Source organism: Pseudopipra pipra, chromosome Z (assembly GCF_036250125.1).
Source record: "Pseudopipra pipra isolate bDixPip1 chromosome Z, bDixPip1.hap1, whole genome shotgun sequence".
NCBI lineage: Eukaryota > Metazoa > Chordata > Aves > Passeriformes > Pipridae > Pseudopipra > Pseudopipra pipra.
Window position 1 is genome coordinate 32,486,056 of NC_087581.1, and position 272,963 is coordinate 32,759,018.

Here is a 272,963-nt window from a genome sequence, read left to right on the forward strand (position 1 = left end):
AAAGGAGTCAGAAACTCAAAATTCCTCCACCTTTGCTGTCTAGCAGTGATCTTGTGTCTTAGTCCTTGTCATACAGTGGCTGGAGGAAATCTCTGCCAGGGATCTTTGCAGAGTTCTGCTTTTATGAAAAAGAGACAGAAAAAGAGTCCAGGCATTTTAAGAGCCACAAAACTGTTAAGGCTTCATTCACAAAGACCCTCCGTATCAGTGAGGTTCTGCAACTGTAAACAGTTTTGTTCTGCCAGGCATTTTCAGATAAATCTGAAAATGTCAGTAGCACACGTTAGAAGTGAAAAAAACCATAGTTAATAATGAGGTCATAGTCTGAAGTTCTTGTTCAGTATCTATTCAGTGAAAATTTGACCTTTGGAAAAAACTTCAGAATTTGCCCCATAGTATTCTAATATTTAGGTGATAAAGCAATACACTCTATTTCTTATATGCTTATGCACAACATTGGTTACAACACATAAATGCAGTAGTTTACCCTGAAGAATGTATTTTATTGGAAGTCTTGCAATCAAATCTGTCCATTTTTCTGATAAAATAATAAAAAAAAATTGTTCACGCTTTGACAAAGATTAAATCATCCTTCAATGCTTATCTGTGTGCTGTATTTGTGAATATGAATAGGTCATTTTCTTCAAAGTTACTGTTCATGCATGAAAAATTCAACACATGCATGAGTTTATGTAGTATCTTGATGTTAAATAAGCATTAGAAATGTTTTGTGCTTGTATTGCTATGTCAGTGTCTTCTGGATAGAGTTTAAGGATGTTTCTGTTGCCATGAGGAGCATTCACGTCCTGCCTCTAATCCTGTAATAGTTTTGCGGTTATGTAGAAGACAGCGTGTAATGCAATTTCTTAATTTTCATGAAAATTAAAATAACTTACACAGAAGTGAAATATACTACAATATAAAAACATTAAAAGTCATTAGATGTTAAATCCCTTATTTCAAAAATTCCCTACTGAACGTTTAAGGTGGTACCTACTGAATCCCTTCTTCATTCAAAACTCATTATCTTCAACCAAGTCAGTTCTTTTGGAGATTAGAAGATGCGTCCCACTGAATTCAGTTGAATTTTGCTAAAGAACTATTTTTAATGCAAAATTCGTAACTCTGGACATACCTGGTATTTTCTAAGTGCTCAAGGTTACATTTTTAGTTTCTATGCACCCACAAAGTGAGATAGCAAAACTAGAGGCATTGAAAAGAAAAACCTGAAAAATTACTTCTTATATTAGACTACAATTGGACTTGTTGCTTGTAAGTATCATCCTATACTGCAACATCACATAGCAGAAGCAGGTTGCACAGTCATGACAGATAATTTAATTCAGGTAACAAAAATTCCAATATTACAGGCAACTCAGATAACACTTTGATAGATCTTTAAAAAAATGGCTGCTATTCCTCATATGTGACAGAGTTTGAGGTCTTCAAAAGCAGTTCTCAGACCATTATTAAGACTAAACATAAATTAGACATGATCTTCTTCAGCTTTAACTAGCTGACTGGCCTTAACTGTAATTCCTTTCCACCTGTGCTTTGTAATGCTTTGAAACATAACTTAGTGGACACCCAGTGCTTTCTTCCCTTCCAACACATTCAGCTTCCATTGACTTCAGTGGGAAATGAAGGGCAACAACTTTGCTAATAATGCAAATTTTAAACATTAGTCATCACAGTCTTTTCTGTTCGTACAGTTCTACAGGACATGTTAACACACACAGGGCTGTGGTTCTGAATGCAAGAAAAAACTAAGTGTTCAAAGGCAAATACTGTCTGCTTGGTTCTTTAAAATCACTGTACAGAATTCTGGTTTTGGTGTAATCATAATTATAGGATTGCTTTCAATTTACATGGGAGTATTGGAGACAGGCATTTGTCCCACTGAGATCACTTTGTAGGGTGATGTAGCAACCCATCAAAATTAGTAAAGATAGAAGAATATGGCTCACAAGGGAAAACCCCTCAGGATTTATAGTCCAACTGAAAAAGTAAGAGTGCATAGAATGCCTGACTGCACTACAAAAAGGATAAGTCTTATAATTTCTGGTTTGCTGTATTTTATACATATAAGGTAATAAAAATACTAGATACAAAGTAAAATGAATGTTACTAAAAATGACTTTGTCCTAAAGCAACATCCCACCCATCCTAATATTGTTACATTTACGGCTATTGTTTAGATTGTCTCTCAGATTTTAGAGCAAAATGCATTCCATGGAAAGCTGGATGATGGATTTTAAGTGACAACATAATTTTCAGCTGTTTAGAAGGTGTATCATGGTGTCTGTTTCACAGTAAAATTAACTGATGGCCATATCCATCTGGGCCCAATCCTGTAAACTGTTAAGAGTCCTCAATTTCTGCTTTTCTGTTGAGGTCAGAGGGAGTCTAGAGTTTGCTGAGCATTTTGTAGTGAAAATAAGAGGAGCAAAGAAGATCTGTCATCACCTCTCAGACTAGGGCCAACAGCCAATAACATCAAACTGATCCTACCATCATTAAATTAAGTCCAAGACATATCAGTATGAAACATGGTGCCAGTGGAAATTTGCTGTGCAAATATGACTTGTGTCTGTTTCTCTAACATTAACTTTGGAGGTCTCTTGGATCAACAGCAAAACAGAGTATGAAAGAAGCTTGTTTTCTGCATCCCAGTGGAAAAGAATCATCTATGTGAACTGCTGTTACAGTGGTAAAAGATTTCTAAAAGTACTTTATTTGCAAAATATTTATGCAATCTCTGCAAAAGAAATGAGGATTTTCTTAATCTTTACATCAGTTCTTATTTTAGAGCCAAAAAATGTTGTCCACTTTGGGAGGATAACAAATTTGACACTTTTCATCTGTCTAAGATATAAATTTTCCCTTTTAGTGCCCTGAAGGAACAATATCACAGCAAGACACATTTTTTGAGGATTGTAACTTCTTTACTGTGAACTGTAGGGCTGTAATGTTGTTACTTCTTTACTTCAACTGTAATCTTTCACTGGAATGACTAGCTTCTTCTCATTTGTCAGTCAGGTCTCAAAGCCAACCAGGTTCCTCATTCAAGAGCTTTGTCTCAAACACTGAATGGCACCATCTAAATGGCAAAATGCAAATGTGCCATTGCTTTATGTAACAGTCAACCCCCTTCTCTATCACATCCCATGCCATGAACATCATCTTGATTTGATACAAGATGAAAGGAAACAAGTGTTTCCATAGGCTCTCAGCCTGATTTCTTCCTAAGAAACTTGATTTCTTTGAGTGCCAAGCTCCTTTCAAATAATGTTTTCATGGACCATTAATAAAGAAGTGGCTAAAATCTTTTCCTGTTGCTCTGATAAATTCAGAGCAAATCAGGGAAAACTGTAGTACATTCTAAAATGTATCAAAAATGTGAGATTATTATTATCTTGCAATTTAAAAAATCTATTTAACAGAGAAGATCAATGTTCACCTGAAGTCTGAGCCTACTTTCACAAAATTTAGTCTCCCGAGTGACTTTTTTTGTCTGTGAACTCAGTAATGTGAAAAAAGATTACTGCTGTCATAAGAGCTCCCCTAACAACTTTACCATTAACATTCTTATTATTTCCTTACAAAATTATTTGTTAAAGTGCCATCAAGGTTGATGCTGTATACCAGGTCCTTCTGTGCCCTGTATCTATTCAGAGCGAACAGAAAGGCAAAACCAAACAGAAACTCAGTTACTCTCCTGTGATCCAAATCCCATATCTCTGAAAATGGCTGTACCTTAAAAACTATGATGTCAAGAAAGTCAGCAAACGCATAATTTTTATAACCAGAATAACCTGATGTTGCAGAGATGCAATTAGGAACCAGTCAAATAAAAAACTCATAGCACTTCATAGGAAACTTAGCATAAATGCAAGGGGAAACACTCAGGTAGCCAGATATCTATACACTATTACATATCCAGATAGGAGTATTCATGACAGTTACTTCATTTAATGATTCTCAAAGCAAACATTTCAGTATTTGCTTGATGTCTTCTTTATTTTGTTGCTTCTAACAACGTTTTTAAAAACCTCTCAGGACCTCTCTCTAAATATGTTATTTCTTTCTAGGAAAAATGAAGAAAAAGGCATGTGTTACAAATACTAAAATCCACAGAAATGTTACCCGTCCAGCCCAACTGTGATATTCTTTCACTGCTTTATATTGCTGTTATCTTTCTTTGAGAAAAAACTTTTCTTAAATGAGCATTATTCCAGGCTGGCGCAACATGACTACTGAAAAACCAAACAAATAATAGCAGTTGAAGCAAAAGATACTGAAGCAGTTGAAGCAAAAGATAAGTTGGTATTCACTTAGTCTACCTTTATCCATTCTTTAAAAAAAAGGGGGGTTTAGCCACTATTATGTTATAATCACTACGCTATTTTAGTCACCCTGACCCATCTACTTTTTTCAGACATGCCTTGTTAGCATTAGAACTTCCATACCAAAATATCACTCTGTAGTTATCAAGAGCCAAGAGCAGGAGCAAAGAGTCAAACAAATTATTGCTGGCTATTGACATTTCACTCCATTGTAATGCAGACAAATGAAATGTTAAATGTCATAATGCTTATAACACCATGATCTAGCTGTAGACTGCTCCACACTAAGGCTCTTTCCAGTCCATATTGGTAAAGCTATACAGGTACCAGAAATGACAGAAGACTTGAAAGAAAATTTTAGTGTCAGTAGATCTGAGTGGAATCCACTACTGAGAGTGCAATCCTCTTTATTTTTTTTCCTATCTCTCCTTATTGAACAGGTGGTGTAATTTCAAATAATTCCACTCTGAACTATAAACTTGAGAGGGAGCAAGGAGTACAGAAATAACCTCCCTGCACAATAGGAGGCTCCTTGTGACTTCAAGAGTTCATGGTCCCTAAAATAAGAGGTCATTCAACATCCCCAGGCTCATTGCCAGGTCTCTTTAGATCAGATGCTGCTGGTCTTACTGACTGGTGCCAAATTATGTGTGATGGTTTTCCTGATAGACTCAACTGTCTGCCAGGGACTGAGCTGAGACAACTAAACTAATTTCATGTAGGAGTTCAGGTTTAAGTCATTTTTAAACAACATTAACATATTTCATATATTTTATCTCCAGGAGAAAAAAAAAAGCCCTTAAGAGGCCAAAGCAGAATAGTTTCTATAAATTAAGGTAATCTTAAATATGATAAATGTAGGATCTGCCTATGAGTTGCCATCAGTTACAGAATTTATCCCATATCAGATGAAACAAGTTTAATAAACCACTTAAGTGTTATAAGGTATGCTTCCTACCAACATGAATTATGTATCTATCTGCAGCCAAATGTACGTGTTCTATCGCTCTGAATATTAAATACAAAACCCATGTTTAAATAATGTGAAGGGTCTGATTTAAAGCAACAAAGGCCAATAAATTCAAAGTTTATGCTGGCACTCTATTCTTAACTCACAGAAATTGTTTCAAACAGGTATAATGGTATGAATTACACCCCTCTTATATTTATGTTTCTACTTCCACATTTGAATTTTCCTGACTTTTGTCAGCCTAAGTTTCTCCATGAGTGCCTTTAAATAGAGTTCCAAAATGTAATTTATTAGCTTTGTTTTTATTTTTTAAGGCAAACATATGCCTTATAGAAAATTTAAAAATGCACTTTTTTTTTTTGTCTGAGGATGGAATGGTTACTTTGCAATTGTTTTAGTTTCTCCAATACACAATCAGAATGTTTAAAATATTTATTAATTACTTTATTAACTTTGTATTATTTGCAGAAAAGACTGCAACAAGTCCCTCAGAGCTTTTCTGATCTCTTGGGTTATGATAGGCATGGCCAGATATTTAGTATGTAATTAAATAATAATTGTTATAAATTTTGTAGAGCCTTAGCAATATCAATAATAACAAAGTGAATGTCTACAGTGTTCATGTTTCAAATACTGTATTGGGTTTTAGCTGCTTTGCTGTTTCTGCCTTTTTATGCGTGATCACAAAACTGTGAATAGGACTTCAAAAGCCCAAAATAGACTCTACCCAAGTGGGTTTCAACTGAAGATTCTGTGTAAGGACAATAGAAAAAAAAACCCAAACCTGTTAGAAAACACAAAGGAAAGTGTGATTTTTATATCTATGGCAAGGCTGTTAATCACATACAAGTCCTTAGTGAGAGGTGATAATGAAGCAAGATGGCATTCAACATTTTGATGTCTCAGTATAGCAAATAAATGCAAATCTCAACATATAGGCAAATACAACACAGACTTAAAATGCCATCTTAATTGTAAGTTCCTCCAGAGAGGTGTATGAATTATAGCTAAGTTGTGAGCACAGAATGTATCTCTTTACTAAACAAGAAAAGTTCTATAGCATAGTATAAAAAAATCTCAGACTTGGGAATTAAGTTGTAACTTTTAAAGTTAACACCAAAATTTAGGGAAAGTCACTAAATCATTTTCCCTTTAGAATTTCCCATCTGTAACACAGGAATACTAACTCCACTAAAGGAATCTCAAAGTGTTATTTGTTATTGCTGCTATAGTACAAAAAAAAAAAAACCAAACCAAAACAAACCAAAACAAAACCAAACAAACAAACAAAAAAAAAACAAACAAAAAACTACCTGTATGCAAAATCCTACTATCATATACTTATCTTTTTATATGTATATAAGGAGGGTCTTTTTAGGTTTTTATTATGGGCAGCTTATCAGATCTGTTTCTAGCTTTCCCACTGTTCTTCAGCCAGCTGAGTTTGCTCTGTGTGCATTTATTGAGTTAGTTTGAATGGAACTATTATTGTGCTAGAGTGCAAATCTGTTAACGAAAGAAAACCCCTTAAAAGTACGCTGGTAGATAACCTCTTTCTAATAAATGTTCAGAAAAAAACCCTTAATAGTTCTCTTCAGTTTGGTTATACATCAACTATGATTTTCACTCTGGAAATTTTTCTTCTTCACCTTAACGTGTGAGAATACAAAACCACTAGTAAATATAGAAATGACCAAACACACTTTTTCACTGTTAATCAAAAGCAGCTTTATTCTGTTGTTCTGAGCTCTGCCCATCTGAAATACATGTAATTGTATGAATTTACACTTTTAGACATGTTTTACACATCATAAAGAAGTATAAAGGTGCATACTTATCTACATCTGGCCCACCAATGCTAACTCTTAAGATTATGACTCGAGACTCTTCTGTAATGGTAAGACTTACTACACCTGATGTCCGAGCAAGTTGTAACCTTAGTGAGTTAGAGATCACAGCACAGCCAATTGTCATGGGAAATATCAAACACAGTTAATAAACTAAACAGAAGAATATTACTTACATGAAAACAGCAAAATCTATTTTGTAAAGGAATTGGACAAGCCACGAACAAGTCTCTGTCTCTTGCACTGCAGACATTTTGACTTACTGGATTCAGTGTCTAAATTATATTTCAGATTTAGTTCTGAGGGTCATCATAATCAATTGACAATTTAATTCCTATTACATTAACACTGTGGTATTTGCTGCTATGTCAGAGGCTGTTCATCATACAAATAATTATTTAGGTCGCTGGCTAACTGTGGTTTTGAATGCAGATCCATAATCTAGTGCTAATGTTTTGCCTGAAAAAGACTATATTACAAAATTTTATAAGTGCAAGCCCACCTGCTAGTGATTTTTCTACCTGGAGCATAAAGGTCTACCAGTATATCTATGTGGCTAATGTAATTTCATAATTATGTACTACTATGTGTTTAGAAATCACATGAGCATGTGCACAGGGAGAAAGAGACAACAGGTTAAGGTTTGGCAGCTTTGTTTAGTTGGTTATATGCTGTATGTATGTATGCATAGATGATTCTGTTCAGTTTAGAACAATGAATGTGTATAGGACTGTATGTGCATTTCTCTAAGACACAGTCAGAAAAGAAAGATAGAATACCTAATGCAGAAGTGTCAGATACTGAATGCAGAAGGTCTCTAAACAAAAAAAACCTTCACAGTTTTACAGAAAAGGAAAGTGTAATATAGAGCAGGTACATGATGGTAGTTATTGTGATTTTACTTAATTTGAGTAACTTACGTCTCAAGGATTTATTAATTTTCTTTTTAAACTTTAAAGAAAACTGAAAAGGAAGATGTTCTGTATTTGGATTTGAATGCCACATCTCACTCTTCGAAATGGGATACGGCAGGATAAGTTCATTTTACTGCTGCAGCTGATTATCAGTGGAGACTCACATTTTAGCAAACAGTGATCAAAAACAGAGGTAAAAAAGGAGCAATGCATCTTTTTTTCTCTGTTTCATGATAAGAAAAAAAGATTTTAGGTCTTTTTTTGGTTTTGGCTTGTTTTTAAAGACATTCTAAGTCTTGTAGATCTTTGAAACTTACCGTTTTCAATTGAAAGATTAAAGAAACTATTACACAGAATCACAAGTTGAGAAGTTAAGCAAGTGAAGAAAGGAAATATCTTCTGATCTTAAAAATACTGCCTATGCATGCCCACCTTTAAATATGTAAGGTTTAGCAGTCTTATTTTTATAGAGCCTCCAGTGAGCAGCTTTTGTTCTGAAAAATTCCATATAGAGCTGTGATTACTCATCATTCCTGAAATACACCTTACCTTATTTTACATGCATAATTTCTTAACCTGATTTTCCTCTTTTGACCTTTTCTTTTTTTTTTTCCATAGGTGATGATTTTTATTTCTTGAGGTAGCTTAGAATTCTGTTATAATGAGAAAAGGGTTTTGTTGTTGCTGTTTTTACTCTAGTAGTAATGAAAAAGCAGTTGAACAAATACAGTGAAACAACCCAGGAAACTCATTCCTTGGCCAGAGAGCCTATAAAGCCTCCCTTATGACCTGGCTCAGAATTGTTTATGCCTGCATTTAGAATATTCAAAAAAGAGCACCAAGATACAAGTACTAACAATTTAAAATGTTGTAGGAATTTGGGATTTTAGGTATTTATGTAAAATTTTTGAATTTGTTGGTTATAATAAATTGACCGAGTACTGAATCCTTCAGTGCCTCTAGATTCACTCATCTGCTGTCTGTATTTCTATAAAATATACAGGTGGATCAATGAAAAGTGACTACTCCCAGTGCTTCTCAGTTGCAGAACAGCACTGTGTCTATGGCTGTGAAGTCCAGCTTGACCCAACTTTTTTACCAGGTGGGGCAGAAGTACATGGGAGTAAAAGTGTAGTAGAGATTCTCCAGACAAGGGAATAGAAGTTATTGAAAATTTGTTAAAGTTATTAAAATTTTGGTACATATATTTAGAAACACACATAGAGAAATAGACACAAAAGAACCCCACCTAAAAAAGGAGCAGGACATAAGGATATCTAACAAAAAGGCCAAGAAATATTAAAAAAATAGTAGTTTTTCCAAAAGAAGGCCTTTTGGATGAGTTCTGCTCAGCAGAATGTGAAAAACGGTAGTGACACGGATATGAATCTCATGAGCATCATGGCTCGTGAGAAAACGAAAGCTAGTAATATGAGTATTTGTTGCTTTTCTTATATCTGAATATCTCTCTTGCTTTCTAAAGTAAGGAGTGGTTGTTCTTATAAAATATTTTTAAAGTCTTCAAAGTCTTTTAAAGTCATGTTAGCTGTTTGTTCTATTGATTGGATGACACTGAAAGGGTGAAGTGTAAATCAGAGAGAGGAGCTCTACGAAAACATTGAGCTGCTGAGATGCTTTACAAGGTATGCAGTGGTGCTGTTGGGTTCAAGGCAGCTGGCATGTGAATACTCAAATCTAGAAAGTCTTCACAATGATGTACTGAGGGTACAAAATGTTCTGGTGAATTGAGAGCCTATTCAGATTTAGAAAAGAGCAAAAGAAAAAAAAAAATATATAGTTTGTGGCTCCAAGCATAGAAATCTAAAACATAGCAAACTCATGCTGTAATGGATTCTAGACAACTTCTTGGAAATAATAGATCGGCTGTCTTTGCTTAAATTATGCATCTCTTAAATGGTAAAGGAATATCCCTGAAATTTTTCCGTATCTGCTAAGGTCATGTTAGTTTACATGTTGTCATTTTGTGTAAAATACTTAGTGGATCAGTTTATGAAACTAATTTGCATATCACCATAAGCATCGTTTTATTTCCTGAGAACAGATGGATGGTGACTTTTGTATGTATTTATAGGAAGACTGCAGTGCAAACTACAACGTAGAACCACATCCCCCACACTGTCTCTTTGGAAATATCTCTCAAGCAACCAATTTTGTTTTTTATCAGGGATCTTTACTGAACCACAGCCCTGCTCAAAACAGGTTTCCCCTGTGAGATTCCCACATCCAGAACAGTGAAAATTTATACAGTTGCAGGTGTTAGCTGCCATTACATTAACTGGCCTGTCTCAATTTTATTATATGCCCTGCCCCTTCTCAGACTTTAGCCTCCTTTTTCCCCTCTTACTCTTATTTCTCCTCTCTACTAATTCTCATTTCTGTTAACAGGATTCGTTTCTTCCCTTCAGGTCTTTTTACTGGTTAAGAGCAAGATTATGAGGAGAGAAAATTCACCCCAGCATCTTAAAATGAAAGAAAAATTCCATTCCAGTCAAGCTGAAAACATGAAGTTCCAGTTGAACTAACAGAATTATGGCATGGCTTGCCTATCAAGCAAGATTTGTAATATTAAAGAGCTTGGTTTTTCATTTTAATTTTTTAGAATATAGTGTTCCTGATTATTATCATTAGGAAATGCATTTCTCAGCACTTTCGTGGTCCCTAATATTTGGCTGGGAATCCTTTACCTGTATCTGCCCTTTCAGTCTTGGAATAATCAAAAGTAAAAAAAGCCTAAATTTCTATACTCAGGTTTCAGAAGTGAAAACTTATTCACAGACATCCAGAAGTTGTTGTTTCAGCAACTGAGGTCTTATACAGCAGTTTCTGATTATGACAGAGCAGGGTGCCTTATATAACTGCTATACACTTATACAGTGTACAGCACAGCAGGTATGGTTATGTAAAAGATTTTTGCTGAAGTATGGATAGGATTGTGTGGCTGATGGTGTTAACTGAAAGAAGGGTTAACCATCACACTGTTGTGCACTGATCTAGACAAGAAAAACTCTTAGCTCAATTTCTGAAGAAATTACAACTACTTGCAGCTGGTACTGCATATTCTTAAGACCAGATATGAAACAGAAAACTGAACCATATATGTTATCGATGTCTGGGAAACGTGGCTTGTTACTCTCTCCAATGCAGTAAACAGATACTTCATTTTTTTTCTAATCTCTCCTTGGATACATCAGTCTCCTTTCAATCAAGTGCTGCTTTAGCTCCGCTGTTATGCCTGTGTAGCTTTTACTAAGCCATATTTGTTTCTTCCCAGCTCCTTTTACTTGTTTGACACATAAAAGCAGAAAAGAGGTGTAGATTCAATTCCCAAGACTAGGCCAATACACAGTAGGAACTTAAAATAGCATCCAATTAATTAAACAACAATAACAAAAATGCCCCAAAACAGTAAAGCAGAATTTACCAGAATGAGATGGTGTCTCAACCAATCCTGTGCCATTTGCCTAAATACCAGAAAAATAGGCTTAAAATCCTCATGAGAACTGCAGATCCTGCTAGTTCACTGTGAACAGAAAGGTAGTCAGAAATAGTCTACTTAATAATATTCTTTTAATGATCTGGATGAAAAAAACCCAAAAAACGAAAAACAAACAAACAAACCCTCCTCCCCCCCTCCCCCCCAAACCAACCAAAAATCCACCCTGCTCTCTGTCATAATCAGAAACTGCTGTTAAATTAAAACCGAATTGGAGTAACTAATGTGCCAGCAGTATCTTTCAGACAGGAGTAGGGACATCCCTGTCTCCTGCTGTTTTCTTGGGAGGGGGAACCTGTGAATCTCTAGGTGTACAACTTGGACAAGTGAACAGCAAAAGAAGATCCAATCCAAAATTCAATAAAGATAAGGGAGTCCTTCTGTTACCTTCATGGGCTGTACATAATGGCATATGTGACTTGCACTTACCCTGATAAGTGGATAGAGTACAACTATTCCTAAGTGTAGCAGCAACAATGCTGTTTTGAGTATCCAAGATATTAATGAATAGGGATTGTGTTTGAATATGTAGCTACATTATTAATTAAATTTTAAAGTATTTTAGTTATATAGAGAAGTTTCTTTATGCCCATATTAGTAGGCATCTGTGAGTTATTTCCTCTGTTGTCATAATAATTAATAATTGATGAAAGAAAGGAAACGCTATACATTACTTTTATTTTTCCTTTTTATGCTTCAGTGTATTATGCTATTTGGATAATTTATATAACAAAGTGCTCAAAAATTGTATAATTATAAATGCTGTCATCTACATGACCAAAACAGAAATATGGATGTATAAAAGGAAACATTAAAACCAGAGAAAAATAAGAGCTGAAAAATTCCTACCTGATTTCACCCTTGGTATTATAATAGTTATGAAAACACTGAGACAGAAATGTATTTGTATTCAAATGAAGTCATTTGAATACAAAAGAAGGAGTGATCTGATCAGTGTTACTTTTCTGAGAAGAAAATGATCCTCACAAGAGGTTTGTGAATTTTCAGGACTCAGACATGATTTTCCATGTGTTTTCTAGCATGTAGATATTTATACTTTAAGACAGAATGATTAAAATCCATTATAATTTTGAGTTTTTAGCACTTCATAGTCATTGTGATCAGGTCTAAGTACTTACATAAAATACATGTCTGAGGAAACATCCAGTATTGGATTGGAACATCCTTCTGATCTGGAAAGCATCTGTCATTTGAACATTAATCATACTCCAATTATGTTGCAACTCATGGTTTACTCTAGGCAAAAGAAAAGAAACAATACTGAACAAGTTCCTAAAAAAATGAAACAAAGCAGGAGCTGAAACAAAAAGTAAATAAAGCTTTTATTATTTTTAATAGTTTTCTACAATCTTTGACTCTTGAATGTGTTTGTTATTTCACACATTTATTCCTACCCATCAATTTCAAGGAAGTAACAATACAGACACCAGTTCTAATAATAATGATACTACCACTGATAGTAATAACTATAGCATTAATACTATTGCTATGTTATACACACATACTCTTTAAAATTTGTAAGTCAAAACTGCATTTGGCCAATTATATTTGGCCTTAAATAGTAACATTTCAGCATTTGTGGTGTATTGCAGGGTATCGCCTCTCAACCAAACTGAATGCTTTGTCAGCATGGTCCAGATGGTTCTTGAATGTCTCCAGTGAGGGAGACTCCACAACCCCTCTGGGCAACCAAGAAGAGCCTGGCTCCATCCTCTTGACACCCTCCCTTCAATTACTTATAGACATTGATGAGGTCCCCTCTCAGTTGTCTCTTCTCAAGGCTGAACAGGTCCAGCTCCCTCAGCCTTTGCTTTTAAGAGAGATATTCCAGTGCCCTAATCACGTTTATCATCCTCCGCCGAACCTGCTGCAGGAGCTCCATGTCTGTCTTGTAGTGAGGAGACCAGAACTGGACACAGAACTACATATGTGGCCTCACCAGGACTGAACAGAGGGGCAGGATCACATCGGGTGACCTGCTGGCAGTGCTTTTCCTAAGGCACCCCAGGATACCATTGGCCTTCTTGGCCACTGCTAGTTCATGGAGAGCTTGTTGTCCACCAGGACCCCCAGGTCCTTTTCCACAGAGCTGCTTTCCAGGAGGTCAGTCCCCAGCCTGTACTGGTGATTCAGGTCATTCTATCCCAGGTGCAGGACCCTGCATTTGCCTTTGTTGAATTTCAGATTGTTCCTCTCTGCCCATCTCTCCAACCTGTCGAGGTCCTTCTGAAGGGCAGCACAGCCCTCTGGGGTATCGGCCACTCCCCCCAGCTTTGTGTCATCAGTGAACTTGCTGAGGAGGCATCTGCCCCTTCATCCAAGTCACTGATGGAGAAGTTAAACAATACTGGGACCAGTACTGACCCTTGGGGAACACCACTAGTGACAGGCCTCCAGCTAGACCCTGTGCCACTGATTATGATCCTCTGGGATCTGCTGCTCAGCCAGGCTACACTTCCTGAGTTTGCCTATGAGGATGTTGTGAGAAACAGTGTCAAAAGCCTTGCTGAAGTCAAGGTAGACAGTATCCACTTTACCCTCATCCATCCAGGTAATTGTAATTGTAGACCTATTGCCAGGTAACTGTAGAAAGCAAGCAGGTTGATCATGCATGATTTCTCTTTGGTGAATCCACGCTGACTACTCTTGATCTTCTTCTTGCCATCCATGTGGATAGGGATGGCCTACAGAATGAGGTGCTCCATCACCATTCCAGGGATTGAAGTGAGGCTGATTGGCTGGCAGTTCCCTGGGTCCTTCTTCTTGCCCTTTTTGAAGACCAGGATGACATTTGCTTTCTTCCAGTCCTCAGGAACCTCTCCTGATCACCATGACCTTTCAATTCAAAGAAGACCATGAGCAGCCCAGCTGTGGTGTCCATTAGCTCTCTCAGCACTCACGAATGCATCCCATCAGGGCCCATGTGGATGTCAGGTTTGCCTAGGCATTCTCTAACCCAGTCTTCCTTGACCAATGGAAAAACTTCCTTCCAGCATTCCTTTAACCTGGTCTCCTGGGTGAGAGATTCCTGGACGCTGGTCTTGTCAGTGAAGACTGAGGAAAGAAGGCATTCAGTAACTCTGCCTTCTCTCATGGAGGTGGGGTGGCATTGTATCCCTCATGGCAGGCCCCCGGAACCCACACGGGGAAGCCCCAGAGTAGCTGTCAGTCACAAACAGCCCAGGAAAACTACAACACACCACACCTCCTGCAGATTGGCAGGGACAGTGAGGACAGTGCTCCTCACCCTGGCCTGGAACCCCAGAGTGACTGGTGGATGAGAGGCCCCGCCTGGGACCAGAGCAGATAAAACCAAAGGCATATATTTGCCTCATGTTGTGGCCCTGCCACTGGACGTGTGAGAGCTGGTCTTCCACAAGGTTCCAGTGGTAGCTATATAACCTGTCTCTCCCTCTTTCTCCTTCTCTCTTCTTGCTCCCTCTTGGTTTTCTTTCTTTGCTCCTTTCTTGATGCTTTGGGTGGCTTGGAGCTAGAGAGGTTGGATTTTGACTTAAGTGTTGTGGATTCCTTGGATTTTGACTTAAGTGTTGGGGATTAGTATGTGCTGGGTCAGTATTGCGGTAGAACGTTTTGTCTAACTTGTGTAGTGCCCTTTTGAACTTTTGCCAAATTCCCTTATTTTCTCCCCTAAATTATCAATAAAAGTACCTCTTGGGGACAAGTCTGTGGCTTATTCTCATGACACTATCTTGAGGTATTAAAGAACCCTATATCTATATTTTAAAGTAAAACTCTTGGCTGAGCCCATGAGCTTGCAGCTGCGGGGCTGGAGTGTTACAAGTGGACAGTGGCGAGATCACCTAAGCCCTAAACATAGTGGAAGAACTTTGTAGTATCAAAAAGAATCAGAGCATATTATGAGATTTAAAGGAATAAAAGGGATAAAAATAGATTTATGTAATAGAAAGAGTTGGTACTGCCACACTAAACAGTACAATATATGATTCAGATCCATGTTCTTTCACAGGCTTTTTTTGTTGAAAACAGGTACAATTTTTCTTGCCAATTAATGCAAGTGTCAAGGACATAGCCTAATATTTTCTTCCAACAGTGCTAATCCATACAGGAGAGCCACTTTGGAATACACTCTGAATATCTAAGATTACTCAAGATGACATAAAATAAATTCCTCTCCAAATTCATTCCCTCCCCAATGCCCCCAGGCCCCTAAAAGCCCCAAACTAATGACCAAATAAACAAAAGAAAAATTTGTATTTAACCTCTTTTGATCTCTCTCTGGCTCCGTTTTCATGGGATTGACTATCTCACAGTGGCAGTTGCTGGCTTCTTTCTGTAAATCTTTCACTGTAAGTGAGGAGAGCCCAAAAGTTTCAATTTTGTTATTACTGAGCCAACATTACAGAATATGCTAAGACAAGCCCTGTTAACTATCCTTATATTATATCCAAGCTTTTTGTTGGGACTTTGCATAAGTCTTCAGCATAGGCTACTAGCTAGTATGAACTGGCTTAAAAAGCCAATTGAGTCATACTCTTCTGCCATCTAGATTTGAAGGAAAATTTAATTCTTAAAACTGTACTAGCACCACAGTCATCTATTAGCCAGGTCATTATAGTTGCAATACGATGGATAAAAAGTTGGCCAACACAGTAGTAGTGAAGTGCTTGTTGGCCATTTTGTTTGAAGCAGATGGTACTTCTGTTTCCCTTCTTCCTAAAAGACTTCATCCACTTTCCTGTTGTGTGGAGCAGAAGGTGCTTAGCTCTGTGTGTGCTGCCCAGGTCTCTGTGAAACCCACAGAAAGACTTCTGAGAGGGAAAGTGGCACCATATCTCCACTGACTGCTGAAGAAGAGGGGGTACAGGGCAAGCAGTAATAGGCAAGAATCAATAGACCTATTGCCAGGAAACAGATGCCACTACTGAGTATGGGTGGGTGAGTGCTCCTTCATGGTGTCATGGCTTAACCCCAGCCAACAACCAAGCCCCACAGAGCTGCACGCTTAGTCCATTACCAGTGGGATTGGGGAAAGAATCAGAAGGGTAAAAGCCAGAATACTCATAGGTTGAGATAAAGAGACTGTAATAGGTAAAGCAAAAGCAGCACACACAAGCAAAGCAAAACAAGGAATTTATTCCCTGCTTCCCATGGGCAGGCAGATGTTCAGTCATCTCCAGGAAAGCAGGGCCCCATCACATGTAAAAGTGACTTGGGAAAACAAACACCATCACTCCAAACATCCTCTGTCCCTCTTTCTTCCCCCCACTTTATGTACTGAGCATGATGTCACATGGTCTGGAATATCTTTTTGGTCAGTTTGGATCACCTGTCCCAGCCGTGTCTCCTCCCAACCTCCCATGGACCCCCAGCCACCTTGCCAGCCTGGCAGTACCAAAAACCCTTGCCTCTGTGTAAGCCCTGCTCATCAATAACAAAAACATCTCTGTATTATCAAACCTGTGTTCAGCACAAATCCAAAACACAGCCCCATACCAGACACTGTGAAGAAAATTGACTCTACCACAGCCAAAGCCAGCACATATGGGAAGGCCCTATACTAGTATAGTAGTACATAGTACCATTTAGTGAAATTAAATGTATGAGAAACACTGTGTATGAAAGGCTTTGCACAGATATCATGTGCTCTCTGAAGCCTCAGATAAATAAAATGTACAGTCTACACAAGGATTGCCTCAGATTATGAGTAAAATGACTCTGTGATGCAAGTAACGAGTCTTGAGAAGAAAGAACAAAATTTCAGTACATCCCATAATACTTGCCACTACTACTCATTACCAGCCAACTTCTATTTTAACTCCATTCAAGAGAACAGAAGGGAACAAAAATTCTGAGAGTACAGTTGCAGAGAGATGTGATGGCTCATCAAACTGAGCAGGAGAAACCCATTAATGTACACTGGATAGAAAAGTATTTTAATTTTTCCAAAGTAAAGAACAGGCAGGAAGATGACTGGCAAGGCCACATAGTGACTGCCAAACAAAGGTGACTGTGGTCAGACACTAACAGACTTTTTGGAAGACTGTCTGAAGAACAGAGAAGATGGAAATTACAGTAGTCTACAGTGTAGGTTAGAAGAACTGGAGGAGGCTAGAACACAGGAAGCTGACAGCTTACCTAAGAATTTGTCAATAGTACTGAAAAACAGAACATGGAGGGGCAACTCCTGAATAGGAGGGATGGCCCATTTAGGGATGGCCCATTTAGCAACATAACCACAGGGATAAATCAGAAGAAGGATCTGATTGAAGGAGAATAAAATCATCAGTCACCTGCACTGATGATCAAGATGGAGAAATGAGAAAAAGGTGGTACTAAGGAAGAACCAGTTTTAGAAACAGTATGGTTCTAATGTGTAGAACAGCATGCATTTTTCAGGAAAGGAAAGCAAAAATCAGAGACAGGAATGATCTAAGAGTATGCTTGAATATGCCAGAATGAAGGAAATAAAGAATGGTGTGATCTTTCTCTTGTAGTCTAATGTCCCCTAGCCATCACACACACAGACACATAAACTCACTTACTTCTGAAGATTTTAGAAGTAAATAGACGCTATTGAGTTTCATTTGGTCAGAGTAAAAGGCACTGATCAGCAAAGGGGCAGGTGACAACTGACAACGATTTAAATAAAATTTTACTGTTTCAAGGAACAGAAACACGTAGCTGAAGTTTTGTTACCCATACAAAGAAAAAGAGTGTGAAAGAAAGTAGCAGGCTTCCTGTTCAGTAGAGCTGCAATTCATTCTTAATATTGTCTAGACATGGGCCCAAGATTAGAAAAAAGTACTCTCTGCTTTCATTATGGATAATGCAGGTGCTTGGAGGCAAAGGCAATATACCTACTGGGCCTAAAGACAGTGGCAGACAACTACTGCTCCAGTCCTAGATACAATAAGTTATATAAGGGCAAAATAAATGAGCAGATTAATAACATGTATGCAAAACAATCTGCTGTAATTTTGGTTCTGTAAGCCATAATTCCTGTGACAATTCCTTATCAACATAACCACTTAAATAAATATAATTATTTTAAAATCATCACATTAAGGAAGGGTATATTTTACCTTTTGTTATATATTTCTAACTTTTTTCTACTACTTGGAATTCTGATAAACATTCTGATTAATAATTTCCATTTCTTAAGTGAGTCAGAGGCTGCATAGTTACCTGCACCTTTGTGTGAAGTTAACAATGAAATATATTGGTTTTCATTACTTTGGCTACTAGAAAACAACAGACCCAAGTAACAGCACTTCTGTAAGCAGCACTCTGCTCTATATAATCCTAGATAAGTATATAATCTGTACAAAGAACATTTTCACCCAAATAAGCTTTAAAACAGTATTCATACAGAGGTATTATTCAACAGGAAAAGAAATCCATTAACATGATGCAAAGAAAAAGCAAATCATGTTCTCTCAATAACTGGGCCAGATAAGATGCCAGTTATTGATTTAATCTGGGATACCAGAATACTAAATCTTCTGCTGTATCTAGGCACAGTTTATCTTTTGGAACTCTCATAGTGATGTATTTTTTATGTTTAAAAAATAAGAATCCTATTTAAGAGCAAAAACTATCTTCACAGAGCCAGATTTTCTTTAGCTGCTGGGAAAAATTACTGTCCTGAAATTTTCTTGCATAAATATTGTCTTTAAATTTAATTTTTTTCATTAATGTCCTCCAGGCATTGAAGCATTTTTATTTTGTACCTCTCCAATTTGATGACTTGCCCAAATGCAGGCCTTCTAATTTATCCTACTATTTCAGAGTTATTTCCTACATGTATTTACTATCTTGTAAAATATTTCCAAACAGAAAGGTCAAGCTTCTCACTACTCAATGGTGGGACAGGGAAAAAGGACAATGACTGAAAATGTTTTCTACCCATAGTCAGTCAGGGGAACACAAGTGTGACCCTGGGCCCACAAACATTTCATCTACAATATAAATCAATATAATAGCTATTTTCCCTATGCTGCATGTCGTAAGAATAATAGAAGAGTTTTTTGTGAAGCATGAGGTCAGAACCATCCTCTAATAAATATTGTGCAATTGGGTAAATAATTACAGCGGGCTGAATGACCCTCACGTATTAGGTTACATTTCCTCCGTCTACTCTGATACCAAGAGGTTTCAGAATGAAGTGGGTCTCCATGAGCTGGCAGACTTCTGTATTATTAGCACCAACAAAAATGCTTAAAGTGGTGTCTGAGCAAGCTGAGGCATTAGCACCAAGCTTCCCAAATTTTTCTTTAAAAAAATCAAGGTATTTGGCAGGAATGTTGCAATGTACTGCAAAATACCAAATAATCCCATTAGCACAATATATGACAGATTCTTCAGATATGCCAGATGAATATTCCCCATTTATAGTAGACCAAAACAGAATTATGCACATAGATAATAAGAATTTATGCAGTCCAAGTTATATTCTAGAGTGTTCCTGAAGGGTATACGACTATTATCATCTAGTAAAGCTACAACATTTTAAGAAGCTACTGTCTTCTGCAGCTTGCTCTGCTCCTCATGTAAAAGCTTCTCAGTAAGACTCAGCCATCCACAGGGGGCCAGAGATGACTAAGACTATATTTGAAGCTGCTGCTGGATTATTCAGAGGTCGTTTGTCAAAGTACTAACATCTAAATTAACTTGGCTGGATTCTCAGAAATGACACCTTGGAAAAGATAAAAGACTTAACGTCACAAAGGATTTTCTAGTTCATGAAATACCGCCAGAAAGCACATGCAGAAGATCAGAGCAACTCAGGAATCGGATAATTTTGAGCATACTTCTAAAACCAATTATGTGGTCAGGAGTCATGTGGTCAGGATACAGGACTGGTCAGGGGAGACAGACGTCAACCTGGCACTCACTGGGAATACAAAGACTTAGCTGAGAATAATGAAAAAGCAAGTTAGTTTGCAAGATGAGGCTACTTGTATTCTTGTATTTGTAGCTATATCTCATTCCCTGAATAAAGTGGAGGGAAATCAACGCATGATCTAATGCAATTGCTGTCTTGGCTACATATTTCCTTTATATTGTTCACAGCCTCAATATGTCATATTGTAGTAAGAGTTCAGACAACTAAAGCAGTGAAAAATATTAGTATAATCTTTTTAGTATCTGTATCAAGTTTTCATTGGCACATTTCTACCGTTTGGGTAGTAAAATCAAATTAGCTGTTTGTTTTTTTTTCCTGTGGGTTACAAGAGATGTCTAGTGTTACCTATACTAACTGTCCAAAAACCGCAGGTCGGAATGAAAATAAAATAGTGATTTCTAATAGCTGTTTATATTTCAGTTTCAGTTTTTGAATTCTTAGATCAAATTTGGGGCATATTTTTACAGTGTGGGATAGAAGTGCTAAAAGAGTAAGAAGAAGCAACCTAGAAATTCTTATGTAATCAAAAGACTCCAGAAGGAGTTTAAAGAAAATAACAACGAGCTTGCAATAAAATTGTGAGAGCTGGCAATAATTAAATTTCATTTTCTGGAGAAAAAAATAAAAGGAATGTAATAATTCTTGGCTAACCACTCTAATAGAATGTTATTTATTTACTTTTATACTAGAATTGAAAATAAACTGTAGAAAGAATTCTATTCCTGTGTTTTTGTAAATTTGAAACTGAACATGATCTGACAACTGCCTGTCCACTCCATAAATGAGTAAGCATGAGAAGCTAACCTCTGAACCCTTACTGTCTGACTTCAGAAAATAACAAAATTCTTTTACATGCTTAAATCAATTCTTGTCTTGTGCATATTACTAGGATACAACTGCTGACAAAAATTAACCAAAACAAACACATATATCAAAATTCAGTATTAAACTCTCCTTAATTTCTGCAAGAATCACCTTTTATCTCTCAGATAATTTTAATTGGAGTCTGCATTACATTTATAATACTTCTTTTTTTATGAAAATATAGATATTTATATAGTATTTATTCATTAAATATTTTCTATCTCTAAAGGAAGCAACTCTGTTGAGTAAAAAGTGTCTAAAAACTTGAATCAACAGACATGGAGTCTCACTTTGTTACTCTAAACTCAACCACAGTAGGAAAGGGAAGTTCAAATGTACAACTTTGCATCGCTGCCAAAATATACGATCTCTATCTCAGTAAACTGAGTCAGTTGAGTCCCACTGTGATGATGGAGTTCAGGCTGCAAGAAGAGTTCATGTTGGGCTGAGTCTGCAGTACCACCCTAGAATGCAATGTGCAGTATCTGTTTTTTATTCTCTTTGGGCTGGGAATTTATAGCAAACAGTTCTTTTGGGAACAGTGTTAGCAACTGAAATACTGCAGCACAAAGTGGCCTCCCAGTAACTTTTAGGAACTGCCACAATGCACACAGATAATAAAAATAGAATCCTGCTTGTTCATCTGAAGTAGTTTCTGAATTTAAGTGATTGTAAGCAACTGTAACTTAAACCTGATGGTCAACTGAGACAAACAGAAGGACATTTAGCTTAGAATTTCAAGCAAAAAAATTCAGCAAGATAATTGAGGCAAAAGGAAAATTATATAACAAGATGTCAAAACTCCTTTATCTTGGAGTGGGAGCAAGTATTTTTTCTTCTTTAAAAGCTAGTGTCTGTAAAATAATATATAACAGTAATTAAACTATATTGATAAAACTAGAAAGTGTTTTAATTGCTGCAAATATTTTTTGACTAAATTACCAGTGTTTATATTTCTTTTCAACTTGTTTGTTTTCCTGAAGTCTTTTTTTTTTCTTTTTAAGACAGTATGAACTGTTAAACAAAGACCTGAAAATCATACGGCTTGGCTCTGTTCTGAGCAAAAACAGCTTTATCAACACTACTGCTGTGCACTCTGCTGTGACTTAACCTGACTACACCTTAACCTCTCCATCACGTAAAAGGAGGTAAACTACACTTATATGAATTTTGCAGCTTGCCTGAGATATTCACATTAATACTTGTGTTAAAAATTCTCTTATTATTTCTGATTGATAAAAGCTTGTAGTGTAGCAATTTTTTAAAATTAAACCTGAATTTCTTATTTAATTAATTCCAGTACTTATACTTCTAATCTGTCCGCAGTCACAAAATCAGTGTGTTTCAGTGCATTGCCCAGCAGTGTACAATACTAAAACATACAAATTGTTGTAAAACTGATTTCTAATATTAAAAATGGGTAGATAGTGATGCACTTGCATATGTTCATGGCTCTCATGTTGTATACATGTGCATGAATTCAATGGGCTGGTAAGAGGGAGGATGTGTAGGAGTATGTTCTCAGCTGCCATCCCTAGGGTTAGGGAGAGTCTCATCTGCATCCTCTGCATACTCAACAAGTTTGGTGGTCATGGATGGTATTACCCCTTCCAACAACCACTCCTTGGGTTAAGAAGGGTCTCATGTCTTACTTATTGAGCATGGGTGGTCACGTACTCTTCATACCCTGTTTCAGGGTGATGGAATTCTGCTCTTCATTTTCCATGTAACCCTCCCATAACCAGGTGACTCTCCCAGTTATGACACAGGCTACACAACACATGCAAGGTCAAAGTCAACTCCTTCCTTGTTTAATTTCACTTAGAAACAAATTAACAATTAAACGATCAACTCCCAGTGCTCAGCTAAACACACCTCCTCATCTTATGGCAACATAAACCCAATCTCCCTCTGCCAGGACAGCTGAACTCTGGAATCTGCTTCCCCCTCTTAATGACTTCCAGCTGTCTGTCTCTCCTTCTAGGCCTCCTGTTGCTGGCAGGTGCTATGGGGTGGGGAAAACTTCATCTCCATGTCCAGGACACTGATAACCACCTCCTTCCTCTGTGCCTTTTTTCCTGCTGACGCACCCTAATTTATATTAGTAGCTTGTGTTTTTCATTGCCTTGAAGGTTGCAGTACTGAGGTCTGTGACCTCATTTATGAGACAACGAAAAAACAAAGCCTTCCTGATGGCAAAGGTAAGTGGAAGATTGTGACAGGAAGGCCATGTTACAGACTCCTTCGGCATCATGATGTAGCTGCCCTGGGGAATGTAACCTGTTGATTGATGTTTACACACCCAGCCTATACACATCGTAGTGTGTACTAGAGAAGTTTGCAGTAAACCAGAGGAACTTTCCCCATGAAGCCATGTCCTAGGAATTTTGATAAATTTTAGGAGGTTACTTGGTTTTCTGTCTTGTCTTTTTGGGGGTAGATAAGACCTCTGCTGTATTCTTCTCTGATTATGAGATGAATGGCACTTTCTTGTCACTGAGCGAAAAGTGAATAACGCTAATGGTGGAACTCCAGGTCCCTGCATCAATGAATCTAGGGCTGCTATGCTGACCTTTTCCAGGTCTGTTTTTTTAAACTGTGCTAATTCAATTGAATATGTTATAAGGGTAGGAATGAGGTCTGAAGTAGTATCCTTTATAACATGCAGTTGGAAAAAAAAGTGTAGTTTTGGTCAAATACTTTTTTCACCATTTTTTTCCATTTAAATGGTCTACCCGTTCTCTTGGTTATGACAGGTGATCCGATATCAGATACTACTTCTCCTTACAGACCTTGCCATTTTTATATCCCCAAACTATTGTTCCTATAACTATAATCACATTATTATTTATAGCTGTCACAAAAGTGAAAAGAATGTCCCCAGCAGCCCTGAATGCATACATAAGTAAAAAAACCCAAACCAAATCTACATCACAAAACATCCATAAACTTTTATTGAAAACAAGTATGTTTTGAATTCATTGTCTAAACAAGATCTAACATATTTCTATGTTATAATATGTTCTTGAGAAGCACATAAATTACTAAAATATTGAGAACATTGCCAAAACCTGCTAGAAATATTTTCAGCAATTTTGTGTGTAATATGAACATGATTCAATGAAAGATGTGGAATTTCCCAACTGCAAAAAAAAGCCAAACCAAAAATATCAATGCTTCTACCTCCAAGGCAAATTAGGGAGCACTTCTCTTTGAGTAACTTTCACAAACACTGTAAGTGACAAAAGCCCTAGCAACTAGGTTTGAATTGCACAGTATATTTCTAGTAGACCTCTTACAAGTGGAAAAGCAACAAAAAAATTGCATGCTTACTCAACAGTTATGTATTTGGAAAATTTCTTGTGCTGACCCAATCAAACTTAATGTAGTTTAATTTGAAAAAAGTGAAATCCAGAGGGAAACATTTAGAATTGGAAGAAATCTGCCTAGCAGATTTGCATTTGATAGCTGTAAATGCAGGTATTCCAAAATACAAAGATCTGGGAGAAAGATAATACACAGAATACTCTGATACAAGGCAAGGTCTCTCAATTCACCAAAACTTGCTAACCATACACTTTAGTTTTCTAAATTATTCTAAGAATTATCATGAATACTGTTTGGGTTAATAATTAGAAAGTTTTTCTAGATAATCAATTTATGAAATGGCAGGAAAACAAATGCAAAGGTGATTCATTATATAAAAAAGTCCTTAAAATAAGTATCTTGCAATGGGAAAGTGTTAGTTGTGTGTTAATTGCGATAACATATTGTGTCTACACAAAAAGCATATTTGTGTCTACACAAATTTCTAAGGTTCTAAAGTCATAGGAAATTCTGGTCTTTTGTGTTGTGTCAAGCTGTGAACCTAGCCCCTGTAATAAGTGAATTTTTTCAGCTAAACTTTGAATGACCCTGTACTTGGAAAATGTTTTTAAATACTGTTTAGTCATTGTAGTTGTTTAGCAGTTAATCCAAGCATATTGTTTTTTAAGTAAGGTTAGCTTCTTGTTGCCCAGGTCTAATACGGAACAAACGGTCAAGGGGGCAATGATAAAAATATTAGGAAACGGAAAGCAGAGAAGATAGTTATTAAAGGGCAAGGGATGTGGAGAAAGCAAAGGCTACGTAGAATCATAGTAACTGGGTAACTTATGGTAAAGGAGAATTAGAAAACCCTAAAAGCAAACAAAAAGTTTAAAATATAAACATGTTAAAATTATGACATGATAATGGTCATTATAGTCAAATGCACATGTAATAACACACAAAGATAAGTAACTGAAAGTGCAAGATCACAAATATGAGATGATACAATATACAACTGTAAAAGTTACAATAAAAATTATAAAGGATGTTCTGAGGAGAGACATAGTATTGATCCAGTAATTGTTGAATCTCCTTAGATTTCCATATAACTGGAAGAAAACAGTCAGTGCAGTCTCTCACCTTGAAGTTTACATTTGTAATTGTACATGCAATAATTGCAGTAATAGTAAAAACTCTTACAAAAATATATTAAAGAAATAGATAATTTGAGCTCTAGTAGTGTAGCCACTTTTCTTTTCTGAGAAGGGACTCTAGAGATCAACATGCAGCAAAAATCAAATTTGACAGGCAAAGCTATCCCCAAGGACGCAGAAATCTTTCTCCCACAGCCAAAGGAAGAAGGATTGGGTATTTTAACATATATTCTAATTCACGCAAAGCTTAAACCTCCTTTGTTTCTCTGCAAGCACACACACACAAAGAATTTTGTTTCTTGTTACAGTGGTACTTGTTACAGGGCAACTTTTCCACAAACTGTACAAAAGTTACAAAGGAGGGGAAAAGAAAATATACTTCTTTATAAAAGCAGGTGTTTTTATAAAGGTGTAGCAAGATACTGACATCGGTGAAATGCAATTCAATTGGTGCTTCTTTCCAGGCTAAAATATATTCCGCCCCCATCTTTCAACTTTTTTCCATTTGTCTGGGAGAAACTCTGCTTTTTATGAGTACTTTGCTTCCCAAGTAGGCTACAGGAAATGCACAAGGATTTGCTTTGGCAATGCTATTTAACCCCTTATTGAAAAACCAGCTACTCTGCATATCCGGATCTTAAAACCAATACATTTATATAACTGCACCAGCCCAAGTATTTCACCTACTTGTAATGGTTAGATCTTCCAAGCCTTAGCTTTCAGTTGGAGGCTCTGAAATCCAACTCTGGGACTGATAAATCTGAATAACCTTCCTGTCTGAGGAGGTATGCTCATGCATCTTAAAGTGCTCTAAAGATGCTCTAAAGCAAGACCTGCTCTAAAAACAAGTTTCTGACATTGTCTTGCAAACGTTATTACTTAATTCAGAGAAAAAAGGAAAAAAACCCATATAAACAAAAAGGAAAAGGCAAGATGCATCTCACTGAGGTATGCTGGAGACTCAGCACCTCACAGCAGAACACCCAGAAAAATCTCATTACCTCAGCAATATCTCTAAGTACCTGAAGGGAGGGTGTCCTCCTGGTGCTGAGCAATAGGACAAGAGGCAGAACCTGGTGCACGAGAAGCTCCATCTGAACATGAGGAAGAACTTCTTTACTGTGAGGGTGACCGTGCACCGGAACAGATTGTCCACAGATGTTGTGGAGTCTCCCTCACTGTAGATATTCAAGAACTATCCGGACACAATCCTGTGCCATGTGCTCTGGGACGACCCTGCTTGAGCAGGGGATGGGACCAGATGACCCACTGCGGTCCCTTCCAACCTGACCCATTCTGCCATTCTGTGAGCCTGTGATCTGCACGGTTCATATGGAAATATCTGGTATCTAAACAGAGACGCGGCACAGGTGCTCCTACAGCTCAGGAAGGGCAGGAATCCGCTGGATTCCCAGGCATTTCCAACATCCCTCTCTTAGCACCCTGGCTAGATAGCAGCTGCTCCTATAGGGACTGTGAGGAAAAAAGAAGTCTGGACTCGCACATCGGGGGGGGAGTGACGGCTCGCGCAGCCCACCCTTCCGAGGTGCCGTTCCTCGCCAGCAGAACGTCTCCCGCTCCCAGTCTCCCGCCCCGGGACCGCCAACCCCGGCAAGGCGCATGCGCGGCAGCAGCTCGGGCGGGCGAATTCAAACGCGCCCCTCGCCCCTTCTCCTCGCTGGGGCAGCGCTGACGTCATTGCACCGCGTCCTCCCCTGCCCTGCGGTTTCCGGCGCTCGCCCGCGCCTGGAGTGCGGCGGAGCGGGGCAAAGTTTTCATTTCTGTGGTTCACGGCGACGTTTCTCTCCCCCAGGCGCGGGCGGGGGTTGCGTGAGCCCGCTCCGCCCGGCGTGGACCCTCCTGTATCCTCGCCGTCCCTGCTGGAGCAGCGGCGAGGGGCTCTCGGCGATGGCTTCGTGGGGCGTGGAGGCGGCGGCACGGCGGGTGGCGGAGCTGGAGGAGGAGCTGCGGGGTCTGGCGAAGGAGCTGAGAAGCTGCCAGGTACCGGAGCGCGGGGTCGCCCGGAGCCGGGCTGGCGAGTCCCCCGGGTGCTGCGCGTTCGCGTCACGCTCCTGGGGGGCCCGGAAGGCAAGGACGGGGAGCGGGGCCCCGGGCAGTTCCGGGACGGAAATTAAGCCGGTCCGGGCCCTTGCCCTGGCTGAAACCACCTGTCCTGAGAGCTTTTTCGTTCCTCCCCAGAAGCCACGATTTGCTTGAATTGTAGTAGTAGTCCCGATGTGCTGCCTTGTGCAACTCCGGGGAAAAATGAACAGGCAGAGGGGTTTTAGAGAAATGTAGGTCTTGAAGGAATCTTTGGAGGTCATTTAATCTCTCGCCCAGCCTTGCAGGGGGGGGATCAAGTATACTTGAGCCGCTTCTGGGAAGGGAGGGCTTAATGACTAATTATGGGTGTACTTTGAAAAGTTCCCCCGTGTGTCGTTCCTTGAGACCTCCATTCATAGGTACGCTGCCCTCGTTTTTCTAATTAGTTGTTCATCGCTGACATTTAGGTGTATTTCCTGAAAATATGAAAGTGTTGATAATACAAAATGAGTGAAAATTCTCTGCCAAACACGTGGATTACACCAGAAGTATGCAGCAGAGAGAAAGGTGACATTTAATGCTGCAGATGCTTTCTCGCTTGATGGAAGCCAAAATAGTACTTTCATGTGGCATGTGGTCTGGTTAAGGCCATGAAGGCCTGGGCTGACGTGGTCATCAGAAGAAAGCATCCACGGTGGAGTTAGTCGAGGTTCCCTTCTCCAAGCAGCTTTGGTACACCTGACAACTGGCACTGGTTCCTGCTGTGGATAGAATTCAGACTTCTTGAAAAAACATATTGCGTGGAAGATCTATGGAGAGAGGGAGCTGTTAATGAAAATCCTGTTTGGAAATGCTGAACAATGCTGAATGGTTTGGGGGTATCTTCAATGTCTTGTGGGAGAAGTTCAGAAAACTCTTTATGAAGACATATATTCCTAGTATGCAGATGTGCACTATCAGACAAAATTTGGTGGAAGCAGAAGGAAGGCCCGGTTGTCTGCTCATTTGGTAGTTGAACATAAATTATAAATTACTAAAACATAGTAGGATATAATATTTTTGAAGAGCATTAAAAATAATAGAAACTTGGAAGTAAACAGTACAAATCTGAATTCCTGATCCCTTTGATAATGTAACTTAATATACAAAAATTGTAGTTAAGCATCTGATTTCCCCTTTAGATGCATTCAATTATGTGTGTGTTTCTGCTTGTCTCTTGATGAACACATTCCAGTCTTTTTAAAGTCAGAAAACAGAAAATATTTTAAATGTATTTATTTTAATTCTCTTGCATATTATCTTGCCATTCTTGTATCTTTGTCTTTTATTAGATCAGGTAGTTTTCTGGGAGGGAAGCAGGCAAAAAAGAACAGGAAATAGTTGAAAACAGAAGCCAGTCAGTGTTCTGCAATAATCTCTGCAGCACTAGGTAGTATCCAATGTATACCATCTTTCTAATGACAGGGGATAGATGTCTGCAGGATTTATTTCAGGTTCTTAATAAAATAAAAAGAAAAGCGAGGTAGTAATCTATAAACAGGGTTTCTCTGAAAGCACTGCAATGTAGACATCTTTGCCATACTAATCTGTCAATAAATTTAGACAGGTTTAAGCATATGTATGTTATGTAAAGAACAGGAAAGCCAGATTTTAATAAGTAAAAGAGGTGATAATGTAGTAAATTATGCAGCTTTTTCAATGTAGTATTATATAAGGTAATTAACTTTTTAAAAAGAAAGTTTTGTGAAGACATTCTGAATTTGAAGGGGAACTAAAGTGGGCTTCGGTAAGATCCTTCAACTGGTTTGAAAGTCAACTGATAAAATTATTTGGGGATGATTAATCCATTTTAAGGTCATATTTTGTGAAAACTTTGTGGAAAGACGGGCTATTTGAAAACATAAATACATATGGGTAATGTCAATGTTATGTTTTTCTAGTTTCTTCACAGTTGTAATACGAAGCTTTTGCTGGCCAACTAATTCCTTTTGTGGAATTTTGTTTGATCTGCTGTGATCTACTTAGTTTCATTTAGATCTAAGAACTTCTTTGGTTCTTGTGATATCTTTGAAAATTTGTATGTCTTTTTAGTAGAGTTGTGAAACCATTTATGTTGAAAGGGACCTCTTGAGAGAATGTATCGCACCCCACCCTAGAGCAGGTTGCTCAGGATGGTGTCCAGTTAGGTTTTGAGTGTTCCCATGGCTGGAGGCTGCAACCTCTCAGGACAACCTGTGGAGGTGTGTGAAGACCCTTGCATAAAAGTGTTTCAGTGTCTAGTGAGATTTTGCTTGTGCTATGTTCCATGCTATTGGGTAAGGCTATCCCTTCTGTAGACTGCCTTAGCAGGCATTTTGGATAGAAATGTTATGTAATGTCTTTATAAAAGATGTTAGTGAGAGGGTGTTAACTTTTAGTCCAGCAACTGGACAAAATTGCCTGGGATTTTTCTTTCTTTTTTTTTTTAGTCTTTTTCCTTCTGAGTAATATGTTCACAGACACATAAATTGGACTTCCAAAAAAAGCTTCCCAGCTGAAATCTAGTTTAGTAGTTTAACAGTGTACCAGAACAAAGGGATTAGTCTTAGGTATTTTTTTAGGTATTAGCCTCTTGAATACTTTTTTCCAAAGAAAAAAAGACATAAAATTATTGATGCTGAAAGCTTTAATTTGTTCTAGGAAACTCTAGTCAAAGTTTTAGAGAAGAGATGTATGCATCCAACAGTTATTTAGCATTTGAATAAATTATGCCAAGTTTCTCTTCTACACACACCTTCTCTAACCATTATATTCACTGTAATATAAACTGCACTTCTGAAACAAAGTCTTTTCAGGGAACTGCAGCCCATTGATGATATGGGGTCCATTGGCTGAATACTTGGGAGCCTTTTCCAGCTAATGCAGCTCTTGAGTCTGGTGGAAGTATTGTGCACGCTAGCTTTGCTCTAACCACAGGTATTCCAGGCGTCTACTTCTGGATGTTGTCTCTGTTCTGCAGCAGAATCCTGGAGTACCTGACCCCTTTACTCATCTGGGATGGTGCCCTTTCTGTTCAAAACGAGATTCTCATTCGTATTTATTTTGCCTTTTAAGATAACACTTCCCACTAAGTGAAGCTTCATACAGAGTCAAATACGGTATTTTTGACTTCCTTTTTTTTTCCCCCCTTTCATTCTTTTCTAAAGCTGAGATTCTACTGGTAAGTCTTGACTTCTGCAGCTTAGGTTTGGAGTATTTGATATTTTCTTTAGTACTCCTCAAAAGTTTGTGGGAGCTTGAATCATAAGAAGCAAGATCTTGGAGTAGGACATGTTAAAATCACAACAATTTTGTTGCAGTCAGTCTGTGAAAACTCGTGTTGACTTGTAATTCTGTGATAGAATTTGCAAAAATGAGAAAGCCAAGTTCCCAAATTGTCTACTGAGGAGCCTTGTATAAAGCTGAAACGATCTGTCTCTATAGTATACTGTTTTGGGAAAGTTATGGTTGTGTATGCAATAAAGCACTGTATAATTATTTTGATAATAATTTTTAATTTAAATACTCCTCCTTATTTTACTTGAGAAATTAAGTAATTGTTCTGGAAAACAACTGAAAACATGAAATTGTTTTTTATTTTTAAATTTCTTGTTTCCATTGGGACCTTGTTACATTTCTGTGAAGGGCTTCATGTTGTTGGGGGGCAGTGAAAAGGCAAAGATGATAGTAAGATATGACACATCTTGTCTCTAGTGTTTGTGTTAACTGCTGCATTTCATTTCAGGGTTTTATGCTGCTGCCTACGACCATAAAATTTCAAGATCCTCCCATGGAAGATCTTTGATACCTGTGTTCTTATTACTCCCAGTAGATTTTGTTTCTGCTTGGTGTTTAAAAGATCTGGCTTATGTTTTAACCCCATATTATTTTCTGTTGTGCTGTTTTCGCAAAGCATAGTGGCTCCTGGTGAAGGAAATTAGAGTGGTTTGGTTGGTTGTGTGTGTGGTTTTTTGTTTGGTTGGTTGGTTTTTTTGTTTTGTTTTTTTGGGTTTTTGATAAGGGAAATGATACGTGAGTGGCGTTTCTGAGCCAACAGAAACAGTACATTTTGAGTTTTCATGTACTTTAAGCTCGTTTATTTCTTTAAACCACCTATTTCCTCTATATTGATTCACAGCATGTTCCCTGGTTGGTTTCCGGCAGCCTTTTTTTTTTTTTCTTTTTTTTGTGAAAGATACTTCATTTGGTATCAAAATGGTATTTGGTGTAAAATTTTGTTCATTCCTCAAGCAGAAGATTCGTATTTGATGTCCTAGCTCTCATTCTCTTGCTAAGCTACAGACTCTTTCATGCGCCACTATTCTATAATTAAAAAGATAGGTTCTTTCAAGTATTCTGTGATGGGAAACATCATCAAATCCTTGCTTTGGACAATACAGTGTGATTCAAGAGTGGGTTTTCCACAACCAGCAGTATTACTGGTAATACAGAAAGCTGGAAGAAGCAAATACGTATCTTCCAGTTTGACTTATGCTATTGGTGTTGTTCACAAGACGGCTTTGGTTTGTTTACCTTTATTTCATATTTTTCAGCCTAGGATCTCTTTATTTGTTGAAAATGCTGTTTTGAGTTCAAACAAGTGTTCTAACAATTTTTCCATTATCAGTTTAAAAAAACCCCACACTATCAGCCTGCATTTTATTCATTGCAGTTTTGCTCTCAAAGGTAAGGTGACATCTCTTACTGCTGAAAGGATGCTGTGTTTTCCTACTTGAGGACTTCCTTTCTAAAATTGTGGTTCTGCAAAAACTGAAGTGCTTATAATGCCTACTCCTTTTCTGTGTTAGAAATTTAGTACACCATTGCATGGTACTCTGCACAGTTTATACTCATGGCCCAAAAGGTACAGTCTGTCAACCGCCAGTGGTCTGCAGACCATATAGTTTAGTCGGAGAAGCCATTCTGCCCTATATGGTTTTCATTTTACAAATGCAGTTTATACATTAAAAAATAGATAGTTCTCCATTAGTAAAAAAGTTTGGAACTGATCAGTAATATGTCTGTGACTGTTCTGCTGCTGCAGATTCACTGGCAAAATTTTCACACTTTCTGTCAGAAAGTGGTAAATACAAATGGAGAATAAAGAGATCTTCCCATGGTTACTGCCATTTTTGTTTCTCTTTATTAACAGCGGTTGGAAAGAAATCTTCATGAATGGACTTCGTGTATCTGTGGGCATTTTTGGATAGAAAAAAATCAAAAAAGGGGACTAACAGCCCTTTGTGGGAAGTGGAGTGACAGGGACTTAGTTGCTTCTGGCCTTGTTTTATGCTTTACGTTTCCTGCTTGTTGTGAAAAGCTGTGCATTAGACCCATTCTGGTCTTCATGTCCTATTTCATAGTGTATTTGCAGAAAAAAACCAGTACTTTGTGGGCAGTGGAACTCTCTCATTTTGATCACTTTGTGGTTCAGGGAGGGCTGTAAAACATTCTCATTGCGATCACTAGCATTGATAACAGATCGGATTGCTATAACCCATTTTTCTCATGGAAAATATTTCATTAGCTGAAAAAGTAGATGCATTCATTCATTCTGGACCAATTCAAGATCCAGGACACTCACTGAAAATCTAGTTATAAATGATACCATTGAATAAGTAGTTTTAACACCCCCCCTTTATTTACAAGTAAACATGAAAAATGTATTAACTAACACCAAGACATTGCATTGCTTCATAATAGATGAATAGCTATTGGAGATGCATGTCAATTGTACATAATAGAAATGGTTTTAAATCAATAGTTGAGAATTGAAAGTAACAGTAAATTAAAAAAAACAAAACCATAGTTCTTCCCTGGTGATGTGTTTGTGTTTTTCTGTTGACTTTGCTGTTATTCTTCTGCCTTTGTGACCAACATTGAAAATTTTGTGAACTACCAGTATGAGAATTTGAGCATGTCAGTGTTTCTTCTGAATGAATTGTTGATATCCATACTGTTCTTTCAAAATGGGGCAAAGTGTTTAATGCTTCCATTCATTAAATGCAAATTTCTTTTATTAGTGATTAAGCGAAGACCACATATTTATTGATGCCAAGGGATGCCAGGTGTTTAGTGCTTTTGGTGGTTTTTTTGTTATTTTATATTTTGCCATAAGGAGTGTGAATCACATGAGTCTAATTAGTACAGGTGTTTTTAATAAAGGTCTTACTCTTTATGTATTATAGACAGAAGTAGTGTTGTTGAATAGCTAAATTTATTTCCTTTTACTTTTGACAAATTTCAGTTCACTAGAATGAAATTTTACATACATGGTCTTCCTTTCCAAAAGTACTGGTTTAGAATATTTGAGTAAAACTGAAGATGAACTAAGAGCGAGATTTAAACAAAAAAAAGTATACTTCTGCATTCTATAAAGTAGTTACCTATTCACAGTATGTCTGTGTGTGAATATTTCAAAATACCCTAGCATGTGAGTGGGAATTTAAGATTATATATAGAGATCAGAATCATAGAACAACTTGGATTGGATGGACCTTTAAAGATTGTCTAGTCCAGCCCTTCCAACAGGGATGGCTTTCAGAAGATCATGTTGCTTAAATGTCCAGCTTGTCTTTGAACACTTCCAGTCCTGGGGGGTCTGCAGGTGTCTTCCACTGCCACATCATCTTGTTGTCCACACATTCTTTATGTCCAATCTAAATCTACATTTAATCTAAATTTAAATATTTTTAAATTAAAAAGCATTCAGTTTAAAACTGTTGCCCCTTCTCCTGTCACTTCAGCCATTTGTAAAAAGTCTGTCTTTCTTACAAATGCCCTTCAGGTATTGAAAGGCTGCAATCAGGTCTCTTGTAAGCATTTTCCAGGCTGCACAAACCTCTCTCTCTCATCCTGTTTTCACAGAGAGGCATTCCAGGCCTCTGATCAGTTCTGTGGCCCTGCTACGGACCTGTCCTGATATGGCCATGTCTTTCTGGTGCTGGGGTCCACAGAGCTGGACACAGTACTCCTGGTGGAGGCCTCACAATAGCAGACTAGAGAGTGAGAATTGTCTCCCTTGACCTGCTTGGCTTTTGATGCAGCCCAGGATACAGCTGACTTTCTGGTCTGCAAGTGCACGTTGCTGGCTCAGGTTCAGGTTTTTTTTCCACCAGTACCCCCAAATCCTTTTCCACAGGACTCCTCTCAATCAATTTGTCTGTGTTATAGATACTGGGATTTGCCCAACCCAGGTACAAGACCTTGCACTTGGCTGTATTTGAACTCTGAGATTTGCATGGGTCTGCTCTTCAAGCCTGTCAGTGTCCCTCCCTCAGGATGGCACCTCTTCCTACTGGTGCAGAAACTGTGCCGTTCAGCTTGGTATTGTTTATATCATGAAGACATAGTTATGAAGATATTAAACACTGTTGGTCTCAGTGTTTAATGGAGACCTGGACCTTGGAGGGACACCACCACTCGTGATTGGTTTCCATTTCGACATTGACCTATTAACTGTAACTCTCTGGACGGGATTATCCATCCCATTCCTTATCCATCTAATAGTCCATCCGTTAAACCCATAGCTGTCCAATGAAATGGCAAGAATGTTGTGGAGGACTGTATCAAAGGCTTTAGAAAGTCTAGGTGGGTGACATCCACAGCTCTTCATTTATCCAGTGATGCAGTCACCCCGTTTTATAGGACCATTAGATTAGTCAGGCACAGTTTGCCCTTGCTGAAGTCTTGTCTGTATCTAATCACCTCCATGTCATCCATACGCCTTGTCATAGCCTCCAGGAGGGTCTGTTCCATGATTTTACTGGGCACCATGGTAATGCTGACAGGTTGTTGGTTCCCAGGATCCTTCTTTTTACCCTTTTTAAAAAGAGGCATGAAATTACCTTTCCTCCAGTCATTGGGGAGTTCATCACTGCCATGAGATAGGCATGAGTGAAAAGCTACCTGCTATGGGAATAACAAAACATTGCTATTTGTCAGTAAATGAAGCTATATTTTACATGCAGAGGTGTAGGCTCCTGCTTGTAATTTTTACAACTGCACTGAGGAAGCCTATAGAACACACTTTGATGTCTGTGTTTACCATGTAGTTACAGATTCAGTGTCAAGAAGAATGACTGTAGCTGGTTTGGTTTTCCCATCAAACTGCTTTGGTTCAGGAAGGAGGTATGCTGTTCTTAAGGAATGACTTCAGATAATCTTGCCCTTTGTTGTTATTAAGAGCACACTCTTTCAAGTATTTCAGGTACTGTCTAGCTCATGACTTAAAAAAATATGCAAATATTCTCTTGATTTCTCCCCAGTTTCACAGGATTTGTAAAATACTGCAGTGTCATTTCAGGCAGAGTTGACATAGTGGACCCAAATTCCTCTTGGTTAGTTGTGGTAATTCGGAGTGAATATACCCAAATATATGCATATGGTTATATTGTCTGTAAAATAAAACTATTTGTGCATTCCTGTATTCTTGAGTGCATTGAAAACCACAAATGCATTATGATTATATTAAGCCAGAGCATTATATTTAAACAAAAGCCAGCTCTGAGAGCTGTGGTGAAGCTTTTAGGTTAGCCTGTGTTCTCAAATAATCAGTTGAATTGTTAAAATAACTGTCAGAATTGTAGTGCTTCCAGTAAGCACTTATGTGACTTAGAAAATTCATGTCCTATTCAATACTGTGCATCTTCCATCTAAATTACTTCAATGACTATGGTTAGTTTTAATTAAAGTAGTTTAGAGACAGCTTGAAGTGAAAGCTCGCAAATGAGTTATCCTATCCTCTTGATCTATAAAGGTATTAAAAGAAAGCTTTTACAATCTCATATCCTCTCCTCTTTGAAAAAAATTCTTACATCCACAGAGAGATGTGTCTCCAATGTTGAGTACTCAGGAAAAAGCAATTGTTGGTGGAAGGCTGTAGCAGTGAATGAAGGGATGCAGAGATCATGTGTGCTCACCGAAGAACAAAGTAATGAAGTTTTTGCTATTCAGTGAGGGTGACGTGTTTGATAGGTCCATGTCTATCTGGTAAGTTCTCTCTACCATTTAATGCATGTTTATTTTGGTTCCTTCCTCCTGTGATGGTACTGATCTGACTTCTCTGATGGTAATTCATGACCGGAGAACACCTTGTATTTCTTGTCCACTGGTGCCACAACGAATCATTTATGTTAATTAAGAATGTGTAATAAAATTGTTCAGTTAAGTGCATTGCTGTCTTTTTGTCAAACTGATGGACTAGTCTGAGAGTATGTTGATGAGATCACTTAGTACAGGTTGTGTGATATTTTTGCTTAGACCACTATTATTGCATCAGTGTTGTAATGTGACAACACTGTATTATTTTTATGGTGCCTGTTTGCGTTCAACAGAGTTATGGGTAAGGATGCAATAATCTCTACGAGGGGTGTGTATATACACACAATTTTTTATATTCTACATATATGTGTGAGTAAAGCAGTATACTATGTTTTCCCATTTTTGGTTCCAGCGTATATTTGTTGCCAGGACTACTAACAGAGACAAGATAATGGGAAATTCTTTGAATAAAAAATTATGCCTGGAAGTTAAATTAAACTTCTTTTTCTGTGATAATAAATTTACATATTAGTTTTATATCACTTATAATGCTAAGGAATTGGACAGAAAGGGGGCGAAATGCTCTTTTTTGTTCATGGCATCTGTTCAAAAAAGCTATCAATCTAGATGGGTTGCTTACAGCCCTCTTACAATTCTCTACCTGGTAGTAAGGTATTATAGTACATACTGTGTGTGAACTTGAAAATAATGTAGTATTATCTTAAGAACCTGGTGCATCTAGGTTTTCTTGTGAATTACAGATCAGTCTTCTAGTGACTCTTTAGGTTATTGAAAAGCATAGCACCTCAAAGATAGGTTCTGTAAAGAGTAAGAGCATTCTTTGCTGTAACCACTCAGCAGGACTGGATGGGTTGTAGAGAGAATATTTAGAATGTAATATGTCACTGGAAATCAAAAAGAAACTCTGGCACAGCCGGGTCAAGAGAATATGAACTGACAGCATATAGCAGTGTAAGTTTAAACATCCTGTGAGACATCAAGAAAGAATCAAGTCTGTCACTTGCATGTGAAGCATGTATGTCAGCTTGATCAAAGGCTTGAGCTGTTTAGTCAGAAGTGTACTAGATGTTAGGGAAGTCTGAAACAATCCATAGTAATGCTTTTGTTGCAGATGTTTCAGTTGTTTTACCACCCAGCTTATATATTTTGTGGGGTTCCTCCCCCTCCCCCTCTATGCCATGTAGTGTTTTGCATTTCCGTATGAATTCTTCCAGCCTGACAATCATGTGTTTTTAAATATTCACTTCATAATACAGAAAATTGTCAGTATATAATTATTATAGAATTATTACTGGAAATTAACAGTAAACCAATAGCTCCCTCTGTCCTCCCAACTCTTTTATTTCCTCTTTTGGGGCTATCTGCTGATAAAAGAACTAAACTGAGAGTTTGTGTCCTGTACTTTTGTAGCAATGATTGGCAGGATGGGGGTGGGGAAGGGGTTGTTTGGATTGGGTTTGAAGACCTTGGAGTTTGGGTATTGTTTTTTTCTTCTCTGTTGGTATTCTCTTCCAGATTTCAAAAGATGGTATCTTCCTAATTAGTGAATAATAATTTTTAATGCTGCAAAGATTTAAGGTATGATATGAAGACTGAGAGTAGTTAGCATGCTTTGAAATAAATACAGTGAAACATGGAAAGGAGTACTGATTTAAAACTGTAGATAACTGAGATACTTGATGTATGAATTTACACTGAAGAAGGAGGTTTTTCAGTTTATCTTTGTTCTCAACACAGTGAGCGATAGACATGTAAACAAAAACTAAACATACTTGTAAATTTAATACCCAAACTGTCATGAATATACAGTTCCTGGGAGGGGGGAGGGGGGGAAAGATGCTGCTTATGCTTTTGACACTTCTTTTACTGCTAATTTAATAGTTTTCCTAGAGTTATTCAGTATAATTTCTTTTAAAAAATGCCAGCTAATTCTCCTTGATAAAGCAGTATAAAAACACTCAAAATATTCTATGTTTAGGTCACTTTTAAGTTTCCATTAGACAAATAAATGCAATATTGATACAATTTTCCACTTCTGATATAAAATATCCAGAGCAGTATTTATGGTTAGATTTCCCTTCCAAAAGGAAAATAAAATGTTTTAATTTAAATAAGGGTATTTGTCTTTCACTGCTTATAAGTCAGAGGGATTCTTTGTTTTGTGGTTTATGCTAATGTTTTATAAATTCACAGCTTCATTTGAAGGCAAATATTCTTGCTGTAGTAGCTAGTCATGCCATAAAAAGGTTGTTAATGGCTCATCTTCTATTTGTCCCTGCTTTTGAGCAAGGGATATGCAGTGTGCTGGGTTTTTTTTTTCTTTCAGAACTTTTTAGTTCTGGCATGCAAACTTGATTGCAGGTTATCTTTATCTGACATTAGATGTGTTGTGAGTAATGTTAGTTTTAATGAGTAATTTTTGCCAACTTTCAAATGACATCTGTATTCTGCCTTGTGTATATAAGATCTCAGCTGTTCAAGGTACACTCCTGCTGACCTCTTGAGCTGTTAACTTACACTTGAGTAGGCTGAATATTCCTTGGGTAAGCTGAAGATTGATACATTCCAGACCTTGACAGCTGCAGGCTTTTTCTGTGCCAGCTTCAGACAGTCTAAGCAGCCGTTTTTCGAAAGAAATTGTTTGGCTCCCAAAACCATTCAGGGAACAGCTTTACCAAGTCCATTAATTCTGCCAAGAGCTTAAAAAGACTGTTTAAACTTCTTTTCATCTTAAAACTGTAATAATTTCTAGCTAATACTAATTCTATTATACAAAATGCTTAATTATATTACTTACATTTAAATGAAACAGTTTTAGCTATTAAAATATTTAGCATGTTAAATATAAGAAAGTAACATATTATGGTCATTTAACATTCCTTGACTATTTTTTTAATAATACTCTATTGTCATAATAAAAAATTGGTACATTTCTGTGTAAACTTTCTTTTTGTGAAGTAAAGGTCACATATTTTAACTGCAGCTGAAGTTGGTGTTTTGGTTGGTTGGTTGGTTGGTTTGGTTTGGTTTTGGGTTTTTTTTTGTGTTGTGGGGTTTGTTTGTTACTGGTAACATATAGTTGAAGATGAATTTGTGTCCTTATTCTTTTGCCTGAAGTCCACTTAGGTAGTGGACTATACTGCTTAGTTTTGTGTACCTTTACAAAAATTCAAGTACCTATCAAGTACATAGCTTTTCATGATTTAAATTAGAATATCTGGTGATGTAATTACAATATTGCTTTATAGTTCTGTGTGTGCTTGTTCACAGATTGCTGTAGTAACTTTTAATGCCGGTTCCTGTCATCATGAAAAATAAACAACATGTATTGAAATAGCATTGCTTTGCAGTTTTGGGAATTCCGGTGACTTTTAACTTATTTCTGTAGGATTGTAAAGGCTTTTGTTTGTGTTTTGTGGTGGTTGTTGTTATTTCTTTTATACTTAGCCTGTTCTGTGTAGCTGTTCCTTTGAAGTTTGTTTGGTGCACATTCAATATTCCTTACTGCAAGAAAGATTTTTTTTTTTTTTAAATTTTCCAGTTAGTATGAGTTTTTTAATCTTGTTTCGTCACTGTTCTTTTAGCATAGACAGAAAAGTTGTGGAACTCAGGAGTGTCAATTTCACTGACATGAGCACAATTTGGAGCTGATTTTACTCTTCCTTGGACAACTTTTAACATAGTCTGCTTGTGCAATATTTATAGCTGATTAGAGGTTAAACCAAACTGCTTATTCAGTTAAAAAAGATTGTTTGTACCTAAGTGTTTGTCTTCTCATTAGGAATGCTCATTGAAACTTTGTATTTTATATTTATCTTATCAAAAGATCAGTTTCTGGGAGGTTTGGCAAGGTTTAGGTAGAAAGGTGGTTGCCAGAGAGTCAATACATGCTGGATACTTAGCAAAAATTATGGAAGAGATGTGAACATTTCCCTCTTCCTGTATTGTACATATATACATATTGTTCATTTAGAAAAATTCAGTGTGTATTAATGTAGTTTTTCCTTTTTGTTGTTGTTTTTTTTTTGTGATAGAGGAATGCCATGCTTAGAAGTAAGTGTCTGAAAGTTGTGTGCTGTTCGGTGTTCTTGTGATGCCTCAAGCCATTTCCTAGCTGGGAATTGAACTGTATAGGAGCCTGCAGGGTAGGACAACAAGCAGACACTGCTGCTTGTATGGAATCTCATGGTATTTGATAGTGCTTCTTGCAGTCATAGAGAAACCGAGTGTCTCAGCTCTTCTAATATATAAAAATATAAGCAGAAAACCCAGCAGCTACTCCCACAATCTTGTATACAGGACAGTAAAAGGGAAAGCTAAGGAAGCATGATTATAAGCAAATCCAACTTGTTAAAGAGGCAAACAAAACTGAACTGAACAAAGCTCATGAGCTTGTAAATCGGCATCAGAAACTTTGACTGTTTGCTTGCCTCAAGATTTTTGAGTGTTTGCAGGTGGAATACTATTAAGACTTTTTTATGTTTGTTCTTCTCTCTGCTGTAATGATTTCATGGCCCTTAGACTAATTTGTTAGTGATTTTAAGTAGTTTAGTATAAAATACATAGTGAATTCTGTATTAAAGATATAAATAATGCTCAAACACTATTTGCACTTCAGTTCTGCTCTCCATATCACTGATCAGCTGAGCAATTTGAATTAAAATTATTTTAAAATTAGAGTTAGATAGTGGTTTATTCCTGTTGTCATTGTTCAAACATTTCTTTATCCTGGAAGTGGTGTCATTTAGAGTATAAGAATTACTGATTTAATGTCATTCTAAATAATTAAAAAGAAGTCACATTTCCATTGCAGTTATTTAGTGAGGTTTAGTTTGGCCACTGTGGCTTGGGCTTTGTTTCATTTTTTTTTCTCCCCCTGGCTTTTTTTAGATGTTAAAATTACTCAGAATCCGGGTTCTGTATAGATCCTAATGCTTTTTGGAAGCCTTTTGCAGCAGTTTTCCCAAATCTGAAAAACATTTTTATTTTTCATTCTGTTTCTACTTGAAAAGAAGTAGTAGGTCATCCATGGTTCAGAGTGTACAGGCATTGTGACTCTTCAGGTGGCATGGCAAGGCATTTTCAGGAGTTGCTGTCTTTTTTGAGGACACATGAAACAAGTGCACACTTTTTACTGTCTCTCAGACTAGATCCATAAAAATTTAGAACACTTAAATGCATAGGGTGATAGCATGCAATGAGAGGTTTTACTTTAAAAAAAAAAAGGTGGATAATCGTCTTTTCATCTGAACTGAGTAACCCAATTAATATGATGCTTACTGTTGGTCTTAATTCTGAGCTGAAAGTTAACCTGTATTTAGCATTTACGCTGAACAATGACTTGGATATTGATGCAAAGTCATTTGAGTTCTTATTTATATGACTTATTGTTTAGTTCTGGTATTACCTTTCTTCAGAAAGTGAATGGGATCATGCACCATAATGCACCATAATCCAGTTAGGATTGCTTGTACACAGCAGGGTCACTTACGGTTTTGAAAAGAGGCCTTACGCTGCTAACCCGATTTGGTTAAGAGAGAGATTTCATTCCTTTCAAGTGTTATAAGAACAGCACAAAGTTTTTTGTTAATTGTTTGGTTTTATTTAGAAATTCAAGAAATGCAGTCTTCATATTCAACATATTAAAAGATGTGCACAACTCGCCAAGGCAGTTGGATGAAATTTCTCTGCTTTTATGAAATAGGAACTCTTTCTGTTGTAGTCCATTCTGCATAAGCTGATAATAGTCTTGAATTCTAAGATCTTTGTGGCCATAGCCTTTGTTTTATTTGTTTTCTAATACATTCAGAAAGGTAGTCGGACTTGTTAGCGGTGTTCTTTCTTGCAGTAGGTGGTTGAATTTTTCTGAGTTTGCAGCAATACCTTAATAATGCATCAAATCTCTATAAAGATTCATTTCTTGCTTGGTTGAAATGGTTGATGACATCTAAAGATTTAAATAAATGTTAACTAGAAATTACAGTTGTTGAAAGAGGAGGATAGTTTTTAAACCAACAGTCATGAATCCTCTCACTTCTCACTTGCTCAACATTTTTTCTTATGTTTTTTAGTACGTTTAGCACTACCTCATTTCTCTGCAATTTTAAAAATTAAAATATGTGCATTTCTAAATTTGAAGTAAAAACATACCAGAACTTTTAAAAAAATCTTTGAAGCTTTCCTCTTAAGTCACAGAAAAATAGGTGCAACTATCTCTTCTATTTCTGTAATAATTTTTAAGGTTTGCTAAATCCAGAATTCAGTGTGTTTGGCTGTTGCGGTGTTACTCTTGATGAAATAATTTGGGCTCAGCAAAATGATAAATCTGCATAAAATCTGATAGCTTTAGAGAGGTCTTTTGATTTTATACTGAAGATAGCTGTTTTCTTGTTCTGAAGAAAGAGAAGTATTATAATGGAGTGATTTGTTATGCACTGGTACTGATACTGCATGTAAAGTTCAAATTTCCTTCCTGGAAGGCGAACACTGATCAGGAGCAAATGAATGAAAAAGATAGCAAAAATTGAAAAAGCATTTTCTGCTACTGAGTTTTACTCTAATCATACCGTGTGTGGTCTTTATTGACTCTCGTGAGGCTTGTCAAACTTGTAGTGCTGTTGAACTGTTCTGCGTCTTGGATGACCATTGCTTTCAGCTGTTTTCAAGTCGCGGCTTCACAATACTGTGATTAAAAGTACAATCTGTTCTTATTCTTAAGAAATGAGAAACAGAAAACCTGTGGAGAAACCAAAGAGTGGAGTTGAAGATAGGAACTCAGGTCTTCTGTTTCATTTTATAATCAAGATGGAGTTGTGCAGAGATGAGGTACTGTGCTGTTTGTTCAGATGATTTTAATGAAGTTCTGGTTAACTAATGATATCTGTGGTATCTTACTAGATTAGGTTCCAGAAGCTTGGGAGAAGAAGGAAGTAGAGGAATGGATAGCTATAATAGTGTTGGTTTTCCCTTTAGATTGTGTATTACTCTCATGCAAATTCTGTTTTCTTTTTAACATTTAAATTTGGTATTAGAAAAAATTTCTTCACACGCAGGGTTATGAGGCAACAGGCTGCCCAGGAAGGTGGGGGTCACCATCCCTGAAGGTATTTAAAGCTGTGTAGATGTCCCACTTAGGGATTAGTGGTGGACTTGGCAGTGTTAGGTAAGCAATTAGATGCATTGATCATAAATGTCTTTGCCACTGTAAATGATTCTAAAAAACTAGTAGACATAGCTGCACTCTCATGATTTTTGGCTGTTGAATAGACTTAGCTGCCAATAGATGATTTTGGCTTATTAGTCCCCAGTTTAGTGTTAGGCTATGCTTTCTTATAGTTCTATTTGTCTTCATCTTTTGCTGGTTTTTATTTTTCTCCACTGACATTTTTATATAATGAACATAGGGTTTTATATTGTAAAATAACTAATATTGGTGCTTCCAGTAATAAAATGGTATTGGAATAAAAGTACACCAGTGAAAAGTAACAACTAGTATGTAGTAGAAGATATAAATCTGGGAAAGCTTTTATCTGACATCTAGTTTTCACAAACTTTCTGAAGTCTGTTTTGAAAGAACATTGTTTTCTTGCTCTCACTTGAGTTTTTTTCAGAAGCTTTTATATACTGTAGGTTAGCTGAGTGTGTGTTAGAAGACTGATTTAGTGTATATTTTGAAATAAAATGAAAGAGCTGCATGTGGTAAAACTTAATGTTGAAGCATGTATTCCAGGCTTAATATGTAATACAGATTGTCTGACTACTAAAACTAACAGTAACAGATATAGCAAAAGACAGCCTTGTTTGAAGATTATCAGTTTCTACTGCCATATGTGACATTGTATACTCTTTTATTGTTGATTGTAGGTATTTGTGTTCAAAATTCTGTATGGTTAAAATCTTGTTTATTCCATAGAACCATTGGCCATGTTTTTGTCATTCACAGAACAGTGAATCACTTGTAGGGAATTTTCACTAGAATGCTTTCGGTGTTTGTTTAGTTGGGGTTTTTTTTTAGTAATTGTCTTTTTAATATGCTCAGTGTAACTTTTTTGTCTGTTAAAGGCATAGCATACATGTAATGTGTTTTTATCTTTTTTTTTTTCCTATTTCTAAGGCTGATAAAGAATTTGTGTGGTCTCTGTGGAAACACCTGCAAGTGTCAAGTCCAGATCTTATGCAAGCTGTCGGCTTGGTTGTGGAAAGGTGAGTTTGAAGATTTAACATGATACTAAAATCAACAACCAACCTCTTCTGCTGATACCTTATTCTTTATCTTTCTAAGTGAGAAAGTTTTTAAAAATGTGTTACGAAAGTTCAATTGCTAAATTTTGTCAAAAGTGCAAGTTTCCTTTTTTGGTGCCAGTTGAAGCATACTTCAAGATCTCTTCTCACCGAGATTGCTGTGCTGCAGCTGAATACAATTTTTAAATTACAAATGTACTGCATATTTTGTTTTTCTTTGAAAGAACAGGAGGAAGTAAATTACATTTTCTAGTGTCATAACTTGTTGGATAACAGTTATATATATAAATTAGATTTATCTGAATTCTTAATGAAGTGAAAAGCTAAGATATGGTAACAGAAAAGATAATCACAGAAATGCTGACTTGGATGGGACCCATCAGGATCATCAAGTCCAGCTCCTGGCCCTGTGCAGGATATCCTCAAGAGTCACACCATGTGCCTGAGCATTGTCCAAGCACTTCTTGAACTCTGTTAAGCTTGGTGCTGTGACCACTTCCCTGGGGAGCCTGTTCCAGTGCCAACCACCCTCTGAGTGAAAAACTTAGATGCTGTCTTGATGCACACAAACATAGTAATGAGCTGAATTTTTTTGCAATGGTAGGAAATGTTTGTGAAACCCTTTTAATGTAGTGTTCAGCTTATCAGAAGGCTTGCTACAGAAATCTCATATGTAATAATAGTCTATTATGTATGAAGGTAAAGATATATTCTGTGTACGTGCTTTGCACTTTGTATAGAGGCTGGTGAATGGTACTCGTACACGAAAGCCTAGCAACATACTTTTGTTAAGGTGCTTGTCTAGTTTTTTTATGTCCTCTCCTATTTTAGAGTAACAGTAATGCCTTAGAACGCTTCTAAGGTGAACTCAAGGTTATACATCTATATCATACCTTTCTCATAATTCTCCAGATTATGAAATTAAGTGAGAAGAACTGCTTCCACAGCATCTTTTTAGGTGTTAACCCCTGATAATCCTGGAATAGGTTTGGATAAAACCCATTCAGTATATAAGAGTTTTACTAATCAAAACTTTGGAGTTGCTTTGATTTGACAGATGGAACAATATTTTTCTCTTTAACTGGTGTATCTTCATCTCTTCTTCCTGAGATTGATCTAATTGCTGCTTCAGAAATAGTTTCTAGCCAGGCTTTGCCTGTGAATCTTCTGCACAACCAGATTACAGCCCCATATATCCTCTCCTAACTTTTCCAGCTATTATTTCCATAATAATTGCCTAAGTAGCGTCAGTTGTATGACTGTACCTCTTTACACTGTCATCCTTTCAGAAGAGTTTTTGTCTTACTCCCTATACCTTATAGCAGTAAACAATTATTTTTTTGTTGTTATGCCAATGTCAATTTGTCTCAGTTCTAATACATTGATAAGCTTTCCAGGGAATCTGCTGCCTAGCACTGCTACTGTCCAGAAAATTACAGGCCAAGTGATTTTCTGTCTTTGTTAACCTAGGAAAAATATGTGGATTTAAAAGTTTTAAGAGATAGGATTACAAAGTAATAGTTACAAGCACATTGATTCCTGAAGCATGTCATATGGGAGATCTGTGCTTCTTGCAGCTTCTTGCAGTTTTTGTATATTTTACATGGTTGTATCAGGTGAGCTGGAGTTTGAAAATTTGTGCTCCAATCTGATAAAAACCAGCTGAAGTCTTGGAGGCTTTTTTCCCTTCTCATCTATATTGGAAATAACATTGACCCCATCATAGCCAAGTTGATAATACTTTCCATCTTGTCCTGGCCTATGGGGAGATTTTGAGATAGAAACAGAACGAAATGGATTTAAACCTTTTGTTGTTTCTTCCTGTAACATGGATACCACCAATATTTGCATAGCTTCATTTTTCAGTGTGTTCTTTCCACCAAGAATTCCATAACCAAGAAACTTTCATTGCCCACCAAATCTTTGTTAGACACTATCTGAAGTCAGAAGCCAGATACAGAATGGAAACAGACAATTGAAGAAAGCATAGACATGTGTATCCTAGATCATATATATAAAGAATCAAACAATATCATCCAGTAGATTTCAGTCATTAAATTGATAAAAGAGACAGCTGGGCTTTCTTCATGAGGTTACAGTGACAAAAATAAAAAGATACAGGACAAAATGTTCATTTGGAACCTTATAACTTACACCACAGATGTGTGATGAAGAAAAAAACAGATATATTAGGAGGAATCGAGTGGGCAATATTAGCTGTACAGTCAGCTAATTTATGTTTATAGCATTAGACAATTCCTTATAGTATCTTTTTACAAACAAATCAAGGAAATCTAAAAGGCATAATTTGGGGGACTAAGGGGGGAATTAATAGTACCTTGCCATTATTTGTCTGATATTTTGAAATGCTTTCATGGTCCCAAAATAGAAGTTCATCTGCCCTAAAACTGTAAAAACATAGCTTGTACCTTTTTATGGCTGTGCTGCTGATTCCTGTAATACATCAATGATATACTTTTCAGCAGTCTTTGCAGTTCTTGCTGGATAACTGTAACTGTATTCCCAATTTAATATTCAGATATAAACAAAAAATTATCTTTACTGTGCAAATGAGAAATGCCTTTGGGATATGTAAAAGCCTCCAGGTATTTTCAAACAAGCCATTGTAAAGCTACTACTCACGTTAGTATACTTTTCAGCTACTTTAAATACTATTGATCTCAGTATTATGTAGAGAGCACACTATTTCTAGTTCATTGCCGTCTTTTTTATGATTTAAAAAATATGCTAGAAAATACCTCTTATTAGGTAAATGCATGTGTGAACTGAAATGGAGTTGGGGTTCAAATGAGAGTATCAAAGGTTTTGAAATATTTTTGCAAACTTCAGAACTCCGGTTTAAGACACTCCTATAGTACATGTGATCTTGACAAGTTAACAGACTAATTTTCCTCTAGGGCTTCTACGTGACTCCTTTCCTTTCTTCGGAAAGGGGATGTAGCAGGATCCATTAATGATCAAACTGTGGCAGTGATACAAGACTTGGTAGATGTACGTGGGGATTGTATTATGCTAGATGATACCCTTACAGATACTTATATTTGGCAAGCTTGCCTTACATAGATGTTTTTCCACAACTAAATTTCGACTCTGCTGTGTCTTACAGGTCTTAACAAACAGAAAGAATGGATTTATCATTTCATAAACAGTGGCAACCTGAATGTTAGTTCTAGTGATTGAGAGTTTTGTTGTTGTTCTTCCTGGGGAGTTACATCTATCTAAAGGTGCACAAATGGACAAAAATATGGCTGAAAAGCAAGAGATCATAAATAACTAAAGAATTTTTGGCAAGGTACTTGCAGGAGTTTATGCTGTGATTTGCAGCATTCTGTGAATAGCAAATTGTGGAAGAAACATTAAACAGGTTGACATAGATTCTTCACTGACTGACAATATGCAGATGTACTGAAAATGGTAAGTACTTTTTATATGAAAGGATAAGTGAATGTGCTGTGTGAATGAGCAATATAGATTGCCTATGTTAATTGAAAAATAACTAAAAATCTGTATCTTGCATCTTTTAAAGGGCTGATAAATATCGTGCAGAAGCTTTCTGAAACCACTGTTTTGCTCTTGTGCAAATTAACAGGAAACAGAATGGCAGTAAGACAAGGAAGTAAACGAGATTCAAGACATTTTTAAAGGCCATTACCATTTTGTTACTCTGAATTTAAAGTAAAACGGACTCCCCAGTTATTATCACTCCATAAAGTGGACAGAATAATAGAGTATAAGAGTACAACCTTTCTGTCTAAGGTCAAATAATTGTGATTTTCTACAGTTAATGAAAGTTTAATATCCTGTTTCATTAAAAATTCTCAGAACATTGAACATAAGTCAACATTCCATGGAGAAGAAGGTATTATGCAGTTTGCATGTGTGCATATCTGCATATCGGAGCACAAAATATTGACATGATAATTGCAGTCAAGCCTGATTGAACAGCGGCCTCTGGGAATTCAGCTGGTGTTGTACCAACTGGATGGCTGCTCAGGACACAGTTTGAAATGCAAGGTGCAAGTTAGCACTTTATTCAGCACAGGCAGGCATCATTTAAAAATCCTTGGGGGAAACCCTGGTGATGTGCAGATGTTAAAGCAGTCTGTTCTGAAGTGCTGATATTTTGAACACTATAAGAGACTTGTGTATTTTAGATGAAAAATGTTTGCAAAATTGTTAGGCAAAAATGTCACCATTTTCTGTACTTCTTTAGTGTAAAAATATGTTTAGTATTTTATGTATGTTGCTTAAAATAAGAGGCTTTAATAAATCATCTAATTAATTGAATCAAGTTGGAGATGAAAGAAAAATAACATTTTTGTAATGATGCCTTTCCATTTTGATATGTATCATGGAACATAGAACTGACTCTAAATAATTTACTACGGAAGTAATTTCATTTTATGTATTTTATTTGGATCTTAAATTATTTTTGTAAAGAAAAATAGGTGTGTGCAACTATATTATAGAAAGTAACTGCTTAGAAAAGTGCAAAATGTGTGGTATTCATTTAAATTCCTTTTTGCTCTATGCTGTCTGAATCTTTTAAAAGTGTATTTGTAAGTATTAAAATAAAAAAAATGTATGTGTATCAATTGTAATTCATCATGAAGTATAAAGATCTTCTAGGAGGTGAAATTAAACTCTTGATTAAATGCAGGCTATTTAGCTCTGCATTTTTTTTAGCATTTCTTAATACATGGAAACACAGTAAGGTTTCTTCATGAAATATTAAGTCATAGGTTCTGTTTCTACTAACCACTGACTGTGCAACTGCAGGGATGTGACTGTACACAGTAATTACAGTATTGGTGCCATATTTACAGTAATATTGATAGTCTGTGCTCTACAACTTCACTTTGCACATGGGCGATTCATTTTCTGTTTCATACAAACATAGATTTTGGAAGTCCATAAAATAGTTGAAAGTTGGAGGACAGGGAAATAAGGTAATCAAATTAAAGCTGCATCACAAAACTGATATTTTACAGCCTTTCTAGTTCTGCAGTCTTTTATAAGCAATGAAATATCTCTCAAAAGTAACAGTGTTTCTAGAAGCAATTTATTTTAGTTTGAATATACTGTTAAAATATAACCTTTTCTCTTTTTACCACAGTGCCCAAAGTTCACAGTGTAACCTTAACTTTCTTTGTAAGGCCAAATTTGTAGATGTGTTTTAGTTTTTGAGGTTTTTTTGGTTGATTGGTTTGGTTTTTTTTAATCCCACTGTTTGTAAAACTGAACAGACGAATTCCATGTAACATGTAAACAGCAAATTAAATTTACTAGTTAAAGTTATTTTCATTTAGTTAATGTATGACATAATTACATATGACTTAAAGTTACTTTTTCTTGACAAATGGTTAGGTACTTGTCTGACTAAGACCTGTAGTAGGATACAAGATGCCTCTACACCCATACTGCTTTTGCTGAAGATTTTAGGAAGAATGTTGTTTTAGAAACTTAAACAAAATTCTGGTTTTTAAAATGTTAGGGTTTTTGATGATTTTTTACCTCATTCTTAGTTAAACATTTTCTCACAGTCTAACATTTCATTTGTGACAAGCTATTAAAATTGTGCAAAATGTCAAAAATGTTGTCCTGCTGTATAAATGAGTAGAGCGTAACACATGGAAAAAATCACATCAGAGGAAAAGTGTCAAGCTTAAGAATATTTTCTCGATTTCTCAATTTTTGTGGGAAGCTGAATCTCGATAATCTTTGTATCTAAATGCATCTGTGTTAAACATTTAAAATAGGTAGTACTCATGGGAAGACTGATTGGAGCTCAAAACTTGTACAAATTGACAGCCTCTCTTCACTCCATTTTTCATACTAAAGAAGTCTGCAAATATTCTTAGCTCACATCATTATTGCTCATCAGTGATTCTAATTAGCTAAACAGGAGTTTGTCTCAGTCATTGATCATCATCAGCTTCTTGACAGTGCCAGAATTTCTGCCCCCTCCATATTCCAATGGACTTTTTAAAATATATTTTAAATACTTAACAGCTCAATTAATAAAGTTGTTTGAAGATTTTTTTTCCTAATATTTGTTACTCTTCGAAAAAAGAGGAGGTGATTGCTGCAATTCCTATCAAGTCTCATTTCAAGGTGCAACTGCAGATCCAAATATGATATGTAAGTTCTAGTCAGTCATACTGCCTTATGGGGAACTATCCTGTGACGAGTATGGAAAACAGTCTTATACCTCCAGGAAAAGTTGCTGATAAAGTTGTGTATGAGGTTTCAATTTGTGCTTTAGGCTTCTGACAACATCCATTGTGTGCTTATATTGTGGAAATTAGAACATTTTTCTTTAACTGTTGGTGGTAACGTGTGAAATTATTTTTGGTGGCATTATTACAGCCTGTGCTATCTAGGAAGTCTGAAAAAAAAAACTCAGAGAAGAAAAAAAATTACTTAAACTTTTTCCCATGCATTACAGTGATGATCTATCTGTTTTTATAAACTATGTTCCTTGACATCTTTGTTCAAAGGAGTGTTTGACCAAGTATCAGAAAAGTGGAAAATGCTGCATTTAACTAGAAATGCACTTACAACCACTGGCTAGTGTGTGTGTCTATTACAGGCATATTTTTTGCTTTAACAGTGATCTGTGTTTTTTTTGTCTTCAGTCCCAGACTTTATTCTTCAAACCCCTTTCATGCAACCATATCCTTAAGTCAGAGAGCTCCAGAAATTCTTGACTACCAATAATATGCCAGAATTGACTGCGAATACTATTTTTCGAAACAGTTTGTTCTTTATTTGGTTCTTGGCTGACTTATTCACTTTCTTCCTAAAAAAATTAGGAAAAATAAATAAATAAATAAATAATTACACCCCCACAACCGTAAAGTTCCTTAGGGCTGAGAAGTCTACCTAACTGACCAGATTTTCAGATCAATTAGTGCATTAGGAAAGAAGTTTAATAATACTTTTCAAGTGATAATTGCATAGTTGAGTTAGGAGGCTAGCTACTTACCCAGTATTGGTGTTTAATTGAGTCTTTTTCTAAGCAAGGTTGACTTTGTGAGAGGAGATGATGGTTAGAGTTGGGAAAATGATGGTATACTGTGGATGGTAGACACAGAATGAGCAATGATTTAATAAACAGCTGAATTAAAATGGAGAGGGAAATGTGGGAACAAAGAATGGATTGGACTTTCCGGCGAGCAGTTAAGGTCAGGATACTTCTGAGAACTGGAGACAATGCTATTCAGTGATTCAAGAGGCTTGTGTGTTTGTGCCTTTTGTGATATGATTCTTCTTGTATCTGAACATTACTATTCTAAGTACTTTGTAGTAAAGACTTTCTTTGCCTTGTGTCATCTGAAGCGCTTAGAATTTTGGATCAGCTAGTTTTGTGTATGTGTCTAATCTTAAATTCTTAAGTTGTCTAGCTGTACTTAAGACTTGAGGAAACTTTGAATGTTTAATACTTGAATACTTAAATTTTAGACATATGCTGGTATAGGTCCATCACTTGCTCAAATAGACCATGGTGTAACATGCTTACTGGAGGCGATACCTTCCTCCCAAAATATTTGGGGTTTGATTACTGAAACTGTTGTCTTTGAGAAAGGGTACTTGCTAATAGACACTAAAAACCCCACAGCAAAGTAATTAAGTTTAAAGTGACAGGGGGTGAGCTGTAATTCCCCTTAAGCAAGACCCAGAAGGACCACTCTGCATGCAAGTCACAGTGTGAAACAAAATGGCCATTTATTGGACATGGATGCTGGCTTATAAAGGGAGAGCAGGGATCTCGCTAGAACAAAGGGTGGAGACTTGGAGAAGTATTCAAGGAGCGGCCAATCACAGTAACAAGGGGTGGAACTTATCTAAACATGGACAAATGAAAAACTATCTCTGGAGAACACTGGAATGTGGCAGGGTTGGACAAATAAGGAAAGGGTTTACATAGAACCAATGGGAGAAAAGGTAACAGGAGTACAGAGAAGGGAATCATACATTCTCATAATAAAACATTATGCCAAAAAGAGAACAATTGTATAACACTGGAAATAGGCACTCCTGTGGTTATGATGATCATATCTTGTGCATGACAGCGTAGGAGCACTCTGAGATGTTTACTTCCTCTTCCTCTACTCTCTCCTCATTAGTTCTCTTTCACCACTCGTAAGACTCTCTTGAGGCACCTCCATCTCCCCCTTCTTTGTTTTGAAGAACTGGAAAAGCTTGGGATACACTTTTAAACACAACTTTTTTGACAAAACATATGATGCATTGGATAAAAGTAAGAATGGAAAATGTGGTTAACAGAAAAATCACGCTTTAAAAAATTAATTTATTTACCCATTTCAGGAGTGAAGGAAAATGAAGCCAATCCAACAGCCCTGCAATTCCTCGGTCTCGATTAATGGTTATATCGTTCACTAAATTTTTTAATTTTTTAATACTATGGTGTAGAGCTTCGGCATGATCAGAAAAATTGAGGCAACAGAGGCCCTCAAAATCCTGGCATCCATGGCCATGGGCCAGGAGCAGGAAATCAATAGCTGCTCGATTTTGGAGGCTGGCTTCTTTGATCTTTAAAGTATCAGCCAAGAGCCCTTCAATAGCAGAGGTGGTAGCATTCGCTTCTTTTCCCAGCCAACAAGCCATATGTGCAAGGGTAGAAAGTGCATATGCAGTCCTGATTCCAGAGAAGGGGAAAATACCCCAAAAGTTCCGGGTTCGAGACCACAGTTCCATGTGAGGGTTGTGATTAGGTGGAACATGAATGTAATGCAACTTTTCCTGTCCTTCGATGGCAGGAAGAGTCAGAGCATATTCAGGGACATTTCTCTTTTGCCAACTTAATGATTTTCTGGTTTGTGTAAATCTTAATAGTTGGAATTTTACTGAGATAAATAGGGCAAGTTTTCCAATGGAACATGGTCCTCCCACAGGGTAACCAGGAATTCCTTGCCGGGTTCTGTCTTCACAAAAGAATCCTTTTGGCAGTTTCCTAGGTTTTGTAAACCTCTCAGTGGGAAGGATGTATAGTTTGGTACCATTGCACCATGCAGAAGTATTTTGGTACACCTTCGAATTAGGGGATAAAAGGAATTCATTAGTTCTGTGGGTAGTATAACGCTGAAATGTTATACAAGCACTGGCCAATGTGGACCCTAAAATGTCTAATTCTGGAGGGATGATGTCGATTGGTGCCATGCGAGAGAAGGTTTGGGTGAGAGTAAGTGGGGAGAGGTGCTTTGTCTGATATCCAGGTACTTCTCAAAAAGGCACCCCAGATTTCATAATTTTCAACTGGGACTCCTACTAAACAAGTTTTAAATGGATGACTTACACTGTCCAAGGATAGACACAGTGTTGGTGTCAGTGGCTTTTGCTAAGGTGATCCAGACATTTTCACTGGTTTGCTGCATCCATTCTGGTATGGGAGATGCAAAAGTGTTTTTCCATGGTAAGAGGAAGATGACGATCAGCAGGGTATTGAGGCATCTCCAAGGTATGGTTTTCTGCACTTGGAGGGTATCCATTTCAGCCCACTGTCTGTGGAGATTCAAGCATGACCTCTCCCCCAAGTGATGATGGGGAAACGTCCCAACCAGTTATCAGTTAACAGGTCTTTATACAGGATTTTAGCTTTTGGAGACGGTACCAGATGTTTAACAGAAAAATGTCGGAAAACTGGAGGATGTCTGTCCTCAATTCTGTTAAGGAAGTTAAGGACATACATTACTTTCTGAAGGCGATCATTCGGTGAGAGGTTCCCACTCCCCCTTTTTTGTTTCTCCAGTATGGACTTTATGGTTCTGTGGGCTCTTTCCACAATGCCTTGTCCAGTTGGAGAGTGGGGAAGGCTTGTGCCATGTTCCATGCCCCACAACGCCAAGAACTCCTGGTTGCTTTGCCAAGAACTCCTGGGTGTTGTTTTTATTTGTTTTGGGATTCCTATATGGGCAAAAGCTGTAGTTAGGTGTTTTTGAACATCATGGCTTTTTTCCCCAGAGTGAGCGGTGGCAACTATGTAGCCCAAAAAAGTGTCAATTGACACATGAATGAATTTCAATTTGTTAAAGTAACTGGTGTGTGTCTGTCTGCCAGATTTGCAAAGGAGGTAATCCTCGAGGGTTCACACCCTCAGTTGGTAGAGGAGTGATTAGCTGACAGTCTGGGCCGGCAGAGATGATGTCTTGTGACTGTTTTTGAGAGATACCACATTGTTTTTGCAGGGCTCTCGCACTCTGGTGAAAGAAGTTGTGAGATATTTTTGCTTGTTCAAGACATTGTGGGATGACTGCCGACCCCGCTAAAAGGTCATCTTGGTGATTCCCCTCTGCTATTGGACCTGGAAGAGTGGTGTGGGAGTGGATATGAGTGATAAAAAAGAGAAGATCTGTGATCAACAACATAAAGTAATTTTTGGAATAAATAGAATAACTTCATTTTTAATATCTTTCAAATAAGAATTTTCACAGCATTGGACAACGCCAGCGACATATGCTGAATCAGAAATAATGTTAGGTTTATCTGGGAATAAGGATAGAGCTCAAACAACTTCTGATAATTCGACTAGTTGTAGTGAGCCTGGAATGTATGTCCTGTTTCCACTCCATATGTTCTTTCTCAATTATCACCGCATTTCCAGTAGTCCCCGAGCTATCTGTAAATACAGTCCGTGTGTTAGGGATAGGATTTGGAGTCCAATTCAAACTATATTCTAACGGAATTTTATTTATGTTTTGCACGAATTTGCACAATGGTAAATGTACTTTCATTTGGCCCACAAAATCTGAAAGGGAGACTTGGAAATCTAGGCTCATTATCAACATTTGCTCCAGGAGCTGGGAAGTCTGAACCTGAGAGTTCCCAGCACCTGGTCCGGCCCTTTAAACATAATTTGGCTAACAGTTCAGGTAAGGAAATCAAAGTTTTGGGAAACTGGTGAGGAAGGAAGATCCACTCCCACAAACACATCTTACTATTGCTGGAATAGAATTGGCCCAATAGTGCAAAAGGTTGAGTAGGTCCCCTCAACACAATGAGCACTGCATCTTCCTTTTCTAGTCTTCAATGTACCTGCAAGGAATTGATTTTTTTAGTAACAAGTTCTACGGACTCTGGCCTCTGGCGTCAGTGTTTGGGTAGATGTTAATTCAGAGTTCCCCTTTAATAATTCAAATAGGGGATGTAAATTGTCTGTAACTAGGCCTACTACGGGACGCAGCCAGTTGAGAGTCCCTAGGATTGTTTGCAGGTCGTTGATAGTTGACACCTGTACAGGAATGGTTATTTTCTGAGGTTTTATAGTCCAGTTTGTAATTTGCCACCCCAGATATTTCCAGGGGGCACTTGTATTTTTCCTGGTGAAACAGTAAGTTTATTCTCTGAAAGGATGATAAGGACTGCTGTTGTAACTTCGTGAAGGCTTGTAGACAATGAGGTTGACAAAAGAATATAATCTGTATAATGTGGACAGATGGCATATGGAAATTGAGACCTGACTGAAGATAAAATATTGGCAATAAAGCTTTGACAAATGGTTGGACTGTTTCACATCCCCTGAGGAAGAACTGTCCACTGATATTGATGGAGTGGTTCAGTGAAATTTTCTGTTGGAATTGAAAAAGCGAATTTCTCTTGATCTAGGGGATGTAAGGAGATGCTAAAGAAGCAGTCTTGGATGTCAATGACTGTAATGGGCCAGTTTTTGGGGATCATGGAAGGTGCTGGCATTCCAGGTTATAAGGCTCCCGTCGGTTTAATTGCTTTATTAATTTCTCTAAGGTCCTGGAGTAATTTCCATTTTCCTGAGTTTTTCTTGATACAAAAAATGGGAGAGTTCCATGGACTTTTAGATGGAACTATGTGGCCCAATTTTTGTTCTTCTACTAGATTTTTTAATGCTGCTAATCTTTCCCCTCTGACAGGCCACTGGTCTACCCAGGTTGGGCAGGTGGACACCCAATCTAGGTGGATTGGTTGTTGGATGCCAGTGGCCACTAGGATAAATTTGTAGACAGAACAACTCCCTATTGGTCTAGGACATCTCGTCCCCATAGGGTGAGTGGCACTTTTAGGATAAAAGGTTTTATAGAGGCAGTTTGATTGTCTGAATTGGTGATTCGTATGATGTCGTGAATTTTCATGGGTGTTTGAGTGCCACCAACACCTGTTACCTCTGTGTATGTTTTCGCAGTGGTCCAATTTTGAGGCCAGTCTTCAGCTGCTATAATTGTCATGTCAGCTCCTGTATCAATCAAGCCATTCACTGTTACTTGTTGTCCTGCTAAATGAGAGAAGATTTGACATGTTAACATTGGTCTGGTTTTCCATACTTGTGTCCAATTCACAGATGGACATACAGTCTTCAAAATGTTGCAATGGTCACAAACGTGAGAGGAGTGTCAGTAAAGAGCTCTATTGAGGAAGAAGAAAGTTGCATAGTTACTTTTAAGTCACTTAAATTCCCATTAGGAACAATTTCAGGATTGATTGTAATTCCTTTTTCTTTACATTCTAAATGTGAGGATAATAAAAAGTTATCATTTCCTGCAAGGTTTTTGTCAGGAATAACTGAAATTTCCTGTGGATCTAATGTTTCAATGACATAATTTCTTGCAGGAAACAAAGTTACTTCATAAGTTTTTAGTCTGTCTCTTCTGCCATTGGAGTGGGAGTTTGTTGTTTGTCATGGTGGAATTTTGGGGCTCTTGGGGTCATCGTACGGTCCCTTGCACTCTCTCTCCCATTTCCCTGTTTGCAGCACTGGCAGTGTCATTGTTTTCTGTTTTGTAGGGGACTCCCATCCTTATGTTGCATTGAATGGCAAAACCAACGCCAGTGATACCCTTTTTGGCATCTGAGACATGGGCTTTTTGATGGAGTAGGGGGTTTCCCCACTTCTGGACATTCATGTGAAAAATGTCCAAATCAATTACATTTAACACATTTATTTTTTGTTTTGTCTGCTTCTATTATAACATCTGTTATTACTTTTGTTCTTGCTTGTTCTGCTTCTACTAAGGCATCTGCAATAATTTTTCCTTTATGTTGATTAGAACTGATCTCTTTGCAGGCCTGTATCATAGACATAGGCATAGGGTTTGAGAGTGCTCACAGGACTGGTTGACAGTCTGAATTAGCCTGTTTGATTGCCAGTTTTAAAAACAATGCATCCTGAGCTTCTGGATGTTTTATTTGACAGGTAATTGCATCTCACAAACGGTTGGCAAAATCGTAAAAAGGCTCTTTAAGGCCTTGTTGTATGTGAGCAAACAACAGTGTTGTCGTCATTGCTTCTGCAACTGTCTTTATAGCTCTAAGTGCCAGACTTTTGGTTTTATCTGAATAATCTAGAGGGATTTTTGCTTGTGCCCGGTTAGAGGAATATGGACCCTCTCCATATAAACGGTTGATTGATTCTTGTACTGGTACTCGACGGCTATTAAGGGACTCTTGTGCAGATTGTCGGATTAAATTTTTCCATTCATGTTCGAAAAGCATATATTGCATTGTATTTAGAATTGCTTGGGTAACTACTCTAATGTCATTTGGGGTAAATGTATAGGCAGCAAAAAGAGAGTCTAACATTTCAGTAACAAATGGAGAGTTAAGTCCATATTCAGTTAAAGCTTTTTTTGTATCTCTCAAAATCAGATATGACACTGTTAAGATTCTGCCTCAGTTAAAATGTTAAATACATTTCAGACATTAAATGTCTTTTGGAATATTTGTTGAATATTCATGGTTTGACTTTTCTTTGCTCATTACAGCACCTGAATTGTTTTCTTTATGAAGATTTTTTTTTTTATATACAACTGCTTAAGACTATTTCCTGTATATTTTTATTTCTGCTAGCTAAATGTAGCTTAAATGCATATCTTTTAAGGTGGGTTTTTCTTAGTTTTCTTCAAGTCCTAAAACACATCAGTTGTCTTATATTTGTAATAGGAGAGTGCTGCTTGAAGTCCTTGCCTTGAGACCTCAGTTTCCAAAAACTTCACTTGAAATTCCATACCATTTTTGTTTAATTCTTTATTTATTCAAGATCAGACTAGATATTTTAGCACTCATAAAACTTTATGAAAAAAAGCCATGTTATTGGGTGGTCTGTGATGACAGTGCAGTTTAGTCTTTAAAATCACTGCTAACAGTAGACTACACAATAGTAATAATGGAGAAAAATAGTTCTCCATATATCTACTATCCTTATTGGTCACTGTTATAAAATGCTTCAGCTATTAAACCTTTTGTGTACAGCTGGATATTTTCATCCACCTTAGATCACATTTACACACACTCATGTACCACTGTTTCGTTCCCTTACAGCTCTGAAACATTACCATTTTAGAAGAGCAAAAGTTGCACAAGTAGGATTTTCTGGCTTCTGTAGATGGCTGATAGCCACGATGGAAGTTTACCTGTACTGTGAGAAGACGAATAATCTGGATGAGTTTCTGCTTCTGTCACCTTGGTGCTGGAATTACCTGAATTATTTGGCCATTTGTAGGGAATGTATGTTTCTCAGACCTTTAGTTGCAGGTATACGATGAGAACTTTGGCTTATGCCAAGGAATCTTTGAATATCCTTACTGTTGCAACATTTATTTTCTTTCTGCCTAAAACAGAAGCCAGTAAGGGCATCAATGTTTAAAACTCAGTTAAGAAATAGGATAACCATGAGATGAGATAGTTTGTAACTAAAGTGTTAATGACTTATCAGCTGACATCCTACAAAGTGTTCCAGAGATGATAATAGCTCTGCACTTAATAACCACGTAAGAGTGGCTCTGCTCATCCCTGTTACCTGAGCTTCTGTGCTGTCTTTTTTTTTTGTCCGTGTGAAAGTTATGGATTCTGTCTATGTGAAAGATTGTAATGACCGATGATGTTCAAAAGTGTTGTTTCAGAGAAATACCTTTTAACTGAGAGAAGGATTTAACAAATGCAAGCAGTTTTGTGACTCTACATTGCCAAGAAGAGAAGAAAGCATTTTGTTCATTCTGTGTCCATTGTACACTTTCTGCTTTTGGGAAAGAATGAGACATACAATGTCAACTACTTAAAAATGTATTTTAAGACCTCTTGCTTCTATTTCTTTTTGAACAACGTTGTGTTAGCTGTTTTCAGATGTAATTTGCTGTCACTTACCATATGCTCCCTGATTAATTCTGCAAGGCCTGTCAGCTTCAGATAATTTAATTTTCTGTGCTTTAAAATGACATTCATTATCAGGACATGAAAAATTCAAATGATTAACTGCAAATTATGACTATTAAAGTGTCTGGGTTTTTTTGTTTGTTTCCAGAGAAAAACAGAAAGCTGAAGTCAAGGACAGAAGAGTTTTAGAGCTTTTGGAAGCCAAAGACAGCAAAATAGAAACACTAGAACAGGTTTGTATTATGTTTAAACAGAACAGTTAAAAAAACTTGATATTGACAAGACATTTATATTTCCTAAAATGAGAAAATAGTTTACTGTTGTATCTTAAGGAGAAAGTTGCAGGTGATTCAGAGATTATAACCTTCTGATAAAGTATTAATTAAATTCTTCTGAGTTCTTCAAACAGTTGATCTTTTACCTAAACGTTCCTATGATTTTAGATGAAACTTTTTCTGCAAATTTTAATTGGTCATTCTCTCATTTTGCCTAGTGGGCTAACCTACGCTTGGATTTCAGTCCAGAAGAGCTCTGACTGTGTTTAGGGTTGTAATGTGCCCATGCTTTGGAAAGATTTGCCATCCTAACAAGTACAAAAAAATAAACCTGATGCACCTTCTGCCTGACAAGAGTGGTAGTGTTTCTCCTTTTATTATTAAATAAATTCATATTTAAATGAATATATAGAAAACATATATACATTATAAATACAATGATATACAGTAGATACATTATATATTATTATATAATTGTTTATTTTATGTACTAAATAATGTATAGTATATTATCTGTATGCCCTCTATAATCTATATTATATACTCTGTATTTTTATATTTATATCCAAGATATATTAGATATAATAGAATATATTATATTGCATATAACATGTAGATATATGAAATATGTAAATATATAAATATGAGAATTTAAAATAAAATATTGTTTATTGTTAAATAAACTTTTATTTTGTATTATAGCAGTGGTCGAAGTTTCAGTGTGTTGTCACATCCTTGTGGCTATAGGTGTGATGTGTAATGTGTTTGGTGCATGCACACACATCATTTTGATAAACCAGTAATGTATGATTCCTGTATTTCTACCCTGTCCCTATCTGAAAGACAAAATACTTGTCTAAGATGTTTATAGGAATATGTGTGCAGTAATGTGCTTTTAAGAAGGGTTGACTGCTGTGGCAGCTTCTGAACCTGAAGTGTGCATCTGTATGAGATTGCACTCTGTGGTTTCAGATCAATTTCAGAAGCTGAAACTGTAATTCATCAGAAATCTGAAATTGATGTTGTGATGCATTTACATCATCCACATGGAAATGGAGAGAGGCTGGAAAATATAACTGGAACCTTCATAAAGTGGCAGCCAGGAAAGAAGAGTTTAGTCAGCAGGATGGGAGAAACCCTGGATATACATAAAAACAGGGGAATGAGAGGCTAGAGAGCAGCCACACAGAAAATCTGGGGGTCCTGATCAACAGCAAGTTGAATATGAGTCAGCAGTGCCCTGGCAGCCAGGAGGGCCAACCGTGTCCTGGGGGGTATCAGGCAAAGCATCGCCAGCTGGTTGAGGGAGGGGATTGTCCCGCTCTGCTCTGCACTGGGGTGGCCTCACCTTGAATATTGTGTGCAGTTTTGGGCACCACAATATAAGAAAGATGTTGAGCTGTTAGGGAGTATCCAAAGGAGGGCAACAAAGATGGTGAAGGGCCTTGTGGGGAAGCCGTATGAGAAGCAGCTGAGGTCACTTAGTCTGTTCAGCCTGGAGGAGAGAAGAGTGAAGGGAGACCTCGTTGTGGTCTACAACTTCCTAGTGAGGGGAAGCAGAGGGGCAGGCGCTGATCTCTTCTGTGGTGACCAGTAATAGGACCTGAGGGAATGGCCTGAAGTTGTGTCAAGAGGAGCTTAGTTTGTGTATTAGGAAAAGGTTCTTCACCCAGAGGATGGTTGGACACTGGAACAGGCTCCCCAGAGAAGTGGTCACAGCACAAAGCGTGATGGAGCTCAAGAAGTATTTGGATGATACTCTAGGGCACATGATGTGATTCTTGGGGATGGTCCTGTGCAGGGCCAGGAGTTGGCCTTGGTGATCATTGTGAGTCCCTTCCAACTCGGGATATTCTATGATTCAGCAGTCCTAACAGATGAGGAGAACAGAAGCTGTTGTTTTGGTGATTGTCACAACTGTAATGCAGTCCTTTCAGTTAGCTTCCCTTGAAGTGTCATTGACTTGGGAGGTGGGTTGTGAAGGGCACCAGTTAGTGCCAGTGCTGTAAATAAAAGCTGTGTATAGAGGTGATGTCATTCTGACCTTCTTGCTTATCCACTGGCTGGGATGCTACAGGACTGAAACAAAGGATCGTTTTCTGAGTTCTGTTGATTTGGTAGTAAAAGACTGGAGGTGGCATAGAAAACAATATATTGTTCATTTGTTTTGTTTTACTGGATTTTTTTCTTCTTTGTTTATCTAAGGAAGAAAAGATGCTATTTTTGTAATTAATATGCAAATAGTCTACTTGTGAAAATGTGTATTGTGGTGATAATGACAATGAATATTCTTTTCTGTAAAGTACAGACAGCAAGACTTCAAGGCTGTGTATTGCAGTCTGTGTATTTTTTAAGTGTATTGCTGTGTATTGGTTTCATCTAGGAAGGTGGGATTACCCAGTTGTGTCTTCTGTTGTTTGTCTCTTCCCCTTCATAGAATCACAGAATCAGCTGGGTTGGCATCATGCAGAGATTCAGTTGCAACAGTATAATTTGTGGTAGGGTATTTATTTACTAGGAGTTTCTGAGTGGCCACCAAACAGCTGATTGTATGAATCAGTGTTGAATAAGGGAAAAGGAAAATAAATGACCTATCTCATAATTCAGCATGAATGTAAGCTGATATTGCTGCCAGAAACAACAAGAAAACCCTACAAGGAGAACATGAGATTGTATTCCTTCTCTTGTATTCTGCTTAAACTTTATCCTGACATGCTTAAGAAGACTTTTAAAATTGCTGTAAGTAGAAGAGCATATTCTTCACAGCCTAGGTGAGATCCAACTAGTTAGTTCTACTGAAAGCTGAATGAGCTTAATTTGTGATGAGATATTTCAAGTGTTAGAACAGTTTCCATTTTAATGGATATTACTGAAAATCAGCTAAATTAATTTGGAAACTTGTGATGGAGAAGTAGTATGGTCTTTAATCATGTTTGTACAACCTAACAAGGAAGAAAAGTGCTCAGATATTCATGAGAATGGGATCTGTGCCCTGAGGGGTAAAAAATCAGTGTAAATCATAGTTTTTCTAAACTTCTGCTGTGCAATATCTTTGGAATACAGTACATGCATTGAACTTCTGTGTACTTAGAACATCTTCAGTCATGTACCTTTCCTAAATTACAGTGGTATAATCTTTTGTTTTATATAAATAAAATGATGATGATGATGATGATATAAATAAAATAGAATAAGACTTTTTTTCTTGACATGAGTTTATTGCATAGCTTCGTATTGTGTTAAACATTTTAAATATGAATTAATGTGGGACATTTAAATATGTACCATTCAAAGTTTCAAACAAATGTAGTATTTATTAAAGCACTTAAGGTTATTTTTGTGTATTATTGCACATAAATTCAGTACAAAATATATTGTATTGAAGTTTTCCATTGTACTTTTCCCTTTGTTCCTTTTTTTAATTTTTGTCTTTTTAATTGGTTGATTTGTAACTTTTTATCCTGATAGTCACAACTGGGCCTCATCTAGCATATAGATATATTTATTCTAAATGCTGTGTGGGTAAAATCTTACTCATTTGGGATTAGTGTCTGGATTTCTATAATGATTTTTTACTATAACTTTTGTTTCATGCAGTGGCTCAAAACTCTTTTCTCAGTAGTTATATATCTCTGACGTATATACATCACTTCTGCATGTGTTTCAAGGAAAAGAATTTCTAATTGCTACACTTAAGTGCATAAAACAGTCTCTTAGAATTTTAATTATTCGTCTTCTGAAGGCTGATAGATATCTTGCTACAGAAATCTTGTTTCACGCTCCCTTTTCTTTGGAAACATTTTTCACTTGTTGTATTTAATTTATAATAATTATGTATGTCTCAAACAGATCGCTGGTGTCATTTTTTTCTTAAAAAGTAAGGTGAGGTTTTGGACGAATGTATTACGTTTTTAAAATCAAACAATTAGTTTAGTGGATAATGTGGAAACAGAGAACGGTCTTCTGCCATTCAGGCAATAGATAAATTAAAATATCTTAACCTGTTTTCCTTAGAAGACAAAATTAAAGATGTGTAAAAATAGCAGTAAACCTTTTCTATAACACTGTTAATTAATTAGGTTTCAATTTAGATCTGGAGGAACTAAAGCTAATCTTTTTGTCCTAGACCTTGTAATGTTTCAAAACCTTATCAACTGATTATACTCTAGAGGGGTTAAAATAGTACTAGCTTGCCTCATTATCTGCAGTTGAAAATCTTCAGCTTGCTGTGCAAATCTATATTAAAGCCCCTTTAATGGGTCCAATTGAAAGAAGCATAATTCTACCTTCAGGCATTAATTAACACTAATAAATTTTTCTTAACTTTTGTACCTTCACATGATTGTATTTTTCTTTGTAGTAAAATGCTTTTGTTAAATTAAGACAAAGGTATACAGACATTACTGCCATTTAAACACTTTATTTCCAGTAGCATATAAGCCTGATTATTCTTGTATAATGAGGGACAGGAGGATAATTTCAGTAATAAGGAGTTTGGATGAATGTGTCAGCAGTGATGAGATTATGCAAAGTTTATAAACTCTTTGCAAAAAAGTTTGTTCAGTGAAGGAGATTTATGAATACTTCAGACAAAATATGTCTGAGGACACTAACACATTTTTTTTCCTTAAAAAGTTCATTTTACTCAATATGTACCCTGGAAAAGGGATCAGCCTTCAGTGGTGAAACCTGTGTTTTGTGTAGCACCTTTGAACTGCATCAGTGAATTATCATATATCTTTGTACCTTTCTGCTTGCCATCTACTAGAAAACTAGTTAGTTTTCTCATAAAATTAAGGAAGGGAAATCTTGTTAAGGACTTGATCTCAGTGAGAAAGATGGGAAGGAAAGTATATTATTCACATAGTTGAAAGCTGCTGATTTTGGTTTATTGATAGAACGCTACCTGAGGTAGGTAGTGTGATGACTGTTGCTAATATCTGTGGGCTTGTTTGTTTGAATAAATTAATAAGCTGTAAATTACAGTGTACCTTTACAGCTCATTAGTATTTTTGTTTGAATTCGTAGCAGGAATGCTTTTTCTACTTGTTGAAAATCTGTTCCTGTGAGGTAGGTAACTCCATTTTGAGGCGAGTAGTTTTCCTACTTAACTCTGCAAAAAAACAGCTATATTGGGTATTCCTACAGGTGTGCTGTAAATCCGTGCGTTACCTTTTCAGTAATTTGCCTGTGCAGCCACTCCTGAAGTTGACTAAAGCTTATGGATCTTTATAACTCAGCCTTCTTAGTGGTGATTCTACAAAACCATGATATGATAGGTGCCTTTGGATTAGACAGGAAAAAGTACAGTAAGTAAAGAAATGTGATGTCTCTTGTCCTCTGCCCATTACACTAGTTTGAAATGCATGATTTCTTAAGTATTGAGCAGAATATTTAAGCCTAGAAGGAAGAGGTAGGTCATCTTTATGATCTCATTCATCATCTTGGGAGCTAGTGTCTAGTTTGGAAATTTCATTTTCAGTCCAGTTAAGCATAGTTATTGTATAGCTAATGAGTATATTGTATAGCCAATAGCATAGCCTTTTTTTGTGAGGTAGAAATGGTTTCTAAAGCCATTGGAATCTAATTTTACTGTAGAAGAGATTAACTGCTTAACTGTGATCAGTATACTATTTCATTGCTGTAGTGACACTTTTTTTTTTTTAAGTTCTGAAGTCAGTATGGTTTTAAGGGGTTGAAGCTGGATTTTATTCCCCCTTTAAGGATATTTGAAGAGGAAGGTTTTCATATATCATGGCTTTATATTGGAATACAGGCAGATTTCCTCAAGTTCAAGAAGATGGTTGTGCTTTAAGGATCAAATAGCAGCGCCCTGTGAGATTAGGTTCTGGCCTTGCGAATCTGCTGACATCACTTAGGAAGGGGCTTGTCGGAACACTTGATCAGAGCAACGGCTGTTCTTTCTTTGCTACACCTGATCTGGCAGCATTGATGTATATGAGGGTAATGAAATACTGCTGTGTCAGGCATAGATGCTAGTACGTATTGATTCCTGCAGATCTCAGATTGTCATGCACACTTCCAGAGGCAGAGGCTAATTCACTCTGAGAACGTTGTATAAGCCTTGCTGGAAAGGAGACCACAGGGAAAAAAAATCCAAACCTACATCCATCAAGATCATCCTCTTCAATGAGGATAAGAGAAAAGCTTATTTAGCAGATTGTTGATTTTGGTGTGAGATTAGTATAGGGAATAGGGGGTAAAAAAGATACTCTGGATTTTCTGTTGCCTGGCCTAGAAGGCTGTGCTGCTGCTTATTTTCATGACATGGTTGCTAAGAAGAAAGGAAAGAATAGAGAAAAAAATCAATTTATTGGGCAGTGTTGCTTTACAGCACTGTTATGGGTCATATAGAAAATCTGATCTGTCCTGATGCAGAGGATCACTAGTGGTGGCAAAACTGTCAGATTATATTGTCAGTGTTTGCAGTAGTTATCCTGAGAGCTGTTATACACTCATTAGAGGAAAATGGACAATTAATCTCTAAATGTAGCAGATGCATTGCTGCAATACATGCTGTACTGGTTGATATTGATGGTGCATTTATTATAGATGTACAGCTTTTCGATTTTGAAAAAATGCTGTCTTATTTCCAAACTAGAGGTGTATTTTTGTGAAAAACTGCCTCTAAGTATTTCCCCTTTAAAGGGCAAACAGCTTCTGTATTCCTTGTTTCAGAGATGGAAAACCTATTGCACAGATGCCAGAAACAGCATTTGGTTCCCTTATTAATGCAAAAATGCAGCTGCTGTTAGTGTTTTCTTGCACTGTACCTGTGCAGCAGAAGAAACCAGGAGAAAGGGATACAAAGGGTTGCAAGGTATTGTAAGAAAAGATCTGTAAAGCTTTGTTTTAGTGGATGGAAGAAAGAATGTGCTGTAGTGGAGTTGTAGGGAGCAGCTTGAGCGGAAGGAGATGGTGCACATCGTAAAAAAGTTTTGTCCATACTGTGACTTAGTCAGTAGGTTGTTGATGAGAGACAGTTCCATTGCTGCTAGGGGAAAGTGAGGTGCTAGACTTGCAAGGGTGATACACTCCATGAAGCTACTGTTTATTTCCACCACGTGTTTAAATGCTGAAAAATTCTGACAGGTGTTTCGATTAAGATAGCAAACTCTGCTGAAGACACCAAATTAATCACATCAGATAAGTCCAAAGAGGGCTATAGGGAACATGGTGTTTATAGTAGATTATGCTGTTTGACCCTTCCTTAATCTGTGGGTCAGGTGAGAATTCAGGAGCAAGGCCGACTAATAGTAGAGGAGCAAATACATATTACCTACCTGCAGGATGAAGTCAGCTGCTCATATTGTGGGTCTGCTTCTCTGTAGAACCATTTTACCTGATCCTCTTAAAAAAAGGGCTTTAAAGAATCTTCATTTTCTGTTCTATTTCCTGCAAAACAGACCTGCCCTTTTCCTCCAGTGCATAAATGGTAGGAAAACACATTTGAATGGACAGTGTTTTCAGAGTGTTTTTCCTTGTCTACATCTTTAAGTTACCATGTTTTATTTCATGTCTAGTATTGATAGAAATAGGCATTCAAAAGTTCTCATTCATTTTGGAAATTCATTTACAGGTGCTTGCTTGCAGTTTCATACTGCTTTTCCTCAGAAACAATTTTTTAAATTGTTTTATCTCAAGGAATCCTGGAAAGCATGGGATTGGATGAGGAAAAACAAACCAACTTCTGCTAGTATGAAAATCAAGTGAGCTCCCCTACTTCAATTACTCTCTATTTGTGCTTGGTTTTTTAATTTATTTAAGATTGTTCTAGCAGAATGTTAGGTGTGAAAAATAGGAATTAAAAATGGGATATATGTGGGAGACCAGGAGAGGTTTGATTATGAGCAGTGGAAAAAAGAAATAGAGAGATGTGAAGAGATCTGCGGGACCCCTGAGGACAACACCTTCTCTACATTCAGATGATGGAGGGGACTGTTGAGACTCTACAATTGTGTTCATGTTCAATGTTCATTGTATTTTTACCCTTTATTGTACCCTATTCCCCGCTTTTTATAAAAAATCCTCAGTGTTCTGTACCCCGGTTTATGCCCTTCTCCCTGATTGGCTCACAGGTGTAGCATTGCAGTAACTCATTATTTAGTAATCCCTTATTTGGTTAATACCTCCCTTTTTTCTCCCTATATGGTCTGCATTAACATTCTCCTCCCTAACTCCTCCCAAACTCCACCCATGTTTCCAGTATCTTCCTTCCCTACCCTTTATAAGTCAGCTCCTCCCTTCAATAAAGGTCCATTTCATCCTCTATCTCCAAAGTGGAAGAATCCTTATTCCCCCAGGCTGTGTCAGATATGCATTCAAAATACTGTTGCATGAGTTATGTCACTTGCTGTTTTCATTGGGTTTTTGTCCTTGTTAGGAGTCAAGTTCTAAGTTGAATAGTCAGCTGTGAATACAGACAGGTATCTTCTGGAATCTGCCTACTGTAAAATCAGGTAGCACTGTTGAAATTTTACTTTTGGAGCAGTATGGATTTAAAAATAACTTCTAATTTATATTATAACTAGCTAGTGTCATTTTGACTCTGAAAGGATACTACAGGCTGCAGAATGCAGCAGATGACTTTTATAGCATATGGTTACCTTTTCATAAATTATTTACATGGAACTTCTGTTCATCCTACATCTGAAAATAATTAAAGAATCTAATGAATAGTCATGAGATGAAAGAGAGTGGATTTCTTTTGTTCATTTTAATATTTTCTTTTTTTTCCCTTTATCTGGGAGAACTATATGAGAATATGACTGTTATCTGTTAAACATGCATATGAACGTTCAAGTTTAGAACCATGAGAACTAATAAAGTCGTAAAAAATTTAAAGGGAGATTTAAGAAACTGAAATCAAGGGAAGCTGTGAGATGTTACTCACACATTTTTAGTGGTGTCTACTTATTTTTCAATTCCTGCTAGAAACAAAAGGAGAAGGTGGAAGGAGAGGAGAAGTTAAAGAGTGTGGTAAGTCAACCTCAATTACTTGGTGAGGAAAAAGAGACGATGAAAGGGAGGGAATAAGTCACAAAAGGTTGAAGTCAAAATTTTGAGGAAAAGACATTTGAAAGAAACAATATTCTCACATTTAAGCTTTAATAAAATAATTTCATTACTAAATTAATTTTGTTTCCACTTAAGATAGCAGTATTTCTTTAAAGTCACTGCTTGTGAGAAAATACTTCAATTTTTCATCAGTTTGTATTCATTTTTACTTTTTTTTTCATGTGGTATATTAGAAGTGGACTATGGCACAGTGAAAGCTTCTGATAAAGAGTGCAATGAAGAAAGCACAGAGTATAGTATTTCTTTTTACCCTGATCCTTTCAGTGGTGGAAATCAAATGCATGCTCCTTTGTTGCGGTCATAAACGGACAACTTAATATTGTGGTGCTTAGATTTGAGTATTTTCTTGAAGCACTTCAGCAGCCAGTGTGTTTTTGTATTTGTATATTTTTAGAATTGTTAGCATTGAAGGATATATGTCATCCTTGTATTTCTGCTAGATGTTTTCACTCTAGTTTGAGTTAACTTCTTGTTGTGAAGTAAAACCTGCTCTTATCTGCAATTTATGAACCCATATAGAGGTAGGTATGCAATACTGATTTAGTAGTGCAGTCTGATCAGATTTCAAAATGCAGAGATAGGAGTTAGTTTTTCCCTGCCTTGACCCCCAAAATATAAAAGTTTGGAGAATACTTAATGCAGTAATAGCAAATACAGCTGTGGTTTCATAGTTCTTTCCACATGCTTTTAATTTAGCAGATGAAAAAAATCTTTCGCTGAAGACTGGAATTTCAGTGATTATGTCTGTAACATCAAATAGTACAAAAGTTCTCGTAATTTTATGCTAACTCACATTGGTTTTGGAATCAGACTCGTAGTGTTAAGGAGTTGTTTTTGTTGCCACTTTCACTTTCTCCATACTGTCTAAATTCACAATGGATGGAAATGAGGTTTTAATTTAAAAGCTTCTGTTCTATATCTGTTCATATAAAATATGGACAGGTAATTTTAACATCCTATTACCATGAAAAGACTGAGATGTTCTGAACTAAGACAAAAAAGGGTTAATTTCTTCTTTCCGTTCTGACCTGTCATTTTCATAGCAGATTTCCTCAGTTTGACTTAGTGTATTATTTTGCTTCCTCTTCAGGTTGATATGAAGGTATTTTAAAAAGTAGTATTTTCTAGTAAACAATATAACATTATTATGGAAGAAAAAAAATTGTATTGTGCTGTAGTTAAGTGATGAAAAGAATTCTGGAATGACAGTCCTCTTAAACATCAAAAGGTCTGCTACACCAGGTCACAGTATTTCTTTCTTTGTATGTACTGTTGCCTGGAGCACTCAGAGCTCCAGCAGTATAGAGGGAATACTCTTTGATTCTTCCCAGCTAAACAAAAGAGTAAAATCAGATTCTTTTGGTTTTCATTAGAGAAAATTTATGTCTAGAATACAGTTTTCTTTCTTGGAAGTTTGTCTATGGAAAAACCTTTGGAAGTGTACTTTAGCTGTTCTAGTTATCATAGAATGATAGAATCAGCTGGGTTGGAAAAGACCTCCAAGATCATCAAGTCCAGCCCTTGATCCAACAGTGCTGTGGTTCTTGAGAATGAAGGTGTCAAACATTGCTTTTGTTCTGTTGTATTCAAACAAGTACAACTGATTCAATAAAATGTAACCTGAGTTTGTTCTTATGTAGCATCAGCCTGTCTTTATGGTATCTAGACAAATACCAGTAGATACTGTGAGAATAGACAAATTCCTGATGAGTGTTTCACCTGGTGAAATCTGTTAAAATAGCCTCGTGTAGGAGGAGGTTGCCCTGTATGTTGATCAGGTATGTTTTTCTTCCCTGCTGTTTCACTTGCCTGTCAGAACAGGGTAGTCTTTTAGGAACACTGCTTGTGTTCTCTTCTTAAGAAATCAGTCTTTACTCTCTTTCTCCTATTAGGCAAGGTAATTTGTAGGTTGAGGAAGCAAAGTACAAAAACAGCTGCACAGGCAAGGGCAGACGATAATTTACTTGTCTGTATCTAGGAAATTCTTTTTAATGACCCTTATGTCTGCCCAGTCATGGCTCCCAAGTAATACTTCTGGGTTTTTTCCCTTCTTTATAAGAATGTGAAATGAGCAGATATGAGAGTAAAAGTTCAGTTCATTTAGAGGAAAAGATAAGAGCATGCGAAGTGGTAACCCAAGAAAAATGCTTTGAAACATAACAGGATTTTTTTCTGTGCAAGTGTAACTTACCTAGATAATGTTTCACTACTGCTGCAGTAGATGACTTTGTAGACTACTCAGGTGAGTTTGCTGCTTAGTAATTGATGTGGTGTATTTGCCTCTTGATTAAAGTGTTAAGGGGGTCAATTGTGGAGATAAGTAATTAGTGTGCAAGTGTGACTCAGGATAATCTGTCTGATTATCCTGAAAAGTATGCAGTGTAAGTACCTTATTTCAGTTGAAAATTTAATCTCAGCAATACAGAACAAACATTTGAAATAGCTAGCAGCACTTTTGTACCTTCATGTCTCCATTCATCCTCTACATTGCTGGAAAATATCCCATTCTAGACAGAACCTAAATATCATTGATTTTGTGTCACAAATATACGTATGCTTACCAGTTTCCACAGAGTATATAATGAAACTAAATAGTAACATGATGTAGCTCTGTACTCAGAAATTAGATCCTTGAAGAGCTGGAGCTTTTTTGAGTGTGTGTATTTGTGAATTTTTAGATCAGAGCCAACAGTCTCTTTCAGATAGGTGGAATTTTTGAGGGTGTTCTTCAGATACAGACTTTGTCTTGATAAATGTTAAACAAGTAGTAATGAGCTGGCAGGAAAACTCAAAGGAGCTGCTTACTGAAATTATGTGAGGACCTGGGGAGTGGGAAGGCAACACACAAAATAACTGATGCTTTCCATAGTAATGTGGATTCATACCTTTCTAAAAATTCAACTAAATCATCTCTCAGCATCAATTCATTCCTGCAACTGTAATAATATATCCAAAGTGCAAATGTTTTGCATTTGGAATGGTGAAAGTATGACTTCAAATGTATTGTTTTGTGTGTTTTTACCTGGCAAATTTTCATTTCTCTTCATGTCTTACATACCTGTGAACCAGATGTAACCTTTGAACGCCAAAACCCCTTACATATGTTATCAGCAATACTGTAGATTAATCTAGAGGTGTATCATCTTGTTGATAATTTCTTATGTTTCTGAACACATTCATTTTAGCCTATGTATTAAAGGCAGAGCAGTTACGTTTTTGTCCTGACATGAAATTTGCATCAATTTTGTACTACAGTTACAGTGTCACTGCTAGGAAAATGTTAGATTAATGCCCTTTTGATTTCTTTAGGAAGAGGCAGGACAAAACAGTATGTGGAATTAAAACAGACTCCTGGAGAAAAATGCAGTGTTCTAATATGCCTTTAAGAGTGAGGGTGTTTTAGTACAAATGTCATAAGAATAGAATGCAAGTATTTATCACAGGAACTTGAAGTTCTTTTTTTATGGCAGTGAGATTTTATTATATGTGAGTACCCTGAACTGTTGTATGCATTGAGCAATGTTGTATTATTTTCATTGAGCTGCAAATTCAGCTAGACTTAATTCTCTCTTTACGACTGTTTTGTTTCATAATCTTTTTGGAAGCTTCACTTAAAAGTAATTTTTAATTACTATCAAAATTCTGGAGAATTTTGAAGTCAGCTCTCTGACTTGATTTTTGGTGTGCTAGAAGTTCAAGTTAAACAATATTCTATTGTGTTCTAAGTACATAAGCACAGATAAAACTTCTGCCAGTGAGCTTCACTGAGTAATTTCCATTCAGTTCTGCATTTACTGACTTCTTAGTTCAGCAGCAGCAAGATATTCGGTTCCTCATTTACCTTAATGTGTCTTACAGTCATTCAGTTTTGTGTATGATTAAAGTACTAATGAAATTAAAACAATGCTGTAAAAATTATATGTGTCAGATAGTTACATTTCATAGGTCTAAAACATAGGACATGCATGCCCTTTCGCAATTGCTTTTTGTCTATGAACACCTTTTTTTTTCTTTTTTTTTTTAATTTAAATAGAGACTCACAGAACAGCACGAGGAGATAAACAACTTAATGCAGAGAAAAAATGCTGTGGAGGAGGAAAATGCCTGTCTGAAGAATGAATTCAGTACCTTGAACCAGAAATTTAAAGATAAAAGCCAAGAACTTAAGGTATATTGACTTGTACATCGTTTCTTAAGACTGTAGCTTTGAAGCAGTTCTTTAAGCAATGTCAGCCTTTGTGGCACAGAAAGTGACAAGCTTGGAGAAAAAATTGCCTTAGGCCTTGCTATACCTTACCATTTTCTCACATACCAACTCTGAGGAAGATGCTTTAAAGCCAAGAATCCAAGCTTTATAACTTTCAGATAAATAGTTAATGATGGAAATGGAGCAAAGAAAGTGGGAGTGTGAAGATGTGGCTTCTTGTAATTAGATTCTGATGGGACTGGCATTATTAATTGATAAAGCCGAGGTCTGGGAGGATATGTCTGTGTGGGTCTCAAAAATAGCTGGGGACAGCATCAAAGGCAGCTTGATCAATTAATGGGCTCTTTGCAAATGTGTACTCATCAAAGCTGTCATCCAGCTAAAAAATATGACCCTTCCACCTGCATGAAGGAGGCCAATAAAAGTACACAGGTGACCTTGGCCATCAAATATAGAAGAAGCTGCTGTGAGGGTAAAACTGCACAGTTTATATTTGCTGATTAGTTCTCACTTTTTTGTTTATCGGCCCTTGTGGTACTGTTCTACAGGACACTGAGGAGTGTGCACAGAAGAAGGAAGAGCAAAACAGACTGGTTATAAAAAACCTGGAGGAGGAAAATAAGGGATTAAATACATGCTGTGCTGACCTACTAAGTGACCTGGAGAAACTGAGGAAGCGGGAGGCACAATGGAAAATGGAAAAATCTGGCAGTGATGCCATAATAAAGGTACGAATTGGAATGGACTCCTAGATGTTATTTCAGAATTAACTTCTCCAGACATTTCACTACAAGTTATTTTCTTTAAATAGCAAGTTATATATTCAAATTTATCAGTGGGGACTTGCATTCATTTACATTCCTTCACTTAAGACCCACAGCTTTTTAAAAATTGATGTTGCAAAGCAGGAATCTGACTTCAAATAGTAATCTTAAAATGTAAGCATTAAAAAATAAAAGATACTGTACTTTAAGATAATAGAAATATATGTGAAATAATAACAGCTAAAAACTGTTATCACAAATTTTTTCTTGATGTTTAATTTACTTACCTATAATTTTGTTGCAGTATTCTTCATAATTGTTGTTTTGCAACAACACTTTAAATTTTAAGTGTAATTTCAAATAAATTGCGTCCTAGCCTCCGAAGGTCTCCATTCTCTGAGAGAACTTATTATCACCTATATTAAAAAGGTGTTTTCACTGTTAATAAGAAAACAAAAAAGAATATAATTGAATACATGGTACGGAATATTTTCTCTTTTATTTAAATGACACTTTTTCTTGTTTGCTGGTGAAAATTGGCTAGCATTTTTTAAAATTCCTTATAAGAAATAAACCACAAACATAGTATCTTAGTGTTTTACAGCTACTTATATACATATCTAGGTATTGGATTCTTGTTTTTTACATGACTAATTGTACACTTACAATGTTGTGTTCTTTTACATTATTGAAATACATTCATTGTAGTAACTATCTAATTAATACCTCACCCAGAAACATCCTTTTTTCTTGCACTAGCAATTCAGTTGTTTTGGTGATGCTTCCAATTGTTGTGCTGATGGAAACCATTTGTAAAGAGTTTCATTCAGATCTGTTAAGATGTGAAGTAAAGTTCCTGCAAATTGGCTCTTTTGGAGGGTTATCATGAAAGGATTATGGGATTCCCAGGGCAAGAAATGGTTTGTTGATACTTGGGACAGAAAAATCTAGTGTGTGCTAAACCGATGTAATAATTTTCAAGTTGTCAAATGTGGTGCTTGTAATATTGGATAAATTATTGGAAATCTGTTACGCATACCTTCAGTGAACACAGAATAATTTTTATGTCTCTCTCCTCCTGGCTGATGAGGCACACTTATGAGAGAAAGGTGTGTAAGAGCCAGGTGATTGCAGGGATGGGAATTAGGAGTGTTGGTGTTTCAGAGTGGCATTACAAGCAGGTCAAGGTGTTGTTTAGACTATGACAGAGGTTACTTCTGGGTATGGGTGTTGCCTGAGCCAACCAGGGATGTCACACAGCTGGATTCGCTGTTTACAAACAAGGAAGAACTGATTAAGAAAATAATAATGACAGGCCGGGCTACAGTTACCATGAAGTTGTCAAGACCAAGACCCTGAGACAATGAAGGAAGGAGAATAGCATAGTGCAAACCTGGAGGTCAGAAGCAGAGTCTTCAGCTTGTTCAGAGAACGAGTAAGTGAAATCCCATGAGAAGCAGCACTGAAGGATAAAGAACTAAGGAAAAAGTGTCAAGTCTTCAAAGACATCTTTCTTCAATCCCACATATGATCCACTCTGATGCTCAGGAAAACAAGTGTATATATCAGGAGACCGGTGTGGTTAAACAGAATTAATCACCGCATACCAGGGTGGGTGTGGAAAACAGTGTTCAGGAAGTAGAAACAGTGAAAACTGTAGAGGAGGAGTTCAGAAGCATTGTCTGAGCACCTGAGGGTGGTGGTAACCAATCTGCAGTTGACTTGCAAGTAATGACTGTTATAACATGAGTTTCTTGCACTACTTTATCAGTAAAAAGCAGAACAAGTAAAATGGGGACCTGTTGCTGAAACAGAATGATGAATTAGTGACAGAAGGTAATAGATACGGCACAGGTACTAAATATCATCTTTGCCTCAGTCTTCTCCAAGATGTCCCAAAAGTTTGTGCCTAGAGACAGGCTTCAGTGAGAAGTACTGAGAGTGGATGTGTTGGGAGATACCTGAGAGAACTTGACTAGTACATATCTGTTGGACCACCTGAAAGGAACTGCATCCAAGAGTCCTGGGAGATTTGGCTGATGGCACTCTCAGGCAGCTGCCTATTGTCCTTCTAAACTAGCAGAAAACTTTTATTGGGGGAACTCCATGATAAAAAGGATAATCCAAGAAGAAAGGTTGGTTAGTCTCGCTTCAGTCCCTGGGAAAATCACAAAGAAGGTCATCTTGGAAGTAGTTTCTGGGCACTAATGGAGAACATGACCAGAAACAATAATGGATTTACCAAGGGTGAATTGTTCCTGAGCAACCTGATTGTCTTATATGATAAAATGATTGTGTCTGTGGACAAGAGGAGAGCTTGGCTGTGATTGACCTTAACTTTAGCTAATATTTGACACTGTCTTGCTGTATGCTTTTATCGAAGTTAGGGTGTTATAGCTAGATAGGTGGACAGCAACATGTTTAAAGAAACTATTTGGATGTTTGGATTGAGAGAGCTGTAGTTAATGGGTTGTAATAGTCTGTAGTCTGGTGGTAAGTGGTGTACTCTAAGATCCATCCTGGACCTTTCTTGCTTAAAATCTTTATCAGTGACCTGGAAGAGGGAACATTGGGTGTGATCATCAAATTTGCAGATGACGCCAAACTGGGGAGAAGTGGATGTGCTTGAAGGCACTGTTGCCATCTGGGGGAGGCCTTGACAGAACTGGGACAGTGGGAACCTTAGGCAGGACAAATGATGAGTCTTCCCCTGTGAAGGCAGAGCCCTGCAGGCAAACAGGGAACACCTCTGGGCAGTGGCAGGTAGCACGCTGCATCGGGGCCAGCAATGAGAGGTATGAGCGGGGCATGGCCCCAAGAACTCTGCTCAGTAGTCTAGATACCACACCTCTTTTTGGGTACTGTTTTTGGTACATTTGCAATACTGAAAGACATCAGTAAACTGGCTGAAGGTGGGACAGTGGATCTGGAGACTTTACCTTGCAAGGAGAGGTGGTGGGATAGGCTGACTCAGCCAGGAGAAGGAATGGCTCTGCGGCTGGGGCCACCCAGCAGCATCTCCAGCACTAACAGGAGGGGTTGGAGGAGATGCATTCATTCTTTACATCTTTGCATGTTGGAGTGGTGAAAGGCAACACAAGCTGAAAGAGGAAAACTTGAGGCTAGAGTAAACCTTTTTCCCAGGAGGACAGCGCAGGAGTTGGGCGGGGTCCCGTGGAGGTTGGACCATCTCCATCCTTAGATTTCAACCCTTGACTTTATAAAGCACTGAGCAGCCTGGTTGCCCCCTGCCAGGTGAACCTGCTTTAGGTAGGGACTGTGACTTGAGACTTCATGCAGTCTCTGCCAACCTGCATGTGTCCGTAGGTGTGATGCCCCAAGCTTATGCTTCTATCCCCTCCCTTTTTTTTTTCCTTATAGGGATGTTAGGCAAGTGATTATACACCTTTGCTAGCGGACAGTTAGATGAAGTCATCTAACAAGACTACTGCAAGTATTGAGAAGCAGACTGAAATTACTGTCTACATGAGGGAAATGTTATATTTGACCTCTAGGAAGCAGCGATATGTTGTCTCATCATTTTAATCAATATTTTGTACTATAATAATTTGTAAGAACACACAAAGTTATTTTTATAATTCATCACTGGTTTTACATATACTTTTCCTGTAAATATTTTCTTGAAAATTTAAGTTTCAGTTTGAATTAGTTTCTCCCTCTGTTCTTGACATTGCTTATTTCTATTGCATATTGGGTGCTAGATTGGCTCTTAACAGGATGCTTATAAACAAAAAATATAATAATTTTCATATCTACAGAGGTCAAATATGACATTATCACACTACACAATATTAAGTTCCAGTTGATGTTCTTATATATACACCTCGACATAACATGTCCCTATTGGTGTTGTCAAGTGATTGTAAAAAATGGTTATAGATAAAAATCATTTGAATTAAGAAGTGAAAGCTCCTCTAAAAGTCAGTTCTGCCTCTCAGCCTTGAGTTCAGGATTTGAATCAACATCTTTTTTTACGTATTTTTTAGCAGTAAACACTCTATTTAACAGTGTTATAGATGATGTTTTATACAGGCACTGTCCATGTTAGTCTCCTCTGTCTGAAAGAATAAAATGAATCCTTATCAATATTAGCTACCCCAATATTGTCTTTAAAATGTGTATTAGATGACAGAAAGGCTAGATCTAAATAACAGACTGCCCCTTTGGAAAAGTGGCCCCCTGTTCAGAGAGTGAACTAAGTGTTACTAGCCCATTTTTCTTCAGTCCTTAAACCATTTTCTGTGCAGAGAAATACCACTTCTCACTTTCAAGGACTGGTTGTTTTTCAGACCCATTATAATCTAAATTCAGGTATAAAATTCAACTTCTTAAAAATTGAGAGAAAGAAAAAGCTATGGCTAGTTTGTCCTTTTAAGGAGCGTTTCTTTAAACGTTTGTCATATTAGCCAAAATCAGAGTGAGGTTAACAGGAAGACACCTGATAAGGTGGTTAAAATGATGACAGTAGTGTTTTATTGTTTGTCTTTTCTATATGTACCTTCATACAAATAAGATTCAGTGTACAGAAGGTTGATGTAGGGCTTTTCTTTCTGCCTTAAAGTAGCTCTTGAGAACTTTTTGAGCTGCTTTTATGCTTCTCAGGGCTTATATCAGCCTTCTATATCTCCCAAAAGTGCAGAACTGGAGAAGCTGTCAATCAGCCAGCTTATGCATGTATGTGTCTCCCTACCTAAGAATCAGTTAGGCTTTTGAGTTATTTTGTTCTTTGGGTGAAGGTTACCTAAGCTGTTGTTTAATATTAAGAAAAATGTATTTTTTACCAAACTCAATTCACAAAAAAGCTTTGTATGTAAATAAAAGAAGTCAGACTGTCAGATTTTAAGTGGAGGGGACTAAAAGATAGTGGAATTGCTTACTGGTTGGTATTTGATTGTTTTTAATTTCCAGTTAGCACAGTTCTTTTTAAAGTTTCTAAAGTCTGAAGGTGAGAACTTTGAAAGAAACAGCCATCTCTGTCAAGAGGAGCCTGGGATTTTTATTCTAGGAGAGTTTTATTGAAATGGGAGCTTGAAGAATTACTCTCTTCTGTCATAATATATTATGGGAAAAAAAAAACCATGAAAACAAAGCTACTGTCTTTGAAAGTGATTTTCGAAGGTTTTGAAGCTACAGGTAAAATACCTTAGTGTTAATTCTTAGTGAGTCTGTAATGTGCATAACTGTGCTGCCTCATGCCTTGTTTTTGTTATGCTTTTCATGTTTGAAGTTCTTTTGAATTCACCTTTTCTTGTACTGTGTCTCGTACTGTGTCTTCTATAAATAGGCTTTTTCTTTCTCATATAACTGAATTATTTGATGTTTTGACCTATTATGTTTTAAATAGCACTTTTTAAATACGCTTTAAAAGATGGAATTCTAAACAGTCTGTATGTGCTATTGAAATGGACTTTAATTTGAAAACCCAGATTATGAGAATTTGTGTTAGGTAAATTTTCAGTCTGCATGTTTAGCTAATGAACCTTTTTGGCTACTGTATCAACAAAAAGGCAATGTAATCAATTCCATGTGATGTTAAAAATGAAGATACTCAAAAATTGAGTGTAAAACATTATAGGTTATATCATGATTGAAAATATGACGTTGACGAAAAACTCAACCTGCCCTGGCAATGTGTGCTCACAGCCCAGAAAGTCAATCATATCCTAGGCTGCATCAAAAGCAACGAGGCCAGCAGATTGAGGGAGGTGATTCTGCCCCTCTACTCTGCTATATTAAGACCCCACCTGCAGTGCTGCATCCAGCTCTGGGGTCCCCAGCGTAAGAAGAACATGGAACTGTTGGAGCAAGTCCAGAGAAGGGCTACAACGTCAATAAGGGGACTGGAGCACCTCCTCTATGTAGACAGGGTGGGAAAGTTGGGCTGTTCAGCCTGGAGAAGATTGGATGGAGACCTCACAGCAACCTTCCAGTATCTGAAAGGGGCCTACAGGGAAGCCGGAGAGGGACTCTTCATCAGGAACTGTAGTGATAGGACAAGGGGTAATGGGTACAAACTGAAAGAGGGGAAAGTTAGGTTAGGTATTAGGAAGAAATTCTTTACTTTGAGGGTGGTGAGACACTGGAACAGGAAGTTGCCCAGGGAGGTTGTGGCTGCCCCATGTGTGGCAGTGTTCAGAGCCAGGCTGGACAGGGCTTTGAGCAACCTGGTCTAGTGAAAGGTGTCCCTTGGCCGTGTCAGGGGTGATTGGGATTAGGTGAACTTTTAACCCTTCCAACCCAAACAGTTCTATGATTCAGTCTTAGATTTCTGATTTCAGTATTCAGCACAGCTTTTTTATGTCAATATATGATATTTCAGTACCTAAGCTATTTGTATAACCGGTTGTTCCCTATCCCTGTTTTCATGTTTTGGTTTTTCAGTAATGCTTCCAGAAAACTCAAGGTTTCAAAATACATTCAAAAGGTTGAATTGATTTGTTACTTAGTTGAAAGCAAAATCTGAAGTTATATATGTCACAAATGAGGTGAAGTACTGAAAGATACTTTTTTTTTATTTTTGCATTCTGCCATTAGATGACTTCTTAAGTTGTATTTATGGCCAGATCGTTTCTTACTTATTCTTTTTGTTGTACTCTGCAGTGGATGATGGGTACACGTAAAAAATTTCATGTGTTGATAGTGAACTATCTCCTATAATTCTGAAATCTTCCATTATTCAAGGAAAAATTAAGTCTTTCTACTAGCCTTTGAGATTGAATGATGGCTCATTAGTTGGATACATCAGATATATAGCTTGAGACTTATCAAGAAGCAAACAGTTTTCCTATGTCATTCACTTGTGAATTTTGCTGTTTCCTCACATCCATGTTACTGTTGCTAGCAGGACGTAATTCTTGTCCAAGTTCAAAGAATTCTATTGTAGTACATTCTGATACTTCTAAATATGTATAAGCCATTTTTTATGTTTAAAGAGAAACAATTAATTATTTACATTTCAGTTAAAAAAACATTTTGATAACTTCAATATGTGAAGCATCATTGCTGAAAGGGAAAAATGTGCATTTTTTATCTCTTTAACTAAGTCTATATGTAAATGGAAAGCTAATATACTCTTGGCAGTAGATTAAGGATGCTATTCTACTATGGGGTTTTTATTTTAAATTATTGATGAATCCTGGAATACTTGCCTTACTGAGAACAAGTGATTTCATCTGTGAGTGGTATAATACCAAAGCAGGTCTAAGGCTGTTGCCACCTTCTCAAACTCTGTTCTAGATATTGCTGTAATATTTATATTTCCATTCTTGCCTCAAAACACTCTGTGGAGAATAGTCATACGAAGCTTCTTAAGGATTGATATACTCTTCTGAGGGAACTCTAGCAAGGTTTATGTAGAGATTGAGGTCTTGCTTGAGTAAGTTGCCTTGCTGCTATATTTCTCATATACACTTTCACAGTTTGCTAACTAACTTATACAGTAAGGCTTATGATAAAAGGCAAACTCTTGCTTACTTGCATTGTTTTCAGAGCACTTCCAGAAGTTTTCTTGTATGGTATTTCTTTTCCTGAAGAAACTATTCCTTGCACTGAATTAGCAGTGCAAAACCAGAGCAAGATTTAAACAGTCTCAAAAATGAATCTATATCTGTGTTTCTTAGTTGATCTACACGTCATTGTGAATTTTTTGGAGAGCTTAAAACAGTAAAGCTGCCTTTTTTTTTTTTTTTTAAGGAATTTCTACTTAAAAAACAAAGTTTTATCAATTCGGTAGTTAAATTGGGTACTATTATTTTGCAAAGATTTGATTCAGGATTCTCCTTCCACATCCAGCAATAGAGTTAAGGAAAACTTCTTAAAGAACAGATGGCCAACTAAAATTTGAAATACACCTTTTTTTCTGGTATTTCATATTTTTCATACATGCACGTATACACATATTTATGTATTTGCTTAGACCACAGTAAATGTATTCAGGTACGTGCACGCCATATATCTATATCCATAGATGACACGCATAGTAGATTTTAACTGTTTCTTATACGTTATCTTCAATGCATTTAAAATGCTTTCTTTGCAGAATTTGGAAACTGATTTAGCAGAGGCAAGAGAACAAATAAAAGAGTTACACAGTATATGCGGTAACTTGTCATCTCAGGTAGCTGTGAAACAGGAAGAACTCTTCCAGAAGAATTGTGATGTGATCAAAGCTAAGTAAGTATTTCATAATTTCATTACCTTCAAGTCTGAATCTTCTCGAAAAGGCTACTGTTCCACTTACAAAGCAGTATTTTGCATTAGAAGTATTTTTGTGCAACAGTGTATTTTAATATCATTCTGTTCCACAGGATGTAAGGCTTTTGAAAGACTACCAGTTTATGTAGACTAACTCTGATATATTTTGACACTTGGTCTATTTTACCAGTTTTTGAGTAGGTATAGACTTGTACACTTCTGTAATTGGCGTTGGGTCAGAGAACTACCAATCTGTACTGAAAGTAACAAACTAACAGTATGATTGGTGACATAAATATTAATTAGAGAGGCTAAATGCCGTGAACTCTGAAAAGCTTTAAACCCAAGTTTGGCTTTCTTATGAGAGTCAAATCTGACAAGTCAGCAAAAATCTACATAGGCCTGTGCTAAATGTTTAAAGCGCAGTGACTTAAGCTTTATTTTAAGTCTCATACACTATTTCTTTACACTGAACCTGTAAGATTAGTGCTGCATTATTTGAGTCTTGGCAAAGAAATGAAGGACAGAATGAATTATATGAATTGACTAGACTACTGAAGTCCTCAAAATGAAGGTAATGGCAGAAGACAATCAGTTGCTGTAGGTGGATTGTCAGGAAATTGTCCATTTTTCACTTCTTAGTTTCAGAGGCATACACAGTACTTCGCTTCTATGTTAGACAAATAATATTCCCTTCAATATTCCTTCAAACTGTGGTTATACCTGAAGAGCTGCAGTTGGGATGTAGAAATCATTGGTATGGATACTTCTCTTTGCTTTCCAGGCAGAAATAATCTTTCTATAAGGGAGTCAGTATCTAAGGGTTTTTGGAAAAAAAGCCCCAAGAAATATTTTTGATGCATCTGACCTTAATTGTTACCCTAGTATTTGCTGAAATCTCTGCAAGAAAAATTATATATTATTATTTTCATGTTTAAAAGGAATAAATACCAGTTGAGTTTCAAAAAGTCAATAAAAATAGGCAGGTTTATTGGGTAATTGTACTGATAGAGGCAGTCAATGGAATTTGTGAAATTCAGCAACGGACTAATAGAAATTATTCTCAGTAGTATATATATGTGTGAGAGGACTAGGGACAGCAAAGAAGGCATTTTAAGGTTGGATAGTTAAGGTAAGAAAATTTACTGCTTGATGGTTTTGATTTATGATAGTCTGAATCGGCCAAATCACTGAACTTCAAATTTCTCAAAATGTTGTATTCTTTGCTATTCACTGGAGCTGAAAAAGACCTTATTTGCAAATGTCTCTATTCTCCCCACTGTTCTGTCTCCTTGTGTCCTGGTTTTAGATAGGGTGTAGTTAATTTCTTCTCAGTAACTGTTATAGAGCTGTGTTTTGGACAGTGCTTATTGGAATGAGAATGGTGTTGATAACTGTCATGGTTTGAGGTTGCCCCAAAATCTAATTCCCTAGTCCTATCCCCCTGTCACATCTCAATTCAATGTGAGATGGTTCTTTCCAGACAAAACACACCAGACTCCAAATGGGGGAAAAAACCCCATGACGATAACAAACTGATGCGGGTTTTTTATGCTAAGCTGTGTTTATCCCAAGTCAAGGATTTTTTTTTTTTTCTTCTCTTTGTCCCATGCCCTGCCAGTGGGAGGGAACACAGCTGGGACAGGTGGCCGGAACTGACCAAAGGGATATTCCACACCATAGAATGTCATGCCCAGTATATAAACCAGGGGGGAGTTACCTGGAAAGGGGGACTGACCTGGGTTCAGAAAGGGGGGCCTGACATCAGTCAGTGGGTGGTGAGCAATTGCATTGTACATCACTTGTTTCCTTTTTATTATCATTATTGATATTATTTACCATAATTTTTTATTTTATTTTCAATTATTAAACTGTTCTTATCTCAACATGCAAGTTTTACTTAGATTCTCCTCCCCATTCAACCTGGGTCAGGGGGTCGGGTGTTGAGAGAGTGGCTGCAAGGTGCTTGATTTCCACCGGAGCTTAAATCACAACACCCTGTCTGCTGCCTTCCTACCTTCCCCACCTTCCTCCTTTTTTAAAACAGACCAGGAACACAGTTGTAATTATTAGAAACAAACTCTGGAAGAACAAAGGAAGGAAACAGGCTTCCTTCATTTGTTGTCTTCTTTCATAGGGAGCATAGGCAGATCCAGAAAAATACACCTTGACCTCACTGGGTTTAATTTCAAACTCCTGAATTAGTTGAGAAATTCATTCCCTGGTTATATTTTTCATGTTTGCATTCAGTACAGATTTTCTGGATCTATTTAGAGTCCCTGATAGCCTTTCCATTCTCATGTTTTCAAAGAACATAAAATCTTGCCCATTGTTTCTGAAGATTAATTCCAATGCATCTCTGTGATTTTTGTTTTAAAATTATGCTAAATGCAGGATCTAGAACTTTTTGATCTGAGCAGTTGGTGGTCTGAGTCTCACTGACACAGAGCTCTGGTGGAACTCTGAACATCAAACTGGAGAGGTTTCCTTGACTCACTGAGACTTTAGCCTTGCTGTCACAGGTATCCAGAAAATGTTAAACTGCTTGCAAATATAGTAAGCTCTATTCTAAAATGAATTAGAATTTCTTGCCCCTGTATTTTTAGTGGAAGTGTGGGCCATGACTGTATTCCTTTGATTAGTGCATAGTCCAAATGTATCCCTGATGATTTTCCAAGTACTTCTTTTGTAGTAATATTGGGTTTTCTTCCCCCTTAGTTCACACTCTTGTCAGATTTGAGTACCAAAACTGTCCCTACCCTTAACAATAGTAATGACTTTAAAATAGTTATTGTCAGGACAAGGTGTCAAATATTTTGAGTCTTTCTGCAGTCCAGTTTCTACTGTCTTTGTGTAGCATTCTTGCCATACTGAAAGCAAAGTCTACTAAGGATATTGGAACAACCATCTTACTTTAGTAGTTGAAATAATTTAGTAATGCTTCTATTTTGACTTAAGAAAGACCTGACTTTTTTATACCATGCTGATTATTGTTGTGCAAAGAGTACAGTAATTTCTGTAAATTTCTTCATTTCCCATTGTATTCATCTTGAGGTATTATATTGGAGACAGAGAAGTATTTTTTAATTCCTCAGTACTACCTAGTGATTTCACCATTAAATGAATTTAAATGCTCTCAGTGTATCATAGTTTTTTTGTTTATGGGAAGTGTAGGGATGATGACTTAAGGAGTGCTTCAGTTTGGGTCTTAGCTGATAGAATATTGTTTTTTTCAAATACTGTTGCTGCTGGTGACTTTTTTCTTAAATTTGTGTTTGTTTAGAGTTACAGTATATTGAAACATTTTATCAATATGTGCTTATGTTTGTATACACATATCCTACTTATATCTATGTATATAAACTTTCACATATAATTTATATATTTTACATGTAGATGTATATATTTCTATATCTCTGTTTATGTACTTATAGATGCCTATGTATACTTATCTATGGGTGTGTATATGGGCACTTATATTTTAAATGTAACTCATTACCTTTGTTGCATTCAATTTTCAATTTTTGATTGTTTCTTCTCTACATGCTCACCCAAGAGTATGATTTTTCTGGGGACACATGCCAGGCAGGTATCTGTCTTGTAGAGTTGTTTACTAGTTCACTGCTTTGAGTAAGCATGTTAATATATATTTTGATCAGAAATTAATTTTTATCTTGTAACTTTTTTTTTGGATTATCATGGGCTTGATTTTATATACTCTCTTTGAGCAAATTGCTCAAAGCAAAGTAGTAACAGAATCACACAGAATCACTGAGTGGCTGAGGCTGTGGAGATTGTGTAATTCTGCTGCCCCAGGAGGTTGTTAGACACTAGATCAGTGATTATTGGGTCAGAACCACCTTGGCGGGAGGGTGGGAGGGTGTGTGTGTGAAGGAGGAAGGGATGGGTCAAAACTCATGGAGGTGAGGTGGCATCGTATCCCTCATGGCAGGCCCCCAGAACCCACACAGGGAAGCCCCAGAGTAGCTGTCAGTCACAAACAGCCCAGGAAAACTACAACACACCACACCTCCTGCAACCCCTAAGCCGACCACAGATTGGCAGGGACAGTGAGGACACTGCCCCTCGCCCTGGCCTGGAACCCCAGAGTGGATGGTGGGTCAGAGACCCCAGCTGGGGAGGCTGGCCATGGGATCCAGAGCAGAAAAAAACAAAAGGATATGTTTGCCATGTGTCATGGCCCTGCCACTTGGATGTGTGAGAGCTGATCTTCCACAAAGTCTCAGTGGTATGATCTCTCTTTCCCTCTTTCTCCTTCTCTCTTTTTGCTCTCTCTGCTTCTCTTTCTTTGCTTCTTTTTTGATGCTTTGGGTGGCTTGGAGCTGGAGGGAATGAGTTTGACTTAAGTGTTGTGGATTAGTATGTGGTGGATTGGTAATGTGGTGGAACATTTTGTCTAGCTTGTGTAGTACCTTTTTTGAACCTTTCCCAGGTTCCCTTGTTTTCTCCCCTCAATTAATAAAGAAACCCCTTGGGAACAAGTCTGTGGTTTATTCTCTTGATGCTATCTCAAGGTATTAAAGAACCCTATATCTATATTTAAAAGTAAAACTCCTGGCTGGGCCCATGAGCTTGCAGCTCCCAGAGTTGGAGTGTTACACAGCTGCAGCCCTCTACTCCAGCAGTATCAGCTACAACAGGGCTATCCAGTATTGTTGTGTCCAATTGAGTCTGAGTATGTCCAAGAATGGATACTCTGCAACATCTCTTGGTAGTCTTTTCCACTGTGTGGCCACTTTTAAAGGATAAAATCACTTTATTATATTTAGCTGGAATTCCATCTGATTTTTGTTTGTGCTTATTGACTCTTTTCCTTTCACTGTGCATCAGTTAGAAAAAGTCTGTCTGCATCTTCTTTCTAGACTCTCATCAGGTATTTATACATCTTGATAGTATACCTCTGAACTTTCCCTTCTCCAGGCTGTTGCCGTGGGAGTTAGGTGCTGAAAAAATCTCTGGAGCAGTTAATTAGGGGTGAAATAAGAAAGGGTTTATTTTGGTAAGGCTAAGATGTTAAAAGACGTGTGCAGGCTGTGCCTGAGATGTTACATTTTATAATACCATCCATCCAATCCCAGATGTGTCCACCCTGTGGGCTTTACTCTGGTCTGCCCCGGGTCCACCCCCTGAGAATTGAGTCGGAGGGCTTTCGGGACCCCCTGTTCATCCCATCTTCATCTCCCTCAGAGCACAAAGGGTACATAGTTACCCAGTTTTTGACCATGTTCTGTGGTTTAGGCCCTGATATGCTGTTCTGCCAACAATCTAGGCCTTGCCTTGACAAAAGACTAAACATTTCTGCTATATTCAGGGGTAAGAGGGTTAAGGAATGTGTAAACAAGGGTGCTAGAGAGAAAGGGAAAGGGACAAGGGACAAAGGAGGGAGGGTTGCTGCTTTTAAAATCTACTTATAAAACTTATAAGGCTTACCAATATTAGAAAAATTAAAAAAACCTTAGGGTGTGATGCTTAAGGCATCAAGGCTGAGCAGCCTCAGCTTTCCCAGCCCAGCAGATGCTCCAATATTTTCATTGTCTTTATGGTCCTCCATTGGGCTCAGTCCATCATTTCCATGTCTCTCCCTTCCTGGGGAGCCCAGAATCAGACAAGCATCAAGATGTGCCTTAAAACTTTTGAATAGAGGGAAAGGATGACCTTCTTCCCCCTTCTGGCAGCACTGTTCTCTGTGCAGTTCAGGATGTCACTGGCCTTTGGCGCAAGACCACATCACTGGCTGATGGTCAATCAGGTGTCCACCAGAATCCCCAGAGCACTTTCTGACAAGTTGCTTTCCAGCTTGTCAGTCCCCAGACTGTGCTTTTAAATGGGGTTATTGCTCCCCAGGGCTGGTAATTTGTACTTGTCTTTGTTGAACTTCAGGCCATTTGTCCAGCCTGTGAAGGACTCTGTCAATGGCAGTACAAACATCTGTTGAAACAGTTAACACCCCCCATTTTTGTGTCATCAGCAAAGTTGCCACTGTGCACTCTGTCCCGTTGTCCAGGTCATTAATGAAGATGTTAAAAAGTGGTGGCCCCAGTGTTAGCCCCTAGGATGCTCCACAAGTGCCTGGCCTCGAACTGGTCTTTGTGCCACTGATCATAGCTCTTTAAACCTGGTAGTTCTGCAAGGTTCAAGGGAAACTTACTGTCCACTTACCTACGCTGTACCTCATCAGTCCGTCTATTGGCATTTTGTAGGAGACAATGTCAAAAGCCTTACTGCAATCAAAACACACTGCACCCGCTGCTCACCCCTTATCCACTGAGATAGTAATTTCATCGGAGAAGGCTGCCAGGCCAGTTAGGCGTTATTTCCTCTTTGTGAATTCCTTATGACCACTCCCAGTGATTATCTTGTCCTTTATGTGGTTCATCACCTTCCCAGGGACTAAGGTATGGTTGATTGCTGGTAGTTTCCCGAACCCTTCTTCTTGAACATAGTTCTTCCTGAAGAACCTCTATCCATGCATGTCCATGCTTCAGTCATGTGAGTTGTCCCAGCTTGTCTCTATGATCCCAATGACCCCTACAGATCTTTCATTCCTCCAGAGATTTTCCATGGGGGTGTGCTGTGTGCATTTGAACAGCAACTTCAGATGCGTACACAGTTGTGTTTATTTCCCAGAAAGACCCTTAAGAGCCCCCCCATACTATCAATGCTCCCTTATTTATGTGCATATGGTGGAGGTAGTCTTCCCTGAGTGTTCTGATGCTCATCACATGGTCTTTTCTATTCATATTTACCTCTGTCTCTTGCTTGCCAGCCCAGACCACAGCTTCCTCACTTGTTATTTCATCAACATCGCTGTCCCCTACCATTCCTAGTTTAAAGCTCCCATCATCAAATTGGCCTGTCTGTTGTCAAAGGTGCTTAATTCTGTGTATTTATTTGTATTGTACCATTGGTACTGAATAATTCCTGGTAGGATGAGCATAATTTCCTTTTTCCTCTGTAAAAATGAAATAAAAGAAGGATCCCCCATTGATTTGTAATATAAAAATAGTGCCTCATTCACTAAAGAGGAAAGCAAGTTAAAGTATGTATCTGAATAAATAAAGTTTGATTTTTAAAATGTGTTGTAAGGGTGGTGACAGTTTCCTTACATTTGGAAATCCTTGGATTTAACATGAGAAAACATGTTAATGTGTTCTGACTGTGCTGCAGTTCTTGTGTGACTGCAAGGTTTAGCTTTCCCCCCATCCTCTCCCCTTAAGGATTTGACTCAAACCCTGATAAAAGTCAACAAAAAAAGATTCCCATTGACCTTAATACACTTTGTGGGCAGATCACTAGAGAACACATAATACTGAGCATTCTCGAGTGACAGACGCAGATAACTGCATTGATGTTTGCATACAAATTAAAGAGCAGCAATATAGCAGACTGGTCTTGGCAATGGTTACTGCCAACGTTTCTAGCAGTATCTGAGGATTCAATGTTATCCCATGTTTTTCCCTTCCACAACAAAATGAAGATCTGATTGGAGAACCTATGTAAAATTAATATAATCTGTGTTTTAACTGCAGTGAAAGGTTGTGTCATTTCTACTTGAACTGCTTGTTTGGAGACCTGTTGTACAGCTGCCAGAAAGTGCAGATATATTACTGTGTTCTTATTTCTGCTGCTGTGTTTCTGAGCAGAATTAAATTAGTACATATGAAGTACATACGGCAGTTGTACTTTGGTTTTCTTAATGTCTTTAATGTACCTCTGCCCTTGTTAGCTTTGGGGAACCGCTTTACATTTCATGAAGAACAGTAGGACTTACTGTTAAGTCCTAGTAAGCATAGTGAGCATGTTAAGTGTCATCCTGTGTTGGTCTGTTAACAGGCTTTTTTAAACAGTTCATTTTAACAAAATTAAGTTGTCTGACTGTCCTGTTGTGGTCCACGTAATTTAAATTCTTATGTAATTATTCAGATGTATCTTTATTGAATTATCATCCTATTAAATAGTGACAAAGGTCTTCAGAAATGTTTTTTGGAAAGTTCCCTTAAAATATTTTCTTTGTCATTCTGCTTTTTCTCTGGAAAACACAATGAGGTTGATATTTCTGCTTACCTTTTGTACGCTAATATTTGCCTGGACATCTCAGCCATATTATAAAATTGCAATGATAACTCCTGTTGTAAATAATTATTCTAGGCGCAAAGATGATGCTTATGTGTTGGAGGTTACAGACACAGTTCTTTGAGGAAGTAGGGAAGAAAATTAGTTGGAGTGCTAAGTGTATATTTCAGTATCTGTATGTCTGCAAGATATGCTTGTGAATTAAAAAGCAAACTAAGCATAAAATATGTAAATAGGGATTAATAGTTATCTGAACTTTTAATATATGTTACAGAAAATATTTTAAATTTTTAATCATCATTTATAATAAGTAAGAGTTACTGATCTTCATTCTTAGTTTAGAAAATCCATCAGCAGTACAGTTAAATTATCAAGCAGGCTGATTATAGTAGCTTTATCCTATGGTTATATTACAGTGTGATTCCTATTATTGTCTTCATAGAACTTTTATTATTTTATGTAATACACACTGAAGTTTTTGCTTATTTTGCTTATGGTTGTTGCAGTATGCTGTATGTGTAGACAAAAAATAATTTATCAGCAAACACACTTCGTGTGTCTAGGGAGCAGATGCATTTCAGAAAAGAGACTTGCTTCAAACATACTCTGAAAGTTAAGAAAAACTTGTATCTCCTTCTGATAGTTCTAGTTTAAAAAAAAACTTATTTTACAGTCAATGTGTTCTACATATTTTACATTTTGACACTGCTGAAGAGTTAACTGAATATTGATTAGAAAACAATGCAGTAGTGAAAATCCATTTATTTTAGAACAGTTAATGCATTAGAGGGAAATTGAAAGGCATTCCATTTTGAACCTAAACTGCTTTGTAGATATTTCTCAAAAGCATGTGATATTTTATACGTAACTTCTAGTGTTTGCAAGGCAATCGGCAGAGAAAATAAATGAAAGTAGAAAGCTCATTATCTACAGTAAAGTTATTTGAATACAATTTTTTAATGGAGTTTGTTCTTTTTTTGAATTTCTTTTTATTGCTCTTTTTGCACAGGAAGGAGTTACAGGAGCTGCAGAATCTTTGTGGACAAAACACTGAAAATACAGCACAGCAGGCTGAGCTGATAAAGCAGGTTCAGGCTCTCAATGCTAATACACAAAAAGTAATGAAAGACCAAGAAGATACTCACACAGCTGAAATAACATTATATCAAAAAGTATGTTATTCTGCTTTATGATCACAGGGTTCATTTTAATATCCATCTATACAATATCAGTGGACAGAGTAACCAAAGCACTTTGTAATGTTGTATCCTTTATATGTCTATATTTTTATTGTTGCAAAATATGGTTGAGTAGCAGAGTTTATTGGCTCAATTACATACCTCTGCATACATTGGATTGATGAGCCTTAAAAATTAAGATTTTGTTGCATCTGAAAAAAATAGAAATGAGCTGCAAAGTATATAAATTTCTTTATGTAATTTTGTGTTATTTGTGTTTATTTCTTCCTCTGCTGGAGGACAGGAGCTTTTAGTTACTGAATTCTCCAAATTGCTTTTCTTAGTTTGGTGGAAGAAATTCCTTTTACTTGTAAACAATGTATGTGTGTGAATCACAAATAATTTTAGTGATTTAAGATGCAAAAACCTGCTCTATCAAAATTAACTGGAAAAATTGTTGCTATAGTATCTTTTTAAAATGTTTACACTTGCAGACCAGTTTCATATTTTTGGTGACTGTCAGGGAAAATGTTGAGCTGGCACACGTGTACTACTCAGAACTTCTTTTAGGTTACCAAGTTATATGGATCTGTTTTTCAGTTTATAAGAAATATGGAAGATACGTTTGTTTCCTTTTTAGAAACACTGAGAAGGAAGAAGACAAGTAATAAGTTGTATATATAATTTTTACACACCTTTTACCATCTTGGAACTACTTTCACAAATTGTGTACTGCCAGTGCTTTTTCCCAAAAAGTTGTCTCCCTCTGTCATCTTACTTAGAGTGTGCAGTTTGTGATAAAATTGTGAAACTAGGCCTCAGTCAAGCCAGAATCAGTACTGGGTTTCTAAAGATGTTTTTGATTAGCATTTTATAGCTCATAGTGTCCAGCACATTTTTGTGTACTTAATGCTGTACTGTGTGCTGCAGTTTGCATTATAAATTTTGTGGAATTATAATTTTTTGTGGAATACCAGCATAAAGAGCTCCTGTATAGAAAAAGGAAGAAAAAATCCCCCACCGTACAAAGCTCTACAGTTTACTGTTGACTGCGGTGATGACAGACATTAAGTCTCTCATACATTACAATAGTAACCGAGTCAAGCAACAGGTTGTTCAGAACATTTATGAGGCAACAGGAGTTTACCTATTTGGGGCAGACAAATAAATTATAGAATGAAAAAAAGAGGGAATGTACATAATATGTAAATATGTTTAAAAAAAAAAAAGGAAGTAAAAGAAAAAGAAGTAAAAAAAGGAGAAGTGAAGTTCCCAAAGTCAGAGTGGAATAGAATTTATAATGTTTGTGGCAAATTGAGTTGAGAGCTTTGGAAGGGAAAACAGACAATCCTCTTCTGTATTTCTGTTCTGTATCACGACAATCCTGTTCTGTATTTCTGATCAGAACTGTATAAAACACCCAACTGTAATTGCTTCAAAGTAATGTGCATTTTTCAAATCACAAGGTACACAGTTCTACTGAAGTCACAGCAGGCGTTTGGAAAACTCAGTATCTATAGAAGTAATACAAATGTCTATTTTCTTCTTTGAATGAGAAAGGCAAACTATTGCAGACAAATGTTTTCTCTGTTTGTCTTCCCTGTATTAATAATATGCAGGCTGCAACAGCTAGATAAGGATGTGTCAGCTACTCCATAAACACAGTCACAAAGGAATATTTTCCTACTGCTTCAAATGGCATTGAGCCTATCAGCATGTACATCCTGTGATATATTGTCCCTTACCACAAGATCAGTGACCTCTCTGGTCAGATAGGCAGTATATGCTATAGCTTAGGCAGTGTGGTTGGCTCACATATTGCAAGTTCATTTTAACAGTCTACCATTGAGAAGGACAGATCTTTGTGCTGATGTTAATGTGTAGTATGAAACAGTGGACTGAAAAAAGAAAAAACTTTTCTAATAAACCTGACAAAGGTCATAAACTTACGCTGGATTATGTGTAAATCCAGTCAAGACCACAAATTCTCTTCCAAGTCTAACTGTAGTGAGCAGTGCGTAAAGATCTGTAATCTCTTTTATCTACTTGCGTTGACTTTACATACTGCTTTTTTTTTTCCTCTAAGTGCAGATTTTAAGGATACTGTGTTCTACGTAACTCCTTTACATTAGAGCTTTTATGGAAACAAATTGGTATCTATTTCATATTGCAGCTGTAGTTCACATTCTCAAGGATAGAGAATATTTTTCTAAAATGTATAGCATCTGTTTTAGTGGTCCCAGATGCTCTGGGGAGTTCATTCCTGTGCTGGATTTAATGAGACTCCATAGATTTGTCCTCACCAACAATTTCAAGGTGGAGAGATTTCAATCAATACTAGGGATAATAAGACAAGAAGAGATTCTGAAGTCCTTAGCCAGCTTATCACAGTTTTCTGAAATTTACAATTTAAGGCCCTTGTTTTTATAATGCAGTACTTGCACTTGATCTGATGTGACCTTTAGGACCTATGTTAATCACACTGATTAAGTCTTTCAATGGAAGGCCCTTTTAGTGGAGCAGAAATATTCCAGTAATTTGTCATTCAATGAGAAATGATAATTCATGTCCTGGAACTCAGCTCTCAAATAGAGAATACTGTGGATAATGGTATAATGCAAGTCTGTAATGAAGAAAACATTGTTCAATAGTTAGATTTTTGGTGTAATTAGAAAACACAGTAAGAGTTTTCAATTATGAGGTATTGTGGAAGTCTGCATCAAGTGCACCAGCAAGTAGATGAAAAATATGAAAGTGATAGATATACTTTCAGATGTTAGTTTTGTACCTTTAGTTGCCTTTGCTAGTGTGTCAGTGTGTAGAGATAGTTTACTTTCCTTCAAGCCTGAAAAATTGTAATCAGGACATCAAGTTACTATGTTTACCATATTAAGGTTAAATTTTACCATGTCCAGTATGTTTTGTAACTGCAACAACCTTTAAGCATAGTTAAAAATACATAAATGTCTTAATTTTTATGTAAGCAGCATCAAATTCACAAAATAAAACCTAAACCCATACAAATCTGTAAATGGCAGTAACAATGCAGGTTCTTACGCATATTGGAATGAAAAGCATAAGTTCTTTCACACATGATAAGAGAAAAACTATCTGTCTGGTCAAATATGGTGACACCCACATCAGTAATAAGTAAACCATCATTTTCCTAGTCCACTTTGTATATTAAAGTTGTGAGGAACTCAGATCTTCAACAGATTCACATACTTTAGTTCAAGCTCAGATACTGTTTTCTTTGTTCTTGTATACCAAACATCAGTACAGTTGGTCACATGCTAGCAAGTAAATTTTGGCATCAGATGTGCCTGTAGGCTAAAGGCAAATAAATCCTGGGTAAACTCTGGTTCTTTTAGGGTGATGTTAAATTGTGGACTCAGAGGCGTTGATTTTCGTGCTTGAAAAGCCCTGTACTGATACTCTTAGTGTGCAGTAGTTCCTGTGTGTAGCGGTGTAGATTGGTATCTGCAGAATATTCAAGTATTTGGGAAAAAAATTAATAATCTATAAATAAAATAAAACTAAACATCATGAAAGGGCTATGTATGGTTTGTCTGGAGTGTCTCTTCAGCTACACCCTAGAGCTTTACCATCAGATTTCTGTCCTTGTTCTTTTCAAGTTCTCATAAACAGCATGGCTTGTAAATGGCTTTCTGCAATGGTGCTATAATAATTTCCATTATAGTTTTAGTATGTCTTAATTTAGACTGACTTTTTTTTTATTTATGTGATTACTATATGGTCAGTATTACTGTAGGTTAGGGTTCCTAAAAGACGACGTGGCACTGAGTGCTATGGTTTAGTTGACATGATGAGTTTTGGTCAAAGGTTGAACTTGATGATCTTGAAGATCTATTCCAACCCTAGTGATTCTATGATTTTATTTACTCAGGTCTCTGTAATACACTTTTTTAGGGTGTGAGCATTTAGATAAAACATTTAATGTTGGAGAATATTTGTTCTATACCCAATGCTTATATGTGGCTACTGTTATGTTTCATTAGATGGATCTACCTTAGTTCCTCACTGGAGATTTTGAAGGAAGTCTCCTGAATGGCCTCGCTCCCTGTACTTTGGTTGATATCACAGAAAAATTCATGAGAGTATTAACTAAATGCCTTTTGGAGTATGGAACTGGAAATTATTTTGGAACTGAAAAGTATGCCCCAGCTGTTAGCTGGCATGTAGTGCACAGGAGCCATCTAAACCTAGTTTAAAATAAATCCTGCACACTTCTATACTGTTAGTGTTGGTCATTTGTTTCAACTGTTTCACTCTGCAGTTTTTTTTCAGGCTGCACTATGATTCTGGCTAGCATACCACACCACACAATAAATAGCATGGGTTAATTATTTAATTTTGCTAGGGTTTGTTGGAATTTCTCAACTTTCTTTGCTCTGATCTAAGATAATTTTGCCATCACATGTATTTAATGTATATCGGTAGTACTTCCTCATCCCACATTATCAGGCTGTTAAATGTTTTCTATTGCATATGAGCAGGCATTAGAGTTCCATTTTTTGGTTCTGGAATTCCTGGGTTTAGTTTGATATTTTTAGGTTACTTGATGGCATTACATTTTCTGTTTTAAGTAACTCTTCAAAGGTGTACCAAAAAGTGTTTTCTGGTGAAATCAGGTAAATCAATATAGCAAATTGTTAGGATAGCTAAGAAATACAGAATACTTTATTTTTTTGCAATTCAGCTAAGTTACCCTTTCTGACTGATGAATAATGCTCTTGTGTCATACAAACTAAATTTATTACAGTGTACTGATTTCAGATACTTCTAATCTTTTCTCCTTTGTTTTTAAGTACCTTCACCTGCAATAATCTGTGCTGCCTGTCAGAGAAAGGGCAGCTGTAACGCCTTAGAAAGAGATTCTGAAAGTATAGTCAGTGCAACAGTTTTTGCAGAGCAGTCTTGTGTCACTTGCTAATGCTTTTTTTTTTAAAATACCAAATGTCATAAAATGTAACAAAGAATTATTTTAAATATTTTCCTTTTTATTTCTATCTTGTAAACATAAATATTTTTTCATAACTTTGTTGGGGGATTACCAAGCTCACTGAGTAAATCTCATGTCCTGTTGACATTCAGGTAAGGTATAACCATTCACATAGGTACAGTCAAGATTCCACTCATTTCTTCTGTGAAGCTTGCTAGTTCTGAGATAAATAATTTACAATATTTTTTCTTTCTTTGGCTGTTCTATGCAATGTTCCTTCTCTAATCATCTGATCTTCATTTTACAGTGCTTCTCCACGCCTGAATTTCTTTATTAATGATAGACCTATTTCATCGTACTGTGCAAGTCTTTGTATTTTAGAATGTGCTCACTCTAATGTGATTAATTGTAGTGCCTCTTCTGAACAGGGTCAGAAATGAGCAGTAAACCCCAAAATAATCCAATATAAACATTATGCACTCATTAATCCACAAAACAGTAAAAGAAAATATGGGGATCCAAATAGAAATTTAGAAGCTGTTCCAGTTGTCTGTGGACAGTAGATGAAACTATTTATTTTTGTACAGATAATTTTAATTTTGAAAATTCCTGATGTTAAATTCCTTAAAAAAAGAATCTGTGTACTATTAAATAGTACATTGGTGGTGTTTAAAAAATATATAAACCTTAGTGTAAAGAGATGAACAGTATGAATGGTTTTTTGCACATAGGTTTTAGCTAGTTTTATGCTTGAAATATATGTGTTTCGTGTTTTAGTACTGTTTTCAAAGCAGGAAAGGTTGGAAAAGTTTGTGCAAGTCAAAAGATGTGCTATTTGTCTTGCCCTGACAAATGCTGACTACCAAATACCCATTAGCTGCATTAGGGGATGCAGCTGCCAACTAGGAAAAGACATCATATTTTTGATGTTCTCCATTCATCTTACTAGGATGCTACCTTTCAGATACTATAATTACAACCATTTAAGTACTTCTAGTCATAAAAACAGCAAATTGTCATACCAGGATGATCTAGCTAATGAGCTTATATAGTTATAGCTGGAAGTAACTGTGTCTTGATGTTCCATTCATTTGGAAGGATATTATCTAAAAATGCATGTTTTTGATAAATGAACTGTTTATTTTCCTGTGAGATACTTACTGATTTTTCTTAAGAAATTGGCTAATCTTGAACTTGCATTTCTAGAGATGATGTAAGCATTCTTAAATAAAAAAGAAAGATTCAGTAGGCACAGAAATTTCAATGCAAATGTTTAATGACTTGGAGCCATTTGAAATATCAATCTGTCTGGACTTTGAATTAATTTTGCCTGAGAGACATGATCTCTGATCTGCCTTGGAAATAGGCAAGAAGTAATTTACTTTGTCCTAAGTGGATTTTGAGAGACCACGGGAGTAGAAAATGTTAGGTAGAAGGAAAGGGGAGATTATTATTTCCAAATTTCTCAGAAAATGTTAGGTAGACAGTTTACCACTTGAAAAGTTGTGACTGTTTTTCAAAGGCTTTAACTTCTAATTGATGTAAACAGATGAAAGGGAGAAAGGATTGTAGAATTTAAATAAAACTGGCAACACAAGGGGTAAAATGAAGAGTAAAATAGTGGTTTTACAAGTAAAATATCTTGTGTCAATTTCTTGTGCTTACAAACATTATTGATATATTTGGAAAATCTGATTTTCATATTTAATTTTTTTTTAATTGAATGGCAGAGATGGATTTTCCAAAGAAAACTGTTCCCTGCAGGTGTACATTCATGCCTTCTGTAGATCATTTTATGGTAGAATAGTCAGAGGGTATATTGTTCATTTTGAGAAAAAAGGACAATCAAAGGAATGAAGGACTGAAATGAAGAGAGGAGGGAATGTATGGTTAGCTAGTAAAGGTGCAGTTGTGTATTTCCTTTAGAATCTGTACTGTTTATTGAACTACAGGTTTATTTTCCAAACTGTTTTTTTCTCTTTTTTTAACAATGAATCATTTTAAATAATGTTTAGATGCTTAAACAGAAAAAGATGGGTAACAATGGAGGTATGGGGTGGTTATTAACTTATTTTGCAAGAATAAGAGAACTTATTTTTGTCAGATGGCATGTACTGCTAGTTTTTTAGAACTTGTTTTAGAAATTCTTTGTGTGTGTGAAGTCTATTCTAAAGCAATTGCAAAATATATATATAATATTCTGGTTTCAGAAAGAACAGTTGTACAACAGCCAGGGATAAGAACTTACAATATAATCTCTGGGGTTTACAGTTAATGTGAAAAAAATTCCCACAGAATAATTACACAACCATTTTACACTTCATACAAAATGCGATAGGCATTAGTGGATTCATTGTATTTCTATCCGAACTATATTTAAAATGTTACTTTTAAAAGATGAAACTACTTTATAAAAGACAATAATGGTATTTGGTATTCTTGCTCCTTTAATTTAATTCCCTGAACAGATATTTTAACTTTCTTGCCTATTCTCAGGAAGGGATTTTCTTTTCCTTTTGTATTTTCTGTATTTTATATAAACCGTTCAAGAAGTAAAATCAATCCTGATTTTTAGATGGCCATTTCTATTTATAAATGCTATAGAGAAGAAACTGAAAGTGATAATATTCTACCGTGAGCTGTATTTTTCTGGAAAACTTATTTCAAACTTAAAGTTACAGTGATTGTTGCAATTTTGAAATGTATAGAACTGGACAGGGGGCAGGAGGACAAGTGTGAACAAATTGTTAAATGTAAAAAAGAGGGTGATCTTTGTGGATAAGTTACTTAAATTATATTTTCCGTATTAATGTGGTTATCTGCATTGGAGTTATTTTTAATCCTAGTATTTCTTTTCTCCCCTCTCATAGCTTTATAACGAGTTGAGTTTATGTTTTGAAACTGTTAAAACAAGTGAAATTCAACTGCAGCAGAGCTGTGCCTCTCTTCAGGATCACTTACTTGAAAAAGATAAAACAATTTGTTTGTTGCAAGTCCAACTTCAGGAAGCACATAATGCTTCTAATACAGTACATCAGAATTCTTCTCCAAAATATCAGGTGCAGGTGAGTCCTCTTCTAGAATAATAAAAGTTGTTTCTGCTTTCAAATTAAGCTTCTGTATCAGACAGTTTTAAAGGAAATTGCAATTTGGTGTTTGTTTTTCTTTTTTTTAGAAACAAACGTGCAACTATGCTGCTGCAGTACTGTAACAATTTCTGCTGTTGCTAATCAAAGCTACTTCACAATTGAATCTGTCATGGGGAAAAAAAGAGTAATGGTGTCACTATTAAACAAGACTCTTATTTATATTCTCTAACAAAGATACCAAAAATAAAAATAAAACCATAGTGCTACTGTTACTGAAAACAAATTCACTGAAAAAATTGTGAAGTATCTGAATTTCTTCTATCAAAATGAAATGTGTTGTTTCTGATTTGTTACACTTTTCCTGACCATGCAAATAAATTTGAGATCACGAATCTAAAGAAAGTTTTATGGTGGAGAGAAGCATTTGTCTAAAAATTTCTAAGCTTTAGTGTGCCATTTGGAACTATTACCATAAATACATCCATCTAACAGACCTCCAACTTACAAGTGTACCAGGTCTTACATGTATACTCCTGACATTTTCTGAAGGCCAATTTATGACTCGAAGAGAGTTTGAAAGGCTTTGAAATTATCTACCCACATTGTTTTTGTAAACACCGTTGCTTAGTTTCTTCCATAGATATGTCAGTGAGGTGTACATGTGAGTTTCAGTTTTACTAACACTCTTTCCCTTGATTAAGTAGAGAAGTGAAAATAATTAAGGTAATAATGCTTGTTAAATATAAAACTTTGCTTAGCATGGTGAGATACGGTAGATCTGTAATCAAGGATTATATTAATAAGAAAGTTGAATATTAAAAAAACCCATAGTGTTTAATTCCTCAAGATTTGTGTAAATAGTAACCTGCTGTAAAACAAAAAACACAGAATGCAGTATCTCCTGGATTTGTTCTGACAGTCTTTCCAGAATAAATATTCTAATTTTATTTGTTGTAAGATTCTTATTCTGTACTGTCATAGTTTGAGATGGCCCCCCCGGGAGTCAGGGGCTCGGAGGTGATTGGGTGCCAGGGCAGTGTTCCCTGGAGAGCCAGTCACCACTCATCTTGTTCGCTTCTGCTCAAAATCATATATCACAGCACCTGAAGCTGTTGGCACTTTTTCTGTTGGTGTCTGCTGTGTGTGGGTGTAGAAGGCCAGGGGGTGGCTGAGCTCCTTCTTCCTCCCCTCCGGGGGGAGGAGGGGAGCCCTGTGGCCCCCCAGCTCTGCCTAGGCCAGAGTTAGAGACAGCACTGGAGTGAGTGTATGTTTGTGAGGGACGTGACTCACAAACAACTGGTAAGCGAGGAGAGAGAGGCAGGCCTTGTGGCCAGGCCCTCTTCTTCCCCCCCTTTGCAGCCAGGCTGCAGAAGGGTGCTGGTTTTCCCTCTCGCTGTTTAGTGGGAGTGGATTTTAAGGCTCAGCATTGGAGCAGAGCCAAAGTGGATGGGCTAAATACAGCTCAGTGCCAGGGGAAGAGAAACCTCCAGGCGAAATTAGAGACGGACCGGAGAGAGGCCCGGAGGATGTCCTTCACAGTGATTTAAACGCAGGACAGCCGAAAACCCGGAGGAGGAATGAAATTGCAGGATGCATATGTTGATAAACTGACTACACTGCAGCAGCCTACGAACCGAGGTATGAGAGGACAGACTCAAAGCTATCTTCGTTGACTTCGAAGGAAAAACTGCAGCAAAGAGCTGAAGGTTGGTAGGGAGTGTTCAGGGGCCCCGAACACTCCCACAAGAGAGACTGTATTACATACCAGCCTTGGAAGGCTTTTCCTGGACTAAAGTTAAAGGGAGGGGCTTAAAAGGACTGATAGAAGTGTAATAATATATATATATATAGTTGCCTTTAATTTGTATAGTATTTATTTGTGTAAAATAAATGTATATACTTCCCCTTCCCCCTATAGAAGCCTCTGGCCTGAAAGTTTTCTCTTCGGTGTTGGGGTAAATTGTGGCAAGGGGTGAGGGAAGCCTGGAAATTGGATTTTGGATTTCTAATGTGGCTCAAACTGCCACATGTATTCATATGATTTTTAAAGTTCCACTTAATCTAATGATGCAACAATTTTGTTTCACAAATGATAAAATACATTCTTTTAAGTACTGTGAAGTGTTTACCTCTTGTTATATTCCAGACCTCTTCCTGAGTCTTGAAATTCAGACATTTTTCTTTTAGAAGATTGTAGTGATTTTTTTTAAACATTATAAACTTAGTCTCCATGCAGCTTTTGATCATAGTTTTTGAATTCTCAGGCTGTATTTCTCAATAAATCATTGAGCTTTCATCATATTATATGGCTCTGAGGAGTTCTTTACAGTTTATTTTGTCATGTGATTTGATTTTTTTATCTTAAAAGCTTTCATTGTGTCTGTGGATTATTTTTCCTGAAGTTAAGAAGGAACTTAACTAAGAAGTTAGTTAACTAACTAAGAAGTTAGTTGTCTTTGTGAAGTGATCTTATAATGCTTTCCTCCATATACAACACCTATATTGCCAAACCTGGATATTGTGTGACAGTTTAATAGATTCTCCCCCTCTATCTACTCTGCTCTTGCGAGATCCCCATCTGGAGTGCTGTGTACAGTTCTCATGTCCCCAACATAACATAGACAGGGAACTATTGGAGCAAGAGGGAACATGAAGTTGATAGGAGGATTGTAGCACCTCCCCTACAAGGACAGATTGAGAAAGTTGGGACTGTTCAGCCTGAAGAAGAGAAAGTTGTGTGGAGACCTCACAGCAACTTTCCATTATCTAGAGGGAAGCCAGAGAGGGACTCTGTCAGGAACTGTAGTGACAGGACAGGGAGTAACGAGTACAAATTGAAAGAAGAGAAATTTAAGGTAGATATTACGATGAAATTCTTTACTTTGAGGGTGGAAATGCTGGAACAGGTTGCCCAGGGAGGTTGTGGATGCCCTAAACCTGACAGTGTTCAAAGCCAGGTTGGATAAGGCCTTGAGCAACCTGATCTGGTGGGAAGTCTTCCTATGTTTCTTGAACATGTGGGACACTACAGGTGACTCTTTCCCACTGATTAAACTAAGCATTTATTGCTATTACTTATTTCTTATATTTAAAGCAATTCTGTAACTGTAAGATTTTTTCTCCCTTGAAAATACAGCAGTTGGGTTTCTTTAGGAGCTCCTAGTACAGAGCTTTCATGAAATGCACTTCAAATCCAAGTAGAAAATTTGACTTGGATCAGTTTTCTTTTCTTCTTTAAAGAACTTCAAGAAATTTCTGAGGCCAAAAGTAAGATTATTTTAAAAGTTAACGACAATCTACATTAGTGATTAAACTTTATACTTGATTTCCTTTGGATATTTTAAATTAATTGCATCCAGCCTGGGTGAATTGTTACTGTTTGTTGATTTATTCCCTGTCTTCTTCCAGTGGTGTCTGAACTTGAAGTGCTTTCACCAGTATACTCCATGTAAATTAGCATCTAAATGTGAAGCAGTCCTAAATTCAGTTATGGTTCACTTAATGGTGAACATGGGTGCAAATAATTATTTTCCTATGACCTTCTGTTGGCTTCCTGCCATATTTCATAGAGAATTTCTTTTTTCGTTAGTGAATGTAAGTTCAGTTGGACATTTTGCAGAAATATATCAGTTGAACATTCATGTGATCTGTCATGAGCTCAGTCAGATTATTTACCAATCCTAATGTAGAAGATAAGGTAGGAAGCAGAAGTAGACAACTTGTGATAATGAATGTAATATAGTAAGCTAAATGTAGTGTATGAAGCTTCATTTTTCAGTCAATTAATCTTAAACCAGGCTATGGTGGGACAAATGATTAGTGTTACTGAGCAGCCTCATAGGGAAGGAAACGTCTTTCATTAGGATACATAGCTACTAGGTTTGTTGAGAGATGTTGAAGCAGTATGCGCTTAACATGCTTAATGTTTTCTCTTGACTAACATTCTTGCATTCTGCTGTAACAAGTATCCCAAATTTTACTGACATGCAGTCCTGCTCTGGTTGAAAGGCTACAGTATGCCTTTTCGGAATGTATCATAATGCTCATTGTTGGCTGCATTTTGATGACAGACAAATTTCCCATCACCAACTTCACTATCTTGTATAAATTTTAGAAAGGTAATGGTTATTGTGTGTTTCCACAGCTGAGGTTTCTGCAGGGGAAGAAAGGTGATTACCTATCACTCCTTCTCTGAACTGTTAGATAAGCATAATTCTGTTCAGTTGTGAAATTCTGAAGTTAAACATGATTAAGAGGAGCCTCCTAACTTACTCTGCTATCTCTTGACTGCAACATTAGAAAACAATGGATTTGGAAGTGAGGCTTAATTAACAGGACACCAAAACAATGTAGGCACCTACAAGTTTTCCTATTATCATTCCTTGAAACAATCCTTCCTAAAAAAGTAAGTTGGTTTAAATGCAATTTTATTTCTGCTATAAAATACAGATTTCTTGAGCATGTTCAGATTCATGAGTTGCGGAAAGTTCATCCAGTGTGACATGCTAACAGTCTGTTGACAGCACTGATGTATCTTTTTCAGACATTCAATAGCTAGTATACATCAGTGCTGCATATATTAGCACTAAGGTTTTAGTGGATTTGAACTTTTCTTGCTGTTGAGATTACATCATAGTCAGACAAAAATGAGTTTTATATTATTGGCTTTCTTAGCAAGAATATCTCTTTTTTCTTTCAATAAGGGTAAAATCATGGCTAGGCTTCGCGAACGAAGATTTGGGAAGGCTCTATCCACATTTGCTACAGGCACGCTGGTGGCTTATGAGGCCAATATGTGACAGACATATCCGATTGCAAAAGGCACAACAGAAAGACTCCTTAGATGGTGTATTCTGCAATACACGGTTCTTTCTGCGTTGACTTTTCTCCTTGAGAGTGATCCTGCGTGCGTTCTCAAGGGAGACAGCTCCGTTATAGATGGTGTGTCTCCAGGCCTCCCGATTTGAGGCCAGACTAGACCAGTTATGTTAATCAATATGGCCAAGGCTGAGATGTTGTTTCATGGAGTCCTTGTATCTTTTCTTTGGGGCTCCTCTCATGTGGCAGCCAGTGGCAAGTTCACCATAAAGCAAGATCTTAGGGAGGCGGTGGTCCTTCATCCTGGAGACGTGCCTTGCCCATCACAGCTGCGTTCTCAGCAACATGGCCTCAATACTTGTGACTGCTGCTTGCTCTAGAACAGACTTATTGGTCACATAATCTGACCAGTGGATATTTAGGATTGTACGGAGGCAGCGTTGATGGAAGCGTTCTAGGAGACGCAGGTGGTGGCGGTAGATGACCCATGATTCGGAACCATATAAGAGAGTAGACAATACTATGGCTTTGTAAACACTGATCTTTGTACTTTTCTTCAAGTGTTTATTACGCCATACCCTTTTGTGGAGTTTTCCAAAAGCACTATATTCCTTTGCTAACCTGTTGTCTGTCTCACCGTTGATCTTACCGTCTGAGGAGATGAGACTACCAAGGTAATTAAACTGTTGGACTGATGTGAGCACTGATTGGCCAATGGTGATGTGGGGATGATGGGGGACTTCCTGAGGTGCAGGTTGATGGAGGACCTCTGTCTTCTTTAAGCTGACTTCCAGCCCAAAGAGCTCAGCAGCGTCTGCAAAGCAGGATGTTAAACACTGCAGAGCTGCTTCTGTGTGGGCGACAAGGGTGGCGTCATCAGCATAAAGCAGCTCCCGGACAAGATGGTTTAAGGTCTTAGTGTGGGCCTTCAGTCACCTTAGATTGAATAGACTTCCATCAGTACGATATCGAATGTAGATACCGTCCTGATCCTCGAGGTCTGCTGTGGCCCTTTGGAGCATCATGCTAAAGAAGACGGTGAATAGGGTAGGAGCGAGAACGCAGCCTTGTTTCACACCATTCTTAATTAAAAAGGGCTCAGAAAGTGTGTTGCCATATCTGACTTAAGGGTAAAATATGCCTTTTTAAAATATTGTAATCTTAATCTAGTCAGTATGGCACTTCTGTTGGTGAGGGCAAACTTTTGCTTCATTTCATTTTGCCTATTCTGCTAATATGTGTCATAAAGAATTTGAGTCTGCTTTACAGTAAATTTCTATTTACATATTAGAATGTGTGCATTCAGCAGCTCTCAAATGCCTGATCTCTGCTCAGAGATTAGCCACCTTTGAATTTGGAAGTTATTTTAGTTGGATCTATGCTCAGGCTACACAGTAAAAAAAAAAAATTAAATAATTTTCAAGACATAAGCCTGTGGGGCTTGATGAATTTCATCTCATGGAATTGTTTTGGTTCTTTTTCATTACTGGTGTTCATTTTTAGGTCTGAGATGTATACCATACCTTTAGCCATACAATTAGTATACCATAACTATTACCAATGTGAATAGTAAGTATTTAAATATATTTTCTGAACTGAAGCTGTAATTTCCGCCTTAACTCCAATTTTTTTTGCATGTGCAGACATCAAAGACAGTATTAAGAGGTGATACTTGATCAAAGAACAGTAATTAAGATACATGTAAATTTTTTTATTTGTAACTGTAACATCTGACAGGTCTGGGCATTCTACCTAATACAGAGTTACTTGCACTTATTTCTCATTATGAAGTTTTTACAAGTAGTTCGAATAGAAAACATCAGTAAAACAATGAAGTAGAAACTGCCCATAGATGTAATTGAAGATTAGAGGGAAAAAAAGCTGATTTGTAACTAAAATAAAAATTTAGATTCATATGTGAAATATGTAAAGAAAATATGTCAAAAAATCCTGCATCCATTATTGCCACACAAAAATCTCTCAGGTCTTGTTTTCAGAGTATAACTTACTTTCGTCTTAAACATTAGTATGTCAGTGATTTCAGTTTATTAGGCTTCTATAGTAGAGTCTTTAAAATACTGATTTTGACTGAAATATAAATGGTAAAAAAACTTAGCTGAACAGGGTAATTATAGTTTGTTTTAGTGGTTCTAGATTTAGTCCAGCGTACTGTGAATACTTAAAGTCCATGTTTGAGGCTTAATTTTCTGTTTCTTGTTAATGATGGAGCATAAAAAGAGGAAGATATCCTGTTCAAAGTGTGGTGCTGTAAATTTCATTTTATGATTTTATGGTAATTTCAGTTACTGAAACTAATTCCTAACAAAATGCTTTATATGTTAAAATTATTTTGGCTTTACTGTTAGAAAATTTATTTATTTTTAGTCAAAGTTTCTCAGGCTTGCACTCTCTATGGATCAAAACTTGACAGAAATGCCTTTCTGTTTTTAGAAATACTGAACTAATTAAAAAATAACTTAAAATCATCACAAAGATGTCAAAATGTAATTTTGTTTAAAGCAACTAACAGATACTGTAGTATAAAGTTATTTGTACAGGACACGATGAAATGCTAGTGGTCATTAGAGCTGTGTAACTGCAGCACAGTGGGGAAAGCAAAAGATTTTTATCACTGTTTGCTTGAAGGCTCAGGCTTTGAAGTAATAGAAAAAGAAATATGCAACTGAAATTGACCAATTTACATGACAAAACTTTATATATGAGTATATAACTTTATATATATAAGTAAATGATTAGTCTTTAATGATGGAAAATACCAATAACATTTTTCAAATGGTTGTATTCCCCTAATTGCAAACTAACTGTTATTTGGTGATTATTACCTTTATAATAAGGAGAGGTATAGATTATAGTTTGTAAAGTTGAGTTTGTTCCGTGTTTAAATATATAATAGTAAAGAACCAGTATTTTCTAGTATTTGAAATACATAGATAAGTATAATTTTAACTTTACCTTTACAACATATGTGATCTTCAATATTAATGATGTCATTTTAATTTTTGCTATTTTTTATAGCAAATTATTTATGGTAGCTTCCAGCTAAACACTTTCAAAAAAAAAAAAACAAACACTAGTGTAAGTATATGTCTCGTTGTTTCTTAGTCAAAGCAGCAATAATAATTTGTTACTTTCCAAATGTTTTTTCTTATACTAGCATGTCATGAGACTATATTTAACGATGTCCTTTATACATGTCTTTTAAACAAAATGGAAAGGAGAAAATACAGTATTGTTATTTTTCTACAGTCTTTTTTATTTGAGCTGCACAATTGTGGGATAGTATAGACACATACAAAGGACTGGGTACTCAGTGGCGCTTGTCCTCAGAAAAGCTGTGTAGAGTTACAGCTTGTCTAACAGAGTCTGTGGAGTCATTGTTGCTAGTAGGATCACAGTATAGTAGCACTTGATCACCATAAAATGCAATTTTAGTTACACCTGGGTGTGTTTAACTATGACAATTTGGGACTCCACCTGCAATGTTGTAGGTGTGCCAGGATGCAGGCATGTGTTGTCTATAAAATAAGGAATAGTGGTTTGTGCAGCTTTTGAAATTACTTTTAAAAAGGAAAGAAATGCAGTGTACTTTAAGAAGATTCTATAAGTTTTGAAAACTAATCTACATCCTGTTCTAGAGTGTTAAAAAGACAGAAACAAAAAAAAAAAGAGCTGTTTTGAAGAATAGATTAATTTTCATTTAGTTTAGTTTAACATTCCATATATCTATTTTCAATGTAGAATAATCAAAAAGGACCACCATACTGATGATGTGGGTTTATAATGCAAAGAGCAACTCAACTTTAACTACTCTATTGTGGCACTATTCATGCTGCTGTAATAAAACTTAAGAACGTTTAGTGATTTTTTTTTTTCCCTACAGTTATTCAAAATTACATTACCCTTACTGAAAACTGAATGGCTTTTAGTGGATTAATTAAACTATAGCTGGTTTGCCATCTGGGTGCTGCTTGTTTAGCTGCTTTCTCACAGAAAGATTTTTTACTGATTAAAGAATATTTTTTTGTTAGAAGACAGCTTCCAGACAATAATTTCTAAAATAGAAATGACATATGGACTATTAATTGTTATGAGGTTAAATTTTGGGTTATGAAGAGGAAACTACTTGGACATTTCTTTCCAATATTCAGTTTATTTTCATTCATACACACACGCACCCTCAATCCCCTCATTCTGTTGCAAAATGCTCAGGCTCTTAAAAAATAAAATCTGTTTATAAATGTACAAGGAAATAATTATATTTTACAGCAAGATCACCCATGACATTATGTTGGAGTCCAGGGTATAGGCTAAATGCAGAAAAAAAAAAAAAAGAGAAAGGGGGAATTAACTAAATCTGATTTTTATAGCTCAAGTGGTTTCATTAAATTAGAGTGCTGTGTGCTACTGTTCATTAATGAACTTGTGCCATATGCTTTAACTGTTCTGGTCAATAGCTGATAAAGAAAGGCTTGTGTTTAAAAAAAAAATGGATAAAAATATCTTTGTGATGGGCTTTTATCAAAGGACTTGCTTTGAATTCAGTAACTACTACTGAGGCAATATGGCTCGCAATTTGCGACCCAAAGGTAGTCATACATTATTGGAATACAGCCTACTGCGCTTCACATTACACAGATGTGAAGGCCTGATTATAGCTGCTTCATAATTAACAGTGATCCGATTTGTTTTGTGGCATAAATGGTGCATGTGTAGAACATTAGCCATGGCACTCTCATTCAAATTCAACTCAAGGGCTCAGCGGCAGGCGGGTCACGAGCTTCAGGGAGTAGAAGCACAAGCTCCTCCATATGTTCTTGCTGCATCTTACTATGGCTATGAGTGCAAGATAAGTTCCCTAAAGAACCTAATCGTGTTCTGTAATTACAGCGCGGCTTTCTGCTGGCTAGAAATGAGGGAGAAGCTAAAACACTCCCTCATCAGATAATTTGTAAATTACTTTACATGGCGGATGCCTAACTCAGTTGGTTTTCAACTGCTGAAATTATAAATAATTGTAACAGATGTGGCAATATGGCTGGCCTCCAATAAATGAGGCCCTTGATAATTTGGCCGACCCTTTGACAGGCCAATTTAATAAAATGTGAACAAAATCTTCTTGCTAATAATTTATCATCCCTTTTCCCAATAGAATAAATTTAATTACCCTAGCAGTTAACAAGGTCACACCCAGATGCCAAACTCGGCTACAGTTTTGATAATGCAATCAGGAATTGAGAGGTGATGACAGCGTTGTTGTTTTTTTCATTACCTGGCTTCACATAAACACAGGTGGCGTAGCTTTCTTGTCAGTTTTTAATAATTACAGGCTATTATGGAATGCATAGTTAGCAGATTGAAAACCACACTTTAGTGAATTTGTTTGAGTATGATTGAGGTTCTAATGTACGGAGATGATAATGCATAACAAGCCCATTCCCTAGTTTACACAATTAGTGCACAGGTTTGATTTTTACTTGTGATAATAGTGTAATAGTTCAACAGATAACAAAGCTGCATTTTTTGGAGCAGCCTCACCAACAGCTGAAGGTTTACATTTTTTGCTTTCTAGTACTGAGTATGTAACTCAGAAAAATATGCTTTTTTTAAACTTACCTGGTAACTTACAGTGTGAATATGTGTGTATATATATATATACACACACACACATATCTTAAGATGTCTTGACTGTCTGCATTTTGGTGTACTTGGTCAAGTAGAATCAAGTAGAATCTTGTTGTAACTAATTAATAAGCTCTTTAAACACAAAAATGCTAGAGAAGATGCTGTAAGAGTTCATAAGAAAAAAAAAGACAAGAAAAAGAAACTTATATAAAACTTAATAGAAACTTCTAAGAGCCATAGTTGTAAAGCATTGCTTCCAAGTGTATAAAGATATTTTAACCAATCTTTAGTTGGGCTTCTGTAGTGTTATGTTCTGTTTATAATGTCTGTTAATTGTAATGTATTAGAGCAAATAGTACTGATGTTCAGCAATACTTGTTGAATTTTTGCTTGCTGTTCTCTGATCAGTTTAATGGGAAAAATGCCCAGTTTTATTGTGCACTTGCTGCTAAAAAGTTGCCAGTCCAACAAATACATAAGGAAATGAGTGGCTGATTTAACAAAAAGGCTTAATGGAATCCAGCTTTGTCTTGTTACTTCCAGTGATGATTCTTCTGAATGTTTTTCCAGACAAAAAATGTTTTTCTTATCTTATAAGTGCATATTTTTCCCAATAATTTGGAGCACTAATTTCATACTATGAGGTCTGATTTCCCTAATGAATAAAATAAATCAGTCATACCTGGTTCGGGAAATCTTTCTGATGGTCTTCAGAAAGGAATTGCATCCTCTTTTCACCTCCCTATTCTTCTCTAGAAGATGATCAGTGTGTTCTTTTTCATATGAATTTCATATTAATTTTCATGTGAATTTTGGAGGATGCCAAATATAGATGTTATGAGGGTGCATGGATGGTGTAAACCCTTTTCTGGCTTTTAGCATCTTTTGGCAGCTCATGGGGACAGGTGAGATGGTCCAGGCTGGGTAAGTTGTTCTTCAAGAGTTTGCTAATGTCGCCCATCCTATATGTATGTGCAGTGAATAGAGATAAGGCTGTGACAATGGGATTTCTGTGCTGCAGAAAGGAGTTTGCAAATGATGCTGTGGTGACCATTGCCTCTGACTTAGCTGACCAGCTGTGTAATTCAGTAACAGAATAAGAAACCTTATTTGCCATATATTCTTATATATAAACTGTCTCTGAACATTTTGTGCATCGTGGCTTTGCAAGGCATATGGCACCGGATTCTTGGAGTTTTGAATGGAAGAAAACTTGGGGGTATGGGTCATGGTCTGGTTGGGTGCCATAAGTCAAAAATACTGTACATTCTGATTGTACATGTGACCTCTAGTCTGAGCTGTAAGTACACATGAGGCTGTGTTGTTAGTTCTGAAGCTCTTAGATATCTGGTCTTTTGGTACTTGCTCTTTTGCTTGTTCAGGAAAGTCATGCAGAATAGAAGTGTGATGGAGCACAGCTGTATTTTCTCCACATTGAATGTACTCTTTGTGATAGCTGACAGCAGTGGTATTGGATTGTTTTCCCTAAGTACAGTGGATGGTTCCCCATGTGGTACAGCTTTGTGGCAAAGATGGTGCTTATGCTTCATCTTGATTAATGCATCCAGAAAACATCACCTCAGTCTCATTGTGTAAGTGTAAGAATAGTGAGAGATCTGCTTGGTAGAAATAAGTACTTTGTTGATTGTATTTTTTGTTTAAAACATAAATAAGCCTCTGACATTTATTTGGACTATATGTTTTGCATGTAAGTTAAGTTTCAATATCATAACAGACACGTCATCTTTCATAAAATAGCATATGTTATAAACTGATTTTGCTCTTTGAAAGAAGAAACCATTACTATGTTAGGCTAGACCTTGTAATATAGGTAGAGTCTAATCCAAGATCCATAGACTTGAAAGAAAACTACATTTGGCATGTAGATGGATAGACTGTGAAGAGGGTCAACATTATGTTTACACTGAAATTACAGTTCAGATGTAAAGCTAGAAAATGAAAAGCCAAGAAAAGGCCATGTCTCCTTCTGAGGATCTGATGAAATTGCACTTCATAGAATCATAGAATGACCTGGGTTGGAAGGATACTTTAAAATCATCTAGTTCCACCCCCCCTGCCATGAGCAGGGACACCTTCCACTAGACCAGGTTGCTCAAAGCCCCATTCAGCCCGACTTTGAGCACTTCAAAGGATGAGGCATCCACAGCTTCTCTGGGCAATCTGTTCCAGTGCCTCACCACCCTCATAGTGAAGAATTTCATCAAAATACCTAATCTAAATCTACCCTATTTCAGTTTGAAGCCATTTCCCCTTGTCCTGTCACTACATGCTCTTGTAAAAATGCCCTTCTTTCTTCATGCATAAATCTTGGGAACTCTGGCTCATTCATTGAGTTGTATTTTATACAGCAGGAATTAAGGTTCTCTTGATAGCCAAATCTTTTCACTAAATAATTCAGGTTCAGTAATTTTTTTTCCCTCCTAAACAAAGATACCTTTAACAAAAATGCTAGTAGTATAAAGTTAAATATACATGAATCTGAAACAAAAGACCAGAGAGAGAAATTTCATCCAACTCTGTGAAAGACTTCTTTTCATGTCTTAAAAATTAATGTTTAAAATTTTCTTGATATTTGAGTAAAAAAGTCTTCTAGGCTAGGAAATTTAGAAGAATATTTTTCAAGTATGAAAGGATATGTTAAATTTAACAGAAAATTATACCCGCCTCTTCTTTCACTGGAGTTCATTGATAAGCAAAATGTCAGTTTTTAAATGGATCTCTTCGGGTTACATCTGGGTTCTTAGAATTCCTGAAACTGAAGAAACTTCATAGGTACACTTAAAAAACTGAGCAAGTTTTGAGGATATTCTAGACCCAAATAATATAGCAAGATATGTTTAGGTAACAATGATACACTGAATATTTTGAGGGTAAAACCATAGGCATTTTTGAGGTGTAAGTTAAGATGTAAGACCGTATTTATTTGGTTTAGTTTTCCAAGAAATACTTTGTATAGACATGCGCACAGAGACCGTTATAAGGGGTTTACTAGAAATTGTGCCTTTATAGTATTTTATTTCAAGTAAGTATCACAGTATAACAATTTCTAGAGTTCTCTTTTGGAAGAAGAAAAGAGTGGAAAAATAACCTCAAAACAAATTGGTTCTATTAAGGTCAATACCAGAACTTACATGATATAGGGAGAAGGGTTTTGATATATTTTATCAGTCTTGAATGTTTCAAAGTACCCTACATTTCATTTTTTAAAGAAGAAATTAAAAAGTGTGGTACAGTAAGACATTAGTCATTAGCTAAATTAGTGTTATTCTTATGGCTTTAAAGTCATGAGGTTCATGGTTAAAAGGTTGGACTCGATAATCTTAAAGGTCGTTTTCAATGTAAACAATTTTATGAAGACTTAACAGTTGTTGACTTTTTAAAGTAACAGTAATATGAATTTAAATTGTAACAGATTTGTTGATTCCTTTTTGAGTTACTAAGAAAATTATAAAGGTTATGTTACACATAGAAATCTTTTTTACATGCAGCTGAGAAATCAGTAAGATGTATCTAGTTGGTAAGTGTATTTATCTTTCTTAAGAAGAAAGAATAAAGTTCAGGTGAAAAAAAACAATTCTAATTTAAGCATAACTACATTTCACTTATATACTGGCACTATTTCTGTCTTTTAGGTTTTGTTGGATTTTTTTTTCTTGTATATAGTGCTCAGGTTTTGGTCAAACGAACATGAAGTCCAGTTTTCTTTGACTCATTCTTTTGAATGCCTGGCTTGTCTACTTCTCGTTTTCCTGCTTTCCTTTTTTTTTGTTTTTCGTCTGTATAGAGTTTTAATAAACTAATGGTTATAAACAGGCCTTTTGTTGATCATAGGTGGAAATGACATCTATTTGCAACTACATATGGCCTAAACTGCAAAATGAGGAACTGAATTTATTTAAGGAACAGTCAGCAAAACCATGGGCAACTTTTACTCTCTAACAAATTTCCTATGCTTCTTTGCTGTTTGAAGAGTTGCAGTTATTCTAACACAAGTGTATGGTATTCTTAATTTGTGATTAATTTGTTGAAAATGTGAGTTTATAGTAGGCTTTATGAAAAGCTTCATATTCTGCACAGAAAGAAATAAAATGGCTATGCTGATTAGTCTGTTTCTATCAATACTATGCTTACTAGGGTGTTCTCTTGCTTGATTTTAATCAACTTCGGACTATCTCGTTTCTTGAGTGACATTCATTTGGAGATTTGCTTACTTAACCTTTTTCACACTGCTTTTTCTGATTTTTGTCAGTATACTTGACTTGATTTACTTATTTTACCATCTCAAATAGGGGGGGAATACCAGTATTTGAGATGGTAGGAACAAATGGTAATTGTACCAAATCCTTCTCTGTTGAAGTGAGTATTTGTCTTAAGAATATGCTCAAACAGTTGCAAGGAAGTGACCTTGTCAGAACTTTGCTAATTAGGGAAAGTATGTATAAAATAAACTTTTAGTTAGTCTTGAGAAAGTTGTCTTCTGGAGCAAGTTTTGTTGATTAAAGACTGCTTCCTAGCTGCTTGTCATTGCTGTCAGAGCACCACTGGCAATAGAGTTTCATGAGTTTGCCCTCATCAATCCAATACAAGGTCAGCTGGGTCAGCTCAAGCCACTTGCATTGACTTTTTAAACTAACCTGCCCTTAAATTTATGCAATTGATTAGGGAGGCAGTTTCCATCATCCCTTCTTCCAGCAATAGTGTTGAGGTGCTAACCTCCAGCTGCCTGGATGCATTGACCATCTGGGAATTATATTATCTTTGTCTGGCACAGCTATTTGAAGATCAGTGTGTGTCCCCAGCCTTAAAGCACCTGGAGGAGATTTATGGTAAAGCATTTTGCTTTGTGATTTCCGTAGACTGACACAACAGGCATATTGTTGGGTGGTTGTAACAGAGTGAGGTGTGATTGCAGTCAGTTCATAAAAACTCTACTGGCAAGGAGACAGTCATCAAGCCATGGTAATTTGACCACTCTTGGTCATATGTCTGCTATTGGACACCAGTGATATAACTTATAGTAGCTCGCACCAGTGAAATGTGAGTTGTCGGAACAGGTTTTGTAACTAGGCCAAGTAGATCAGTGTGCAGTAGTGTTGTATTATGGCAAGGAATTGCTATGCATGGATTGATAGCTGGGAAGGATCCTGGATTTCAGTGGTTTAATGAAATGACATACCTGCTTTGAGTAACACCGTGATCTAGAATTACCATCTATTTTTCTCTAAGTCTTCAGTTTGACCTCAATATTTGTGCCGAATTTAAGGACATAGCAGATACGTGTTGTAGATTGACATTAAAAAGATATCTTTCTGGGGCAGTTTTTAACTAAGAATATATTTATTGTCAGAATTTGCAGTTAAGGGTTTTTGGTTTCCCCCCCCCTAATGTTTGTTAGGCTGGTGATACTTACCAACTTGAAATTTTGCCAGAAAATGTTTCACCAGAAACAAGTCTAGGAGGTGAAATATTTTGTTAAGGAAACAAGTTTAGGAGGTAAAACATTTTGTCAAGAAATTTTGATGCACTGTGATGTACAAAATAGTAGAATAAGTTGCTGCAGAAGAAACAGCTGTATAAAACAATCATTTTAAGAATGTAAATTTAGATGTGGAAAATATGGTCATGGTTTGAAAATGTTTAGTTATTATTTTGAGGTCTGGTTTTGAGTATGGAATCATGAATCATTTACAAAAGCAGAATTATTTACAGATTTTGCATGTTCCTGTAATATTGTTAATGTTGTGTTTCTCTAGGCAGTTTTATGTAAATGGTGCATTATGCTACTAATTTTTTGTTACCAATATACCTAAACTTATTAAGTATTTCAACAACCTATTTTAAGTGAGCTAGAGTGCCCTGTTACAGTGCAAAAATCTGAAATTGAGCTTTTACAGGAAAAATTGAAAAACTCAGCTTTTAACCTAGCAGATCATAATTTGAGCACTACAGATATGCTGGAAAGCAACAATGTAAGGATGCAAAGAAAGCATGAGGTACAGTAGTTTTAATGCCTTGTGTCTAAGTCAGACTGGTGATGCCAAACATTTTTGCTCAAGGGTCTAGATAATAATTTTAATATCTGTTGACGCTGCTTATAATTCTGGAAGCTTGTTTAAATGGTTCTTGTGTTATCTGCCAAAGACTTGTTAAAATAGCTGTTGGGAGTAGAAGGTTTTACCTTATTAAATACTGAATAAGGGATTCTTAATTAAATGAACTATTTGAAGGATAAATTCTTTGTAGGTTTGTTAAAATGAATATTTATCAGATATTTTGTGGTGTTTATCAGAATGACCATCTTTCCCTGGAAGGAAAATGAGAGAAATATAAATGGTTATTATTATGATTTTATAAATGAAAAATATTTTTTTCCAAATTCTTGATTTTTATGGTAGGACAAAGTGGGGTTTTTTTAGGAAGAATGACAAAAATGGCCTTTGAAGGTTATACTTTTGACTTTGTATGGTGTTGGATCGCCTCTTTCATGGTGTCTCACTCTTAAATATAGGCATCAGTAACAGTAACAGCTATAAATTATAGTAAATGAAAGAGAGCCATAAATAATTCTGTGGCTTAAACTGATCTATTAAATTAACTGAGGTCATGATGTTTTTCGTGTGTTCAGCCTCTTCCTTGTCTATTTTTTTTATTGTGGTTGAATAGAATATGGCAAACTTGGAAGAGATTTCTTTAGTAAGGTTGCAAGTATGAACATGATTCTGAATGATATAAATAATTTACAGGAGTCAACCGTCATGTCCATTTACAAGAGTCAGTCATCATGTCCATTTCCCTGAAAACCTTCTGGTTTACCCATATTTGGTATCTCATAACATTTTCTTTGAAAAATGTATGATGTTCTTTCTTAATATCCTGTACTGTATGCTATATTTGGAAAAAGACATAATTTACAACATTTGTTCAGGAGCATGTGATGGCACCTCTGTGAAAATGTGTGTAAGAAAGAACAAAATGCTGCATAAGCAATGTAGAGTGAAGAACAGAAGGTGAGAAACAGCCCTGCAAACACCAAGGTCAGGGAAGAAGGAGAGGGAGAAGTTGCTCCAAATGCTGATATTTCCCTGCAGCCCATTGAGGGGATCACCATGGAGCAGATGTCCATACTAAAGCTTGTGGAGGAGCCCACAGCAAATGGGTATTCCATCATGGAAGCCGCAGCTTGTGGGGGGGAGTCCATACTGGAACAGGTTCCTCTTACACAAACTGTGGTCCATGGAAGACCCACTCTGTTAAGGTTTATCCCGAAGGACCCTAGCCTATGGAGAGGCCTTATGCTGGAGCAGGGAAAAGTAAGGAGGAAAAATGGCCTCAGAGGAAGTGTTATGGACTGACTAAACCTCTCTCTGCACTGCTCAGAAGGAGATAAAGAAGTTAGGAGTGATGGAATGAAGTTGAGGGTGGGGAGCTGGGAGCTCCTCCTGGGAGGGGGATAAAGTGTTGATTAATTTTTTTCTTTATTTCTTACTACCCAAATCTATTTTAAATGACAATAACTTAAACTGATTTTCTCCAAGGTGAGTCTGCCCATGATGGTGAATGGTAAACCCATAAGCTTTATTGCCCTATTTTCTCCTCCTATCCTAGTGAGGAAGGAAATTCAGTGACCAGTAGAGTTGATGTTTGACCCTTTGCCAAGGTTAACCCACCACCAGTGTCATTGTCTGTTTCCTCAGAGTAATGTAAATGAGACTACTGTGTTTGTCATGAACTGATCACTGTGTCAGAAATAAAGAAATTACACTCCCTTGTGTAAAACTAGATACAAACTTTTAAAACCTATTGTGGAGAATCTGTGCCAGCTTGATATGTAGATCCTAGTATTTTTTTTTATTTATTTTTTTATTTGTTTGGGGATTTTTGGTGAGAGTGAGGGTAATGATGCTTTTTTTAAAAAAATTGTTGTTTGTTGGGGGTTTTTAAATCTCTTTTATGCACATTTCAGAAGTAAAAGTATCCCAAAACCAGATGACAAAACCACCTTGGCAGTATTTACATTCGTAATTTAAAATGTGTGGCATTACTATTTTGTGATATTTCATGATTTTTTTTCTCCTTTTTGGAAACCCATCCTATTTAAAGTGAAAAGTATGTTCCATGGCATCTTGGAAATGTATCATACTGGAAAGTAATGGACAAAATAAAAACCACCAGCTGCTAGTTAAGATATTATTTAAGGTTAAATCAATTTAATGGAATAGTAGAAGTGTTGACATATACAGTATTGAAGAAGAATTTATTCTGAATTCCTTTTGCTGTAAATCGGTTATTTTACAGTGAAAGTGGCAAAATGCAACAACAATAATCATAAATTTTTTGTTTGACTTTATGTATTTACATATTAACATTTTACCTTATTGGTATTAAGTGTATGTTAGTATTTCTCTATTCTTAACCAAAGTTATTCAGAAAATCTGAAAGTCTAATTTGATGAGGTCTTTCTTTCTTTGCCATAAGGACATATGACATAGAATGAAGAAAGCTGCCCAGTTTAAGTGTTACTTTCACATACTCTTTCTCCAGATTGCTATATGAAGCTGTACATAATATAAACACATATTCTTGTCTCTAGTTAGTCACATTATAGTTAATGACCATATGGTCATTATGGTATAAGATCTACTGTCTGTTGTATTTATATTCCTCAAGCATATTGTTCCTTCAACTTCACAGTGTGTTAAACTATTTCAAAGGGAAAAAAATCCTTTCCCTCTTGTTTCTGGTTGTCCTATCAAGTGTAACCTTGGACCCTTATAGAGCAATTAGACCAGCCTCTATCCCCTCCTTTGTAATGAGGTTTCTTGCATTTCTGAGTCTATAACCCTTTAGTCTTCCCTAATGGGACATCATTATTCTGAAAGAAACAATGTAAATGTAAATGAATATTCTCATTAACGAGTCACAGAGAAACCTTTAGTGGTAGCGCTGTGGTAATTCTGCTTGTTATTTCTCTGGTATTCCATGCAGATTTTTTTTTTAAAATTCATTATTAGTATTCAAAATTACTTCTTCTTTAATTCTGCACGTCTTTCATAATCCGGTGTTCCAACTAGTTCAACCATGTCCTTGTTTTATTCTCCAGGAACCACCTGTGAAACGTTCAAGGTCTCTGTCCCCAAAGAGCCCTTTTAGAGAGTCAGAGGAGCTAAGGAAGCTTAAAATAGCTGAAAGGAAGATTGAAAACTTAGAGAAGACACTACAGCTAAAGGTGAATGTTAAAAAAATCCAAACCAAAGCCTGCTTGCTATAAGGTTGCATAGTAAGATACTCCAAAATAAACAGGCATTTTAAAAATTAAAAATACACATATTGTTATGGACTCTGTATTAGCGTAAGGGAGCACTCTCCATTAGTTTACCTTTTTGTTTTATTGTGTGAGTAATCCTGCAGTCCTATAGAAGTTTAATTGAGCTGTCATCAATAACACATACTTGTTAAATACATTTTCAAAGTTTGTGTCTGAGAATATATATTCTGAGAAATTCTTGTACTCATATAGAAGTAAAGTAAATCAGAAAGTACTTTTTTTTTTTCTTTATAGTGAAGCCAGTATTTTAAAATGTTGAAGTCAATTACTTGAAACAGATTTACCCCTGGAAATATTAGATGTTGTGGCTCAGAAGTTGCTGTTCTAACAAATGCTGTTAAAAAACCCCAATAAACAATCCTCCTTCCTCCACCCCCTGGTAGAATATCTTAATTGAGCATGTATTACAATTTCTCCCTGTTTCATAGATTTTTGTAGGAGTTTTTTTGTTGGTTTGTTTTTTTTGCTTCAGAAATACAGTACCTTTTGTACAAACTATTGGGTTCAAATTGCGCCTCACAACACAAAACTCAAACCCTAAGTCATATTTTCTTAAACATTTAAAATTCATCCTCTCCTCCCTCCCCTCCTTCTCCTCCCTTCCTTTTTTTGTTGTTTATGTTTGTTCAGAGTTACAGAATTTGAAAGGTGTTTTCAGTATCCTAAAGCAGAACTGTTTATATTGAACATGCTGTGATAAATGTCAGGTAAGTGAAAAAATTTGATAGCTCTACCAACCATAGTCCTTAAGCTCCTGCCTCGTGCAAAAAGACACCAATGTGATAAGTCAGTTTTAGAAAAACTGTAAGTGGGAATTATATTTTAGCACAAATGCCACAGTTCCTCACCCCGTATACTTGAGAGAATTCAGTGCAGTGTCCTAACACATGTAGAGTATATGAAAGATTATTATAATAATACAGGAAAGATTATTTAGACTACAGATTCAGTCTTACAGGTCATCTTGTTTCTGGGAGTCAGAAAATTAATTTTGTTTCATTTTTCCTCTCTGTTAAGAAATCTAAGGCATGTCCCACCAGCTAAATCTGAGGCTGAGAACTGGCCTTTGGGAGGCTTTCTTTTTGTTACTCTTACTTGGCCTGCCAGACGCTGATGCTACAGATTATTCTGACATGTGGACTACAGCTGTTCATCCTTAGAAGCAAAGCTCACACAGCACTGTGTATGGTTGTTGCCTTAAATGATAGAGAGCTCCACTCTCTGTGTTTTCTTCTGGAAAGAAGAGTGAAGGGAAACACTGATTTTCTCAGTAGATACAGAAGAGAAAGAACTCTCTCTGCATAACCTCATATCATAATTTGTACCATTCACCATCCTGCCTTGTCTTCTATTTCATCTTAAAATATAATTTAGGAATCTGTGCAGGTTTAATATGTTGCAAGTGTGGGATCTCTATCACAGCTTTTAAACCATGATGTCATGAAGGGCTGAGTCTTATATCTCCCCTTGAAACTGAACACATGAACTCTTCGCATTTTCTCTTGAAAATCTTCTTGTCTTCTTTTGCAGAATGCTTTAATTGTTTGAAAAGAAACTGTAGAGGCTCAGGTCAGCATACTAAAATGTTATGGCACTACATTCAGAATTCAGTGAGGCTACTGCCAGCATGGCAGTGAACTAAGCTGTCATAACATTAATGTCAGAATATTTCTATTGGTGTTTTGTGATTTCTTGATATTAGCCTTCTCTTAGGCATTTTTTCCAGCTAAGAATAATGCATATGAGCAACATTTTCAAGGCTGGCACTTGCATTATTGCCTCCTCAGACAGGGTGTTGACTATATGATTACTTGGAATATTCTTGTTCAGAAAAATCCTTGCTCTATTGATAAACACACTGATGATGCATATCTGGAAGATGAAATTGTGACCTTATCCATTAGTCTTTCTGAAAAACTGGTAACAATTAAAAAAAAAAAAAAAGAGAGAGCGCTCTATTTATGGGGTTTTCAGGAACAGGAATGCCTCAGTCAGTATTGCAAAGGAGCAGAAAAGGACAAGATCCTATTCACAGGATTTTCCAGTTCTCCTCAGCTGACTCATTTCTGACCAAGAAAAGTTAGCTATTACTATCTTTGTTGCTTTTATAAGCGGGATGATCATGTAAATTCAGAGTGTCCACAGTTTTTATACAGAATTGCCTTTGTGTCTGGACATACTAAAAAGTAACAGAGCATGCCTGATTGTGCAGTTGTTTACAGAAGAGAATGTCAAAATAAATAAGAGTACTTACTGGGTTTTAAATAACGAATTATCAAGCTGCTACTTAGAATGATCCAAACCATAACTACATCAATCTACTTTTAGTCTTTCAGAAGTAGGTAAGAGTTTTGTTGTCAAGAGTAGGTATTTGATATGAGCTAAGAATATGTTATCTTCTCCCGTATTATGTTTTTAGAACTGTGAGCGCTGGCGTAGCCCAGAGTAGATAATCCTGGCTGTACCGGAAAGCTCTCAAAAGCAAGCAGAGCTCTTCCCTTTGAGTTTTCTCATCCTATTTAAGTTCTAAAATTTTTGGAGATAATTAAAACTAGGATATGTAGATCTCTCTTTAGGCCCACCTTAATATTTGTTTATGTGAGCAAGACCACACTCATGTTTAGCTCAGATTTCCCGTGTAGTCCTATTTCTTGTATGGTGCTCAGATGCTGAAAATAGATTGCTATTAGTATTGTGGCTTGTTCACATAACTGTTTGTGGAATAAACTATTTTTGTAATGATTGGGTATGTCACTTCTTGTAAGCCTAAGAATAGTAGTCTAATAACTGAATCAGCATAATTTTTTAAATTTCCTTTCTACTATAACAGAAGTTGTTACAGGTCAATTTCAACAAAATTTTGAATTAACTGCTAATCTTTTGGCTTGTCTGAGCTGCCTGCCAGGAAAGAATGGCTTTTTTTTCACAGTTGGATTTTTCCTCTTGCAGATTGGACTTTCTCTTATTGTCTTTCATTATTGCTTAGGAAGTACTATAGAATGACAGTGAAGAGCTGGAGAATAATCTGGAGGTCCAGCACTGATAGAAATGGTTGTTCTGTCCATTTCTCTAAATATATAGAAAACTGTGTATAAGACAGTTTATTTAATAAATATAGCATAATTCAATCAGAGAGAGACATATCTAACAAATTGTGGAAATTTCAGTGTATATTTAAAATCCTGAAGTGCTTAATTCAATAAAGACAGTAATTAAAGCAGTTAATTGTCTAGTTTCTATTTCTGCAAGAGCAGAGCAAGTGATAAAGGAAGGGAATAATTGTAACAAAATGGATAATAGAACAGGTAAGCAATAATGAAAAATGTAGATTCATAAATACGAAAGGCCAAATTCTACAGTTGGTTGCACCTCTGAAAGGGCATTGACACTAATAAGCTTCTTAGAATTTATTCTGGACATTATTTTTCAGTACCTTGCCAGACTTGATCAGTTTTTACTACCAATATCAAACAATGTTGGAACAATTGTTTCATGAACTTCTCTTGAAAACACATCTGTAATTGGATTCTTATGAAAATTTCCTGTTACAATGTGAAACACAGCATGGTAGTAGTCTTTGTGTCCTTAGTCTGAGTTATATCTTGCTATTTGTGTGATTGGTTTTAATATCATGGTAGTATTTACATGAGCCACTTAAAAAAAGTCAAAAGTACTTTTTAAGCAATTCTAAATTTATAAATGTGTCTGGTTTACAGGTTGTTTCAGGAAAAAAGCCTACCACCACCACTTTGAGAAAGTGTTTAATGGTCATGTCACTTTGGACATGCTTCTGTTCCTAAATCTCTTTGTGTTGCCTGAGTCACTTCCAAAAAACTTCTGGAATTTTGTATGTAGTAACATTTGAAATTCTAGCTGGTAACTTTCAAGTTTGTGCATTGTGAAAGCAGAGCTACATTTTAGAAGCCAAGCTTAGTCTAGCTACTTTGTAGTTAGCAGTACTCTAGAAACCCTTGCCATTTTTTGTAGTGGGATTTTATTGCTTGAGACTCTGGCTATTGGTGTATCTTATTTATTGGCTAGTGCTGAAAAGCCCTCCTTGCATGTAAGCAGTAAATACCTGCAGATAAAGTATTGTGATTTACTTAGTTATGTAGTTGCTCTACAAGCAGAGCTCCTATTGAAGTGGAAATGAAGCTCTGAGTGCAAATTTTGCTACAGGATAATGTCTGGTGAATTCTTTATTGCTATATGCCAGAGTTTGACTTGCTTGGTACTGTGAAATACTTCTTCTTGGTATTCTTTTTATTTTTTTTTCACAGCACTGTACTGTCATTTGGGAAAATCTTTTAAACTTAGATGATGTTATCCTGTAATATAAATTGAGGTGTATTGTTCTGTACATTTTTGGTATAGTTTTGATTATACAAAAGCTATTGTAAAAATTGGTTTTATTTCTTGTTTGCTGGCAGGCTTATATATATATATAAACAATATATGAAAAAATACTGAAACCTTTAAATATAGGGGTTCCAGTATTTTCCTTGAAAATACAAAAGTCAGTTTTCCATTGGGGAAAAAAAAATGTAGTTTGAAAAAAAGATGGTGCCAGCAATCCTTTTTCAGTCTAAATATTTTCAGATGTATTAGGCCAATGTATTCACAAGGTGAAAGCTGACATTTTGGTAGTAAATTTTTTAATTTTCTCAGAAGAATGAAAAAAATATTTAATTTTGCCAAATTAGCAAAATTTTCCAAAGTAGTAATAAGAAAATTTTGATCTCAAAGACTGTAATTCCTGATCATTCTATTTAGATTTCTGATTTGCTTAATAGTTGCTAAAAGAGAACTTCTGTTTCATGTGGTCTGTATGACAGTCTCTTACATTTTGACTAATTCAATTTTTCTGGTTTCATACAGACTCGAGAAACTGATGAGCTAAGAGCAGCCTATGAAAAACACAAAGAAAGGCTGCAGATGTTACAGACCAACTACAGAGCACTAAAAGAACAATTAAAGCAGTGGGAAGAGGGTGATACCAGGTAAGTTACATAGCTCATTAAAAACATTTCTCTTACACAAGAAATCTGAACAGAAGTATTATATAAGTATTGAAAAGAGAATTTGATTTGAAGGATGACTATGATCAAGAGTTTATCCCTTGTTAAAGCAGAATATATGGCTTATCCCTGTATGAGAAGAATTGCAGTTGAAACCAAGAGGAAATGTATCGAGCTGACACCTTGACTTATTTTATTTAGGATCTCATGGTGAGCCTGAGTACTGGACAAAGGTCTGCTAGGATTGCTTCCTTATGTTTATGTAATTCCCCAGTCCATTATTTTGTTGACTGTGTCTGTTTTTAGTTTTCTTTAATACAACAATTGCTGATTATGTTTCAAATGGTTTTAAAATATAGTTTTATTCATTAAAAATATAGAAATAACAGCCTCTCTAACATTTAGTGATTCAAATATTAACTGAATCCAATCCTGAAATCTCCTTCCTAATAGGGAAAAAAATAATATGTGAATGAAAACAGGCTGTTTTTATATGTTAAATTATTTAAAAATCAATTATTCCTGATAATTTTACCCAAAAATTGCAGTAAAGATCTTTATTAATGGAAAGAGTAACAACTGTACTACATAAAAATTTATATGATGAACATTCTACATATAATTCTCCCTTAAATTCTATACAGAACAGTGAAAATTTTATGCAGAACTTCTTTTTTTTTATTATTATTTTTTTAAAGTCCTTAGCAGACAGTTAGAATTTTTGGTAAAAAAATGCATTTGGAGTTATGAAAACATTTCACTTCAGTTATCAGACACTCCTGTCTTTTGGGACGTGGTTCAAGGAAGTAATTTCCTTGTAGCTTTAGCAGGACTTCAGCATGCACCTACAGCTCACCAAACGCATATGCGTTTTACTTAAAAATAATTCTTTTTGCAATTAGAACAATACTGACTAATCTCGACACAAACTTTGTAATGCTCTCTGAACAAAAAGAGAGTCACAGAAAATGCTGCAAAACTGGTAGCTGGTCAGAGTCCTAGTGATAAACTGTCCCTCATATATAAGTAATGCTCTGGCCTATATGAGTAGATTTGCATTGCTTTGAAATACTGTGGCATTTACTTAAGAACAGTTTGTCTTTTAAAAAGACAAAAAAGTGTGGATGAAAATAATGGTAAAGTACAAAACCGCTACACCATTCGTGATAGCACAGAAAGATTTTTTTGAAAAATCCAAGCATAATTACAAATAAATTTGTTTAAATTATAATGAAAAGGTGCTTCTTATTTAGGAAAAACATGGATGATTTTTTTCCTCTAGCTCATTGTTTTTAATTCAGTGCAATATGGAAGTGACTACACATGATAGTTACTATATTCAATGAAATTATTTAATTCTGTGTCTATAGCTTAATAGGCATTCATTGTCCACTGAGAGGCCAAGACTGAAAAGATAAAAAAATTCAACCTAGTAAAATCAGACTTGATATACAGTGAAGCACTGAGTGTTCTGGTTCTGATAGTTTTTTAAAACATAAATAAAAAAGAAAGAATAGGAAAGAGGAACAAAAGTGGCTTCTGTTTCTGTTTAAAATAAATAAAACCAGCTTGTGATATGACAGGAATGTATTTGGGAAAAGTAGGTATTGGGTAAAATGTAATGTTAAATCTTCATTCATCTGATTCTTCATATATATTTAAGATAAGCGGAAAATAGCAGGGTTTTTTAATTGTTGTCATCATAGTAGAATTATATGAAGCCACACTAGAAGAGGTTTGGTTTTCCTTTTTAGTACGCTTAAACAAAGGAAAGTAGCTGAGGCACAAATAAAAACAGTCTGTAGCAATAAGACTGTTATATAGTGCTGCTGTAATGTAAATTGTGCATTAAGAACTCAGTATCAGGTCCTTATGTGGCACTTCTGATCCTTTATAAGTGATGGAGGACCCTATTCTCCTTATTTGTCATAGATTAGTGTCTGTTATCAAGATGACAGCTGATGGGACCTAATCCACCTGTCAGTGTACATACAACTTGCAGTGATGTACATGACTGCAAAGATGATGGGGTCCTTAGGAGGTTATCACATTCTCTAAGACTTTATTCTATGCCCAGTATGAATTCAGATTGCAGAGAGTTTCAAATTGATTTCACAAAGAATTTTTAATACAATTTTTAGCTTTTGCATTATTAAAATACATAAAAATATTTTAATGACAGAAAAACTGTTAAATATTTTAAATTTATTTTTCTGTTCTTTTAAATTCAATATGCTTTTTCCTTATACGTCATCTTGTCCGTAGACAGTTTATTCTTCCATTGATCTGTAGGACAATACTTTGATTTAGAGTAGGCATTAGTGCAACTTCCAGATTGGTTTCCCAGGGCATTAGGGGAGCTGGTGGCTCTCAATTTTTTTTTCAAGAGATTATGTGATGGTTTCAACTTCTGCTTTCTCATACTATTGTTTTAAGTAATGTTGATAGAATGTTCTGCCACGTGTAGGTTGAGACGCATGGTGTCATACTAGCACAACATCTGTCTGAAACTATGCTATTGGACTCCTCTGTATTACCACAGTTAAGGTTTTGTGCCTCATAAAACGTATACTTCATGCAAAATGTATATTCAGTAGATGATGTAATTGAAAATTTGTATTTTCGGAAAGCAAAACATGTAGGTATTTGAAAAGAAACAAGCTGTTTTTTTCATAAACAGGCTTGAAAATAGTAAAAGCGGATACCAGCATGCAGACTCCTGTCAGCTTTGTCAAGAGGATCCTGACATGGTGTGGAATGAACTGGCTTTTTTCAAAAGGGAACACAAAAAGCTGTTGACTGAAAAGTGAGTTTGCTTCTTAAAAGGTGTTTAAGTTAAGGAAAATACTGGGTTTTTTTCTGAAGATAGTACTTTACAGACCATATAGGAGGAATTCCTTGCAAAATTGCAAGAAAAAAGTCTTCTACCGAAAGCAGAAAAGGAAAACATCAGCTCTTTTTTTTTTTTCTTCTCCCCCACTCCCTCCCCCTACCCCTTAAATCAGTGACAAGTTACAAGTTTGCTAGCACTAACAGAAACTGTATTCCATGATCTAGGGATTGTGTTAATTAATGTGGCTCTCATCTGTTGGAGGTGTCGCTCTTCATTAGCCTGTATTTTCCACACTGCCGTGCTTCATTTTTGGAATGAGGTGGTGAGGGGATAACCTAGCCAGCCATCCTTGTTTGATCTCTGTGATACATACGCAATGCAGAATGCCTCAGCTCTCTTGGTTCCCTGCCCTGTCCTGCTAATCCCAGCTGAGCTCATTATGGTGTAGCCTTGCTGCTACTCCTGGAGCCAGAGCTGTCCAAGCTAATTACTGGTAGCAGCAGAGCTGCCTGTTAAGGGTCTGGTGTGGATCTGCTAACATGGTCCTTGGTAGTGACCTGCAAAAAGCACGAGGGAGTTGCTCTCTTTCTTGCTGTGCACAGCCTGTCCTTTGGGTTTAGTGCTGATCCCTTCACACAGCTCTTTCAGCTGTAGTTAAGTGTAAAACTTGGTGAAGGAAACTCTTACTTTAGAAAACATACAGTTTGCTGCTTTGATCTCATAATTCATAGGCTATTATACTCAGCCAGGCAAAGTAAAAAAATGTCCTTTTATACTAGACAAAAGGAAGTTAGTATGGTATAATTAGCCCTTTGCTACTATTTAACACTTTCTTTAAGTCAAGTTGATTTTTTTGTTTTAATTTAAGAATCAAGACATCATAGAAAGTTTTATTCAGACTTTGGTTTTCTCTGCATTAAAGAAAATGTATTTTCCCAATGGGTCACAATGCAAACCAATTTTGTGCCAATGCCATGAAGGCTGTTATCACAGAATTTCAACAGCAGCAAATTGTTTTGTACTAAGTCCTTGTGTTGCCCATAAGTTGCCTTCATGTATTACAGACAATATTGCCAGTAGCTGTGTTACATGGGATATTCTTATATCTGTCAGTTACAGTTGTCTGCCTGTTCTTGTTGCTTCATTGTTGTCTTTGTTTGCTGTTTTGAAACTATAGCAACAAATTATCACATGTAATTATTTTGTGGGTTTTCTTTTTGTATTTTATATAGGAAATGGCATACATGCTATATGCCATATATATGGTATATATGCTATATAGCATATATGCTATATGCCATATATATGGTATATATGCTATACCATATAAAGGTATGGCACTTTCTTGCCATACACGTAATTGCAGTTGTAATTCTCCTTCCATCACTAAAGAATGTGAGCACTACAGGCAATAGTGACTCAGGAGCAATAACATAAGCCTTCTTTTTCACGCAAAGCCATGCAAGAGAGATTGCTTATGTATTGTACACACCCCGAAGGTTGATACACTTAGACTGGTTTTTTAGAGCTCCTGTGCACTCACACTTATGGGGAACACCCTTATGTCTTGTACATTGCAGATTAGTGGCTTTGACTAGATTGTGGTGAGGTGGCATGAGCAAACAGAATACAGAATTTATAAGACAAAATAGGTTCGTAAAATACTGTGCAGTACTTAGTAATAAGCCAGTATGGCATTGTGTTCATTAAGGTGAACTTCTTGTGTGGGTTTAGGTGCTTTTTATTCCTTATGGGCAATGTCACTTATTGTTGGTTGAAGTAAGGAAGAAATGAATACATAACTGCTGTGGGGTTTGTATCTGTCTTTCTGTAATAATGACTGTCTTTAATTTGTTGAAGCCAGTTGTCGTTTCAAGATCTGAGTTCATTTGCTTAAGAAAGTCAATACTAAATTTAGTGTACTTTTGAGATCTGTAGATAGGGCTTCTTTATGTTGCATGCATTCTTTTTTGAGCTGTGTGGATAAAGGGTATGATTACTGAGTTGTACCAATTACTTATATGTATAATTTTATCAGCAGTGTAAGTAAATCATGTTAACCCACAGCTTTTGTGGATGCACTTCATTTGATAGACCCTACTGCTTGTTAGCTTGAGTTGGTGTAGAACACTTATATGCCAAAACCAATGCAGCATTGCTTAAAAAAGGGTGTCTGTGTAGGGATTTAATTTTGGTTTAAGTAGTTTTAACTTTCAATGTGTAATTTTCAAAGAGTAAATGTTAGGAAAACAGAATTATTTATTGTTGTTCGTTTATGTGTTTAACCTGTAAGAAAGATTTTCTCTCCCACCCTCTGAGGGGTAGAGCGATGATGTAAAATGTCTTTAATCTGCACATAGATGGATCTGACAATTGATGGATAGTAAATACGTTATAGGGTAAAGCCAGGGAAAGCTGACTTTTTTTGCTGCTCCCAGGCTCCAAAGTGATCATTACCAATATTAGCACACTGTAAAGAGTCAGTTTGTAAGGTATGAAATCTGTTTTTAAGTCAGGAAAAACTGAAGTTACTTGGGAAATAACATGTTTCAAATCCTATTGAAATTGGTGGAAAGACTTTGTGTCAGCCACTGCTTTCTGTCAGGTCCTTTCTTTTATAAAGTCTTCTTCTCATCATAGGCAAGGATTGCTATGACTTTCCTGTAAGCTATTAAACACTATCCATCTTTCAAAATCTATACTAACACACAAGAAAATACAGGCTTTGGGATTTAAGTTTAAGCACCTGTTTTTATAAAAATGTGAAGTTTTCTATTTTTGTGACGTTCAGAATGCCTAATATCAGAGTTAATTTTCGGAGATTTGTGGCATTGTTACTACTTCTTTTTTTAGCATTTTGATTAGTAATGAATAGTATGTACATGTTGTATTGCTTTGCAGTTAATACTGAAATATGATTCAGAGTCATGGGCTGCATACTTTCCATGAATTATGTATAAATTTAAGCCATTTTTTTTATTTTGAAAAAAGTATTTCTATATTGTTACAATCCCATACTAGATTAGTAAAATATAATAATCATTAAACTGAAGTTATTCAGTGTTTGCTTGATGTTTTATGCTTATATTTTTTCTTGAATTTCTCAGTATTCCGCCTGAAATCAATGAATCACAGAATGGGTAAGGTTGGAAGGGACCACAGTGGGTCATCTGGCCCAACCTGCATGCTCAAGCAGGGTCATCCTAGAGCACAGGGCACAGGATTGCATCCAGACTTGGATATACTCAGTGAGGGAGACTCCACAATTTCTCTGGGCAACCTGTTCCAGTGCACCCACACAGTGACGAAGTTCTTCCTCATATTCAGGTGGAACTTCCTGTACATCGGTTTCTCCCCACTGCCTCTTCTCTTATTGCTCGATACCACTGAGAAGAGCCTGGCTCCACCCTTCTGACCTACCCTCTCTTCAGACATTTGTACACATTGATGAGGTCCTCTCTCAGTTCTCTCTTCTCAAGGCTGAATAACTCTCTCAGCCTTTCCTCATAAGAGAGATGCTCCAGTTCCCTAATCATCTCTGTGGTCCTTTGCTATATCTGCTCCAGGAGCTCCGTGTCTCTTGTATTGAGGAGCCCAGAAGTGGACACAGCACTAGAGATGTGGCCTCACTAGGGCTGAGTAGAGGGGGAGGATCATTCATCTTGGCCTGCTGGCAGTGCTTTTCCTAATGCACCCCAGGATACCACTGGCCTTCATGGCCACAAAGGCTGGCTCATGGAGAGCTTGTTGTCCACCAGGACCCAGAGGTCCTTCTCAGCAGAGCTGCTTCCCAGTGGGTCAACACTTTGCCTGTAGTGGTGCCTGGGGTTATTCTATCCCAGGTGTGTCTGCCTTTGTAGAATTCAGACAGTCTGCCCATCTGTCCAACCTGTCGAGGTCCTTCTGAAGGGCAGCACAGCACTCTGGGGTATTGGCCACTCTTCCCAGCTTTGTGTTATCAGTGAACTTGCTGAGGAGGCATCTGCCCCTTCATCCAAGTCACTGATGGAGAATTTAAACAATACTGGGTCCAGTAGGAGGACATCACTAGTGACAAGTCTCCAACTGGACCCTGTGCCACTGATTATGACCCTCTGGGATCTGCTTCTCAGTCAGTTCTCAATCGACCTCACTGTCCACTCATCCAGGCCACACTTCCTGAGTTTGCCTATGAGAATGTTGTGAGAGAGAGTGTCAAAGGCCTTGCTGAAGTTGAGGTAGACAACATCTCCTGCTCTCCCCTCATCCGTCCAGGTAGTTGTTTTGTTGTTGAAGGCGATCAGGTTGGTCAAGCATCATTTCGCTTAGGTGAATCCATGCTGGCTACTCCTGATTGCCTTCTCATCTTGAACACTGGTGTGACGTTTGCTGTCTTCCAGTCCTCAAGTACCTCTTCTGATTGCTACAACCTTTCAAAGATGTCCATGAGTGGCTCATCTGTGGTCTCTGCTAACTCCTTCAGCACTCATGGATGCATCCCACCAGGGCCCATGGACATGTTTGCCTAGGTGTTCTATAAGCCAATTATCCTTGACCAAGGAAAGGAAGAGGATTTTTTTTTTTTTTGGCTATTGATTTGATTTACTGTGGTACTAAGTGCATTACAGAATAGTTATTTTCTGGCTTTATAGAAATTAGTTTTACCTTGCATCTTTATTAAGCACTACTCTCCCACTATTTACTCTTTCACAAAAAATATCAAATTATATTCCACCATTTATCATACAGATTGAAGGCTTCATTTTTAATTTTACAAGTTACAAAATCTCATTTTTAAAATTCTCTATTAATAAACAAAACAAAACAAAAATAAAAAGGTCCAGAATTTTGGTTCACTTTGAGACCTAATCTGGTAGTTAAGAAAATAGTCTAAGTTTTAAGAGCCAGCAATTCATTATCTTTAGAAATCCTGTAGCAACTATCAACTAAATTCATGCCCAAACTGAAGAGTTGTAAACAGAACAAAAAAGAAGTAAGTGAAAAAAAAATTCCTAAGTATTCTTTGAAGTGTAAGTATTCTTCAAAGTGCTTATTAATCATAGATTATTCTGAGTTGGAAGGTATACACAGGAATCATTGAATCCAACCCTTAGCCTTGCACAGGACCATCCACAAGAGGCACACCGTGTGCCTGAGAGCATTGTTCAAATGCTTCTTGAACTCTGTCAGGCTTGGTGCTGTGACCACTTCCCTGGGGAGTCAGTTCCAGCACCCTCTGGGTAAGGAACCTTTTTCAAATATCTCACCTAAACCTCCCCTGGCACAACCTCAGGCCATTTCCTTGGGTCCTGTCACTGGTCACCACAGAGATCAGTGCCTTCCCCTTCTCTTCCCCTCATGAGGAAGTGGTAAACTGCAATGAGGTCTCCCCTCAGCCTCCTCTTCTCCAGGCTGAACAGACCAAGTGGCCTCAGCCACTCCTCATACGGCTTTATTTCAAGGCCCTTCATCATCTTTGTTGCCCTCCTTTGGATGCTCTCAAACAGCTTTAATATCTTTCCTGTATTGTGCCACCCAAAACTCCACACAATATTCAAGGTGAGGCCACTCCAGTGCAGAGCAGAGTGGGACAATCCCCTCCCTCGACCGGCTGGTGATGCTGTGCCTGATGCCCCCCAGGACACGGTTGGCCCTCCTGGCTGCCAGGGCACTGCTGACTCATATTCAACTTGCCATCGACCAGGATCCCCAGGTCCCTTTCCATGGCACTGCTTTCCAGCATCTCATTCCCCAGTCTGTACAAACATCCTGGGTTGCTTGGCCATTAATGCTAGTTGACCAAGCAAAAACAATTCCACAGCTTTGCATGGATGTCCCATTTTGGTCTTTTCATGAGTCATTTTCCCAATGGAGTATGCAATACTTGTGTTATGCCGCAGTCATTTTTTGTTAGTACCGTGTTGTTGAAGGCTACAAAAGCAGGTATTGTAGCCTTTGATATAGTCATAGTCATATATAGTCACATGAAAATAGGCATATAATTTTACAGATAGAAAGATACATTATTATAGATATATATGCAGCATAGACATATATGTCTATATCTCTAGTATGTTTCTTGAGTTTTTAGATAGATTAATTAAACTTTGTCTATGAAGTGCTAAGGGTTGCCTTACTTTCTATAGAGTTGTCTTGACATATATATGTCCGTAGATATTTTTTTTCCGCTTTAGATAGAATCATTTTTGTACCTATATTACTTTCATTTTGCTGGAATTCATGGTAAATTAGTATGTAGCTTGTCCAATTGAATGGCTACTTGATTGCAAACTGGCTCATTTAAACTGGCATTTCCATGTTAAAATTTAGTTTGCTGGGGTATAGGGATACCCTGTCCCTTTGGCCTTTATGTACAGACTTCAGCAAGGTATAGATAACTATGTAAACTATTGTGTAAGCTTTACAATTTTACGTCTTTCATTCTGTAATTATTTGTAGGATGTCTTTTAATAGATACCAACAGCACTGAATTATTTGACATAATACATTTTTCGACATTAGGCATTATGATGTAAGTCATCATTTTCACGGCTGACTGGAAATTTGTCCATATGATATGGTCATATGCAGCTAGAGGTAAGGAGGAAATGTTTATGAAGTGAAAGAGATAGCCACATCATTCAAAGAACCTTTGGTAGTCATTCTTTCCTCTGAGTGCCTGCGTATCTGTGCCTGGTAGCCATGTAGGAATGTGCTCTGGATCTTTAAAGCATGTGGAGTCACTGCTCAATAGCATCCTTGCTCTACTATAGCAGGTATTTAATAAAAGTTTCCTATTAGTTTTGCTTTTTCAGGAAAACAAGACCTCATGATTTGTGATTTCCTCATTCCTGTAGAGTCAAAGCAACTGTTACATACCATGTGTTGATATGTCACAAACTAGTTGACAAGAGCCTAACTTGGGGCCAGCAACAGCATGCAATGCCTCTTGCCTTTTCTAGATATCAGAATGGGTATGGTGGAGGAAAGCTAAATTAACTGTTCTGGAATGGTGGCAGTAAAGAAACATAAACCTAGACTTTATTGATTCATCTACTTCTTGAATGTGTCTTTCCTTCTCACCCCCTTTTTTTCTAGAGAACCTGCTGAAATAATGCAGTTTCCACAACCTTAACTGTCTCTGACAATAGGAAATACATGGTCATCAGAGACTTTTATTATTTAAACCTCCACTGTTGTGTGCAACATCTGAATACTGCAGTATTTTTTCTTTGTTCCCCTGACTGGCTACATTGTATGCCAGATAATTTGGAACAAAGTGCGTTCATGCTAAATCAGTGTTAAAAAGTGTAATCTACAGCCTATAGCCCTTCTGATTTACGTATTATCTCTGTAAAGTAATCTTTCTATTTCTCAGTTTTAGGAGTGGTGGGACATAACAGACATCTTACTGCAAAATACTCAAATCTAGTAGGTCAGGGTTCTTGTTTACTTCTTTCTGCAATTAGTAATTCTATAGTGCAAAGGGATATGTAGTTAAAATGATGATGTGTATGTGTTTGTTTAGGTTTTGGGTGGAAAAAAAGATTGCTAAATCTGAAATGCCATCTTTCATTCTACTTAAAGAAATTGCAGCCTAAATTCTGCTGCTGGTGGTGGGACTCTTCAAAGGGTTGTGACAAAAGTGCATGATCACTGACTGATTGTTCAGTGAAAATGACAGGCTCAAGTGTGAGAATGTGAAAGAGTATGTACAAATAATGTAAAATGTAAGAAACCAGCAACATTAGGTGTACTGCAGGGTGTAGTTTTTAAAAGATCTTTTTAAGGGACCAAAGTCAGCTGGAAATGCCACATGAAGTAATTTAGAATGAACATACATGGCCCTTTTTGTGAAGGGAACTATTTTCTCTTTTCTAGCAAGATGCGGGTTACATTATCGCAACGTGCTGTGTCACCTAATTGTTTTCCAGTGAGAGCAATCAGTCAGGGATGATGAGATTAATGCTTTTTAATTGTTAAGCTTGTCTAGAGCATTTCTTACCAATGTCTACCAGATCTTATAATTTCTTGCGTCCTAGCTAACAGACAAATTTGGGGGCTTAGTGTATTTTTTAATCATATACGTTGGTGTTTTTCATTTGTTCTTCCATGTTTAATCAGACTCTTCTTCTCTACAGATATTTGTACCTCAGTACTCGTGCATGGTGGGATTGTGTCATATTGAAAACATGCAGTCATGCTGCTAAACGTTTTTTGTAATACAGAAGCAAAGAAAGGCAGACTTGAAGTTTCATTACTGATAAAATCTGGACATTGTAGGGACAAGAATAGCAGAGAGATGGTGAAGGAAGGACACTGTGTATTAGCTTCCCTTTGTACTGCTTGCAAGAACTATTGCCTGCCTTGCTGTTGAATCAGAGTGGTTTCTGTTGATTATCTGAGTGGTTTAGAAATGAATTGTTGTACCTTTGGTAAGCACACTGCCTGCAAAAGGGCTGTCTTTTTCTTGCCTCTGTGGCCCAGACAAAAAGTCATCAGCATTTATATAGAAAGGTCTGATTTATCAGTCTACAACTATGTATGTATATATAAAAATAAACAAGTATAAGTGTGTCTTGTTAAACTGTACTGAATGTTCATAGAAGAGACCTATAAACCTACAGTCTATAACACCAAAGCACACCAAAGCTAGTAACATGTCAGACTGCTATATTAAGAGAATAAGGAGGGAGTAATGAATGTAAGTTTCTCTGCAACACCTTCAGTTGGGTTCCTGGGAATTCTGGTAAAGGTAGCAGTGCTTGGTGCTTTCTGGCAAGATGAATTTAGCATACAGTGCTGGTTTTCCACTTTCCTTTGCATAGTACGATTTTTGAAGGAAAATCACAAATTTTTATGAATGCGTCTCAGCTTAGCTAATCCCATATGGAACTTCAACAACTGAATTTTGGGAAGATGTAGGGACATTTTCTTCAAAGAGTTTGGATAGTATTTTACCACAAAAATTATTAATCTTTATTTATGTATTCTTGCCTTATTTCTTGGACTCTTTTCCCTAAAGTGTACCATATTAGAATTCTAGAAACTCAGATGTGGAGCTAAGTGGACCTTTATTATGATCTTTGTGATAAACTACTTAGCTGTCTTTTGTTGCATGAGGCAGAGTATGCATATACATGCAAAGGTTTAGCCTATCTTAATGCTTTTGGATCTTTTCAGAATTTGTAAGAAATTCAGAATACATCTTCTAAGAAGTATTGGGTTTTTTCAAACACAACTACGTGAGAATAAACATGGAATCATCCAAATTTTCCTAAAACTCAAATATTTCAGTGTAAGGAATAATTTAAGAAATTGATTTGCATCCTTATTTGCGTTATTGGAAACCAGCTCCATACGAGCAACAGGTGTAGGCTTTAGTGTGTTGTCATCTGAGGTCTATATAAAGGCTAAAAGCACCGATGCAAAAAGAAAATTCTCCTGATACCCATGTGTGCTGGTTTAAAGGTAAACCAGCAGGGCAAATGAACTCAACTCAAAAAAAGAGATTATAAGTCAGAATAACAATTTAATAAAATAATACAAGTACGATTTTACAGACAAACAATTGGTTTTAACCCACAAAACCAAAATATATAACCCAGCACCCTGGGGCATGAACAGAGTGGTGTTCTTTGGGCCCCCTGAGTCCAAAGGAAAAGGAGAGGGGAAAACCTGTTGGTGAGAGTGCTGTTGCAGTCTGGTCAAGAGTGATGGTTGCAGTCTGGTTGAGAGCGGTGGTCTGCAGCCTTCCTCTGGATCCCATAAATGGTTGAAAAGGTCCCAAGACTCCAAGATTATATATCCTCCAGTTCAGGCAGGAATGCCCAGTACCTCCCTCTGGGCAGGGGGTTCCTCAGTGGGTGTGAGGACAAGAGCAACTCCTATCTCGCAGGCCTCTTAACACCCGGTTTATAGTCTGAGGAGTCAGGCTCTATGTGCAGATGGTGTAAATGGTTCATTGATAACAGTGTCTGGGAAATGGCATCGAAGGCTATAGAATACACAGTTTTGGGTTACACTCATCCAGTGATGAACTGGTCTCAGCTGTCCTAACTAGGATACCACGTAATTAGAATCCTCATCCTCTGTGCTTCTCTGAGTTATGTTGATGGGCAGTGATACCTCAGTCTTGGCCCTTGAAGTTGAATCCATTATGAACTAATTACAGGTAAATACTATTTATGAGATTGTTAGGATGGTCTTGTTATAAAGGAATGAAAAATTGCAAATTAAATAATGAACACAATTCACACAATGTAATATTTATATTTTCTTTAAACACTTTTTGGTCAGTCAGGTGGATTTTGTGCTACAGTGAAACAAATTCAAGGTTACTAAATGGTAGATAAAATTTTAGGCATGTTATTCTACCATCCTTTTGCAAACTAAAGGTTATGCTGCATGTTGAAACTATCTTAGTCACTATCACTAGTGCTTCTTTGGTTTTGGAGTTACTGTTAATTTGAAATATATCGCAAAACTCACTCTTGACAACTATGACACTATTCACTTTTTTCTTATGTGAACAGACATTGGACTGGTGGGAGAGTTGCTTTTATCCTTTTTTGCTCCTGAATGTGGGTTGTAAATCAGAAAGACTTTACTTATCACCAGCAGATAGCTCTCCCTGCAATTTTCATCCATCCTACAAGTGACTGAACTGGGAAACAAGAATGATAAAGACATATTTCTGGGAAGTGAATGGACAAGTAAGATGGATAGCTCAAAGACTCTATATAGTCAAAGACTTCATTTCTTTGGTTAATTAAGGCTATACGTTTCTTACTGTGAAGGAATTACAGTAAATCATTCTGGAGAGTTTGAATGATCACAGAACTGGAGTAATGCTGGTAGTTTTTGCTTTACTCTTGCTTTGGCAGCGTTATGCCCAGACGTATGTAATGCTCTCTTGCACAGTCTGTATCAAACACCTGCTCCCAGGTTTGCTCTCACCTCCCAAGGCTGTCAGTTGACACATAAATATACAGACCCATGAAAAGAACATATTTTGCTGTTACTGCAGGCAAATGTACTTGAATTGTAATGCTGTAGGAACAAAGTGAAGAATTTCTGCCAGAATAGTATTTCACATGTAAAAGTTGGATAAAGTTTCTGCCTAGCTCAGTTCTCCTGACTCTAAATAATTTTGGAGTAGTAGAAAATTAGAATGAATGTTTGTGTTTTGATGCATCAGACTTAATTTGTGAAAGCCTCTTTCTGTATTTTCTGTATGGGTTTTTTACAAGAGTTTGTATAATGTGCATGTGCGTTCTACTCTGGTTTTACAGAGCAGAATTTTTACCCTTTTGAAGAGTCAAGAACAGAAAGTAAAATTCAGCTTTGCTTACCCAGAAGATGTTTCTATATTGTTCTATGATGGTTCTATGATGTGCTGTCTTTCTTCTCAAGGATCTTTCTTTTCTGAGGGGAAGAAAGGAGAGCTGCTTCTGCTGTCTCATTTTCCTTGCAAGGATTATTAGGCTATTTAGCTTAAGGTCTGGATAAGAAAAAATTCTCTGATACTACTTTGACCTAGTGTCTTTAAAACTTACTTTTTTTGGCTACTGTAATAAGCAATGCTACTGTCCCTTTTTAAGGACCCTGGTAAAGAGCATGCAAAGCTTGCTTAGCAGTCTTTTTCTGTCTGATTTTCTTCTTAATTTGGCTTTCCAGTCTTTAACAGTCTTCCATGACCCTGGAGGAAAACATTGGAACATTTGAAAAGGCAATAGTTAACCCTTTGGACTCAGACTCCCTGACTACAGCAGCTCCTGGAGTAGCCCCCTGATATCAGTCCCCACCGGCAACAATATGCATGAGGAGATTATGGTTGGTTATGCTTATTTCTCCAAAGAGTCATCCTGCTGCAGTCTCTACAACATGTAATCCTTGGGAACGAGTCAGTTTCCTCAGTGGGTTATTTCATCTTATGTATTCAGCTCTATTAGAAATTAGATTCTCTTTATTTTCCAGATAAAACTCCCTGGGACAAATGGAAAAAAAGTCTTATTGTTTATGTGGATGTTTATTTTAGACTGCCATGAGCCTGGTCTCTTAATTCCTTTTATCTGTATGCAGGGGAATGTATGAGTCTCCTGCTTGCTTTACCTGTACATGCTGAAAGCTGCTGATGAGCAATGTGTGGCTTATGGGATGCGTATTACTCAGGAGACAGAGGTTTGCTGAAGAACTAACTAGAGTCTTCTGGCAAGGGGTTAACCCAGGGTCAGCAACTCTGGAGGGAAGGAGCCCTTTAAACTTCTAAGTGCGGAGAGAAAGTTTATGCTATAGTTCAGGCTATCTTTCTAAATTAGCTTTTCTTTAGTGCATTGAGACCCAAGTGCGCATGTGTGTATGTACCTTAGATTTGGAGCTATGTGAGAACTCCTGATGTTATCTTTAGAATTGCTGACAATTAAAAATAGTGAGTACTAGGATATTTTGTTCTAGCAAGAAGGTATATTTTGCAGACGCCATGCTCATATGCAGATGGCAGGAGCATTTCTCCTATTCTAGTAACTTGATAAGTAAGCAACTATTACAAGGAATGTCTTGCTGATGCCTAGCTATAATCTGAAAGAAATCAGAAGTAATTCCTCTAGCATAACTGATTCTATAGCACACATTTTTAATTTACTACCTCTTCCTATGTTCCAAATTGGCATTAAAAATAAACTAAATAAAGAAGGAGTAATGAAAAGTATTATATTGCCAAAAATGGAGTTCAGCATATTGTATGATTCTGGAAGCAGCAGATACTGTAGTTGTGGATCAAGATGAGTACCTTAAAAATGTATGAAATACCACTATAAACTATTATCTGGATAGATTTGATCTCTTGATTTCTTAATATCCTTGTTTTAATATTACCAAGTGAGGCTGTGGCAATCATGGTTGGATAGAAAAGCATTGCTACATAAAACAGAATGGTGCACTCTTTCCTGCTCCTGGTGGTACATTTTGTATATATGTTACAAGTAAGAATGATTTTTTTCATGAAGTTATTTGTAGTAAACCAATCAGTTTGAGATTGTTCTCAGGATGTAAAAACAAAAGACATGATTCTAGTTCTGACATGCCATGTTAGAAGATTCTGATGGTCTTCTAGGAAGTGCCAGTGGAGTCCTACTAATTTAGAGTGCTGATTCCTGTTAATTCAAGGATTCAGTGGCTCCTCTTTGGAGTTGGAAGTTATTCTCAGACCATCTAGTATAGAGCATTTAACACTGTTGCTGCCCTGGACTGTTTCCTGTCAATAGAGTAATATTTAAAAGTACTTTGGAGTAGATTATATTGTCAGAAGGTCACCTCGTTTTGGAACCAGATAAGAAAATGCTTATCCTTAAAAAGACTTACTGAAGAAACAGAGTAAAATCTACTTAAAGATATACTTACAAGCAGCATAACCTCTTTATGCAGAAGGCTCAAGGCCATTGAGAAGTTTCAGGTCTGCATAAAGCTGAAAAGCAGTATACTAGTTTCTAGGCTTTGTATTGCTTTAAGTTGCTTTTCTTCCATCTGATGGGCTATCACTTAAACTTAACAAAGCTACTAGAAAATACAACATGTGAGTATAAATAAGAGCATGGCATTTTTTTCTGGAAAGAGTCATAAATTCTGGATTTTTTTCCAGTCTGCTAGTTTTTATTGCTCTTTCAACCACATTGCAAAACCAGTCTTTTTTTTTCGCCTCTCTTTTTAATAGCAGAAAAGTCTATGTGGGAGCTACATAGTTATTTTAAAGACCATTTTCAGTTCATCTAATAGACAGATATAGGATTAGCGTATTCTTAAAATTAGAAATATCGATCATGTATGTCAGTTACGTAACCTTCATTATCGGCAAATTTGGTAGGTTGTTACTGTAAATTTTCAGGGTACAGTAATACAGTCTTCTTTAGGACTCTCTAAACCTTGACTGTAAACTACTCAGGACTGTAAAGACTCCCACAGTGTCATCAGAAAAGAGTTGTTTGCCATGGTTTGAAAAGGTTTTATACCTCACTGTGTTAGCGTTACCATTGCAGATATGAGTTTAGACTTCTGAGTTTAAAGAAACTTTTTAAAGTTTAACTGACTGGTTACTTATTTTGTTTTGTTCTGAATTGCTGATCTGTATTTCTGGTAATGAATCTCCTTTGCCTAAGCTTTTTTATGTATACAGCTAGAAGGTGTTTTATGCAAATTTTCAGAGATAATTCTGAACAGTTTTTCCTATTGCTTCTCAAACACATTCAAATAGTAAGGTTTTATTTCTATTCGTTTCCATCAATTTATCAAGGGTAAGATCTTATTTACAGAATTCTGGAATTACAACAATCTGCAAGGTTTCACCCACTTCCTATATCTATAAAAAAGATTATGTAAGTTGTCAGAGTACTTCACTAAGTATGTGATAAACTCTTGCTCAAAGGTTGTGTCTGTTATCTATCTATTGTTTTAAATTATATCCCAGGAACTTCCTTTTTTAAAAGTTGAGTTAAATAATAGAATGAATACACAGCAGAAATGTGACAGAGACAATAAAATGCAGTAGCAGCCTTTGACTTTGTCAAGAGACAAGGTGCAAAGATGTGACTTTTTCGTGAGCTGGAAGAGACCAATTTATACTCGTACTTAGGTTGCCTTGTCTTTTCTCTTGACCTGCATATTTTCATTGTATTCAAATCCCATCATTTGTTCTTGAATTATAGTTCAATGGTTTATCTCCTCTGAGTCCATCAAGCAAACCCCTTTCTTCCAAATGTTTTTTTTTCCTATTGTTATGACTATAAACTTTCAAGTTCTACGTTGCTGTGTGTATTTCAATTTTGAACCTTAATCTTTTATCGATGTTTTGTATGGTTTGTTTTGCAGCACTTGGATACCTACATGCAGCAGTCTTCCTCTTGTACAGCGATATCATCTCTAAATGAACTTCAGATTCTAGATCTTCCTCATTTCTTGCAAAATGCTTTGAAGGTTGAGGGGTTTTAGTGGTATTCTATTTAGTAGTTTAACAGACATAATGGTGAGATTGTGTTTATGAGATTCCAACAGAAATAAGACACACAACCTAATCTACAGTGTAAATTTATAATTTCTTTCACTTTGTTTAGTAAATACTGGATTTATTAGAAGAAAAATTATTTGATATCAGATACAAAAAGTTTAAAGTATACTTTCATTTTCTCTTTTTTAAATCAACCTTGTAGTTGTAGTAATTGTAAAATGTGAAATCCTAAAAGAAAAAAAAATGTAGAAACACAGATGGATAAGGCATTTCTTGGCTAGTCTTGAAGCATTTCCACCTCCCAGTGTTTCTACTGTCAAAAGATCAAGAGGACAAGTACTAATATTCAAAGATTTCTTTTCAATTTCCATGACTCAAGTCTACAGTCAGCATAGGAACACTTTACACAGAAACCACCTTTCCACTGTTGAAATATCTTAAAAGATTCCATTCCTCAGCCTCAGTTTGTGTCTTTTATTCCTTCTTTCTGTTGTTTGATGTGCTAAATGAAACTGAATTATGCAAAAACTGATGCAGTAAATCCAGTGAGCATATGCTTTAGACAATTACAGCAAATATTAATCTGCTAAAATAGCGTTGGAAGCTCTTGTTCATGATATCTGAAATTTGATGCTGCTGTTCTGACTCAGTAATTCTAGGAGGTTAGTATTCTTCATTACCACATACAGAGTTTATTTTTGATCCTCTAAGTTGAAGGATTGCGAAAGCAATCATTCCTTCACCCTCAGTAGGTGAGGAAAGCATCTCATGTCACTGGAATCTGTGCAACTGTATCACAGGCCTCTTTAAGTACCTAATCTGCTTTACAAAAGTGTTGTACATGAATAATTTAAAGGACTGGTGGGGTAGACATAGTTTGTTAAAGGCAGTCCCACTTTTGGGCAAAAAACCACACTGAGATGTTTATCTTCAGGCTCACGTGCATTATTTTCTGGAGAGGGAGAAGAATTTCATAAAAATAAAACAGTTCTTACCTATTAAGTTGGCACATCTGTGTGAGACAGTGAGGGAGACAATGGTGTAAATGAAAGGCCGGAATGCAACTATTTCCCCCCACCCTGGCTTTTTGCCACTAGTTCTTTCAGGTTAAGTAATTTCTGTCAGTGTTGCATTATACATCAGTAGTTTTCTGTGACTTCTTCAGTTACCTTGAATTCCTCAGAGTCCCTTCTTGCTCCTTAGAAAACTCATACTTGAACCTTCTTCGATGCTTCTTGTTATTGGGGAAAGTAGCAATTATACAGGCTCTGCAAAGAGCTGTACTCTTCAAGAACACCACATTACATCCTATCCCCCTTTTTGTTCAGCTGCTCTCTTGTAACAAAAAGTGCAGGCTACAGTACTTTTGTGGCTAATTTTAGAGAACTGAACTAGATGTATATTTCTTGTTATAATGCATATACAGGTGCTTTTTTCCCTTTTTTGCAAGTTCTATCTTGAGTAGTTTAAAGGTTTTGTTTTATTATGTTGTTTTTCAAGAAAAAAAGTTTGATTAGAAATCAGTACAGAATCTGTTTTGAAATGAATTAAATACTTAGAAGTTGTCTCAATGCAAACATTTTGACCATGAGTGGCCTAATATTTGCATTCAAAACTTAAGAAGTTAGTGAACAGAAGATTGTCAGGCTTCAGATTAGAAATAATAAAAGAAACCAACTAAGTGACTAATTAGGATAGGATAAAATAGGAAAGGATGACAGTAATTGGTTCTAAAGGGGAGGCTAACCTATGTTAGCTTCCCAAGACTTAAAAAAAATTAAACTGAGGATGCAGGTAGGAGTCCCCCAGTGGCATGCAATTTATTCAGTTTGTTTTAGTGGGACATGTATGATTTTCTACATATAAGACATTTTATATGTGCAACCACGAAGAGCGTAACTCTTGCAAAAAGAAGTTGCCAGGAGGAATTTAGTCTCTTAGATGAGACCATGAATATGAGACCTGTTGTCTAGCTGATGTGATAATGTCCTCTTGCACCAAGAGTGGTCCTGCAGTAAAGGAACTCTTTTAAGTATAGTGGGTGTTGGGATTGGGTGGTTTTCTTTCACCTTGTCATAAATCAATAAATCATGTGCCCGACCCCTGACTACTGTGGTACCCCTTTGCTAGACCTAATCTGTTTAGGTCAATGTCTTTCTTGGAAGAGCCTAAAACAAGACACAGCCACACGTGCTGTCTCACAAGGGCTGAAATAGAATTGATTCTGTAAATTGACTGACTTTTGCCTATATAGCTGTCATGTTGTTAGCCTTCACCACAAAGGCCTGTCACTACCTAATGTTCAACATGTTGCTCCAAAGGACCCTATTTTTTCTGCAAAGCTGCTCTCTAGCCAGTTGGTCTTCTAGCATGTCCTGTTGCAAGCAGCTATTCTAACAGGACTTAGCCTTAACTTCATTAACTTCCCATCAGGCCATTTTTTTCCTTCCTATGAAATCTCTGTGAGCAGTGGTCCAGGCCTCTAGTGAGCCCTCAGTTACTTCCCTCAATTTTATATCATTTGTGAACTTGCTGTGAGGCACTCTAACACTTCTTTGAGGTTGTTAATGAAGACAGTAAACAGTACAAGCTCTGTTATGGATCCCTGAGGAATGCTTATAGGTACTAGCTGCCAGTTGTACTCCACATGACAGATCATCACCCCTTCAGCCTCACCATCCAGCCAATTTTACAGACACTTTATCTAATTTTCAATTCAGATTTCAACTCTTTCGCAAGAAAGAGATGGAAGACCATCTTGAATACCTTGCCAGATTCGAGGTATGCACCCTTGCCTGCTTTACCTTTATGCTTATATACAGTTATCTCTTACAGAAGCAGTGAGGTTCATAAAGCAAGATTTTTCCTTGGTAAATATATGCTAGCTGTTTTCAGTCACCTTGTCCATTAGCTGACTGGACATGATTTCCAAGATGATTTGTTCCATAACTTTACCAGGAAAAAAGAGAAGGCCTGTATTGGGTTTATGTGGGGGTTTTTTTGTTTTAATTATTTTAAATTATATCAAAAGACAGTAGACCAAACCACTTGGACTGGGGATATTCACTTTCCAGAAAGGGAGCCACATAAAAATGAAGCAACTAATCAAAAAATCTCCAACCCCCCAAACAATAGAACAAGCAGTACAGAAACCTATGTACAATTCGAGATTGTTAAAAAGATACTGTAGCTGAACCCCACCCAAAATATGAGCTACAATTTTAAAAAATTGAATTAAAATAACAGAATCTCAGAATATGCTGAGTTGGAAGGAACTCACAAGGGTCATGAAGTCCAGTTCCTGACCCTGCACAGGACCATCCCCAAGAGTCACACCATGTGCCTGAGAGCATTGTCCAAGTGCTTCTTGAATTCTGTCAGGCATAGTGTTGTGATCACTTCCCCGGGAAGCCTGTTCCAGTGCCCAGCCACCCTCTGGGTGAAGAATCTCTTTCTAATATTTAACCTAAACCTCCCCTGACACAACTTCAGGCCATTCCCTCAGTCCTGTCACTGGTCACCACAGAGGCCTCTCTTCTTCCCCTCAGGGGAAGTTGTGACTGCAATGAGGTCAGTGTCTTCCTCGGCTGGCTGAACAGACCAAGTGACCTCAGCTGCTTCTCAAATGGCTTCCCCTCAAGGCCCTTCATCATCTTTGTTGCCCTCCTTTGGACACTATCTAACAGCTCAATATCTTTCCTGTATTGCAGTGCCCCAAACTGCACACAATATTCAAGGTGAGGCCACACCAGTGCAGAGCAGAGTGGGACAATCCCCTCTCTCTACCAGCTGGTGATACTTTGCCTGATGCCCCCCAGGACACAGTTGGCCCTCCTGGCTGCCAGGGCACTGCTGACTCATATTCAACTTGCCATCAACCAGGATCCCCAGGTTCCTTTCCATGGCACTGCTTTCCAGCATCTCATTCCCCAGTCTGTATGAACATCCTGGGTTGCCCCATCCCAGGTGCAAAATTTGGCACTTTCTTTTGTTAAAATTCATCTGGTTGGTGATTGCCCAGTCCTCTAATTTGTCAAGGTCTCTCTGCGGGGACTCCCTGCCTTTGAGGAGGTCAACAGCTCCTCCCAGTTTTGTATCATCTGCAAACTTGCTTAGTATCCCTTCCAGTCCTGCATCCAGGTCATTTATGAAGATGTTGAAGAGCACAGGGCCTAAGATGGAGCCCTGTAGAACCCCACTAGTGACAGGTCACCAGTGTCTGATGTCACCCCATTCACTGTTACCCTCTGTGCTCGACCTGTGAGCCAACTGCTCACCCACTGCATGATGTGTTTATCCAGCTGTGTGCTGGACAATTTGTCCAGAAGGATCCTGTGAGAGACAGTATCAAAAGCTTTACTGAAATCTCAAAAGATTACATCAACTGGCTTCCCTTGATCAATTGTGTGGGTTACCTCGTCATAAAAGGAAATCAAGTTGGATAAGCGAGACTTTCCTCTCATGAGGCTGTGCTGTCTCTGGCCAATGACTGTGTTGTCTTTCAGCTGTTTTTCAATACTTCCCAGAATATTCTTCTCCACAACTTTACCATGCACTTAAAGTGAGTCTGACAGGTCCATAGCTTCTGAGGTACTCCTTCTTGCCCTTCTTAAAAACTGGGACAACATTCACCAGCTTCCAGTCAGCTGGGACCTCTCTGGGTTCCCAAGACTGCTCAAAAATCGAGTAACATTTTGCAATAGTATCAGCTAACCCTTTGAAGATTCTGTGATGAATTCCATCAGGCCCCATAGATTTCTAGGGATCCAGCTGGAGCAGCAGATTTCACACAGTTTCAGGGTCGATGTAGTGGTTTGGACTTTGTTTTCCCCAGAGGCTAAGAGAAGTGGTAGACCCCAAGGGGTGGTAACCCTTGGAAGTTTTGAAGTTCTGCCCAATGGGCGCTCCTGCAGAAATGTAAACATATCACAACCAGACCGGAAGAGATGAGTTGTGGTTTTTGATTGTTGTAGGAGAGGTGGCCATGTTGTAGGGCCACGAGGAAGGGGCTCTAAGCCCCTTGGGGCCTCTGGGGCCTCCCAGCCCCGGCTGGGGGGCTGCAGGGACCTGGAACAGCATAAAGCTGGGCTGGGTGCCTGTAGTTATGCTGGGAGATGTTTTCTCCATGGGCGCAGAGCAGCAGCCGACACTGGCCGGAGAAGGTGGCAGAGAGCCAGGAGATAAGACCTGAACTGAAGGAGCAGGAGAAGCAACATGCAGCACCAGAGAAAAGACTCCTGGAGAGGGAGAGAGAGAGAACCAGCAGCTGAGAGACAGAGTTTGGGGTAAGACTGTACCAGGCCCCCCAAAACTCCTTTGAGACCTCCTGGAAGGAGGAAGATGATGGACTCTTACTTGAAAGAGCCTTGGAGTGCTACAGCACTTACAGAGAGGAGCTGAGAAGCTCAAAGGCATCCTGAAGCTGGACCAGGACAGCCAAAGGAATGTGGAGGAGGGCTTCGCCCCCCCCCCGCTGCCTGGAGACAGAGCACGGAGCTCTGCAAACGGGAATTTGAATCCCCTGAGGAAGGGACTTTCACGAAGATGCCCCTGCATTTCGTGATATGCCTGTGGTGATGCAAGTCTTGTCCCTGCTGGCAGTCCACAGGTGAGGCCTTCGCTTGGACCGAGGGACAGCCGAGGGGCTTGGAGACCCCCTTGTGTATGTTGAACAGAGATCCAGCTACAACAACCCAGTTACTGCTGCATGGAGGACAGAAGAGGAGCTGCTGCTTAAGGACTGGAAAGGATCTGTCCTTCTTTCCCTCCTGGACTTTTATTTGGAGGGGAGAAGAGATCTGATCATTGTAAATACATAGGTCATGGTAGAGATAGTTTGTGATCATGTGTATAATGTGATATGGTATTTATTTGTACAGTCATTGTAATATATTTCCCTTTCCCCCACTTTGAGTCTGGTGTGTTTTGTCTGGAAAAACCCATCTCACATTAGGTTGAGGGATGGATTAGGGGGGATGGAGCTAGGGAATTGGATTTTGGGACTATCTCAAACCATGACAGTCGACTAGGAGTTGATCATTCTCGCAGTCACAGTCCTCCAGCTCAGGGCACTGAGACACCCTTGGTCCATCATCAGTGTTGAAGACAAAGCAATGAAAGCATCGAACACCTCTACCTTGTGTCTGTCCCTGGTTGTGAGGTGACCATCCTCATCCTGTAACAGGCCAATGATATTTCTATGCTGCCTATTGACATTAATATATTTGAAAAAACAATTTTTATTGTCCCCCACATTTCTGGCCAGCTGCAACTCCAGTTGAGCTTTGGCTTCATGAGTTTTTTCCCTATTGTGACAAGCGGCATCTCTGAATTCTTCCCATGTGACTTGACCTTGCTTCCACTGGGCATACAGCTTCCTTTTTTGCCTTAATTCCAAGCAAAGATTTCTGTTCAGCCAAGGCAGCCTTGTGCTTTGCCTGCTTGACTTCCAGCATTTGGGAATTGTTGCTCCTTTGCCCTTAGGAGATAATGTTTAAAAGTGACCAGCACTGATAGTAACCTCAAACCAACCCAAATAACCAATCCAAATAACCCCAAACCAACCTGTGTCCCAAAATAGTCTTAAGCAGCTCTATCTAGAGACTCAATGGGGAAGTTTTTATGGCTCTCACAGAGAAAAGGTCAGCATTTAATACTTAAACTTGTGTTGCTACAAAAAAGTAGGGCTAATAAAAAGTAGCAGGGCAGATGCATGTGAGATGTTGAGAAGCTTAAACAGGTTCTTGAAGATTGTTTTTCAAATGTGCTTAAGCTGTTACAGTAAAATTTTGCTTATAATAGGTGTAAAAGAAGACAGTAAGGAAATTTACAGGTTTGCTTAATGATAACAGTGTAAAATTATATGCTGGGTTTACAAGACAATAAAAGAACAATCTTTTGCTCGGTCAGTCTTTGCTACTAGATGATCTTTAGGATTCCTTCCCACCTAAACTATTCTATGAGTGTATGATTTACTGCTAATGATGCTTAGAAGATGCCAACAAGTCGTGTATTCTTTGTAACAGATAGATCAAAGCTGTTAGACATATTTGAAGCAATTATGAGGTCAAGTTGATTAGTTGTTAATATCTTGATGCTGATATTCTTCCTGCGCCGAGGTGTGAAGAAACTGAAGCATGTTCACACCCAAGGGATGTCAAAGTATGAAGTTACTGAACTGTATCTCATTGTTAACAGCCACTGTGCCAGTGCACTGGCAATTTGCCACTGTAACTCCCATCTATAGAGTGGGCTCCAGAGGGAGCTGCAGACCAGTGAGCCTGACTGCTTCCATACTTAGGAAGGTGGCAGTCAGTCTTTAGGAAAAAATGGTGGTTGGAGAGGGGTTAAAAAAACCAACCAACCAACAACCCCAAAAAAACCACCAGAGAGAAAGAGCACTAAGCATAGATCAGCACAGTTTTGTTGGGGAAGCATTACTGTGACTCCTTTAAAGGGAAATCCTGCTTCATTAACCTGCTGGAATTATGGAAGAGTGATAGTAACTATGCGGTAACAGTAATCTGATCTGTATTTTTCAGTTGTCTTTGACAAGGCTCCACATTAAAGGTTAGAAAAAAAAATTCCATTGTTGTGAGATTGGAGGAAAGGTCGTTTTAGCAACAGGGAACCAGTTAAAGCAGAAGAAACAAAGCGTAGTGCTTACATGCCACTTCTAGGGTGGAAAATTGGAATCAAACTGCGGAAACTGTTAGGCTTGCTCTCTTTCCTGAGTAGCATCTGCTTTTGCCTCTGCTGGAAACAGAGCACTAGTGATAGATGGACCTGGCACTGGGCTAACCCAGTTGAGCATTTCTAACGTTCGTGCAAACCAGTCATTGACTTGTATGGGTTGGATCTTGTATTGTATATTGTAATTTCTTGTCCAGACTTAACTGAAATTTTTCCAGCTTAAATGTATCATAACATAAGTTGGAGACTATTTCACAGACATATTAATTTTTTTGGAGGCACTTCAGATATTCAGACTAGAAACCTACCCCTTTACTTATTTTGTATGATTTAGTTACTTCTTCATGTGTTTCATCAGCCTAAAGAAAAATCTTTATGAAAAGTTTGCTCTTAAAAATCTTGTACAATCATCATTGTGTGCTTGTCAATTAGTGTATAGAGAGGCATTATATATGTTCATAAACATTTTCATTCAAATAATGTTTTTGAAGTTGAAAACTAACTTGTTCAGAAGATAGAGGCTCAAGCAGGAAGCAGATATGTTGGATTCAGTCTTTAATTATGTAAACAATGTTTTTTCAAGGAAATATTTTGCCATTCAGTGCAAGAAGTTAACACGCTGTAAGGAGTTAGGACAGTGTGGAGACAAAGGCCACTGTAGTCTGTATAACAGAAATTGATGATAACTGACTGAGTATTGGGGGATGAAAGAAGATCACAGAAAGTCAGCCAATGAAGGCAGCTGAGTGATTCTGAAAAACCAGCTGGATTCTTATGTGTCATGCAAAGCAAGTTACTTCAACCTTTTACGTTTATAATTTTCATTGTAATTCATGTTGTACAGCTGAGTCTGAGATGCATATGATGTATAATGTGCTGTAACATACTGTGTATACTGGAAGAACTTTTTCTTTAGACCTTTTCTTGAGATAGTTTGGCCAAATTTTTTTATGCCTTATCTCAGAGGGCAAAGTAGGGTAAAGCATAAATTTCCTGTGAAAAAGGTACTGCTGTTCAGAGTACAGCAGAAAATAACTGTGAGAAAACTAGCAGTCCAACTTTTACAACAGAGCTAGAATTATGTGTATTTGTATATGATGTGTGTTTATATTTTAAGTGAAAGGTGCAAATTAAATGATTGTGCACTGTTCTGTGTGCTGTAGGATCCTTGGCTAAAATGGGTGGGGATTTTATTGCTGAAATAGTGTGCAATTATATAGTTAGAGATTGTGTCAGAAAACACAAGTATAAATGAACCGTTTAAATTCATGTCTTTCATTCTAGCATTTCCCAATTTGACTTTGAGACTTTAGCACTGGTATCCTGGCGACTTTATTTGTTTGTAATTTTAATAAATTGAAAAAGACTGATTCAGGTATTTTATTCTGCTGGTTGATATTACAGAATAGACTATGGTAGTAATATACTGGTAGATCAGGGCTGGAGAAGGGGAGGAAAGATTTTGTTAATAAGTTTCTCAAAGAATTGCTAACTGCTACAATATATCTGCTCAAGTTTGGCCGGTGGTTCCCTCTGGGACAGAGTAATTATTCTCATTTTAACAGGATTCTGCCTCCTACTGGTCTTTTTTTCATCTCAGGCATTTTCTTGCCTAAAAAGATCAGCTGAAACTTCTTAGTGTATGATACGATCAACGTTGTATCTGAATTTTGGAAGTTCAGATGATTTGTAAATTTTAAAAAGCTGTTGTACAAATGACTCCTTCATATATGAAGTATGCTAAGTTTTATCAAATAGAACTAATTCCTTTGACAACTTTTTTTCAGGTAATGTATTGATATAGTTTTGGTTTAATTTTTTGAATGATTTTAGTGGCATCTTGTGATTGGGTGGCATATGTGATTGTTCTGTGGTTCTTATTCTCTTATTTCCTTTTTTGTAGACTGAATCTTGAAGAAGAATTGGATCAAATGAAAATACACCAATCCGTGGGTAAGTTCACAATACAGGATCTTAACTATTTTTACAACAAAAAAGGGAAGGTATAGTATTTTATGTGTGTTTATGTAGTTGTAGTCGGTTGACCCCGGCACCCACCAAAGCCGCTTTGCAACTGAACAGGGGAGAGAAAATATAGCAAAATATACATGAGTTGTATATCAATATGTATATGTAAAGTCTAGAATATGTTTATATGCTTATGAAGTTCTCTCCAGAATCTGAAATAGTTTTTGCATGTTGAGATATCATCATCATCATCATCATGGCCAGTCTTTGCGAATGAAGATCTGGGAAAGGTCTTTACCCTTCGAGCCTGCGCAGTGGATTTTTTAGGTGAGACACAGTGTGCGCTGAACTGAGCCCACCCTTTAATCCTGAGGTTCATCTGCCGGGGCTGAGCGAGCTTGGATGGTGGCAGCGAGGTCCTCAGGACGTAGTGACCTTCTCTTAGATGGATGGCCTTACAGGGCTGACGAGCTCCATCTGACCAGAGAAGTTCCCTGACCAGGAATCGAACTCAGGCAGCGGCAGTGAGAGCGCCGCATCCTAACCACTAGACCACAGGGAGCCTCATGTTGAGATATAGTGATATAGAAATTTGGTGCTAATTCACAATTCTATTTTAAAACTAGTCTGATAAAGTATGTGAATTTGAAAGTAAACCAAAATGGTGAAATTCGTGTAAGAATTTCATCAAGATATTGAACATCAATACCTTCTTTTGAATCTTTACAATCTTTACAGTAGTTAATGGTTCTATGAAGATGAGTCTTTGTCAGTCGGATAGATAATATTACTGTTGCCTCTCCATCACTCCTCTGATTCTTTGTATTGTTAGCTGTTTCTGAATCATCTAGGAGAAATATTCGAGTTAATAGTTACATTTTTCTGTGTGTTGCTTCTCTGGTGAATTCTTTATGCACAGTGTTGTGCAAACGAAAGTAGGAGACTTGGTGAAGTACTCTACATGTTCTTAGAAATAAAGCCTTACCATTCTTTATCATAGTTTTCTGCTCGTGGCTGTTTTCTGTTTTCTATTTTCTTGTGATAATGTTGATCACTTGCGTGAAAAAATAAAATCTTTTTTTCCTGTATTTTAAAATTTTATCTCTAAAACTAAGTGGAAATATCAAGCTGCTGAAAACTGGAAGTTACTGTTTTCTTTCATACTACTTCTCATATGTTACCTTCATAGCCACAGACAGAGCTGAAGGGAAATAGTGAAGGTTTTAAATACTGACTTTAAAAATTGCTGCTTCATTTTTTTCCAATTTAGTCAGTCTTTGTGCAGAAAGAAAGGGTAAGACAACTAGTGGTGAGAAGGAGTTGAGGGCCTGCTGGGCAATATCCATGCTTTTCCAAAAACTAGTGAAATCTCTAAACCTGCCAATTCTTGACATGTTTAGTGCTTTAACAGTTAGTCTTTTATTCCTTCTTTTTTCATTATCTTTCAGTAAAAATATCCTCTTTTAAAAGCTTGTGGGAGGAGGCACAGTTCTGGTTTGGTTATTGGTATGAAGATTAACTGTTCTTTTGTTGGGACTGAGAAAAAGGGTTAAACTAATACTGAAGCGTGTTAGGCAAGTTTTATTTACCTTTTCCATCATGTGTTGCTTTAGCTATCATTTAAGTGGACAGGAAACTTCTGATAAGATTCCAGTCTAAAGATTCGTATTAAGCAAAACCTTTTTAGCACATAGGACTGAGATGATTCCAGCCATTTCCAAACTTTTACCAACGGAAGTGTAAAAAAATAGCTTCTCATGAATTTCCTTAGTTTTTCAATGTTGTTGGAATTCGCTTTCACCTTAGCAGATATCTGTTTTCATCAGGCATTCTAATATCAAGGGATAAATTCTGTAAAAGAGACAGAGCTTTCCAATGTTAAAATAGTGCATATTGTCTTATTTGATATCAGTTTTGTTTGTCAGGAAGAAGTACTGGATAGCTTTGTTGTTCTTCCAATATATGGACTGGATTTGGACCAAGGGTTGGACTCGATGATCTCGGAGGTCTTTTCCAACCCAATCGATTCTATGATTCTATGATTCTATGATTCTATAATTTTTCAAACCGTGGTGGTCAAAGATGAAGGGAGTCAGGGCAAAAGGAAACTGTTCCTGCACTTCCCAATTTCTTTCCATTCTTACTTTGTTGTCCAGTTATTGTCTAGTAGTCATCAAATCCAAATTTACTATTCATGCTATTCATGTCATTATTTGTATATTAAGGTAAAGAAGGTGTTGGCAGGTAGTCAAGTCATTATCCTCCAAAAGCAGGATAGTGGATCCATCAAATCTTATTCAGAAAAATAACAAATGCCTTCTTAAAAGACAGTTGGCCCGCTATTTCTTCAAGGAGGTAGTTTGAAGACTTCTTTCATTATGAGACTCCTAACTCTACTTATAACTTACAGCTTATATGTGAGAATGGCATTCCCTTCTGGTCTTCACAGTGGTATTATCCACCACCTGGTTTTTGCCACCCAGTACCATGGGTAGCTGGAGTCAGTAACAAAGTGACTTTGTGCACCAATAGCACCTTCTGTCTGTCAGGGAAATCCTTCAACTGGTGTGTACTACAGAAAAAAATATCATTCTTTCGATGGTTTATATAGGTTCTGTATGGTTTGTATAGTGAGTGACTATTACACAGCTCTATAATATTTCTTAAAACTGGTATTTTTTTCTTTGTGTGAGAAGACTTTCTGCAAATACTAATAGTCAACTGTGGTATCATAGTTCAAGTACCATTTTGGCAGCAGTGTTGAACTAACTTATCATCAGATTTGGTGACTATTAATTAGGAATTAAGTGTTACATTCTGAAGCTGACAGTTAGCTATGTTTTCTCAGTGGGACATAAGTGTGCTTCTGTAAGACCATGGTAATTTGATGACTGAAGATAGTGGGGTTTATGACTTGTGGGTCTATTCCTTGAGGGAGAAGTTGGTATTTTTTTATGTAGCAGTATGACAGGTAGAGCACGTCTTGCTGAGTAGACTGATATGATGTATCTTTCTGCTATCACAGACAGACAGTTAGTTACAGGTGATGCTTTTTCATTGCCTCCCTAACCAATTCCAATGAACACTTACATAACAATTAGAAGGGAGGAGAGGAGAAGGGGCTAGAATGGGCCATTTATTTTCTGCTCAGTAGAAAGGGTTATGTATCAGTGACCTTTGGCTTTACTTTTATTTACATTCCTTGTGTCTTCTGTGATAATACTGAACAAGTATAGTCTTTTCTATCTATTTTGCAGCAGTATTCTTTATTATCTGCATATAATATGTTTATTTATAGAGTTTTAAATTGCATTTTAATACATCCACATAATAAACATAACACCTTGTGTGCTTTGATCAGTTTCTTTGACTATGGGAAATAATTTTTCTTTTTAGTGGAGTACAGTAAATGCTGATATAAAAGCTACAACAGACATTCAAATGAGTGAATATTTAGAAAAAGATGAAAAGCATGTTCATATTATCTTTGTGTGTTACTTAAAGAATGTTCTAAATGTATGCAGTACCACTGTGCTGGGGGACTGTAGTCTGAAGTAACATGGGAACTAGCATATTAATATCAAGGTAAAGGTACATATTCCCCAGATGCATAGTTTTACCTTTTTCAGCTTTTATTATCTTTAGAATAGTGTTCCATTTATTTCATGATTACAGAAGTATTAATTGGCCATGACACGTTCCAAAGACAAAAGAAAGGTCTAATTCACTCTAACAAACTTGTTAGTCACTGTTTATATCAAGAGGGTTGTGAATCTACAGAGAGTAACACTGTTTTCTTCTACGCTTTCTTTGTTTATAAATCAAAAGTTTTTAAGTGACCTACAGTGTCTGCTTGTAGTTTGAAATATTACTTCTAAAGCAGACCTTCACCATGTAGCACAGATATTTATCCCTTAAGATTAATTTTTTAAGTTAATTTGGAAGAAAGAAGGACTAGAAAAGAAATATGAATATTGTGGTGGTTTTAGAGTGTTGGGATTCTTTTGTTCTTTAATGTAGTATTTCATATTCTAAGATGAAAACCTTCCGTAGTGTGTAATTGGACATTTCTGTGAGCAGTGGGCAATTTGTGAGTGCTAAGCTCTTGATTAAAATCTAAACAGAATGTGGTTTACTTCTGATTGACTGTATGTCTTAGTGCTTGTAAACATTTTCTTAGCATTCTTCTTTCTCAATAGATCTAATTTTTAACTTGGGATTTTTAGTACCTAAAGTGTATAGCTGTCTCTGATACTGATGCTTAGATTCATGTTTACTCTCATTACTTGTGTCAATTTCTAATTGTTATGATTTCCCAGTATTTCAGTGGAATGATTTGTATGATTCATCTGGTGAAGTACATGATCTTTAACTTAAAAAACCAGGGTTTAAAGTTTTCATCCATCCTAATTCAGTTACTGTTTGCTTTGTTCACCAATCACTCTGATCCTCCTAGCAGGGGACAAGACCTAGAGAACAAAACTGATAGTGACTGTAGATAAAAAGGCAAGGAATTCTGCTTTTAAGGCATAGAGGGAATAGTCTATAAAAGACTAAAAATTGGAATGAAAGTGTAGTGTCTTTAACCTGCAGATCTATTGTACCTTTGAAAAGCTTGTACTCTGAAAAAACATACTGTGATGCTACAGAGATTCTCCAATAATAATTGAAGAGAGGTCACTCTTCAGAAAATGACCAAAAGGCTTGTCAAGAAAATAGACCACATTATAAATCATTGTGGAAGTAAATAATGCATTTCCTTAAAATGTCTAGGGATTGTTTTAGTGACATATTAAATGCCACAATGTATTTTATTTATTCAATGATAGAGATTTGTTATTTATTTTCTAACAGAGCCACTTTTTAAACTTAGTGAAGATGATGGGGTCAAAAATAATACTCTGGTGAGGAATATGAGAGAAGTTTCATATCAGATGTTACAGAAGGTGAGATACCAACCTCAGCAAACAGACCTAAATTTTGGTATAAGAGTCCTATATCTATCTCTCTATATATACACACACACACACATATATATATCTGTCAGTGATCATAAATTTAAGCAATGGTTTTCTTTCCTAATTTAAAAATGTGGATTTACAGGATTGCATGCAGAAATTAATTCTAGGGAAGTAGCTATCGTTTATCGTTAAGATAAACATGGCTAATGTCAGAGAAAATGAAAAGAATGTTTAGAGGTGTAATGTTAAAAAAATAACAAATTATCTAAATTGGAAGTAACACATGCTTAGCATTTTGCCACTGAAAGTTCAGGAACCTTAATTTCTTTTGCTGACTATTTAACTTTACATGATATCAGGTGTTAATCTCCATAGAGCTCTTGCTGCAGAATAGAAATGATGCATAATAGTTATAAATCTACCTTTTATTATATTTAAATTTTAGCACTATATTGCATATGAAAATATTTTCTACATATTTGAGTCTATCACTCTTTTCACAAGATAGCACGTAGTATTCTTTAGCTTAGCAAATCTGATAGGTATTTTATCTTTATTGATCAACATTCTACATGTTTTGCCTCCTACAGTAACAAGATGCTCTTAACTAGTTGCTATTTGTACTGATCATTGTAACGTACACAAGTAGTTTAGTATGTTAACAGGTGTTCACTTCAGAGGGCTCACTTGTATTTTACCATATGTTTTGTTTGCTTGCAAAGAAAAGGCATCCTTTAAACAATATCGTGCCTTTTGTTTGTCATTTTGCAAAACTATTTGTTTAATTACATATAAATCTTTGAAAGCATGCCTAAATTGAATAAAAACGAATCTATAACTTTGAACGTCAGTTCAGGTATGTCTATTTATTTTTTATTTGTGAATTAACTTGTAGGGAGTATGGTAATTTACAGCAGATGATGTGATTGCATATATTTGTAACACTTGCCATATGGTCGGGCAATGAAGGCTGTCATCTCGTTATTACTGAATGACAAACATCATGTTAAAATAATAACACACAGAATAGAAAGTGCTCACATTCATTTATCTTAAGGTAGAGTGAGTAATTGAAATAATATGAATGCTACCATCTGAAATGTCACACAGTTTATGCTTGCTTATCATCTATATTTCAGAACTATAATTTTGTTTGCCAGGTACTACATAATTTTTATCTCTATGGATATACAGAGTTATGATGGTACCTTGGGGAGAGGTGTAGAAGCTTTTCATTGTTTGTTTCCTTCCAGCTGTCATACATGACTTTAAGTACTACTGAGTGCAAAAGGTTGCTTTAAAGAACTGAGAAAATAATAGCAGAAAATCAGTTTAGGAAGGTGATTGAAGAAAGGTATTTGTCTAACACTTTGTCACTGGGGAGGAAAGTGCAAACTGCAATTTTTATCATAAACCTTAGTTTCATTGAAGCATTTGAAAAAATCCCTTTTATTTCTAATTTCACCAATTTACTTTATGTAACCATAAGGCAATGTCTCTTCACTGTGGGAGTGCTGTGAATTTCCATAATGGAAACTAGCAATGCATAGACATTCATATTAAAGGTTTGCTATCAAAGGCAGAAATTCAGTATCAAATTCACAAATGTATAGGAAGTTTGAGCAGCTCTTGTCCAAATCTACCCTGTACATTAAGACCTCTCATTTATCTGAATCACATCTGTGGTACCCATTTCGTAATAGATTCCCTAAATTTTAAAATAATTCAAATACATTGGCAAAATGTCCTTGTAAAAACATGTAGCATTCATTGACAAATAATATGGTTTCAGTATTTTCAGTGTCAAACGTAGTTTTGACATGTTGTCTTGCTACAAAGTGAAGGAACTGGCCAGTATTTTACAAGGTGACAAGTTCAAGTTAGCCTTGTGCATTCTTGAAATATAGTCTTTCCTAACCATATCCAGAGAAATCTAGAGCCCCTGACACTTCCTCTAGGGAAAGAGTGGGAATGCAGCTTGTACAAAGCTAACTAAAAAAGTGTTTCTTCAAAATACTGGAGTAAGTGGTTATTGAGCACAAAACTTACTCTGCTGCCACCTTCACGCTTCTGGGGAAATCTCACAGACTAAATATTCATTTTAACATCTGCTAAAATTAAAATTGACCCTTTTCGCTGGAAATTGAGAGGTTTAGTTGCTGCTTTATGCAAATATTCCAGAACATCATAGAGAATCAGTTTATTTTTAATGACCTTGAATATGTGTAAACCTCAAAGGACTTTACAAACAAAGCATATATATCATATATAGGTAGAATGCTTCTTCAGAATTTATATGAGCAGCTTGTAAAGTTAAAGTATCTTAATTAAAACAGGATAGATTTTTCCTTTCAGTGAATAGAAAAACATATTAGCTTTCATGGTTTTAGGTGCTGAGTTTCTGATATCTCTTGCTAGGATTTGTTTGGGGTTTTTTGAAAGATAAAATTAATATTTTATGTGTGTATTTATGACACTTAAAAGAACTTGTTGATTTACATAGCTAGCGCAAAATTGTATTTCAAAGTAGTAATCCTTCTGAAAATGTTTTTTTAAATTCAATTAGTATGTATAACCAAATCAGTAATGAGCTCAAGATGCATCAGGGAGATTTATTAGCATACCTAAACTTCTGTGTCACTTTGCCTCAAATTTTAACTTCTTTTACCATCTGCCCTTTGTTCAACAGCTGTATTATTGCAGCTAAAATGTTTTCATCTGCACTACATTAGAATTATTTTTAATTTAAGGACTATAGATTGTTTTTGTCCTTGTGCTTCATGTGATATTATTGTCATATAAAAATATATTTGAGAACATAATTATTTTTTTTACTCGATGGGCTGAAATATTGTGAATGCTAAATTGTGAATTGCTTTTGTTAGATGCAACAACTAGAAAGAAGATTCAATGCTATTGAGGGGGAATTAAGGAAACAGAAAGAAGTAAATAAAGACTTATCGAATCAGAAAATTTATTTGAAAGAATCTTTAAAAGTACAAAAGGAAGATGCAGACACAAGAGAAAGAGAGCTGGAAATGCTACTTAAGAGGATTTGTGAAATAAAAAAAGAAAAATCAGAACTTCAGTTAGTGATTGATGAGAAGGAAAAAGAAGCTGCCTCTTTGAAGAGGCAAGTGGCAGAAGCTAACAGGTTGAGAAATGAAAGTGAAGATTTGCTGAGTCAAGTGCAAGAGCCGAAATGCTTGCCGGATAAAGCCAAAGCAGTGACAACCTCCGGGCAATGTAATTGCAAGATAACAGGCACCAAGGTTAAATTAAAAACAGCCAAGGAAAAGAGCTCTTTGGGACATCATGGAGCTTTTCTCAAACAGTCCATCAAGGTTATGAGTAATGTATTTGAGAAGTTCAGTAAGGACGGCTGGGAGGATGTGAATGAAAGCAGGTACGATTCTCATTAACTTAGCCCTGTAGAGGGGACACTGTGCATATGTAAAGCACTAGCAAATGGAGATTGAATTTCAACTACTGTTGATTTGGTATTCAAAAAAAATACTGTCAGATCCTTTGAAATATCTTGGGAGGTCTTGTTCTGAGCTTATTGACTGAAATTTGCATGTGAAATTAACCACAACTGCATGAGTATTTGAATAGGTGCCAGGAAACCCAAAAGAAGGCAATGCTTGATTTCTTCCAGTGATGCTATTTTCATGCAGTCATGAGGCTTGAAATTGACAGTTTGGCAGGTTGATTTAATTTGCTGGCCCTTTGCATATTCACCACTGACAGCTAAGGATTCCCAGGCAAGCCAACTAAGTCGGTTTAGTTATCTTGTGACATGCCGACCCGGGAGGAGAAACATTTTTTCCCCTTAATTTAGTTAGATAAATTTTGAATGACCCATTTCAGCTTGCTAGCAGATGTCTACAAGCTGTTTAACATCCTTTAAATTAAGAACCATCCACACTAATTATTTCATGTGTGTTTTATGCACAGTCATTGTACTAACTTTAATTGAACGATGGTTAAAAATCAGTTCTTTAAAGGTAATTGTTACCACATACAGTCCCAGTCAGGAGTCACAAAGCTCTCAGAAAATCGCACTGGCAAGCTAAATAAACATTTGGAAGTTTTGCTTCTTCCATTTGTCCCTACAAACTTGAGGAGGCAGCAATAGGCCACTAGGCAAATGATTATCACACCTTGTCTTTCAGGACTTTATCCTAACAGACAAGCAAAGAAATTTCTCAAGCCTGTATTATCCAAAATGCAGGAAGGGTGGCAAAAGAATAAAGAAAATGGAATCATTCATAGGCTTCTTGTTGGCTTTATGGGTTATACAGCAAATCAATAGTGGCAAATTAAGCCCTTCTGCTGCTTCTCCCTGTGCAAAATAAGTGGTTCCTGAACACAGTATTTTGAGCAAGTTAACAAATTAAGAACCATGTAATTTGTCAATTGATATCATTAATGTTAAGCTTATTTTTTTTCTGTAATATTGTAGATCTGATTTCAACAGAAAACATTCATGTTTGCACATATGCAAATGTGGATGCACGTTTGCAGTTAGTGAGCTTTTTGTTTCATTTACTGTGTTGTTCTCTTTAAGAGCAAAATTGAGCGAGCACACTTGCATCGCACTTCGAGGTTGAAGTGGAAAATAATTGCATAGCTTATGAAAATAATTGCATCATTTCATAGCTAGCCATAAATACTATTTTTGATTATTGTACAAATGCTGGCTTAGGGAATTCTTGTAATAGAATAGTGAACATTTTCGAGAGTGAGGTTTCAAGATATCAGTCTCATGAAGTTAGGAAAGTATCTTCATATAGTTCCCTCTTCTACTTATTAGTAAATACTGTTCTTTATCAATAATACCTGCCTCTGAGTTTCTAAATTCAAGTTTCCATTTTCTAAATACAACATTCCTTGAAAGCATTCAGGTGCGGGAAATGTGTATGTAGTTAGAAATGTCTCAGTGCTACTGCAACACCTTTAAACCATTACACTGATTTCTTTTCTTATCAGTCAATAAGACATACTAATGTGTCAGGACAAGTTTTGAAAAGTATAAACATTTTTCTGTGTGAACTCTTCAGTTTGAGGCCTTTTCTCTGGTTAAGTAGCCTCCATCTCTAAACCATAGATTTTTATGATGGTGCAACTTAATTTGAACTCAGTTATGCCATTTTAAATATCTTGGTTTAAAGAGTAACAAATCAAAATAACCTTCTGTCAAGGGATTCCTTCACAAATCTGTTTGCACAAATAATGATAAATAGCCACTGATGCTATAGAAAATTATACGTCCAAGACTTCAAGTTTTAGGATAGACTTCACTGAATATAAGAAAGCAAATAGTAATCTGAGGCAAGGCAGTGAAAACCTGTCAATTAAGAGCACATTTAGTGCAATTTTAAGGAAAAATTTGAAAAATAATTAAAGTTTCAGGTCTAGTTTATCTCCATGGGAGGCAATCTCAGTGAAAGGATTACCAAGTTTACAGAATTTAAAAGCACTCCAAAGGGGTACTAAATAGAGATTTCACTGAAGTGTGATTTTTGATTTTGTCTCAGCCAATACCCCAGATGAAGTTCAATTGAAGCAAAATATTATAAAGTATTATACATTTACTTGTTTTGTTATAAAATGTGAAAATGAAGGAAAGTAGAAATTTAGTACTTTATGAGCCATTCACAGACTTGAAATACTGTCAAGTATCTTTTCATGTATGTCACTTTTGTAGATTGTAACAAAAGCTGTCCTTTAAGAAACAGCTAAGTCTCAGACTTCTCTGCATTGTAGAGTGAGATTCCTTTTCACAGAGTAGAACTTTTTAAGACAATTTTGGTGATAGATTTCTTCTTTATTTATTTGTAAAATCTGTTAAATAAGTCACCTTAGTAGTGTTTGGATTTTATATTAGTTCTCTTCTTTCTTACATGTGTTAATTTCTATGTGCCTAAGCATTGGCTCTTTGGAACTTTTAGTATTTGTCTTGATTTTGTTTTCCAGAACATGCTGTTTTAGTGACTCTGAGATACCAAATTCTGAAAGTTTGGAAACGGTGATTATGAAGACAGTGCAAAACATTGATCCACTGCCAGACAGAAGTAAACAACAAGAAAAAAAGTCCTGCAACACTGTTCATTTAGAAGGCAAAAACGAGCAATATAATCAAAAGGTATATAATAGAACTTGCTTTGTTCTCCTGTGTGGAGTGTTGAAGTTTAATATTAGCACTGCTGTTCTGCTCATAATTAATTTGACTCTTGTTGTAAAGGGAAAATAAAATCTGCTTCCAGATATTCAGTGGATAGATTCATTATCATTTAGAATATTTTCTGAATGATTAGTCTGCAAAAGTATTTGGAGAGGGTGTCAGGATTGCAAAAGCTGATTAAAAAATGTTAAGCTGCTGTAAGCTAGTGCTGCTATCTCACAGGCCAGACAAAGAATGCCACAGACATCCCATTAAACTTTCTTGCAATCAGATATGCCATACAGAACAGGCTGACCTAGCCCATAACAGGGAAACAGCAACATCCCTCCCTCCCATCTAACCAAACTGTGTGCTAACTAACCAAGTATAAACATCTCTCAGTTTGTTTGGTGTATACTGGACGAGTTGTCTCCATCTTAGAAAGATGCTTTTGACTCTACCTGTGTCCAGGAGATTTTATCTTGAGAAAAGTATACTTTTACTACCTTCTTAGCCTATTTAAGTTCATTGTCTGGGATTTGAACTGATTGTCTCATTGTTAACATCTATATGCTGTTTTCTCACGGAAGAGAGCCAGCTGGTTGTTTCCCAGGTCTTCAGAGGCTCCATACAATCTGTAACAGATGACTCATTCTTGGACTTTTGAACAGTGTCTAGTACTTTTTCTCTCTTGTCTTTGCCCAAATAAATCAGTTCATGGAATTTAAAACACAAGCAGATATTTTTATTTCTTAGTTCAAGAAACAGAATACTGAAACACTGAAAACACTACTTTAAGATAATTAGTTTGAAATTCAGCTTTATATGATCATATAATAAAAAAAATATATATTTTCTTAGTCTCCAGAATTTTAAAGCAAATACAAACTCTCTGGTCTTCTTACATATTCTTGATCGTGTTATTCCATCAAAACCTTTTGGGTCAGAAAAAAATGAAAAAAAAAGGAAAATTCTTATGCAACCGTCTCTTGGTATAGAATAGATAGTATGAGTAGGTGCACATGATATACATGAAAATCTGATGGAGTGTGCTACTCTTGTTATCTCCTGCTGGTCTTGGGTGAGGACATACAAGGCAGGCAATCCAGGAGGCTCTGTTCTCTCTTGCTCAGCCACTACCTCTTCTGTAGGCCTGTATCGCATTTATTCTCTGTTCCTACTGGAAGAGACAAGCACAGATATATCCTGATACTCATATTTAACAGACTGGTGGAATTGGAGCATACACAGAAATGATCCGGAGAGCCCTAAATAGTTAAATACGCTTCAGCAGAACTGCTCCCATGTTGCAGGAAAAGCATTTGAAAACATGGTTTGTGAGGACAGAAGATAGTATTGCACAAAGGTTTAGTGTTGGCAGTTGGGAACCCTAACTGATTTTAATAGAATTCTTAAATCCATCCAGGGGATTTAAGGACCCTCCAGCTGTGTCTCATACAGAGAAAGGCATTCTCATACAGAGAAAGGCTAGAGGAATCTCCAAAGTCCTGAGCTATGACACGGGTTAAAGATGAGATCAGTTATGACACAATGACTTTTGTCAATTTTGCCCCGCATGGTATAAATATATAATACCCTGTGCAGTTTCATCAAAGTTATCGGCACTCTCTTACAACTCATACATTTATTAGAGCTGTGGCCTAGAGTGGAGATCTCCATCTTTTTGCTGCAGGCATGGATTGTTTGCTCATCATCTGCTGAGACCTCAATTCTTGGTCCTTCAAATTGTGTGGTGATTGTACAAATCTGGAATTCATGGCTAAGCTATCCTGCAATGTCAGTAATCTGTTCAGTGCAGTTAGTAGTGAACGTTGCTCTTTGCTCTTTTAAATTTTATTAACAGCTATTTTAGCTATTAATATTTCCAGAAATATATTGCATGGTACCACATAAATATTACAATCTGAAGACTTTAAAAATTGGATAAATATTGCAGAATTCCAGAACAAAGGTGTTTAAAAATACACTCAGTGAAGTAGTACTTTGATTTTAGAGTAAGCCATGCTCTGGCCATTTTCATTTTACGTATGGCAAGCAACATTCTTCTTCAGTCTCTTCTTCTGTCATTGGACATTGGATAGCTTCTGGAAACTGCTGATTTTTCAAATCACATATTTAAAAGGCATGCAGCAGACTTCTGTTAAACCCTGGTCAAACACAGCGATTTTATTTTGCATGTTCACATAGTTTCATGTATCTTCTAGTTACAACTCAGTGTCTAAACTGGTCTTCCTCCTTTTGAACTAATGAGACCACTACTCCTTTTAGTTTCACTTAAATATCTTGAAAAATAAGATACTGTAGACTTTCAAATAATACAGACCATCTTTTTTCCCTACTAGTAAATTCAGATCTTATCTGAAAAAGTAATGGATACATTAACGGATACTTAATTTTTCTCTGCGATTCTTCGGAAAAGGCTATGACTTACCTACAACAGTTCATTAATTCTTTTACATTTGATGGAAAAGTACTCTTCACTGGCTGATATTGTAAGACTGATTTTCAGATCAGAATTCACTAGAATTTGTATATTATTTGAAGTAATTTTTGTTGTTTCAGTTCAAACTGGAAAAATTTACAGTGTTGTGTTTGGTGTGCCACAATGAAGAGTTGCTCACTTTGTGCTTCTCTTTTTTATTTAGTGCCATTCACAGAATAAAGAACTAGAAAAGTTACATTCCGAGAGGAGGAAGATCTGCTATCTTGTAACATCACATCCATCGATTCTAAGCAAAGGTTAGCAAATATTCTGAGCAAATATTATATATTTTTGGCAACTTCGTAAATAAGACCGACGAAGCATTCCTACCTACCAAAACCTCTGCTATATTACACAAACCCACTGAATGCTGTTAAAAAATTTGCTTGTTTAAATTTGTGTGTGTACTTTCAAATATTTAGCTCATTATTTTGAAGTGAAATTGTCATATAAGTGACCATCAAACAGCATCTTTTCACACAGTTAATATATACTCTGTTTTTACTAAGTCTCACCAATTGAATCTACTGACTGATACGAGGCTTTTCATTACTTATTGTTCATGTTTGGCCCTTTTAGCCAACGTAGCTAATGAAACAAATTAATGTTTTTTGGCTTAGACCTTAAAAAAAACCCATCTGTTAACAAGACACTGAAGACACTGAAGGCCTTATTTTTGGTAATACCAATCAGAGGCACATTTAACTTCCAAGCCCTCATTGAGTTTGAAGTGTTGGCACTTCAGAAAAAGTACAACTTAGAGCACTTATAGGTTGATTGTTTTTATATGTTTTTTATGTTGTATGTTTTTATAGGTCAACTGTTAATTTACCAGTTTGCTTACTGAAAAATATTTTAGAGACCTCAAGAGCGTTTTAAAGGGCCAAAACAAAATCAGAAATCATGTTACTTATGATGATCTCTCAGTTTAGTAACATGACATTTTATGTTTAGTGAACAGAGCAAAAAGGAGAAATATCACCGTCCAGAAACCAGGCTACTCTGTTACTCTGCTGCAGGAAAGAATTAAGTCATTGCAGAAGCAGATAGCTGTTTTACAGAATGAAAAAAAGACTGCAGTGGCTTCTGTGAAGGAGGTGAAAGAAACCAATGAAAAACTAACAAGTCAGCTACATTTGGCTAATCAGAGACTTCAAACTAGTAAACTGACCATAGAGGTAAAGTACTTTTTATTATGGTGTCTCACGATGTTCAGCTTAATTCTGTTGCAGTTGTCTGAAACTGTGATAACATTGATTTTTGTAGTTTAATTTATTATAGTCAAAAATATGAAAAAATATCTATTGGAATGCTTTTTGTGAGATTCTGAGTCAGTTATTGTGTACAAATGATACTGAGACCTGATTTATTATTATATCAACCCAATTCATTTATCCTTCTGAAAACAAAGTAGTCTTCGTGGTGACATTTATGTGCATTCAAATGAGTGAGGGAAGTTTCACTTTAAGCCTGTGGTCTGCAAACTGCTTTGCTGAGAATCTGGTCAGTCTGCAGGAACTAGCACCCATTCCTCTGTGAAGAACAGACAGTGTCTCCTTATGCCCCAAGACAACTGGAGTTTTCTTCAATAGAGAGCTCAGACCAGTTCCATATCTATTTAATCCCATCTTTCTCTGTTAAGGTGGAAAGCCAGAGAGCAAAATTTATGAAAATAGAGACTAATAAACTTGGGTTAAACAGCTCAAAGATGCCAGCTTTCTTCTCTGCTTCAGCCTTTGTTCCTACTTAATCCTTTTCCACACTATTACTCCTTTCTGGTTTTCCCCATTCTCATTTATATATGTGTTTTGTGTTAATCTATATGCAGCTCCTCAGCTGGAATTCTTTTCTGTTCATACTGTAGTGATTGGCCTGCCCTTTATAGAGCTGAATCAACAAACACTTATGCAGTAATTGTCTCCTGTTGGTCACACACACATCCTGCTTCCAGAATTATAGTGCTACAACAGATGGACTTGCTGGAAGGAGGCAGACATTAAAAAAGAAATCAAATCCCCTCCCTCTCAAATTTCTTTGCATTTCTTATTTGCACAGAAGGCAGAAGCAGTATCAGGAGCAGCACTTTTCTCTTTCTTAGGGCTAGGGAACTGCTAATTTCTAGAGGAGGGAAAACCTCATTTCTGTTACTCATTTTGCATAACTATATATATGTAATGAATTGAACTGAAAAGAGTTTCCAAGGTCATTGGAGCCAATGAAGATCTGCCTATCTTACAAACAGTACTATAATATAAAGTTTCATGGACAGTATAAGCTTCACAGGGAATTACATATGAAATTTAGGTAAAACATTATGATTTCTCAGTCATCTTGAGGTTTTGCCTTCCTAGAAGACTACACCTTAGATGTCTGTAGAAGACCACACCTTAGATGTCCATAGAAGACCAGTATGAAAATTAAAATAAAAAACACCATTATCAGGAAACTGTTTAAAAAAACCAGAAGAGGCAGGGGGACAAAATTTGTGTAAAGATAAGAGCTGCTGTAATGTAAAAGACTGACTAAAATCAAAGTAGCTTGGCTTTAAAACCAAACCAATTTTCTTTCACTCAGTTTTTCTGGAAGGTTTAAAGAAAGAAAAAATAGTCACTGGTCTATTTAAAGGATGGTGCATTCTAAGCAAAAATAAATAAATGGTATTGCAGATACTCAAGGAAAAAATCTTTATTAGGCATGCACATTTTTTTCCTTCTCAGCAAACAGTTAAAATTCCCTTTCTTACAACTAATTACTCTTCAGGTGCCATAGTAGTGCTACCAAGTGGGAAATTTAAAGCAGAGACTTGGGCTACTTGCCAAGTGAAAATTAAGGAGGTAAAGAACCTACGCAGTCACTGCAGGGTACACTCACGTTTTAGAGAGAGAACCCTGATTCAGATATATCAAATGGTTGTAAAGCACACATTTGTGTGTGGGATTTGTGTGGGTTTTTGCAAGAAATGCTTTCTGGAAGTGAAGTTTTAAGGCACTGCAAGGAAATAATGGGTTTCTAAAAAAATAAATTTCACTATCAGGAACATTTTTATTGTTTCTTCTTAATACTTCTGCAACTTTAGATTTTAGAATTTTCTTACACAGGCAGAAATTAAATAAACAAGCACACAAACTATGAAAAATAAAAGGTTGAAACAATATCTGGATTTAGGGAGACAAACACTTCAAGAGTGCCAAAATTACAGATATCCAAAAATAAGCTTCCATAAACCACCATAACTATAATGTTCTGAGTAAAGTTAGTGAAGTTGTGATCCTGGGCTAAGGGAAGTATAGCAGTCTAGCAACTGTAAACATTAACAGCATGGCTTGGAAGAGATGCCATGTTGCCTAATTTGTCTAAGAAAATAAATCCTTCAGCAGACATGGGCAGGTGTTTGTGCAGTCAGTCCTTCATTATAGTCCCTGAGGAATCTAGAAGATCGACTCTAGATTTAAGATTTAAATGTTCCAGATGTTCACTTAGAGACAGATTTTACAGTTCATGCAACCTAAGGACTGTCTGGCATCTGTTGATTTTCAAAATATGTGTACATGCATGGTTTTGTGTATTTTTCTTGAAGATCCACACAGATACATTTGTTGTGTATATTTGTCTGCTCTAAAGAGTTCACAATTCTGGACTCAAGTTCTGGTTTTGTTTGGCCTCATAAATGCTTTACAGTAATGTAGATTTCTGTCTTTGTTTCATTTCTGCAAAAGCAATTCCTTGCATATTTCTGAAAAAAATGACTGTGAAGTAACTGCATATGTGAGAATCAAAGTTTACATTCTCCAAGGATTCACATTAACACTGAGTCAGGACCATCTGTACAGAAGAACAGTAGTTAGATTTTGCTCTCTGTGTATAGAAATAACTGCTAGAGCAGCTACTTAATGCAGAAGCAATGGTACGTAGAATTTTCTTAGTTTCTAAGAAAAGGATTTGATAGAAATTGTTGGAAAAATCCAGAATTTTTTTTTTCTAAAGTTTATTCCCTGCCCCCCATTTCTATCATTAAGTGACTGCTTTTAAGAAGTATGTTTATATTGCATACAACACAGTAATTGCAGTTAGTTTTATGCAGTGTCATTCTTGCTGCAAAATACCAGACAAAGTATATTGAATAAGAAATTAAAATCATAAGCAGGTTAAGTCACTAGTACTTATCTTATTCACATCAAAGCTTTTCACAGGTCCACTGCTTAAAGGTACCATGGGATCATTTGCATCAGTTCTCCAGTGTTTCTCAAGTGATGTTACAGGAAAAGCTGCATTTTTTAATGGAATGCCATGGGCATTTGCAAAGTGCTTGTCAATACTTCATCAGGAAACCTGAATCTCAGAATACGAACAAGTCAACCGGTCAAATGCTGGTTGGAGCATATCCTCTCCTTTGGAGAGGATAGTGTGAAGGTTTAAGTAAAGGGTTTTTTCCGTTTCAGCAGATGTATCACTACATTTTTACTGAATTGGGAAGGAGCTTTTTGCTTTCTAGAAGACTGCATATTTTAGCTGTAACTCAGACTATGCTTTTTTTTCTGACAGCACTTCAAATATACCTCCAAACTTTATTTTAGCTATTTGACTTCACTTTTCTTTGAATTTTAGGGGGACTTTTTCCCCCTGAGCTCATAGTTTGTTTACCTGGTAGATTATCTCAAGCGTAGAACATGAGCACGAAAAGCAGAAAAGTAAAGCGCAAAAGGAAGCTTTTTATTCTTTAAAGTTAGTGTCTTTCTTTACATATTCTCTTGACTATTTTTGTCTTTTTTACCCATCCAATGACAGCTCAGAATTCAGTGTTGCATCTATAAAATCAACATGACAGCTTCACTCCTCTTATGGTACCCAAATATGAGTAAATCAGCCAATTTATTATTCAATTACACTGAAACAAAGAAGAAACTGATGATGAACCTAGATGCATTGTAAATTGTTGAGCTTAACTATTATTTATACAAACATTTCACTTAGACTCTGGTTCTCCTGAAGGGATTTTTCAGTCTTTAAAGATGTATTGTTATTTACATAGTAATTTTTGCATGTCTGTGATTTCCTTAAGTAAATTTTCAGAATAATCATGAAATTATAAGCTGAATGCTCTTTGTAATTATCTTGCAGTAATTACTTGGGCCAGTTTTGTGGGCTTTCTGTACAAATATTGTCCAGTTAGAAATTCTTGTAGACATATCCAATTGTTTCCTACCAAAACACTTTTACACGTGTCCTGGTTTTATTTTTTTGACTTCTCTTACATGGAAACACTCCAGAGCATTTGTGCGTTTTTTACTAAGTTAGAAGAGCTTCTGCATTTAGTGCAATCTTTTCTAAATTAAGTGTTGGGTTTTTTCTTCCTCTGATAGCATGAAAAGATATTTCTTGTTTTGTACATAAGATAATACTAATCATACATACAGAATTTGTGAGTGATAAAATTTTATAAAGCATTTTAGAATGATTAAAATTTAGAAGACTAAGTTAATCATAAACGGTAATTTTTACAAATAAACTTTGCAAGAAATTTCTTCTACATCAGTAGCATATGCAGGAATTCTTACGTTCATATATACAAGTAATAAAAAAAGAGTAAAAACAGACATGCTCTAATGACCTCATATTTTGATAGATAAAAAATAATCTAAAAAGAATTCAAATTGTTTCTGTTCTGTTAAACAATATCCCTTTCCATTCTTACAAGCCACCCTTAAATCACTTGTTACTTTTATCTACCTTAAAAATAAAACCCCTATATATGCCATATTTAACACTTTTGCCAAACTTGATGCAAAACCATTTTTACCCCTATCCACCTTTGGCACAAAGTCTAATGAAACAATAAAAGAATTCTGTGAAGATGTTTAGAAAAAGTCTATTCCCAAAACCATCAGGAGAATCATGATTTTCTCCCCTTCTTTAGGAGCATGTAGATAATCTGTTCCTAACTGCTTTTAATAAGGGTAGTTTAGGTTAATTTATGGGAACTGTAATATTTGGGCACAATATTCAAAAATATGTAAAGAAGGTTTCTCAAAAATATTAAAAAATCAAACCAGCAAATTTTCTCTTCCACTTTTTCTGAAAATACAGCAGAAGTAGAAAGGTAAACCAGAAGGGATAAACATATGATAAAGCAGGATATACTGCCTGCCCTTTCCAGAGTTTGCAAATACAATCTAAACGAGCAGAGGCTTATCTAATAACTGAACTAAACTAAACTACGTGTCAGCATAAGACTGAAGTCTTCTCAAAATTTGATTGAGTGTAAGTTCTGGTTTTTTGCTTATGAGGTAACACTGCTGCTACCCTTGCATATATGTTTTACAGGCCTTGAAGAGACTTGTTTGCAGACACAGTAGATAATTAAAAGCTCAAAACACACCACCAATCCATGTGTTCTTGACAGAAAGGCTTGCCGCGTTGTTTCAGACCTGAGCAGTGACATTATGTGTAGGCAGGAAAAATTGTCTGTAATGTACTTCAAACTTCAGTTTTGTGTAATTTAAGTTCTATTTCTGGGCCCTGCTTGTAATTTTTGAAGGTCTTGAATCAAAAATATTGAGCAGAATAGGATTTTCTGTGTTGTAAGTTTATTAAAGCTTTGCTGAGCCTAATAACTCAAAAATCAGGCTATGCAGTCACACTTATAAAGGCTGAAAACAGAGAAAGAAAATACTCTGTGACTCTCTGAGACTAGAATTCACATCTTTCAAGTCCTACTCCAAAATTCTGCCTAGAATAAAACACAATCACTTAGTTAAATATGTTTGTTCTAACTGTTTGGCTACTAAATGGAGAAATCTCTGTGTAATATTTCCTCTGACCACTGATTGCTGCTGAAGTTGACTTGGAAATAAAATAAGGACTTGCTAAAGGTAAACATGAATGTAACTGACCTTTTAAAATACTTCTACTCCAACCTTTTTTTTATTATTTTTATATTTTACTGAAGTCAGTTTCGTTAACAGAACTACTCTGTAATAAAATATATTTATGGTGAAACTGTGCTGTCATTACAAAACAAAAATAAAGCAAAATATCTTTTGCATTTATATTGATCTCTGAAGAAAAATTACAATAGACCTGTTGCATTATTGATGAACAACATTTGAAACACATTGCTTGTAGGAAATGAGTCTCATTCATAAATTAGAGAGAACAGTTGGCATGAACTAGAACTATACTGGACTTATACTCCTGTCAAAATGAAATAATTTAGAGATAGGTAAATTCTAGAAAAATATGTTATAAACAAAAATTTCGGAGACTACATGAAATTCAGAGAATATACTTACAATCAGCACAATTTGTATTGCTGTATCATTTAGAAATCTTAAAACGTATTTTTCTATATTAGAAGAAAGAACACGTGTCAAAAGAATTAGCATGTTCTTGTAATGATATTGAACAGAGGTAGTACACATATCTAACGTGTTTATCTGATAGTCTATTATAGTAATAGAACATACATATAGAATATACAACATACTATTACATATATTGAAATAAACCCTGACAGATATCATCTGTAATTTTTATGTTATCAATTTGTAGCTTATTTTTTTCACCTTCCCTGTGATTTGACCAAACTTTCCTTGTGCATTGAATCTTATGTTATTATTAGGAAAAAAACCCCACTAATCAAAACTGAACTTAATTTGCACTTTTTCGCTAAAAATTTCCTGAATACAATACAATTTGAGCTCTGCAAAAGCTCAACAAATACTATCATAATAGGATTTCCTTTTGTGCTCACAGGAATGTCTTCATTGAATTCACTGACATCTGCTCATCAATTAAAGTTAAGCATAAAGCTTGACTGCATTCTTGAACCTTCTCTACAATGTAAAGTGTTCTATGGGTGATATGGTTTTGCCCAAGAATATTTATTCACCCTTAAATCTCATGCAAAAAAAGTTCATTGATTTGGGAATAATTATTCATATGTTGCCAAGAGATTTTATTTCAGCTCTGCAAGCCTGGTTTTCTAATAGATCATCACAGAAAACCAGTTTGGGTTGCAACTGGACTAGTACTCTTAGGCTTGTTCACTAGAGTGGTCCATGAACTATGCATTATTAGTAACTACTGCTATTAAGTATGAAAGTGATTTACTAATCACTTCACACATGTGCTTATTTTCACTGAATTTAATGAAATGTCAAGACATCCTGGTTGTGGTCATAAAACTAAGTTTTACTGGCTCTAGTCTTGCATATCACTCTATAGTGAGATCACTCTATAGTGAGAAGTTCTTTTGTGCTTTTAACTTTCAGGGAAGGAATGACAATAGAGGAAGTAGCTGCAATTTATTTTTTTTTTTAGTATTCTATGTTTTAGTATTCTGATAGACTGTGCAACAACATGCAAGATATAGCTGCCATGTGTTTCCATCAGCCATATATCCTACCTTGGAAGTTTGAATTCTCTCCACTTGTTTCATGATGAATTCTTACCTAACAGTCTCTCTTTTATCTCTTTCCCAGCCTAGATAAATGTATTCTTGATTGTGTTATTATGAAAAGTTTTCAAGGCTCACAGGAAATTGGGGAGATAATTTTATATTCCTTTATATTGTGAACATTAAATGAGTTGATTCTCTTACCTTCTTTTACCTTATTTCTCTTTCCTTTGCTCCTGTCCTAAATTCCTGTCCTAAATTTCCCTGATTGTGAAGATATGGAACGTAAGATTGGTGGAAGAAAGTGCTCAGTATGTTTAGCAAGATAGATACATATAGTAGGAGAATTGGTAAGAGTTCTTTATTTGAGAAGTTGGATTTTCTAAGAAGTTGGATGAGCAAGGTCACGGGATTGCAAAAACGGTTCTATGATCCGAAAGTATCAGAAGTTTTATAAGCACATACACACATTTTTGTTGTGTGCCCCTGTGCAAGTCACTGCTTATTGAAATGTAAATAGGAAATAAAATTCCAAAAATTATTTTCATCATCCTTGGTATTACTTAGTATTTGGATTGGAGCTAAGCACTGCTACATGGAACACAGTGTAGACTCAATGTCTCAGTTCATGCTGTAAGGTTGAATTGGTGCATGTAAGTACCAATTCATCATTTTCACTAGCTCAGAATCTCATATACCATGAAATTAATTTTTCAGTTGATCCTTCACATGAATGATAACATTATTTTTTTCCCTAAGATAATGGTTTACACCTTACACATATATTCTATCTGGATATACTATGAAATAAATGACATTCTTTTTGCAGTTTGTTTCAGAGGTAAAATCTTTCACTCATTTTTTAAAAAATTAGTGACAATGTGAAAAATCCAAGCCAGTGCAAGAGGATATCTTCAGTCATTGACAACTAGTCTAAGCTTTCAATCATCCACCAGAGTCTGATTGAAAAGTATAGATCATTATGACCTCACGGTGTTTTTAATGAGGAAATCATTACATCATAATGAAAACCAATACATCGCTCGAGTTCACATTGAGTTAGGCTGAATGGCTGTCTCCTGGGAACTAGGACTCTAAAGAAAAATGAGAGCCCTAGTATGTAATGAGCTGACTGTGAACTCCCATTGTCATTGTGAATAACACTGGTGCAGTCCTTGAATGTATAAACTGGATTCTATACAATAGGAGCAGAGAGAATATGTTTTCTTTTCCTTGGCATAATTTGACTACTCCTAGAATACTCTGTGCAATTCTAATACACAGAATCCAAGAAAGAAATTAAAGAAAGTAAAAAACATTTCAAGACTTATGAGAAGGATTTGAAAATATACCATTCCAGAGAACAATGTGTGATTTTCAGAGAGGAGATTAACAGGTAACTCAAGTTAAATATCTAGGAAAAAGAAATCTTGCGGAGTCTACAGTCTAGCAAAGGAAGATTGAAAAAATATCCAAGGACTCAAATAAGATAGAATCATACCAGATATGAGATCTGTATTTTCTATGTGGCTGTAATTGATCATTGCCAGTTGGAGTCAGAGAACTGCAGTGATATTGGACAATGAAAAGGAAGAATTAGAGAAATCAGCTGCTTGTGGTTAGCAGTGGGCAGAGTCTTTCTTAGAGGAATAAAAAAAAAATGTCTGTTCTGTAGGAAGCATAAAAAAAATTGCAGGAAGAGAGAGGATGTGTTTAATGGCATGAGCTGAATTAATGAGAAGTATAAACAGGAAGGTATGTTCTCAACTTCAGTAACACTGTTCATTTATCTGAAGAACTGATGGAAGAAATGCATGTACTTCATAGAGCACAGCTGGGCAACAGTATTTTTGTAATGAGTGCCAAAATGGGTTTAGTAGTGCTGTGGAAAAGAGATGTAAACATGGACAATGAATTTAAGATATGTCAAACTACTGTTTTATAAGGATGTACCTTAGACAAGGAAGAGTGTTATAATGACATTCAAACATCAGGTTATAAGGAAGAGAAATTATGAGGCAGGGGAGGAAAATATCACCACTCAAGACATATACATATGGAGTGTGGAAAATAGATACTGTAATAAAGGAAGTAACTCAAAGGAAATACATATTCCACAGTATGCAACAGGAACATTTAAAGAGAAGTAGTCTTGAGCAGAAGATATGCAGAAAAAATAGCTTTTGTGGTGTAATGTACACAGAATTTAGGATACATTAGCCCTGTACAACCGTTTAATGTTGCTAATTGCAGAGCTGAGAGAAGACTCAAGCTCATTAATTTAGGTAATATGTTAATTGGTAAGGAAAATGCAGAAGAGAAAAAGATAAATTATGATTTTTTTTTTTTAAATATTTCTTTCATATTCCACCTGTAAGGTTGAGCATAAAGAAACAGTTTTTCAGTGAGGTAGTAATGACATTTTTAAAGGAAAAAGCTTTTAATTTCAGTTGGAGGCATAGAGGTAGATTAATCTTTTTTTTTAGTCAAAATCTTGATAAAAGACTAAAGCTGAGATATTTTGTCAAAGGCTTGGCTTCAAAAGAATAAAAATACTTATTTTTCAAAGTATTGTTTGTAATATAAATTTTGGCAGAAAAAATTAAAACTAAATTTACTACAGAAAACTGAGGGAAAGGCATTCTGATAGAAAGTAATTTCAATTAAGAATCTACAGGTACTGTTCTTTTACCAAAGTTGGATAATCATAAGTAAAACTAAGCAGTCGGAGACATAAATTTCAATTGTTTTTTTAGGGAAGTCTATATTGAGGACTGAAACTACAGGTAGTATATGATGATTTACAGTTTCAAGATTTCTACTTTGAGTAGTTACTCTGAAAAAGATAAAAGCACGTTTTCAATGAACATAATTTTGATAGGAAGGCATTACTACAGCTTAGAGTGTATTCTATTGCAGACCACTATCACATATATTTTTGAGTACAGTTCAAGACATACTTTCATTTTCTTGTAAATTCCTCCAAAGTTTGTGAATATTGCGTTGTCCTGTGTTTATTTCCTTGTCAGGAATCATAAAAGTTTAAATTTATTTTTATTATTCAGCTGCTGGTTCATGATATTTGCTATACTCTTCATAAGTAGGAGTGAAAAACTTCTTAATATATTTTCTTATTTACATATACTCAACTGTGTAGCTCTAGACTAGTCTTTACACTAGCAGCTTTTGTAGTAGTCATCCTGTGTACAGTATTCATTTTATATATATACCAGATTCTCAAGGGCCATGGCTTTTGCCAGATGAAGCACTTTTGATTTTGAGGCTATGAAATACAGTTCTGTTATTGATCTGTGCATGACACAGCCAGTCTCTCTGCTGGCAGAGCGTAGCAACATTTATCCAGGAATTCGTGAAATGTCACTCGGATCATGTTCATAAGGTAAACTGTGCAAAAACCAGGATCCAAGCTGAGAATCCATGAGGAATTGGACGTGACTCTCTTATTCCTTTGTCCTATCTTCTTGGTCAACCAAGTGGTATTTGTTGAAACAATGTCTATGTTTTGCGTTAGGTGTTGAAGAAAGTGTGATTAGCACTAGGAACACCATGTAGTGTAGTCATACTGCTGTTTTTCTCAGGTTTTTAAGTCACTTGGGAGAACAAGATTTTAAGTCAATGAAAGTGATCTAAGCATTGCAAGTCTATAATTTTTGTTTCTAGTGAAATGATGATTCCTGTACAGCTGCAAGCAGGAAACTCTGCTTTGATCTTCTGAAGAATTTTAAGTTTTCTTGCTTCCCTTTGCATGTAGAGATGTGCAGCAATTCATGTTTGTCATTAAGATCTCAGTAAGCAGTAGTGGTCAGAAAGGGTGTGTGACTGTTTCTACAGATAAAACTGTCAAAATACTGGTAATTACATGTTTTCTTTCTTTAAAAATTATGATTGAAAAAGGCTGCACATTTTTGCTAGTATCAAAAGCATGTCATGTAAAAAATATTGAAAACTAAAATATATATTAAAAAGCACATTTCCATATACTATTTATTTATTTGTAAAGGGTCAAATGTCACTTTTCCAGACATTTTTATAGGTAGTGTTTCAGCAATAGACTGTCTGTTATCTGCAAATGGCTGTAGCACCTTCTCATTAAAAAAAATTGTTTTGAAGTATAAAAAAGACACAAAAAGCTGCACTGCCTAGTTTTTTTTTTTGTCTGTCTAAAGAAGTTATAGCAGTAACAATTTTAAAGTTAGCCATTAAGGAAAAAAATTATTTTTATATTTGCAAGCATTTTTCAACTTGAAACATTAAAATTGTTTTAAAAGTATCTACATATTTGATTTAAAAATCAATTATTAGTTAAAGTAAGAAGAAACAGGTTTTACTGAAGTGATAGTTTTGAGTTTGGAAGTCTTGGGATTTTTTTCCAAATATAACAAGGATTTTCTTTTGTTTCTCTAAGATAATTTCTTTAGTTTGAATCCCACAAGACAAAATCAAGATTTAATTGCAAAATCACTAGTGAATGACCACTGAAATGTTCTTGCTCTCTGCTTTTTCAGAGGTTTTTCCAATGTTTGTACATAAAAATACGGAAAACCTAGGGGAGAAAACTTGTTGTTGGTCATGAAAAATATTTGCATACATGATGCATTTATTTTTACATGTTATCTCTCCCATTACAAGGTTAACATATGCGAGATGCAAACTCAGTAAGGTGTGGAAAAAAAATCAATATTTTAGTTCATTGGATTTCAGGTTGAGTTGTGACTTTTTTGTTTGGTTGGTTTTTGTTTTGTTTCCTTGGTTTTGTGGGGGTTTTGACTTGTGGATACGTGTGTTTATTTTGCAAAGATCCACAGGCTGAACAAATACTGTTGTTAGGAACATGATGATGGAACTTCATAGCATGAAGGCCACCAGCTTGTCAAACTACTGTTCTTCATAGCAGAACCATTGCCAGCTTGTCAGGCATTATTTATTAAAGAGGACATTTGTTGTACTACTTAGCAGTGTCAAGGCACTCTGTGCAATATTGTATCTTGGTTTGGAAACCACATACAAAATAAACATATTGGAAGAAAGGAACAAGAATTTTAGTAAGTTTTGAACATACTAACTACAATAAAAGATTGAATGTCTATAATTAATGAAATACATAAGATAACAGATTAATGGTAAAGACTGAAGGAGTGTAATACCCACCTCTCCAGGCATAAAAGATTATTTAAAACAGCTAGTGGTCAATTGGTGCTTCTGTATCCCTTAAGGAGAATGGATTTCATTTTTCAGAAAAGACCATATATATATGTATAAGGCAAATTTTCTCTCTGAGGGCACTAAAGAACTGCAGAAGGCTGCCAGGAGAATCTTCTCTGCAGTTACACCAAAGTATTCAGGAATTGTCTATTTATTCTCTAATGAAAAGCCTTTGTTTTTTTGTAAATAACTAGCATATCTTAATACTGAAGAGTTTGAACCATGGAGCTAGCAGCTAGTCCTTGGAAATTTCTACTCCTTGGATACAAAGTTCGCCTTTTCCTCCGTGCAGCTTGTTACTGCTTGCTTTCTAGTAAGGTTTATCAATGATCAGAAAGCAGAACCGTAACAATAGTTCCCACATCTTGTCCTTCAGGGAACAATGTCAGAAATAAACATATGCTAGAGTTCTTCTGAACTCCTCTGGATTTCGGAAGAGGAATCTTCAGCTTCACCAGTTCAGAACTGTTATGTCTTCTGCAAAGCATCGGTTTCCTGTTAGATGCTATTTTCTTACCTGTCGCACACCGAGATATCTTTGTAGCTTTTTTTTTTTGTCTTTCTATCTAGGCATAAACGAATAGGAGTCAAGAGCTAAGGCATCTTCAACAACAGTAGAGAATTTTACAACTAAGACTACTTCTGAGACAGGGAACTACACCTGAGATTCCTTTTTAAAAAAATTTCTCTACAGCATTCCCTCCTTGGGATTTTAATGTGCCTTAGACACACCCCCCCGCATTGTTGCAGACAATGAGTGCTGTTTTACAGGATTCTATGGCACCCCTATCGATGTACTGTCTCTGTAACATAATGGGAGGAGTTTTTTAGATTTGACACCATATTCATTTGCCTAAAGTGCCTGAACCTCATGGACTCGGTTGCTGCTAGAGGAGGTAGAAGAATGTGCTTTCTTGCTAATGTTTTGCGCAATCTGATTTGCTCTCCTAAAGCTTAATTGGGAATTAATAAGGTAATCGTGGACTGTTCCTGTAGCTTGTGTCATGTTCAGATTTATTTTGCATCACTCCATGCTACCTTTGATGCCTAATGTGCCAAGAGCTTCAGTTCCTTTCTCAGTAGTGTATGACTGTATGACTAGCCATAACAAGTCTCATAAGATTCACAGGCACTGGAAAAGGATTTACTTTTTGGTGGCCAAACTGTCCACAGTTTTCAGTTCATTTGCAGATTCAAATGTGGTCCTGTGGTGTTTAGAGTATTATGTACACCAAAGAGAAAGGTATGATTTTGTCTGTACTCTTATCTTGGTGAAGCAAGCAGAAGAGTATGAGGGAAATGCTAAGGGACAGCAGCTCTAGGTCTGGTTTAAGCTGGGATGTAGAATTACAGGGATTAGGTGCAAATACAGTGTTGTCCACAAACTGTTCATGTATGTGAAAATAATTAATTGCCCAAGTGAGTCATAGTATTGATGATCATAATGATAAAGGGAAAGTATATTTCACTTTATACATTAGACTGAAAACATGGCTTTTTCTTGTGATGATCTCTTCAGGTATTTAATAAGTAATGCAAGGGGTATTTTACCCAAAACTGTTCATTTATGCCTGTAATTTTAGCAAGAGTTCCAATGATAACATGAATTACAAATTAAAGATAAGACTGTTGGGGTTCATTTACAGGAATCCAGGGATGAATTACCACCTTAATTTATATGCAGTACATTGTAGTGGTAATTTTTAAATGCAATTCATTGTTTTGAAAAATATTCCTGTCTTTGCATCCTCCCCACAATGTCTGTCATCAGCTTTCTCATACTTCTCAGAAGTGGCTAGCAGTATGTTTTTATTTTCTTACATAAAAATGTAAATAATAAATAAATATTTGTATAATGTCACCTTTGTATGACTGGGAAAATTCCAGGTGCTTAACACTTTTTTCCCAACTCTTTGTTGTTTATTTCTATATTTCTCCTGCTCTATGACAACATAGACCTTTACCATTACCTGTGTTAATACAGTTCATATTTAAAATATTTTGCTTTTACACAGCTGTCTACATTAAAAAAACAAAAAAACAAAAAACCAAACAACCTTCTGAGGACATTTTTTTATCTTCTGTTGATATTTGAAGCAGTTACAGGTGAAATTCTTAAATAATTGTATAAAATTAAGCATAAAGCTATCTGTACAAATTTTGTTCCTTGAATATTGCAACCAACTTCTAACAATAACTATAACCTACATTTTAGTAATTTTTATCTTAAAACAGTTCTATCACTTCCTCAACATAAAATGGAAGAGAATGCTCTTTAACAATTGAAAATATGAGATTAAAAAAAAAAAAAGAAAATGATATATTAATAGGAGTATGGGAGATGGAACAGCTTTCCCTACAAGCACAGATTTCCTGCCCACTTATATTTGAGAAGCAGAAATATTTCAGTTGAAAATGGTTCACTCTAAAACAGATGGAAATGAGGAGAGGTTAAATTAACATTTCACCATTTTTTCAGCTGTTTTGTTTCTTTTTTTGCTTATATATTCTCTTAAAAATAACTTTAATTTTTAAAGCTATAGAACTGTATGCTTTGGAACTAACTGGGTAAATCAAAGAAAGTTTAAAAACAGTATTTAAAATAGCATTTTCATTTTGGTTTCTCTCTATTTTATATGAGTTATACAGAAAACAGATGGAAGCATTATTAATTTTTTCCCCCAATGAGTTTTAGTGCAGCATATTTGTATGTGTTATCTGAAACATATGAATACTTAGTATTGCTGCTGTTAAATTCGTAATGAGTTGTAGGGATTGTGGAATTCCCTGACTGGCTCTCATGCAAGTAGTTCATTTGCAGTGCTTAGATGTGTTAAGATTAAGCAGGGGGAATATGGCAAGCACTATCCCTGACCCTAGATGAAAAATTCAAATTTCTAGCTTTTTGAGTTTGCCCCAACTCTTGTGTTTGATGAAAATCTGATAAATACTGTGTAGTCCTGAAGAAGATTGTGCAGTAAAACCTGGTCCTAACTACAAAAGATCACATGGATTCCATGTCTTGTATTGAAAATTCCCTAGTAAGTAAAAAGCCAGGGAAATCTTGAGGTAAATTTTTGCATCAGCTGGAAGTCTTTGCTTGTATATAGCAATAGTTAATGTGCACAGGCATGTGAGGTATTGGAATACCCAACTTAACTAGTATTTATTTAAATAGCAATGGTGGGTACATGAAAACATTGGGTTTGGACTTCAGCCATATCTTCACAACTGGCTTGCTATAATAATGAGAGATTTTCAGATGGGGCAAAGTGTTGTGAAATGTCTCTGGTTACATTGTCATTTTTAATTTATTTGTAGTAAAACATTTTCATGTACTGTGTTGGGCCTGGTAGATGTTAATGCTTCAAATAATCTAAACTAAATATGTAACATATAGTACAATATAGTGTAATACTGAATATTTTTATTTTTAAGAAATTATAATTTTTAAAGTTCTGTAATTTTTATCTGGAAATGCTAAGGCCTTGGAGGCAATGTACTGCACATCTGTATATTCTGGCAGTTTGCATCTCCATATTGGAAACTCTGTCACTACAAAAATTAAATCACATAGTTGTGATCATATAATTGATCATAATGAAACTACTTACGTAAGTAATGTTAAATAAATAGTTAATAGTCTTTATATTCCTTTGAAATTTGCAAGGAGAGATGGAGTGCTGCATCTGCTTTAGTATGAAAGCAACCTAGTGTTAATATATACAGAAATTAGGCATGGGATACAGCAATGTTTACTTGTACGGAGACATGACACAAAATGAAAGTGATAGAAAATGAAGGCTAAAATAGAATGCTGAAGGTTAGAACCTTTACCTTTGAATTGGTGTAATCATTGTACAGATGACGTTTCAGAAGCATTTTCATAATCTTAAAAACAGTTACTTATATTATTATTAAGTTTTTTCTTATTTTCTGTAATTTATTTGAAAGATCACTGGTTGCACAATGCACGGTTCTGTACTCAGACTTGTCTGTTGTTTAGAGGAGCAGATGATTTCTTGGAGAATTGGGCCCTGAATATATTACTCCAATTCCTTCATATATGAGTGTTATGTATTTCTCTAGAGTAGATTTATGTATTCTGGTCTTTATCTTTGTGATGATGATGATCATATATATATATATATATATATATATATATATATATAATAAATATACATATATATATATAATAAAAAAATATATATATTATAAAAAGAGAAAGACAAAAGTACCTATCTGGACTGATTTTATGGATTTTCTTTTTTTTATTATTCCATAAATTGCCATAGCCAGATGTTGCAAAGCTAGGCTTTTATACATTGTAGAATAAATTTAGCTGTAAGTTAACTATAAAATAGCTGAATTAAAATTACGAGTAAAGCCCTTGTTTATGAAGTGCTATACAGTAAATAACCATTTATAAATGATTGATCAATACTAGCACATGGTTAAGATGACAGAGTCTTTGACAGGAGTTTTTGTTAGTGATTACAACTGTTTTCCCAATAATAGCTGAATTTATAATTTGTATGTGTGAAAGGGCAATTCTGTAGATAACAGCAATGTAAACATTGCTTTTATAAAGCAGATGAACTGCAATTCTGTTACCATTATCAATAGGACAAATGTTTTTCTTTAGTAAAATACTCTTATCTACAGGCTGATGTCTGTATTTCTCTTCTGGGAACTAATTTAAACACTTCATGAGAGATTGACATTTTCAGTGTGTTACACATCCTTAAAAGCTGCTTTGTTCATTGCAAACCATATTTAGTATGACCTCATAATAATGTAGCACACCTCAAGTGTCATGCCTGTCTTTACTATGCACTTTGGAGCTGTGTTCATCTATATCAGACAACTGCACTTCAAGGAAAGGGTTTTTTTTTTCCTTGATAGGCTATTAGCAATAATTAGGAAGATTCACTTCAGTAAGATGTCAACACCAGATTGTTTAAAAAAGTTGAATGTCAGTGGCTTTTAAAGAGAGTTCTTTTCCCTGACACATAGGTATGGCATGTGAAACATGAAATGTTAACTTAACTTTTCTGCTTATTATTCATGCACAATATTATTTTGTCATTCAGATAGTACACTGACTGAGTGCAAAGGGTGTTAAAATAGTGCTGCTAGAATAAAAAGAGGATTAATCTACCATTGGCCAATTAGCCAAAGGGTACTTAATGGTCTCTAAAGGCTACTGAAGTCTAACAACTAGCTAAAGCACTGGCAAAAAGTCCTCTGTATTACCTTCATTTATTTGACATTTTGTGACATAGTCGGCTGCTGATAACTGTGTTTTGCTGAAAAAAAATTACAACTAAGTGGTTTGGTAGATTTTACTAAAATTTCAGGAGAGTAGATGACAAATATGTTCCACATTTTAGAAGTTTGTCTTGCTTGGGGGTTGTCTTTGTTTCAGTTTAGGGTTAGGATATTAAATCACCAAAGACTTCTGTTTGATATTTTGTCTTCATGTCTAGAATACTAAGTAATCAACCACTTACAGCACTTGCATGAGAAGAACTTTGATTGAGGATTTGGACTTATTTGCCTTTTCTCTATATGATCACATTAAGTATGCAGCACAGTTAGCTTTTTAGTCTGGTATATATCTTTTCATATTTTCAGCTACATACCATCTTTATTAATTTTAGCTTTTTTTTTTTCGTCAGGCAGAGGACAGTTTTGATTCAAGAGAACAAAAAAAGACTAAGTTTAATGGGGTTGACATAATAAATTTGTCTTGGATATTGTAAATATGTTTATCGTAATGTTTTAGTAACATTTAATAGAGTGGGTAAAGTCATAAATACCTAACTCTGTGCCTCCAAGTATGATTTGAAAAGTTCTTTCTTGTTTTATGTGTACAACAAGTGCTTCTTATTTTGTTGTTTTTCACGATCAAGCTAAAACTGTGAGAAAACAGAGTTCTCTGTAAATGTTTCATAGAAAGTGTTAAATCTTAATAGAACCTGGTATAGGATCTATGCATATAGCAAATGTATTTTATTGCCTACTGTAGCAAGAGGTCTTAGAGAAAAGGAGTGTGTTAACCTCAGTTTTCTTACAGTTCTTGCAATATTTTCTTGTGCCAGGATTTTAGGATGGAAAGCTTTGTAGCAAATAGGATTTTTACACATGTGAGTATATTAGCTATATTTGGATTACAAAATTGGTAGTAAAGCAAGTTTATGTCATTGCTTAAAAAGGGTTTCAATACCTGATTTACATCCTGTTTTATAATTTTGCTTAGAAATGTTTTCTATATGATATATTTTGCAAATATAAATGCATGGGATTGTGTTACAACAGTGGCAGTGCAGTCAGCCACTACTAACAGAAATGTTATTTTCATACATGCCAGTTGCAGTAGGAGGGTGACTGCTGTAAACTGAGTTCAAAGGCCCTCACAGGGTGGTTGTGATGCCAAGGAGCAATAGGCCATTCCAGGAACTTCCTATGTTAATCCATTTGGCCTTCCACATAGCTGTCTTTCTGAGAGAGCATTTATGGTGAGCCTTGCTGAGTCAGTGGAAGTGTTACACTGAGTACATAGAAACTGAGATTTCATCACTTATTCCTTTGTGAACAGCAGAACAGAGTGTCATGGGTATACCAGGAGCAAGGAGATTAAGATAGATGGATGTTAAAATATTGAACCTATAAACATCTGTTAAGCCAAAATACTCTGGAGGAGGTGCAGCAGACAAAGGCCTCTACATTGTAGAGGAACAGCAGTAGCCTGCCTTTATCAACATCTGGTCTAGCTGGTGTTTAAGATTCTGCCTTTCATCCGGGTGACCTCTTCCCCTGGAGTAAATTCTTTTTACTCTGTCACTCAGGATTTGCATGCATGGTAGCACACACACAAAACTTCCACTGTGTCTAAAAAAGAAAAAATAACAAAAGGCTTGACCTAAAATGTAGCAAGTGGTGAGGAACAGCAGGGTAATGAACTTGCTTCTTAAGTAAGTAAATGCAAGGAATATCTTTTAGGCATAAATATTTTCCTAGGGCATGGGGGCTGTTTTTCATGTTGCACACAGATTGATATAGGATTTTCACATAGCCGTTCAATATATTGTAAATAGAAGAGTAATGGAATAGAATTAGCAGTGCTGTAGCATATTTACATTGTCAACAGATGTATTGAGACAACCTCTTTGATATCTCTGATTGCAATTGCATGTTTGCCTGCTTTTGCAAGCTGAGGGTGTTTGCCTTGTACGTGTTACTTTCACTTCACCCCTGTCATTCTGATACTGTTTCTGAATTTATGTAGATTCTTATTTTAAATTCTTTTTTTTCTACATCTGTAAATAAATTCTACAACCAGCTGTCCTCTTTAGCACTCGTCCCATGAAGGCCTTATCTTTTTTCAATATATTTGCTATAATTTTTGAGAATGTGGCCAGTGCAATCAGGACATTTTAGAACTGATGCATATTGGCAGCAGCAGTAGCCTAAGAAACTTCTGAGAGTCACAAGCTCTCTTGGGCAGATATGGGGGCATTTCTAGTTTTAAACAGAGATATTGATCTAGCTATGTTTTTTTCTTCTTGCTTTTCTTTTTATGAATAATTTATTATAGAGACACTGAATCATGAAATTCTGCATGTAGAAATATTGGTTATACTTGACAAATTAACATAATCCTTATATTTTTCTATACTATGTCTTTCTGTACTACTACTGGCTGTGCTTATTGAAGTATTTGTCTTTTAATCTGAGAATGTATTAATTATGGGAATAGTATATCGTATTGAGGAATAGTCAATTCAGAAATACATTGATACTATCTATTTCTTTTTGAATAATGACAGCAGACACAGAAGGGAATGGCAAGATTAACCCCTTTACTAAGAACAATGCTTATCTCAGATACATATGTAAAATGCCCAGTGACTAATAAGTTTGCTTAATGAATGTGGAAGAAATACTGTTAAGAGTTTTAACTTTAAATACAGAATGCAGTTTCTCATACCCATGGTATTTTTTTTAAGCTAATGCAAAATCTACAAGCATTCTCTTGTCATTCTTAATAGGAATAAATATGACTATAAGTAATTTTTCTTTTATTTGGATATATGTGATCTTCAGGTTATCAGGGAGTTAGCAGGTTATCAGGTTATTCAGCGTTATCAGGGAGTGTTGCATCTATAAATACATATACATGAAAAGTTTTTTTCTAATATTGTTAAACAGTATAAGATCTAATTTTTTAGTTAAATAGTAAGCTACTTGGAAAGAGAATACTATTTTTAACTTTCTTTCAACCTTTTTTTTTTTTTTTTGTACCAGCATATAATCAAACACACATTTAGTCATTTCAGGCTGTCATATCTTCTCTGATTTCTGATCAGAATTCTTCACAACAGAAGAGTTTTCATTTTGTACAATTGTTCCTTATGTTAAATTACTGTATTACAGTCTTCCTTGGAATAATAAGATAGTACTGTAGTTACCCTTTTAAGGAGCAGAGAGTTCTTGGGCCACTGTTGGCTTCCCGCTGAACAGTTTTGTGAAAGCTAACCACTAGCATGGAGATTATTTCAGTTCCCTTTTTGCAGAACAACATTCAACATTATTTAAATTAAACAATTACTTAAAACATTAGCTCTATAAGGGGTTCCATGAAATATATTGGTACAAAGATTGAATAAATCTTGTTGGTTGTCGATCAAATGCAACAAGACTGAGAGTTTGTTTTCATGATATTTATTTGAACTAAATCCCTAACAAGGCTTGTCTGCTAATTGGACTTAGCATTTATGTTGCTAAATGAGAAGCATTTTGGCTGCAGTATAGGGTGGTAAGACCTACCCAGTGGAATAAACAACTAACATCTGTTATCCTGTCCTGCTCCAGCTTGTCTTTTAGCACTTAAGTACTTCAGCCCTAGAGTCAAGGTTATGGAGTATGTGGTTCTCTGGCTATGGTGCATGTATGTGAAAGGGATGAAATAACACACGAGTAAAGACCAGCCAACCAGAAGATATTTAGTGCAGCTGGTACATTTTGCTTTAACCTCTACAAGCCCTACAAATATCAAAACAAAAGCCTAGAGAAGAGTGTATGTTTTATAGCAGTTGTCAACACAGCAATTCACGTGAGCTTAACAGTGGTCACCATTAAAATGGATTTGACATTTAACCACTTTTAATATGCACTGGTGTCTGAGACAACTTGGTATTTCTTCATGTTCTGTGTAGAAATAATTGCTGAATGCCAGAGAGCCTCTAGGTAAACAGGTTTCACCAGTAACCACTGTTACAGGTTATTTTAATGATGATTTTTGCTTGTCGTGGTAAAACCAGTAAATACATTCGGTCAAAATTGAATTATTTTGCCTTTTAAAAAACTTCTTTTTCCTGCTGAGCTTGATCTTTGCCTGTACTAGAGAATTCAACCAACAATTATGCAATATAATTACAGACAATATATACTGTTTCATTCCTCTTGAATTTTGGACTGGAGAAGCATCTCATATGATCAAGCAGAAATATTTTTAGGATGGAACTGTGATTGTTTTTTCTGTTTGTAAAACAGATGTTGACCTCCAACCTGGCCAAGTGGCAACAGGAGAAGGAAGATTTACAAGGAAAATTAAAGTTGAGAGAACACCTGTCTCAAACTGCTGGCAAGAGTAAAGCCACACCAGCTCCTTCAAAGAACACTGATTTAGAGATGAAACAGCTGCAGTGCAAACTAAAGGTGACAGAACATATTATCTAGCACTGAGGATAATTTATATGAACAGTAGTTCATAACTGGGTCAAGCAGACATACTTATACTCACATGTGCCTATCATTTATATATCTTAGCCAGTGATTAGCAACTGAGGTATTAGACTGCCTTTGATGGTAAGTAGAAATGTACTCATAAGCAGGAGAACTAAAAGTTACAATTAAAATAATTTTTGCAGATCAAATAGGCAAGACAGGGCATCTTGCTGGGTTTTCACACAATAATTAAATACATCTGGTTGTAAGGTGCTGTGGAATTAGTTCAGTGAGTATTGTGTTGATTCCTTCCTTCCTTTAACAAAGAGAAAAGCAATAGCTATCTGTGAAAGGGGAGCAAAGAATTTGAGCTAATGGGGCAGCTTATGTTACAGTGTTATGCTACCTATATGTCACTGTTGGTTTTGTCTTCAAAGAAACACTTATTGTTTTAAATTTGTATTTTTGTAGATTATCTGGTAGGAAAATACTAATTTATTCATTATATAATTTTTCAGTCTCTTGTGATTCTGTTACATGTGAATGGTGTAGATACTGGACTGTGTTTTTCTGAAAGCTTTCTCAGCAGGTGGCCTGGCTCAAACATATTAATTCTTTTCCTCTTCTCACTGGAGGAAATATATGTGCAACAGAACGTCCTAAAGTTGTTTTTTCCTATCATTTTCTGTTAAATAGTAGAGGAAAGAGAAAAGGTCAAAATAGTACAGTTTCTTGCTGCTAGAAGAAAGGGCAGGGTAGCAAGACGTCTGCCAAGGGATCAGGTAGAAGAAAAGGCCATGTTACATGGGCAACATCGCTGGCCCTAAATACTGGATTAGCTGTGCTAATGCACAAATGTTGGTAATGCTCAGACTTCTAAGCTCTTGATGGCAATCATGGTATTACAGATCTTGGCTATACCACACTGGATGCATAACATCAGAATTCAAGGATTAGTAAAGGTAGGTCACATTGATAAAGACATGAGGCCAGCAGGGAGTAGCCATGCAAAGGCACATAAATTCACCTACTTTAATTATGAGAAAGATATCTTGAAACCATACACACTGACTTCTTGACTATTGTTTTTACATTTAGGATTGACTAATCTGCTTCTGTTGCTGGTGAGTGGTAATTTCTGTTAATTAGGGCTGTACCTTTCAGATGAGTATCCTCATTATCCAGAAACCTAATAGTCAATTGCTCTATGCAAGTAAGAGAAATAAAAAAAGGGGGATTTATTTTTTTAACAGTTTGAGAGTAACACCCATGCTAGAAGCCTACTTTATTTGTCTGCTACATTTGAACAGCAAAATAAATAGCTGAAAAATACAAGGCTTTTTCATTTCTGTAGGAAAGGAAATGTTTAGCAAGCATCAATAAATCTGATGTCAGAATACTAGCATGACTTTTAATTCCTTTTTCAAAATATATTACACCCACACATTCACTTAAGAGTTGGACTTGGTGATCCCTGTGGGTCCTTTCCAGCTCAGGCTATTCTGTGATTCTATGATTTTTGATGAAACAATATGCCATATATGCAAAATGGTATTTAGGGTGAAAATAGTCTGTGACCCCCAAATGCTGAGTAATAGAGTAAATTCGCTGCTTTCTGAATTGGATGAGAGTTTTGACTGTAAGGGCCTCAAGAGCTGCTTAAATCAAGTATCTAAAATTCCTAACTTTATTTAAGGCTAATTTAAGCTCTGCAAGTCATTTTTTAGAGAAGAATTTGGCAAAAGTTGTTTGTCTGGAATAAAACTATTGTTCCAGACTATCTATCTTACTTAAAAAGGAGATACAAAGTTATTCTCTGAAATATATGAATGTGTAAGCAGCAAAAACTTTCCTTATAGCTCAAAATATCAAAGTACCTGGTTTTGTTGTTTAGGTTTTTTTCCTCAGAGCTATCTTTGCAGTGTTTATGTTGTATGTAATGGCTCCTGGTATCTTTGCCAATAGAAATAAATGTTTTAAGTGTGGGTGGTGAGTTTGAAAGCGAAATACCACAATCATATGTCTCTGCCTTTGAGCATGTGCAGAGGCCCACCTAAGTGTTCAAGTTCACATCTTGTGTGTAGCTGTGTAACAGGGTGCTGTGCTCTACATTAATGAAGCTCAACCTCCACAAACAGGTCTCAGGAAACTCAGGAATATTCTGCTAGCATACATCATTTTAACAATTATCTGGTTATACTTCATATTATAATAATACTAAATAGACTAGACAAGTTATTAAGAACAATATTTTACATCTAACAATGCACACAAGAATATATACTCCCCTTGAGAGGCACAGAGTTATGTACAATACTCCCATTAATGTTAATAGGCATTACCAGTCTGCACTGAGCAGAGAAATTCTCCTGAAGTATCTTTGTTTACAGCATCTGATCTGTTTGCTTGTTGTTTATATATAGTGAATAAAAAGCTGTTGTACAGCTTCTGAACATGTATGCATAGATGCACACATACATGTCGTGCTTATGCTTAATGTGTATGTATCTTTCAGCAACACCTTTTGGAGTTCTGAAATCTCTCTGTGATGTGTTTGATGTGCCATTTTCAGCAATGGCATTCAATGCAAATACTCAGATTGCTAAGATGGCTACTTAGTTAAATTTCATATTTTTATATCTGTACACTGATTCTTTTATTCTATATTTAAATCTTGGGTAGATGATGTGTGTTTGCATGGAGCAATTGAGACACTTTTTTTCTTATTACTGTATGCAATGAGGAATGGCCAACAACTGTATAATTCTCCTTCACTGGAATTACATATGCCTGAATATTAGGATCATACCTGCTTGTTACTGAAATGTAGAATTTGTGTTAGCACAGGCAAATGGAAATGTCTCTGTCTTGTGCTTTGAATTTCAAGTGACAAAAAAACAACCACTCTTGTAGATTGTCTTGTATTTGTAAAAGCACAGGAAAGGAATTATTGGACATTCTTGCTATGTAGATGTAGGCCCCTTGTGCTGTAGAACTATACCATTCAAAGATGTAGTTCAAATAAAGATCCAGTTTTCTTTTCTGTTACCTTTTCATCTATGTCATCCAAGAGAAAATACAGTCGTTACAGGTGCACTGGGCTTGCAGGTGCCCTGGGGAACATACATTAATCATACATGATTAGAACAATGGAAAAGTACTCATTTTTTATCATACTTTCCAAGAAATGTGCTTCTACTAAGTGTTTCTAGAAAGTAAGAATGCTCCTTTTGCACCAGTTAATTTCTAAGGACTTTCATAAAATGCATGAAAGTTTACTCAGCTCAATATTTCCAAATTTCCTGTTAACTGCGATCATATTCAGTCTACTTTATTTATATTTTAATATTTTTCAATACAGAATTCGAATAATGAAATCACTAAGCAATCGACCACCATTAAGTCCCTAAAAAACGAAGTTCAGGAAAAAGAAGAACGGATTCGGGAACTACAAGCAAAGTATGGTCACTTTTCTATCCATTGTGTTTGGTGCCACCCAGTGACAGCTGTAAAATTGCTACAATGTTTAGCATTCTTAGATTTCTAAGAGACTGTTGTATTCTTTTTATTGCAGTCTTGCAGACTGGTACAGGGGTTTTTTTAGAAACTGCAGCAGTACATGCTAGAGTTGTAAACTGATAAGAGACTAACTAACTACAGTATCTGTATTGCGGTAAGAATAACTTAAATAAAAACTCAGACTCTAGAGTAGACTTTTTATCCTTGATGTAAGTCAAAATGAATTCCTCAGCACTGTTAAACAGTCTTTCAAATTCAGTAATTCTTTGCCTAGGGGCTAAGAGACATGTCAAGGTTCAGATGCTTAAATAAGATTAAATAGCTACTCTTATCTTCATTAAAAAAGTTCAAAAAGACAGTTGTATTTGTTTCTATTTGAAATTATTAAGGCTTACTACTCATTTTTAAAATCACAAATTGTCAAGTATGCAACTGAGATTTTTATTCTACCTACCTTAACTGATATAAATCTGTTATTCAATGATATTACTATAAAAAGTATAAAAAGCTCTTTATGTATCTAAAAAAGTATAAAAAGCTATTTATGTATCTGTGAATTTTTTGTCTGTCCAGAATTTAACTCCTCTAACAATTCTAATTTTTTTAATTGTAGAAAGAATGCACTTTACTTCTCTGAAATTAGTTCTTGTGAAAAATAGACAGTGCTTAAAGTGGTTATATTGTGTACATTGTTTATTTTCTGTTTCAAAATGAAAATGAATTTTTCCACCGTAAGATTTTAAATTCAAAACACTTATTGGATGTCATGGTTTCTTGAAAAGACAGATACTGTTTTTTCGTAAGCTGTAATATATAGTCACCAAAATAACATTATTAGTATTAGAGTGAAACAGATTGAAGAAAATTTTAGGTGCACTATTTTCCTGGGTGTTTTTTTAATATGGTATTGACATTGCATTAACTATGTTGTATTCCTGAACATATTGCCGTCAATCCTTTTGCTTTCATTAGAAAAAAATCCAGATGTCTGAACATATTCAGGTATTGATTATATTTATATTTACAATATTAATTTGTATCATGATCATGGAAGTACTGTATAAGGCATTCTCATTGAACTGATTAGTTTGTGGTACGTGAGACTTTCTTTTTTATTTATCAGAGAATTTTCTGACAAATGCTGATGTTATTTCTAGGTTTTGCATTTTATCTCATCTGACATATAGGGATAGAGATTTTTCATCTATTTCTGTATATTAGTTGGATGAAAGGAGAGTTCCCCATTTCACTTTCTTTTGAAAATAATTTTATACAAAATAGTGTCTGAATGATTGCTTGAGACATCAAAGGAATTTAATTATTAAGTTTTGCATGCTCAGCAGGTTTCTTTTGTCTTTTTTGATAATAGTTTAAGAATTACTGTGATTTCAGTTCAGCAAGCAAAAAGCAAATCACAAATATATTGCATATTTAGAAATAGGTCTGTTTAATAAGAGTTTGAAACTGGGTTTAGTCGTTGAGAATGGGGGAAATTGCAAGAATTGCATCAGCTATTGTTTGAAAAAGTATTTTAAAGCTACAGGAATAATAGTTTGTCTACTGCATTAGTTGCATATTAAGAAAATTTTCTGAGTGTCATGAGTCTGACTTCTTCCCTTGTAGAATTTCTCGATTGGAGAGGGACATTACTATGAAAAGACATTTGATAGAAGACCTAAAGTCTCATCTGAAAGCAAGTCAAGAAAATGAGAAAACCTCAAATGAAACATTGGAAAGTCTTGAGAGAAAGGTATTTCTTTCTTGCAATTCCTAGTTTTAGGAAAAACGGAAGCTAGTGGATTTACGAAAGTTATTTCAACACACTATACATATTAAATCAATATATTGCTTTAAGCAAACAAGATATAGTTCATTTAAATGTGTAATTCCCTCCACTATGATTTGTATGAAATCAGTATATGGTGATAGCTTGAATGAATCCAGCATAATTTAATGTATCTTCATTAGAGGTGTAATTAAATATTAAAGTATTCAGAACACACAGTTGCAAGAATATGCTGTAAGTAGTGGGATTTAGTTTTATGCACTGTAAGTTTATAAAATATAGGAGACCTGAAACAAGGGTGATTTTACATGACATATGCTAATGAAGTTCATGCATCTCTCCTGGCTATAGTAGTTAAATGCTTTAATATGTTAATCTGTTTTCAACTGCAGTGTTATGAATGATTCACAGTTCTTAGCTTAATGCAATTGTATCTGTGTAGGTAATGCTTGACTTCTATAGCAAATTATTTTATCCTGCACAATTTTAGGATGATTTCATTGAAGATAGGAGAACTTGTATATGCTTTGGCATATTTCTATATTATCCAGCTGATATATTGGACTTCGGTCTTTAATGCCAGAAAAAGATTATGATGTTTGTTTGTCTGTGAGGTTATACCTCTTGCAATCCCAAAATAGAAATAAACAATTTACTAATTTGCTTGTGTTTGCCTAGAATGGGTGTGCTTGCTGAATATCACAAACATTATCTCTACTTGCAGTCATATAGCACTTTCAGCTCTAAAGAGAGCTACTATCTTACCTTACATGCCAAAGATAAGGTGTTATTAGGAAAACCACAGCCAGAAAGTGAGAGCATAAGTAAGCAAGGAAGCTAAAATATGACATGAGAGAAATACGTGGTTTTGGTTTTAGGTAAAAGATTTGGAATGGAATGATGTGCTTTAATGCTCTCCTTTGAGTATGTGAAGCACTGCATTTCCAGAGAGTCAAATCCCATGCATTATTTTGATTATTCCGGGTGGAAAATCAGCTTGATAAATTTTACATTATCTTCAGCAAAAGATCAAAGAAATTCCCTGTTACTCGATATTGTCAGGAAAACTTTGTGATTAATACTATCAGGAGTGATGAATGATCTATTAATACTATCAGGAGCACTGGTCTTTTTCATTTTACCCCAAATCAGTGTTTGCATTAGATAATAATTATCTAGGAAGCTCTACAGACTATTAACATGTAGACAGTTGTTTTCTTGGTTGAATTATGTTTTTACCTCTAACAGAAGAAATGAGTAGCAGTTGTGGATGGCTCCCTTTTGCAAGTACTGTAACTCTAAAATATATATAAACAAACAGTTCTGCAGATATATATAGAATATATATAAACAAACAATAAGTTTTGACTTAATACAAGTCAAAACTCATGTTAAAAGGTTGTGTGCAAACTGGTCTCTACTTGATCAGCAGTAGAGATTTAATAAATACTGTAATTTCTGAAAAAAAGTATTTTGATAAAATTATATAGCAGAAGTATGTTAATGTAATATAGGTAGGCTTAGTTTTGATTTTATTTTAATTTTTTAGTTATACATCTTGATATATAGTCAATGCTCTTGGCCTTTCATTATTTCAGGTAAAGGCACTGGCTGAAGACTGTTCAGGCAAAAAAACTTCCATTGACACACTGAAACAAAGACTTAATGTAGCTACGAAAGAGAAGTCTCAGTATGAGCAGATGTATCACAAGGCTAAAGATGAGTTGGAGAAAAAGGTATAATTAGAGTTGTGATGGCTGCACTGTGGAACTTTTTCATACCTTTCTTTCAAATGAAAAGTTGCAAGGTCATCAGCTTAGACTTTTTAAATACAGAAAGGGAGAAAAGAGCAGAATAATAGTAACCTTTTTCTCTCTTCTGATTCAGTCACATCTCTAAAATTTAGATACTGAAACATGGACGTAATGACTGAAATGAGATTACTTTTTGCCATTAAATTACATTTTATGTGTTGCAAGTGGAATATTCTGTGATGTTAATCGTGATGTGGGAGGTTGGTTTGTTCATACATTTGTGGTCTACCGTAACTCCTTATCAGCTTTTATCATAGCACTGTTGTGTCTCTGCGGATGTATTTCAGGATCTCAAGCTTACCAAACTAGAGAGCAAAATCATTGAGACTGAATGTGCTATGACTGAACTTGAGACTGCTACATCTTATCAACTACATAGCTTGGCTAAACAGAGTGCAGAGGCTTTGGAAATGGTACAGAAGAAGTTGCTGCTCACAAGTGACAAAGTAGAAGAATTCAAGACATTTGTAAAGGTTTGAATTTTTATTTTCTTTGAGTGTTCACCTAAATGAAGGTAATTTTGATTGAAAGAAAAATGTAAAAGATTAAGCAAGAGCTGATCTTTGGTGCATTCCGTTTTCTGGAACAATCTTTGTAGTTCCTGCAGTGGTCTGGTGTCAGGTCTGAACTGGTCTAAATACGGAGAAAGAATCGAGGTCTCTCTCCCAGACTTACAAAGACTTCAGTAATTCTTATCTTTATATATGTGGCTGCCATATACTTGTTCCCAAGAAAAAGTGCTTAGTTTTATATCAGACTACTCTGCAGCAAAAAAATTCCCAACACATTTAATATAATAATTCATATATGTTGATCAGTGTGAAGTACATCATTTTCCATATGCACATACTTTTTATTTTAGAAATCTTGAATAAGGAAGCCTCTATATTGCAAAATTGAAAGCAGTTTTAGTAACAGTATATAGAATATTATTTCCTTATTTCGGCTAAATACTTAACAAACTGCTATAGTGCATCATGCAACAATACTGTCTTGGTAGTGTCAGACAGATCACTTCGTCATACTAAATCAGTGAAAAGTTTCACTGAATACACTAATATGTGTTTTATAATTTAATATTTGAAATGTAAATATTATTTATTTTTCTGAAATATTCACCACATAATTAAGAAATATAAAGCCTATTCAGTATGTATCTGTCTTGAATACATAGCATCTGAGGGAATGGCCTGAAGTTGTGTCAGGTGAGGTTTAGGTTAGATATAGGGAAAAAGGTTCTTCACCCAGAGGGTGGTTGGACACTGGAACAGGCTCCCCAGGGAAGTGGTCACTGCACCAAGCCTGACAGAGTTCAAGAAGTGTTTGGACAAAACTCTGAGGCACATGATGTGATTCTTGGGACTGGCCCTGTGCAGGGCCAGGAGTTGGACTGGATGATCATTGTTGATCAGTGCCAACTCAGGATATTTTATGATTCTATGATTTTATTAATTTAGCATATATCTACTATATACCTACTTTCAAACAAGACTGTAACTTATTAAACCATGAAATAGATCCAGTTTTCTACTTTTCTTGGATCTCTGTAGAGGTGAGCATCTTTCAGATATGTTTGGGCAAGTGTGGTAGCATCCAAAGTAAAGAACAATGGTATTTTGATGCACTACATATAAAAAGAAGGCATATATTGTTATCTCTTCAAGAATAACTTTCAACTGGTGATTGAAATTTAGTAACTTAAATACTTGTGCATTATATCTTCTTTCTGTTGTCATCTGATAAGAAGTCACTCTACATGCCAGTTCTCAGACCTTTCGTGTTTGCCTGTTTTCCCAAGTTCATAGAACATTAAAAAAAGGGAAAGTAAAAGGTATTCTGTTCTCAAAAGTAACTGTAATGAGCAAAATCACCCATTAGCAAGTATTATGATAACTTCATTCATTGTTGAATAAGATGACAGCTTCAGTGTTAGTTGTCATGAATATTCATTAGCACTTACACAATTGTACTGCATGTGAAAAGAATGTTAATATGTAATTTCTCTCTAAATAATAATAATAATAATAATAATAGTATTTAGCTAATAAAGCTAAATACCTAGTTCCTTGCCCGGATAAAAAGAATATGCATGCATATTTCAAGTAAGATTTTTGCTGAGTACCGTTCCTCTGCAGAAAGATTTTTTTGAAAATTAAGATGCTGTCTATAAGTCAAATGTTGATGAATAAGGAGTTTTGAAGTAGACTAATTTGTTTAGTTAGGTGCTAAAATCAGATTCTATTCATGGTGTACCACTGTAAAAAAATATTGTTGAAGATCCTTGGCGATTCAGTGGAATTGCGCAGTATATCAAGTAAATCCTGTTAAAATACCTCTTGTGTATCTGATGTTATAACCTGCGTGGCAAGATCCAGGTATTGTGGTAATACTTACTGTGATAAGTAGCAGTACTCCTTCTTGCACCAACTCTTCCTTTGAAGTCTGGTCTGTATCATTCCTACTCTCTTCTTCCAGGTAGCTGTCAGTTTTCCCCTGACCTTGTTTCTCCAGTTTCAGTAACTTGAGTAATATTTTCTGTATAGAGATAAGTTTAACCTTTATCTTACTTAAACAGGTTAACATATTTGTCTTCTATTCTGATGGCTTCATAAGCCTTACTTGTTTTCAGAGTGCAATTGTAATCTTCTCATTCATAAATTGAATGCACTTGCTTTTTCTACTTATTCCATGTCCGTTGTGACATTACATAGTTCTTTTTTTAACATAAAACAATTAAATTATTTCAGTTACTAATTAATGGTTACAGCTATTAATAAGACAACAGAGGAACTTCAGAGAAGAGAGCGTGACTCTTTCTGTTTGTACCGGACAGTGTTACTGGCTTTTAGAGTTATTTATAACACAGAACCACAGGATCTTGAATCCATCTGGGTCAAGATACTAAGTAAAAAAACCTGGGGGAGTGGTTTCTGGTACAAGTACAGTGTACATAACTGAATCACATTATGATGAGTTACTAATTGAGCCCATATTTGCAATATACAGTAAAAAGTTGCATTGCTGTGGGCACTCCAATTTAGGACACTTATGCAATGAAATAAAATAGCTAAATTGTAGCATCTATTTAATAGTTTCCAAAAATCATGGAAGGAATAATTGCAAACAAAAGTTGCTGTATCCAATACGTTGTAAGTAATTATTGGACTTATTTTTGTGGGAGCATGGTATAGGTATCAGATGTTATGTCTTGAATTGCTTTCAGTGGGAACTAACAGGGCATCTAAAATAGGTCGATTCAGAGCAGTTCATTTCTCCAAAGCTGTATGAGGAAGATATAGGCTAGTAGGAAATATGAATAGAAATTTTGGAGTGTAACAGTTTATTAAGTAACCAAAAAACCACAGTTCCATAATTAGAGAGTAGCTCCTTATAAATATCTATTTCAGCTTAATAGGAAAGTTAACAAAATATTTAGAAATAAAAAGGCAATATAAAGGAATTGGAAATGAATTATAGATAATAACCTGAAAATATGAGCAATAATAGACTATAAAGGATGGAGAAGAGACTAAAGAAATCAAGAAGATATCTGTGGGTAGCAAGACAAGAACAATAATAAACGAGCAGTATTTAAAAATGTACTATTAATAAGGTAGCTATTACAGGGTGCATACAATCTATATTAGATAAAAAAAATTGTAACTGTATAAAGATAGAGGTCTTGCATGAATATTTCTTTTCTGTGTCTGGAATGAAGTAGGCTAATGTTATATGAAGATATTACAATATCCCCAGTCTTTTAGTAGCCAAGGGAAGATTTTAAACATTTTATTAAAAAAATTAGTATTCTTAAATTGAGAATTTTTATAGCTAACAAGTTTGCTGGTTAATTCTCTTGCTGGTCCTCCTTTTGAATAAATATTCAAAGTTAGGGTATATATGTTACAACACTGCCTTGAATCTAAAAGAAGGATACTATTGAGTCAATATTCAGAAAAGGCAGTATTTTAGGTTCATTAGCCTAACCTCATTTCTGGGTAAAATACTGAAAATCTGATATGAAATTCAATTATTAAAATATTAAAGCATAAGATTATAGTTATACTTCTTAGAATGCTTTTATGGAAACTAAATTTCATTGAATAAATCTGATTTATTTTCTGGAAGGTGGTAAAAGGCAGTTGATAAATGTTACTATTAATTTTAATATACTGGTTTTTAAGATGTCTGACCTACTATTAAGATGTTCAGATAAAAAATGTATGCTATGCAATGGCAATAATATGTTAAATGGATTAAAAATAGCCCATGCAGTTGATCTGAAAAGTAAATCTTAAAATATAGGTGTCTTTAGAGTTTTGTAAAGATCAGAGCTAATCTTGATTATTAAGTATTATCACAAAATTCAAATCCTGATAAAATTTGTCCATGGCATTTATGAAGACTGCAAAATAATAATACAAGTAAGGCTGTAAGTATAATGTTAACTAGGCTCAATGAAACATTTTGATTACAGAAGAATGCAAACTACCTGTACAAGAGACCAGGTGGTTCTGACAATACTTCAGATGCCTTTTTTAAGCTGCACATTTTTATCCCATCTACATTCCATCAGCACCATAAATTCTCTTTGAGTCATTCACTCAATTTCTACGGTCTGTCATTGTTCAGGATTTTCTATAACATGTGTTGCACTATCAGATCACTATCAGGTGGATCTTGCCAGTTATGTACAGCACAGCAACTGGAGCAAAATGTTCTTTGTTGTGTTTGCAGTACCTCTGAGAACTCATGCAGAAAACAGCCATTGGATAAAGTTAAAAAACTACTATTAGAATGCTTCACTGGATGTCTATTGAAAATTTGGTACAGCATGTTAGTTTGCTATGAAACTGTCCAAAATTCTGCATGAATTCTGTTTTCCTACATTAATGTAGTTTGGGTTTTTTTGCTTAGCTAGACTTTGACTGTATGTTGCTGTTAGAGACCTTGTAAACTCAAGACTCAATAGTGTTGTCTGTCCCATTCAACTTGTGCATGAGTAAAACTTGTTTTGAAAGGTTAATCTGCAGTGATGATGCCACCTGAGTATGAGAATATCAGAGCTTTTATGACCTTGAGGAAGATGTTTTGATTAGGCATCTATATTCAGCTCTGGCTGTAATAAATAGGTGATGGCAGCTGAATGCTTCGAAATTATCTAAGTGCATTTCTCACTTAGTGCCTCTGTCATTTGGGACTTGTGTGCTTTCTACAGAGGATACTAACTGCAGCACAGTGCACATCTGGTATGTTCTGGCATTGTTCTTGATAGGTCTCCAGTACAACCATGTAATAGAAATTGACTGCCAAAATCAAGACCCACAGCAGTTTACTTGGCAAGCTTAATGGATCTACGTGGGGATCTAGCCCTCACCCTCTTAAGACATATGCCCTCATTTTGGCTACTGAGAGCAGGGCTTAAGCTAGGTGCATTTCCCCCTCTCTCTGTTGTTTGGCATACAGCTGTGGGCAGCCACATGTGTCAGTGGACTTACTTCACCTCTGCTTGGCCAAGTAATGTTCTGACAGTTATTTGCCATTCAGTCAGTTTACCTTATATCCCAATATATGTCAGTCTCGCTTACCTTCCTGCAGTTTATCTTGAATACTGGCATCTGTTTTGGCACAACTATTTCTCACTGCTATCTTGGGCTGTAAATAATAGGTAAGTTAACACTTCTGTTAAAAAGTTCCACCCCTGAATGAGCCTCATTGCTCATTTCTGCCTTAGGAAGCTCCCTCCCTACGCCATTTAGGAAATGTCATCATAGGTGTTATATGGGTAAGTTGTGAGCTAATTCATGAAAATTCAGTTAACCTTTTGAAAACCCAGAACACCAGCTTTTGTGTACCACAGAGAGTCAGAACAGGGACAGCCTTACAGGCTGGAGATGCTGGTACTGCCCTTACTGTCAGTGCTAGTTGAAAATGTTACATGAAATTTCTTCCTGTTGCAAAGAATAAGTAATTCATGACTGGCCACTTTCACTTTAAAAATTTCCTTTATTTGGCAAATTCCTGTTATTTACCATCATTGTCTATTTCTCTTGAGCAGTTCTGTGTTGGTGAAGGTAGAGCATTGCTAGGAAACATATTCTTCTCAGAATGGCCATATGCAGATGATGTCCTATTTGCTCTTTATCTAAAAAAAAAGAAAATTAAAAAATTAGACATAATTGGTAGTTGGGTTGGGAGGCATGAATATTTGGGAAATATTCTGTTGGGTTTTGTCAGCTCCTTTATAACATGAGAGCAACACAAGTGCACTGCTAGTGCCTGTACTGCCAGCCAGAGAGTCAGTTCTTTGGATAGATGGAAATCCTTGCAGGGGACTCTCAGAATTCTCCAGTTATGGTGAGCCAGTAAGAAATATTCTTCATAGAGCATTTCTGTTGCTGAATGTATTCTCAAACTGTGACAGTACTACTGCTCCAGTTCCTTGCAGGCCCAGGATATGCAGAACATATTTTTTTATATGGCTACCCAGATCAGATGCACAATAACCATTTGTTTATTTATCTGAAAAAAAAAAAACCAACTGCATCATAGGTAGTTGTAAAATTTAGTAATTGGCAGTGTTATTTGACCAAACAAAGGTTTCTTTAGTGAGTCACAGGGACATTTTACAAACAACAGCAGATAGTATCATATAAATCAGCACTGTCAGTTTTGATTTGGAAGTGGACACCTTTAATATGACTTCAAGTTGCTAGAAAATTTTCCCCACTGGGAACACTTGAAAGCCAAAAGATAAGTATATTTCATTTATTACACTCCAAACTGTCAACACTTTACCCAGAAAAGTATACCCAGAGTAATTATTTTGTATTGTGTGGAGTAGAAGATAAGTCTGCCAATCCGTGTTCAGTCAGAATCAAGATAATACTTGGTTTCAGGGATGTGTTCCAATATGATGAGAATCAGTAGTCTTATTTGCAGAATACATACCTTAAAAGATGGTGTTCTATATGCAAAATCTGTGTAACTGAGAAAATATCACCATTAAAAAAAAAATTAGGCATTTATTGCTTCTTTTTTCACTATGTGTGCTACTTCAGGAAAAAAGGAGAAACACAGCTTTTATTATGAAATACCAACCTTTCTTGGTTCTGAGAAGAAATTGGTGATAAATTAAGCTAATCTCCATCAGGATTACTCTGCATCTGGGATTTAGGCAAATTGAATCAGAGGCCTGAATAGTGACAGTGAATATCTATTAGACTGTAAACAGAATAATAGGCCTTGTGAATTTTAATGAATGAAGTGAATGAATTCTTACAGTTTACAGAAGGCATATGGTTAGTGATGCATACAGTGTGCCAGGAACAAAATATAATGTAGATGTCTTAGTGGATAAAATCTTGATAAATATAAAGGAAGAATAAAGAGAAAGATTTTGAAAAGCTTTTTCTTACTCTACTTTTTCTTTGCTCCTTAGACTTAGAAGGATAGGACCTCACTTTGGTTTTTGACTATGATACGTAAAGACCATAACAGATGTAGCTTAAAATATATTGAATGTTTTTATACCCTACTTTTTATATAACAAGGATTTAGTGATGTTGATTTAAATTATTCAATCTATGTAATGAAATTTTAAGGTATGTCAGGTTTTTGTAGTTGCACATGTATGTCTCATGGAAAGTTTATGCATGTCTGACTTGCATAGGTGATTTTGTTGATATTAGTGCTATTTTCATTTTTCTTACAGTGCATGAGCACCATTCTCACAAACCATAACTCTGTAATGGTAGATAGTGTGTGAACAGATCCAACAAACTTGAGCTGAACAGGAAACGGTTTAAACCAACTTGCAAAAAAAAATCCTTTTCAGCCTCAAGGAAAAAACCCACGTAAGTTTAACAGAGAATGAGACAAGCAGGATCATCTGGGAGCTACCTGGAGACTCTGCACTGCACTTCTTGAAAGGGTCTAGATCCACCTGGGATTCCTTTAAATGGATTGGAGAGACTTCTTTTTAAAGCTCTGACTCAGCTCTCTGTTGGACATAGAAAGATGCGGGTTTTAGAGGTAGTAGCCAGTTTGGTGTCTAAAAGACAGAAAACAATGTTGACTGGAAAAAGGGGTAACTGGAATACTTGAGGAATGGACATATGAGTACATGCTAAAGGCTCTGGGCTTTAAGTGGTTAGATAGCCTTTTGGCAAAATAACAGGAAAAGCAGCAAAACTTGGAAAGGAGGAGAAAGGTCTCCAGTAATTATGTACTTAAGTGTTCATGTAGATATAGTTGTGTAATGTATGTTGACCAGATTGCTAAGAAAGTGAGCTGAAGGAGGGTGAACAGAAAGTACTCATATACTGAGTCATGTGAAGTCTCCACAGTAATTCAGAAAGTTGGGACTTAAGGAGATTCCGCAAGGTAAATGCCAAGAGAGGTACAGAGAAGAGCTCTAGGAGGACAGAATCATAAAATTACAGTATTTTTAGAAAGCACAGTTGATAAGTTTTATCTTTTAACCATTTTTTTTAAGAGTTTAATGCCAGAGCTGAACTCTTAAATTAGGTTTCAGACACATTTGTTTCAGCAGTGCAGTGGTCTTACACAGAGCATCTGATTTATAGTTCTTATAGTTTTTTGTGTGTTTCTGCAGAAAGATTGCATAAATTAAGACACTGAACTGAGTGTCAGGAAATCACAGTGCTCTTCACATCTTGGTCACTGACCTGCTATGTGACCTTTGGAGTGTTGCTTCACCTCAGTATTTCTTGGTCTGCCCTAAATATCTTTTTTTGCTATGTCCGGTACAACTGTGCTGAATTTGAGAAACCAATATATTTTGACAGAAATATTCTGCCCGTCATCCCATGCTGATTATACGTATTTCAACTCATTCTCTGCTATAATGAAAACTATTATTTTTTTTCCCTGTTATAGGTCACAAAACATGGTAATTGTGTTGAAAATTTAGCAACAGTACAATGAAAACTATGGAGTATTTACTGAAACTTAAAAACCAGCATCAGTCTGAAAACATTTGGGTCTACAATTTAAGTTTTTAACAGTCTTAAAGCTTAGCGTACAGGAGAGATTGGATAACTCTAAAGCTGTAAAATTATATATGACCATATGTCCCTCATATATACTTACAGTACCCGCTGTATGTTCTGTAAATGAGATATCTAGCAATAAGATGGACTTTGTTGTATCTAAAGATATTACAAACACTTGGAATAGGATATGTCTGTCTCGTATTGGCCTCATAAGCCACCAGCGTGCTTGTAACAAACGTGTGTAGAGCCTTCCTAAATCTTCATTCGTGAAGCCTAGCCATGATGACAAAGAACACTATGAGAAGAAACATATTTTTAAGACAAGATTTCAGGCATAAAATAAAGTGTGATGGCTAAACAGTTATCAAAAGAGGATTAGAAAAGAAAAAGAGAAAAAGCTGACCAGTAATACAAACCCCCTTAATTTTTATTCACAAAGTGAATTTTAAAATGAGTATGTATACTCTTAAGTATATATTGTATACTTTTCAACTGAAATATAAAATACATTGTAATTGGCCAGAGTAAGTCCATTGCTAGATCTTTGTTTAAATATGCTTTGTTTTGAAGACAATCTAAAATTAAAAACTGTTCATGACTAAAGTCACTTTTCTCTATGCATTTGTAAATAAATTGAACTATTTTTTAGAACATAGCACAGTGTATTCAATTTCTTTTTCTTATAAATATAAAATATAGGTTGAAATATTTTCAGTATTCTTCCCTGTGGTTTCCTGCACCTGGAGATGGTTAAGAAAATGCAGTCAAAAGGACATTCTCAATTTTGTACTCAGAAATAAATGATTATAAAGAAACCTTTGTTTTCAATTGTTTTGAATCCAGAAGGAATGATGTTTTGATAGAGTGTGTGGGATGAGATTGGTAGCAAAGGTATTTTGGAGAAATGGGAAGCCAGCCAAGGGAGACTTTCACTCCTCTGTTCTCATAAGGGCAAGGAGGAATAACACAACTTAAGCCAGCATAGTTATACAAATTCAAATCTTGCCTGATTATCAAATTTTATGCAACACAGTTACTAATTTCTGTCATTGTACCTTATTATCCTTATACCATTTTAACTGGGTTTTTGGGGTCTGCAGTTCTAAGTGCCAGGAACCTACATTTTGTGTGCAAATACTGAAATCGTCATGCCCTTTTTATACTTTATGACTCTAGGGTTTTGACAGAGAAGCTGTGGTTTAGCTTTAGTAGTCGAAAAACAATACTGTGCAAATTTGTCTACACTTTTGCAGATGTTCTTGTGATAGTTGGGTTTGGAATGTTACTGAATTCACGTTTTCTAGTTCACAGTCTGTCATCCATAGCTCAGAGCCATGGAGAAGGCAAGGTTGGGCTGGGATGTTGGACTGCAAACTGGAGTTAGCTTTTGCCACTAGGGTCGAAGAGGCTGGTAATATTTTAAATTACTTCAATTAATTTTTCAGATCTTGCCTGTTGAATCCTTAGTTATGCTCATGTGTGTTCAGGTTTGCCTGTATTAATTGATGTGGAAAATCACGTTGTAATGCAACTACAATATCACATTATTTTTTTACATACATACTGCAATTTTTCAATTTTTATGTGTAATGAAATTCTTACAGGTCATCAGGTGAGACATTTCTTCCACACGATGCATTCTTTCATCTTCCACTTATCTCTGTGAAGTTGTGAACACTATTCTCAGTGCCAATCAACATAGGACTGTTTATTTTAAGTCATATATGTCAGTCTGATACCTAGCTTTACAGTATGTATTATCTTTTTTATTTTGGGGGGGATTTAACACATTCAACAGCTTGTTTCTTTATTATTAAATGAAAAGATAATAAAATCCTATCTTAATTCCTCCAGATATGCACAAGCAAAGAGCTGAGACACATAGTTTGAATATGAATGTTCATAAATTTTAGAACTACTGCAGAAACTGTAACTGCAGATAGGTAAATAAAACCAACTCACCACATTATAAATGTGACCTGTGTGACATTGGTAAAATGATGATATTAGCACTTTAATATTTGGTAATAGAACTCTTGGTCACTACTGAATACTGAGCTTGGCGGAGGAAGGTAAGACTGGTCTATACGTCCTGTACATCTTTACACTCTACTTAGAAGGCATCTACTGGAGTCTCTAAAATCACATGTGATCTCTGGGGATCATAAGAATTAAGTCAGCCTCCTGAGGCTGACTCATTCCCATGGATCAGAATGGTGCATGTTATAACCCTTGGCCAGACAAGTCTATTGCAGTGGTCTATCTTTATTTCTTGTGTACACTCTTGCCCTTTTTCTGATAAAAAAAAAGTTTATGCCTAGAAGATGTGTTTTTTCAAGTGAAGGAGCTAGCTGAGGTAACTTAAATAACATATATAAATATATATTAAATAACATATATTAAAAATTAAATTACTAAAGAAGAGTTTTGAATCATGCTGTGAGATCAGTTTAAACATTATTACCAAAGGTATTTTAAAAGTCATTTTTTGAGGGACAGTAAGGAACAAATAACTATATTTTCATTGAATTCTTATTTCAGCTGCATGACATCATCTCTTTGTGTCATTTTGTGCATTCATTCTGTTTTGTCTTGTTGATTATGAGGTACTTGGGGCAGTAATGTTTTCTCAGGCTTTTGCATCACTAGGATCTGCCCTAACCTTAGGCCGGCAATAGCTCTTCTACCACAAAATAGAGTTCTTTAAGCTCAGCATTCAATTCTGTGAATTCAGATCTTGTTCACAAACAGCTACATCTTCACAATCCTTTTGTTTCTTTAGGAAACTAACATTGCATCAGAAAAGATTTTCCACTTCTTTTTTGGTTTAATGCTCTGGGCCACATCCATATACTACTCTAATTTACAAAACAGAGGAGTTCCTAAGAATGCATTACTTGTATCTAAAAGCACTTTCACATTGAACTACACACAAAATACTATCTATAGAATTGTTCTGTGTGTTATACTCTTCTATACATTTGTGGTTGGTTGACCTTGGCCAGCAGCTAAACTTTACTACATGGTTGTTTGTACATTCCCTGCTCACTCCCTTCCCTCAGTGAGACTAGGGAGAAAACAGGAAGAGCAAAAGTGAGAAAACTTGTGTGTGGATAAGGAGTTTAATAAGGGAAGGAAATGGGAATAAAACCCCAAGAGATGTAGGTCAATACCCAGTCTCTGAGCAGTGGCCACCTGACAGACATATCACCATCCCCCTCAGTTTTTATTGTTGAGCAAAATACTGTATGGTATGAAATGTTCCTTTGGTCACCTGGGGTCAGCTGTCCCAGCTGTGTTCCCTCCCTGTGTTGAGTGCATCCCCAGCCCTCTTGCTGAGGTGACAGAGTGGGAAAACAGAAGGTCCTGATGTTGTGCCAGTGCTGCTCAGCAATGACTGGTGTGTTATCAACACTGGTTTAGTTACAAATCCCAAACACTGCACTATACAAGCTGCTAGAAGATGATTAACTGCATCTCCATTTGCTGTATGACAAGCCAGTGGGGAAAAAGACTGGCCTTGTTAAACAGAGAATTTAGGCTTGAACTCAGGGATAAAAAGAGAACGTATCACCTCTGGAAGGATGGGTAGGTAACTTAAGGGGGACCAGATGTTGTGAGGTGTGTAGGGAGAAAATTAAAGGGGCCAAAGCCAAATTGAAACTTACTTTGGCCACTGTGGTTAAAGATGACAAAAAAAGTTTCTATAAATACATTGGCAGCAGAAGGAGGGCTAAGGAGACTCTCCAGCCTCTGCTGGATGCAGCAAGTAACGTACCGTTAGGGAATAAGGAGAAGACTGGTATACTTAGTGCCTTCTTTGCCTCACTCTTTAATACCAAAACCAGTTGTCCTCAGGCTACCCAGCTCCCAGAGTTTGAAGTTAGTCATAGGGAGCTGAGTGAAGCCCCAGTAATCCAGGAGAAAATGGTTAGTGAGCTGCTATGCCAGTTAGACACCAACAAGTCTGTGGGCCCACACCCGAAAGCAATGAGGAAGCTGGCGAAAGAGCCTGCCAAGTCACTTCCAGTCATTTACCACCCAATCCCGGTTAACCCAGTGGACTGGAAATTAGCAAGTGTAATGCCCATCTACAAGAAGGGTGGGAAGGAGGAACCAGGGAACTACAAGACTATCAGCCTGACCTCAGTTCCATGGAAGGTCACAGCGCTGATCACCCTGAGTGCCATCACAGAGCACATGCAGGAAAACCTGGGGATCAGGCACAGCCAGCAGGGGTTTACGAAAGACAGATCCTGCTTGACCAACCTGATCTTCTTCTATGTCCAAGTGACCCACTTAGTCGATGGGGGAAAGGCTGTGGATGTTGTCTATCTAGACTTCAGTAAAATGCTGGACACCATCTCCCACAGCATTCTCATGGAGAAATAGGCAACCTACATCTTGGACAGGTGCACTGTTCACTGGGTGAAAAGCTGACTGGACGGCTGGGCCCAGAGAGGGGTGGTAAAATGGAGTTGCATCCAGCTGGTGGCCTGTCACTCGTGGGTGTTCCCCAGGGCTCATTAACAGTTCTGTTTAATATGTTAACTAATATGTTAATCTGGACTAGGGGATTGAGGGCACCCTCAGTCACTCTACGTATGACACCAAGTTTGGTGGGAATATTGATCTTCTGGAGGGCAGGAACATGTGGACAGGCTGGATTCATGGGCCGAGGCCAATAGTATGAGGTTCAATACATCGAAGGGCTGGGTCCTGCCCTTGGGTCACACCAATTCTGTGCAATAATGCTACAGGTTTAGGGAAGAGTGTCTTGAGATCTTCTCAGCAGAAACAGACTTGAGGGTGCCGGTTGACAGTGGCTGAACATGAGCCAGCAGTGCCAGGAGGCCAAGGAAGGCCACAGTGGCATCTTGGCCGGTACCAAGCATAGTGAGTCCAGTGATTGTCCTGCTGTAGGGAAATGATAGTGCTGCTGTACTTGGCACTGATGAGTACTGTGTTCAGTTTTGGGCCCCTAACTTCAAAAAGGACATTGAGGTAGGTGTTGGAGCATGTCCAGAGAAAGGCAACGTGCTGTTGATGGCTCTGGAGCACAAGTCTGATGAGGAGGGAGTTGGGGGTGTTTAGTCTGGAGAAAAGAAGGCTCAGGAGGGAACCTCACTGCTCTCTACAACTACCTAAAAGGAGATTGTAGTGAGGTGGGGGTCAGTCTCTTCTGCCATATCAAGTGAAAGGACCAGAGGAAATGGCCTTAAGTTGCACCAGGTAGGTGCAGATTAGACATTAGAAAAAAACATTTCACTTAAAAAGTGGCTAAGCATTGGAATAAGTTGCCCAGGGAGTTGCTCTGGAGTGTTCAAGAGGCATATGGATATGGCACTTGGGGGTATGGTTAAGAGGTGATTATGGTGGTGCTGGGTTGATAGTTGGACTGGGTGATCCTTGAGGTCTCTTCCAACCTTCATGATTCTGTGATTCTGTGATCTCAGCCGGACCCAGCACACTGTTATTACTATTGTACAATACACCGTAAAGTTTAAAATTATCCATCACTCATGTGAGCCATGGCCCCTGCCATGAGATCTGCACCAATGCAAGACTGAAATCTGGCCATATATAGTGTCAGTGCTATCTAGCATCAGACTTTGGTTTGTCTTAGGGGCATTAAGTTTTATTATGCTACAAACAACAACAATAGAGTGTGTAAACTAACATGGTAATTACAGGAAAAATTTTAGGTGTTGACTCAGTCATATGACATTACTTGGGGCCATTGATCAAATTGTGTCAATTCCAGGATCAACGAGTGTCAGTGTTTTGGGATGTAAAGACCTTATTAATAGTGTGCTGTCATGGTCTTTGTATCACCATGGCTTCTTTGAGTGTTTAAATATTACCTTTTAATTGAAAAAAGATCTTTGTCTTTATACATCTCAAAACTGGCAAAAGATACAGTGCTAAGTGATTACATAGGGAGGCCAAAATTGGAAACAATATATTAGCTTAAGAATGAATATTTTGCGTTGTGAAAATAAAGTAGAAAGCCTTATAAGGGAGATATTTCAGAACTCTATGCAAACCAGCATATGTAATATATACTGTATTCCCATATGGAGTTAGTAGATGATTCAACAATTGCTACTGATTAAAAAGGGCTGGGAACTTTAAGGTCATGCTGTTAGAATTTTAAGCTGATTTTTTTTCTAGTCAGATCAGTAGTGATTGCACTGGTCTAACAAAATGTGTTGTAGATTTGTTTTAGGAATTACTCAGAAATTCCTATTCTATTTGCCTGGTAGCAGCTAAGTGTGTCCCACAGGAACAACTCTGATGGTAACATCTAAGTTGGGAAAATGGCTTTACTAACAAAATATCCCCTAGATTTGACACCAAAGAAAAACAGAGAAAATATCAATCCTAGTATTACTAGTACTAATAAAGGCATTGTTATGCATCAATATAGTACCAAAATCATATACTGCATTGATTTCCTTGCAGGGAGATTTGTATCACCTATGTATGCTTGTAAGTTTAAACATAAACTGTTTTTAAAAGCACAGGAGAAAATTTTTTCATTCAAAATCCTACACTTAGCACCGTAATGCATTGGATCAATTTTGTAATCAAAGAACGATATTATACTGGCTTCAGTATACTCTCCAACAACACCTCTGTGGCTTAACTCTTAAGTTTTTGTAATTTTCGGTTTGGAAATGGATCTTCCTAACTCAGTTTCTAAGAGCTGTGTGACTTGACACTGAGCATTTCTGTATTGGAGGATGAACTGACATATAATCACTAATAATAAGTAAAGAATTTAGCATATGAATACATTAGTATATGTCAGATAAGAAAATATAAACAGAAAAGGCATCTTAAAATTTTTAAGGCACTTATCCAGTGAAAAAATGTATATAAAAACATTATTACAGCCTAATAACATGAAGGAAGGAGGTTCAAAAATAGCTAGTCTGTCACAGTCCAATTTGAAAATCCATAAAGTAGTCTTATTTTTCACATATGGTTTGTGTTTTACATATGCTTTAGTGTATTAGAACTGCGTGAGGGAAAAAGGACTTGAAGTCCAAGTCCTCCATAAGTATGATCTACTGTGATTATATATAAAGTGTGTGCTTGCATATCAAAATCTATTAGTTGTAATTTTCTCTCTGATTTTTGTTTAAACTTCCTTTTTCTTCTTTCTTTTTTTTTCTTGTTTTAGTTTTTTTTGTAGGTTTTTTTTTGGTTGGGTTTTGTTGTTGGGTTTTGGTTTCTTTGTTGGGGGTTAATTTGTTTTGGTTTTTTGCTTGTTTGTTTGTTTGTTTTTCTTTTCTTTAAAATTACTGTAACAGATTCTTCAGTGTCTTTCTGGTACCTTCTTTTCTGGAACTGTGGACTAAAAGGCAGTCACAGTGGAGTTGCAGTTTCTGGATTTCACTGCTGCTATCAGCTTGTTCATTCATCATGAACTTTGGATACACCAATAATATTTGTCTAATAATATTGAATGACTATTGCCTGGCAATGTTTGTATGTTGTCTAAGGCATTCAAGTGAATGTTTAATTTTGTTTATTATCATGCTTTTTGTCTGTGCTGAGCTATTTATCATTATTTGTAGTGGCTTTGCAGTTTATTTCCTTGATAGTTTGATTTTCTAATTTACATTTCCTCTTTTCATCAGGATACAAATGTGCATCTTCTAGACGTCACTTATGTCTAAAAGAGATCTTTTAAAACTTGGGAAGCTGATTCAATTTGATTGAAAAAGTGGAGTTGAATTTATTTTTCCATTGTCAAATATGTCTCCTACATGTTGCAGGAGCCACTTCGCTGTTGGACCATTCCACATGCTACAAAAACATGTGATTTAACTGTATTTTTTTCATAGTGCATGCTTTTCTATTTGGGGCTCCCTCTTCTCCTAGTCTATTTCCTTCTATGAGCTTGATCCACAGTGCCCTAGCTCCTTGCTTCATTCCTCTCAACTCTGCACATCTATGTACAAAACAGTTTATTGGAAATACTGTAGGTGGAGGGACCCACACTTCGATCAGAAAATCAGAAAAATTTCATTGTACCTCCTCTCCCCATATTTGTGGTAGGGTATTTTTATTTTTATGAATTAAATTTTATTAAATACAGAAAACTGTGAATTTGGGAAGTGGTAGGCAAACATAAACAAATCTTGGGATCAGATGTGCTTTCTTTGAAATATATCAGCAAATGCTCTTTAATGACTGTGTTTTGAATACGCTAGAGGCTATAGGGTACTTTACCCAAAATACCAATAAACAGGCTTCATAATTCTGCAGTCAATTTCTATGAGATGAAGGCATTCTGCAGAAAAAGAATTTTCAGGAGTTAATCAGCTACTGGTGAGATATAGCTTAATAAGATGGGCCCCACATAGGACGATCAAAAGAAAACCTTATTCTCTCATTTTAAACTCAGCCAAGGTGTCTGTGTTGACAGTCACAGTTCTGCTTGAGTCATGGAAGTTGAATATGCTAGGAGGATCTTCTGACAATGAGTTACTGCTCTTGTTTCTCAGTCAACAATTTTTAAATAAAATTCTCTTCTTCAGCTTTTGACAAAATGCTTTTTTTGTAGTTGCATAAATATTAAAACAAAATCACTTCTGTTATACAACTGATGATTTATACTAATGCTTAGTGTTATTTCACAGAACCAGAGAAGGTATAGGAGAGGTAGGAACTTGAAACATTGGTTCTTTTTTGTACAGTTTGGTTCATGTTCATCTGTGGAAAGTACTATTGAAGCTTGGTACTTGTGTGGTGTTGGGGAACAAAAGCCAAAATCAGGTTGGGATTCCATTCAGGTTTCATTCAGATCAACGAAGTCTTTTCAGCAGGATGTTTCGTGCTGTTTATTTTATTCTACTTTGAAATAAACAAAGGAGAGTGGCCTCAGGCCTGCTGGATTTCTTCTTTCCCTTTAACTGCAAGTACAATTTTTAGTCGTATCTTCAGCAGCAGAAAGGGGAGGTAAAATTGAGGCTTCTGTTAGAACCTCTGCTTCATACCTTGTCAGAGCCATGGTTCTGGTCTGGCATCTCAGTGGTATCTGTATAAAACAGCTACTATCTGCAAAGAGCACTCTTGCAAAGAGACTGCCTGGCCTGGCCAGGCCATTGGTAGGGCCAGCTGCATAGAGAATGCAACTCTCTTATGCAAGCCTTGAATACTGTGGACTTGTGTTTTCCAAGGTTGTGCTGCATATCAGTAGTGGATTACCGCTACTGTGATGATTTAAATTGTGGAAATTATATCGGGAAGAAGCCAGGATACTTTTGAATTACCTTGTCTTGGTGGGAACCAAAATTTCATGTTTTGAATAAAGAGATGTACTGGTGTTTCTGCATGCAGTGAGGTATCAATAAGCTTTAAAAAAAATCTCAATTTGACTGCAGTAAAGCCTGACATTTCTCTTTTTATTTCAAGAACATTTCTGATAGACTGCATTGGGAAAGGATTTTGATTGATTCTGTGGAATCTGCTTTGTCTTACTTCTGATGGCATTATGAGTGTAGTTATTTTGCTAAAGACATATAAAAACATACTTATATTTAAGAACATTTTTGTTTTGTTGTATTAATTCATATTTTGTGTTGTAAATAGCGTGTTATTTAGTATTCCAACACATATTCTGTTGAACCAATAAGAGAGAATGAAGATAATTCCTATCTAAAGGAGCTTAGGCTAAATGATACTGCTTTTTCCATATGTTTTGTACTATAAGAAAAATTACAGTGGAATATTTTTTTGCTTGTGTCTTCTAGACTCTCAGCAGAGAGTTACAGCACAGCATACAAGAGCTGAGAACAAAAATCAAAAAGGCAAAAAAAGTGGGCAAGATGAAAACATGTAAAAACTGTCTTTCCCAAGAGTCTGTTCAGTTGGCAGCATCTATCCTTAATGTTTCAACAACTGATCTTGAGGAGATACTAGATGTAGAAGACGAGGAGGTAAGTTATTTTAAGGACATCAGTAAAAAGGAGCTAGATGAGAAGATGCTGTATATTTCCATTCTTGAGGAAAAGGATTTCCAGGTAAAGACTGAAATTTCATTGGGCAGCATCTAGCACATAAATCACAGAACGATTTAATTTAAATAATAAGGTCAGGTTAGAGACTCATAAGGTGGCAAGACTTCAGGCATGCACAAATATAAATATACTGTTTTGAGCATGTGGATGTAGAGACGGTATTTTCCTTTTTCATGAGACTATTTGGCAGGGCTGTACATTATAAATAGACTTCCATGTTAATGAAAACAAAATTAGAATGCGTCTTGCTGTGACAGATTGATTTCGTTGATGCTTCCTTTCTTGAATTGTGATACCTATTAAAGGTATTTCTGGTAGACAGATGGTTTCTGGGGAAATCCATTGCCTTTTTTTGTTGATTCTATCATACATTTTACTATGAAATATGTGATAGTGTTTCATCAAATCACCCTCTATTAAATAGATACAGTAATAGGATTTCTTATCCATATTTATTTAGGACTGATCAAATAATACATGAAAAAGCCCGTACAGTTGCTTTAATAAGTGTCTAGGAGTTGACCATTATTGGCCTGTAACAGTACTCTGGTGATGACTTAGATTTAATCTTATTGGAGCTTTATATTAAAGAAGCCACAAAAGAGAGTTTTCACGTTGGTTAAACAGCAGTGCATGATATGTGTATGCACTGATATGGATTACATTCATGAATACAAATATAATGGACTGATCCCTGCCCTGTTTACTAACATTTATACATATATGCCCTGTAAAGCGATTCTCTTTGGCAGAATTGTTCCATACTTACCTCATTCTCAGAGTAATTTCTACATCCTTTGTCTTTTGTCGTAGTCGCCACTGTGCATACATGTTAAAACACAAATATACTTCACTATAAATAGAAAACAAATTTAAAGCACAGGTGATGAATTTGCACTACACATACACTACATATTCCAGGCACTGTTATGTTGAACTCATAGAATTTAGACGTAGATCACACATACACCTGTGTATTCATATAAAGAGAGCGTGCCACGCACGTTTTTAGGGGCATGCACAGACAAGGGTGGGTTTATAAATTTAACAGAGCACTGATACTTGGTGGATATGCTTCAGATAACTAATTTTGCAAGCATAGTTCCCACTTCCACATGCTTTTTATTTAATGTATACCCAATTACACATTTCCTTTGTTGTTTCTTATGTGTTTCTATTTTTTAGGAAACAGCAAAGACAAAAATGGAATTTGAAAAAGATAAAGAATGGCTGCAGCGTATACAGAAACTTACAGAAGCACAGGTGCTCAATTTATATCTTCCCTTAATGAATTATAATTTTGTACTCTGAGTAGCTAAGTGTTTTTAGGTTGTAATTAATACATTGCATTTGTTATTATGTTGCCATTGATGGTCCCAAACTATATTGTGATAAGGCAATGTGAAATCCTTGTTTCGTAGCGTTTTGTTTTTATTTCTTTTAAAGGAAGAGTCACTGCATAAAACTGAAGAAATGTTACTCTAGGATTTGTGATAACTTAACAGCTGAAACCAGTGAAACAATGCTGGAGAAAACCAGCACAGATCTTGGCAAATGTTAATTGAATTATTGAAACAGTGTGTACTGCTTGCTAGAGTGAAAATGATCCATTCTCTCATACCTCTTAGGAAAAAGAGACTTTTTTTTATGTGCCTTTAAAGTTACTAGTTGTTATGGACACCTGAGGAGTTCATGGGTTTCGATGACCTTTTACTGCGGACCTGTTTCTAGTCAATTCATGTTTTCCTCATAGCCAGACAGCTGTTTATTATCGTGTCTTCTCGCATTCTCTACAATATTTTCTACTGAGACCTCGAGCAGCTTGTTAGTGGGAAGTAAATATTGATTTGGCATCCTGTCAATGCAGAAAGAATGAAAAAATTTCCACCAGAGGCCCCTCAAACATTTTCCTATCGACATTTTCTGGGCAGAGAGGAAAGCTGCATAGAGGATGACAAGTCTGAGACTAGTAGAAATCCCTGCGGGGTCCATTGAGACTGCTGCTGTGACCTGTGTGATACTTTTTCTTCTCTTTCAAGTCTTTTTTTTTAATACACACAGAATCTGCTGGGATGCTCCCCTCTTGTAAGTGATCAAGGGCAGTTTATTGGCAGGTGAGAGCCCAGCTTTTGTAGCCATAGTCAGTTTTTGTTTGGACATCACTGACAACATATACCGACTCTTGAAACTTTTCCATTATATTTTTAGTTGTCTCCTTTATTTAGATGATGGGTAGCTGATGTCTGAAAGGAAATAAAATTTGATTTATAAATACAGTGTTCCTAATGCATATTCACTAGCATGGGTCCATTAGCAATGTAGTTAATAACAGTTAAGAATGCAAATGATTGAAAATATTTTGAAAGCCATTTCAGGGGAACATACACATCATACATTTTATCCTGAACAGCTTTTGTGTCTAGATTGTATCTTGTGACCAGATTTTAAGAAATGACAGGTTTTCCCTCTTTCATTATCAAAACTTACTGCCATTAAGACTGTGTAATTGCTGCAGCAGAGGAGATGGAAATATCAGTGTGCTTTTACTGGCTTTGTCAGATATACTGGCATTTTAATTAAACCTCATGAAACTCAGCAGTAAAAGCACAATTATTTATATTCATTTAATTGCCTTAATTTTAAGAATTTTTTTCAAAATCTATACATTTAAGATTTTGTACATATTACGAGCTCTAAAGCAGGAATCAGATTTATGGAATACAATGAAGACTTCTTGCTCTATCTTTTGCTATCATTCTTTGGTAAATCACTAAAAACTTCATAGCAGAATTTTATCACTTCTCTTTATCTGCTATAGACAGACAGCAAAAACCAGGGCATGGAGAGTGAAGGAATTATTGACTATGAAACAAGCTATATTAGGATTGCAGATGTCAACTAGGGATAGAAGAGCTCATTGCTCTTAGCTGTGTAAGTTTGTGTACAAGTAATTGTGATTTTCAGTGATTTTTGCTCCACCTTGTGGGTTCCTTAGGAGGAACACTGAGGGTGCAAATAATTTTGTGGCAAGCAGCCCATTTTTAGAATTGTGAGAGGATTATAGTGCTTTTTAGGAGCAGCCAGCTGTGCTTTTCATTTCTGTACATGTTAAGGCACATAGATGGAAATTGTTAAGATTTATTCCTCTGTATTTGGGAGCAGCTCATGGAAGAGCTCTATGCCCTTTAAAATGCTTTACTCGTATCTTGTAGAGCTTGGTTGTGGTTTCTTTTAGTAAGCTTTGGTAATTTTTCTGATCAGAAAACTAAAGCTCATGCTGAAATGTAAGCTTTCTGTCAGACTTTGCTCTTAACAGACTGGCTACTTAGTGTTACATGTTGGCAAACTGTGTACCATTTGCAATCTTGAACAAAGATGCAGGATTGCCCTTTTCTGTTTTTCTGAGTAAAGGTTCTGTTGAAAAGTGCATCAGATCTCCTAACACTGCAGTTTGATATAGTGTCTATTTGTGCCATTGAGCCAGGACTTTGGAACATAATTGCCCAGCAGTATTGATTTAATTGCCTAGGTTTATTTGTGGACTCCTAATTATTGACTGGAGGTAAATTTAATGGAGAAACTTTTATGAACACTGGGAAACTGCTGCTATTGCTGTTATACATAATGAACTGCATCATATCCCTTTAGATCATTCTTCAAACTAATTTTATTCCACTGTGACAGTACGATAACATTTAAAATGTCATAGACGTTTTATTTTTATTACTGACATACGCCATTTTACTGCTGCATTAGAATTTTGGGGGGGACTGAGGGAAGCACTAGTTGCTTTTTACTGTCATTTTATAGATTTTCCTAAAGTGCAATGATAAAGGATAGCACACCTCAATTTTCACTTCATCTGTACCTTTATTTTCCATACTCTTATGACTTGAAAATGTCTAATATCTGTCAGCTTTATAAGAATATTAATATTTTTAATGATAAATATTTTTGCATTCCTGGCACTCACAGGCACCAGTCAGAGTTTGTGTCTTTATTTTATCGACTACTATAGAAACACATGTCAAGAAATTATACCACTACTAAGAAGCTTATGATTTGAAAGAGACATCTCTACATTGGGATGTTATTACGTAAATACAGATCATATAATATGAAAGTACAGTCATGTTATGAATTTGGCAGAGCTGGGAAAAATCACTTACTGTCTAAATCTACATTTGAATGGCCAAGAAGTGGTTTTTTTCTGTTGCTTTTCTGTATTTATATGGTAACACCCTAGAGTGTTTTCACTAAAGAATAAAAATAAATCATCTTAATAATTGCCATTAGGATAAAAAGAAAATGGTTCGCTTGCCTATGAAGAACCTGAATGTAGAGAGGCTTCACATGCGTGCATGCAGATAGCTGCTACCTGAATATGAGTAGAGGCATCAGACTCATTATGCATTACTATTTGAGCTCAGGAGAAGTTGGGAGAGGTATGATGATATAGACTTTTCAGCTTTCAATGGTTTATGGTATCTGGGAGGGAACAAATATGGTTATCTCAATATGTTTGTGCGTTTAGTGCTTGCAAGGCAAGTGGTGGGGCTTTTACCCACTTTATCCCTTACGTCTGTGTGTGTGTGTGTCTTATTAGTTGAATGTAGCTCTCTCTTTTTACAATTATAAACACACACCCCAAAAATCCCCAAACAAAATAGCAGTCTTCTCTATTTTTTTCTCATCATAGGAAACTTACATAGCTAAAGCAAGAGGATGACTTTTATTTCATGTAACTTAAACATGATTTCTTATACCACTCTCAGCTTTCATTCATTGTGACTGATTGTAAGGAACATCATCTCAGAACAATCCATTAATAATTTCGTATGTGAGTACAGCATGTTAGCCCAACCCAGATTGCTGCCTGAAGTCTTCAAGAACTATTTTTTAGTAAAATGCAAACATCTATCTAACTTCAGTGAAGCAAATGACAGCATTGATTTAGTATGTCCCTATGAGATCTGCTTGCCTTCTCTCCCTTCTCATGTACTCCTAGGGATATCACATAAACAAAGCTGCCTAGTAAAATCTTTACTCTTTTGACTTCATTATGAATCTAAATATCATATTCCAATGGTGAAAACTTCCACAAAGGCTCCCTTCCCTCTGTTCTGTGGGCATTCTGTAAGTATGTATGTAACCCATTTCTAGAACAGGTTTTGGAACCGTATGTTCACTAATCATCAGTAGGGATTTTCCCCAGCCCCTTTTTAGGATTTGCACTGGCTTCCCAATACAGATTTGTGTTGCTGTCATCTGGGAATGGACACCTACAGCTATGATTGTTTCCTTTCAAATTCTTCCAGTTGGAACTCACCTGCTTTGCTTTCATTAGACTGTCTCCAGTCTGTCTTTTCTTTGAACAGGTGTCTACTCACTGCCTGTCCTCTGATCACACCCACATATTGACCCGTGCACAAGCAGCTGCACACACTCACCACTGCAACTCATCACCAGGTATTTCAAGTACCTACACCTTAAAAAGCAGCACCAGCGTAGTCTAAACCATATTGTGGGCACCACTGGCATTGATATCAGATCATCAGAAAGTAACCATGATTTTGTTCTCACTATGAGAGTAAGAGCTTAGTCCTGTGCATTGACAATCCACTGCAGTATAAATCTGTGTTTTATCTCATACACACAAGCAAAACCATGTTACATCACTTGTTCTGAACTGAAAACGAGGAGAAATTGGCTTGATTACTCAGAATAAGAATACAGATGGGCCCACACATCTTTATATAATCATGTATATACAGTCATCACAAAGCGGAATAAGAACAAAGAAGTCAGGAACAACAATGAAGTGAAGCATTTCTCTAATTTATTTTTTTTTAACTTTGACTTTTATTTTATGGTGAAATTAGGAGGCTTTGGTTATTGGTCTGAGTTTCTAGTTTTATTTCAGATTATTTTTTTGTGGTTCACTTACTTCAATTTAAATCAGCTCTGCAGTGCATTTGAATAGTTTTCTTGGGCAAGTGTATTATACTGATGATCCATATGGGGAGATTTAAAATAGTTGTAACCACTAATTTATGTACTCTAAAATTTAAATACCTTTATTTTTATGATAGCACATTTTAGATTTTGTAAAGCAGAAGACAAGTAATGCTACACTCTGCGAATGGAGACACTATGTCTCATCAGAACAACAACGTTGCCTTGCATTCATTATAAGTCTTTTCACGGGAAAATATGTGTATATTTATACACTTGTGTTGAGGGAGACTCAGTCATGTGGTGTAAGGTCGATAAGTATTACTAGTTTGTTTTTCACAGAAGGGATATCCAAAAGAAGCAAACTTAAGGTCAGAATAAATAGGTGAGAGAAACAGAATTAACTGTCACCATTTCTGACTTTTTAGGATCATGTTACCTTACATATATCCATACACCAAGGTATCTGTCTAATAAGTTGTGTAAGAAATATGCCTTTCATTCATATGACTTTCTAGTATCAAAGAATGAATCTGTAAATCTGGAAAGATGTATAAATAAATAAAATTCTTTAAATACACAGGTAGTGGATTTAAAGCTTGCGCTTTCAAATGCTGTGAATTTATACAAGTCAATTAAATACTGCTTCTGTTAAAGCCTACCATAATGTACTGATTTAGGATCACTGCCCATTCAGTTAGATGGATTGTGGCACAGATAATTATAAAGCATTTGAAAGAAGTACTATTATGTATTAAAATATCTAACTATCGTGGTATAAACAAGTTTTGACTCTTTAGGTGTGCACTTAGCACTCACTGAACTTCCAAAGCCTTCCCCAAGCACATGGCAGGTTTGGAAGCTGAGATAAATAGAGACATCTTCAAAAGTTGTGAAGTTCTAGAGAAAAATGTAAAGGAAAGCTTCCCTGTATAATTACAGAGCCATCATTAAAAGTAAATCTTACAGGCTTCTATTAAAGGTGAAGACTCTAAAGATCATCCAGTTCTGGGTGTCTGTATAGAAAGAAAACCAGATAGAACCATACAGCACTTTCTCTGAAAACAACAAATGTTGAAAGAATGACATAATGTTCCACTTCCAAATGCTCTTGATTTAAATGAGTCATTTAAATGGAAAGGGTTCTTGAAATATCACTTTGCTATCACGTGGAAGCCACAGAGAGAAGTGATCAGCAATAAAATTTAGCTAGAATTATATGAGCCAGAGACATCAATAAGAAACCATTCATCTCAGGTACAACATTAAGGAGGTGAAATCTATCAGAAATGAATGAAGTCAAGCTAGGCCAGAAGAATTAGAGACTTTGAAGTAATGATATAGTGTTCTCGTAGAAAACATATTTAGACAAAGAGAGAGAGCAATTAGAGTGAACAGGATGCTGGAATCTGTGTTTTTAAAGCATGATAGCAAATAAGTCTCACAGAATGTCAGGTAAGATTATGTCTTATATTACGCTGAATAGATTTGTGCTCAGTGAATTCGATCCCTCTATTCCCCCAAAAGTCATCACAATAGCACACAGGAGAAAACTGACAGGTGTAGATGACTACTAGAAAATTCTTACCATAGGCATAAGTTATTTATGACAGATGGAGACATGTCTGGCCAGAAGTACCAGCCCTTTAAAACTCCATTTCCTGTAGAAAAGGGAAATAATGTGTATTATTGTCCTTTTTCTGTAACTACAAAGTGACTGTTCAGCAACATACAGAATTGCCATTATAGACACTTCACAATGGATGATTGCTATTGATAAGATTTTCCTTGCTACCATTTTAGACTTTTTTTCTGACTTGTTAGTAATTACAAATATCAGTATAGAGATTCATATCTGTATATCAGTTCACACATTACATCAGCATTTGTATTTTATGTACTTTTATGTCTGGGTTTTTTATTTGTTTCTTTTGTAATTTTTGTTTCATATAAATAGGAAACAGGCAGTACTCCATCTGGTGTAGGTACTATACAATTTTCTCTTTAAAATGGAATAAAAAAGTGAAAAAATAAAATCAGGGCAGCAACACTGAACTAGACAGGAATTCTAGATGAAAAAGTATTGCATTCAACTACAGTTGTGAAAAGCACAAGCAGGTGATTGGCTTGTTTCACCAAATGCTATATTTTACCAAATTTTTTTCTGGTGGCCTTATTAAGGTAAAATTCTCTCTCCTTCTGATATGAGAAAAAGCTGTTAACTGCTGGTGTGAGGCTGATCCCTCAGTCACCACTGGTCTCTCCAGGAGTTCAAGGAAGCTGACCGAGCTCTGTGAAGCTGATAGAGACTTTTCGACAGTGAACGAAAACTGCCTTGCTCTCCTCTGTGGCACAGCACTGGCCACTCTGAGTGGTGCTGCCATTACCAGTGTTCTATACCACCTTTAAAAATACTTCCCAGCAAACAGTGAACTGACACATCAAGACTGTGAAAGAAAAGCCCTTAAGCATTAAGGAGATGACACTGAAAAATATACCAAATATCTTTCTTTTAAGGCATCAGTTATGCAAATACAACTCTTATACAGAGGAGTTAGAAAAGAGGGTTTCATTTTTCTCTGTAGATATCACAGAATCACAGAATCACAGAATATTCAGAGTTGGAAGGGACCCACAAAAATCGTCAAGTCAAACTCTTAGCCCTACACAGGACCATCCCCAAGAGTCACACCATGTGCTTGAGAGTATCATCCAAACACTTCTTGAACTCTGGAAGGCTTGGTGCTATGACCACTTCCCTGAGGAGCCTGTTCCAGTGCCCAAACACCCTCTGGGTGAAGAACCTTTTTCTAATATCCAACCTAAACCTCCCCTGACACAACTTCAGGCCATTCCCTTGGGTTCCGTCACTGGTCACCACAGAGAAGAGATCACTGCCTGCCTCTCCTCTTCCCCTCATGAGGAAGTCATGACTGCAATGAGGTCTTCCCTCAGTCTCCTCTTCTGCAGGCTACAATGTTTTGGTATCATGTTTTAGAGAGGCAGACGTTTGTGGCATATTCCAATTCATGCACTTGGAGGTTTGAGGTTTTATTTTGCTTTGAGTGTTTTTTTGTGGGTTTGTGTTTGGGGATTTTTTTTTTTGGTTTTGTTTTATTTTGGTGTTTTGGTGGTGGGGGTAGTTTGGGGGTTTGGGTCTTTGTTTGTTTGTTTATTATACAAGTTTTCATGTGTGAGTCTAAGGCAATTGACACAGCACTGAAAATTATACTGGTAGTTCTGTCTCATCCTCCTGAGAGTAGTGAACATACACTCATATACTACTATTTCTGCATGCCCTAGAGGTGACTGTAACCTTTTATTGATCAGCTGATTGAAGAGAAATGACAGAGATGCTGGTACTGCAGTTTACATCATTAACATGGTCAGTAAAGCATGAATTGTTCAATAAGGAGTTTATCTTTTTTCATTTTACTCTGCTTTTATATCATTTTTATGATAGAGAGCAAATTTTCAGACACTAACCGAGCAGATGAACTTTAAAGATCAGATACGTCTGTGTGTGGTAATTGTCAGAACTAAGTGTTATCTGATAGTTTAAAGATATTTAATAAATGTCTTTCACATGAGGAAAATGAAGTCCAATGATCATTTTTCTTACTATGTTTCTTTTTCAGTTTCCTTTTGCCTCACACTTAATGGATGTCATACTGGAAAAATTAAATGAGAAGAAGAAACTGGTAGAAGAGTACAGTTCTCTCATGAAGCAAACTCTATGATATTGCTAAGACCTATCTTTGCAAAGTGTGTCTTTCCTCTTCACATAAAGAACTGTCAATATGCGTGTTCAATACAGACATAGAAACTATGAACTAATTAATTGTTGAACAAGAAGAATTAATTAAATTCCAATTAGGAAACAGTGTGGTATTTGATTCCTGAAGACAGAAATTGCTTCAAATCAATGCAAAGTTCAAAATTATTTTTCTTTAAATGCATTGGCAGTGAACACTAGTGCAGGCTTTGTAGAGAGAAAATGTCTTTGTTATGACTAATATACATCTATACAATTTTGAAAGCACAAAATGCACCTAAGTAACACCTGGTTGTACTAACCAGAACAGTAGAAGTAGGATTTACAGAGTGTCTTGGTGTAAATGCTAATTCACGTAGAAAATACGTCTCAAAAGGAGAGAACTTCTCAGCCTACTACTTTTTTCTCAAAACTTACACATCTTGCTTTACTGGCCCTGCAAATTGCTGTATCTCCTGGGCAACTGGGTATGGCGAGACGTCTTTTCTTGACCCAAGAGTAAACAAGAGCAGTGAATGGTGCAGAACCCAATTATCTACTTCATCTGAGGACAGAGAGCAAAACAAAATCCTTAAACCCACTGAAGCCAGATTTATTCACAGGTGTTCCTGAAATTATAACACTGCTAGTCTTTCTGAAAACTTTGCTGGAAAGATTGCCAAATATCTGTCAAGATCTTTCTTAATCTTTTAAAGGTATTTTAATGGTATTTTCATTCAACTTCTCTAATTTGATAAACACAAATGAAAATGAAAATATCAGTCAGCATTTTTTCAGAGAAAAAAACCCCAAACGTATAGTTTGAGATATTTTTGTAAGGAGAATAAAAAGGGTGATATTACAAAGAGAACAAATTTTTACCTTTCACAAGTGTGGAATTCTGTGTACAATGAACATACTTGTTTTTACTGCTGATTTGATCTTTACTCCACCAGCAGAAGAGATGGCCTCTCGAAAACTTTTATTTCTGTAAAAGGATTAAAATTAATTATTTTGATGTTGTTTTATGAATATTTTAAAAATCCCCTTACACTAGAACCAGGCTCATTACACATGCATCTTACAAATTTCATGAAGAACTGATTCTGGTTTAGGGAGAAGCATTAGCTCAAGGCTTTCAAGATGATATTTCCATATTAAATGCAGTGCTGTTTTGAACTAACTGTACCTACGAGCAACCAGAAAAGCCACTTAGTCCGTTTTTCTTTTATTAAGGTAGTTTTCTATGCTGGTGCTTCCTGATATGGCCTCTAGATGGCAAACTTTCACAAAAAATGGGCTCAGTGCTGGCTGCCGTGAGCGGCCTGTGCGGGACCCCCACTCAGCCAGGCTGGAACATTTGATTACTGCAGCCCCTGAAGTGCTGTGTCAGACAGACCCGTCCCTCGGGCAGCAATAGCTGATCTCTGTGCTTGTGAAATAAGTTGGCTATCTACAGCCGTTACTGTACAGTGCAGTGACACAAGGCTGAGACTCTAAAACAGAACAGCTTTTATACATATATATATATGTCTCTGTGTGTATGTATAAAAGTTGTTCTATACACACACACACGTGTATGTATGCTCACATGCATACATGACCATACATACATATATATGAAATATACAGCATCATATAGAGCTTCAAAGTTGTTTAGATGTTCTGACCCTCTCAAAAGGGTCACCAAGGCTCAGGCAGCTGTAAGTGAGGAAGTCTAGGGCATGTGAGCTGGCTGTACAAGGCAGGGATTCCTGAGTCCAGAAACACACAAGCAGCAGCCCCACGACCTGGATGGCTAGAGCAGCCATGGGGAGAGGAGGGGACACTGCCAGGAGGAACCAAAGGGAATTTAAATGGCTCTGGGGAGTGGGGCTGACCCAGAGCACTGGAACCAGGAGTGGGCAAACAGGGATGTGATACAATAGTGAGAGTGTCACGGCAATGAAGGTGTCAACAAACAGTTATTTTGCAGAAGGTGTGCTGTGGTTGAAGAGCCGTGTTGCCAGGTGAAGGAGCTACAGGAGGAAGTGAACAGGCTTTGTAGTATTTGAGCAAATGAGCAAGAGAGAGACTGATTACATTCAGAGATGCTACAGCCTCAAGACTCTCGGGATTCTTGAACCTCCACTGTAGTGGAGAAGCAGGTGGACTTAGAAGCCTACAATGTCAGTAGTTAAGGGACTGTTGGTCAAGAGTTTGTTAAAGATGAAGGATGGAAGATGATCACTGCACATACCAGGAGAAAGGTTCCTCCTCCTCAGAATCTGACAGGTGGAACTGGTGCCTTCTAGAACAGGTATGACGCTCCAGCACTAGAAGGCCAGACAGCTGATGAGGTAGCCAAAGGTCCTTCTTGGATAGAGGGGCCTCCTGAAACCACCACCTGTATCCTGCATCAAGACCTTCTCTGTCAAGAGGGAAAGAAGGATAGTTATTATAGGAGACTCCGTACTAAGGAGAACGGAGGGCCTGATATGCAGACCAGACCCAACTCACAGGGAAGTCTGCTGTCTCTCAGAGGTTTGGGTAAGGGACATTACTAGAAAACTCTCTAGTCCAGTAAGGCCCTGTGATTACTGTCAGCTACTGGTTGTTCAAACTGGCAGTGACGAGATAACAAAGGGCAATCAAAAGACTTCAGGGCCCTGGGACGATTGGTAGAGGGATCAGGAGCACAGGCAGTGATTTCCTAGATCCTTCCAATAACAAGGAATAATACTGATAGGAATAGGCAGATCCATCAGGTCAACAAGTGGCTCTGAGGTTGATGTGATTGGAAAAATTTTGGGTTTGTTGCCCATGGGATGATCTACTCAACACCTGGTCTACTGATACCTGACAGGATGCTCCTATCTCAGAGAGGAAACAGAGTTCTAGCGCAGGAGCCAGCAAGGCTTGTTGACAGAGCTTTAAACTAAATTGGGAAGGGGAAAGGGACAAAACCAGCCTTGCCAGAGATGAACGATGGGATGCTGTGCCAAAACTCAAGAAAATCAGCACTCATGGGATCCCTCAATCTGCCTCACAAGGTGTTGGCTACAATGTACCACGCCTGAAATATTTCTACACTAACACACACAGGATAACAAACAAACAAGAGGAGCTTGAAGCTTTGGCCCGGTCCCAGGGATTTGACATCACTGGCATAAGTGAACCCTGATGGGATGAGACTTGTGACTGGAGCTGGATTGTCCTGTTAGATGGGTTTCAAGCTCTTTAGGAGGGATAGGCAGGGCAGAAGAGGTGGAAGAGTGGCACCGTATGTATGGAGCTCACAGTTGGGAATGGCACAGTTGAGAGCCTCTGGGTAAGATCAAGGGGAAAGAAAATAACATGGATGTAACTGTTGGAATCTGCTATAGACCTCCCAGCCAGGACAATGACACCATTGACGGAGGAAAAGTGCCAGTAAAACCTCAACTCTGGACATGAGGAGAGCAGACTCCAGGCAGGTGCTGGGGTCCGTCAGTGCTGGTCGCTTTTTAACCATCACCTCCTAAGGGCATAGGAGCAACAATTCCCAAATGTCAGAAGTCAAGCAGGTGAGGCAGAAGGCTGGCTTGGCTAAACAGGAATCTTCTCTTGGACATAAGGCAAGAATGCAAGGTGTATGCCCAGTGGAAGCAAGGTCAAGTCACATGGGAAGAATTCAGAGATGCTGCTTGCTGCTATAGGGAGAAAATCCCTGCAGCCAAAGCCCAACTGGAGTTGCAGCTGGCCAGAAATGTGGGGGACAATAAAAATTGTTTTTTCAAGTATGTTAATGTCAAGAGGCAGTATAGAAATATCATTGGCCTGTTACAGGATGAGGGTGGTCATCTCACAAACAGGGATAGACACAAGGCAGAGATGTTTAATGCTTTCTTTGCCTCTGTCTTCAACACTGATGATGGACCAAGGGGATCTCAGTGCCCTGAGCTGGAGGACTGTGACTGCAAGAATGATCTCCCAGTCGACCCCGAAATTGTGCGGGATCTGCAGCTCCATCTGGATCCCTAGAAATCTATGGGACCTGGTGGAATTCATCAGAGAATCCTCAAAGAGCTGGCTGATGTCATCACAAAACCTCTCTCAATGATTTTTGAGCAGCCTTGGGAACCCAGAGAGGTCCCAGCTGGCTGGAAGCTGGTGAATGCTGTCCCAGTTTTCAAAAAGGGCAAAAAAGGAGGACCTTGGAAACTACAGGCCTGTCAGTCTCACTTAAGTGCCTGATAAAGTTATGGAGAAGATTATTCTGTGATGTATTGAAAAATACCTGAAAGACAACACAATCATTGGTCACAGCCAGCACAGCTTCGTGAAAGTCCTGCTTATCCAACCCAATTTCCTTTCATGGCAAGGTAATCCAACTAGTAGATCAAGGGAAGCCAGTTGATGTAATCTTTTAGGATTTCAGTAAAGCTTTCAATACTGTCTCTCGCAGGATCCTTCTGGACAAATCATCCAGCACACAGCTGGATAAACGCATCATGTGGTGGGTGAACAGTTGGCTCATGGGTCAAGCACAGAGGGTAACAGTGGGTAACAGAGGGTAACATCAGACGGGTGACCTGTCACTAGTGGCGTTCCACATGGCTCCATCTTAGCTCTGTGCTCTTCAACATCTTCATAAATGACTTAAACGCAGGACTGGAAGGGATACTGAGCAAATTTGCAGATGATACAAAACTGGGAAGAGCTGTTGGGTCCCTCAAAGGCACAGAGGCCCTGCAGAGAGACCTCAACAAATCAGAAGGATGGGCAATCACCAACCAGATGAAATTCAGCAAGAGAAAGTACCGGATTCTGCACCTGGGAGGGGACAACCCTGTGGAGTATTTGCAGGACAATGGACGCTTCATGAACAATCCATACGACCAGCTCTGAGGAGCAGTAGGCCTCTCTTGACATAACTTTGGAGGTTATTAAAAGAATAGTTTATAATTGCAAGTTGTGTGAAACTGTGTGTTTACAGTTTAAGTTATGTGAAACTGTGTGTTTATAGTGTGTGTACATGACCGATAAAGAGAAAACTGGAAAGTCCCCTGGAAAGTCCCTAAGGCGGATCAGTAGGAGGGACTTTGGGTGGCGCGAATGACGTCCAGACATGTGAACAGGGCATCAGGACCAATGAACTAAAGGCATGAAGTGCGTGCATGGACTGAGCTATCCAATCGCTTTGTTGTAATCACATACCCAGAAGGAGCTGACTGTATAAAAGCTAAGACATTTAAATAATAAACTGAACATCATTTGATCATATTGATCGTCTGTGTGTTGTTTCTGAACTCCTGCCACCGCAGGTGGCGCCTGGAATAGGGACCCTCAGATTGCCATGTTCCCCGAGGACTGTGTCGGCATTGGAAAAGGGAGCAGGAAAGCCAGCCGTAGCAGTCCTGCCCCGGCACTGGAATAGAGCTTGCGAGCGAGAGACGACTTGGAATCTCACCCTGATCAGGTGAGCGGCTGGGGAGATGGGGATGGCACTTAGTAAATAGGAAGAAGCGGTGCTTAAGCTCCTCCAACATATGCCCTCCAAGAGAGGGATAACCTATGATAGAGGTGCCCTCAAAGGGCTGTTGAACTGGGCTCGAAATAAGGAGCTTATCCCCACAGTAAGTGCTGCTTTTGAAGTCCCAGTTTGGGAAAATATAGGAAAGTAGCTGTGGGAAGAGATCAGTGAGGGATCTAAGGAGGCAACCCGCTATCCAACGTTGTGGTGGCTGTTGACCGAAACACTGAAATCCATGAGAACTGAGCAGCAGATTACAGCCTCGGCGTATGCTGCATTAGCGAGCAGCAGAACTGAAAGTAAAGAGGGCAGCTCGGTTTCCCAGTATTTGTTTGCCATTCCTCCGATCCCATTGCCAGCTGGTTCCAAGACATTGGCCCCTCCTCAACCGTCAGCCAGTGACCCAGGAGGGACTGTTGTAACTGCTATGCTGGCTACAGCATGTTCCACCACCAGCAGCACCTTCCCCCACAGCGAGCCCAGCGACAGTGGCTCTACTGCACCAAGCGGCTGCGCTGCCAGCCCTACCAGCCCTGCCGCTCCCCCCGCCACTCCCCTACCCATGCCCACCGCCGCCATGGCTCGCACTGAGCTCCTGCCGCCACCGTGCTGTGCCAGCCCTGAACCACCAGGATCTGCCTCCGCCACCGCCCCCCCACTGGGCCCGGCAGGACAGTCTCAGCAAGAAAGAACGGAAGGGAAAGGGGACCGTGGACCAACACACAGCGCAGTGTCACTGTACCTGCTGTTGCCATCGTCTACACCTTCGGCCTCGGAATCGGACTCTGAGGACGGAAAAAGGGCTACAAAGGTGCTGCCGCAGGAGCTCCTATGGCAATTGAAAGATTTGGAGGCGTCCGTGGCAGAAAAGGAGCTAAGGCGGCAGGAGCTCTCTGCGCCCCCTGTGCCGTTGCTGGCTCCCCCTATCCCCGTACAGGCACAAGCCCCCCCAAACCCTTTCCTGTCAATCCCACCACCTCCACAAAATCCATTCATAGAGGGGTGGGAGCATGCTGGGAGGATCTGTAAATCTGCTGTTTAGGAGTTCAGGCGGTGGCACGAGTGGGGAGGGTCCGGTGCAGAGATGGAAGGAAATTGTGCAAGATGCTATGATAGAGGGAGAATTTTTGTCTTTGATTCCTCACGTATTTCCGGTTATAGTAGACGGGGGGAGGAATCAGGGGCTACCAGGCCTTGGACTGGAAAATACTAAAGGAAGTTAAGTCTGCAATCACTCAGTATGGGTTAAAATTGGGTTATACTATATCTGTGTTACAACACTTGTTTGGTTCCACATTGATGACCCCCTATGATACTAGGATGATAGTTAACACTTTGCTATCACCCCATCAGCAGTTGCAATTCTATCAGAAGTGGCAGGCAGCGTGTGATACAGTGACTGCAACCCCTAGGCAACAGGGGGATCCTCTCTTTGGAGTAACATCTCAAATGCTCGTGGGAACGGGTCTGTTTGCGCGAGCAGACTGGCAGGTACAATTTCGCAACGAAGTATTGTAGCTCAGTCAGGAGCTGGCACAAAAATCAATACAGGCAGTGCATGACAATAGAACAGCCCCATCTTTTACTATGGTATGGCAGGGACCAACAGAGCCATTTGGAAAGTTTATTTATCGATTACATCACATGATTAATGCAAATCCTGATCTAGATGAGACCATGAAGGTCAAATTTTTGGACATGTTAACCTATGACAATGCCAATGACAAAACTAAACAAGCTTTGAGTATCCTGCCCCAAGGTTCTACAACGTCTCAGCTATTAGAAGCCACAGACAGAATGATTCAACAGGAGAAGGACGCTTATGTGGCTCCAGCTGTCGGAGCAGCAGTAAAGCCGTTGGTGCAAAAAGGAAATAAGTCAGGCAAAGGGAAGATAGAGAAAAGCTGCCATGACTGTGGGCAGAAGGGACATTTTAAAGCTCAGTGTCCTGCAGGTCAAAAGAGTGGGCCTGAAGGAGCTGCTGTTTCAAAGTGGTGTCAGAAAGATAGCCATAACACGCACGAGTGTAGGCGAAAGGGAAACAGGAAGCTGAGTGCACCAACCCCTCACGTGATGACAGCAAGTCATGGTGCTTGGACAGCTGCCATGCTGCCACCACTGGCAGCACCGGAGTGGACTTGGCAACAGCAGTAGATGTCACTCTCGAGACACAAGAGGTAGTGATAGTAGATTCGGTCTTAAGGGGACCCTTAGGCCGAGGTCTTAGTGCATTATTAATAGGAAGATCTTCTGTGTCTTGACAAGGTATTTTTGTTGTTCCAGGATTGATTGATGTTGATTATTTGGGTGTTATCAAAATTATGGTATGTACCCTGACACCACCAATTACCATTCCAGCCGGGAGCAAAATTGCCCAGCTCATCCTCTTTCATTCCCAGGTCCCACATGTAACAGAAAGAGACCGTGGAAAAGGGAATTTTGGTTCTACCAGAGCCCCAGAAGTGTTATTTGTTATTGGCCATAGATATTAAAAGAGGAAAGCCAGAAGAAACAGTGATAGTGCAGCATCCTAGCAGACAGTCCACCCAGATGACAATGCTTCTGGATACAGGTGCTGATGTCTCCATTATTCCTCGTCATAAGTGGCCACCAGCATGGCCTTTGACGCCAGCCCCCACAGGCGTGGTGGGGGTGGGCGGGTTGCAACAGACATGGATAAGTCGTGACGTGATAACCTTTTCCTTTAAGGATGGCAAGTCTGTAGGAACTAGGCCATATGTTCTTGCATTACCTGTTGTGTTACTTGGACAAGACGTGTTGAGCCAGTTAGGAGCAAGGCTAGTGACAGACCCTTTTTAGGGGCAGTCACTGAGAGGCAGCCAACCCTGAAACTGAGATGGAAGACAGACACCCCCATCTGGGTAAATCAGTGGCCGCTCAAAGGCAATTAGCTGCAGAATGTTCAATTGTTGGTCCAAGAGCAACTGGATTCAGGGCGTATTGTACCATCCACTAACCCCTGGAACACCCCGATTTTTACCATTCCCAAAAAGTCTGGAAAGTCGCGTCTTTTGCATGATCTCCGTACCATTAATGAAGTCATAGAAGACATGGGAGCGTTACAACCAGGACTTCCATCCCCTGTCATGATTCCACAGGACTGGGACATAGTAATTATTGACTTAAAAGATTGGTTTTTTATGATCTTTTTGCATCCTCAGGATGCAGAGAGGTTTGCTTTTACCGTGCCTTCCACCAATAAGGCCGAACCCGCCAAACATTATCACTGGGTAACCTTGCCCCAAGGTATGAAAAATTCCCCCACGTTGTGTCAGATGTACATTGCATGGGCATTGCAACCTTTTAGAAAGGAAGATCCCCACTTGCTAGTGTGTCGCTATATGGATGATATTCTGATTGCAGGAAAACAATTGGAGGTAGGTCTGACCATGGCTAAGTTACAGGAACAGCTGGAGAAGCGAGGGTTAAAAATTGCCCCAGAAAAGGTACAAAAAAGTGATCCATGGAAGTATCTAGGATGGATCATAACCCAAGGAACAGTGCACCCACAGAAAATTAATGTAAAGACACAATTATCAACTTTAGCAGATGTACAGCAACTAATGGGATGTATTCAGTGGGTTAGGCCTGTGTGTGGGATCACCAACGGCGACATACGTCCTCTTATGCCACTGCTGGGAACATCTACTAATTCAGATGAGCACAAGGAGCTCACTGCACTGCAAAAGAAGGCTTTAGAAGAAATAGCAGACAAAATAGCTGCAGGATATAGCAATCGCATAATAGCAGAATGTGCAGTGACTGTGATGATCATTAACTCGGGAGGGAAAAGACAGCACCCCGTTAGGTTAATTTGTCAGATAGCAAGTAATAAAAACCTGAATATCTTGGAATGGTTGTTTTTGCCATATCAGCCAGCAAAGACAGTTGTAACTAGGCCAGAATTGTTAGCTCAATTGATCATAAAAGGTTGAAGGAGAACTATTGACCTTACAGGTAAAGAGCCACAGACCATTATTGTTCCCGTAGCTCAGGAATATTTGACATGGTTGCGAGAATGCTCTAATGCATTCCAAATAGCCACGGCAGATTTTCTAGGAAAAATCAGTACTCATTACCCTGCGCCCAAGCTGCTGCCGTTGTTGCAGCATCAGAAGATTGAGCAACGAATTATGAGATCTGAGATACCAGTTAAAGGTGACACAGTATTCACTGATGCTGGGAAGAAATCAAGGCGAGCGGCCATCACGTGGAAGATAGGTAGGAGCTGGCAGAGTCAGCTGTTCCCCGGGATTTTAGAGGACTCTTTACAAACCTTAGAGCTCAGGGCTGTTGTGTGGGTTTTTCAGCGATGGCAGGATGCTCCAGTGAATATTGTGTCTGATTCCCTGTATGTAGTAGGAACAGTAATGAGAATTGAGGGAGCAATGGTCAAAACAGTGAAAAACGACAGGTTGCATTCCTTACTGTTAGAGCTGTTACATCTTGTTAATCAACAAAGTCAACCCTATTTCATAACCCACATTTACAGTCATCAGAAATGAGGAGGGTTAGCCATTGGCAATAATAAGGCAGACCAGTTGCTGGCTCCAGTCTGGGCTGGGCCTCCGGCTAACTTATTTCAGCAAGCAGTTTTGTCGCATGAATTTTTGCATCAATCGGCAAAGATGTTAGTTAGGCAGTTCGGAATAACCGTTATGGATGCCCAGGGTATTGTTCAATTGTGTCCATCTTATCAAAAGGCTGGAGTAGGCATTGGGCTTGGGGTCAGCCCTCGTGGTTTGCAGGCCCTACAGCTGTGGCAGATGGGTGTTATACATGCAGCAGAATTTGGGCAGTTGAAGAATGTTCATGTTAGGATTGATACCTTTTCACACGCCATGTGGGCAATTGCTCAAATAGGCGAATCAAGCAAGCACGTCATCAAGCATATGCAAGCCTGCAGTGCAGCATTAGGGGTACCAAAACAGCTGAAGACAGATAACGGCCCAGGTTACGTGTCACAACGTTTTCAGCAGTTTTGTCACAACTGGGGAATTGTACACGTTACTGGCATCCCACACTCTTCTACCGGTCAAGCGATCATTGAACGTGCGCATGGCACGTTAGTCGCTTTTGCTAAAACAAAAAGGGGGAGAGGAGTTGGAAAGTCCTCATGATAGATTAGCAAAAGCTTTGTATGTTTTAAATTTTTGCGGCTTACAGGCAAGCGGCAGGAGCCCCCTATTAGTTCCCTTAAAACAGGTAGGGAAGAGTGTTTGGACAAGATATTGGTGCAGTATTGCAATTTGGTAACAGGAGAATGGAAAGATCCTGCAGAGGTAAAAATGACTGGCCAAAGATATGTTTGTGTGCTTACAGATACTGGCATATGCTGGATACCTGCTCGATGGGTCAAGCCCTGGAAAGGAGGTGTGTTGGGACGTTCTTAGCCTGGATGGCCCTGTGGGCTTCGGGTAAAGATAGTGTGTTGAACATCAACCACATGTGGGTAACTTGGGCACACGAAACAGGACAGTCATCCTTTTGCTTATCGGAAGCCACTCCAGGAGACCCTCTTCGCACCTGTCTTATAGGTTTTCCTACATTGCCTTTACAAGAATATCAGAGATGGGTGAAACAGAGAAAGGCCTGAAAAAGTTAATACAGTAGAGTGAGACAAGGACTAACGAGTTAAATAAGAATATATATCCAGAGCAGAAAAAGGGAAAAATATGTTCTGAGGACTAACGGAAAATAACGCGTATAAATCTGACAAACTGACATAGAAGAACATAAAGTTTGAACACTAAGGAATGCTGACGTAGGCACATGGGAGGAAGACAGAGGGAGATAAGGAAAGGAAATGAGCCAAGGTCTAGGTGTTCTTGCCAAACATCAGGAACTCCTGCCAAATACACTAGGAAACCAGTCAGATTAGAAAAGTTCACAAAGTTTATGATGATGATGAAAGAAGAGATGGGGGTTCGTGAGGCCAAAGAACAGGAACTACCCCTCAGATTCTCCCCAAATTAAAGACTGCACCCCTAACTCCACCTAAACTCCGCCTGTTATGAATATTAAAAGTGTATGTTGCAATATTATAAATATTCATGTATGATGATGCAATTGCTTGGCAAAAACTGTATAAAAGTCCAGCTGTTAATTAACACTTCGGAGCAGTTTGTCCAGGGAGACCTGGCTGCTCCCGACGTCGCAATAAATATACCTCCTGCTTATAGACTGAAACTTTGAGCAGTTTCTCTATGCCCTTTTTGGGAGCATAAAATTGGCATCATGGGGACCCAACATTTCAGAGCTGCATTCATTGTGGACGGAAGGAAACGCCACCTCTTGTAATCACTTAGTTTGGCCCAATATGAAAGGGGCCCAGATACAAAAGACAATAATTGAAAAGCTCAATGTGAGTAGCCCCGTTCCCTGGCAGGAGCTAGAATTGTTAGGGTTAGTAGTCCTCTTTACGCTAACTAATGTAACCTTTCAGTGTCCAGTCATGAGACCAGTGTGGCAACCAATAAATGGGACTGAAGGAGTGTCCTTTGGAGACCCTTTTTTCCGATGCCTTAGTCGCCAGGGGGAATCAGGATTTTTTTAATGGGTATCAAAATGTTACACGTCACCCAAAAGAGCACTTATATCACATTACCTATGACGAGGACAAATTGTCCAATTGGCTAAGCAAGTTTGGCATCACTGGGTGGGTGAAAGGATTAGTGATTCAGGGATTGACACTTTTGGTAGCTGTAACTTGTTGTGTAGTAATTGCTAGTTGTTCTTTACAATGTATAATGAAAATGATCCACAAGGCTTTCAATCAAGTATGGATTGTTCAAAAACAGAAAGGGGGATTTGTGGAGTATTTGCAGGACAATGGACACTTCGTGAACAATCCATACGACCAGCTCTGAGGAGCGGTAGACCTCACTTGACATAACTTTGGAGGTTATTAAAAGAATAGTTTATAATTGCAAGTTGTGTGAAACTGTGTGTTTATAGTGTGTGTATGTGACCGATAAAGAGAAAACTGGAAAGTCTCCTGGAAAGTCCCTAAGGTGGATCAGTAGGAGGGACTTCAGGTGGCGCGAATGATGTCCGGACGCGTGGACAGGGCGTCAGGACCAATGAACTAAAGGTGTGAAGCGTGTGCACAGACTGAACTATCCAATCGCTTTGTTGTAATCACATACCCGGAAGGAGCTGACTGTATAAAAGCTAAGACATTTAAATAATAAACTGAACATCGTTTGATCGTACTGATTGTCTGTGCGTTGTTTCTGAACTCCTGCCACCACACAACCCTGGATGTTTGTACAGACTGGGGAATAAGATGCCAGAAAGCAGTGCCAGGAGAGGGACCCGGGGGTTGTGGTCGATGGCAAGTTCAATATGAGTCAGCAGTGCCCTGGCAGCCAGGAGGGCCAGCCATGTCCTGGGGACCATCAGGCAAAGCATCACCAGTTCGTCAAGTGAGGGAGTTGTCCTGCTCTGCTCTGCACTGGTGTGGCCTCACCTTGAATATTGTGTGCAGTTTTGGGCACCACAATACAGGAAAGATATTTAGCAATCAGAGTATGTCCAAAGGAGGGCAGCAAAGATGGTGAAGGGTCTTGAGGGAAAGCCATATGAGGAGCAGCTGAGGTCACTTGGTCAGTTCAACCTGGAGAGGAAGACACTGAGGGGAGACCTCATTGCAGTCACAACTTCCCGTGAGGGGAAGAGGAGAGGCAGGCACTGATCTCTTCTCTCTGTGGTGACCAGTGACAGGATCCAAGGGAATGGCCTGAAGTTGTGTCAGGGGAGATTTAGGTTAAAAGAGGTTCTTCACCCAGAGGGTGTTTGGGCACTGGAACAGGCTTCCCGGGGAAGTGATCAGGGCACCAAGCCTGACAGAGTTCAAGAAATATTTGAACAATGCTGTCATGCACATGATGTGACTCTTGGGGATGGTTCTGTGCAGGGCCAGGAATAGGACTCAATGATCCTTGTGGGTCCCTTGCAACTGCATATTCTGTGATTCTGTGAAAAATCTTTATTATGCTCTAGTGAGTCCAGAGGAAGGCCACAAAGATAATCTGAAGACACCTCTCCTATGAGGAAAGGTTAAGGGAATTGGGGTTTTTCAGCCTGGAGAAGAGGAGGCACTGGGGAGACCTTAGAGGAGCCTTCCAGCACTGGGGAGACCTTAGAGCAGCCTTGCAGTACGTAAAGGGGGCCTACAAGAGCGCTGTAAAAAGAGGGTATATAGTGATAGGACAAGGGGGAATGGTTTTAAGCTGAAGGAGAATATGTTTAGGTTTGGTAATAGGAGGGAGTTCACCACTGGAATGCTTCACATGATTTAAAATGGATATGTAACAAGCATGTGAAAGGAATATGATGCCAAACAGGTCCAGAGCCGGGTAAGCAAAGTGTTCAGCTTGTTGAGGATATTGACTCAATATTTTGAGATTTTTTTAAGATCAAGATAACAACCTTTCTGAGATAAGTGGATTAGTATTCACTTCTTGCTCAGCTATATATAAGTCCAGCATTCTGTGAGGGCTATTTTATAGCATGTTTCACTGGCTGGGGAAATTTAAGGCTCCCATCTTTGTGAAAGAATAAGCTTATCAGATTAAGAGCCTATTTGGATATCTCTATCAGACGCTACAAAGAGGAGGTTCAAGTGACTCTGACCTATTGAACCTATTGCAGAACACTGATTGGACATCTTCCTGAAACAGGATTCTTCCCCTGGTAAAAGAATCACATAACAGTATCTGTAATTCAACCAATCCTGGATTTTGAAGGATGACAGTCAGATTTCCTTTATAGTTGTTTGTTGTGGAACAAAACAGAACTTGCAGCATAAAATGTTTCAATTTGTATTTAAAAACATTACTAAACATGGGCTGAAGAAATGATGTGATAGAGAGCCCAGTAGAGTAGCCCTATGATCAAAAATTCTCACAACTCAAGATTTACCTTTTAAATTGTCTAGATTTCAGTTTCAAATCCTGGTATATATGACTGTCATAAAAATCCCTCTGTGCAGGTAATCAAGGCTGTGAGCTAGACAGAAGTTAAAACTATAAGTTGTGGTGCGCATGTGGGGACAACAGGCATGAGTGGATCACAAGTCTTACAATGCATCTTTGCTATACCTTTTCACATTGCTCATTCTGCAAAAAAACTTTAAAATATCTGCTGAGTAATGGCCTTGCTACATGATAATTATTGCAAAGGTAATGCTATTTCCTTATTCTATTTGATCTTTCACTAGTTACACATGCATGGACTACACTTAACCTCTTAGCTACAACTTTGCATCAGGAGCTCACATTGAATGGGTTATTTCAAGGGATTAGCCCTCATTCAGCAAGTAATTTTTTTTCTGTTTATGACCACACGTCAGAAATAACTGTAGGAGCCCTACCTATAGTTTATCCATGTGAAAATCAAGGTTTGGATGTGTCAGTTAAAAATGCAATGATTTTTACTCTAAAAATATTGATTTTCTCTATGGTCTACCTTTTACAAATGCAAATTGGAGAATAATATTGACCTTATAGAAAAGTTAGGATGAATGGTTTATTGAATGCTTATTTATGTAACTCACTACTTCTATTAAATTTAATTTGAGATGTTCATATAGTGAAGCTGCTGATTCTGAACTTGTTTTTCAAAGCTAAACATCAAAAATAAAAACTGATTGTACTAGCAGAATATCATATATATCAGAAATTTACTGATTTGGGAGTGCAATGCTATGTTCTTGATACTGCATACCTTGAGCATCTGGCTCAAGATAGAAATTTCTCTTGTCAATTTCTCTGTTTTCATGCATGTTTTCACAGCAAACAGTAAGAAGCCAGTGAGGCTACAAGCTGTCACAAGCATGACATGATCTAGCCCTGGAGACCTGTGGTGTTTCAAACAGAACATCGTGATGCTCTGATCCAAGATACTGTGAACTAGAGCTCACCGCACTGACCTCCCTGGGCCCTGGCATGTACTTTCTCCAGAAGCAGTCTCCTCCAGCACCTGGATCCAGACAAGATGAGATGCCCCCCATAGCATGTGCCAGGGAGCTGTGAGAGCAGGGTAATGGCACTACCCATTGAGAGACAGGCCTGCAATCATCAGGCAGTTGAAATGATGACTCATGTGCAACATCACCCCAGGAAAGCCAAACAAAATTCAGCAGGAGACAGGACTGGAGACAGGCACTCCTGCAGTGTCGCTCAGCCCAGGACTAGTGCCCCAGCCCAACCTCATGTTGGCTTCCAAATATAGGGGCTGGGGTTGCCAGGTGAGGGTTCCTGGAAGAGCCTCATGGCTTTTACAGCACTTTTTCTTGCTTTTCCAGCAGAGCAGATCTCACTTCTCACATCAGCCCACCAGGCTCCCTTGCATTGCTGCTCTCTTAGCTCTGCTTTGATTCCTTGCTCTTTCTTGGCTCCTGCTCTGCTTCCAGTCTGACTTTCCAAGCCTTCGCAAGAACAATTACATGGCTGTGAAGTTAACGAATGTTCATATATCATTGTTTAGGTTGTTGTTGCCTTCATCTGTTATTTTGGAAGTAATGTATGTTAGACAAGAATGTCTGTGAAGTGTGAGTCTGAAGTACTAGAGCTCATTAAAAAAATCAAGTGTGTCAGTTCCACACTGAAGATGATAATCTCCAAAGACAGCAAAATGAAATGCCATGTTCTCTTTCTCTGTCTGTCAATTCAAATGGAAAAATAAGCAGTGATAATTATTTAAACATTCTGCCAATAAAATACCCTCCTTCAGAGGAAATCTTTAGTGGGGCTTCCTATGGAAGAAAGTGGCTACAGGATAAGTTCTCAGTCTTCTGAGGCAACCATGTCCTCCAGATAAGATAACCCCCCTCCAAATGATGAAAAAAAGGGAGCGCATTGATATGAGGTGCTGCTAAGACAAATAGGAGTCAAATGATTTTTTTTTTTCAGGACACACAATTTCTCAGACCATTTTGATCCTCTTCCTTTTCTATGTTTAGCATTTGCAATTCTGTAATTGAATGTAAAATTCAATGTTTCTAAAAGATTTTAAAATATTAAGTAGGTGTGTATTGGACAGATGTGCGGTAAACTTGGAGAGGTAAATTAGGAACTAAAGTATTAAAGCATCAGATTGCTTTTTTTAGGTAAATGACCTTATGTCTAACACTGGATGGCACTGAAGTACATGCTATGAAGCCAACTAGGGTACAGGAAATGGCTAGGTTCCATTACAAAGCGTCATTTTGCATGGAACTAACTGGATAAGGGGTTTTCGTGGTATTAACCTCTCCCAAAATAGAATGTCTTTAAGATGCTATGCAAAGAGGATTTATAAGTCATCTGTGAGGTCTGATTCAGAATTAATCCTGGCATTATGGCAGAAAGCAGACACTTGGCATAGTGACAATAATTTATATTGAAACTTCGAGACAGAGTGCAAACTCTAATCTGACACAGTGCAGGCTAACTATCTGTCTTGTTCTATGTGAACCTGGCTTACCTACTTACGGATGTAGACAGTTTGCTGAGAGTTGAATGTATGGTCTATATTTAAGAGGGATATTTCAGTGTTCATCAATATGTAGGGTTTGCAGTTGTGCAAATCAGATGAGGAGGGAAACGGAGCATGTGCTGAATTTTAGGCACACTAGAAGTCCCCTGGGTCTTAAACAGCCTCTTACATTAGTGCTGAGCTTGTTGTGAGAAGAACAAAGAATGATGATGCAGTGCAAGCATCAGATGAGTGGTAAGGTCTTCCTCCTGCCTTCTCATATTTGCACCTGCTGTGTATTCTACAGAAGGAAAGTCTCAAAACATTCCATTTTGGGGTGACCTTGAAGAAATTCTCTGGCCTAAGTTTTGCATTTTTCTTACTCTCAGAATTTCTGGATCTTTAGAAGTCTTGTGTTTAGCAGAGCAATGAAAGAGCAGGATCCCTCCTTGTACATGTCCAAGACCTTGTGAAATCCATTGTTGCTTGCTATGAGACAGAGACCATCTGCAGGTGTTGGGCTGATTCCTTCACATGACTTCCCATAAAAGAAAATAAAACTTTAATATATCTTAATATAGGAATTTAAATACAAATACAAATATTTTCCTTGATTAATTGTTCTTTTCGAAACCATAATGATTAATTATGATTCATTTCTGCTCTTGCTCTTGACTGTGCTGTTAATTTTCATCCTTGCACTACCTTGGAATATGATCCTGTATTTTGTCAGAGATACATAAAAGTATCAAAGACTGCTCAGTTCATAAATAAAAATAATTTTCCTCAAACAGTAAACATAGCCTAGTAATAATTTTAAAATTATAATTTTTATAGCAATCATTACCTGAATGAGGTCTCCCAGCTTCCTGTATATGCAAAGTTTATTTTCCAACAGCTTTCCAGTGGCATCCAAAACACCTTCTTAGTTATGACTTTGAACTGGAGGATGTTCATCTAATCAAGGCCTGATTTTGACACCCTTATCTACAAATTATTGATATCAGTAAGTTTTTTTCTAGAGTTGTATGATGGACACTGGTATATGGCAGTAGCATCTGGAATAAGACTAGCATCAACGTCTGGCTACTAATTAATATTTAAACTCAATGATAAAAGTCAACACACAGATGTGAAGTGGTAGAAGATCTATTAGTATTTATGTCTTACATCCATATTGGGTCTGGCTGAGCTGGAGTTCATTTCCCCACAGTAGCCCTCACAGTGCTGTGCTTTGCATTGGTAGTTGGAAGGGTGTTGATTACACACTGGCGAGCATAGCATCAGTGCTATAACATTCCTTCCTCAGTTGAGGGCGAGATCCTGGGAGACAACCCAAGTAGGCCAGCTAACCCAAACTGACCAAAGGGATATTCCATACCATATGACATCAGCTCAGATATAAAAGCTAAGGCAAGGAGCAGGAAGGCAGACATTCATGGTCTCCAATGACTGCCTGCTGAGAAACCATCATGCGTGCTGAAGCCCTGCTACTCGGGAGTGGCCGACTGTCGCTGCTCGTGGGAAGTAGAGAATAAGCCATGCTATCTTTTGCTTTGCTTTGCTTCTGCACACACAAGCTTCTGCTTTACGTTTTGCTTTAAATAAACTGCCTTATCCCAACCCATGAGTTGGTTTTTTTTTCCACCTTACTCTCTCCCCTGTCCGGCTAGGAAGGAGAGTGATAGAACAGCTGGGTGGGCACCTGGCGTCCAGCCAAGGTCAACCCACCACAACATCCAAGGAATGTTTTACACACAAGGAACTGAAATATGAGGAAGGGACTACTGTGTCCTTGAATAAGTCAGTGATGGTCCAAGATGGACATGAAAACCAGAACTATGTTTTCCGGTGCTGTACCACGCAGATCGTAGATCACAGATCATAATAAGATATGATGACCTGTGGAGCTCATCTCTCCCTCAGCTATGAGATGGGCACCCAGGATGCTTTTGCAATGTTTTGATTCTCCTTTCATGCTGTGTTGTTGCACAGGGTCCTATGCTGGTAGGTTGTTCTTCAGATACCTAAACTTAAAAGACTAGAGATTTTGTTTTGAATATGTGATCAAAGAACTGGAAGTCTGGGCAGATACTATGATAAAGATGGGAAAACTTTCCAACAAGAAGATAACTTCAGAAGCACTTATTGGTAGTTTATGTCTCTTACAAACAGTTTCAAGGGAAAAGGCACACTAATATAGAATATGGTTCCAAAAAATATTTAAATAATTCATGAAGTGAGATGCAAACATATAATTCTGTATGCATGTATGCAAACATATTATTCTAACATAATTTTTAGATTATCCAGTAATAAAATTCAACATTAGTGATTTTTCCTTCACTTCCTATTCCCTCAAAACTTTTACAAATATTTTGTGACAGGGACAGATAGCAGCTATTCACTTTTAAGCTCTATTCTTCTGAAACCTGCCAACTGAAAAAGCAGCAGTGACTCACTGTTCTTGCATGTGGTTCTTTGCTGTATAATATTTGTTGATAATGTGTGAAACGCCCCATATATGAACCAAAAAGAATGTACCTCCTGTCATGGTATGTAGTTTGAAGTCACAAATCCTAAAACACTGCTAAAAATACAGTGACTTTCCAATAAGTGAATGAAAAGTGTCTCACCTTTTCATCAGTTGCTGATATCCCTCAGTAAAAAATTACTTGGTCTACAAGGAAGAGTAGATGATTAGAAAAATAAGCCTCCCTTGCTGTGAAATATCCAATGGCATTTACTTTACAGGGGTTACAGAGAAATCTATCAAAATAGGGAGAGGAAAATGAATCAATTGTAACATGCCTATAGATTGTCCCACAAAATAATCCTGGTTGATGCTCCTCATGAAGTTTTCAGTATAGTTCAACCCTGAGAATCATTAACTGCTTCTGACTTTGTGGTGGTTTATGTATCATTTTTATTGGCTTAATGAAATATACATGTGTACATTCTTCATTGTCTACCCTTGACTCTTCCTAGTGAGCTCATCTTTTTGTAGCTGTCATTTGCCATAACAACCACCTTAAAGCAAAAGGAAAACCATGAATAAATGGCTAACTGCTTGGAGTTAAACTTGATATTAGATATATTCTAAGTGTTATATGTGTTCTAGGCTTCATACAGTTGCCCATTCAACCTATCTATCCTAATTTTGCTTATGAAAAAATTGTGTGTCATTGATTTTTTAAAAAAATTCTTAGATAAAATTATTTGACCATAATTATGCTGATCTTATTATTACTTATTACTTAATAATATTTATATCCAAATTATATAACCCATTCTAAACCCAAGAAGACAATCAGGAAGAAGAGATAGTTTTTAATGAAGAAAAATAGCTTTTTAGATAGTTTTTAATGAAGACTATTCTTTGGATGTTGATTCCTAATCAAAATCAAGTCACAGGATAAATGATCAAGTTCAATCCAAGTATGAGATAATGCTGTAATCTTTGAATTTAGGGAACAGTTTATGAGCCAAAAGCAGCAGTGTAGGATATCTTGCTGGTTGGTCCCCCCATGAATGATGTTCATTTATATCATGGTTTTGATAATAATAGTAGGAAGAGGAAAGTGCACAGAACAGAATTATTTTATTTTAATTCTGATGGTATTGCTACTTCAAGATAAACTTATCATGGTATCTTATTAATCTCCTCCACCATAATTTCTGCTTTGCTGAGACACTGTTTTTGCCTCCAGTGTCTGATGAATAAGTGCCATAATTGTCCAGCCTTATTCCATTGCCAGAAAAAGAACTCACCTGAGCAAATCTTTGTACAGTGAACATGCTTTGCTGGTGTTTGTAAACTTATGAATTTTATTTCTTAGTTATTTCTTGGCTATTGAGAATTGAGAGAGAAACAAGGAGGATGGGGAAACATTCCTAGTTTTGGCATTTGTCTTCCAAGTCACTGTTACTCATGAAAGAGTCTGCTTTCCTAGTGATGGCTGAACACATGCCTGCCCATTGGAACTGGTAAATGAATTCCTTGTTTTGCTTTGCTTGTGTGCATATCTTTTGCTTTGCTTATTAAACTGTCCTTATCTTAACCCATGAGTATTCTCAGTTTTACTCTTCTAATTCTCTCAGGGTGGTAGTGAGCGAGCAGCTGCCTGGTATTCAGCTACCTGCCAATGTTAAACTTGACACCTGTCTTCCTCAGATATTATTTCTTGTCATATTGGATGTTCAGTTCCAGAGTGCTGTAAACACTTGCTTACCTTCATTACAGACTATTACTTCCAACATCTTCATAAATTAATTGGGCGCAGGACTGGAAGGGGTACTAAACAGCTTTGCAGATGACATAAAACTGGGAGAAGCTATTGACTCCCTCGAAGGCATGGAGGCCCTGCAGAGAGACCTCAACAAATAAGAGAGATGGGCAATCACCAACCAGATGAAGTTCAACAAGTGAAAGTGATGGCTTCCGCACCTGGGAGGGGACAACCCTGAATGTTCGTACAGACTGGGGAATGAGATGCCAGAAAGCAGTGTTGGGAGAGGGGTGTCGTGGTCGATGGCAATTTGATTCAGCAGTGCCCTGGCAACCAGGAGGGCCAACCGTGTCCTGGGGGGCATCGGGCAAAACATCGCCAGCCGGTTGAGGGAGGGGATTGTCCTGCTCTGCTCTACACTGATGTGGCCTCACCTTGAATATTGTGTGCAGTTTTGGGTGCCACGATACAGGAAAGCTACTAAGCAATTAGAGAGTATCCAAAGGAGGGCAATAAAGATGGTGAAGGGCCTTGAGGGGAAACTGTATGAGGAGCAGCTGAGGTCATTTGGTTTGTTCAGCCTGGAGAAAAGGAGACTGAGGGAAGATCTCATTGCAGTTACAACTTCCCGTGAGGGGAAGAGGAGAGGCAGGCGCTGATCTCTTCTCTGTGGTGACCAGTGACAGGATCCAAGGGAATGGCCTGAAGTTGTGTCAGGGGAGGTTTAGGTTGGATATTAGAAAAAGGTTCCTTATCCAGAGGGTGGTTGGACACTGGAACAATATCCCTCAGGGAAGTGGCCAGGGCACCAAGCCTGACAGAGTTCAAGAAGCATTTGGGCGATACTCTCAGGCACAAGGCGTGACTCTTGGAATGGTCCTGTGCAGGGCTAAGAGTTGGACTCAATGATCCTTGTGGGTCCCTTCCAACTCAGCATATTCTGTGATTCTGTGATTCCTGTCCCTGAAAAGATCTTATTGTTCTGTCAGAAATTCATTGTGTTCACTCAACCTCACCTGATCCCAGTGACGTCTGAATTTCTTGTCCCAGAATCTTCTCCTGACCTGCCTTCTCAGTAGGTGTTCAGTCCTTTAAAGTCATAAGACTGTTTCTTTTATAATGAGGTTAGCCATATGCTCTTTTTTTCAGTTTGCTTAAAATAGAACTATTTTCTTACATTTCACTTTTGTATGGTTCTCCCTGGTTTCATAGAATTTAGTTACCATTGCCCAACAACTAAAAGGCGTTTAATTTATTGTGTGCTTCAAAACCAAAGATTGTCCTATTCTTCTTGCAAAGTGAACTTTCGGTTAAAATTTTTCCAATATCAATTTCTGCAGACCAAAAGTCTGTACTTACGTGTACAGATTTGAAACTATATTTTGGCTTTTAACTGCTCCATCTTTCCCATTAGGGTTTCTTTCCTCTATAAGTGGTGATCAGGCAGTGTAGCTTTACAATCTCCCAAAACCAGTAGAATAACTGGCTGCCATTAAAAGTCCTGACCTAGATTGCTGTAGAGATGCAGAAATCCAGCCTGTCACAACATGGAGGAGAAGGGAGAGTAGGCAGAAGAAACACAGGCTTGGGGAGGAGGAAGAAGGGGTAGGAAATTTATCCTTATGTCTTAATCTTTCTTCAAGAGATCTAATTACCTTGTGTTCATCTTGTGTAACAAGATACCCCCTCCAGACCCAAATAATGAGCTTCTAAATTCAGGTTCTCTTATGCAGCAAGAATAAGGATATGGGCCAGATACTTTTGACATCAGATTTAAGATCCCCTTTGACTTAAATGCAATAAAGATGTCACTTTGGAGAACACAGAACACAGTCCTTGTTGGTTAGTTGCCTTGTGCTAAACATCTTTCAATCTGTTTAAGCCTGCTTAGACTGCTAAGGCAAGAGAAGATCCCAAAAGCAGAATTGGTGGCAACATACATATTATATACAAACTATATAGTTTGTATATAATATGGACAAAGTAGTACAGGCAAACTAGATAGTCCCATTGTTGAAATACTGAGCTTTATGAACACAGTCCTCAGTTTTACCTTTGGGTGTACGGATGGTTCCACCTCTGATTCAGATCTCGTAGGTATGTCTACACTGCAGATTTTGTAGGTCACCTCACAAAAATGAGGTAACCTATGAACCTCTCATGACCAAAACTTTGCCATGCAAACTCGATGCAAATAGGAAAAGTTTGGCAAGAGCATCACAAAACTTTTCATGTGCATCCTTCAAGTTTACCCTCCTGTAGGAATACCATGTGAGGTCCTAATTCACAAAGGAACAAATTAGCCTTAAATTTGATAGAAAAATTGTTGGCTCCAGGAAGTTTTGGCTTAAGCAGCATCTAAAGTGCAATTTCAGTAAGTGTTAATGGCATTGTAGGCATTAAAATAGTGACTACTTCATCTCATTTAAAACCAAACAAGCAAACAAACAAAGTCAAAACCAAAACCAACTGTTGTTACGGCAATGTTAAAAAGTACTTTGTGACACAGACTTTCAGAATGTTTTACACTACCATGGTAAATGAAAACTGTTTGTGTCTGAAAAACTTCCTTTCAGATTGGTTTGCAAAACACCCAAATAACGGTTTGGTTTTCTTTTTTCTTGGACAAAGATATTAGAGTGCCAGGGTCTGTATGAAGAGTCACAGCCTCCACTGTAAAGATTATGACACCAAGAAGGAGAGTGCCTTCAGGTTAGCTAGTGGTGTTGAAATTGCTCTTAACTCAGCCAAATGTTTTAATTTTAAACCTGAACACAGGACACTGATGCAGAATTTGTAAAGATACAGGGAGTAGAAATAAAGGAAAACAATTCTTCATATAATTGTTTTAAAATGCAAATCCAAAGGTTTTCTTTCTCTTTCTTTATTTCCAGCTGAAAAGCATATATCTGATAACTAGATCTAGCATATCCACTGATGACTAACTAGGTCATAATGGACTTAAAGTTGGCAAATTATTCTTCTGTGGTGCTCAATTTTCTCTCTGGAAACCATGCAGATTATGATCACTGCACTTATCAAACAGGAGACAACTTTGGAAATCATCTTATAATTCTGCCTTCCCTTTGGAAATGACTCACAATTAAACAGATAATTTGCTATTTCTTGTATTTAAGGAATCATTTTGCAGTAATCAAGACATCTCAAAAACTTTGCTCTCATTTGCTAAGTAAGGTAATGTGCAAATTTCCATCTCTAAAGCATCTCCATACATTGACTTTTATATTTCAAATAAAAAATTATGTTGGTAATCATTATCTGATAGAAGGACATACATAAAAATCTTACTCGTGGGATGAATGGGACAACAGACACAACAGTATACCACTTCTTTAGGATGATAATGTGTTTGGTGTCATCAATCCCACAGCTTTATCTCTAGAGGAACCCATAAAAATAGGCTGTTATTTTTAAGAAGTTTTTTGAAGGTTTGTACGTTCATTTTCTCATTTCATTTCTACCTACCATAAGAAAGAATGGTATCATCCCAGATACTAGAAGCTTCCTACTGCATCCTTGTAACTGAGGGGAAAGATGTGGAAAGATCAGTGGTGGCATACAGATGAAGTAAAATCTACTATGTAAATTGGAAAGCAAAACAGCTGTCAAGAGCAATCAAGACGAAAGTATAACAGTGCACCAAAAAGATAAAATATGCAAGGAAAAAATGATTATGAAAGAACAAAGAGAAAAAGAGAAAAAGACAGTAAGAAAATATTTTTTTTAGTGAATGAGGGTCAGAAGGAAATATACAAGGGAAAACAGCTGTTGTGGTTGTGAGTTTGTCAATGACTGCTTTGAAAATTTATGTGAAAGACTGTTCTTTGGATGACTAATACAAGTTAGGTACCTTATCTCATATCATGCACTTTTTTAGCCTCTTTCTATGGTGGCATAACTGGAACTTTTTTAACATGTGATAAAAGTAATGTTCACAGTATTGTGATGGAGGAACCACACTGAACAGGAATTGGGAAGATTTGGATTGGGGCTTTTTGTAAGTACTCCATAAAATAACAGTTGTGCTTAGTCTTTTCCCACATGCTGTTAATAACTCCAGAAAGCCTGATGCTGAGATTTAGGAAGTGATCTAAAATAAAGATCTGTTAAGAGTTGTAAGAACAAAGCTGCAACTTTTTTAGCCTAATATTCTTTGAGCACAGGAACACAATATACACTTGCAGGATTTAATTTCTCTGTGGCAGTCTATACTTTTTTGCTTTCTAACCATGTCCACTAATTGTGATGATACAGGATTTTAACGACTATTGATTTTTTCCTATTAATGTTAATCCACTGACCTTCAGCAGCGTGAACTGAAGATATTTATAGTTTGGCACTGTCTGAAGTCTTGGATGTTGAAAGGGAAAACAGTAAGTGCTTCCTCCAGTTGTTCATTTCTGACTATCAGCTTGGACTCTTGGCATTCCATCAACATCTGGGACTAGGTAGCCTGTTTTGTCTTGTATGCACTAATGTTGTATTAAGTATTTAAAATTACATTAGTAAGAATGGTCTGATGACAACACTGTGCTACATGACCCATGATCCAGGGTCAGTTTCCAATTTTAAAGCATTGTGACAGAGGAAAGTGCAGGGCAGTACTAGTTTGAGCAGTTCTGGAGACCCTGAGGGGCTCCAAAAGACCAAACAACAGATGGAAAAGAGCATTTAAAGCATTTCTCTTCTTAGTTGGCCTAAGGTAATTCATTGTTCTTCTTCACAAGAAAACAAAGAAGTAGTTTTTAATGCTAGGATTAATTTATTGCAGAATCTGCCTCTTTTTTTTTTTTAAATTGAGCTCCAAGAACTCAAATAAAATCCTGGGAGAAGATACTGATCCTTCACTACTTCCATCTCCTTTATAGCAGGCCTGACTTTCTCACTAGGCCTAAAATTCAATTTGCAAATGAAACTGTGCACAAAAATAGGGATTCTTAAAACAGGTTCTCCTTTTAATATGGAAGTTTAATTTAGGAAGCACAGACCTAGAGGTAACAGAAACAGAGTTCAGGACAGAACATCAGTAATACATTTTACTTTATGTGCTGAGCAAGCACTGCACCCCTGGAAGTTTAAAACTGTCTTTTAGAAGCTCCCTCAAGTATGCAGGGAAAGGTACTCACTTTTATTGGATATCCAGACTGGCATATTTGGAAAAAGAAGCCTTCTTCACCACATCATTGACACTTCTAAATGTACCAGAAACATGCCTGATTTTCCCAATGTTATCCTTTGTTCTAACAACCTGCCTATAAAATATGCATTGTGTGCATTTAAACAAAATATTATGGGTACATAATTAAATACAGTGCACTTTTGCTGTTTACGTACACAACCTTTATCTCTTACGGAAGTCTCATTGGGACTTCAACAAAGCATGCCCATATTTGGGAGGGGAGATACCATCCCAGGTAAACTAGATCTTTCTTTCCTTCTATTAGTTCACCTGCTCTCCCAAAGCATCATCAGCCTGCAATATTTCTTCCTCCTAGTATTTCCTTTAGAAAATATTTTCAAAATATTTTCCAGAAAACTTATTATTTAAAAATACTGATTCTTTATAACAGCATAGTTTTATTGATTTTGAGGTATTGTTTAGGAAGTGTAGCAAAACCTCAGCATAAATTGCTGCTATATGTAAAAGACAAATTGACTGATAGTAGTGAATGTGGCACCACTGGCAAAGAGCACAGAGATATGTTGCATGGTGTACAAACCCACAAATGATGTTTCTTTCAAACCATGAGTGAAAGAATTATTAGAAAGAGATTTTTGCTTCCAAAATTATCATACATTTTTAAATTATTTTCTTATCTCAAGAATTTTTCTTCTAGAAATTATCTAAGCATTTCTTCAGTTGAAGCCTTGCCTCTTTAAACTTACTATTCAGCAGAAAATAAAGGTCACTTATAAGTCAAAAGACATTACACAGGTAAGGTTTTCAGCAAGTAGCTGCAGTCTCCAAATGGGAAATAATCAGAAGAGTATCTGAAACAGCTGCCAACTAAAAAAAAAGTATTAATCAAAAAGAGGGAGGTAATTTCAAATTACAAGGATTCCCCGAATATTATAAAATAGGGAATTCAAATTAAAATGCTTCTGCCTCTAATTATTTCTATAATTAGCTCTTTAGTCTATCTTTTTCCCCTTCATCATTATGAGGTTTTCAGGTTATTTTCATAATGAATTAAATAATCTCTTTATAGTAGTTTGCAGAGTCCCTCTAGGGAAGGAATAACATCGGGGAAATCCTGTGGGTTTATCAGGTAAGCTGTAAATTCGCTGTCTTGAAAACCTAATATTATCTGCTAGGTGAGTATCAATGACCAGTTTAATCATACCACCTTCAACTAGTAAGAAGTGGAAATATCTGTTTATATCTCTCTCTTTATGAACATCTGCCTTCTGCATATCTTTTGTACTTTTAATACAATTAAAAAATGTTCTGTCCCTCCCTCTACCCATGCAGTCTTCTGTTGGAGCCGATAAGGAGGAGTGGGAACGCTACGAAGCGTGGAGAAAAATCTATAACCCCTAAATAGACTTAAATATACCGGACTTGACACACAATACTAATTATGACATCCACCGAATACGTCTGTTGTACCCCAGTTGCTCCCCAGTTTGTTGTTATGCTGTTACACTGTTTTATGTACCCCAGTTGTTGTTTTAAAATTTTGTCCACCATGTTGTCTCCTTCTTCTTCCCTCAGGTTTTCCCGCCTTTCCCCTGTTTTCCCGCTCCTCTGCCTGCCATTGGTTAGGTTTTGGTGCAGTGCAGAGGTAGCTCCCATTGGTCCTTACCCCCGGAGACATCCAAACCCCTCCTCTCCTGATCCCACTACCCAATCACCTTACTTCCCTGGTTGTCAATCCCATGCTCCTCCCTAGCCCAAGTTCCACCCCTTACCAAACCCTATATAAGTTGTAACCCTCCTAATAAACGTTGGCATTGCTTCCTTCACCTTCAATCGTGTAAGAACCCTTATTGCAGTGCTCAACCCTTTCCTTTATCCCTGCGGGTTGCGGCAAGTGGCGCCCAACGTGGGGCACGGTTGAAGGTCCCTTGTATCAAGGGAACTCCCGTGCTTTCACCTGGGCTCAGGCGGCGTCAAGAGGGACGACTGCTCCGCCAACCCTCCCTCGAGAAGCAGACGACTACAGACTCCGACAGTCGTGTGGGTCGCGCGCCAGACAGGTGAGCCTCGAGGGACATCCCTAACACCCACCCCTCACTCCACACCCCACGATTAATTTTAAGAGAGGAGTAGCATCAGAGAGTGTCCCCGCATTACATCATGGGTCTGACACTCTCCACCTCTCAAAAGTTTGTGTACAGACGCCTCAAAGACTTCGTCATTGAGCACGGCCACCCGCTCGATAAAAAATCAGCAAAGGCGTTAGCGAGGTGGCTGGACCGCCAGGGCTTTGCCATCCATGACAACATCTCCCTAGAGAAATGGCAAGCCCTAGGTTACAATCTATGGCGGGACTCTGACAGAGGCGGAAAACTAGCCAAAGAAGCGTTAATCGCTTGGAGGCTCATTCTGATGGTGCTACAGCACCAAATGATGAATGCGAACACCAGCCTCATTCAAGACACAACCAAGGACACGGACACCAAAATGGACTCTGACACACAAAATGGCGGCGAGGGTGAAGAACGTGGGAAACCAGCGCGGGAAAAGAAGAGGCGGGCCCCCGTAGCTCCACCCCGTGGGCCGCCCCCCTCTCCTCCCACTCGTGGCGCGAGAAGTCCCTCCCCCGACGCGTCTTCCGACACGCCCACTTCCGCCACCCCAGTCTCCTCCCCGGACGCGTCCCCTGCACGTCACCGGCAGGAAGTAGTGGGCGGGGCCAGGGCAAAGGCCAAACCGGCCTTCCGGAAAGATGGCCGCGCCCGTAGGCCCCATGGCACCAAGGCCTACCCCGCTCACAGAGACTTAGATTACGACGATGGGTGGGCGCCGCGTTCCCCGGAGAGGCAATCCTCCGTTCCGGATATCTGGGAGGCCTTCCGGGAGGAAGCGGCGCGAGCCCAGGACGTTGAATTCCTAAGGGCATTTCCGGTCTATTACGAGGAGGGGAAACCCCCCGAGTGGAGACCGGTGTCCTATCCAATGCTAAAGGACATCAAAAAGGCAATCGTGGAATATGGGTTGGGGGCCCCATTTACTATAGGCCTCTTGGAATCCTTCTTCCTTGCCTACACATTAATCCCCTATGATATTCGGGCCGTCATAGGAGGTCTTTTCACAACCGTTCAAGCCTCGGTTTTCGAGGCTGAATGGAAAAAAAGAATCGTTGCCTTTGTCAACGAAAAAATGGAAAGGCGGGGGATTCCAACCAGGCAGGCCATCGACATGCTCTATGGCGAGGGAAATTATTCCAACAGGGGGGATCAGACTCGATTAGACCCCAAATTATTAAATACCACCAAAGAATTGGCTTTAGAAGCGGTTAAAAGAGTGGCGGATGCTTATGTGCAAGCGCCCTCTTTTACCCTGATCAATCAAGGAACCAAGGAGCCTTTTGTTGATTTTATTACAAGGCTCAAAGAGGCAATTGCTCGGCAGGTCCAGCAGAAAGAATCCCAAGAAATTTTGTTTAATCGGCTAGTGATTGAAAAAGCAAACGAGGACTGCCAGAGGGTTTTAAAAATGCTTAAAGATCCCACCCTGTTGGAAATGATAGAGGCGTGTAAAAACGTCTATTCCAACGCCAATAAAGCACGAGTCATGGCCGCAGCATTTTCGGGGCCCCAACACTGCTTTGAATGCGGGGAAAAAGGGCACTTTAGAAAACACTGCCCAAAATACCGGTCGGAGCCCAACCTACCAAACACTTTATGTCGTAGGTGTGGGAAGGGGCGCCATTGGACTGCCAATTGCAGATCCAAAACTAACCTAAATGGTGAACCCCTTTCCCCAAAACCATCTCCCAAGCTCCGTAAAAAAGTGACTTTTTCGTCTATGCCCAACCTAAGTCACTGTCCCTGCGAGCAGTCGGGAAACGGGGAGCTGAGCGCCCGGGGGGGCGCGATGACACAAGTTGCCCCCCATTCCATCTTGCGCCAGCCACGCCCAGTTACCCCGTAACCCGACTGCCCCCAGCAGACCCTGTTCCCACCCGGGAACAGTGTAAGACCCTGCCATGGATTGTCTTACATGCGATACATCCATCAACACATTTGAGTTCCTATGAGCAACTCGCAAGGGTCATACCATCTGGCCCTGTCGACCCCGATCTAACTTATTTGATAACGTCACACTTTTCAGCAGTCAGCAAGGGAATTGTAGTTGTTCCCACTCTCCTGACGGGCTTGGCAAATAACAACATTGCCGTTTGTCTAACTGTGCATCTTCCCCCCGTACAGCTGGAGGACCGCTTCCCCGTGGCGAAGATGGTCTCCACTGAAGACTTACTGTGTGTCTTGTCGGCGGATGAGGAGAAGAGGCAGGAAGCAGAAAGGGAGGTCCTATGGACCACCACTGTAAAGTCATCTCGCCCACTCCTAACATGCCTTATTTATTATCCGCAGCCCAAAAGTCCACAGCGAGTCAAGGTGGAGGGCCTCCTCGACACAGGGGCGGACGTGACCATCATTGCTTCCAGAGACTGGCCACACGCGTGGCCAGCACAGACAGCCTACGTCCGTGTGAGCGGTGTGGGGGGAACACAGCACCCCGTCAGGAGTCGGGAGGTTTTAACCATCTACGGGCCGGAGGGTAGACCGGCGTCCCTCCAACCGTATGTACTGAATATTCCGGTCACTTTGTGGGGACGGGACGCCATGGAGCAGTGGGAGCTCAAATTGGGCACCCTGTCTCCAGAGCCAAATTTTTAGAGGGGGTCACTGAAGTAAAGCAGCTCCCCAGACTGAGCTGGAAGACCGACACGCCAGTCTGGGTTGATCAGTGGCCCCTACAGTCAAAAAAGCTGCAAATTTTGAATGATTTGGTCAATCAGGAATTGGAAAAAGGACACTTGGAGTCTTCCACCAGTCCCTGGAACACTCCAGTGTTCGTAATTCAAAAGTCCTCAGGTTCCTGGAGATTTCTCCAGGACCTGCGCAAAGTAAATGAAGTCCTGGAGCCAATGGGAGCCCTCCAGCAGGGAATGCCTTCACCATCCATGCTCCCTGCTGAATGGCCCCTAGTGGTGATTGATATAAAGGACTGCTTCTTTCACATATTCCTCAATCCGGCTGATTCGGCACGATTCGCCTTTTCGGTCCCGGCAATCAACTCTTGTGAACCTCATCGCAGGTTCCAGTGGCGTGTGCTTCCCCAGGGGATGAAAAATTCCCCAACTCTCTGCCAGATGTTCGTGGCGGAGGTGTTGAGGCCAATTCGGTCCCAATATCCGCAGTCAATCATCTTCCATTACATGGATGATGTATTGATCTGCGCCAAAAATCAATTGGCAGTTGATGAAACTCTAAATTCTACAATCTTGACACTAAAAAATAATGGATTAGAGATTTCCCCTGAAAAAGTGCAAAGGGAAGCACCATGGAGGTATCTCGGACTCCAAATTAATGCCAAAAATATAAGACCCCAATCAGTGATGATTGACAAAAATGTCCGAACTTTAAACGACCTCCAAAAGCTGCTGGGTGCGATCAATTGGATCCGACCTGTGCTGGGGATCACAACAGGTGATCTGCACCCCCTTTTCGAGCTGCTGCGAGGTGACGCCGATCTATCCTCCCCACGTTATTTAACATCTGAAGCCCTTGACTCCCTTGCTACTGTTGAAAAGAAAATTTCAGAAAGACAATCATGTAGGAGGATGGAGGGACTGCCATCCTCCTTAGTAGTCATAAAAGAACAGAGGCAACCGTTGGCCCTCCTGGGCCAGTTCACTGGCGATTACAGAGACTTTTGCTTGTGGGAGTGGATGTTCCTCCCTCATCAATTCGGTAAGACCATCACCACTTTAATTGAAATGATTGGCAAGATAATAACAAAAGGTCGCACTAGGTGTTTAGAACTTAGTGGAGAAGAGCCAAATTTTATCTACCTCCCACTAACTTCTGAACACTTAGATCAACTGCTACAGACCTCCACTGATTTTCAAATAGCCATCGGGGGCTACCCGGGAGAGATTCGGCTACATCTCCCGGCGTGCCCATTTATACAGAGACTAGTTCATCTTCCGATTCGGCTCAAAATTATGCAATCTGAGAATCCCATTCCAAATGCAAAGACCATTTTTACCGATGGCTCGGGGAGAACCGGAAACGCTGTAATAGTGTGGAGAGAAAATAGTGATTGGCATCAAGATATCCACAAAGTTCAAGGTTCTCCTCAGATAGTGGAACTCTCAGCAGTTGTACGCGCCTTCCAAATTTTCAGTGGTGAGCCAATTAACATTGTTTCAGATTCGGCGTATGTAGTGGGTGTGGTCAAGAGAATTGAAAATTCCTATCTAAAAGACGTTACCAATCAGAGTCTATTTCAATTGCTAACCAAATTGTTGTTTTTAATAGAAAATCGCGAATTCGGCTATTACATCATCCACACCCGCTCGCACACCACTCTACCCGGTCCTGTGGCGGAGGGGAATCAACTTGCTGACCACCTAGCAGGTATGGTTGTAACCCCCAATTTATATCAACAGGCGAAACTCTCACATGAATTTTTTCACCAGAATGCGCGATCGCTGCAAAAACAATTCGGACTCAAATTATCTCAAGCTAAAGAAATCTTAAAGGCTTGCGCTGACTGCCAAACCCTTACACCGGTCGTCCCAGAGGGAACAAACCCTAGGGGTTTGTCACCCCTGGAGATCTGGCAGTCAGACGTAACCCATGTGGCTGAATTTGGCAAATTAAAATATGTGCATGTGTCTATTGACACATTCTCTAAGATGATTGTAGCCACCGCGCATCCTGGAGAGAGGAGTAGTCACGTCAAAAAACACTTCCTGTCTGCATTCGCAAGGATGGGAGTCCCGAAGCAGATTAAGACCGATAATGGACCCTCCTATGTGTCTGCAGACACGAAGAAGTTTTTTGAACGGTGGGGGATACAACATACCACCGGGATTCCCCACAACCCCACAGGTCAGGGTATCGTGGAACGTGCGCACCAAAACGTTAAGAACATGCTGAAAAAACAGAAAGGGGGGAGTATTGGCCTCTCCCCCCAAGAAAAATTAGAGAAAGTTATGTATGTTTTAAACTTTCTCAACATGATGGAGGACACGGAAACTCGCGCAAGCAAAAGTCCTGTGGACCGCCATTTCAGGACCACAACATCGGTCCTGACAGATCAAAAGGCAAAAGTGTTATTTCGGGACCCACTAACAGAAAAATGGACGGGCCCTTTCCCCTTAATCACCTGGGGGAAGGGCTACGCTTGCGTTGCAGGTCCTGACGGACCAAAGTGGGTCCCTGCACGACGAGTAAAGATCTTCAGAGAACCAGCGACAACCACCACTTAAGAAGAAGACGACTTACGACACCATGCTTCGAACACCACTTCTCCTACGGATCCTCCTCGCGGCTGCGATCGTCCATCCCACGATTACCATCCCGCTTCAAGGGTGGATGAACCAGCCCGATCAAAATCTCTGGGTAACGCTGGCCAAGGCTACGGGCACTGACACCCTGTGCCTAGCCTTGACCAGCGCAGGCAGCCCTTTCAAGACATGCTTGATTGGGATCCCTGTCACTCCATCAGAATGGCCCGCGTTTGTAACACAGACGTGGGCCCAGGGACCCCTAGAACTAAACTCCCCTAATATGGCTCAAGCTATATCATCACTCACCTTCGCAGACGTCCCCTTTCAAGAGATCGATCTTTTAGGTTCACTCCCTTCCACTGCATGTATCATTTTTCATCGGTACACCCAACCTGTTCTGTTTACCCCTCTTAACGTCACCGCATATAAGCCCATTTACAAAGGGACGCATTCCCCGTGGTGCAATGGCTCGGTGGCCACCACCATACCCACCGAGCACATCCCACGAAATATGAGGCTCCCCAAGGGATTTTTCCTACTGTGCGGGGATCGGGCATGGCCCGGAATTAGGGCCTACCCGGAGGGAGGTCCTTGCACAGTAGGAAAACTCGCCTTGTTTAATCCGGCTAAATTCTATTTTGAGAATCAATTGGTACACCCAAAACAGAGAGCCAGAAGGTCCCTTTCATTTTCCATGGGCACCCCTCTTCGTTTTCCTAAACCCGCTGCTTCCAAGCCAATCGTCGTTTCAAAGACCCTCCCTGAACCAGAACCGATTCGGATGCAAAATTCTCTCCCTGCACCACATGTGAATCTTGGAAAGCCACAGTATTGGCCAACTCCTCTGCCCTTCCCCGAGGATTGTGACTCCAATATTCACATCTGGTCCAGGGTGAAGAACTTCTGGGCGTCTTTCCCTATCCCTGGGATAGGGACAGCGCATGCCCTCTCTCTCCTCACGCACCTTGGCTGCTGGTTGACCAAGGAGGCGAACGCTACCACCCAGGCGATAGAGGGCCTGCTCGAAGACACCCAGAAGCTGAAAGAGGTATCTTTGCAGAATCGAGCCGCCATTGATTTCCTTCTCCTGGCACACGGTCACGGGTGTCAGGAATTTGAAGGCATGTGTTGCATGAATTTCTCAGACCACTCCGAATCGATACATCAGAGCATCAACCAGCTTAAGGGGCTGGTCCGAGAGATTCATCAAGACAGAGGAGGCGGTCTCGACAGCCTCTTTGATTGGATTCAGTTGCCAAATTTTCCCCCATGGACAAAGAAACTCGTTATGCTTGCTGTTTTGTTTCTTTTTGGTGCGGTTTCTGTTTGTGTTTTATTACCCTGTTTAGTTGTCTGTCTGCAGAGGATGTTGATGAAAACCATCGAGGCCAACCTAACAACTGCCCAAAGAAATAAAGAAGGGGGAGATGTTGGAGCCGATAAGGAGGAGTGGGAACGCTACGAAGCGTGGAGAAAAATCTATAACCCCTAAATAGACTTAAATATACCGGACTTGACACACAATACTAATTATGACATCCACCGAATACGTCTGTTGTACCCCAGTTGCTCCCCAGTTTGTTGTTATGCTGTTACACTGTTTTATGTACCCCAGTTGTTGTTTTAAAATTTTGTCCACCATGTTGTCTCCTTCTTCTTCCCTCAGGTTTTCCCGCCTTTCCCCTGTTTTCCCGCTCCTCTGCCTGCCATTGGTTAGGTTTTGGTGCAGTGCAGAGGTAGCTCCCATTGGTCCTTACCCCCGGAGACATCCAAACCCCTCCTCTCCTGATCCCACTACCCAATCACCTTACTTCCCTGGTTGTCAATCCCATGCTCCTCCCTAGCCCAAGTTCCACCCCTTACCAAACCCTATATAAGTTGTAACCCTCCTAATAAACGTTGGCATTGCTTCCTTCACCTTCAATCGTGTAAGAACCCTTATTGCAGTGCTCAACCCTTTCCTTTATCCCTGCGGGTTGCGGCAGTCTTCTTTTCTACTCTTTACCCAGCAATACTATTGCCCCCTAATTTTAGATGTCTGCTTTGTAAATAGTCCACATCTGAGCTGGTGATCTAGTTATCTTTCAGAGTCCATTGACAGAATGGAAGGCATCATATCGTCTGAAAACAGACAGATTAATCAGGTAACTTCTGCTCTAGAAGTAGATGTCTCTCTTTATTAATTGAATAGAGAGTCGTAGAGATAGCTTAGATGTACCCTTAATGAGTTTGAAGATGACATCAAGACTGAGTGGTGTATGATACTCTGGAGGGAAGAGATGCCATCCTGATGGACAGTGGCAGGCTTGAGAGGTGGGCCTGTGTGAACTTCATGAAGTTAACATCATGAAGGACAAGTGTAAGAACCTGCACTTGGTTTGGGGTAATCCCAAACACGAATATAGACAGGGATATGAGCCCTGTGGAGAAGTACATGGGGTACTGGTGGACACAAAACTGAATACAACCAGTCAATGTGCACTTGCAGTCCAGAAAGCCAATTGTGTCTTGGGCTGCATCAAAAGAATTGTGGCCAGCAGGCTGAAGGAGGTGATCCTGCTGCTCCATTTCAGCTTCATGAGACCGCACTTGGAGCACTCTCTTCATTCAATTCTGGGCCCCTGGCATGAAAAGGACATGGAACCGTTGGAGCAGGTACAGAGGAGAGCCACCAAGATGATGAGAGGGCTGTAATGCCTCTCCTGTGCGGAGAGGCTGAGAGAGTTGGGGCTGTTCAGTCTGTAGAAGACTCAACACTACAGAGACGTTATAGCAGCCTTCCAATTCCTGAAGGGGGCCTACATGAGAGAGAAACTTTGGACAAGGGCGTGTGCTGACAGGACAAGGGATAGTGGTAGATTTAGATTAGATGTTAGGAAGAAATTTAGTATGAGGGTGGTGAGGCACTGAAACAGGTTGCCCAGAGAAGTTTTGGATGCTCCATTTCTGGCAGCATTCAAGGCCAAATTAGATAGTGCTTCGAGCAACCTGGTCTAATGGAAAGTGTCCCTGCCCATGGCAGAGGGGTTAGAATTAGAAGGTCTTTAAAGTCCCTTCCAACCCAAACTATTCTATGACTCTATGTCTCTCCTGTATATTTCCAAGAAGAGTATTAACACTGAACGTTAACAGTATTTTTTTTCTTGTTTTCAAGGCAATTTTCTTACATGAATTGAGAAAGTCCGTTTTGTTCTACATTTTGGATTTCATGCAAATCAAAATTATACTAACAACACAATGTGGATTTAGCTTGTGACATCACGCATGAACACAAAGTAGAGGAAGGCTAGGCCAGTGGAAAAACCAGGAAAATGCTTATGAATTTGCTAAATACTGTGTCTTTTGATGGTAAAATTCACAAATGAGTTGTAAAAGACACTTTTTTTTCCTAACTTTTTTTTTTTTTTTGTGCAAGTGTCCTAGTTAGAACAGCTGGGACCAGTTCATCACTGGATGGGTGTAACCCAAAACTGTGTATTCTATAGCCTTCCATGCCATTTCCCAGAAACTGTTATCAACAGACCATTTACACCATCTCTCCAGAGCATGCCTGATTCCTCAGGCTGTAAACTGGGTGTTAAGAGGCCTGTGAGATAAGAGGATGCTCCTGTCCTCACACCCATTGTGGAACTCCCCGCCCTGAGAGAGGTACTGGGCATTCCTGCCTGAAACAGAGGTTATATATAATCTTGGAGTCTTGGGACTTTTTTAACCACTCGTGGGATCCAGAGAAGGACTGTGACCACCACTCTCAACCAGATTGCAGATCACCACTCTCGACTGGACTGCAACCACCACTTTTCAACCAGACTGCAACCACGACTCTCGACTGGACTGCAACCACCACTCTTGACCAGACTGCAACAGGACTCTCACCAACAGGTTTTCCTCTCTCCTTTTGCTTTGAACTCAGGGAGCCCAAAGAACACCACTCTGTTCATGCCCCAAGATGCTGGGTTATACATTTAGGTTTTGTGGGTTAAAACCAATTGTTTGTCTGTATAATCATATTTATTGTATTATTTTATTAAATTGTTATTCTGACTTATAATCTCACTTTTGAGTTGAGTTCATTTCCCCTGCTGGTTTACCTTTAAACCAGCACAGCAAGGAGTGGTGGTTCAAATGTTATACAGATGACTACATAAGAACAGAGAAATGTGGTTACAATATGTGGAAAAAAATGCCTGATTCTCAAATTATAGGTGGAAGTGGATGTGAATCCCTGCAATAGTTGGATATTAAACCTCTGGCATAAGCAGATTCATGAGAAATAGCTAATTTCTGCGTTGTACTCAAAAGTAGCACTATTGCAGTCTGGGATAAGGATGTTTGTTGTGAGTGTGTATGCTGGAGATAGGACAGGAAACCCAAACTGTAACTTTTGGTTTAAATCCAGACAGGAAGGAATGAAACGAGCTAGCCAGTGCTTCAAATAAACTCTGTATCACAGAATCACAGAGGTGATGTAATGTTATAAAATATTGTGTAGGCAATACTGATGACCTCTTTAGGCTGCTCAGAAAAAGATGGGTTGAAGAGTTCGCACAGTGCTCAAAATCCATTCTTTTCTCATTGATATTCTGCTCCAACTTCTTGTGGGGCATTTACATTTATTGTGTTTCAAAATGCTACAAGGCTAAATATTGGGACCTTTCTAAAAGAGCATTGTGCTTCGGCAGGAATCTGCTGCCTGCCATAAAGGAGATTCTCTCTCCTTTACTGTGCAGTGCAAGCTCAGAAAAGCATGCAGGAACTCTGCCCATTTCACTCTGCCTGTTCAGGTTGCACTGAGTCCCATCTGCAGGTATAGAAAAGGATATGAGAAAATACAGCTTGATAATCCCACAATATTTTTGTGAGTTATCTTGTCCCATTTTTTGGGAGAATGCCTGAGAGGCCCTGTAGCAAAGAAGCAGGAACTATGGGGAAGAGACAAGTGATCTTTGTTTCCACAGCGTAAGACCAAAACGTTTTTTTGGCTTTTTGCAGTCCGTGGAGTAGGGGGACTTATCTGTTATCCATTTTGTTTTCAAAGAAGCAGCAAAATAAATTCCTTCTTCTTTTTTTCTCTAGATTAAGCCTTGAGATTAGTTCAAACTCTGATTCCTAATCAATTAATTTAAGCTAATTTCTTTCATTGCAGGGCTTTGCAATAGCCACTGGAAATGTTTTGGCAGTCAGTTTTTCACTTTCTGTACAAGCTCTGTTATAACTCGAGCCTGGTCATACAAATGGGACAAAAACCCCTGCACTGGAATTTTGAAAGCCCCTCTTGTGCAGGGAAAAAATGGAATATTAATCATCTTGATAGCTGAGAAAAGGCAACGCAGAAAGAATCGTGCCTTACAGAATTTACCACCTAAGGAGTCTTTTTGCTGTGCCTTTTGCAACTGGACATGCCTGTCTCGTATTGGCCTTTTTAGCCACCAGCGCGCTTGTGACAAACGTGGGTAGAGACCTTTCCCAGATCTTCGTTTGTGAAGCCTAGCCATGAGCTGAGAGAAGCATACTGGTTAGTCAATTAACAGAAAGAAATCTATAAAGTTAAATCTGTGTGGGTGATGCCAAGCTCTGGCTTGGATGCTCTCCTGTTTCAGCTTTTCTTACCCAGTGAGGAGAGGGCAACACAGGACTGAGAACCTGGGACATTCCAGGCTCATATTGACACAGATGCTTTTACAGAAGCAAACGAAGTGACCATAGGAACAGAAGCTTAACAGGGGCACAATGTATGCTGAATAACAAAAACCTCTTTCTTTCCAGCTTGGACATCAAGCCTAGAGAACTCAAGGCACATGTGTTTGTGATTGAGGTCCCTGGCTCAGTACTTGGGTGGGATCTGTTACATGGTACAGTACATAGAATTCTTAGATTATAACTATTACAAGGTTTTTACTGGAGCTGGTAATCCTTACCTAACTAGTCAAAAGAAAAAAATAAAACAGTACAAACTCAGAAAGGAGGGAGATGGATCTGGATGCTTCATTCATACTACTAAATACCCAAAGCAGCAGGTAAAAATCAAGAAGTTTTAGGATCATCTTATTTCAGCTGAAGCCTTTGAATACACCAATCACTCCTTCATTGCCTCTTTTGTCCCTCGTCTGGCCTATTTAGTCCATTCAAAAGTCTCAGAAATGCTCTTTCTGCAATTAGACCAAACTCATGTTAAATTTCAAGCTTGCGGAGCCATGTGCTTGCATTAGTGTCTTAGCATTATTCTTGCATTAAGGACCACTGGGAATAGGTTATAACACCTGTGAACTTTGTTGCTAATCTTTGTCAAGGGTGGCAGATAATTCTTCTCTACAGCAAATAGCCACAGGTGGAGTAGCCTCTGTGGACAAAAATATGAACAACTGAACACGGTATGATTCCAATGCTGTCTGATTAGAGTTATTGGACATTCATTAGCACAGAAGGAGCAGTTGGTGCCCAAAACCTCACACAGATTTATGGCAAATGAAACACAAATATGTGGGAAAGAAATTGTTATGATAGACGTTAAGAGCTAATGGCACCTCACTAAACCAGAATTCACTGCTTCAGCTATTGCTGCAGAGCTGGAAGATCTGTTTGTTCTTTAAACTCATGTTCCAATATAATTTGCTATGAAACTTTGGCTGTTTCATGCTGACTGCACTGGTAATTTTTATCTCCGAATATATTTTCACCAAAATAAGGTCCTTAAAAAAAGAGTACATTGGAGGTTCTCCAGTTCCATCCAGTATTTCTGTAATTCCCTCCCAACACATTTGCCAACACAACGTCTGGAATGTTTTGTCCTGTATTAACCAACCTATGTTTCCACAAAAGAAAAGACATCTGATAGGTGAGCAGAATCATAGAATCATAAAATGGTTTGGGTTAGAAAGGACCTTAATGATCATTCATCTCCAACCCCCCTGCTGTGGGCAGGGACACCTTCCACTAGACCAGGCTGCTCAGAGCTCCATCCAGCCTGGCCCTGAACATCTCCAGGAATGGAGCATCCACAGCTTCTCTGGAAGCTGTTCCAGTGCCTCACTACCCTCACAGCAAAGAAATTCCTCCTAATATCTAATCTAAATCCACTCTCTTTTAGTTTGAAGCCATTTCCCTGTGTCCTGCCACTACATGCTCTTGTAAAAAGTCCCTCTCTGTCTTTCTTGTAGGCTCTCTTCAGGCACTGGAAGGCCACAATTAGGTCACCCCAAAGCCTTCTCTTCTTCCGGCTGAACAATCCCAGTTCTCTCATTCTTTCCTCGTACAAGAGGAGCTCCATCCCTCTAATCATCTTCATGGCCTGCCCTCCTCTGGACTCTCTCCAAAAGGTCCATATCCTTTCTGTGCCAGGGACCCCAGAGCTGGGTGCAGCACTCTGGATGGGGTCTTACTGGAGCAGAGCAGAGGGACAAATCATGTCCCTCAACCTACTGGCCACACTGCTTTTGATGCAACCCAGGGTATAATTTGGCTTTCTGGGCTGAGAGCTCACATTGCTGGCTCATGTCCAGCTTCTCATCCACCAGCACCCCCAAGTCCTTCTTAGCAGGGCTGCTCTTGATCTGTTCATACTCCAGCCTGTATACCAGGCATTGCCCCCACCCAGGTGCCATTGGTCTTTTTAAACCTCATGAGATTCCCATGGGTCCACTTCTTGAGCTTATCTGGGTCCCTCTGGATGGCATCCTGTCCTTCAGGTGTTCTATGATACTTTTTCCCAGAAGTCTAGAAACAATGGCCAGTCATTGATTCTTCAGAGTTTATAGTCTCAAGAGTCAGAAGCTTCTTTAGGATGTCTGCATTAGTTTTTGTTAGCTGCTGTTGCATCACTGTCAGGCAAAGATAATAGACTAAAAGTTTCTAAAGGTTAACATACTTAAAAACATCTCCATTGTGACTAAAAATAAAAGCAAATATAAAACAATTACTTAGGTACAACTGGAATTAAAGACAGAACTGAAAAACTGAGTAAGAATTTTGCAACATGTTTATAATTGTGATGAGTTCTCACTCTGCACAATCTTTATCTGATTAGACACAGAAACTGTAATTAATCCAATACAAGAAATATATCACTATGCCTACATTAGATTAAGTAACCTGAAATAAAATTACACTTGCTGCAGTGCTTCATTTTTGACAATCTTGCTGATACAGTACTGTGAGGGACTGCTCACCAGCACAGAGATCACGAGAGCACTCATTAATTTAATGAAGAACAAATGATGCTTACCTTTTCACTGGGCTCTGTTTCCTGGGAATTGGAATGTGACCACACTGACATCTGTGCAGTTTTTAGCTGATCATCTGTTGCAAGGAAACAAGCAGCAGAATATGAGCAATTAAGCCTAATTCTTCTGCTAATTAAAAATTTTGATTTAAAAATCTAAGCTAGCTTCACACTTAAGGCACATTTTTTCTTCTACTGTACACACACAAACGCATACATGTGTGTGCATGCCTCTTGTCTGCACAAGAAACAATCTGAATGGATGCAAAATCCACTTTCAGGACTTCTGGCTTATTAAGACACCAATGTCTAGACTATGCAGCAAGCATTTATGCAGAGCAACTCTGTCAGGTGCTCCAACAACTCTGAAATTGAGCTAGGTTATTCTAATAGCTGCTGCTGTAGCTGCCCTAGCTGGAAACTGGTGCTAGATATATTGGCCAAAGGCTGTGTCTTGTCTGCAGGCAATTTTTCTGATATTTCTTAGTTTTTATGATGAAATGACTGCTGTTACAAAATGTAAATAAAAACAGCTAGTCAAAAAAATTAAGGTGGCCAAAAATTAATTTTAGTTGTTATTCTTAAAAATCTATTATCCAGACTAGCCAGCATGCAGCTATTAAGGGACCTAGCTACTTATTCAACTATTGGCAAAGCTGAAATTAAAGGAGACTTGAAGTTTGAAAAGAACCAGTTCATGCTGTCTCTTCATAACTAGTGGAGCAATTCACAAAAACATACTAGGTTACTGCTGGTAGTAAACCACAATGACAAGAGTCATGATTTCATTGTCTTGCATTTTTCAACTATGTAATCTTAATGGACAAGGCAAGAGATGCATGCAGAACAGCAGGATTAAGAACACGCCTCATGGATGACAGATTGAAAGTAAGTAAGTATTTTTGGGAACAGTCAGGACAGAGCTCAGAAATAATTTTATCAAAAACATGCTGTCAGAAAAGGCTCTCATCAGCTAAGACAGATGAAAGAATGCTTGTTAGTAAGGTACTACGGAAAGAACACAGACCTTGTTTTCTGTTGAGCATGGTGACAAAAAACCTGCAGTGCTTTAAAAAACACAATTTGAGGAAGTATCTAGCAGAGTAATGGTACTGTGTTCAATTAAGCTTTGTGTACTTTTATAGAGGAGAACTCTTGGACATTAAAGGAAACCTCATCTGTTGATTGTCTGTTAAGACAGAAAACTGAAGTTGTTAATCCATGAGACTGAAGACAAGTGGTTTGGAAAGGTAAAGCTATCAGGGCTGAACCTGGATAATCTATATTATGCTTGAAACAAACACAAAAATTCAGCTATTCAATCTATAAACTACTGTGGTTGGAAGAGTAATAATAATTTATAAGAACAATGCTGTTGATCCTTCTTTATTTTATTAATTTGTATGAAGTGAAATTATATGGGTCATGTAATTCAAACAAATGGATGAGGATTATTGACATTTTTTCTGCTTCTTTCCTTGTTAGATGTTTCCATTTTCCCTTGCTTGGAACTTACGGCCTATGTCTTGTGTATCTTTTTACCTTCAGAAGCTGACAAGATATTTCCTAATCAATGAAGGGATTAATTTTTTAAGAGATAATACAATAACAGATTTCATGTCCAGCTTCACCCCTTTTAAAACTAAGCATTGGTTTCATGCAATTATTTTGTGCCTGCTGATTTACATTCCTTGAATTCAAACATCTTTGCTAGCTGACCAGTAGTAGTATAGCCCAGATTAGATTTCAAATGAGGGCTCTGATTTTTAGTTTCTGGCCTAATTTCTGACTGAACTACACTGTTCCTGATCAATTGTAAGTGATTGACTAAACCTTCTGTGGAGCCTTGAATTTCTATTCACGAGGCTTTTCATGTTCTTCTGTCTTAATCAAGGACTGTGAAGATAATATTAACAAAGATTTCATGTAAAATCATTGACACAGCACCGTAAGTAACTTTATAAATATCCAAATTATTTCCCAGTGAAATATGAGTGAACACTCTGAGTACATTTTGTATTTCTTTGATGTTACTTATTTTGAAAAACTTGTATTCATAATGCCTGCTGCTTTCTTTTTTTTTTTTTGTTTGATTATATTCACCTTTGGGTTTTTAATTTGATTTTACTAACCAAGTGCTGAACAGAGTGATTTGCTTCCACTGTACATTCTGTAAGGACATAGCAGCCATGCCTTCTTCTCCTGGAATTAGTTTTTTGCATTCTGTGGATCAAACACTTTTTGTTAATATTTTTATTTTATTTCTAATGTTTTATTTTATTTTGGTAGGCAACTTAATGAGGAATTTTATTATGCTTTACACATCTTTATGCTGTTGAGATACTAGCTTACTGATTTTTAAGAAAAAAAAAACTAAAAAGGAGCCGTATCAACTAAAGTACAAATCAAATTTTTTAAGACCTACTGAAATGAATATTTCCACTTATTTCACCAAATGACTTCCAAAACGAATGCAGTTCAAAATTTGCAAAATCAACTGTGATATGTAAGAACTGTAGTGATTAGCAACCTTATAATATTAGCAATATTATAACAGTGCACAAAAGACAAGGACTAGGATTGCACCTACAAAAGTCTTTGCACGTACTGCTTTTGATTATTTCTTGTATATGCAGCAATGGCAACTTTCTTAGGTTATTGTTAGAATTTCATTTTTCCATATGGAATAAAAAGAAATGCTCAGCCTATTCTATTTATTCATGTTAAAACAAGATGTGGAGTTGAAATATGTACACATGCACATATATGTGCAGACCTCATAAATACATATAAATATTTTAAAATCAGATGTGATACATTGTAAGCAAACATCATTTGTTATTGTTCGCTACAGTTTATTAAAACCAGAAGTCATTTCACTGAAGCTAATTTCAAAGCATTATTCATGTATGTTCCTCCAGGAGAAGTTACAAATGACACGATATACTGAAGAGCAGGCACCAAGTTAAATTCTCTTTGGCCAAAAAGTGGCACTATTTAGTTTATTCAAAGTAGTTTAAAGTCCACTGACACTGACACACATGAATTGTGTTTTAATAAAGGTAATACTTTCCACTCCCAGGAATATAGATATTTCTAGAAAGAAAAAAAAAAAAAGAAAGAAAAGGAAAGAAGTGTGAGCACAAGTAAAAGTGTCAGATTCAGCTGTGAGAATACTGCACAGGTAGTAATATAACATGAGTCAGGGCATTCAACTACTATTTAGGATGATTTATAGCCAGACCTCATACTATCATTTCAGTCAACTGGCAATGGGAGCTGCTAGGGCATAATACACTTGAAAATGGGTGATACATTGTGTCTCCAGCTCGTCACCTAGAAACTGAATTTGGTGGACCCTTATATGTCCACCACTTTTATTTTTTATTTATATAGTTTTCACATAAAATTTGTAGTAGGCAGAAATGTACTCTTTTGAAATATCCAGCAAAAGTCAGATCCTGAAATGTAACCATTGAATTCCAGCTATTTAGTAACATGGAAATATACTAATTTTATAAAAATAATTAAAAGTATGACATTTATAATTCTTATAGTTTATTTTCTAGCACTCACTGTGTTTCCAGACTGTAGTGCCCTTTCCCAGATACTAGGCACAATGGAAGTTTTCCGTTCAAAGTACAATGGCTGACACAAGAGACTCCGACTCCTTGCCTAGCATCTCCACATAGTCTCATTTTTCATCCTTTAAAACAATAACATTAGAGTGGATGGAAGCATTTCTATGCAGACTTGGGACTAGGCCAGAAAGCAGCGCCTCCTGCTTATGCTCAGAACAAGGGTGTTATTATCTCTGACTCTCCAGTGAGCAGAGGTATATTATTGCTTTGCCTTTCTTCACAAGGAACAACTTTGGTAATTCTTCCAAAAGCACTGACATGACCCTTTGTGGGATGATGGATTGAGTTAAACCTAGAGGGGATTCAGAATTTTAGGGTAAAAAGCAACTACAACTCCCTAGATGGACTGAGGTTGACATGCTCCCCAGTATAACGATAAACATCTGATGTGGCCTCCCTCCATTCTAATCCCAGCAGAATGGGAGAACACTGTGCTACTGAGACCATACAGTACCTGTCTGATAAGGGAAAATCAAGATGTTTTGCTGCTGAAGCCAACAGCCATGTCAAACCCCCTCCTCAGGTGCTAAACCATGACCATCACCCCCCTCCCACTAGGTATACCAATAATAAATAAAAAGTATTTATGACTAGAGCCACTCAAACTCCACCCAAACATAAAGAAAATAGTATAAAAGTAAGTTGGGGATAGGGGGAAAGTGGGAAAAGACCTCCACCAAAACTGCTGGGATCAGTCAATGGGCTGAGTCCATTTTGTCCTCCCCTAGAGGAACGCTTTGGGTGAGTAATCCATTCTACGCATGTTAAAGGCTGCTTTTAGGACTGAGCTTTCGCTTCTGCTTACCCCATAGCATATTAATTAGATCGCTTCATATCAGAGCTTATGCTTGCTTAATATATGTACCAGTAGATCAGTTTAAACATATTTTTGCAGTAGACACTATCACCTACAACCTTCGAACCTTATTAACCTGTCACAATTTGTATTAATAAAAAGTGTTGTTCCATAAACTGTTAAAGTGAGTCCTTGCAGTTGCCGGTGGCAGATAACACCTTGGCAGGACCTGCTGAGGGGTCTTGGCTCTGTTGAGTTCCCCCCAGCAAGGGAGGTTGAGGTGCCCTCTGATCTTGTGAATCTGTTGCTGAAAGGTCTCCTTATGAGACACTGACAGACAGTCGGACACTAGAGTCTCAACTTTCCTGGGGGACTGACGAGCAAACACCTGAACTCCCACCTTTCACGTGACATCCACATTCGAGATCTTTTCCTTCACTGCAAGTCACTTCCAAGAACTGTGAAAGAGTGTATCAGTGCAGCTTGGCGAGGTGCAACAAGCCTGCATGGAGCACCATGGCATGCCCATATAGATTTTAGAAACAGCTTTAGGTGCTTCTGAAAATGCAGTTGCCACATCAACTAGCTTGAGTGATCAGTGTTTGTTGTGATGGAATTACAACACCAAAGTAGCGTGGTTGCTTTCAGACAGCTGACAAGAGCTTTCTGTGAGGGTACATCTCGATTGTGCTAATTTGCAGCACACGCAGTGACTGTCCAGCCTGCTGAGACGGATCATTTTGTTTGCATCACATTGTTCACGTTGTTTAGTCTTTCGGTGGCAGAGCCTAATAATTACTAATTACTGTTCTGCTAGTGCTTATAACACTGAACTGCTAAAGTACATGACTTTTATCTGGGTTTTAGGCTTTTACTCTCCAGCCAACAGCCACACCAGCAGGCTGGAATGGGCAGGCTTTAGATTTGCTTTTCTATGCACCACTGACATTGTGATGAAAGAAGAAGACAGCACTTGTTGCGGGATCCCAATTAGCCGCGGTTCGACTACCATCCACCGAGGCACGATCAGGCCAAAGACACTGGCATGTCTGGCTAGACACTGGCATGACACTGGCTAGAAATGTTTCTTCAGGAATCTGGACCACGTTGATATTCCCTCTGCTACCGCTTTCCTCTCTTGCCCCCATTACTGGTCCGCCAATTTCTTCCCTTCGGGATTATTTCCGCGGATGATGTCTCGCGGGTAAGACGTCCCGCTCCCT

At 37.5% G+C, this 272,963-nt stretch overlaps 2 protein-coding genes and 2 long non-coding RNA genes across 16 annotated transcripts; 2 read left to right on the plus strand and 2 right to left on the minus strand.

Moving 5' to 3' along the window:
• Positions 1-27,518: 27,518 nt before the first annotated feature.
• On the plus strand, positions 27,519-225,514 carry CNTLN (centlein). 13 transcript variants are annotated; one of them, XM_064641688.1, is made up of 27 exons: positions 27,519-27,827; positions 45,064-45,152; positions 60,499-60,583; positions 69,581-69,625; positions 73,758-73,892; positions 74,480-74,659; positions 82,755-82,888; positions 92,013-92,175; positions 100,015-100,209; positions 119,816-119,941; positions 124,919-125,040; positions 127,739-127,864; positions 152,464-152,513; positions 157,383-157,474; positions 160,375-160,895; positions 163,484-163,637; positions 166,322-166,415; positions 167,113-167,336; positions 189,335-189,499; positions 192,870-192,967; positions 194,651-194,777; positions 196,412-196,549; positions 196,915-197,100; positions 215,412-215,597; positions 216,864-216,941; positions 221,057-221,147; positions 225,272-225,514. In XM_064641688.1, exons 1-27 carry the CDS (start codon positions 27,735-27,737, stop codon positions 225,319-225,321), a joined length of 3,747 nt encoding a protein of 1,248 aa, XP_064497758.1. In that variant the 5' UTR covers positions 27,519-27,734; the 3' UTR covers positions 225,322-225,514. The 13 variants fall into 13 exon arrangements, 12 of the variants coding, with proteins under 12 accessions (XP_064497758.1, XP_064497762.1, XP_064497763.1 ...); XR_010426643.1 differs by lacking the exon at positions 27,519-27,827 and adding an exon at positions 43,620-43,775 and having other exon boundaries at positions 221,057-225,018; positions 225,272-225,386; XM_064641686.1 differs by lacking the exon at positions 27,519-27,827 and adding an exon at positions 43,620-43,775.
• On the minus strand, positions 196,049-199,514 carry LOC135407025 (uncharacterized). The gene is made up of 3 exons (XR_010426646.1): positions 199,247-199,514; positions 199,022-199,162; positions 196,049-196,111 (listed from the first exon to the last, which is right to left on the minus strand). It is a non-coding gene; the product is annotated as an uncharacterized LOC135407025 (long non-coding RNA).
• Positions 202,614-226,450, minus strand: LOC135407024 (uncharacterized). Its single transcript, XR_010426645.1, has 3 exons — positions 226,270-226,450; positions 204,530-204,629; positions 202,614-202,772 (listed from the first exon to the last, which is right to left on the minus strand). It is a non-coding gene; the product is annotated as an uncharacterized LOC135407024 (long non-coding RNA).
• Positions 226,451-253,912: 27,462 nt separating this feature from the next.
• On the plus strand, positions 253,913-255,712 carry LOC135407794 (endogenous retrovirus group K member 8 Gag polyprotein-like). The gene has a single exon (XM_064643160.1). The coding sequence runs from the start codon at positions 253,913-253,915 to the stop codon at positions 255,710-255,712; it is 1,800 nt and encodes a 599-aa protein (XP_064499230.1).
• Positions 255,713-272,963: the final 17,251 nt, after the last annotated feature.

What these genes read in the sequence shown, in the direction of transcription:
- LOC135407794 (XM_064643160.1), top strand. Translation starts at nt 253,913, where the DNA reads ATGGGTCTGACACTCTCCACCTCTCAAAAGTTTGTGTACAGACGCCTC.
- CNTLN (XM_064641686.1), top strand. Translation starts at nt 43,671, where the DNA reads ATGAGAAACAGAAAACCTGTGGAGAAACCAAAGAGTGGAGTTGAAGAT. An exon ending in GTCGGCTTGGTTGTGGAAAG is followed by an intron (nt 45,153 to 60,498) that starts GTGAGTTTGAAG and finishes GTTTGTTTCCAG; the next exon opens with AGAAAAACAGAAAGCTGAAG. An exon ending in TGGAAAGTCTTGAGAGAAAG is followed by an intron (nt 194,778 to 196,411) that starts GTATTTCTTTCT and finishes TCATTATTTCAG; the next exon opens with GTAAAGGCACTGGCTGAAGA.